We start from the raw sequence: 288358 nt of genomic DNA, 5'->3' as shown, positions 1-288358 counted from the left end.
GCTCTATTTACAATAGCCCGGAGATGGAAACAGCCTAAGTGTCCATCATCGGATGAATGGATAAAGAAGATGTGGCACATATATACAATGGAATATTACTCAGCCATAAAAAGAAATGAAATTGAGTTATTTGTAGTGAGGTGGATGGACCTAGAGTCTTTCATACAGAGTGAAGTAAGTCAGAAAGAGAAAGACAAATACCGTACGCTAACACATATATATGGAATTTAAGAAAAAAATAATGTCATGAAGAACCAGGGGTAAGACAGGAATAAAGACACAGACCTACTAGAGAACGGACTTGAGGATATGGAGAGGGGAAAGGGTGAGCTGTGACAAAGCGAGAGAGTGGCATGGACATATATACACTACCAAACGTAAGGTAGCTAGCTAGTGAGAAGCAGCCGCATAGCACAGGGAGATCAGCTCAGTGCTTTGTGACCGCCTGGAGGGGTGGGATAGGGAGGGTGGGAGGGAGGGAGACGCAAGAGGGAAGAGATATGGGAACATATGTATATGTATAACTGATTCACTTTGTTATAAAGCAGAAACTAACACACCATTGTAAAGCAATTACACCTCAATAAAGATGTTAAAAAAAAAAGAGAGAGAGAGAAAAGGCGTGAACGGGATGCAGAGAAGCAGAGGCAGCCTGAGAAGGAGGGAGACCAGCGGGAGTGTCAGGATTTTCCGGTTAAAAAACAAACAAACAAAAACTGGTTCCATTTAGGCTGAAAGTTCAAAGCACAGATGGGAACGTCTTCTCTCTCCATCACTGAATCATAGAAAAGACTCTCACTGGGAGTTTGGAGAACAGGCACCACCTATCACCTGTCTCCTGGTAAGACTCTTCCAAAGCCCACCTTTTTGCATAAAAACTGCACATAACTGTGGGAGCTCCAGTAAGCTTTATCAGACCCTCTGGAATCGAGCACATATAAGCTGATAAATTTTGAACAAATCATGAAAAGTACATTTATAGTGACCGTTTGTTGAGAGAAAGAAAAAATAAGTGCTTAGACATTGACACATCACTGCTAAAGAAATGTAATGAAAATTGTCTGGGTAAAGGGAAGATCAGTGTCTGTTTGGGTGAGTGGTTTCAGGGGTGCCGGGAAGGCCGGAGGCTCCCCAGGTGTCCCCAGGTCCCGCCTGTCCACCAGCCCACAGCAGCCAGTCTGCCCTTCAGAGGCCCCAGCCTTTTCTTTTCCATGACTCCCTCCCCTGTGAGGTCCAGAATGTTCTTATTGGGAGATGTATTCCTTCAGCTTAAGACTTGGACTCCTTTTCACCTAAAACGAATATAATGTTATATGCCAATTATAACTCAATTAAAAAAAAAAAAGAAGAATAAAAGATTACATTTATGGAGGTGTTTGCAAAAAAACGAAATTGTACTCCTTTAAAATTGCACCTAGCGGAGGTCAGAGTAACACCGTCCTCCCCGGGAAGGGGAGCTCTGAGACCCGAAGACAGGCTTCAGGAGGGAGCCGGGAGACAGGGGGTGTCGGGTCCCCAGGGATCAGGTCTCCACACATAGTTCTGCTTTCCTTTCTCTGTTATGACTCTGCCGTTTGGCCCAGCTTTGACAGGGAGCGGGGACAGAGTGGCCGTGTTTCTTAGCAGGACCACAAGCAGTGAGAACTGGCTGGCCTCCTGGGTCAGTCCCCTGGATGCTGTCCCAGACCTTGGGACCTGCCCTTTGTAATAGAAAAAGGAACCTGCAGAGATCCAGAGAGCGGATCCCAGCAGTGGTGGTGTGGTTATGAAATTTTTAACATGTAATTTCTATGTAAAGCAACACGTGATTTATGTTCTGTAGCCTAGTTTTGACAGGGCAAGAGGGGGCAGTGAGCGGCCTGGAGCCCTGGGGATGACCCGGAGGAAGGAATAGCAGGGGAGGTGGCTTGGGAGGCTCCCAGTGGGTGACTGGAGAGGCCCAGCTGGAATGGTGGGGTGGAGGCACACACTTGCTCTGTTACTCCTCCCGCCTGCTGGCTGCTTGGAGATGTCACTTAACCCCTCGGTGTCCCTACCCAGCAATCTGTAAAGTGGGGATAATGATTCAGCCAACTCACCCAGCTGCTGACGGTCACACAGAGCTTTACAATCACTCCGGGCAACATTCAAAGTCCCAACCAGAACATTTTCCCAATGGTAGCAGCTCCCTGAGAGGAGCCGGCTTTGAAGATGAAGTGTGATGTTTCCTGTTTGAAGGAGGGACATTCTGGGTTACAGTGCGAAAGATAAAAGGGTCAGAGTGGAGAACAGTGGGCAGTGCCGGGGAGACCAGCAGATGCTGAGGGGCACCTGTGTCTCTGCAAGATTTCCTGATTAGCATTCTAATACACTCGTGTTCATGGTAGCCCAGAGGGTCAGATTAATCAAAGAGGAAAGCGTTTCTCTTTCAGTTGCAATTACAACCATTATTTATGTTACTGAAATTAATCAATCACTATTGACGGCCTTTACTATTTTTATATCACTCTGGGGGGACCCCTGACAAACAAACCTCCAGTCCCTCCCAAGGTAGGCAGCTGCTGGCTAAGAGGCAGGGATGTTGTCCTCACCACGAAATGGAAGAAGGAAGGAAGTTTGTGTGGTTATTAAATTTTTAACATGTAGTTTCTATGTAAAGCAACATGTGATTTATGTTCTCATATTTTCTTGGCCAAGAGCTTAGGCACTCTTTAGTAGACCTGTATCCCAGACATCAGTCTCCCACATCAGCACCACATTGGGGCAGGCCAGAGGACATTTGCTAATATGATGTGACCATTCTGCTTATTGGGGGTGTGTAGGAACTGTTACCAATCCAACCACAGAGGTATCTGTATATAAACTGCAGAAACATCCAGGCTGGTCTCTTACTAGTTTTCATGTGATGCATTTTTCCTTAGCACAACAGAAAACGGATAAGCTGCACAACATGGTAAAAAATCATATCCACATTTTGAACAAAACCGCAATTAAGTCTACGGATAGGGAGTTTCGAATACCTTCTAATGGATAGGCTAAACATAACTTTACTGCGAGCATCTCTTTCATTCTTGCTGCTCTCATAGCTGGCCAGGCAGTTGTTAGGACGCACAGGATACCGTAGAAAGAGCACGGCTTTGGGCATCAGAATGATGTGCGTTTGAAAGTTTGGTCAGGCTGTGTCTACGCTGCATGGGAGTGGGGACATCTGAGTCGGCTTCGTGGCAGGAGTCCAAGGGGTAGAGAGACAGGGTGACCAACTCGACCCGATGAGCCAGGGCCTTTCCCGGTGTTAGTGCTGAGTCCCTAGTCCGGGTGACTCTCTCAGTCCAGCGGAAGCAGGGAGGGATGGTCCACCCCGCAAATGGTGGAGCAGGGAGGGGATCCCAGAAAGAGCAGTGGATGAACATGCAACCTGCGTTCACCATGAGCGTGCCTGGGGGGAAGCTGTGCTCTCGTGGGGGGACAGTGGCAACTGCGGAAAGCGGGGCGGGGGGAGAGGGGCAGGGTGGTCGTGGTGCTACCATCTCCCTCCGGCCGCGTGTGGAGGGCACACAGGGAGGCCAGGCTGGTTCAGGTGAGTCAGGATGGTGCCACCTTAAAGGATGCTCCTGCAGGCTCAGTGAGAAAAAGGTGACTTTCGGGGACAGGGAACAAAAAGCCCGCTCAAATCAGCTTAAACAACTGGGATTTTTGGCCCACGTGAGGGAAAGTGCAGCTGGTCCCAGCTCTGGCTCCCCTCCACCCTGTGGGGTTCTCCTGGCTCTGCCTGAAACCAGACAGGACCCCGCAGGACCTTCCTGATGACAAACCACCCCGTGTCCCCTGCCTCTTGTTTGTAGAAAAGCTTTAGCCTCCTAGGCCTTCCCCAAATTCCAAAAAGCAGATTTAACCAGAGAAGTGAGAAAATGCAGAATCAAAAGCAAACAAGCAAGACAAAACAACAATAGTTGAGCCATAAAACAAAGTCAAGGACCTTTAGTTCCTCCTCAAGGGCTGTAGATAACATCCTGAGCCATATCCTTGAGTTGTTTTGCAGATACTAAACCCTCACCCAGTAGAAGAAGTTAACTGCATGCTGACCACAAGCACATAGACCCCAGACCAGTTGGAACCAGGTTGACGGTGTTAACTCCTGAAACACCACCCTGTTACCTCACCACCCACGAATCAGAGGGATGTCCAGGGGCTAATCACGCACCCCATGACCCTTGCCCTCACCTTGCCTTTAAAAACCCTTCCCTGAAAGCTGGCAGGGAGTTTGGCTCTTTTGACCCAAACGAGCTGCCTGTTCTTGCTTGGCTCCACGTTGGGTGCCTTGCAAGAAATGCTGTATCTTCCTTCACCACAACCCTCCACAGTGTCAGTAGATTGGCTTTACTGTGCGCACAGCACAAGGACCCAAGTTTGGTTGGGTGACAGGCCCTCCTATGCAGCCTCACTGGTCCCCGTGTGCTGGGCGATGCTGGGGAGGTTCAGGACTCAGCCCCTGCGCCCCGTCCCCAGGGAGCATGAGCATCCTTCCTGGGGCTCATGCCCCCTCAGGTGCCCCAGAAAACTTCCCTGGAGTCTCGTGGGCCATTCCTGAGCCCATGTCTGTGGCCAGGTTCCGGCCAGTCCCAGGCAAGAGGCACTGGCTGACCCTGAGGTCGAGTATCTGGCTTTCCCTGAAGCCCGTGCCTGCCAGGGGAGGGGCCGCCACCCAGGCAAACCTGGGAAGTCATGCGGGGAGCAAGGAGGACATCAGTGGTCAGTTGGATTCGGAGACAGAGAGAGGAACAAGCAGAAAGTGGGCCTCTGGGGTTCTGGCCACTCCTGGACAGTTCAGCTGTGCTCGGCAGCCCCGTGCAGTGAGGCCCATCTGGAACCCAGGTGTTGCCACTTCTCCACCCAGGCCCTTCCTTGGGGCTTCCGGAGTGAGGCCTACATCCCAGGAGCTGTCTCTGAAGGAAACCCACCCCCCAGAGAAGGCAGAAGGAAGCCACACCTGGCCCCTGGACGGGACGGGTGAGGAAGTGCATGCCCCTCCAGCCACCTCGTCCAGAGGGTGCTGGGACCCCCCACCCCCCACGCAGCCCCCTCACAGGCCTGCCTGCCTTCCAAGAGCTCAGAGGCCAGCTGCTTCTGAAGTCGTTCGCGGGGCCCTTCAGGTTCCAGACCGTTCGCGTGTATCCCCGAGGTGGGAAGCTCCAGTCAGGAGGAAGACAGGCCCCTTGTAGCAGAAGGGGTGCCCCATCTTGACGTGTTGGCTTTTGCCACAGGTAGTACTAGAGTCTTACCTTGTAGAATCCTCCAGAACCTCTCACCCAGCCCCAGGGCCTAGACCTCGCAGCTGGTTCTAGGCCAGTTCCCAAGGCCTCCATGCTTGATCCCACCCAGAGGACTAGACACTTGGAGGTGTTGAGTATCTGTCGCCGGTAGGAGGTGCCACTAGGCCAGCCTGGCCAGAAGCATTCAAGAAACAACCTTCCCAGCCCGTGACCGGGAGTCTTTATGGGTGACAGCCAGACTTAGGACTGACTCGTCTCACCCAGCGGCTCTCTCTAGTCCCCAGACCAGGATAAGGGCTGACAGAGCCCTCTGGGCAAAGCACCGTCCCATTTCTCATTATATTAAAATCCTGGGTTTCAGTGCCTGCAACCCTTTCCCCCATCAACCCATAAACCGGGAGGTTTCAAGGACTAATTGCAGGCCCAGCGCAGTGACTGTTAGCAGATTCTCAGTGTGTTGAACTGAACTGTTCATGGAAGTCAAACACTGTGTTCGCAGACGTTGCTAACGGAAGCCCGTCATCTACACGTTTGGTTCCCTAGCTTTCTTTAGGGTAAGAAAATAAATGATCCACTGAAAATTAGATGAAGAGTAGGATCAATAACAGCCTTCAAAACAGTTTATCCCTGTCCGTCCACATCCGACGCCAGGGCTGTGTCAGCCTTAGTCTCAAGCTCAGTTGGTTAACGTTGCAGATAAAAAGATTTCTTAGCTCTCAAATCCTATTTGACTTTTAAAGCCCCTACTAGGATTCAGAGCAGAGCAAACTACATTTTCGGCTTTTTCTTGGAACGAGTTATGTTTGGCGGTGAAGCCAAGAGAGGAGCTTCCTTGAGGTTGTTGATGAGCGAACGCTGACACCTGCAAGCATTGCTCTGCTTCCCCGGCACAGCAAGGTACCAAGGATGGAAACCTCTGGGGTGGATAAATCCGCCTCCCGTTCCGGCATTAGCTCTGCTTTAAAACTCTACAGCTGACAGAGCAGCATTGTATAAAGTCTCCGAAATCTAGTGCATCTCCCCTCACAGTTGCAAGCAATTCTGCCCTGATTGCTGTAACCTAGATGACCGTGCTTTTGCTGTACGGGAGAAGCTAATGAGATGGCGCGTTCTCTCGGAGGCGACTCTGCCGGCCCACTGCCTGATGCGCCGTGCAGGGCCTCAGGGAGCCCACCTCCCGGCTTGCCGACGTGCCTGCTCGGAGCAGAACATGCTGATGTGTCTATCAATTGCAATAGGATGGAAGTGGACTGTAAAATAGAGCAGCAGGTGAGCGAAGACCCTGTGGGGATGCGGCTAAATGGTCGCTCCCAGCGCGCGTGCTCTCAGCATCACCCTGGAAAAGGCTCTTCCCGGGAACAGGGCGGTTATCTGCTCCGAGTGCACATAGCGGGCACGGGGACAGTTACGGGCCTGGGCTGCCGCAGGCACAGAGAGCAGAGCCTCAGGCCTGAACGCCCACATCAGGGAGCAGAGGTATTTATTCTCAGAAACGACGTTCCTCCCAGCAGCCGCCTGCCTTGTCGTTAATGTGATTATAAGGTGAGTCCAGATGGTGGTAGTTGCTGGTAATGAGTTCTTCACCGAACTTGTTCTTTTCGGCCCAAAGGGGAGGGGATAAAATAGACTGGAAGTAAGACACTGACGCTGTGTTCCTCTGTGAGATCCGAACTCTGACAGAAGGGAAGATGGGATGACAGGAGCTTGGACAGACAGCCTGAGGATTCTCTGGAAAGGATCAGAAGCTTCCAGAAGCAGACAGCCACCTGGCGGAGGGGACAGGGTACCGAGCTTGATGGTGGGTCACAATTGTGATAAATGTTGGAATTGCAACCGTGTTTTCCTTTGTACCACACATGACACGTCTTCTTATCCAGTCTGGTTCTCTGCTGGGGTCGGGTTGGGCTAGCGTCATTAAATGAGTCAAATAGGAGAAAAGAAATGCTTTGCCCTGAATCGTTCCTCAAAAAGAGACACCAAAAGCACTCTCTCCACTCTATTTGCTAAATTCCCATGAGACTCCGTGTGACCAACAGACCTAACACCCGTCCTTCTCCTATTTCTGTCCGCTGGGCTGGGGGCCAAATAAAATCCCAGGGAGAGGATAGTCATCACCGCACCTGTGGCCTGTTCTGTCTGGACGCGCTGTCACCTGTACCTGGCAGCGGCGCCCACTTGGTACACGGGCTTGACTGACTCTCCCCAAATCATGATGTCTCCTGGAGAGTCTTCCGTGCTCTCAGCTCCGCACATGTGGCCTCCTCTCTGATGCTGAAACCTGAACTAAGTGGGTTCAGCCTCATCATCTGAGATGGAGAAGGAATGTGATATTCTGCGCAAAACGAGACAGGAAACAAATCAACCCCACAGTATACAACCCAGGCTCTGCTGCAGAAACTGGAGGGCATCAGACTTGAGTCAATGTCAGGGTCGCGTCCCTTTTCCCAGGCTCTCTTCTGAACCAGGAGCAGGACCCCTGCCATGATCTCTGTGGAGACCAGCTGCAGGCACTTGTGTTCTTTAGCAGCGGTCTTTCACCTTGACACCAAGCCCCTTAGATGTAACAGTTGGCAGACAATCTGAAGAGCTCTGCTCTCCCCGCTAGCTTTTTGGTCCTCATTGTACCAGGCTTCTTCCAAGTTCCAGAACACTGCTTCCTGCTTTTGCCGTGAGGAATACTTTGACTCCAGTCTGGAGACTGACTCTGCTCTGCAGGGTGGTTCCTACAGGGAAGGACGTTTGAGCCCCGGGACCAGGCTGGGCATGGAATGGGACTTGCGGACAGTGGTCAGGTCACCTGGACCAAGCTCTCCTTCAGCCAGGATTATCTCAGCACGCTGTGATCCGCCTCCAGTTACAACAAATAGAGGTTTTTCTGGTGTAATGCTTCCGAGCTGGAAAATTGAGACCAGCACAGAACCTCTCTGGGCACCATCAAAGCTGGAAGTACACTCGTTGAAGGGAGTCTGTGGACTTACATTGATGAGCCCATAACTGTTTTAGGGGCCTGTCCTTTGTGCCAGGTGCTGAGCTGGGCACTCAGAGGGTGGGTCCTCTGCGTTCTGCCACAGAACTGGGGGTCAGCAAGAGGGATAAGCCCTCAACACCAGGAGACACACCAACAGGGTGAGGCAGAAAATAACACATGGATGGCAGGAGGGGAGGAGGTAAAGGTACGGGGTACAGAGACACAGCTCCTTAGCGAGTTTGCTCTGTTCCCCTGTGCTTGGTAGCTGGCCATGGGGGTCCCTCCACGAGGCCATAAAATCTATCATTCTTACATGAGACAGAATCCTTCCACAGGAAATAAAATCCTGTTGGCCTTGGTGATCAGGTAAACCTGTAGAAACGGAGTAAATGTTTGTTGTCTAAATTAATGAATCACAAAACCTTCATCCCTACATCCAGTAAGAAACTGCTCCAAAGACTGGTCTTGCCCTCACCAAGCCCACGTCCATTTACGCAGAGGGCAGTGTGGCGTGCTGGGGTCCAGGGATCTTTCAGAAGTGCCTTCGTTTCGCAGCCAAATCTTCGCTGGGGCCACTCTGTCAGCTTGGCGGAGCACGTGGACTTTGTGAACCAGTGGTAAATCGCTGTTACCTTGAAACTAACCAGAAAGGGAATATTACACCACAGAAATCCACAAACACTACCCATCGTGTTCTCTTCCCTTACGGTATGTGTCTGTGTGCTGGTTTACCAGCACGTCACTGGTTTGGACACTTAGCTTCTCAAAGCCTCAGTATCCTCATCTGTTAATCTAGGTGACGACACCAGTTTCAGTTTGGTTGGGAGGGATGAGGGAGAAAACACACGTCAAGTGTGAGGTTCTGCGTCCAGCTCATGGGATGGTCTCGCTCAATGCAGCGGAAAGACTGCCTCCGGGCACAGGGATTTCCAAACACCCCATTCTTCCCAGAAGGAAAAACACTGCTGTTGTAGTGGCTCCAGGCCATCTTCTGGGACTTGCCAAGCTTGCAAAGTCTTCCTATATCTGAAGAACCACGTGGATAATTCCCATGACCAGGGCTGGCAGCCCGAGCGTTCCCACCAGGAGGATGACGGAGCATGTGAGTCACTAAGCCCTTTGAAGTCCCAGGAAACTCAGCCACTCCTGACTCTGACTGATCAACAGGAAAAACAGATAATGTGCCCTTTTATAAACACTTGGTCTCTGCTCAGCCCATCCCCTCCTCAGACACGATGTCAGCTGGTCTGAAGCAGCTTCCCGGACACATAAACCACCATGGTTCCAAAGGCTGCTGCCAGTTAATTTCAAGATTCTTGGAGGGGACATTCATGTCTCTTATCAAAGTAGTATGTTCTGGTCTGCTGTGATGTATCAGGAAGTCTTCTTATTTGGTGTCTTACATTAAAAATGACTTTCTTACCAATTCAAAACCCACACAGTTCTCTATAGAAAATTAGGAAATTGACCTTCCTTTTAGGATAGATGATATTTGTACTGTGAGTTTGTTCAAATATGGCCATACCGATATACGTCAGCAGTAGAATGAGTAGGGAAGAAAGAGGTCGATGCCAGTTCTCCACTGTTGAGGGGTCTTTCTAAGAGGGGGCAGGAGTGAGCTGGTACATCGGGGGGCACTTATTTTCATAATGAGACTACGTGTTAAATTTTTTCTAGCGCCTTTGATGACAAAAGCAGTGTCAGGCCATTCAGACCTCTTCTCCATTGGTGGATTCTTCAGTTGGACGCAGCCTTCCGCAGCGGGCACCCAGCTCCCAGGAGGTAATGATAACCTGACCATCCTTTGCACTCAGGAATACAGTTTCCTTAGGAGTCATCAGAAGACTAGTTCATTAAACTAATCAGAGACTGGAGGCTGTGCTATTATATCTTCAAATACGCAAGTTAGTCAGCTAGGGTAGCTTAGTTTTAATTATTTGCATCTTCAATCCCACTGTCATCATCTTGGAAAACCAGGTAAGTCTTTTGAGGGCAAGAGCCACAGCAGGGAAAAAAAACCCAAAGGCCCCAAGAAAAACAAATATATCTGGAACAACCAATTCGTTTGAATTTTACTTTATTTTTTGGTTAGGTAATTCCTAGGAGGTGGTACTCGGGAATATTGATGGAATGAATGAGTAAATAGATAAATAGTGAATGCCTCTCTGGACTGACCCAAAAGCTTAGGCAGTAAGTTCATGGTTGATGAACGTTGTTAATGATAGAAAAGCCCCGAATGTCCCAGTGTCCCTCATGGGACACATCTCATGGGGGCCAAGTCCCGGGTAGAGCAGTTGGCTCTGGTCAACCCCACCCGCTGGCCTGCAGTGTAATTCCCTCTCATTTCCTTGCGTCCTCGTGCCATTACTTAAGTCACTCTTCTCCATAAACTCCCACTCGCCATCTTCCCTTCTGTATCAGCAAGGATGGCACTGTGACTGGAGAAGATGCCAAGAGAAGCATTACTATCGCCTGCTGGGCCACGAATGCAGAGGAGTCAGAAACAGCATGTTATTCTTCTAGTGAGTATCAGTGATTGACAGAAGGACAGACAGAGCTTAGGACTCGGTCTAATCTCAGAAACCTTCAGGGGTGGTTCCCGGTGGTGGTGAGCCATCTGGCTTCCTACATCCTACCTGTCCAGGTGGGATGAGACCAGCCATCCTTACGGAACGCTGTTGTCTGGCCTCATGTAGAAGGTAGTAGAACTTGTTGTGTCTTGATGTAATTGTCCTATTAAAGCAAAAGAAAGTGAGTCCACTGTAGCCTCAGGAATTTCCATACTACACGCCTTGACTCTGACAGTATCTTGAAAGCAAATCTAAGAGAAAAATTTTTTTACTTTTGTTGTTGTTGGAGTGGTTTTATTTTTTATTGAAGTATAGTTGATTTACAATGTTGTTAGTTTCAGGTGTACAGCAAAGTGATTCAGTTACACATATATATATTCTTTTTCAGATTCTTTTCTCTTATAGGGACTTGGGAGTGTTTTTAATCTGAAAAGATAATTCATGAAGTGGTCACTATATGAAATAACTTGCACATATTTTTTTAACATCTTTATTGGAGTATAATTGCTTTACAACGGTGTGTTAGTTTCTGCTTTATAACAAAGTGAATCAGTTATACATGTACATATGTCCCCATATCTCCTCCCTCTTGCATCTCCCTCCCTTCCACCCTCCCTATCCCACCCCTCGAGGTGGTCACAAAGCACCGAGCTGATCTCCCTGTGCTATGCGGCTACTTCCCACTAGCTATCGATTTTACGTTTGGTAGTGTATATATGTCCATGCCTCTCTCTCACTTTGTCCCGGCTTACCCTTCCCCCGCCCCCATGTCCTCAAGTCCATTCTCTAGTAGGTCTGCGTCTTTATTCCTGTCTTGCCCTTAGGTTCTTCATGACCATTTTTTTTTTCTATTTAGATTCCATATATATGTGTTAGCATATGGTATTTGTTTTTCTCATTCTGACTTACTTCACTCTGTATGACAGACTTTAGGTCCATCCACCTCACTACATATAACTCAATTTTGCTTCTTTTTATGGCTGAGTAATATCCCATTGTATATATGTGCCACATCTTCTTTATCCATTCATCCGATGATGGGCACTTAGGTTGCTTCCATGTCCTGGCTATTGTAAACAGAGCTGCAATGAACATTTTGGTACATGACTCTTTTTGAATTATGGTTTTCTCAGGGTATATGCCCAGTAGTGGGATTGCTGTGTCTTATAGTAGTTCTATTTTTAGTTTTTTAAGGAACCTCCATACTGTTCTCCATAGTGGCTGTATCAATTCACATTCCCACCAACAGTGCAAGAGTGTTCCCTTTTCTCCACACCCTCTCCAGTATTTACTGTTTCTAGATTTTTTGATGATGGCCATTCTGACCGGTATGAGATGATATCTCATTGTAGTTTTGATTTACATTTCTCTACTGATTAGTGATGTTGAGCATTCTTTCATGTGTTTGTTGGCTATCTGTATATCTTCTTTGGAGAAATGTCTATTTAGGTCTTCTGCCCATTTTTGGATTGTGTTGCTTGTTTTTTTGTTATTGAGCTGCATGAGCTGCTTGTAAATTTTGGAGATTAATCCTTTGTCAGTTGCTTCATTTGCGCATATCTTTGATCCATTTTATAACAGAGCCATATGTAATGACTTCTTACCAATTGCTTCAATGTTTGACTCAGTTTGCATTTATTTTTTATCATCGTTCATTATACTTTAGAGATCTCCCAGCATTGTTGATAGCCAATGGGAAAAAGTATTCAAATGTATTTTAAAAATTCAACAAGGTACAGAGTTTGAGGCTTACAGGCTTGACTCATGATAATATCACTCTAATGCTCTATGCTTACATAACACCTTTCAAAAAGAGGTTGAGAAAAATCTTTAAAACCTATAACAATTCTTGCAATGTCTATAAATGTAGCATTGTAATCCCTGATTTATTAATGAGGAAGTAGAGTATAAAGCAGTTAAGTAATACGCTATATCCTTTTACAGACTCATGCCCAAACTTCTGATGTCAAAAGCGCAGAGTGCAAACTGTGTCATTTATACACACTCAGGCACACACGCACATGCACACACGTGCCCCAGGGCAGCACGGGGAAGAAAAAATGGGAGTTTTTGCTTTTGATGGTTAAACAAAGATATGTTATCCACCCATCTCCCCAGGGTTCATTTTGTACTGCTCTCTCCTTGTCCTTCCTACCTCCCCTTCTCTTCCTTCTCCCCTCCCCCTCCCTCTAAGGGCTCCCTGGAGCAGAGCCTTGTCCCAATGCACGGCCCTGTTTCCTGTTCCCCTGCGCGGCCCAATAAACAGATTCCTACTCTCAGAATCTAGATGACACCCCATCATACCGTGCTTGCTGAGTGCCAGCCTCCAGTCCGTCACTCGGCAAGCACTAACTCATGGAAAACCACCATCCCATTCTGTGAATACACACATGAAGACCGAGGTCACTCCACAGCTAAGCTGCAGAGCCAGGGCTATGCAATCCTCCCACCTGGGCTCAGGCCCCTAGAGTGGAGCCTGGTTGTTTGTGAGACCAAACTTGGTCCTCTGCTCTGTGCCAGTTGCTGGCATACAGGACCCCAAGGAGCTCAAGGGGCTCCGGGCCTCTGTGGGGTGGGAGGGAAAGAGGAGGAAACAGTGTGTACACACCACGCTTTTAGTGAGATGCCAGCCCTGTACACCTAGTGTTAGGGGAACATGTAAGGGGGCACCCACCCTAGCCAGGATGGGCCCTGGGGAACCTTCACAGAGGACACGCTGGCAGCCGAGTCTTTAGGCTGCGTGGTAAAGGCCAGGTTGGGCAGGTGGAAAGAGCCTGGCCTCTGGGTGAACCCCAGGAGCCTGTCTCCTGGGACACAAAGGCTCCAGTGGGGGTGATTGGAGAGGAAGTGCCTCGGGGACCACCCTACATTGGTGTAAGCGACGGGGCAGAGCCGAAGCGTTTCCTGTCTTGTTGGGTTTGATTGTGGGGCTGCCGGGGAAGGTGGGGACCAAAGACGGCACGTCAGTTTCAGACTCAGTTGAGGTGCCTCTGGGACAGCCAGGCATGATGGATCTGTGGTCCTGGCCCCCCAGGAGTGCCCTCTGGGAGGGAGAGATTGGAGGGTCCTGTCAGGACCGGGAGAGGCTGCACTCCAGTAAGGAAAGGTGGGCAGAGTGGGGGGTGGAGGGGACAGACGCCGCCCCAGGGGACGCCAGCACTCAAGGAGCAGCAAGAGGGAAAGGAGGCTTCCAAAGGGTCAGGGAAGCAGTTTTCAAAAAGTAAACCCAAAAAGGAAATGATGGAGTCGACTACTTCAAGCAGATGGCTTTCGTCAATGTTGTCAAGTGCTATAGACTCAATAAGTTAGATAAGGGCTGAAAAAGGAGCACCAAACTTAGTTACAAGGAGGCCAGCGGTGGCCTTGGTGGGAGCAGCTTCAGCTGGATGGCTGCAGGCAGAATGCGGGTTGAAGTATGGGGGTTGAAGAGGGGGTGGGAGGTGAGGAAGCGGAGAAGGTGGAGAGGCTCTTCCCAATGTCTGAATTTTTCTGGAAGGATAAGGTGTCATATTTAACAGACCTGGGCAAGAATGACAAGAAGACATGATAAAATGGAGATAATAAAAATTTGAAAGTAGACAAACAGGAAAGTGAGGGGTCCCCGGCTATTTATGCAGTTGGTGATGGGACCATCTTCTGAGAATAGGCAATGACCACCATGGCCAGACAATGCCCAGACTGTTGGTGAGCCCCTCCCACACCTGGCACTGCGCCACTGTCTCTAACCCTTGGGCCATCCTCTGCTGCACAGTTATCATCGCCCTTTGACAGATAGGACCACTGAGGCTCAGAGGATCTGGTGGCATCTGAGCAGAGGGCTTGAGGAGCCTGGAGAAGAAAGTTCTGTCGCAGGAACTGGGAGAGAGCTGACGGGGGACCCATCAGAGGACGGCTGAGTGGCGTTGAGTACCCGGTGGAGACTGGAGACTCTGCGCTGGTAATGGTCCGAATCCGAGTGATGCTGTGTGTGCAGCAGCCCGGGTATAGAAGTGGAAACAGCAGGAAGTGCGGCCCTACCAGCTGCGTTTTAGCACGTCTTCTGGGAGATTCTGATGGCCCCTGAAGTTTGAGAGCCACTGGCTTAAGGGATCTGAGAAGAACAGTGGAGTTTAAGATCTTCCCAGCTGGAGTCACCTGGGTATTAGGTCCAGGATGACACTGATGTGCAGTTGAGACTCAGGTCACTGGAGTTCAGGGCACAGGGGTGCTGAGGCATGGCTCTGTCATTGCAGACTGAGCTCACTCAGCTGATGTGGGACTTTCTTTTTTTTTAATTTTTAGTGAAGTCTAGTTGCTTTACAATGTTGTGTTAGTTTCAGGTGTAAAGCAAAGTGATTTGGTTATGCATATATATGTTTATCTATTCTTTTTCAGGTTCTTTTCCATTATAGGTTATGACAAAATATTGAGTGTAGTTCCCTGTGCTGTACAATAGGTCCTTGTTGGTTATGTATTTTATCTATAGTAGTGTGTATATGCTAATCCCAACCTCCTAATTTATCCCTTCTTCTTCAGCCCCGCCCCTGCTTCCCAACTGAGCTTGCTCAGGTGATGTGGGACTTTCCATAGGCACAGGGTGTGGAGCCTCGGTGCACACGGGGTGTGGGGAGGTGAGAAAGACGACGCATGGCAGATGCTGTGAGCAGAGAACTTTGAACTGGGGTGGAGGGGGTTCCTTAGAAACAGCTTGGAGAGCAGGCGGCTTCTAACCCTGCCCCCGGGCCCTGTGGTCCGGGGGTCCCTGTGAGTGCCAGTGGAGACAGCAGGTGGAGAGGTGGAGGTGAAGGATGCTGAGACTGGATGGCAAGCCAGGTTCTAGAGGGCGAGAGCACAGAGCCCTGCAGGGAGGGGGCTAGCACAGCGCAGGGCCTGGACCACATCCCAGCCCTGCTGTTCTGCTGTGTGGCCTGGGAGAGTTACTTAACCTCTCTGAGCCCCTGGTTCTTCCTTCACCTATAAAATGACGGTGATAATAGTAGGACCAAGGTCACGAGCGCCAGGCACGGCGGGGGTCACTGGTCTCCAGGATCAAGTTGCTTCCGAGTCAGTACGGATGGAGTCTGGGTGTTGCTGGAGCTTTCAAGCACATCACTGTCTGCCCCCCCAAGACTGTAAACCTCTAGTCAGAATCACCTGATGTGATTCTAACATGCTCCCAGCCTGCGCCTCTGTCAGTGGGCTCTGAGGACCGGGCTGGAAGGTAGAGCCAGGGCAAGGGGTGGGGAAGGTCTGCTGGGTCGTCTTGGAGCCTCCCACTTGGAGAGATGACAGCACAGCCCCTCAGTCGGGCCTCAGTCGGGCATCATGCTCTGCTAGCGCTCCTGGACCGCGTGGACGTGGGTTACACCTCACAGTCACGGCCAGGGAGAGAGGAAGTCATCTTTGCCAAGGACCGCCCGTACTAAACGTGACTGATAACGTCGCCACCGCACTGTGCTTCGTTCGTTCAGGAAAACACTGTTTTCCACACTGAGAGTGGAGGGCGACCTGAGCCCCCATCAATCACCTTTGCCCTTGAGACCTTGAATTAAGTGCTTCCCAACCGAATGAGGCCACAAGGGACCCTGTGCTTCTCGCCTATTAATAGCAGAAACGAACACATTTTGAAAATTGCAGTGAGAAATGTCTTCTTGGGGATTTACAGGACAGAAATTGCTCGTTTTAAGCACAGCTTCTTTTTCCATTTAAACGAAATCTGTAAGAAAAAAAAAAAGTGGTGGTGCCTAGAACAGCTGTGTACAAAATATCTGTTTCCAGATGTGCTTTTGTATTGCATTGGTATCCTGTTGGTTAACAAGTTAAAGTCCCCTAGTAACAAACGAAGAAACCATTAAAGAAAAAGAAAAAAGCGCTGCTGAATCTAGACCTTCCCCGGGATGGACAGTTTTCATTACCACCAAGAGCGCCGCACACAGGCCTGGCCAGTGCCTGCCTACAGCTGGAGATCCTGTAACCAGGGCCCTCAGGACATGGTGGGATCTAGAAAACCCTTTGCTGTAGCTACAGAGCCATCTCGTGGTTCTGTGTAGTATTCGTGCAAGGAAACACACTACACCCAGCCCTTCTCAGTGTCACAGCGCTGCTAAAATGCGGCTGGGGACAAATCCCCTTTTGTAATCAGTGAAATCCATTCCTCCGCACAGCACTGCGTGTTTGCAGAACCCTTCCGAAGAGGGGAATGTGAATAATATGGAAAGAGCTGGTTTAAGAACCGACAAGAGCTCGAGCCCTGGGGAAATCTCTAAAGCTTTAGGAATAAGATGTTCTATCCACGGTCCTACACAGCAACTCACTGGCGAGGCCAGGAGAAAATGCCACCTAGCCTTTTCTTTCTTTCTTTTTTAAAATTAATTAATTTATTTATTTTTGGCTGTGTTGGGTCTTCGTTGCTGTGCATGGGCTTTCTCTAGTTGCAGCGAGCAGGGGCTACTGTTTGTTGCGGTGCATGGGCTTCTCATTGCAGTGGCTTCTCTTCTTGCAGATCATGGGCTCTAGGCGCGTGGGCTTCAGGAGTTGTGGCATGCGGGCTCAGTAGTTGTGGCGCATGGGCTTAGTTGCTCTGCGGCATGTGGGATCTTCCTGGACCAGGGCTTGAACCCGTGTCCCCTGCATTGGCAGGTGGATTCTTAACCACTGCGCCACCAGGGAAGTCCCCGCCTAGCCTTTTCTGTGTGACAAGAAAACAGTGACAGTAGATACGAGCCACTTCAAATTTTCAGCAGTTCTCAAAGCCCGAAGCCCGGCTACCTTTGGGAAAAGAAATGTCAGTAGGATGCGTCAATCTCCTGGTGTTTTGTGTTTCTGTCAACAGTGCAGGCCACTGTCCTTGCTCCGGAACACAGGCTCTAGAGGTCTCCTCTGGCCCCGCATCATCTCGCTTTTGGGGGACACACGCAGACTGCCTGCGAACGCACTCTGTGGCCTTTGGATTTGAGGGATTCTGGTTTGAATGACCGCTAGTTTGTTGATTATGAGTGCTGTGTCGCATGGATAAAATATAATGAAAATCTTTATCAAATCATATAAAAGGAATAGTATGGTAGCTTCTCGAACCACTTGGAATAAGCCTGAGACTGCTAGCAGAGAATATGAGGAATAACTCGAGATACACAATAACTGTGATAGAAAGATATTATAACAGTTGAATTTTTTGATTAGCTTTTAAAAGTTCAATATTTGGTAAAGTTGTTTACAAACAAAAGGAGCTAAATACATTAGAAGGGACTTAGAATCTAGGGATATCTTCGAAGAGGTTGTGTGTTTCCTGATTCTAGTGATGCAAATCTCTCTAAGGCTCTAGGAGCGTTGCTTGCAAGTATTTATTATACTTTCCATTAAAAGGCAATACATTTTCATTATACAGATTTGAAAAAGAGCATAGGTATAAAGAAGATAAATTATTTATATTCCTATTGCTACTAATATTTCATTGTATTGCTTTTGGGTTTGTTTGTGTCTTTTGTCTTCTTACATAATCTTTAAAAACAGGTTGTGATAATAATTATTATAGTTTCATTTTCCGAGTGATGTTGTAATATAGTGTCTCCATGTTACCAAATTCTTTGTAAACAGCATTTTAATAACAGCACAACAATCCAAACACAGACCGAAAGTTATGCACAGACGTACATTTACATTGTTATGAAAAATGCGAAAAAAAGGAAGCAAGTGTGTAAACCAGGATTATTTCTTTCTTCCTTCCATTATAAATAACACTCCAGTGTCTTTGTGCTAAAATCTGTCTAGATTTAGAATTGTGGCTTCAGGATATGGTCCCAGAAGTGAAGGAAGTACAACAAAGAATATGAACGTGTTCCTAGGCCTCAATTACCATGTTGCCTTCCAAAGGGATGTACACAGGGGCTTCCAAAAACAGTATTTGAGAATCCTGTCTCACCCACACCCTTTGCACAAGGTGCATGACGTCAGGAAGGGGCTCAGAATTAACCCCTGACCAGATCGTCATCACCCTGTCCTCTGCAGGTTCGGTGTCAGCTCCCGAGCATTCTCAGGCCCTGCATAACCGGTTCCTCCCCACCACGCACACAAACGCCCGCAAATTAGCGAACAGACAGAGCTTCCAACTTTATTCCCGTCTCCACCCCAGTCCTCTGCCCAAGCTCATGCTCTGTGCCACATCGCCAGCGCTCGCCCCCTATACGCCCAGCTCTAGAGAGAAATCCTGAAGATCTCTCTCCTTCTAGAATAACTTCTTTTCTCCATCTGCCAGGAGGGAAGAGGAGGGTAGAGAAGGAAAGGGAGAGAGGGAGAAACAAAAACTGTTACTTCAAAAGTATGCATTAGGCCAACTAGGGCCTCAGTAAAACCAAACATTAATTCACAAGCGTTCGGGCTCCCAGGAACGGCCCCGGTGTGAAGCACAGTGAGACCCAGCCCCCCGCCCCCGTGCCTGGATCGTGGACTGAGCAAGGGACAGAGCTGGAAGGAACCATAGCGTCATTCACCCACCCCTTTCACTGCAGGCTCAGGGCTCCAGGGCTGCGTCTGGGTTCCTATAACCAGGGAGTGACACAGCGGTGTCTGGAACGTAGACGGGCGCGATGCCCAATGATGCCTGGCATCGACGCCCCCAGGAGAGGGATGGTACTTACTGTCCACGCGCTCTGGCACCGCAAGCCTTCGGGGCAGGACAGCTGCCCGGGCCCCCTTGGCTGTAACCCTGTGCGCCGCCAGCCGCCGGGTCGCCTCGATCCCTCAGAGTCGCCGTCACCTTTGCTGCCCCAAGCCTTTGAGGTGCCAATCTCTTAAGTCTTCTTTGGTTCTGAGTTGCATTTTAAGATGGTCAGTTTTGCAGCTTTTTGGCGAATGGGTTGGTACCAGGCAAGAGTGAAAGGACGCTGCTGTGGTGGCCCAGGCACAAAAGGACAGTGACCTGCATGAGGTAGAGATGGTGGCCGTGGAGAGGAGGGGACAAATGCAAGATGTATGTTGCCAGGAGGACTGACGGGACTGGCAGATGGATTCGCAGTGAAAGTGAGGAATTCAGGATGATTCCCAGTTTCTAATCACGGTACCATGTACTGTCACAGGGAAAGCTAGGGAGTAAGGAGTTGGTTTGGGGGAGGAAATCAAGAGACTTTTAAGACATGTTAATTTCACCATGTTTCAGACAAGCATAACTGGAGGTTCTCTGAAAATGCCAAGCGGACATAGCCCTGAATCCTCTCTGGTCTCAGGTTCCTCCTCTGGGAAATGAAAAGATGGGTTAAAATCCATCACCCCTCCCCGACCACAGCAACCTTCATCCCAGCTCTCCAGTCTCGGATGGTGTGTCTCTGCAGAAGTTACAGCTGAACTTGCAGGGTTTGTCTCAGAGGAGAAGTCCACGGTGAGACATGCACGGGGGAGACAGTGGCATAAAGATGGGACTTAAATTCAGGAGAACTTATGTGACCGTCTGGAAGAAAGCATGGAAAGAAAAGAGCAGATGGTCCAGGGCGGCCTGAGCCCCGAGGGAGCCCACGTCGAGTGGTCAAGGAGAGAAGAGACCCCTGACCACTGCGGTTCTTCAAGCACCGCCAAAAGAAAGCGGACAGAGCGACAGAAAACCTGTTAAAACTCACGTGACTCACAATTTCCCTCTAGCTGTAGAGTCGTAACCATGAAATTCCTCCACCTGTGAGGGCAGGGACCCAGTTAAACCCAGAGGTGCTTCAAACCCCAAGAAAAGGCTTGTTGTTGTTCTTAAGAAAGATATTTCTATTAAAACCACTGGAAACTGAAGATATGATTTGAAAGAGCCTGACAGTTGATTCCACGGTAGAAGGTACTAACGAAGCATAAGCAAACGGTTAATGATAGAAAACGTAATCGCTTCTGAAAGAGGGCATTACCAAAGGTTATTTGTGCCTCAGTAATTCTTCAGGAGGTACCAAACACGAGCTAATGGTGAGTTTGCCCACATACACTGAAAAGCAGCAAACCCAAACAACAGTGGATACAGGTCCGAATTCAGTAATTCATACAGTAAGCAATTCTGTCATTTTTTAATGTAAAATTGGGCAGCTTCCCCAGCATCGTTCTTTTTCTCACCATGATAAGTAAGTTTTCTGCCCCATTGGGTATCAGGCTAATTTCCAGCTTCTTTGTATATTAGAGGTAAATTTAGAAACTACAGTAGGATTAAAAAGAAGACATTGATGCTTACTCATGCACTTTCGTCTTAAACAATTTAATTTCTGAAACTGCTACGTAAACGAAAATGAACAGATCGTTTTCATCTTCAAATTACAGGTTACTAAAAAACACAACCCGGTAACTTCCAGATCAGGAAAATCCTCTTACTAGGAGTCTCCACTAACCATTTGTGACTATGAAAAATGAAATTTTAAAACTGAGACTTTTTTTTCAGACTTTAAGTGTTGCTGCTATTCTTTGCTCAAAAAGTAACCTCAGTTATATTGCATCCATCAGAATAATGATAGTTTCCTTCTCCAGAATGAGGAGTATCAGACTTCCCAGCAGTATATCAGAAGCCAGTATAAAGTAGAGTGTACTGTTTGTTTGTTTGTTTTTGCGGTACACGGGCCTCTCACTGTTGTAGCCTCTCTCGTTGCGGAGCACAGGCTCCAGACGTGCAGCCTCAGCGGCCATGGCTCACGGGCCCAGCCACTCCGCGGCACGTGGGATCCTCCCAGACCAGGGCACGAACTCGTGTCCCCTGCATCGGCAGGCGGACTCTCAACCACTGCGCCACCAGGGAAGCCCGAGAAGAGTGTACTTTTAATGCAAATAATTCAGATATTCCTTTTAAAAAATTAATACCCAACTTCTGTAGCATAACATTTTTCTGGCATTATTTTAGTTTGCTGCAAACTAGAATATCATAGGTTCTATAAAAATTACTAATACAATGGAAAATAATTTGGCCAGCTTTATTGTTTGGGGGAAAGGAATATTACATGCTCATTGTAAATTAAAATGTAAACAATACAGAAAAATACAAAAGGAAATACAGATCACCTACAATTGTATCACCTAGAGATAGCTACAGTTAACATTTCCAATGCCTACTTCCAATCTTTTTCTCTGTGGGTAACTGTGTACTCTACACCCATGCACACTTCATCCCATGCACACAAAATGAGATCATACTGTCAGTACTTCCTTGTGATCTTTTTTCCTTAATATAACATGTACCACTCCTTTATGATTTAACAGTCTGCTTGTGGTTTTTAATGTCTACATAGTATTCCATCAGTGAGCCATGCCAACATCTACTTAACATGCCCAAACTGTTGAACACTGGGTGTGTATTTTTCCAGGTAAAAAGAATGGTGCGGGCTTCCCTGGTGGTGCAGTGGTTAAGAATCCGCCTGCCAATACAGGGGACACGGGTTTGAGCCCTGGTCCGTGAAGATCCCACATGCCGCGGAGCAACTAAGCCCATGCGCCACAACTACTGAGCCTGCACTCTAGAGCCCACGTGCCACAACTACTGAAGCCCGCACACCTAGAGCCCGTACTCTGCAGCGAGAGAGGCCACCACAGTGAGAAGCCCATGCAGTGCAATGAAAAGTATCCCCCGCTGGCCACAAATAGGGAATGCCTGCGCGCAGCAACGAAGACCCGATACAGCCAAAAATAAATAAATAAAATAAAATAAATTTATTAAAAAAAGAAGAAGAAATGCCACCTGAGTATGATGAGTGATATGGGAATTTTCTAAAAAAAAAAGAGAGTAGCCCCCGCTCACCACAACTAGAGAAAGCCCGTGCACACCAACTCAGCCAAAAATAAATAAATAAATATTTTTTAAAAAAGAATGGTGCAATGAAAACTCTGTGTTTATAAAGTTTTGTTTACAGTTCTCATGACTTCCTTAGAATAAATTTCTAGATATAGGATGATTTATCAGAGGGCATGTTACCCATGTTAAAATTTTTTTTATTAAGACTTTTTTTATACAGTAGGTCCTTGTTGGTTATCCATTTTAACTATAGCACTGTGTACATGTCAATCCCAAACTCCCTAACTACTGTATAGCACAGGGAACTCTGCTCAATATTATGTAGCAATCTAATTGGGAAAATAATTTGAAAAAGGATAGATACATGTATATGTATAATGGAATCACTTTGTTGTACTATTGAAACTAACGCAACATTGTTGATCAACTATACTCCAATATAAAATCAAAAGTTTAAAAAAAAAGACTTTTTTTTTGAGGGCAGTTTTAAATTCACAGCAACTTGAGGGGAAGGTACAGAGATTTTCCATATACTTCCTGCCCCACACATGCTCCCCTATAATCCACACCCTGCACCAGATGGGAATCTCTTACAACTGACGAACCTACGCTGACCCATCATAATCACCCAAAGTCCATAGTTTACATTAGGTTCATTCTTAGTGTTGTACATCCTTTGGGTTTGGACAAATGTATAATGACATATCTTCACCTTTACAATACAAACAGAGTAGTTTCACTGCCCTAAAAATCCTCTGGTTATACATATTTTAAAGGCAATTTAAATATTACTTAAGAGTGCACCATTTCATATTCTACTAATGTATATGAGAGTTTCTATGTCCCTGATTTCTTACAATACTAAGAATAATTATGAGAAGAAACAACTTTGCCAATTTGATTGCTGAATAATGATATCTCATTTTTATTTTTTAGTGAGTTTTAGTGTTCATATAGTTATTGGTTTTTTGAATTGTATGTCTGTTTATGCCCTCTGCCTATTTAAAGTTGGGTCCTATCTTTTTCATTGCTTTAAAAGAAATATTTATATTCTCTTTTTTCATGTATGTTATAACTATTTTTTTCCTAGTTTAGAGATGACATTTTACTTTCTGTATTTAGTGATGGTATTTTATTGTTTTTTAACATACAGAAGTTTTCATTTTTATGTTGTCAAATCTGTAGAAAAATTTATAACTATAAATGCTTATATTTAAAAACAAAAAAGATCTGAAATCAACAACCTAACTTTACAACTTAAGGAACTAGAAAAAGAACAAACGAAACCCAAAGCTAGCAGAAGGAAAGGAAATAATGAAGATTAGAGCAAAGAGAAATGAAATAGAGAATAGAAAAACAATAGAGAAAATCAATGAAACCCAAAGTCGGTTCTTTTAAAAAAAAAAATCAACAAAATTGACAAACCTTTCACTATGGACTAAGAAAGAAAGAAGACTCAAATTACTAAAATTAGAAATGAAAGTGGGGACATTACTACCAATTCTACGGAAATTTTTTTTAAATTTTGAGCACACCATGCATAATTGTATGCCAACAAATTGGATAACCTACATTAAATGGACAAATTCCTAGGCACAAAACAACCAAGATTAAATCTCAAAGAAATAGGAAATCTGAATAGACCTATAACGATTGAATCAGTCGTCAAAAATCTCCTGACAAAGAAAAGCCTTGGACCCCATGGCTTCACTGGCAAATTCTACCAAACATTTAAAGAAGAACTAATAGTAATCCTTCTGAAGCTTTTCCAAAAAGATGAAGAGGAACACTTCCTCATTCATTTTATGAGGCCAGCATTACTGATACCAAAGCCAGACAAAGACACTACAAGAAAAGAAAACCACAGACCAATATTACTTATGAACATTGACACAAAAATCCTCAACTAAATACTACCAAACCAAATTCAGCAGTATGCTATCAAATGCACAGAAAACACTGTTAATACTGTAGTTACACAGAGCAAGTTATCTAAGTGCAGCCTTGTCTTAAGTATGTACAATCATGGTTGCTGGAAAGTATGGGCCTTGGAGTTGGACAGACCTGACTTCTCACTCTGCCTTTAGCACAAAGTCTCTCTGTGACCTTGGGCATATTACCTGTCCTCTTACTTAAGATGACACAATAATGCTTCCTCTCCAAGACCAGAGAGTTTTTTCTGTTTTTGTTTTTTTTTTATAAATTTATTTATTTTTGGCTGTGTTGGGTCTTTGTTGCTGCGCATGGGCTTTCTCTAGTTGTGGCGAGCGAGGGCTACTCTTCGTTGCGGCACGCGGGCTTCTCATTGCAGTGGCTTCTCTTGTTGCGGAGCACGTGCTCTAGGCGCATGGGCTTCAGTAGTTGTGGCACGCGGGCTCAGTAGTTGTGGCTCGCGGGCTCTAGAGCACAGGCTCAGTAGTGGTGGCGCACGGGCTTAGTTCCTCCGCGGCATGTGGGATCTTCCCGGACCAGGGCTCAAACCCGTGTCCCCCACATTGGCAGGTGGATTCTTAACCACTGCACCACCAGGGAAGTCCCAAGACCAGAGAGTTAACATACGGGAACATGCCTGCTATGTTCTTGGCAAGGAGTTAATGTATTTTTCCTGCCCCTGCTTTATGTCAACCAATTACTTTTTTGACACATATAATATTTATATTCCATCTGTGAAATTTGAGTCAGATGGTGTGAATATTTAACGTATAATAATAAAGCCTATTTACTGAGTGCCTGCTGTTTGTATTAGGTAGTGAAGAAAATACAGAGAGGTTAAGGGAAACTAAAACCACACCTGCTTTTAACCAATTTAAAACAACAGTAGGAATGTAAGAGCCACGTCCTGAAATAACAGCAGGAGAAGTTAGAATGTGGTAAATGCCACAAAGGATAATGGGAGGAAGGAGGGGAGAGAAAGAAGACAGCTGACTTGGAGGGTGGCTCAGAAATACCATTTCTTTATGTTCTTAAAGGAAATTAAATCCAAGTCGAGGCTTCATCTCTCTGGACTAGTAGGAAATTTCATCCCAAATGCAACCCCTTTCTCCCCCAGACTTTCCTCTCTCAATAAGTTACACCCCCATCCAGAGTTGTTTAAGTCTACACTCAAGGGGAGTTCCTGGCCATCCAGTGGTTAGGACTCTGTGCTTTCACTGCCGTGGCCCAGGTTCAATCCCTGGTCAGGGAACTGTCTAAACTCAAGCTACGTTCCTTGCTGCCTGTCTCTCCTGCCCCCTCTCATTTCACGTCGATGACTATCCGCAAGTTTGATGCTCCGAAGCCCACCCATCCCACCTGCATCCCCACCTGGCCCATCGCCTTCACCTGGACCACTTCTCTGACTGCTCTCCCTGAGTCCCCTCCTGCTTCATTTGCCCCCACCGCAGCCTGCAGAGCATCCGGAGCGAACTTTGACAAGAGGATCTCAGGTCCCACCGTATTCCTGCTCAAGTAACTTCCTGTTCTCCTTGGGAGAAACAGAGAATGGTCCCATTTGTCTTAATCAGCTTCAAAGCCTCCATGGTCTCTGGCCCTGCCTGCCTCCTGGCCTCCCTTCCCCCTGCCCTCCCCACAGGAGCCTCCTTCTGGTTCTTAGATGTTCCCAGCTTGCCATCCCTCAGCCTGGGATGGCCTTCCTCTGGATCACTACATGGCCACCTCTGCAGCTGAAGAGTCATTTCCTCTGAGGTCACACCCTGTCACATCACCTGATTCTGATTCTTAGCAGAGCACTCACGCTTCCCAGATTTCTCCTTCCTGCACTTATTTCCTGTCTTTCCCACTGGATGATAAACTCAATGAGAAAAGGGACCTTGTCCGTCCTATAGTTCAGTGAATTTCCAGCCCCTTTGAATAAGCATTTCCCTCCAATATGCTCCCAGCCCACTGTGCCATCCCTGGGGCTCAGGAACCCTGTGGAGGCAGGGAGGCCCCTTTCAGCCTCTGGCCTCCATCAGTGCCCTGGGCCAGCAGACTTACTCCCCGAGGTACCATCACCTCCCCCGGAGCTGCCCCTGAGCAGGATGGGGGCCCCTCCTCACTCCCACCTCCTCTACCCTGACCCCTTCACCTTGGACAGGTCCAGCCCTCCCACCAGGGCCCTGGGCACCGAAGGCTGCTCAGCAGATGAACCTCCGACAGCGCAGGGGGTGTTTGTTTGTCATAATGTCATAAATGTCCCCAGTGTTTAAGCAGTTTCTCATTTTTCCTCTGGGAAAATCCTGGAGGATGAGGATTGAAATACATGAAGAGTAGGGAAAATTTTGAGCTACCCTGACATACAATGTAAAGTGAAAACCACTGAATACAAAATTGTGTAAAGTAATTGATAAAGTAAATGCTTTTGTAAAGCATAGAAAAACCCTGGAAGAAATTAAAATAATACATTACCAATGTTGTTTTGGTGGGAAGAAGTTAACTATGGGTAATACGGACTCTTTTCTTTCTTCAACTTTTACGTATTTTCTACGTTACATGTAATGAGAGTATGTTGCTTTTATAAACATTTTTTTAAGTTTTTTAAACTGTATGTTTTAACATATTTTTTAAACCCAGAATTCCATGTCTGGTAATTTATCATCTGAAAATATTCATGAGTGTTCACGTCCATCTTGTCACAGAATCTTCATTAAATAATTTTCCATAATAGTAAAAAAGTTAAAAGCAACCTAAACATCCAAAAACAAGAGATAACTTAGAATGGTGAAACACAGGCAGACCTCAGAAATTATGTTGTGGAAGAATACTTCACGTTATTAAAAAATGTTGACTATCTGGATAGATTTTTTTAATAAAAATTTTAAAATGTAAAAGATTACAAAACATGAGTGCATTTCTGTGTGTATATATATGTACTGCATATATGTATATACACACACACACACACTTAAGGAAAAAAACACTTCAGAGCATAAAGCCAAATATTAGCCTTAGTTATTATTCAGTCATGGTATGAAAGGTGATATTAATTTTCTTCTCTGTGCTTACCTTTCCTCTCTTTTTTTGTTAAAAAAACAACCACAATAATGAACATTATGTATTACTTTTCCAGTAAGGAAAAAGACAGCAATAGAGGAGATATATATATATATATATATATATATATATATGTATGTATGTGTGTATATATATATATATATATATTTTTAAGACCTCTGAAAATGCCCCTTGATGTGTGGAAGGACCAATGTCCTGGGCAAGGTCCTCCAGGAGCCCTTGTTAGAGGCAGGAATGAGGGGAAGGGGAGCTAGAGACTGGACTGGCCCAGGACTAGGTGGACCTGTGGCTTCCTGGTGCCCAGTGACAGGTGGTTGAGATGGTTAGTTAGAACCTCTTCCGTTCCACCTGTTGGGATGCCTTGGGGAGCACGTTACATTTAACAGGTGTTTATTAAGCAGCTACTATGTACCAAGCACTCCTTTGGGGCTTTTAGCAGGTGAGACGTGTTCCCAGCTAGAGAACCACAGGAGCCAGCTGGGTTAACTGGGTCTCGTGCAAGGCAAGCAGCTGAAACCATGGGCACAAAGGCTAGTGCTGAAGCAGGAAGCTGATGGCAGTTCTCAAGATGGGAACAAGATTTGATTTAAGATCTCGATACCTTGATCTTGTGTCAACATCCTGGAAGGGTAAAGCATGGTGACCTCATTTGGCCTGGTCTCTGAGTCACTGAGAGCATGAGTTTCACATGCTGGGCTCACTGGTACGCTTATTATCTCCCAAGACTCAGACACGTTCTTTTTTTTTGTTTTTTTTTTAATCTTTATTGGAGTATAATTACTTTACAATGTTGTGTTAGTTTCTGTTGTACAACAAAGCGAATCAGCTATAAGTATACATATCTCCCCATGTCCCCTCCCTCTTGCGTCTCCCTCCCTCCCACCCTCCCTATCGCACCCCTCTAGGTGGTCACAAAGCACCGAGCTGATCTCCCTGTGCTATGCGGCTGCTTCCCACTAGCCATCCTTTTTACATTTGGTAGTGTATATATGTCAGTGCCACTCTCTCACTTCGTCCCAGCTTCCCCTTCCCACCCTGTGACCTCAAGTCCATTCCCTACGTCTGCGTCTTTATTCCTGTCCTGCCCCTAGGTTCATCAGTACCACTTTTTGAGATTCCATGTATGTCAGACACATTCTTAACCTCTGCGTGTTCGGTTTCTGCTTCCATAGTGAAGCAACAGTGCCTGCTTCAGCGATGTTGGCATTAAATGAGGTGGCTCATGTGATGTGCTCGCGGCTTTCTTCGGGGAGCATTACTCAGCGGTGATGACAATAGCATCGCCATCTGAGAGCATCCCCAGGGACCCAGCTCTAACCACAGGTCCGTGCTTGAGCAGGGGCCCAGCGGCCGGCGTACTGTGGGTTGAGCCTGGTAACCTCACCCAGCCAGGAGCCAGGCAGGTCCGTCTGGCTCGGTCTCAGGGATCACCTTGCCCTGGGTCTCCAGAGGGAGGTCAGGCAGTGACTGACCTCCTATCTCACCAGGGCAGCAGGGCCCCAGACTAGCCGGGGACAGAGCAGGAAACCCCACCCTCTCCCTGGCTTGGCCTGTTTACATACTGACTGACGTCAGTCTGAGCTGCCTTCCGGTGGGCCTGGGTGTGCTCGTTTCTCCTGTGAATTACAGCCTCTACCCCGCTCCTTCTGCCTGCTCCTTCAGCTCAGATGTGCTGCTGTGGCCCCGCCCCACCAGGGCCTCCAGGGACACCAGTTGTGGGCTTGTAGGCCCCCCACCCTCCTGTCTCTTTGTGTCCCAGGCTGCTCACCTGATCACAACGTTAACTCTGTGTGTGTGTGTGTGTGTGTGTGTGTGTGTGTGTGTGTGTGTGAGAGAGAGAGAGAGAGAGAGAGAGACGTACCATTACCTGGGATCTTCTACCAAATTAAGCTCTGTCTGTACAACCTTTTGTACCTTGCTTTCCATTATCTGTGACCTTCTTGGTCTGCCTTTGCCCAGAATTTCAGTGTTGGTGTCCTGAGCTGGACTTGAACCCAGGCCTGGCTGTGTGACCCAAGTTATGACCATCACTTAACCTCCCACCCTGAGGTCCTCACCTGCAAAGTGGTGGAACAGTACCTGTCACAGGGACTGCCAAGGGGATTAAACAAGCACACACCTGCTATGATGCCTGGTATACAGCAGGTGCTTAATAAATGCTCTTCGCTTCTTAGCTAGCCTTACAAGCCCCTTTAGAACTTTCCATCTAGGGTTTTACCTTGGGCTGCCATCAATGAGGGTGTATTTTCCTAGTAGCAGAGCCAGATTGGTGCGTGAAGAGACGTGAGCCTGGACTAAGCTAGTGCCGCCCCTTCCTTTCCCCTCCCTGTGGAGGGGGTGGTGGGTGATGTCCCAGAACTGCAGGCTTTGGTGGATCTGGTGATCTTGGTTCTTTCCACCTGCTGAGAGGAATCATCCCCTCTGGTTCCAGGGATGGCTTCGTCAAGAAAACAACTTCAGGGATGCCGATAGGACAATGAGAATGATCTTAACCAGCTGTCTGCCAACTGAAGTGACTTCTAATAAACTTCCCATTAGCATTTGCTGAAGTATGTTCCGTAGACCCTTAGTCGGAGGGTGTGAGCAAGAGCCCCATGGAGAGAGGAAGACGGAGCACGTTCCACGTGTGTAGGACGTCCTGGGGGAGGGCAGGCCAAGAGGGTTCCTTTGTCACAGGCCACCCCGGGTGCCCTGCAGATCCCTCCATGGGAAATACCTACAGTCTTCCTCATGCACATTTGACTGTAGAACTCCTTTTTCTTAAGGAGCTCCTGTGAACACTTTATAGAAATACGGTCCTTCTGAGAAATCTTTCTAGAAACATTGCGTCTTTTTTTAACAAACTTATTGAAGCCTATTTTATACAGCTGGGACGAAGTGAGAGAGTGGCACTGACATATATACACTACCAAATGTATAATTGAAGCCTAATTATACAGATCATATAATTCACCCATTTCTAGTACAATTCAATGATGTTTAGAAAATTTGCCAAATGGTACAATCATCAACATAATTCAATTTTAGAGCATTTCTGCCACCCAGCCCCCAAAATCCTCATGCCCATTGACTGTTAATCTCTGTTCCTAGCCCCCTGCCCCAGACAACTGCTAATTTACTATCTGTCTCTATAGATTTTCCTTGAGAATCATGGCTTTTTTTCTTACTGTGGTAAAATATACATATCAAAATTTACCATTTTAAAGTGAACAATTCAGTGGCATTAAGCACAGTCAGCCTTCATCACCATCCAATTCTAGAACTTTCCATCATCTCAAACAGAAACTTTGTATCCATCAAACAATAACTCCTCGTTTCCCCCTTCCCTCGAGCCCCTGGTAACCACCATTGTACTTTCGTCTCTATGAATTTGACTACTCCAGGGACCTCACTTAAATGAATCATACAACGTTTGTCCTTTTGTATCTTACTTATTCCCTTAGCATAATATCTTCAAGGCCCATCCATGTTGTAGCACGTGTCAGAATTTTTTAAGGCTGAATAATATTCTGTGGTGTATGTAGACCACATTTTGTTTATCCATTCATCAACTGATGGACTCTTGGGTTGCTTTCACTCTCAGATACTGTGAATAATGCTGCTATGAACATTGATGTACAAATACCTGTTCTAGTCCCTGATTTCAATTCTTTTGAGTGTATACCTAGAAGTAGAATTACTAGGTAATTCTATTTTTAACTTTTTGAGGAATCACCATACTGTTTTCTATAGCAGCTGCACCATTTCACGTTCACACCAGTGACGCACAAAGGTTCCAATTTCTCCACGCCCTTGAGAACACTTGTTATTTTCTGTTCGGGCTTTTATTTTTGTTCTTTATAATAGGCATCCTAATGAGTGTGAAGTGGTAGGTTGCTGTGGTTTTGATTTGTATTTTGCTTAAGATTAGAGATGTTGAGCATCTTTTCATATACTTGTAGGCCACCTGTATATCTTCTTTGGAGAAAAGTCTATTCAAGTACTTTGCCCATTCTAAATTGGGTTGTTTGGGGTTTTGATGAGCTGTAGGAGTTCTTCATATATTCTGGATATTAATTTCTTGTTAGATATACGATTTGCAAATGTTTTCTCTTATTTGGTGGTTTGCCTTTTCATTTTCTTGATAGTATTCTTTGATACACAAAATTTTTACTTTCGAAGTCCAGTTTACCTACTTTTTTCTTTTGCTGTTTGGGATTTTGGTGAAAGAAACGTTGCTTTTGAAAATTCAAACAGAAGAAAAAGAGCTTACCTATGAAATCAAACAAAGAAGAAATCTCCTGCTATGATAAAAGTCATTCTTATCTTCCTTCTAGATATAGTTGGGTTCTTTTTTTAAGCTAAGAACTCCCAAATATTTCATTGTTTCGACCGTGTGACTTGGCAGATGGCTGAACAACAGTTGTTGCTGTTACTTAATATTCGTTATGCACCAACAACTTGTCATACACAGTCAGAAAAGAAGATTCGAGCGGTTGTCAGCCCTGGAGCTGTCTGTCCTAAGCGGCATAAGAGGCATATTTATTAGTAAAAACTTCCAGGTGCACGTGACAGAAAACCAATTTAAAATAGCTTAGATAGAAAGGAGAATTCACCAGAAGAAACTACTTCTGGGGAAGGAGGAGAAGGACATTCGCTATAATGTTTCATGTCTTAAATAATTTGAAGTGAGTATGACAAAATGTGTTTATCTGAGTTGTGAGTAAATAGATGTCTATTTTTTTAAAGTATTTATGCATTTAAATTAATTTTCCCCCTTTATTAGGGGGAGTACCTGATGTGTATCCATCTGATTTCCTTAATTCTCTAATGACATGGCATACCACCATTACATGAAATTTTAAAATTAAGGACAAAAAAGGTTTTTAAACCACTTTTCCTTTCCAAGCAAATGAACAGAACTGGAAAAAAAAAAAAAAGGAATTCACTGGTTCATGTATAGAATGTAGTGATTGTATCTAAATCCAGAGAGCATCTCACTTCTCTCTCTCTCTCTCAATTTATTAGCTGTGCTTTTCGCCTTCCTTTTATCCATTGGCGTCTTTCCCTCCTACTGTATGCATCTCGGGGGGAATCATGAGCAACTGCAGCATATATTACCTTAGTGTGCAATCCCAGTAATTAAAATATTAAATCCCAGTGAAGACAAAGTCTCTTTGGATCATGTGTCCATCTCTGAACAAATCACTGTGGCCAGGGGAATGGACGACTCTGATTGGCTAGCCTGGGTCATGTGCCCAACCCCATGGCCCGCAGCTGGGGGCTCAGAGATGGTGGACAGGGGCTTTCTAAAGGGAAGGATCCATGCAGTGAACCTACAGGGATACGCAGGAGGACACCTGCTGGATATTGTGCAAGGACTTATCGTATTTGCCTGGATTTCTCTTAGTGCTGTCTTTCTCCCAATTTTTCTCATTTTTAGGATTTTTGTGAATATGACTGTGAACATTATGGTTTTTCAAAACAAAAATATCCTTTAATCCATGAAAGTTCCAATTGGAAGAAATATTTGAGACACTATTTGGATTGATGGATAAATAACTTTACAAGTAGGAGAAACGCACATGTGAGCAGCGTGACTGAAGGGGCACAGCACAGTAAAGTGAGAAATTAGGGTAGAAAAGCTGAGTGACGGTGACTAATCTTTCAGAAGGCAAGAAAATTGAGAGAAATAATAATGAATGTGGCTATTAGATGGAAACCTCAGGATTCTTTTGGTTGCAAGTGATAGACAACTGCTCTGGTCTAACTGGCCTCGACCAAAGAAGGCAGTCTTCAATTCACACAACTGAAAAGTCTGAGGATACTTTCAGGCATAGCTTGATCTAGGACTCACTGTCTGCTGGAGCCATCTCTGAGCTCCATGTCCACTGGCTGGACACCTTCTCAGGGTTTCAGTGAACCTCCAGTGCAGCTCTGGGTGCTCCCCCTTATGGCTGCAGCAGCTCCAGGCCTCCTATCTGCACACCCTTGAGCCTGAGAATGAACACATATGTGCCAGGATTCCCAGAAGTGGGCCTGAGTTCTCTATGAATAGGCAAGCTGAGACCTTGGGCCCGACCATGGGTGACTCAGCATGGCAGGGGGATCTCTTGGGCCCCTCCCTTAACTACATCCCCGGCACTGTAGCTGGGGGGCAGGAATACTCGGATTGGCCCCTAGACCGGATGATGGGATCAGGTCCACTCAAACCACATGGCTGAGAACAGAAGGGCTGGTTTTAAATACCCAAACAGAACAAACAAAAACGATACTCATCGGGAGTGCAGGGGAAGTGCTCTGGCAGCAAACAGGTGTCCATTACAGGGACCATAATTTGATTATTGAAGATGAAGGTAAAAATAGAAAATAAAGATGAAGGACCAGGTCAGTGTTGAGTAACAAGGTACGGGCGGGGGTAATTACGAAGTCCCAGTGCTTGAAAATGTCGTCTGTGTTCCATCCACCTGCAGACTGTTTGTGCCCCTGAGGCTGGTTAAACGGCCACCTTTCCGTGGGCAGCCACTGCGTCATGACCGGCCCGGTGCTGCCGTCCGCCCTGCAGATCCTGGATGAGCCCACGTGCAGTCATGGGCGCTGACATCCCTCAGACTCTAGGACAGGGATCTCAACCCTGTACTCTTCAGGCCACAGGTTTGGGTTCAGAAAATGTGATTCTCAGAAACTCCAAAGGTCTCATGGACATGAGCTGGACAGAAGTTGAAGAATCCGAGGTATGAGCATGGAGCAGTGTGGCCGCCAGGTCAGAGAAGTGGGCAGGGCAGACGGCCTCCTCTCCTCTCCTGCTCCTCCGGTCTGGGGTCTGAGAGGGCCCCTCCCTCCTGCCTCTCCTGATCTCTCCCGCCTCCCTCCTATGCCCCCAGGACCAATGTGGCGGGTTGGGGGTGGGGGAAGGGGGGGGCCTTGGAGGCAGGGGACCGGCCTGGGAGCTCAGCAGGCTCCCGGTGCCTGAGTGGGCCAGGCACTCGCCCTCTGCTCCTCTCCTACTCCTGGATGGCCCCTCCCGCCTACCACTCCTGATCTCCCTGGCCTCCCTCCTATGCCCCCAGGACCCACGAGGCCTGGATGGGGCTCTGGAGGTGGGGGACCTGGCTTGGGAGCTCAGCAGCCTCCCTGGCCACAGTGGGCCAGGCAATCGCCCTTCACTCCTCTCCAGCTCTTCCCAGAGAGTCCCTCCCACCTGCCTCTCCGGATCTCCCTGGCCTCAGGGGTGCCGATCCTGTCTGGCCTCCACTTCTCCTCCCCCCTCAGTCCCCCTACGTCCTACCAGTTCACTCTGGGGTTCCTCCCGTCTCCTTGGGGGTCAGAGTCCCCCACTAGCGGCTGGCAGGAGCCCTAGTTGTGGGGAGACGCTAACTCTGCATCTTCCCACACCGCCATCTTGACTCCTCCTAATTTATCTATCTTTTCCTTTATGATTTGTATTTTCTGGGTCTTGTTTAGAAAATACTTCCCTACCCAAGGTAATAAAATATTCTTCTATGTTGGGAAAACAAAAAGCAAAAAAATAAAAAACAGCTTCTATTGAACATTTTTCCTCCCAGTTTTCTGCAGGGAGATAGTAGCTGATTGTAGATGCTATTCCCTTTGAAATTGTGGCTGATTTGGTCCAGGAACACAGGATCCACAAAAGCCCTTCCTGCTTCCAGAACTTGGTCCTTATCTCCACGGCAGAGCTACCCACAGTGTTCGGGAAAAGAGAAAACGTGTCTTTACCCGGCTTTGACAAGAGTCAGAGGGAGAGATTTGTACGATGTGAGGTCCTGAGGAAAAAGCCTCAGCAGGGCGCTCCCACCACAGACACAGGGCCAGTTCCAGGAGGACCAGGTTGACCAGTTCTATCCCATCGATGCCATCGGGAGGTGGAAGCTGCTGGCAGGAAGAATACACAAGGTCAGTCCCTTGTTCCGGAACGTGTCAGTGGTCCTATGTTTTGCTCCCTATTCCTCAGTGATAGCACTTTTGCCAGGTGAGCGAGGCAAGTGGATTGGAGCCTCCTGCTAACTGATGGACTGCGGTCCTTCAGAAGTAGCCACACAGACCCCATTTCCAAAAACCGGTCATCTCTTACTTCACTGGCTTCACATCTTGATTTAAGAACTGTGCGTTCAATGCCAAAGGCATATTCCTAACACAGTCTTCCCAGAGCATATGATTTATTCTGTAATTTTAAAAATCCAGTCCATCTCATCATCTACTGTTGTCATCATATATATATTTAAACATAGTCCTTCAGTGGATTTTAAATGCTTTTATTTTATTCGCTTAATAAATATTCATTTTAAGGTGACAGCCAGATGGGCTTTAAGCAGAAAGAAATCGTTTATCCTTTGAGCAAATTTATTATTGGTGCATTTTCTTCTGTGCTGTCATAAAGGCCAGTCTCTCGCTGCACATTAATTTTATGATTTTATTTGTACTTCACATGAACGCCAAACTCCAATTCGCTTTTCTGTTTACTCACAGACCAAATCATTTTATTCTCCTTTGCAGAAAAGAAATATTATATTAGGCATGAATTTATTGCAGGTTGAAAATTTACTTTCCTGGAAGAGCTCTTCCAGGAGGCAATATCTATTTAAAAAACAAACAAAAAAAACTATTTCAGCTTCATTGTAGGACAAGAGTATTAGTATTTTTAATCGTGGAATTTCCAGTAGAAGCCTTGCTTTGATGTGTTCCATCTCTGTTTATTGGGTGGATTAGGACTAACTGTGGTACCAAGTACCCCCTAATCCTCACTCCCCAGGTCTCAATCATTCATGTCTGTTTCCTGTCCTCATTCTGCTCCATCTTTTGCGTAATGATGCCGGCAGTGAAGAGTGCAGAAGTGATTGGTCCATGGTACCACAGTTCAAGGAGATCTCAGGGTCAGGAGGTCCACCCCCAGTGCACAGCTACTTCCTATGCACCACAGACTCCAGAAGCATCTCTCTGAGTGCTCGCATGTGCATCCAAAAGCGAATTTCATCTCTTCCTCCTAATCTAATCTCACTGAATAGATTCTCCTTTCCTCTGTTCTCCTGCTTCAGATGCTTCCATCATAGGGGCTGCGATAATTTGTACTATAAAGAATAAATAATAATAATTATTAAAATGTGATGCTAGATTAATGCCATGCACAGATAAAACACACCATTGCATTTAACCAGCCTTTGAAATCTTGGGTTAAGTTATTGGCATGGTCTGAGAGAGGGTCAAAGGGCACACCTAAAACCTTAAAATCCACAAACCTGCCTTCCCGGGCAGAGCTGTGCTGTCCCCCTCCTAGCAGGGTGGCAGCTGAGTGCGCCAGACCTCCGACCCTTCCCCCTCCCCCAGGCTGTAGCTGGGAAGGCACTGAAAGGCGGGGTGTCCCAGGCCCCCCGGAGTGGGGCCCCGCCCAGGGCTCAACCTGCTTAATCGCACCTGCCATGGGGGCTGCCAGCTCCCTCATCCAGAATTCTCTGGACCCGACCGGATGACTCTAGAGTTCTTTCCCGAGGTCCAGTCCTGACCTCTTCTGGGTGCCAACAGCCTCTCTAGGATATTCTGCTCCTCCGTTGCTTAGTTGCGCAGAAGAAGAACTGTGTATTGGATGCAAACACATATTCCCAGGCCACACATCACAGGGCGCCCTTTATTTGAGGGCACCCGGGGAACAGCACCGACGCTAGTAAACGTTGGGGTTTCAGGGATTTCAGGTTTGCAGTGTGTATTTCTATACCTTCTGGAAAAACAAATATTTTGAGTTAAGCAAAACTAATACTTGAGTTTTGTTTATGTTTGTTTTGTTTTGTTTTTAACATCTTTATTGGAGTATAATTGCTTTACAATGGTGTGTTAGTTCCTGCTGTATAACAAAATGAATCAGTTATACATATACATATGTTCCCATATACATATACATATGTTCCCTCCCTGTTGAGTCTCCCTCCCACCCTCCCTATCCCACCCCTCTAGGTGGTCACAAAGCACCGACACGATCTCCCTGTGCTATGCGGCTGCTTCCCACTAGCTATCTACCTTACATTTGGTAGTGTTTATATGTCCATGCCACTCTCTCACTTTGTCCCAGCTTACCCTTCCCCCTCCCCATATCCTCAAGTCCATTCTCTGTTCCCGGTGGACGAACCTAGAGTCTGTCATACAGAGTGAAGTAAGTCAGAAAGAGAAAAACAAATACCGTATGCTAACACATATATATGGAATCTAAATTTAAAAAATAATAATAAAAAAATTTTTTAAAAAAGGCCATGAAGAACCTAGGGGCAAGACGGGAATACTTTAGTTTTTTTAAGCTTAAAACAATTTGCATAACACTCACTTCCTTGGTCTCATTTGATCTTCTGGGGTTTTATCTCGTTCCTTCGTCTGGAACATGTTCCTCTGCCGCCTCATTTTGTCTGAGTTGCTCTTTGTATTTTTATGTCTGTGGTGGGTTGGTTACGTGTCTCGACCTTGGAGAAGTGGCCTCTGTAGGAGGCGCCCTATGCGTCCCCACCGTGCACTCCCCTCTCGTCACCCAAACTGTACGTGCTAGGGGTTCCCCCTGAGAGGGCTGCGTGGGCCCTTCTGTTGTGGCGGGCTGGCTACACGGGGGATCTGCTGGGCTTGGGTGGTCCCTAGTCTGGTTGGTTGCCAGGCCCTGCCTTGTGTGAATGCTGCTGGCTGTGTTTAGACAGGCCTGGTCACAAGGTGACAGTCTGTGGGATCCTAGGTGCCCTGGGGCTAGTGCTGGCTGACTGCTGGGTAGAGTCAGGGTCCTGGAGTCTCTGGGGCTGTTGCCCACCCACTGACAGGTAAAGTTAGGGCCTGAGCTTAGTGCTAGATTACTGACAGGCAGGGCTGCTTCCTGGAGTACGACTGCAGGGCCAGGGATCCCAGAGCTCATTTCAGATTCTTGATTGGGGGTGGGCGGCAGTTCCTGACACAGCTGGGTATGGGGTATGGGGTGTCCAGAAGCTTGTGTTGGCCTGCTAGTGGGCAGGGCCAGGGCCCAGCTGGTCGCAGGGCAGGGTCTGGCCTGTGTTGCAGGATCATAGTTTTCTTGCTTCTGGTGTCTGCCCCCTGGTGAGTGAGGCTGGTCTAAAGGATTGTGTGGGCTTCCTGGTGGGAGGGGCTGGTGCCTGCCCACCGGTGGGTGGAGCTGGGTCTTGGCCCTCTGGTGGGCTGGGCTGTGTCTAGGGATGTGTCCACAGGAGGCCGTGGGCTCAGGAAGTCTTTAGGCAGCCTGTCTGCTGGTGGGTGGGTCTGTGTCCCCCCCCCAATTAGTTGTTTGGCCTGAGGCGTCCCAGCACTGGCACCTGCAGGCTGTTGCATGGGGCCAGGTCTTGAAGATAATGAGCCAACATGTCAGCCATTAGGAATGTTCACGCGGCTGAACGTCCTCCCTTATGTCTGCCCACAGTGTCTATGTCCCCAGGGTGAGCCACAGCCACCCGCCACCTCTCCAGGAGACTCTCCAAGACCTGCAGGTAGGTCTGGCCCAGGCTCCTATGAAACGACTGCTTTTGCGCTGGGTCTCGGTGTGTGAGATTTTGTGCGCACCCTTTGAGAGTGAAGTCTCTATATCCCCCAGTCCTGTGGGGCTCCTGCAGTTAAGCCCTGCTGGCCTTCAAAGTCAAGTGCTCTGGGGGCTCGTCTTCTCAGTGCCAGACCCCTGAGCCGGGAAACCTGACACGGGGTTGGAACTCTCACTCCTGTGGAAGAACCTCTACGATATAATTATTCTCCAGTTTATGGGTCGCCCACCTGGGGATATGGGATTTTATTATATTGCAAGTCCACCCCTTCTACCTTGTTGTGGTTCCTCCTTTATGTCTTTACTTGTAGAAGATCTTTTCTGGTAGGTTCCAGTCTTTTTCATCGATGGTTGTTCTGCAGGTAGTTGTGATTCGGGTGTGCTTGCAAGAGGAGGTGAACTCAGGGTCCTTCTACTCCACCATCGTGGCCACTGTCCTCCTGATCTTTACAACCACTAGTGAGACAGGCCAAAAAGTAATCGTTCTCATTCTATAGATGAGAACAAAGTCTTAATTCATTAAATGACTTGCCGGAGCTTCACCTAGGAAGCGGCAGATCTGATCTTTCCTCACTTTCCCAGTGGTATTTATTTCCCAATGTATCTTTCCAATCTAGTGTTTTATGTTGTTCCCCACTCCCCACCCACCCAGTGGCTCAACCATCTCCCCAAAATCATGGATCCAGTCTGCTACAATAGCACAAATCTGTTTCCCTGTTTCTCACATTTTTCTCCAGTGAATTTTATGTCTAAGTTGATACTCTTTGAGTTTTGTTAAGGAAAGTCTCACTTGTCAACTTCTTACCTTCACTAGGAGTCTAAGTGATCTTGCCAAGAGACTCCTAAAAATCACGGGCGATGGGCACTCTTGATCTGGGTATAACAATTGCACCCAAAGTCATTTGTAGTATGTGACCGTATAAATATATAGGAATCCCTTTAAAAAGAAGGAACTTCAACTTCAGTTTTCAGTAATCAGTCAATTTAGTCACATTCCCAACACTTTACTTTCAGGTAAGTCCCCCCCAGTCACATTGAGGCAGGAATTGGAGCAGCTGACCTTGGTTTCGTTCTGTCCTTGGCCACTCAGGGAGACTCAGGGGTCTGGGTCAGTCTGTATTCTCCAGATGCAAGCCCAGCTAAGAGAGAATTATTGCCTCCATTGTCCATAAAAATCATACATACAGCTAAACTCCCTTCTAATAATTCTAAAATTTTAATTTTTTAATGGAAACCTAAAAGGAAAAAGTGAGAGACAATGGGCCAGCTGCTCATTGTGCTACGTGTGTTTGTTCCCTTTATCACTTGCTTAAAGCCATTTTCCTTTTAGAATTCTTGAGGTTTAAATGACCACGTTGAGATACTCCTAAAACTGTAGCCTTAGCAATGTGTTGTAATTTTCATCTTCATAGAGAATTGAAGCAAGAGAAATCACTACTGCCACATTCACACTCTGATTAGAACTTATTCACTCTTCCACATGGCATAACAGAAAGAGCATTCAAATGAGTGTTAAGACCTGAGTTTTTAATCATATGTCTGCCCCTTCCTATCTCAGCCTCAAGAAAATCACCTAGGGCTTCCCTGGTGGCACAGTGGTTGAGAGTCCGCCTGCCAATGTAGGGGACGTGGGTTCGTAACCCCGGTCCAGGAGGATCCCACGTGCCGCGGAGCGGCTGGGCCCGTGAGCCATGGCCGCTGAGCCTGCGCGTCTGGATCCTGTGCTCCGCAACAGGAGAGGCCACAACAGTGAGAGGCCCGCGTACCGCAAAAAAAAAAAAAGAAAGAAAGAAAATCACCTAATCATCTCTGCGGGAGATGCGTCTCTTCCATTTGTCCCCAGCTGCACTCCACTCCTTCTCCACGAGGTTCTGTGTCTCAGGGGCTGATCTGGGAGCCAGCATGCCAAGAAAGGGAGGTCACCACAGGTCAGAGGGCCAAGGGAAGGAAGGACAGGGTATGTATTCCCCACCAAATTGCTGAGTTTGGCTGGGTCCCTTTACGCAGAGCTCCTATCAGGCAGCACTCATCCAAAGCTACCTGTTGTGGGTTCTGCTAACTGCCTCCCTTTGCATCTTCAGACGGACAGAGGGCAGCAAATTTTCCTTGGGAAAATTTCCTGAGATGCCAAAATTAGATAACCTAGCAATAGGACTATTCAAGCCCTCCTTTGTACCAAAAGATAAATACAAAGCATTGAAAATGGCACTCTGTAAAGGACATAGCGGTTCCAGAGTGCACATTCTAGAAAGAACAAGTGTTCTTAGTTGAACATTGGTAATGCCTTACATTGCAAACAACTCTCACATCGCGATCCCCACAGCAGTGACAAGCCCAGATCCTTCCATGGCCAGAGACCCTCTGCATGGAAGTGAAGATCGGAGTTGGAAATGTCATCACCGAACACTGCCTCAGAGCCAAAGACGCAGCTTCCTCAGAAGACACGTCGGACATCCCTGTTGAGAAGATAAGCGTGATTGGCGGTGGAAAAGCGCTCGCGCACGGGAGGTGTCGGGGACGTGCTCAGCCCGGCTCTCCTGAGCACAGTAACGATGGAAGCCGAATCCCTGACCTTTAGTAATTGCATGATTGCTCCCCATCCACCGCCAGGGCCTGAAAAGCCCAAAAGTTCATCTTAAAGTGGAAATGTGACCATTAGCCATGCCTCATCAGCAAGGACCAACATGCAGACATTCAGGACGCGGGTATCTTGGGTGGCTGGCGAGGGAAGCAGCCCATGGCCGTGAGAGCCTGACCTTGGACACACACCTAGTGAGTGGGATGCTTTGCTGGCTCCTTTGCCTCCATCACCAGATTCACCAGGGCTGCTGAACAGCTTGGTTGAAATCAGAGGTGTTTGCAGTTACTCACCATTTCCTTCACTCCTGTATTTGTACCAGAGGTCGCCATGATGGGATGGATTTTTGTCTTTTCCCTGGTAGGCTTGTAGCGCAGTGCTGCGATAACGTTTTTGACATGGCCGCCGTACACTTCTTTCCGTTAAAGCCACATCACATGTATTAAGCAGAAGGATTTACTTGTTTTAGACTCTTGGGTCACCAGACACAATTCTTCCCCCCCCCCCCCACATATTTCCCTAGACTTGGAGTTACACCTCGCCAGATGCGCTCGTTCTAAACAGTGCCCGGCACTTACCACTCAGTAAGTATTGGTCGGACGAACGGAGGAATGCACCCTCTGCCTTGCTAGAACCTAACTTCGCTTGTCTTCCCACGCGCTCCTGACTCCTCCTCCAGTGGGAAAGACACCGTCACCCACGCAGCCGCTCAGGGCAGAGACCCCGGCATCAGTCTGAGCCTCTCTCCCTTATCACATCCAATCGATCAATCACCCTGTCTTACCGATTCCACCTCTTGTGTCCCTCTCAGACCTTCCCCAATGTCCTCCCCCTTGTTCAAACCACCTTCTTCCCCTGCCTGGGAAACCACACCAGCCCCCTAACTGACATCTCTCTTTCCTGTCCTGCCTCTTTCCGGTGCATTCTCTGCACCAACCAGAGGCTGGCTTAAAAACAAAACTGAAGGAAAAAAATTCTTATTCTTCAAAACCCTTCAAAAGCTCTGTCTTGCCTTAGGATAAAGTCCAGACTCCTGAACAGAATTTCTAGGACTCTTCCTGAGCCGGCCTCCAGCCCGTGTCTTCATCTCTCATCCCCAGCACGCTGCTCCAGGCTTCAGGCTCTGGCAGAGAAAGCTATTTCTGGGGCCTCCTGTCAGGCCTTTGAGTCTTAGGACATGTGCTCTCTGTCTCCCTCCCCAGGGTAACTTGTGCTCTTTCTTCAGAGATAGCAGAGGCATCACTTCCTGCAGAAGCCTTCCCTGAACACCCCCCTTCTACCTGCTACAGAATCATCACAGATTGAGGGTTAAGGACAGAGGCTGTAAACTGGCCACCTAACCCCTCTGCAACATCACTATCTTCCCTGTAAAATGTGGATGATATTAATTCCTATCTAATGAATGTTGCAAGAGTTTAATGAGATTATTAAGCCCTTAGAACACTGCCTGCAGTGTAAGCAGAGACTTGATAAAGGCACACAGGCAATATCCCAGCTGCACGAGCCACTTTCTCCTTTGCTCTGTTTCCAGGGAGAGGAGGCTGGAATAGTTACTCAAGCCTCTTGTGTTGGGCTCTTGGGGCCCATGTCTTTGCCCACAATGTGCTCCCAGGTGAAATGTCTCTCTTCCCAACCCCCCCCACCTGAACCCCACCCATTCCCCAGAGCCTTGTCCCACACAGTCCTGCCTCCCCTATGACCATGCTGGCCTTCACTTGTGATCCCTCTGTTGGGAGCTCCTACAGCAGTAGCTGTCTACTAATGACAACAGTCATCTCCGATCACTGAGCACCAACAGTGCACCCAACACTATAACGTATGATTGATGTTTGATGTCAACTGCATCCTCTCAGAGGCTCATAAAGGCTGCGCTGTGATGATCTCCTCTTCAGGTGAGGAGATCAGGCTTGGGGAAGTTCTCAAGGTCCACCCTCACTCCAGGGCATCCCCTGCTACCCTTCCTCCTGCCCATCACGTCCATGGCATCCCCTGCCACCCTTCCTCCTGCCCATCACGTCCGTGGCATCCCCTGCCACCCTTCCTCCTGCCCATCACGTCCGTGGCATCCCCTGCCACCCTTCCTCCTGCCCATCACGTCCATGGCATCCCCTGCCACCCTTCCTCCTGCCCATCACGTCTACCCAGCTCCTGAATCTCTCAGCTCTATATTCCATTTCCCCAGGACACTTCAGTGAATAAGATGGTCCTTCTCTGATACCATGGCACTTTCATTCTCCTGGGGACAGGCGGAGAGTAAACCCATAATTCTAAACAGTGAGGTAGGCAGGATGGCTGAGAAAGAGGGCAGGGAAGGCAGACTCGGGAGGGCCAGGATCTGGGAGCTAGAGTTGCCTTTCCCTAAGCTTCTGTGGTCCGTAACTTTGGGGAAGGGGTGAGAGAAGAAATCCCAATTTTCTGGTCCAGGAAGAGGTCTAAGATCTGAGCCAGAGCCTGAGAGGGATTTGAGGGCAAGTTGCTAATTTGGAAGGCCACCCCAGGGAAGTAGGTGAAGTGAAGCCAGGAAGGGAAAGAAGCTAGTAGAAGAAACTCCAAGGAGCAGATGACTCAGGGGGCACCTTCTCACTGGGGTCCCCTGCGTGGCCAGTTAGACTTGGGATCAGCAGAATCCTAGCCCAATAAGTGTTTACATGGCCCACGAGCTGAGAATAGTCTTTACATTTTTAAATGGTTGAAAGATAATCGAAAGAAGAAAAATGGCTTATGACACATGGAAGTTATTGAAATTCACATGTCAGTGGCCACAAATGGTTTTCTCGGCAGCCAGCCACACCCATTTGTTTACATACTTTCCATGGCTGTTTGTCCTCCACACCAGCAGGGGGCAGTGGTTACAATAGAAGCCATATGGCCCTCAGACTAAAATACTTACCACCTGAATTCACAAGAAAGCTTGCTGACCCTGGTGGAGACTTCGCTGCAGCCTTGTCCCACCCACAGGGCAAGGGACTCCTCACTGGCATTGCCTGAGGGTTGTTCCCCAGGTTTGTAACTCCCAGCAGGCCCAGGCTGCCCCTTGGCCATCATCCTCCTGCAGCCTGAGAAGGCTTCCGGCAGAGTCACAGGTGCTTAGCGTTGAAGAAGCTGTTTGCATATTTGGAAAACGGTGAGTGCCACGGGGTTTGGGTGGGGTGGGGAACTTCAGCTCCAGGGGCATCTTCTCCAAATGGGAATGGAATCCTCCAGGCTCGTTTGTTGGGCGTCAAGTGTGGCGTGGGGGTGACATAGGGAGGAGTAAACCTCCTAAGACAATTGGTGGATAAGGGAAAGATTTGTTATAAAGTATCTAGAGTTTCTCTAGAAAGGGAAGAGTGGACCAGTCCGCTATTGAGGTGAGCGTGTGCTTGTATCACCGTCTGTTGGTGAACAATGTGAGGCTGTGAGCCCGCACAGGAGCAGAGTCTTAGCAGCAAGCTTGGTGCAAGCAGGAAAGTGTGGGGAGGGCAGGCTCCAGGAGGGCCAGGGTCTGGAGCTGCCCTGAGAGTTGACTTGCCTTAAAGTTCTGTGCTCTGGGGCTTCCCTGGTGGCGCAGTGGTTGAGAGTCCGCCTGCTGATTCAGGGGACGCGGGTTCGTGCCCCGGTCTGGGAGGATCCCACTTGCCGCGGAGCGGCTGGGCCGGTGAGCCATGGCCGCTGAGCCTGCGCGTCCGGAGCCTGTGCTCCACAACGGGAGAGGCCACAACAGTGAGAGGCCCGCGAACCGCAAAAAAAAAAAAAAAAAAAAATTCTGTGCTCTGTAACCTCAGGGGAAGGAGGAACAGCAGAGAATAGAATTTACCAGTCTGTGAAGAGGTCTAGAAACAAGTATCCAAATTGATGCCTGAAGCTATGAAGAGCAGTTGGTGTTCTCATATTCACTTGGTCTTTGAAGGTCAATGGGAAGGAGATGAGGGAGGGTCCCCCCAAGGGGATTAAAATGACCAGTTAGTAAGCAAAGGCGCTAGGGCCAGAGCCGGCACCTCTGGTTTCTTGCCCTGTGCGTGTCACTCTGTATGTATCTCCTCTCCGTCATCCAAATCCCTGGAGTGTGTCTCAGATGACATGGGGACGTCAGTTACTTTCTAGGTTTGGGGGTGGGGGGAGTTGGGGCAGAATTCCAGTCAATCAGAAAAAGAGAAACAATCTAATAGAACAACAGCAAAAAATGAACAAAGGAGAGAAAAAGGAAAATCAGATAAGATGAAATAGAAATGGCCAATAAATACATTAAGTTAAATTGTATGCTCACCTTAATTCTGAATAGCTTTGTCCCTAGATTTCTATAATTGGGGAGGTCATGGATCAGAGCCTGGGTTCATTGTTTTCATCAAGGAGAGGATTTCTAGCGTTCTTGAGAGAGCAGGAAACACCTACTTCTCTTTCTCTGGAAAGAAAAGGTAGAGATAGGGAGGAGGATTTTGATGGAGAGTATGATCTGAGTTGCCCTTTCTTAAAACAGATTTTTTTTTCCTTTCAAAGAGGTTCCTGACTTGTTTTTCTACTTAGGGGAAGTGGTGGTGAATGTCCATAGTGAATTAGGGAGATGGTGCTGTGAACCAGATGTGTGATAACATTGATAATATCACAGTCAATATTTTATCAAAACAATATGTGCCTTAAAATTCTGATAAGTGGTAGAGAAGCAGCTGAAGAGATGTGCCCTCTTTAGAATCATGAGGGAGAGCCCTGGGGCCATTCCCTTTTCTGTGCAAGTACAAGTCCTTCGGAGCTTTAAAGCCAAGGTTCCTTGAGAAAGAGCGAAGTGGATTGGGTACCTCTTCTCTAAAGAAGATCTCAAGCAGGGTCTGAGTGCCCTGTGGTCCCTTTGGAAGTGTGTAAAATTTCTAATCCCTCCAAGACCTCCACTCCCTCTGATTCAGAGATCGTGAATAGGAGTCTTCAGTAAGGTCGCTTCTGGGATTAAGACTAATACAGCTCTTCTCTGCCTAATTTTGTTCTGACACTGGGACCTTGTAGAAACCCATGACCTTGGCACAGCAAATTCAGGCCCCCTGGATGGGTCTTTCTGTGTTTGTGGGTGCCCTGGCAGCCCTCCTAGACTCTAACAGGTAACGTGGAAGCCCTTCCGCTCTTGATTAGATACCTCAGGTTTCCAAGGAGCCAGAGCATGCCCATGATTGTCAGAAAGCTCTGTAGCTTGTTGCTGGATTGATGACAAGAGCCTTGTGTAGATGACATGGAAGAATCAGATGCAGTTGTGATTTGCAAGATAATGCCATGAGTTAAGAACTGCTTTCTGTGTCCCCATTACTTAGACTAGGGGACGTGACTCTTTTCAGTCAATCACATCTGAATTTTTGAGCTTTATAGAACAAAAAGCTTAGAAGCTGCATCTGCTTTTTTTAAGATTAGCACTTTTTAGAATATAAAAGTAAAACATATTTAAAACTTCTGTTGTAACAAAATATATCCTAAAACAAAATTGAAAGACAAGTGACAAGTTGACGGAAATATTTGCAACAGTTATGACAGACACGTATTAATACTGAGGATATGTAAAGAATGCCTTCCAGTCAATCAGAAAAAGACAAACAATCTCCTAGAAAAAAATGAAGGAAGGAACAAAAAAGGAAAATCAGAGAGGGTGAAATAGAAATGGCCAATAAATGTATTAAATAATACTCACCTTCACTAGGAATATGGAAATGAAACTGTACAAAACGAGATACCATTTTCCCCCATCATAATGAAAAAAAAATTAAGTTTTCTAAAATTAATAGTTGGTGAAAGGTGTGGGGAAACGATAGTCCCATGATTGCTGGTGGGAACATAAATGAGAATATTGGAGGATAATTTGACAGAACTACACTTAAAACGAGCCTGCCCTCATGGCCCAACCATTCTACTCTTGGAATTTACCCTAAAGAAACACTTATTATGCAGAGGTTGCCAGTTTCCCCCATATGTGTTCCCTACTGCTTATGTAGTAACAGAATCTCTAGCTGCCTGGGTAAGACTACATTTCCCAGCTGCTCATGAAGCTAAGTGTGACCATGTGACCAAGGTCCAGCCAGTAGGATGTGAGAAGAGACTGCAGTTTTTAGGACATGCTCTCCAAGGGGAGGAGTGTGCCCTCGATTTCTCCTTTGCCCCCTCTCTGCTGGCTGGAATGCAGACACGGGATGATTCATCTCGGACCATGCACATGAGAACCACACCTTAGGGACTCAGACAAGAAAGAAGGTACTACGGGACTCTATCAGCCCTAGACTTTTTACATTCATACTGTTATATGAGAGAAAAAGATGCTTCTGTTTTGTTCCACTATCATGGCGTCAGCTGAACCTGAATTCTAACTAATGCACGTGCACCTATTTTAATATGTCACATACAAAGATGTGCATTGTAACTATTCTTACAGTAGCAAAATTTGGAAAAAAATTCACAAACCAAATGTCCATCAGTATGAGACTGGCTAAATAAATCATGTGTAGTGAGTTGACTGGTGACCTTCCAAAACAACACGTCCATACCCTAGACCTCAGAATCTGTGAATATGATCTTATTTGGAAAAAGGTTCTTTGCAGATGTAATAAATTAAGGATCTAAAGATGAGATCGTTCTGGGTTACTTAATTTAAGATGACCCCTAAACCTAATGACCAGTGTCTTTAATAAGGGAAGAGAAGGGGCAATGAGAGAGCGACACACACAAAGGAAAGACAAGGTAAGGACAGAGGCAAAGATGGAGTGATGTGTCTGCAAGCCATGGATACCAAGCAATGCTGATGGCCACCAGGTGCTGAAGAAACAAGGGACCAGTTGTCCTCGAGAACCTTTGGAGAGAGTGTGGCCCTACCAGCACCTTGATTTCAGACTTCTAGACTTCAGAACAGTGAGAACAACTTCTGTTGTTTCAAGCAACTGAGTTTATGGTGATTTCTTACAGCAGCCCAAAGAAAATAGTACACCCTGGTGTTTCAGGCTCTGACCTCCAGAACTGTAAGAGGATATATTTGTGTTGTTTTAAGACAGTAATTTTGTTGTAATTTGTCACAGAAACCATAGGAAACTAACCCACTTCTCTGCCCTGGCTCCCATCAGTGCTGGCCAAGAGCAGCACGCTGTTTTGGAGGAACAGTGGCATGTGTTAACTCTGCACATCTGAGCCGTGGTATGTTTGCCTCATTAGAGACAGGGTGGCCTAATCTTCCCTTGACCAGCCCTCGCAAGGAAAACAGACTCTCTTCGGGCTCCTCTGCTACTAAAAACTTCGTTAAAGAATTCTTGGAAGTCCAGACAGTCCCTTTGAAGAATAAGAAAGTCTCTGAATTTCAAGATTTTGCCTGATGATGAATCTTGAGATGTTAGCTATGATGAGAAGACATTCCCTCTTCTTCCAAATCTGAATTCTAAGTGTGCTTGAGCCATTTCAGCTCAGGCTCTGGGAAGCCAGAGCGAGAGGAGGGTGAGAACAGAACAGCCCAATTCTACTGTATATGATACCAAGCCAGATAAGACATTGTAAAGCCCTGCAGCCATCACTAGCTGCTTTAAAACTCAGACATAGGGCTTCCCTGGTGGTGCGGTGGTTAAGAATCTGCCTGGCAATGCAAGGGACAGAGGTTCAAGCCCTGGTCCGGGAAGATCCCACATGTTGCAGAGCAGCTAAGCCCACGCGCCACAACTACTGAGCCTACGTTCTAGAACCCGCAATCCACAACTACTGAGCCCACGTGCCACAACTACTGAAGCCCGCACGCCTGGAGCCCGTGCTTCGCAGCAAGAGAAGCCATGACAATGAGAAGCCTGTGCACCACAGTGAAGAGTAATCCCCACTCGCCGCAACTAAAGAAAGCCCGCACACGGCGACGAAGACCCAACACAGCCAGAAATAAAAACAAATAAATAAATTTATTAAAAAAAAAAACTCAGACATAATTGCCTGAGGAGCTCTTCTTCCCAAAGGATAGGAACTCCCCCTCACCCATCATCTCCCTCGTGACCCGGAGGTCAGGAATGCTGTCATCTCTCCCCCACGACAGGGACATGCTAGGGGATCAGAGGAAACATAGCCGGCCAGGGCCATCCACTGGTGACACAAAGATTCCTGTTGTACACCTCCCAGGAGATAAGAGAGAAGCGCATGTCCACTGCAGAAGCAAGAGGAAAATTCTGTCTCTGCACCCTCTTTAAACATCCACGTCTTCTCCAGCCGATATTCTCTCCCACCTTTTCATAAATTAGAGTTCTGTTCTTTTTCCGCTGGAATAATAGGACAAGTGTTTCTAAACCTACTTCTGGTCATAACAGTTCCTTTCTGTTTGGGGTCTGCAGTGTGGACTACTGGTTGTCTATTCATCCCTCCTTCTACCCTTTCTCCATAGTAAACAGCCCTGGAATGACTTGCAGTGCAGTGGTCTACTAGAGCGTGCTGGTACCAGCTCACAAGGACCAATGATTAGATTTTCAAGAGTTTTGTAAACCAGTTGTTAAAGCTTAGTAGCTTGAAATTGGCCATGGTGGGAATGTGTACACCACAGAAATCAGCAAATGCTACAAGCAGGATTTTTTTTCTTTCTTTCTTTCTTCTTCTTTAAAGAGGCAGGGAGATGTAAAGTTGGCTTACCAGAACACCACTGGGGGCTAATATGCAACTAAAGACTGCATTTGCCAGCCTCCTTCGTAGTAAGATATCACTAAGGGGTCAATGAGATATAGGAGGAAGTGTTGTGTGGGACTTCCAGAACAATTCTTAGAAGGGAGAGTTCCCCCTTTCTCAATACTGTTGCCTGAACTATGAATATGATGCCTGGAACTCCAGCAGCCGTGTTGTACCATGAGTTCAAGGCAAACTACAAGGAACCTTGTCCCTAATGACTTGAAGCTGTCAAACCAGTGCCAGTTATTTAACTCCAGAGCAAAAGTAAACCTCTAACTTTTTACAGCCACTTTTTATTTGGGGTTTTTCTATTATATATAGCAACATCTACTCCTAATTGTAGGACCCAGATGAAAGTGAATTTCTCATCAAGCAGATACATGATACTTCCTGTGCAGTACCACAGCGGCTCACAGATATTGCTGCTTGACTACATCATGCTCTTCCTTATATGGGCTTCAGCTGCCACGCACCTTACCATCCTCAAACCTGCCTTCCCACAAAATGGCCACTAATGGTTTTTTTCTTAATGTTAACATTTGACAAATGATTAAAGTCTATCACAAGTCCTGGATTCTCCTGGAAATTTCACACCACAGCAACTGGCTGGTGCATTCTGCCACTGGACAGTGTCCTCATGGCCAGAGCTAAGCCTAGACTCAGCTCACCAGGAGTCTGTGGGGGGGAGGGGGGTACCTGGCAGGGGTGATCAACTCAGGCAAATTTAGGGCCGAGCTCCAATGAAAAAGGACTAGGGAAGGAGGAAGTATCTGTTAAATGGGGAATAACAGTGATGCAAATGAACAGCTTTTCCTGTCTGATTTTATAGGCTGTGCTATTTTAGGACCAGAACACAGGCTGTACCATCCTATTTTTAAACAGTGGGTTAATGTAATAAAAATGTAGTCTGTTTATAGTGTAATTGGGAGATCGATTTTTTTTTTTCAGAATTAACTTAATCAACCAGCTCTTGGGTATTATAAGCATAACCTCTAAGTTTACAAAACAAGTCCTGTGAAATAAATGTAGCCTCCTTCTCTACTGAATAATCACAGAACTCACCCGCAGACACAGACACCTACTCTTAAAGTGTGTCAACGTGTCATTCCAGGACAGTGGTTTTTGAAAATTAGTATTTAATGCCTGTTTTTGGTTCCAACTCTATTAGAGGAAGAATGAAAAGAGGGGCATGCCTCTTTTGTTCTTGTTGATTTTAGGCTAATTTAGTCTTCTGGTCAATTATAAAATAATTTTTTGCTATTTTAATGAGGTGAAAATGAAGGTGATCTAGCTGTGTAAATCTGAGTAGAATTGCAATATTGTGTTTCAAATGTAGTGTATCAGAAAAGTATGCATCTGAAGCCAGAGCAAATGCTTCTTATTACAAAGGTAATAAGCTGTGCTTTGGTGGCTTTTGTCGCTGAAATGTCTTTGAGGTATTGCTTGTATTCACTGATTCCTGAATGGAATTAATATCTCTTGCCTTTCATATCTTGCTATGGGAGTGCCCTGCTGTTTAACTTGAAGTTTCTTAATTGAGATCAATTCTCTCCCTTTGCACAGGGCAGGGTCTCTACCTCCAAGGAACTGCCAGGGTCAAAGGTGGTATAGACCACATAAATCCTCACCCGCTCCTGCTTTCCAACACTATTAGACAATTTGCTGAGCTAAACTAAGATGTCTTTTTTAAAAGAAGGGGACAAATATTTTGTATGTTTAGAAGAAACATCTATTTTTCTATTTCTGTGTTTACTTCTTTAGCAGAATTTTACATAGAAATAATTTTTAACTTAATTCTAGAAATAATCACATCTGCTAATAAATCGTTATTTGATTCCCTGGAGTCTTTTTTTTAATTATTGAAGTATAGTTGATTTACAATGTTGTGTTAATTACTACTATTCAGCAAAGTAATTCCATTATACATATATATACATTCTATTTTTTTATATTCTTTTCCATTATGGTTTATCACAGGATACTGAATATAGTCCCCTGTGCTATACAGTAGGACCTTGTTGTTTATCCATTCTGTCTATAAAAGCTCACATCTGCTCACCCCAACCTTCTACTCCATCCTCCCCCAACTCCCTCCACCTTGGCAACCCCCAGTCTGTTCTCTATGTCCGTGATTCTGTTTCTGTTTCATAGATAAATTCATTTGTGTCATATTTTAGATTCCACATATAAGTGGTATCATATAATATTTGTCTTTCTCTTTCTGACTTACTTCACTTCGTATGATAATCTCTAGTTGCATCCATTTGTTGCTGCAAATGGCATTATTTCATTCTTTTTATGGCTGAGTAATATTCCATTGTACATATGTACCACATCTTTGTTATGTCGATGGACATTTAGGTAGTTTCCATGTCTTGGCTATTATAAATAATGCTGCTATGAACATAGGGGTGCATGTATCTTTTTGAATTATAGTTTTGTCTGGACATATGCCCAGGAGTGGGATTGCTGGATCATATGACAATTGTTGTTGTTGTTGTTTTAATTTATTTATTTTATTTTTGGCTGCATTGGGTCTTCATTGCAGTGCATGGACTTCTCATTGTGGTGGCTTCTCTTGTTGCAGAACACGGGCTCTAGGGTGCGCAGGCTTCAGTAGTTGTGGTGCATGGGCTTAGAGTGGTGCACGGGCTTAGTTGCTCCACAGCATGTGGGATCTTCCTGGACCAGGGCTTGAACCCGTGAACCCTGACTTGGCAGGTGGATTCTTAACCACTGCGCCACCAGGGAAGTCCTGACAATTCTATTTTTAGTGTTTTGAGGAACCTCCATACTGTTTTCCACAGTGGCTGCAACAATTTACATTCCCACCAACAGTGTAGGAGGGTTCCCTTTTCTCCACACCCTCTCCAGAATTTGTTATTTGTAGACTTTTTAATGATGGCCATTCTGACCAGCGTGAGGTGGTACCTCATTGTAGTTTTGATTTGCATTCCTCTAAAAATTAGTGATGTTGAGCATCTTTTCATGTGCCTATTGGCTCTGTATGTCTTCTTTGGAAAAATGTCTATTTAGGTCTTCTCCCCATTTTTCGATTGGGTTGTTTGTTTTTTGTTGTTGTTGAGTTGTATGAGCTGTTTGTATATTTTGGAAATTAAGCCCTCGTTGGTCGCATCATTTGCAAATATTTTCTCCCATTCTGTAGGTTGTCTTTTCGTGTTCTTTATGGTTTCCTTTGCTGTGCAAAAGCTTGCAAGTTTGATTAGGTCCCATTTGTTTGTTTTCATTTTTATTTCTATTGCTTTGGGAGATTGACCTAAGAAAACATTGGTACGATTTATGTCAGAGAATGTTTTGCCCGTGCTCTCTGCTAGTAGTTTTATGGTGTCGTGTCTTATGTTTAAGTCTTTAAGCCATTTTGAGTTTATTTTTGTGTAGGGTGTGAGGGTGTGTTCCAACTTCGTTGACTTACATGTGGCTGTCCAACTTTCCCAACACCACTTGCCAAAGAGACTGTCTTTTTCCCGTTGTATATTCTTGCCTCCTTCGTCGAAAATTAATTGACCGTAGGTGTGTGGGTTTATTTCTGGGCTCTGATCCCTGGAGTCTCTTAAAAGCAATTAATATTATGAACAATATTGTTAGAAATAAAATTATAAATTATCAGTGTCAATTAAAATTTTCCCCTGTGGTTGCTTTCTTTCAAAGTTAGATTTAGCATTAAAAAGTTCTATCGACGCTGAGTTTAATATAAAGGTAAATTTTTAAAGATATTTTTAGATATAAGGGAAAAAAAGTAGCAGCTCTTTGGGAATGTAACTGGTTTATACTCAGACTCATCAAATTGGAAGTTCGGCTTTTAGACAACCCAGTGGATTAAAAGCCAGGAGAACTGGGTTTCCAGTTCCAGCGCTCATTGTAATGAGAGCCATCCCACTAGCAGTAAGTCTTCAGGCCTCATCCCTTTCCCCAAACTGAACCAAACCTCACCTTATCTCTGCAGCTAATGCCCCTGCCATGGGTCTCACAGCCCTAATGTGGGCAACACAGGAGATATTTGGAGAAATTTGAAACAAACCCTCCAAGTGATTTTTATTCAGCCTGGAATAAAAGGGTAGCTGACCCAAGAGGCCCCAAGTTTTTGTTTGCTTATTTGTTTGTTTAAAGCAGGAACTTTAAGCAGGAAAGCCATAGATCCAAGTGATTCTGAGACGGCAAAGCCCTACATTACTCATCATCTCTTCTTCTGAAAGACAGATAAGAAGGTTAGGAAGGATCACATGCAAGTTACCGTAAAATAGAAATTAAATCTATACTGATTTTTTATCTTGTCGTCATAACGTTGAGTTTTTACCTGTTTACTTAAAAAAGCAAAGGGCGTTGCTGTTTTGCTGAAAGATTTGCTGAACTAGTCCCGAGGACTCCCGGCGAGGATCCTGAGGTTACGGGTATTTGTTACAGGAAGCGACACCGTCGTGCGCTTTTGATGTAGAGGGTGCCGTTGCTTCTTAAAAAAGAAGAATTTTGAAGTGTCAGTGATATATGTTAATGTAGAATTATCTTAAAGAAGGTCTTGATGATTTATACTCATGACTTACAGCATATAGATATTAACAAATGTTCTGTTACTTGAGCATCATTGCTCTTAAAGTCCACTAGTCATTTTTCTTCCTAGGTCTACCCCATATCCCTTCCCCCAATATCACCCTTCCTCTCTCCCGACCCTTCCCTATTTCTCCTCTTCTCCACATACCAGGGTCCCCAGACTCCATCTGCCAGGAAGAAATTGAAATTTTCTGGTTCTTAATCATTCAGTATAATCTAACTCTACCGTAACTCAGCCATCTTCTCCCAGGCAAGAGAGGCACACATGCAAAAAGCAACCTGCTGTCATTGGGCACATCTTCTGCACTCCAAGGAGTGCAGATGGAAACCAGAGGGCATTGAGAAGTAGGTTTGGCCCTTGTGTTTCCTCTAAGCAAACCTTTGTGGCTCAGGCTGCTGGATGGTCTACTATGGCTTCCTATATTTTGGTCACCCAAATGACCAAACTTTGGGCACCCTCCCTGCATCAGACTTGACTGACATCGTGCTGTAGAAGTTCTGGTCACACAGAGGTCGCTTTGGCCCATGCAGAGATGGAGGCAAGCAAAGTGCAACGAGGTGTGAGTGCTATGATCAGGTAAGTGCCTTGTGACTGGAAAGGAGAAGGCCCTCTGACTTGTATATGTGATAGTAGAGGGCATCAATACTTTTCTTTTTTGTTTTTCTTTAATTTATTTGTTTAATCTTTTTTTTTTTTTTTTTTTTTTGGCTGCATTGGGTCTTCGTTGCTACACGCGGGCTTCCTCTAGTTGCGCTGAGCGGAGGCTACTCTTCGTTGCGGTGCGCGGGCTTCTCATTGTGGTGGCTTCTCTTGTTGCAGAGCCCAGGCTCTAGGCACGCGGGCTTCAGTAGTTGTGGCATGCAGGCTCAGTAGTTGTGGCTCGCGGGCTCTAGAGCACAGGCTCAGTAGTTGTGGCACACGGGCTTAGCTGCTCCACGGCATGTGGGATCTTCTCGGACCAGAGCTCGAACCCATGTCCCCCGCGTTGGCAGGCGGATTCTTAACCACTGTGCCACCAGGGAAGCCCAATACTTTTCTTATAATACAGAATAGTACAAGGAGAAAATGAAATACTTATACAAAAGAAATGAAACAGGATGAACAGATAAGGGAAAATAAAATAGCAGTTGCTTTTCATAGGGGAAAAAAGACATTTAGAAAGGCACACGAGCCGTGTAGAGTAGATGGTAATGGGCCGTATGATGGGAGGGGAAGCTACTGCAGAAAGAAAGGAAAAGTCCCCAGGATTGAGGAGCAGAATCAAGAAGAGACGTCTCAGCACTCTCGGGAAGGACTGGATAGGTCGCCAGAGTTTGCGGTAGGGGAACAGGTGACAGAAGGGGGAACAAGGGCAGGGGAGAACCTGGCAGGAGTAGGAGTGGTTTGCATTCTTGGGACCATGGAGGTCAGGTCCACCAGAAGCAGACACAACTGGAGTTTGACCCAATGAAACACCGTGAGTCAGAGTCTAAATTGGACCTGACTACGGGGCCCTCTCATTATGGAAATGGACCACAATGAGGGGAGCCACAGAGATCCAAGTAAACAGTAATCACAGGCACTCGGCTGGGTCCAGTTCAGTCCACCAGGGGGCCCGTCTGGGGAGGCGTTCAGTAGTAGCCTGTCCCTCAGGTGAAGGAGGGGGAAGGATTTGACTTTTTTTTTTAATTGAGGTATAGTTAATGTACAATGTTGTGTTATTTTCAGGTGTACAGCAAAGTGATTCAGTTATACATATTTTTTTTTTCGGATTCTTTTCCATGACAGGTTTTTTTTACAAGATATTGAATATAGTTCCCTGTGCTATACAGTAGGTGCTTGTTTGTCTATCTTATATATAGTAGTGTGTGTATGTTAATCCCAAACTCCTATTTATCTCCCACCACACCCTGCCCCAAGGATTCGGCTGAGAGAGCCACTGGGTTCTGTTGATCTGCTCTTTGCAGACTTATGAGCTACAGAGATGCACATGCACGTGGTCCCACCTGTTCTAATCCCTGGCCTCGCCATCTTAAGGTCAAAGTGCACGCTCCGGGGGGGCTCAGATGAAATTGTCCTGGGTCCAGAGCAATGCAGGTATGCCCCTCTCTCCTGTCACTGCAGAGGGCTGGTCCTAGCAGAGGGAGAGTTGATCCCAGGACATCCCCCTAAATGGTGGAAGCAGCTGCAAGTGACTTCATTTTTTTAGTCACACCCTCTTCCTTACAGTTATATGTACGGCCCAGTCCATCCTCTCCTTGTAGCTCTGTTTTGACATTCCAGAAATTCTCTGAACTCTGTATTCTCCTGTTAGGATGTTTTCTGTAAAGCATTGCCGTTACTTCAAGAGTAGATGAAACTGCCTTTCTCAAGCAGGAAAATCTTCTCACTGTTTTTCCTAAATTAGAAAACTATTTACACCTCATTTATGGTGAGATAGGAGATCCCACAAAGCAAAGCAATTTTCTACTAAACATTATTTACCATTTTCGGTGACAATTCTGACATGCTGGGATTAGCACAATTTAAATGTATTCAGAGGCCATATTTAACACTAAGAAAATTGAAAACGTCTAAAAAGATCTCTTGAATATCCCCTCTTCATGTTCCACCTGGCATAGCAACCATTTACACTTGATTTTGTGTAACTGACAGACTCAGAGCACGCTTGGCAGTCATTAAGGTCTGCTTTTTCTATCCACACAGGCACCAGCATAGAGTGGTCAGGATTCTGTACACATCAGTGTTCAGAATGTGTTACAAAGAGTGTTTGTGCACAGCCTTCTAATAGGTAAAGAGACTGTGGTTTTGAAACCATTCAAAAAGTTACAATCCATTACACACACACACACACACGCACACACACGCACACACACGCACACACAAAACACCCGGTTAGAACGAATAAGCAATTCAGCAAAGTTGCCAGATATGAAGTCAACAGGCAAAGTTCAGTTGCATCTCTATGTATTAACACAAGTGTTCTCACCAAAACAAATAAAAGGTAAATATATGAGGTGATGAGTGTGTTATTTAACTCAATGGTGGGAATTCTTTCATAATGTATAAATATATTAAATCATTTCATTGTACCCTTTAAATATCTTACCATTTTTATTTGCCAATTATACCTCAGTAAAGCTTAAAAATCAAAAATACAAAGGAAGGAAACTCTGACACGTGCTACCACATGCATGACCCTTAAGGCCATCATGCTAAGTGAAATGAACCCCGTCACAGAAGGACAAATACTGTATGATTCCATTTATATGAGATCCCTAGAGTATCAAATCATAGTGATAGAAAGTAGGATGGTGAGGGCCAGGGGCTGGGGAGAGGGAGATAGGGAGGTATTGTTTAACGAGGACAGTTTCAGTTTGGGAAAATGAAAGAGTTCTGGAGAGGATGGTGGTGATGGTTGCCTGACAATGTGAATGTAATTAATGCCATCGAACTCTACACTTAAAAATGGTTAAGATGATAACATTTACGTTATGTGTATTTCATCACAATCAAAAATAAAAATAAGAGAATTCCCTGGCAGTCCAGTGGTTAGGACTCAGCGCTTTCACTGCCAAGGGCTCGGGTTCAATTCTTGGTCGGGGAACAAAGATCCTGCAAGCTGTGCAGCGTGGTCAAAAAGAAAAAAATAAAATAAAATTTAAAAAGTTATATTCCTAGATAGATTCATCTGTGTCATATTTTAGATTGCACATGTAAGTGATATCATATGGTATTTGTCTTTCTCTTTCTGACTTACAACAAGGTCCTACTGTATATAGCACAGGGAACTATATTCAGTATCCTGTGATAAACCATAATGGAAAAGAATTTTTAAAAATGTATATGTGGGGCTTCCCTGGTGGCACAGTGGTTGAGAGTCCGCCTGCCAATGCAGGGGACACAGGTTCGTGCCCTGGTCCGGGAAGATCCCACATGCTGTGGAGCGGCTGGGCCTGTGAGCCATGGCCACTGAGCCTGTGCATCCGGAGCCTGTCCTCCGCAACGGGAGAGGCCACAACAGTGAGAGGCCCGCGTACCGAAAAAAAAAAAAAAAGTATATGTGTGTGTGTGTATATGTGTGTGTGTGTGTATATATATATATATATATATATATATATATATGTATGTATGTATGTATAACTGAATCACTTTGCTGTTTAGCAGAAATTAGCACAACGTTGTAGATCAACTACACTTCAACAAAAAAAAATGCAAAAAAGTTATATTCCTTCTAAACTAGATTTTGTCTGAAAGCATGTTAATAATCAAACCAATAGGAACTTCCCTGGTGGTCCAGTGGTTAAGACTTCACCTTCCAATGCACGGGGTGCGGGTTTGATCCCTGGTTGGGGAGCTAGGATCCCACATGCCTCACAGCCAAAAAAAACAAAATATATAAAACAGAAGCAATATTGGAACAAATTCAATAAAGACTTTGAAAATGGTCCACATCAAAAAAATCTTTAAAAAAAAAAATAAAAGCAATAAACAATAATGCAACACAATATGCTCCTGTCGTCACCCTTGGATTGAGGAGACTGAGGCCGACCAGCTGGTATTTCTACACGTTGGAAGCCATGGGAGAGCAGATTTTGACTCAACGCTCTCATTAGTATACCAAAAAAATGTCAAAATCAAACACTAAAAGATTAATAATACAAATGATAAGCTATACCAAAACAAGGCAAAGAAATCAAGTTACTTCAACATTATAGAATTTAAAAAGTGCAATAGTGGGGTGCAGTGATGCTGTCCAGGTTGTCACAGCACCTGGCCTGAGTCTCCAGGAATGAGTGAGACACCAAGATGGGTTCCAACACTGGGAGCGTGTTTCTTTGCAGCCCTTGATGTGAGACCCAGAGCAGCTCCCTCCATCAGACCACGAACTGAAGCAGCACAAGGATAACAGCCTTGAAACCGTCACCTGAACATGCATCACTTACCACCCTCCCTGTGCTCAGCACCTCACAGCATGGCCGGCACAGAAGAGCTGCCTGAAAAATCATCGTTGAATTGTTCAACAACACCATGCGGTGAATGGCATTATTATTATCACTAGCTTACGGACAAGAACTCTGGGACTCCGAGAGGTTAAGCTGCGTGTCAAGGTCATCATCCAGCAGTGGGGCCAGATGTTCTCGGCCCCAGACCCAGCTCTGTCCTTCTAAGTCTCCTCCAAAACTTTCCGTTTCCCACACAACAGTCAGAGGGATCCTGTAAGGAGGTCAATTGGATCAAGTGACTCCCCTGCCCTCAAGCCTCCAAGGCTCCCCCCCCCACCGGCCAGAAATCAGAAAAAGCATTAAGGGAACCCCAAGGAGAGCCTGGTTCATGTTCCATTTGGTGGGGGACTCGGAAAGAAGTGTCTTGATTGCCACCTGAGAAATCTAAAGGGTGGGAGATGCAGCGGCCCTGCAGGTAGCGGAAGGGAGGAAGGGGTGGTCGTGTGGGAAGCTGGCACCCCCAAAGGGGCACGGATGCTTCCTGTGGGCCAGCCATGGGCCACCTAAGAGAAAGCCATTGTGGGTTAGATCTTGTCCAGGAGGGACACCTGGATGAGCAAAGAGCCACAGGTCATGCCAGACTCCTATGGCTCTGGGAGAAATACAAACAGTGAACCAGAAGGTAGTGGTTACCTCCAATTAGGGAACTGCACGTGGGCGACACCTGCTCGCGTGGGTGGGCAGAGGAAGGTCTCTGAGGCACTCGCACGAATGCCCACGAAAGAAAGAGTCAGCCTTGAGCCTCTGCCAGCACCAGAGAGCAAGAAGCCAACTCATGGCAGAACCAACCCAACGTTGATCATTCCTTGTCTTGTCTCCCCAGGACCCCAGGTGACCCCCAACCCTGCAGGTGTCAGAAACAAGGTTAGCCAACTGGAGGGTTTGGGAAGAAATAGAACACTGGACAATGAGAGAAAGACCTTCTCCCAGCGGCAAACTTCCCACCTGGTAGAGGAGAGACACCTCAATTAAATCAAGTTTGAGTTTAGAAAATTGCAGGGCACTAGAGACACTCTTTTCTATATTGAGACGATTTGCATTACGTAAGTGACTTCCAGAAGTCAGACAGCTGTGGGAGCTTTCACCCAGGCACCGAGAAAAACTAGTTCCACTGAATAAGTTTAAAAGAACAGTGACAGATAAAGTTATTTCACGATGGGAACTCATGAATCATGCATTCGATGCACAAGTTACAAGTGTTCAGAAAACAGAAATAAAACTTGGGAAAATTTGATGTCTCCTGAAATACCTCTCATTACTTTTTAAATATAGGGTATTTTTTCAAATTATAAAAGTGGACTCATATGAGAATTTAGAAAATACATTAAAATATTAAAAGAAAACTTTAAAATACCCACAATTTCCTATCCCTATTTTTTAAAGTCTGGAGAAAGTGCCCTTTCTCAGTGGGAAAAAAAAATGGCATTCAAATGTTCCAACTATTATCTTTAATGGTGTAATGATAGGTTTTCCCTTTTGTTGCCCGTTTGCGGAAGCGGACGGCTGTAATTTTGTCTCCCCAACTCACTGCCCCTGGCATCTCGACCACCTGTCTGCACTTTCCCGGAATCAGCCTCCTCTGTCCGTGAATCTGGTTACATCAGAGCTGCGCGTGACGCCACTTTCTCTGTGGCTCTTCATGGTCTAAAGATGGAGCACCAACAAGCCAGGACAGTCAGAGGCCGTCCCTGTGAATTTGGCAATAGAATAAACAGCTCTTTCCTCTTCTGGGAACTGGGAAACAGAGTGAGATAAGAGAGAAGCACCGAAAGCAACAGCTGGTGCTCAAGGGGTGTAGATGAGGTGGGAGAGGCCTGATGGAGTTGGAGTCATCCCCAAGGTCCACGGGGCCTTTCTGTCTGTGGTTTCCATGTCACGGGCCCATATCTGAAAACTAAATTCCCCTTTTTTGCTAAAGCTTGTCATTTCTGTAATCTGAAAGTATCAATAAGTACATTATTTAATATCTTTACATTTTCTTATTTTCCTTTTTTTGAAAAGAAGCATGTGTACTTGCTTAACTAAAATTTTCCAGGGACCTAAGACTGTCCTTATTTACGTGTGGGATCTGTGTCCACTCTTAGGGACACAGCAGAAGCACACTGGATGCTTCCTTTCCATTCTGCCCCCATGTGTGTGCATTTTGTCTATTCTTAAAATAAAAATAACAGTATGAAAAAAGGGAAGAAAAATCACAACATGACAGCTGAGGGGCTGTGTGTGTGCATGTATGTGTGCATTTGTGTGTACGTGTGTGGTTGTATGTGTGTGTACATGTGTGCTTGTGTGTACATCTGTATGCTCATGTGTGTAGTGTGTGTGCATGTGTACAGTGTGGTCGTGTATGTGTGTGCATGTGTATTGCACGTGTGTCGTGTGTCGTGTGTGGTTTGTGTACATGTGTGGTTGTGTGTGTACTTGTGTTGCATGTGTGTGCATGTGTGATCGTATGCACATGTGTATTGTGTATGTACATGTGTGTGGTTGTGTGTGTCTGTCTGCTCTCTCCCTGGTCACAGTTAAACTCATCACCGACTTCTTTTTTTTTTTTTTTGCGGTACGCGGGCCTCTCACTGCTGCGGTCTCTCCCATTGCAGAGCACAGGCTCCAGATGTGCAGGCTCAGCAGCCATGGCTCATGGGCCCAGCCACTCCGCGGCACGTGGGATCTTCCCGGACCGGGGCACGAACCCGTGTCCCCTGCATCGGCAGGCAGACTCCCAACCACTGCACCACCAGGGAAGCCCCACCGACTTCTTTTATGTCTAGTGGTGTCCAGGCTTTGGAGGTAAGCTGCTGGAGCCTTGTCCTTTCCATTACATTTTCACTGTCCATTTGCCAGCCAAGAGGAGTGGGGACAGGAAGTGTGGTCCAGCCCAGAGGCCCATATCTTGCTGGCCTTGTCTGGTAGTTACACTTTCATCTCTAAGGTTTGCTCACTCCTGGGGCTGCCTGCCTCCCTGACCCCAGATCTGAGGGTCACTCCTCAGGGACATCTCGAGTGGATCGGGAGGGCACAGTTCCCATCCTGCACGTGTGACTCTCCTCTCCCACCAGCCACAGCTCTTGTTACACCAACTGGACATTTGACCCAACTGGGTGGGTCAGGTGCCCTCTTTTGGAGACTCCAGATAGCTGGTTTGAGGCCCAGGAGCTGAGAGCCATCACCCAGAATCAAGCTGGTGAGACCACCTGTGTCGCGTGTGCATCACTTCAGAGAAAGCCACCTGCCTGTATATACAAAGAACGAGGCAGCTGAGCCAAAAAAGCAGAGAAGAGACTATGGGCTCCGCAGAGGTGGAACCCGTAACCTCACACCTCTTGTGTGGTTCGTGAGGGCTGCAGTAACAAAGAACCACAGGCCAGGGGCATTAAACAACAGATACTTATTTCTCACAGTTCTGGAGGCTGGAAGCCCGAGATCAAGCCATCAACAGGTTGGTTCCTTCTGAGGCCTCTCTCCTTGGCATGTAGACGGCCATCTCCTCCCTGTGTCCTCACGTGGTCCTCCCGCTGTGCCTGTCTGTGTTCTCGTCTCCTCTTATAAAGACACCAATCATACTGGGTTAGGGTCCACCCACATGACCTCATTTACCTTAATTGCCTCTTTAAAGGCCCTGTCTCCAAATGCAGTCGCCTTCTGAGGTGCTGGGGGTTAGGACTTCAACACATGGATGCACTGGGGGGGGGTGGGGAGACACAATTCAACCCAGAACACTCCGTCTGACTTTCCAGCTCCTGACTGTAGCGCCTCTTGGGGCCTGTACATTCTATGCTTGGGACACAAGGTAACAAATTCTAACTTTTGACCTGTGATAATTGGAGTAGATTTCGACTCCTTCTGATCACATAATTCCTGACAAAAATAATTAGTCTTGTACAGCAAAAACTGCTCTGTGGTTTTCCAGAATGGGAGGACCAGAAATGTGACTACTGCCTTCATACATTAATTTTATTTTTTTTAATTAATTTACTTATTTATCTTAATTTTTTGTTGCATTGGATCTTCGTTGCTGCGCGCGGGCTTTCTCTAGTTGCAGCGAGCGGGGGCTACTCTTCGTTGCGGTGCGCAGGCTTCTCATTGCAGTGGCTTCTCTTGTTGCAGAGCACAGGCTCTAGGTGTGCGGGCTTCAGTAGTTGTGGCACACTGTGGCATGCAGGCTCAGTAGTGTGGCTTGTGGGCTCTAGAGTGCGGGCTCAGTAGTTGTGGTGCATGGGCTTAGTTGCTCCACGGCATGTGGGATCTTCCTGGACCAGGGCTCGAACCCGTGTCCCCTGCATTGGCAGGCAGATTCTTAACCACTGCACCACCAGGGAAGTCCCCCTACATGAATCTTAAATAGCAACAACTTCCAAGTCCCTCTCTCGGTTCTGATTTTGAACTGAGCGCCAACTTCTTGAAGCATCTTCTTCCAGCTGAAATCTACCTTTGGGCTTCCATCAAAGACGCCAAATCCAAGGTGCTGTCATGAGTGTTCCTGCATCTTCACAGACACTTGGAAATCACCCTCTGGTTCTCACTTTCTGAATTTGGGGATGTTAGATGCACTGTCCTGGTTAGAATTTTGACTTCCTCAAGGAAAAATAGAGGATAGTTTTTGGATAGAGGAGCGTTAAGGGGGTTCTAGGGATTTCAGGGTTGATCAAAGAAATAGACATGACCACCAGGTGGCAGTAGTACACACAGGCTTCTCAGGTGGGCTTTGACAGGTTTCCACCCCGGGAAGTCCCTCTGGGCTGGGACCATCCAGAGACTTCTGTGCAGGAGACCACAGCGTGGAAGAGGAGGACGGCAAGGGACCTCCCCCAGGGATACAGGGCTCACATGGTAGGTGATGTCTCTGGGCAGAGAGTCTGTGGATCAGAGAGCTCCAAAGGGCACAGCAGCTTGGGGTCTTTATAGCTCCTAGAAGCTTTATCTTTCTAGTTAGCAGATGTTAGGCACAGTTTCTCAGGGCATGCAAAGCAGGCAAGCTCTAAATGGCTAAAAATCTGCTTATTGGACATATGTTTAAAACAGCTGAATGTATAAAAAATATTTTTAACAGCCTAAAATTTAACTTTATGTATACATTTTTAATTAAAATAGAATAGGCATAAACCAAAAAGAAGGGAAAAGGTCAAGATGAAGTGTCACTGTCATTTTGTTTGCAGGGAGGAGTCAAGAAATGGAAAAAATTGCCAGGAAAAAATTCTAAGACCATCCCAAAGCAGCTAGGTTACGTGTTATGTGTAAATGCCAAAATTAGGTACTATCCCACTTAATCTACAAATGAAAAAAGGGAGTCAAGGTTTATCCTATTCAGTACAAGAATTTTTAGAATGTATAAAAATTTGAGTTTGGTTCCTGCAAACTTTTGAGTTGACACTTCTCAGCTGCAGAGAAGAAATTAACACTCTGGGGCCAACATACCAAGTCCACCTGGGCTCATCCGTGTGACAAGGAGACAGGGATGCTAGAAAGAGGAAGGAGGTAAGTCATACAGCTTTTATTATTTTAAAAAGAAAAGCCAGTCATTAAAGAAGAACAATACATGATTATGGAGCTTCTGATTAAGTGAAGGAATGGATTCTGATGCTGTAAACTCCGTGGGTGGAGCTGAGCTTCATTATCAACCAACTTGGAATTGGTTCATCCTTATTTATTTATTTTGAAGGAGAAGACTTACATATAAAACATTTGACCCAAAGATGGTTACTTTGAAAGAACCCACATAGGATTTTCTTTAAAAACGTGTGTGTAAATACATTTTCTTTTCGTAATGCAGAGTGCAAGATTTTGATGTAGACTGCCTTGTGTCAGCTACTTCCCAGATGTCTAGATTTCCCATCTTTTTGACAGGAAGGAACATGACACCCACCACAGATACACATTCTAAGGGTCACTTGCTTAAGTGTCATAACTTACAATGATACGTTATTAAATAATAAAATGGAAACAAATATTGTTTGGTTGAGCCATTTCACAAAGGTAAAAATATTCAGGTCAAATGAAAGATAATATTTTAAAACTTCACCTGAGGGCTTCCCCGGTGGCACAGTGGTTAAGAACCCGCCTGCCAATGCAGGGGACATGGGTTCAATCCCTGGTCCTGGAAGATCCCACATGCCGTGGAGCAACTAAGCCCATGCACCACAACTACAGAGCCTGCGCTCTAGAGCCCGTGAGCCACAACTGCTGAAGCCCGCGCACCTAGAGCCCGTGCTCTGCAACAAGAGAAGCCACCACAATGAGAAACCTGTGCGCTACAACGAAGAGTAGCCCCCACTCACCACAACTAGAGAAAGCCCGTGCAGCAATGAAGACCCAATGCAGCCAAGAGAGGGAGTGCCTGGGCTTTCTTTTCACTTGCCCAGATGTGGGGCAGCAGGGGAAGAGGAAGGAGTGAGGCTTAAAAGATGTCAGTAGTCAAACATGAACAAATGGAGTCAGAGTCTCCGTTACAGTGTCACTTCTTTCAAAGTCTGTTGGTGACTGGTCGCTGTGTGTGTTATTCAGTGCTGCCCCCTTCCCCTGACAGCAAAGTGTGTCATTGTGTTGCCTCCTTGTCTCCCAGTGCGAAACCCACATGACATTTTACAAAAATGGATAGTCAAAAGAGGAAATTGGTCACCAAAAAGGAAGGTGCATCAAAGAAATGAAAAGTGTTCATGCAGGAAGGGAAACAATCTACGGGAATGGAGTTAGAGAAGAAATGGCTGGGGGCGGGGGAGGAGTGGATTGGGAGTTTGGGGTTAGCAGAGGCAAACTATTACATACAGAATGGATAAACAACAAGGTCCTACTGTATAGCACAGGGAACTATATTCAATATCCTGGGATAAACCATAATGGAAAAGAATATGAAAAGGAATATATATGTAAAACTGAGCCACTTTGCTGTACAGCAGAAATTAACAACATTGTAAATCAACTATACTTCAATAAAATAGATTTTTTAAAAAATGGCTGACTGTGGGATGAGTGACCCTGCTGCCTTTCGAGAGGTCTTAGATGTGCTGACAGAGGAGCTCAGTGAAGACCTGCTTATCAACACAGCAGAGGAAAATGGTTGTGGTGAAAAGGATGAAGCGGCCCAGAGGAACGAATGCCAGCAAAAAACTTAACATTCAATGAACTTTTGGAGATAATTCATAACATTGAACATGCAAAGAACAAAATGTTGGAAGCTGATCCAAACTTAGGAAGGAGTGTATCAATTCACCACAGCATGGAAGGGATGTCCACTCCTTATCCTAAGTCACGTGACAAGATGAGCACTGTTCGAGCTATTCTTGATAAGTTTTCTACAAAGACACAAAACAGTTTATGTCAGTAGCAATGAAGATCCAACACAGCCAACTAAGCAGCGCAACTAAGCCCGTGAGCCACAACTACTGAGCCCCCGTGCGTAGAGCCCGTGCTCCTCAACAAGAGAAGCCACCACAATGAGAAGCCTGCGCACCGCAACGAAGAATAGCCCCCGCTCGCTGCAACTAGAGAAAGCCCGCACGCAGCAATGAAGACTCAACACTGCCAAAAATAATAAGTAAATAAAATAAATTTATTTTAAAAAAAACCACAGTGAGTTAATAACAGACTCTGCATAGGTTGTTAGTAGATGTTTTCCTGACGATGCTGATTGGCAAGAGGGGTCGCTCTCATTCCTATATAAGATGAGAGAAATCCACAGCTCAGAGAGGCTCCCTGATTGTGAGCGAGGTGTGCTTAAAATAATAGAGATCTGACCATATTTTAAACATGCTAACTAATGAAAAGACTCCTATTTTGATTGCTTTTGGAACGCTAAGAATTCTCTTATCAGTGTAAGCTTCCAATTTACTTTGTGGGCAACGCTAAATTTTTACAAATCACGTTTATAGAGCAATAGCCACACGGGCTACGCATTACTAAATCCACTGCTAAATAAAGCTGAAATTTGGTGGGTTACCTGATCATTCTCGGCAAATGTGCCAGCTCCTATCATGTTTAGAACCCTGTGTTCTGAGGTGCTCAAGTTCACGCTGAGGAATTTGCTAAACAAATCCCTGGCAAGGAGTCAGAGCAGTGGTTTTCTGTATCCTTAAATCCTTTCAAATAGAAACGGCAAAACACACTGCCCGAGTCCACAATTCCTAAACTTTTGGAGTGTCAATCTTGGAGTTTCTTACTGTTTGAATCTGAACTCACTCGCTTCCCCAAAGGAGCAGCCTATTTATTTATTTTAAAAGTCAAACGGAATGAAAACTTCTGCACTTTGAATTAGGCAGCAATCAGGGCTAAAAATAACTGATTTCGCGAGTTTCCTACGGAAAATGTAAGACAGAGGTGATCAGTCTCCTTCCCAAGCGGGGTAGGTGGGGTCTGGGCCTGAGCGAGGGTGGGTCTGCACGGGACTCCCAGGGGGCGGGGGTCGAGGCGGGGGCCGGCCAGGGACTCTCAGCGCCCGGTGACAGTGCGAGTTTGTGGCAGTGATTTGGGGAATATCTCAGAGTTCAACAGGTTAGGGGGGAGACGGCTAACACACTGGCCTGGTGTTTGGGGGCTGCGTTCAATGACGGCAGGGACAGGAGGAGGGAAAAAGGAAAGGGGGGATGGGGATGGAGGAGAAGGGAAGGTGAAAGCCGCAGAAATAAAGGGCAGGGAAGAGAGGGCAGTGGAGGCAGGCAGAGCAGAGGGGGCGAGAATACGGGGGAGGCGCGCAGGCGGGCGGTCCTCCCGCCGGCAGGGGACGCGCTCCCGGCAGCCCCGCGCCCCGCCCCCCCTCCCCGCCAGCCGCGCCTGCGCCGTCGCTCCGCCTCGCCCGGGATGCTGCTGCCGCTGCTGCGGAGTAGCTGCTTCCCTTCCTCTTCACCCGGCGGTGGCGGCGGCGGCGGAGCGGACACGGGCGCGGGGGGCCGGCCGGTGGCACAGCAGCAGCGCGGAGCCCGTGGACCGCCGGGGCCTCTTGAGCGCGCGCTCGCCCAGCCCGGGGCCGACCCGCGGCGCGCGGCGGAGGACGAGGGAGCGCCGGGGCCCGGGGCGCGCGGCGGGCGGCGGGCCGCGCGGGGGCCGCATGCGTGCATGGATCCGGGCGCCGCGCTGCAGAGGCGGCCCGCGGGCGGCGGCGGCCTGGGCGCGGGCTCCCCGGCACTGTCGGGCGGCCAGTCCCGGCGGAGGAAGCAGCCCCCCAGGCCGGCCGACTTCAAGCTGCAGGTCATCATCATCGGCTCCCGCGGCGTGGGCAAGACCAGCCTGATGGAGCGCTTTACCGACGACACCTTCTGCGAGGCCTGCAAGTCCACCGTGGGTAAGGCTGGCCGGCCAGGCCGTGCATGCGGGGTCGGCCCCGCGGAGCCCCTGCCTCCCCTGCCCCGCGCCGGGTGGAGACCCCCGTCCCCACGCAGAGTCGTCCTGCGCCCCCGCCCTGCGCCGTCACGAGGCCGGGTGATGCGCGGGGCCCGTCCAGCCCGGAGCTTCTCTCCCCGGAAACCCCCCGCCCACTCGTTACCAGGAAAAAGGTGGTGACAGGTGGGGGGCAGGTGGGCAGCGTGGTGGACTCGAGCTGTGCCCTGGCTAGATGGCCAGAGTGCGTCATGTCTGGTGAATTTTGATGCCCTAACTTTGCCGTCCTAGGAGTAGGGGTATTTCCACTGTCAACCCGGCTTATTTTCTAATTTTGAACTCACTTTTATGTTGCGCTGAAATAATGACGTTTTAAATTCCCTGTGGAGGATCTCCGAGGAATATTCAAACTAACGCTACACTAAGTTTCTTTTAACTGTAAATGCGGGGCAGAAGGACTTCAGCTGTGTTTGTCCGTGACCTCAAATAACCCCCCAGGGGCTCCGAAAGTGGGGAGGAGGCCTCCGGCACCGCCAGGTGCGTGAAGTATGGCGAAGTAATTACAGAACCAACCGGGTCAGGAAGTATCGTGTCCTCAGGATGTAAAATTGAAACTGCAGGGAAGTTTTCTGATGAAGTCACATGTACAGGCCTTGGCGTTGAGGTCTGTCAGGTCGCAGTCGGTAACAGCTGCTTCTATGGAAAACCCCTTAAAAGCTGTCAAAGGTAGGGGAACCCCGCAGATGAGATGGTTCTTCGAAAGGAAGATCAGTCACCTTCAGTAATAGGGAGGGATTCCCCTAGGGGAGGTCCAAGAAACAGTGAATAAATGGTATGTAAATATGAAACTCAGAATTAAAAGTATCATTCCACACACTTGTACAAATATTTAGTATTGTAACCAGTGGTAGTTCCAAGGTGATACAATTTGGGGATGAACTGGCTTTAAGCTGTCATGTAACAAAACACTACTACATTTAAAATGTCTTATTGGAAGACTAACCTCCCAGTTTTTGTATTGTCTTTTTGTTTTGTTTGTGAGAATGTGTTTCCCCTCATGCTTTTTTTTAATAATAGATCATTTTGGACATATTTGTGCTCTCTGTACACTGTGTGTTTTTAATATCTTGGCCTTGGAGTCATGACATTAAAGTTCAGTAGCGTAACTTTGACCTGGTTCAGACATCCAATCTTGGATCATATAAAGTACAGGGAGTTATTAAACCATCCAACGAGGGTTTATACTGTTATTTTAGTACCTGGCATAAGTGAAATAGAACTAAAAGCAATTCAGAATTATCCATCTTTTACGGCTCCACGCTTAAAAATATGTGAAAATGAAGAGTAACATAGCTGTACTAGGTGAAGAGAAACTAGCACAGGAATAATGGGTGGATAACAGGGCTTGGGTGGCTGGAGGGCGAGATGGGGGATGAGCACAGGTGTGCTTAGAACTGGGCAGAGGAGAGGTGAGGAGGGGTTTTTTAAGCCGGGGCCGCAGTGGAGCAACACCTGCACAGTCTGGGAAGGCATCATTAGGGGACATCGGGAATGAATGCCTCAGGACCTTGGCTGCCAGGCCATGGAGTGTGCACCTTCTCCTGTAGCAGCAGGAGCCATAAAGGCCTCTGGGTACAGCCCTGGCAGGGTTGCATCGGGTATTTGGGAATCGGGAAGAAACCGGGAGGCGAGGGGACCAGGCAGTCGGTTTCTCTGTCCCCTTAACAAACAAGCGTAAACGCACACGCCTCCCCACACCACTGCTGTTGTGGGGCTCCCTGTGAACTTGGACTTTGTCTTGCTCATGTTTGTTTCCTCCATAAGTAGCCTGTAGTGCTCGGCGTGATAAGTGTTTATTAGTTGTGGGAAGTTCAGAGAAAGATGCTAACTTCTGGTCTGACCCAGAGTGTGAGAACACTTTAAGAAAGTTAACCTTCAATCTCTGCCTGTGAGCTGCTTTTTCCTTCCACTTATCAGATCACTTACTGAGCACCTACTGTGTGCTGGTGCTGTGCTATCCGCGGGGGCTTGAGTGAAGAGGACAAAGTCTCTGTCCAGATGTGGCTCAGAGCCGTGGGGCTCAGGATGCCCCAGGGTGATGAGGGGAATGTAGAGATGTGTACAGGCTGGGGAGCGTGGAGGAAGCCCCCCCAGTCGGGGTGGGATGAGAGCTGAAGGGGGGAGGCTTCCTCTGCACTGGAATGCTGTAGAGATGAAGTTCATTCCCCGCGTTCCTTTAGAAAAGCACATTTAAATGTGGCGCTGGGTGTGCTGTACAGTTGGGGTTGCCTCACCTGAATGCCTCCCGCAGGTGGCTTGTAGGGTCCTTCTGAGGCCAGTTGTTGAGTTTCGTGTCCACGGAGCACAGTCAGCTCTGCAGATTCTGCTCCGCGGGGCCCCTTGCCCTCACCCTGTACGGCTGGCAGAGTCTGGAAAAGACCATGTGCCCCGCAGCCCGGCACAGGTGCTGACCCAGGAGGGTCGCTCCAGTAATGGCTCAGCCAACCTCAGGCTGGAAGCACGCATCTCCAGTGAGTCAGACCCACTGGACTTTCTGTAAAAGATCGTAGCAGATATCCTGAGGAATTTGAGGTAATAAACCTATTTTGTAAAGTTACAAATGAACAAAATGATTTTTTTGTTGTTGTATTATTAATGAAATCAAAAGTTGATTTGGTTTACAAGACACACAGAACTCACCAGGGTATGAAACTGAAAAGACTGTTTTTAATAATTGACGTATTGGGACTTCCCTGGTGGCACAGTGGTTAAGAATCCGCCTGCCAATTCAGGGGACATGGCAGGGGACATGGGTTCGAGCCCTGGTCTGGGAAGATCCCACATGCCGCAGAGCAGCTAAGCCGATGTGCCACAACTGCTGAGCCTGCGAGCCACAACTACTGAGCCCACATGCCACAACTACTGAAGCCCACAGCACCCTAGAGCCCATGCTCTGCAACAAGAGAAGCCACCGCAATGAGAAGCCCGCGCACCACAACAAAGAGTAGCCCCCGCTCACCACAACTAGAGAAAGCCTGTGTGTGCACGGCAACGAAGACCCAACTCAGCCATAAATAAATAGATAGATAAATAAATAAATAATTGGCCTAGTTAATGGAAATTGTCTAGGTGGAGTATGTTTTGTGTTCATGGAATCGAGTCACTTGGTCTGATGTGGCTGGCGTGGTTTGACAGGGGCTTTAAAAGCTGCAGGAACAGGTTTTTGAAGTTTGAAAAATGGAAAAAAAAACTAGTTGACTAGAAGTTCACAAGTCTCTAAAAAAAAAAAACTCATAAAATTATGTATCTGTCAACCTTTGTTTTTTAACGATTGGAAGCTAACTGTTAAGTTTGTTTGGATCGAAATATTTTTATCAGGCAGCACCCTGCCTCCACCCACCCAGCAGCATTAAATTTCTAGAAGAACATTCTAGAAAACCTGGGCTCTTGATATAAGCTTTGCCATAAACGAGTTTGTGACTTTGGATAAGTAATTTATTGTCGTTGCATGTAAAAGTTTACGGCCTATTAGTGGTAGCTACATTTCTTGAGCATGTACTGTGTACCAGCAAGAGTATACTCTTTCTAAACCTCACGACAATCCTGAAGGTTTCCCCATTTTACAGATGAGGAAGCAGAGTTCCAGAGGGTAGACAATTCATCCACAATGGCCCAGCAGTCAGCAAGTGGTCAGGGCCAGGGCTGCAAGTGAGTTCCTTTTGTCTGTCTGTTCCTTAGCTTACTTTGAGATTTAAGTTCACTTTATTCTGAAATTTTGGATGGCTCAGAATCAGACACCATGAAACCCTTTCCTACCTGCCTAATTTGGTCCCCCTGAGAGCCCTGTGAAGGTAGTGATGTCATCGATCTATGGTATCATTGACATTGACTTTCTTTAACTATGCCGCTATCATTTGTCACTTTCCTCTGGATATTAAAATACTGCTCTGAAAATTGCATTTCTTACCTAAATATTCAATTATTCAAATATCTTAAGCCTTTTACGTATTTATTAAAATATATTTAAATAGAGGAGAAGGAGGAGTAAGACAGTTTGGACCAGAATTCTCATTTCCTGGGCAGTAAAGTTTCTTTCAAAGTGCCGGAGGCCAACATAGGATTACCATTTCTTTTACTTTGCCACGTAAGGACTTTTTTTTAACAATCCACTACCACCGACTTTAAAAAAAAAAAAGACTTAACATGAGGTAGACCAAAAAAATTAGGAAAGACAGAATATCAGAATTTAAAAGTTCTTTTGAATTCAGTTTGAGAACCTCACTACTCTGTCTTCATTTTTCTCATTTTGCATCCATGCATTAAACTTCACAGCCTGGCCCCTGAGAGTAAGTGGTCTTAGAGCGTTGATAGCACTTGCTGGAAGCGCTGTTCCCACTCAGTCACGTGCCGTGGTCTCTGTTCTCAGTGCGCACCTCTTCGGGTCCCATGTGCACTGGGGAAGCTTGTTCCCAGGGCGAGGAAACGTCGTGGTGCAGGTGACTGGTTCATCAGGGCCAGCAGTAGAGCCGGAAGCAGAATCGCGAGGTCCAAGGAACAGGTGGATGTAAATCCTGTGCAGGACAGGCTGTCTGTGAATTGGCCTTGAATGTTACGGGACAAGATGGATGAGATGCAGGCCATCAGGTTCTGGTCTGCTTTGCCTACAAGCAGTGGAGCTGCTGTCAAGGGAAATCGACTGCTTGTACTTTATTCTGGAAATTTAGGTCACAGATTTTTGTTCAGAAACCCAGAATGATCATTTCATACTGGATTAAAATGATAAGCTGTGTGTTTTGTGTTGCTTTTCTGTGATTGTGTGCAGTCTTTTCAGCCATAGCTGAGCTGCCCGAGTGTTTCACTCAACGAGGGAGTTAGGGAGAGTCGTCCGAATTCCCACTCCGAAGCCCAGACTCTGAAGCTCTCAGTGTCAGCCCCTCCCCTGCCGGGATGATGTAACAAGATGACTCAGGGAGAAGGGAGTGGAAGAGGAACGGTCAGTTTCTATGCCAGCATATGCTGTGCAGTGTGTGATTTGGCTTATTTAATGCACCCAGGGCACGCTGATAGGCTGTGCAGAGCGCATTTGTGGAAATAAAGTAGCTGTCTTTCAAAATAAGTGTGGAAAGTTGGCGATCCCGGTTGTTGAGGTTGAATAAAAATCTATTTAAAGACCTGGCTTATGTGCCTTCAGCCTTTCTTTCAGTGTCGTGCACTCACACTGCAGAAGAAAGTTCTGCTTATGCTCGATGATAGGGATCCAGATTCTTCAAGACTGCCTGTCCTGCAGCTGTGGGCTCTGCGGAACCATCGGCCGAGGGTCTGTGGACTAGCTTTAGGAGGCAGCCTGGGTTCCTTCGAGAGCTGATAGGGCCAAATTATTCTCCAGCCTTGTATGCCAGAAACGTCGTTCTTGTGAAGCATTTGCTTGAATTTGTAAGGAAGGCATAGTTTTGTGCACTAGTCAGCAAGTCTTTCATGAGAGGCTGCTCGTACTTCTGTAAGACTCCATTCCGCAGGCCATTTCATGGTGCAGGAAGCACACCTGCTCACCTGGCTTGTCCTTTTCAGAAGGGGAAGTGAGTCCTGAAGAGGGCCGTGAAAAAAAAAATGTTAGGAAGGATGTAAAAAGCTACACTTTAACAGAGGAGGAAGGGGATTCTTCTCCTTTTGTCCTTTAGTTGCACAGCTTTGATATTCAGAAAGGATTTGGAAAGCCAGAACTATAAGCCTAAAATAGTGCCCTTAATTGGATGGGATTTTTTTTTTTTTTAAACCCTTGAACTTTAAAACCAGAAAATACAACACAGGCTTAACAGAACATTGTATGCCGCAGGAAACCTTTTCCCCCCAAATCTGACAGCCTCCTCTGTTTGGTGTCTAGTGCTGACCTAAGGCCTTAGTTTACAAAACCAAAGCACAACTTGCAGACCCACCTCCGGCAAGCTGGTGATGGGGGTTGCCCGGGATCGCAAGTCTTCTCGTTGTTCCAGCGTGATGTAACGCAGAAGCTAGGCCTGCTACACAATCACGCACCCGCAACCAAACTTTCACTTTTGGTTTTTCATTTAAGACACTGGACTGTCTCCTTGGCCACTCCCGTCATTCTCGAAGCTCCCGGCAGGGGGTGGGGGTGAGAGGGAGGAAGAGTGTGGGCTTGGGGGGGGGGTGGGCAGACAGTCCTGGATTTAAGTCCCAGCTCTACTCACAAGCTGTCACTGTCTTTAGGCAGCACCTTAACTTCAGTTTCCTCCTTCATGAAAAGAAAAAATAGAACTCACACTCTGTTCCTCTCTGGTGCTACAGGAACGAAATAGCTTATGTACCTGGACCAGAAAAGGCAACTATAGATGTTCCCTTATCCTCCTAAATTATACTACAGATGCAAAAACTCTGCAACACTCCAAAATATAATTGTTATCCTTTAAGGCTGCGTACTGAAATACATACAGGTGAGCATGAAGTGTCAAAGTGTAAGCACAGGACCTGGGTAAAGTAGAAAGGCCCTTGAATTTCCCGGCATATTTTATGGGCCCGTCTGATCAGTGGTAAACTTAGTATTTAGCAAGTGAAGAAAATGTTACTGATCTGCCATTTGATCATCTGGGGGTTTTTCTTTTCCAGATCTTCCTCCCCCATCGACATTCTCTTCCTCTGGTGACCAGGAGGTTGAAATGACTCCCTGCTTTTCAGCCGGGGTCTGTGTGTAGCCAGAGGGTAGAGCCAGGCCTGCTCGTTTGGAAGCAGTCTGAGCCGGCCAGTCCCTCACTCTTGCTTTTTTATATATTTCCCTAGCAACGCAGAATTCCTTTTTTGATGTTAAAAACATGTTTACAGCTCCCTCACAGTAGTTGCCTCCATTCTTGCCTTCAGGTGAGGCTGTGCAGAGATCTGGGAGGCGCCAGACTGCCTGGGTTCAAATCTGCGCTCTCACACTTACCCACCTGTTGACCTTGGGCAAGGTACCAGCTGCCCGAGCTTCAGTGTTTCATCTGTAGAATGGGGACAATGACAGTATCTACCTATAAAAGCATCAAGAAGATCCCTGCAATGAGTTACTATACGCAGTAAACCCGGGAGACATTGTTCTTTGTCTGCAAGGGGAGCACATCCTTGCCCATGAAACTTTCATGACAACGAACACGCACCCCCTCTGGAGTGCGTGACCTCAGACTCCCCTCTCCTTGCCGGATGAAGTTCATGTGTGTCCATGTCTGTTCCAGCCAAGTGCACGGCCATCTCCTGCGTGTGTCCGGGTCAGGGATGGTGGGTGGTCTTTGCTTGAGGTGCAGGCCATCCAGTCTGGACTGAGAGGGGCAGGTCTTGTTAGACTCGGGGTGGGCATTTAATATCCTCAGACCTGAGAGCATTTTTTAATGACATGCAGTTATTTAAACTATTTTAATAGTACCTGCTTCTGAGATGATCGAAGTATTTTACAGTTACAGTAACTTAGTTTCCGTTTCGTTGAATCCTCATAACTCGGCTTAGGTAGGAGAAGCCCCCCATAATATTAAACGGTAAGGTTTCAGAGGTTCGGGGGCCTCCTGGAGTCAGTTCTACAGGAAGGTGGTCTGCATTGCCTGCCCTTTATCGGGCGCTCTCCCTGAAAGGCGGTGGTCAGGCAGAAGGCTGGCCTCATGTTCAAGAGAGGGTTTCCTAATGTTAAATTTGCCTCTATCTGTGTGACCTTGACACATTTCCTAGTTTATTTTCTCACTGTCAACTCAGTGGAAATGCTGGGAATCCTCTCCACCAGTAGTCCAGGATTGGGCGACACCGTCAAGGATAGATGTCCTTGGAAGAAAAGCCAGTGTGTGCACCTAAGATAGTTATTATAAATTGGCAGTAACGTCGTAACCACTGCTTGAATTGAGACCTATTTCAGAGTCTGTGAAATCATCCATGTTAAGTAAACTAGAATCGTAGTCTGGTGCCAACTGCAGGTCCTCGTTGTTGGGGGCGGGTGTGCGAGTGGAGGAGGGACGCTCAGCTGTCATCGCAGGCATGGGCCGCCGTGTTATTTTTGCTTTTATTTTGCTTCTTGCTGGAAGGGAATGTGAAGAAAGAAGCTTCTGTTTATTTTTGCTATTTTCATTTTTGTAACTTTTTATGCCCCAGCAAAACGTAACACGGCAGTTTTTTTTTTGTAAATGTTTTGCCTTCAAGGGAACTTAGAAATCTAATCAGCACCAAGTGCAACAATTCTTTATGCTCTTGCTGAGATTTATGAAAGATAAATACAAAGATGACAGCGCAAGGGTAAACGTTCTTTAACAGCCCCTTAACAGCCCTTTAACAGTGACTCTGGGCCATTTGCAGATTTTGCACTTTTCCTTGTTTCCACGCATCTGACTTTTATGTTAACAACCTTTGGTTGTGGGCAGTGTTACAATTTTGAATCTAGGCTCTGCCCCTCAACTGGCAGAAGTGATCATGACTTTCAAGCAAATGACCTTGGCCTCGCTGAGTATAGTAGTGCCTGGCTCACTGGGCTCTGAAGGAGCCCACGTGCTGCATGTCAGGCACAGGGGGTCTGACAGATGCCCACTCTCATTGTTATTAAAGGAAATTAAGATCAAGCCGACTTGAATAGAATACATAGCTACACCCATTGACAGAGGGATTACCTGTGTCCTTTCTGATCAAAATATTTTTAGGAAGACTTCATACATTGGTTAAGCTTAAAGAAGGGTAGGCCCCTGTCACGTGGCAGGACATTCACTTAGTGGACCATTTCCTGTCTACGTGACCGAGTAAACTGATACCGTAATAATCCGCTGGGAGGGGCGCGTGTAGGGAGAGGATCTGGACGTATTAAGACTGACCATCCTCTCAGGTTTTACCATCAGTAACAGGAATTGTAGGAGAAATGAAATGCTCCATTTCCAGGGTGATGTGTGTGAGCTAGGCACCCTGAATTCCACCACTCTGTCCACCAGGCACACTCAGGACAGAACATCCGCCCTTCCTTCCTACGGTTTAAGTGTGTGTGTGTGTGTGTGTGTGTGTGTGTGTGTGTGTGTGTGTGTGTTTCATCATCAGTCCTCAATTTCCTTTTATTTCCAAGAAGAGTCAGCATTTCTCCTTACTCACCCAGCGTTTGATGGAGAAGAGGGGCAGGTTTCCATTCACCAGGTTTACTGGGTCGCTGTGGTGGGCCAGGCAGTGTTCTAGGCTCCAGGGAGCCAAAGGTGAGTGTGCTCAGAAGGCCCCTGTTCCTGTCACATGGGGGAGACCCACGGAGCCACGGGTCAGGGCTGGAGGGGGCAGAACTGGTAACATGGATGAGGAACGCGGGTAAGGCATGGGGCTGTCGGGAGGCTCAGATGGGAAGCACCTAGGACCGAAAAGGTTCCTGGGCAGAAAGGGAGGGTCTCCAAGAGAGAAGAGCAGAGGAAGGCACTTTGCCAAGTGCCTGGGCTGTTGATTTTGGTCTGGATGACTCAACTCTTTAGGGGCAGGACTGTCTCCACCACCTGGTGGAGTGGTAGGCTGGCTGCTTCCCGTTGCTTAAGACGCTATAGGAGGGGACTTTCCTGGCGGTCCAGTGGTTAAGACTCCTCACTTCCAACACAGGGGGCAGGGGCTCGATCCCTGGTCGGAACAGACATGCCACACGGTGCAGCCAAAAAAAAAAAAAAATTGACACTATAGGAAACTTCGTTTTCAACAGAAGTTGCCACTTTTTTTTTGTCCCTTATTTGTTTATAAACATTAGTCCTGGGCGGCCCTGCTCAGTCAGGAGTCTCTGTGCTGACTTTTCTCAAAACGAATCCCCTATTTGAGGCTATTGGTGACTTGTTACCTTTTGTTAAGGATCATATATAATTTCTATGACATGTAAATGTTAAAAATAGCGCCAAGATATTTTTGACTTGATGTAAAAAGGCTTTTAAAAAATGTGTAGTTGTATACTTCAAGGATTTGTTTCTAAGCTATAAATGGAGTAAGTTTCCAACCATTACCACCACTTAGTGGCTGTTGGATATGGTAAAGGAAATTTCATTTAAGAGAAGGGACTATTTTAATGATCTGTTTTCTTCTGTGGAATTTTAGATTTAGCCACTGGGTATTTTTCTGTTGTTGTTAGTGATGTCATTAACCTACTCACTAAAACTAGGTAGTTTCGGCTAAACAGATTCTTAATCCTGTTCGCTGTTCGCTCATCTTTGCTATGTTCTCCTATTGAAATTAGTAGTGTATTTATAATCACACAGTGATAACATTACCACTTATTCCTGATTTTGACTATTAATGCCCTTTCCTTTTATTTTTACTCATTAAACTTTGTGGTTACAAAATAACGACAAGTGCAGGACTGCTAAAGTGGGAAAGTTGTTCAAGTCGGTTGACAAAAAGGTCTGACATGTTCAGGCTCAGAACGGTTCTTAGCAGAGAAAACGGCCTAATCAAAACAAAAATTGTTTGTGCTGGCTGTTTCAAGGGATTCTTGTAGTTGACGTGAAGCAGAGCTCACGAAGTATCATCGGCCAGTTCTTTTCAATAAAATGTAGCTGGCACTGCAACAAGTCTCAACAAGTTGCAGCTCCCTTAAGTAAAATTTAAAAAAAAAAAAAGGAACTAGAAACAAAAGCAAAACAGAATAGTAGTCATGGCAGAATATGAATTTGATTTGTAAATTGCTATCACAGAGTAACACGGTGAGGCCCTAATTTTATGCTAATATCAGGAAGAAAGGGTTTTGTGTGAGCTGTGCCTTTTTAAAATCAGAACGTAGCATATAGGTCCAGGCTGGTTTCCAGGCCTGTAGAATATCACGTTAGGCTCTGCTCTTACCTTGTGGTTGAGTCATGAAGGATTCTGCTTGGTCTCTATTTGAGGATGTTGGTCGTGTACAGACATGCTTCCTGTTTCAAGGCTGTCTGCGAGTCAGTTGACTCGGGAAAGCAAAGCTTTTCCAGAACTGCAAGTGAAATTGGCTTAACCACCGTTTGCTGTGACCTTTGAAATCAGGGCAGGTGCAAGAGATTAAGAACCAAGATGCAGTAGCCTATTCTCCAGCTGTGACATTTTATATTCCTGCCACTTTTCTTTGTTGTACAGACCCTGGTCCCACCCAGGGTTGTAAACATGTGTTTTGTTTGCACTGGTGTCTGCAGTGTGTTACTAATTATAAAAGTCAGCCGCATGCCTTGGGCTTCACCTCAAGAACATCATCTGACTTTGAAGAGCTGCATCAGTGCCCCACCCCCCAGCCCTGCCCCGGTAGAGACCCGGCAGCATCGGGACCCTGGATCCATGAAGCAGTCACGATATAGTTCCTGTAGAGATTATGTTTCCAGTTCCCAAATTTAGCTGGCATCCCTTTGGTTTATTTTTTCTTAGCTGTGAAAATTGTGTAAAAAATATTGTTTTGAAATCTTGAAGTTTTCTATAAGTGAGAAGTATATAAGGTAACATCCACAGATGAAAATTTGGTTTAAAAAATTATCTGAAGCTTTAAGGGCTGAATTGGAAATGGTTGATGATTCATGCTGGTTTACTTGTTACCGTTAAAGTAAATAAAAAATGAAATTAAGTTGTATGAGTAAATTTTTAAAAAATAATTCCTCTTCCACACTATTGACAATATAATGATGTCACTTTTGTGAATGCTAAAAAATTTAATACAGTAATTTCTAAATTCAGACTAAGGCTGTTTGAAATCAGGACTGAGTTTCCAGTGTAACACATAAGAATTTTCCCCAAGATAGCATGCTTATAAAACCATTCATTTGTTCATGTCATGATTAGTTGTAATTAATGGTTTTTATGCTACATCTCTAGTAGTCATAAACTCTATTATGAATAGCAAATGCTGCATCTCAAGTTCAGGGTAAAACCGAACATACCTTGGCTCTTCAGTTGTGCCGGGAAGCACAGAGTGATGGTCGTTACGCATACTGGCAAACTTCTGCTTTCTCCTTTTAGGATTTAGTGTGATCGGTTTTTTTGGGTTTTCTGATAATGGCATAAAAATGTACAAGTAGTATTATTTTTCTGACGAATTGCATTGTTTTTGCTTCATCTTCGTCTGTTTTATTTACAGGTGTTGACTTTAAAATCAAAACCGTAGAGCTAAGAGGAAAGAAAATTAGGTTACAAATCTGGTAAGTGGGCATCTACACCCGGTCCTGCCACGTGTGTTTACCAGTCCACATGCTTGTCTAATACAATTAACCGTTCAAGCTGGTCTGTCGCTCCTATGTCTCCGCTCCTTTGCTCACATTCAAGTGGAATGAACGGACCTTCCTTCAGGGGAGAGTTCACTTGTCAATGGAGAGTTCAGGAAAGAGTCCACTTGTCTCAGGTCCCATTTGCACATAGGAGTTGTGGGGAGAAGAATGTGACTTTTATGGCAACTAGTTTGGAGCCTTTAGTCTCTAGTTTCACATCATTTGACAAAACCGTCATCACTAAAACGATGGCTCCGCTGCTCGTCTGCATGTTTTTAACATTGCTTTGCGAGCATTCAGAGAAAGGCCAGTGTGTTCCTCCCCGGAGTTGCGCTGTCTCCTGGCAAGTCCCCCACAGGCTGTGTCCCTGGTGGCACCGCGTGGTGGCCACCGTGGGACACGCATGCCCTTCCAGCTCCGTTGCCGGAGCCATGTGCCCTGAGGCCCTCCGTGCCCCATGGAGGGGAGTCCGGAGAGACTGGGCTCCCTGCACGTCAGGAGCGTGTGAGAGACTAAACCAGCCATGTGCGGACCGCTCAGCACTCGGCCACCGCGGGGACCCCCGGAGCCCCTCTGGAGGAGGGCCCGGGGGCGGCGGCAGTGGGAGCGGCCCTGCCGGGGGTGTCCCAAGTCGCCCTTGCTGTTAACATGGTCGCGCGGCAGCATCTCAGCCACTAACTCCTCCCGCAGGTAGACCTCAGCTCTGAGTGTTTGTCCGCCGTGTGTGTGTTGCTTTCATCCGCGTTCATTGCTGCCACGTTGGTAGCTCCATCGTCACCTAACGCTTGCGTGTTAGTGCCATGCCTCATCCTCACCCGTGTCCCTGTCTGGGACGCCACTGCCCCCGAACCAGCGGAGGAGCTCGCCGGCCGTCAGGTAATGTCTACGTTGGTGACTGCTGACTGTTTAACCCACTTGAAGGATTGGGGTGGGGAAGTGTTGCTTTTCTGTTTTGTGTTTTTGTTTTTCGTATTTTTGTTTGGGGCTTGACTATGAGACGTTTATGGTCTTGCCTAAATACTTGGTAATAGAAAATGGGTATTTCTTACTCTGTTAGCCCATGACTGAAGAAGGCATCAGGCTGTGTGTGTGCATTGCTGCCCAGGTTTTGAATTCTGGAAATAGCAGCAGAGTATCTTTCACGTGAGCCACTGTTTCTAACCGTACACTCTTTAAGGTAAAGACAGTCTTTAGGGACTTCCCCGGCGGTCCAGTGGTTAAGACTCTGCGCTTCTACTGCAGGGGGCACAGGTTCAATCCCTGGTCAGGGAGCTAGGACCCCACAGGCCACGTGGCATGGCCAAATTAAAAAAAAAAAGACGGTCTTTAAAAGGATTCTCGGAGGCTTCCCTGGTGGCGCAGTGGTTGAGAATCTGCCTGCCAACGCAGGGGGCATGGGTTCGATTCCTGGTCCAGGAGGATCCCACGTGGCGTGGAGCAGCTAAGCCCGTGCACCACAACTACGGAGCCTGTGCTCTAGAGCCAGTGAGCCACAACTACTGAGCCCACGCGCCATAACTACTGAAGCCCACGTGCCTAGAGCCAGTGCTCCGCAGCAAGAGAAGCCCGTGCACCGCAACCAAGAGCAGCCCCTGCTCGCCGCAACTAGAGAAAGCCTGCGCGCAGCAACGAAGACCCAACACAGCCAAAAATAAATAAAAATAAAAATAAATAAATTTATTTTTTTTAAAAAAAGGATTCTAGGGGTGTGTCCACCTCTGTACCTGGCACCTGTGAAGGTTGCCTCACAAAGGAGACACAGGTGTTGTGAGAACGTTTGTGACGCACAGTGGGTGACAGCAGTGTCCCAGTGATGACACTGTCACCTGTCCAAAGAGGCACATCCCAGGTGATGCGTTAATACTTGGGTTCCGTCTCAGGCAGGAGTAATCTGATTTACAGAGGTATTTACGTCCAGGTGTCCTGTGCCCTGGAACTCTGCTCACTACAGGCCTTCTGTGCCAGTGACATTGGATCCTTCTGGAATCCAGCTGCCTTCCTTTGAATCTGAGCTAAGAGGGCCCAACCTTGTGAATCCCGCTCTGGGGGGTAGAGTGTGAGCGTGCAGCTATGGGAGATGCATGCACGCCCCGACACCACGGCTCTCTGGGATGTGAAAGCTGCCTCCACGTCACTCCTCTGCTGCTCCTCACCCTTCGCACTTCATTCCTGGAATTTTTAAAACTGCACAATGTTGGTGGAAAATATAACTGAGGGAGGGGCCGTCAGATTCATTGAAATTTTTTTTTTTTTTTGCGGTACGCGGGCCTCTCACTGTTGCGGCCTCTCCCGTTGCAGAGCACAGGCTCCAGATGCGCAGGCTCAGCGGCCATGGCTCACGGGCCCAGCCGCTCCGCGACATGTGGGATCTTCCCGGACCGGGACACGAACCCGCGTCCCCTGCATCGGCAGGCGGACTCTCAACCACTGCGCCACCAGGGAAGCCCGTCATTGAATTTTTTGAGAGGTTGATTGCCAGTTTTCTACAGGGAGTGTCCCAGGGATTCAGTGAGGAAGTAGAGTTTGTCTTTTCCAGAGGGGTTTTCACCAGTGAATAATGTACCTACTGACGCCAGCTACCTGCTAGTCCCTTAATACTTGAAATAGGATTCTTATCTGAAATAGGATTTTTATCTTCTGGAGTATATTATTTAAGGAAGGAAAAACCTTCTTTCCATCACTGTGATCCCGTAGGTAGGAAGGAAGCACTGGAGTCGCGGCCCAGCCGGTAAAGGGACGCGGGGCTTCTTTCCTCCCTGGGAGCCGTCCTCAAGCTGTGGCTGTTGTGACCTGCTGTGTCCCGGGTGTGCTGTCATCACTTTACTCTGTCCCGGTTGAGGGCGTAGGGGGAGCCGATGTGTTGGAAAGAGCTCTTCAGAGACCCTGTGCTCTGACGTAGACTCAACCATGGAAGCTTCACTCCTGGCCGGTTTTCACAAGGAGGTTGTATTAGTAGACATGCATTTTTTCTTGATGATTTCTGGATATAGCCAATCTAAGAAAGTATTATTTACTACAGATTCCTAAAGGTTTAAGGTAGCAAAAGCTGCAGATGTCATTGTCGTGTTTTTAGGTCACACTTTATGTCATTGCCACATTTTTTAAGTCCCTTGATTATCTGTGGTTAGGAAAAGGACCATTTTCCCATCTCTGCTTGAAGCGTTTCCAAGTGTGTGTATATAGAACTTGGTGAAAGTATAGCTAAAATAAGATGTCGACCAGAATGTAGTTTCATGAATTTGTATCCACATGCTGTCTGGAAATTATTCACAGAGACTTAGGTCTGTTGTGTTGAGATGGACTTGAAGCTGAGAACTTAGCCTCCCACCTTTAGGCAAACACAGAATTAAGATGCTTCCTATGAAGGCCTCTTGTTCTGTCCATGCTCACTGGCAGGGAATTTGGTCTTCACCAGCGTTCTTACGTTGACATCAAGTTTGTTTCCTTTCATTCTCTGCTTGAAGAGGTAGAACGCTTCATACACTGACTTTGGTTCCTACAAATTAAGAATTGTGTCATTTAAACTGATATATTAAATTTTTAAAATGACAGTCTTTGAATTTTCAAAGCATGGTTGCATTACCCAACTGTGGAAACAGGATAGCAGGAAGTTTTCAATTTGCACCAAAAGCAGAGAGAGAAATAATAATGAGATCACAGGCCACCGGTAATAAATGATGATTTGGCTGACAGTAATAAGCTGTAAATCTGTAAGAATCAGCTCTCGGTCATTACAGTGGAAATTCAGGTTCATTGAGATGAAGATGGGAAATACTAGGATTCTTCATCTTCATAGGTAGATAAACCAGGATTCGGGCATTGGTATCGTGTTATCATCTAGCTGTGTGAAAAGTGGAGAGTAGTGTGGAATTTTTGTGGTACTGGCTCAGCGTAGGTGTTTAACATACACTTAACTTTTGCAACCCAGACATTTTGGAAATGTGGAATAGCCTCTCAAGGGAAGGCGCTTTTCTGCCTCAAGCAGTGAGAACCAGGCACAAAGAGACGGAGTCAAAGGAATAGCCTTAATGTCTCCTCTCTGGGGTCTTGTGAGCTGGCCTTATTTGGACTTATTTGTGTTACAGGTCGCCTCAGAGTTTGCCTCTCGAGGTCTCCGCCCTCTTTCTGTGTGTCTGACTTAAAGCGGAGAGAGTCAGCTAACTTCACAATGTTTCCAAGATCCCTAAGTGTGCTACTCATGTAGCGGGTTTTTTGAAACTGTATCAAAAATGCCCGTTACGGGCTTCCCTGGTGGCGCAGTGGTTGAGAGTCCGCCTGCCGATGCAGGGGACACGGGTTCGTGCCCCGGTCTGGGAGGATCCCACATGCCACGGAGCGGCTGGGCCCGTGAGCCATGGCCGCTGAGCCTGCGCGTCCAGAGCCTGTGCTCCGCAACGGGAGAGGCCACAACAGTGAGAGGCCCGCGTACCGCAAAAGAAAAAAAAAAAAATGCCCGTTACTATCTTGATTCCTTGATTGTTGGGTTTTTATTAGAACTTCTAGGGATCTGCTGTCGCATGTCGTGCCTGTAGGCTACAGTGCTGTATTGTACACTCAAAAAAGTCTGCCTTCAGAGGGCAGATCTCATGTTAAGTGTTCTTACCACAATACAATCAAAATAATTTTTCAAAAACTTGTATTATTTCTAATTTCTCTGTTCTTGAGCCCCCAGTTTCTGATCCTGATTCAGTGAATATGTATAGAAACGAATGTGAAATTGATTTAAGCTAAAAGTCAGCTTAAAACTACTTAACATAAAGATTCATGAAAGTCCGTAATTCCCAAAATGCTCAGTGAAGACCTTGTATCCGATTGCTGTTTGAATTTGTGGTGCAGCTATCATGTGCTAACCACAGATTTCAGAGTAGAAAAATGTGTGTTATTTTTGCTTTTTTTTTTTTTTTTTTTTTTTGCGATACGCGGGCCTCTCACTGTTGTGGCCTCTCACTGTTGTGGCCTCTCCCGCTGCGGAGCAACAGGCTCCAGACCCGCAGGCCCAGCGGCCATGGTTCACGGGCCCAACCGCTCCGCGGCATGTGGGATCTTCCCGGACCAGGGCACGAACACACGTCCCCTGCATCAGCAGGCGGACTCTCAACCATTGCGCCACCAGGGAAGCCCTATTTTTGCTTTTTAAAGAAATGAGTGAGAAATGTTTTATCAAATCCCAACTTGAACAAGCCAGCACTTGTGATAGGAAGAGAAACCACAGTCTGAAAGATTTCACTCTTTTTTGGTTTGAAAGTATTAATTATGCCCCTAAATGTCTAGGATCCTGGAAATAAAATTGTTCAATGATTCCTTATATAAATGAATGGTATCTAAATCGATTCCTTCTCACCTGATTTGAAGGTGCATTTTTGTGTCTCTAAGTTGGTTTTAGGAATCCTGAAGAATTCAGTCCCCATCATTTTCAGTGTTCCAATTTTGGGGCAGTTCTGGGTCAAAAAATAAAGTTCAGGGGACTTCCCTGGCGGTCCAGTGGTTAAGACCTCGCCTTCCAGTGCAGGGGGTGAGGGTTCACTCCCTGGTGGAGGAGCTAAGACCCCACATGCCTCGCAGCCAGAAAACCAAAACAAAAAACAGAAGCAATATTGTAACCAATTCAATAAAGACTTAAAAATGGTCCACATCAGGGGCTTCCCTGGTGGTGCAGTGGTTGAGAGTCTGCCTGCCGATGCAGGGGACACGGGTTCGTGCCCCGGTCCGGGAAGATCCCACATGCCATGGAGCGGCTGGGCCCGTGAGCCGTGGCCACTGAGCCTGCGCGTCCGGAGCCTGTGCTCCGCAGCGGGAGAGGCCACAACAGTGAGAGGCCCACGTACCGCAGAAAAAAAAAAAAAAAATGGTCCACATCAAAAAAAAAATCTTAAAAAAATAAAATAAAGTTTGTTTGCCTTGAAGTGACATCCACTTTCTGTATTTTACCCATGTAACCTTTTGTTCAACACCTGTGGATCGAGGGCCCGCAGTGGGCCAAGCAGCCACTGGACCCTGGTGGACAAAACAGACCGGCCTCAGGTCCTGGGCCTTCCAGCCAAGGGCACAGGGCAGTCTTACAGCCTCTGGAGCAAAGCAAGTAGCCTTGTTTTACCAGAAGATGAATTTGCCAGCGAGCTTCGTTGTTTGTTTGGGCATAATGACATATCCCTATGCGGAGCTAATTTGGAGGCAAGTCTAGTCTGATCAAGGCTGTAAGTTACAGCACCTTTGCCGTATGTGTTTTAGGGACACGGCCCCACAAGTTTCACCCCATCCAATGCGTTGGGAAGAGGTGTCACATCATCTCCCCATTTCAGAAGCTCACATGCTGTCCTGTGAGAGGCTGTGGATGCCTTGCAGGGGAGAACCCCGTTTTCTGTGTACCCCACCGCCCCTTCGCTTCCTCTGCCACGAGCCACCCATGTCACATGGCCCTGGGAGTATGCCGTGAGTTAGGGTTCTTCAGGAAAAACGAAATTATAGGTGGTCTTTAAAGACAGTCTGTAGATTGTCTACAACGGTAGATTGTAACTAAAGATTGTTTTCCTGATCAGAAGGCCTGCTCTGTCGAGCCTCGGTTGTAAATTTGTGATGATTCTCAAGCAGTTTCTTGGCTTCTTAGGTTTAGAAAATGGGTTTCAGCCAGCTTCTGTGCACTGTTAGTGTGCGTGTATCTTCATGTGGAAACGGACAACTTTTCCTGGAGAGGAAATAAAGCTTTAGGTTTCAGGGCAGCAGTCAGAGAGTGATGGGCTTGGTTGTTTGCAAAGCTATTTGGTACCTCTTCTCCCTTTGCCTTTGACCACTACTCTGGAGGGATTAAGAAGATAACAAGACCAATTCTGTAGTGTTTTTCATTAGTGGGGACTCCATCAGCAAAATCAGATATTCACCGTCGAGTTCAGTTAAAAGAGTTCTAGGCTTAAATCTTTTCAGTTATCATCCATGCATTTTGTCATTGTTGATAACCACCTAGTTTATGGTGTGTTATACTTTCCACCATTTTACACGGCATTTGCTTCTCTTCAGAATCTTGGTTTGAAAGAAATTGGGGCTTCCTTATGATTTTGTTTGGATGTACTTAGCTCAGAAAAGCTACCCCCCACTAAGAGTGAATATGCACAGATGTGTGAGGAGTTGCTCACAATTGGGCTGAGGCTCTCCCTGTTGTTGTTCAGAACTAATTTTTGCTGCTGTTTCTTAGGGACACAGCAGGTCAGGAGAGATTCAACAGCATTACCTCAGCTTATTACAGAAGTGCCAAGGGGATCATATTAGTATATGATATCACAAAGAAGGAGACATTTGATGATTTGCCAAAATGGATGAAGATGATTGATAAGGTAGGTGTTGCGTTTCTCTCTCAGATGTGAACTCTTTGCTTGTAGGTGTTAATCATTACAAAAGGAAGAAGGGAAACATTTATGGAGCATGTTTTTCCATTCTGAATGTCATTTAATCCAGATGACAGCGTTCAGAGTAGGTATATAGCCCTGCATCATAGATGAGGCAGAGAAGAACTAACATGTCTCCAGGATCCCCTTATAAATAATAGAGCCAGGATTTTTATTCTGGTACCTGGGCTGTGTGATTTCAAAGCCCAGACACGCTCATTGCACACTGTCCAGCTGCATCCCTGGAATCAGATTCAGGACTCCTTGTTTCTGCAGGAAGTTCACTTGGACGCGCACTTTGTGCGTGTCCACAGAGTGACAGCCTCCCAGGGACAGCCGTCTCCACTGTGCCCGTGGGAGACGTCAAGGGCCTTGGTCACCACGGGACCTCTGCCCTCAAATGAGAGATGGCCTTCACCTCCTCACTTTGAACTAAAGAAGAGTTTATCCTTTGGACCACACTTGACTATATGGAGACAACCCAAGTCTATATGAATAATGTAATCTGTGGGTTCCCCTCCGAGAAACGGGGACCCAAAATACACATGTAGATGACACAGCCACTGAGGGTGAGATGTGGTGGTCAACAGTGGCCACATTTTGAGAGTTTTTTTCCCCCTTATTCAGTAATTTGATGTTTAGTTCCTTTGTATAACAAGCACACTTAGTATATTATAAATTGGATTTTGTTTACAAATTGTATTAAACCCATCTGTTAGATGATGTTGGAGAATGTTCCTTTGTGTAACAAGCACACTTAGTATATTATAAATTGGATTTTGTTTACAAATTGTATTAAACCCATCTGTTAGATGATGTTGGAGAATGTTCCTTTGCAGGTCTTACTAAGCACATTTTCAACGCGTGCCTCTTTAAAGTGTGTTAGGGACCAGGGTTGCCAGGGTTATGGAGATGTCGGGACCCAGGGCGGGTCTGGGCTCTGGGATGGCGAGTCTCGGGATGTGATGTCCTCCCCTGCTGAAGCCGCGGAGTGTGCTCCTAAGGACCTCAGACAGGGGCGCCCTCGCTGCCAGCTGACAGCACGAAACCGAGGGATGGAGTTAAAACCGAAGGCAGTGGCCTCCATGTTAGGGGCTGCTGTTTTTTTAAAACTTAGAAATGGAGCTTAACTTTTCTTCATTCTAAAATTAATGGTACCTTGCCATTATAGAAAATTTAGAAAACGAAGAAAAGCACAAACGTAAATTTTAAAAATCTTTAGTTCTGTCATCCAGAAAAACTAGATTGGGTCCCTGCTCCATTTAGTTTTACACCTGCTTGTTTAACTAACTATTGTCACAGGGGCCTTCCTGTGTCAGCTTAATGTTCTTCCGAAGCTTTTGTTTTGTTTTGTTTTGTTTATGGCTTCATTCTTTTGTGTACTTTATTTCATTCTTCACCTGCTTTGTGGGATTTTTAGGTTTTTTTCAACTAAGTGTAAAACTTTGCCTATATTTTGAGTCATTTCCCTAGGATAGATTCTTAGGAATCATGGGTCAAGGGTTGAGAACATTGTGCTTCATCAGGCCTGTGACCACAGTGCCGTGAGCCCGGCAGGAACCCTGCCCGGGACAGCGCAGATGCTCAGAGATCGTGAAGCAGGTGGTCGGAAGGGTGAGACGTGTTGCCTTGGTTGATGTTTCCCGTCGTGTGTGATGTGCCTGTCTTTGAAATGCAGCTTCTTTTACAATCCCACAGTACGCTTCAGAAGACGCAGAGCTTCTTTTAGTTGGAAATAAGTTGGACTGTGAAACTGACAGAGAAATCAGCAGACAGCAAGGTGAAAAGGTGAGGAAAGGGGGGCAGAGAGGGGGTGTCAGCACCCACGCTCTGTACAGTGAGCACTCTGTGTGCTTTCCCTTTTAATAAATGACTTTATAATTATTTCATAATTTTTAAAAAGTAATCACTCAGTTGCATCCTTCTTATTCATTTGCTGTTGTTAACTTCCTGCTCCTTTAAATTCATTTTGAAATGGAGGGGAGAAACACGCATTAGTGTATCCTGCATTATTTAGTATCTCACCTGACATCTTATACAGAGAAATATTCTTCTAAACCATATAATCGCTTTCGTCGTGGTTTTTCCCTCACTCTGACCTTCCGTGGAGAAACTGTGATATTCACGTTTTAAATGTCAGATACACTACAGTTTAGAAACTTGGGCATGTAGTTTGACTTGGCGTCACCTTACAGATGTTGTTTTGTTGTTTTCTTATCATGTAGGAAATTGGCTACACTTGTGAACTTTACATTTGAGGGTAAACAGGACTTTCCAGGCCTTTCGTCCCAGCCCTTCCCTGAAAGCCGAAGCCCCGGAGCTGTCCGTCCCCCATCACAGGCCCCGTGTTTGTACATTAGATTGTATTGCATCCCTGCAGAGAAAAATAATTTGTTTTCTTAGTTTGCACAGCAGATAACTGGGATGCGGTTCTGTGAAGCAAGTGCCAAGGATAACTTCAACGTGGACGAAATATTCCTGAAGCTTGTGGATGACATCCTGAAAAAGGTAAAAAGAGAGAATCGTACATCGTGAAAGCGTTTCATCTGAAACCTGTTCATTGTTTCCTTTGCTATTTTTTGGTTGGGAAACTTTTATGTAGAAAGGGAAGCACGGGGGTCATCGTCAGGCTGAAGACCAAGGGGGCGAGGACCCGGCCCAAGGAGCCAGCTCGCTGCCATGGCAGCCTCTCCCCACGTCCCTAGTGCCACGTTCCCATCCTCGCTCAGCCTCACACGTGGTCTGGGGAGCGGGTGTGACCGCAGGCCGTGTTATTTGAATTTTGCTCCTCTCTCGGAGTTTTCCTACAAAGGACTAAGTTAGATACAGACAGTGGAGGTCTTGCCCCGCCTTGGGGCCCTGCTGTCCGGCGGGGCCTGAGGCCGTCCCGGGGTCTTTTTTGGCGCCAGGTGGCAGGAAGATGGCTTCACTGGACAGCAGCACTTTGTTCAGGCATCTTTGGACTTGCATCCAAAGATTTCTTAGTGAGATCTTTAAGTGTATTTGTATTACCGTTACACATAATCGACTCTGTTCAAACGTAATTCAGAAGCTTCTAATACAGTGGCTGTCTGTACAATTACCAGGAGAAGGTGCTTCTTTCTTTAGTAATGGTATAACCCCGGAGAACACAGAACTGTTTTTTCCTTTTTTGGTACATTAAGTTTCCATTATACTGGACTGTGAAAATAAATGTTTATGAGGTCCATCGACTCTCTTCTGCCGTAGGGTGTGAAATAGGCTGCGCGGCGTTTGTGTGATGGTTGAAGCTCCCTGAACCTGGTTCTTAGGTTTTGGCTTAATGTTTTCATGCCTAATTAAATTCTGATGATTCAAGAGTTTTCTATACAAAATACTTCAGTCTTCTATAATGGTACGATTTGTAGTCTTTACATATACATTGTTGGGTTAAAAGGTACTTGTCTTTTTCTTTATCCTCAGATGCCTCTGGACATGCTGAGGAACGAGCTGTCCAATAGCATCCTCTCCTTACAACCAGAGCCTGAGATCCCACCAGAACTGCCTCCACCCAGACCACACGTCCGATGCTGTTGATTCGCTACTTTGGAGACAAAGTGGGAGCGATTCCTGGAGAGGGGAAAGTTTCCATTCTGCACTACAATCATTTTGACCATTTCCTTTCGCACTTTGTAATCCAAGTCAGAGCTATACACTAACTTGTAAATACGCAGATATGCAATCCTGGGTAAGTTTTGGTTATAAATGACATATTTCCCTCCAAATTGTTATATTTCATGCATTATCCCGGTGCCTAGTGTATGTACACTGGGAAACGTAGTACTTCTAATACGAAGAACAGGAGAAATGAGAGCTATAATGTTTCTTGAAATAAATAATTGTCCTTGTTAATTATATTATGAGGACAGAGATATTCTGATAAGAAGAAAGAACGTGGTGCTTTGCTTACTGTTTTAAAGAAAATTTGCAAAACTAAAGACTTTTGGGGGAGGGGGGAAAGCGATCTTGAATGCTTTTTCTTTATTTACATTTCTCCCAGCCGTAGCATCTTTGAAGTGTTGGAGTGTTTCCCACAAAGCAAGCCCATTCGTAGCCGTCTTGAAGGTTATTTATTCACATTACGTATTACTGATAGAATATGACTAGTTAGAAGGTAGGACTTGAATTGGCCGCAAGGCCCGAATCTCTCTGGTTTCCTGATGGACATACCCTGTGCTTTTAAGAACTACAAAGATTCAATAAAGAAATGTTTTTGAAACTATAGAAGATTTAAAAAGAACACTGCTGTCCTAAACAAATCTTGTTTAAAGGAGTTTTAAAGAGATACATTTTACTATATCAAAGAACGTACATGTATTTGCCTAAACATTCTATATACCTTTGTAATGATAAAACTTCTCCCCTTGATGGTGAAGCTTATTCCTATTAAGCCTAGACTGTGTTCTTTTTTTTTTCCCCCCTGGTCTGGTAATGAATTTGTGAACTCTGTCTTTGGTATATCTTTTCTTAAACTGCACTGTTTGTTTAGTCAAGGTAAATAAGTCATTATGTATTTGAATAACTTGGCGTGTCTTGAGTGTTGTGATATGAGAAGCATTGTGGTCTTTCTACACTAATGAAATGCAAATAAAATTTTGTATTTATGGATGACAGTTGAGTTGCCACACTTATTTGTGCAGTTACAAATTACGTGTTTGACAATATTCTTCCAAAACTCCACATCTTAATCTTTTGAGTGTCTTCGATAAGAAAAATGCAGCCTCCTCCTCCATGGAAAACATTTTGATAGTTTCTCAAGAGTTTTAAGCATAGAACTACAGTACCACCCAGCAGTTCCACTCCTGGGTCTGCATCCCAAAACATCAAAAGCTGGGGCACAAACAGATGCTATACACTAATGTTCACAACTTTGTTCGCAGTAGCCAAAAAGTGGAAGCAACCCAAGTGTCCATCAGCGGGGGATGGATTCTGACACAGGCTGCAGCGTGGATGGGCCTTGAGGACGTCATGCTGAGTGAAATGAGCCAGTCACACGAGGGGCCTAGGCTAGTCCAATCCACAGACACAGCCCTGGTGGGGGCCGGGGGCCGGGGGGAGAGAGGAATGAGGAGTTACTGTTTAGTGGATACGGAGTCTGAGTGCAGGATGATAAAACTTTTTGGAGGTGGATGGTGGTGATAGTTGCACAACAGTGTACTTCATGCCACAGGGCTGCACACTTTAAATGGTTAAATATATGTCTGTTTACAGATAGTGTCCTCAAGAGAATGTTCTGTTTATCCTCAAGAGAACGTTCTGGTTATCCTCAAGAGAACGTTCTGGTTAATGTCTCTGCCTTCTGCCGTCCAGCAGCCAGTCATGGATCGTGCCGATCATTTACCTGTTGTCTCGCCTCCACGACGGCCCTCCTGTGCTCTGCCCTGTGATGCCAGGGCCCCAGCTCTGAAGGATACCTGCCAACACCCCTGCTCTTCCCGTTAGACCTGCTGCTGGGATGAACTCGGGGGGATGGGAGGAGAGGGGAAGGGACTTGCCATTTCCCCCCCCACTGTTTTCCCCTGCAGAGACAGCTGACCTTCAGCTCCAGCTCCCTGCGGACCCTCAGCTGAGCCTGGCTGCACCCACCAGAGAGGCCAGGGCAGTGGCACCGCTACACTGCTCCTTGCCAAGTCTTCCTTTTTCTACCTCCTGGATCCTTGAGGTGCTGTTTCAAGTTGGTAGGTGGTTTTATTTAACACTTTAATTAAAGTTTTGACTATTAAAACTGAGGGGTGGGACTTCCCTGGTGGTCCAGTGGTTAGGACTCCACGCGTGCGCCGCAGGGGATTCAATCCCTGGTTGGGGAACTAAGATCCCTCATGCCACTGAGTTTGAGGACGCAGTAAAACGAGATTCGTCTTGCTTGTCTCAAGCTGTAAAGCTACCTAAACTTAGTTGGTGGGTATTTTCCCCCCACAAATGACTTGCGTTACCAGGGAGAAAGTACTTATCTTACAGATTATTTATTGCCTAGAAGTCGTAAGTAGGCCACAGACTGCAGCTAAGGGTGGGTCAGGACATGATATACGGGCTAGTATTTATGCTACGATCCCGTGGTGAACAAAGGTGAAGTTTATCGCATGGTTGCTGTTAAGCCAGGCCCTGTGCTTGGAGCTGTAGGGACATGACAGAGACCATAGACAGACCCTGCCCATAAGGATAAGTTCATCAGGTGCAACAGATGGACCCCTAACAGGAGTGAGTGCAGGGCAGAGCTTCCATCATGAAAGGACGGGTGCAGAGTCTGGGAAGCGGAGGAGGAGAAGCATGGCCGGTGTGGGGAGAAGGGGTGGAGGGAGGTGGGGGTGCTCTTCCTGGGCCTTCAGGAATGAGTAGGCTACTGACCGGTGGCTAGAGGGATGGTGTATTCACAGGCTGTTGATTTGAAACCAAAGGGACCCTCTGGAAAAAGCAGACCTCATAGTAAAGCGTGCACTGCTATCCCCATGGCTTATCGCTTCCCGAACACTTGGCTGCTCCTTGGAAATGTTCTCGTGGTAGAGACAAGGCAGTGACTGGAAATACAGTCCAGCCGTTTGCATGCAAAACCTGGAGCACGTCTCATTCCCATAAACGGACAGTTACTACTGAAAATGGTTCTGGAGATCTGCCTCTGTGAGCTGATGAGTTTGGTCCATTTGCCAACAGGTTTGCTCTTCCATAGGCTTAAACCATAACCCTTTTTGACGATGTGAGAACAGGATAAACCAGCCCCAGTCCACCCACTATTGACAGACAACTCACTGCGCACACGCCCAGTGGGTGGAATTTCCCAGGTGCCCTCCTAGCAGAGACAGCAGGGCCCCAGGGCAGTGAGGACTTCATCACCCCTGTTCACTGATGCAGGGCTGGGGGTTTAAGGCTGTTGGGCAAGATCAACAGTAGAATCCCTACATTGTACTGGGTTTCTTCCTTTAAAAAAATTGCAGACCTTTCCAAAGACAGCTCGGCAAATGCTTGCGGTTAAAATGCATTTTATCGGAAGAGTGCGTTTTCTAAAAGACAAGGGATGCTGCCAGGGCTAAAGCTCTCTGGAAGAGACTGGCCTCAGGGTGTGTCTCAGATCCATCAGGCCTATGGGGGTCATCATCTTTACCTGTAGGGTCAGCTGCTTAAACCCGTGGTTAGCTCAGGGGCCCCTCAGCCCATTAAAGATGTACCTCAAGTTGTTGAAATGCCCTTTAACTCTGGAAACAGCTTTTCAGTCCATAGTTCGAACCAAAAGATTTTAGTATAAGTAACTTGTTAGTTTGAATCCCCATCAAAGAGTAATCTGGTGTTGCCGAGTACCAGTAACTGGATGTTGAATGGAGCAGGAAAGTGTTAGGTACCTGAAGGGGAATCATGAAAATAGGTCAGAAAATGGTTTAGAAAGAGAATGAGGCCAAAAACAACTGGGCCAACTTCCATTTGGCTCTCTCCTCAGCCAGGCTGGACAGACTACAGACGTTCACCCCACCCCCATCTCCCCCAGGCCCTGCCGCTCTTCACGCTTGGATGGTTGCCACCTACTGCGGCCTGTCGTGGGACCATTGAAAATGTGTCCAATGCAAGCAGAAGGAAGGAAATAATAAAGATGAAGCATCAATAAATGAAATTAAGAACATAAAAATAATAGTCAATAAACCAAGAACTGTATCCACACAACAATTTAAAGAAAGACTTCATTTTTAAATGGGTAAAAATTAGTCATTAGGGAAATGCAACTCAAAACCACAAATGAGATGACTTCACACCGGTGAGGATGGCTATTATCAAAAGAACAAAATAAGTGTTGGCAGGGACGTGGAAAATTTGCAACCTTTCTGCAAGGTGGGAATGTAAAATGGTACAGCCACTGTGGAAAATGGTACGCAGTTCCTCAAAATATTAAACATAGAATTACCGTATGATGCGGCAATTCCGCTTCCGGGTATCTGCCCCAAAGAAGTGAGCGCAGAGGTTCAAATCGATATTTGTACATCCATGTTCGTAGCAACATTATTCAAAATAACCGAAAGATGGAAGGAAGGAACGCATGTGCCTATTGACGGATGAATAAAGAATGTGTTCTGTGATATATACTTACAACGGAGTATTAGCCTTAAAAGGAAGGAAATTCTGACACCACGTGCTACAGAATGGACGAACCTTGGGGACATTGTGGTGAGATAAGTCAGTCACAAAAGGATATACTGAGTGATTCCACTTGTACGAGGGACCTAGAGCAGTCAAACTCACAGGGACATAAAGTAGAACGATGGTGGCCAGAGGCTGGGGCAGGGGATAGGGAGTTAAGTGTTTAACAGGTGCAGAGTTTCCATGTGGGAAGATGAAAAATTCTGGAAATGGATGGTGGTGATGGCTGCACTGTAATGTGAAATGGATTTGATGCCCCTGAGCTGTACATCTACAAATGGTTGAACTGGTAACTTTTATGTTATGTATATTTTACCACAATGAAAAAAAAAAAGAAATGTGGGGGGAAAGGTATCTTTTAAACGATCAACAAAATTGACAAACCTCTAGCCAAGCTCATCAAGAATATAGAGAGAAGATCGAGTTACCCATATCTGGAATAAAAGAGGGACATCATTATAGGCACTTAAGACATCAAAAGAATGGTCATGGAACACCATAAAACTATTCTGTGCACATAAATTTAACAGCCTAGATAAAATGAACAAATGTCTTGAAAAATACAGACTGCCAGAGCTCATTAGGAAAAGAAAGAAACAGGAAATTTTCTCAACCTGCTGAAGGTCACCTACAAAACCCCACAGCTAACCTCATACTTGGTGGTGAAAGAATGATCACTTTTCCTCTAAAATTAGGAATAAGGCAAGGATATTTGTTCTTTAACATCATACTAGAGATCCTAGCCTGCAGTAGAGCGCAAAAAAAAAAAATAAAAGGAAAGAAACAAAACGCTCTCTATTCGCAGATGGTGTGATTGTCTACATAGAAATTCACAAAGAATTTACAAGAAAACTGTTAGAACTAATAAAGGAGATGGCAAAGCAAAGATGGCTGCCCCTCCCCCTTATTTGTCACTGCTTCTCCATCTCCCCCAGGACTGATCCGAAAATAACTTACCGCAGCCTGTTTTAGAAAAGCCGATAGAAGATGCAGTGGTTGCACATAAACTGGATGCCAAGAACGATGTTGGAGGAGCCCCCCATCGGTCTAGCACTTGCATCAGGCTTTTTATTTTCCGTCAGGATTGAAGGCACCCCTCCCATATGCTTGGTGCTTTTAAACATACGGACTGCGCTTCATCAGCTGCACAGTTACCCATACTCCAAGCTGTTAAATTCAAATATTTGCTGCTCGACTTTGTCAAAAATGCCGTAGCTCATAGTAGACAAGCCGTAGTCTCCATTCCCTTCTTTCTTGTTATTCCCCAAATTGGGACAGCTCATAGGAGAGCTGGGTAGGGAACCCGTGGTCTTCACTTCCAGGAATTGTCTGCACTGTGCCCTGATGTCATGCCTTCAACTAACATGGAGCAACCCCAGGAAACCTCTCATGGAACCCATGCTTACCTTGAGTGAAAGGATGTGGTTGAGTGCACTGTTAGCCTGAATTTCTTTTTTTTTTTTTTTTTTTTTTTTACTCTACTCTAGTGCCTGTATTCATTAACCCGTCTAAAATCCCTTGGGAAGCCACATGGACTGTATAATGCAACGAAATATCTTAGTGGTGCAAGGATCATCTCTGAAGGAATTCTGCAATGATGCAAACTTTCCATTAGGGGGAGCTAGAGTACTAATGCTAAAAATACTGCAGGTTAAAATAACATCGTTTGCAAATTGCACAATTGTTTCTCAATTAGTCTTTATTATTTTCATGTTTTCTGCTATGTATAAAAGGCATACATAATTTAAAGGTATCATTTGAATATATGGTATAATTTAGGAGGGGAATGTGAATCTTAAAACTTATGCCCTACTTTTTAACAGTACTTTGAACAGACCTGATGAATTTGGTTTGAACTCAAGGGAATTTTCCTAAATCAAACGCTGAAGTTTTTTTAAGCCTAAAAATGTTTTAGAGGTAAACAGAGTACAATAAGAGTTTTAAAGATAATTCTTTTGGTAAAATGTATTGTTTGCTTTTTATCTGTCACTGAAGGAAGACAAAAATGTATTTTATTCACTAAATCTACCTGGCGTTTACTTTTTAAATTGTAGCCACGGACCACACTCAGAGATTAGGACTCACAGCTGTGGGCATATATCGCAGGACCAGTTAAGGAAAGGAGTGGGTGCTGCCAGGTAAGGAGTCCACAGAAGGCTGAAAGGGAGGGAAGCAAGGGACCGGTTTTCCGCCACGCGGCACAGTCCCCGTGAGCCTGGGGAAGGAGTTTAAAGAGGACACATTAATGTCAGAGCGTGAGGAGCAAAGAGGCCAGAAGTACAAAATCTTCTCCGAGGAAGAGAAAAAGAGACGCCAACGTGAATTTTGTAAGTATGTAACCCTTGGCCGGCATCCCTTTGGAGGGTTATGATCTAACTTACACCAGCAGGACGTAAAACAGGACTCCTCTGGCTACAGGATTGTGTTCAGTAATGATTCAGTTTAGAGTGTAAGCAGAGGATGTGAACTTCCCTCTGGTTTCTCTCCTTGGCAGTTGGGTTTAGGCAGAGAGAGTGCTTGGAGAGTCCATGGAGGGGTGAACAGGAGAAAGAGGAGAGGAATAGCAGGTGCTGAGGAAAGGTCATTGTCTCCTGGTTTCTTAGAAAGTAGGGCATCAGCAGCAGGTGACCAGGGGGGTTCCAGGGGGGCGGGGGTCCCGGGGACTGGGCGGAACAGGGCTTCTCAGCCCGCAGGCTCTCCTGGAGATTTTCTGGTTTGGTTCTGTTCTGTGCTATTCCAGTCATTTTTATGGCGATATACATAAAGAAAAGGACACAAATCATAAGTCGTACAGAGGACAGGTTTTTCTCAACGTGGACAAGAAAGAGTAGCCTCCAAACCTCAGAAGCTGCCTCTGACGCACCATCCTAACTGCTAGCGCCATAGCCTAGTCTGCCGCCTGTTGAACTTTATGTAAATGAGTCGTTTGTAATGTATGTAAATGAGTTGCTCTGTTGCACAGAACAGGGCCGATAGGGACATTCTCGCTCTGTCATGTGGTGGACAGAGGTGTGCACCCCTGTTGGGAACACCTAGGGGGAGGATTGCTGGGTCATAGGGTGTGCTTATATACTCATAGATACCAACGAAGAAGTTTCCCACAGGACTGGTACCAATTTACAGTGTCTGTGTATCCTGTTACCGAAAGTGGGGTCTGGCTGCTCGCTGCTCAAAAGCCAATAAAGAGCAAGGTTGGTGGAAAGGAAAGTTGGCTTCATTTCGGAGGCCAGCAACTGAGAGAGAGGGCAGACTCCTGTCCAGAGGCTGACTCCCCCCTGACATCAGTGGGCGAGAGCTTTTAGAGGGGTGTTTCAGGGGTGTATAGTCGGAGGGAGGGGGCTACATGCAGAAACAGCACAGTCAGCTCTGACCGTCATCTTGAAATTGGCCATCGGTGGTCTGACCAGCGTCGTCTTGATTGTTTTAAGTACAGTTAGTCTTCATTACCAGGGTTGGTTTGTTCCCACGTCCTTGAGGCCAGTTCTCGGAATTGTGGCAGCTTATGTCATGGCTACAGTCTGGTCATCATGTAGTTAACTTCTTCCACCTGGTGGAGGTTTCAGTCTCTACAGGACAGCTCACAGGAGATGGCTCAGAATCTATCTATCTATAGCCCTTGAGAAGGAACTGAAGGTCCTTGACAGTGCTTAATGACTAAACTATTATTATTTAGTCTTGTTGGACTGTTTTCCTTTGCTTCTGCATTTTCCCACTTCTCTGATTAAACTTATTCTTTTTTTTTTTAATATTTATTTGGCTGCGCCCGGGTCTTAGTTGCAGCATGCAGGATCTGTAGTTGCAGCATGCATGTGGGATCTAGTTCCCCGACCAGGGATCAAACCCAGGCCCCCTGCATTAGGAGCCAGAGTCTTACCCACTGGACCACCAGGGAAGTCCCTAAACTTATTCTCTGACTAAAGTTTTTCTACAGGCAGAAGGCAGGCGAAGGACATGGTGGGGAAGAACCATAGGGTCCTGCTCCATTTTAATACCAGTGGCTCTATAATTAAGCTCCTGGCATTTAATATTACTGTAATAATAACAATCTATTATCTTATAATAAAATACTATAATTATTCAAATCAAATAAATAACTAAATATAATTATTAATGATAATTATATTAATAGAATCTCTTAACAATTGTATATGGTCAGGCCACTCAAGATGGCTGTTCTCTTGCTCTCTGGACATCCCCTGCCCGACCAGGGCCTGCTTCACCTACGCCCTACTTACAAGACTGACCTCCCTATGTACTTGCCCCAGGCCCCAGCAGGTGATTATACTTATCAAAGTGGGTGGTGAGGGGCGTGCCCCTCTGCTGGTTTCCCTGGTAACTAATGAGCCCACCTGAAGTCAATTCCCCTGTAACTGGCAATCTCCCCTTCCCCCACCCCGGGGAGTGAAGACTGCCACTATGTCCCGCCTCCTGTCCACTGCACACGGTGGGGTGTCGCTCCAGGACCCTGCTTCATATGTGTAAGCTCCCCCATCCATTAAACCACTTACGTCTGTCTTGCTGACTGTGGGCTCTTTCTTCGATCTTGAAGCTGGGCAAGCAGAGGGTTTGTAGGCCTGTGAGGTATAGCCCAACGACTTGAAATTGCCCATCTTTTTTCATTTTATCCATTTTGATGGGTGTATTGTGTTATTTCATTGTGGTTTTAATGGGGTTTTTTTTCCATTTTTTCTATTAAGTTGTCCACCTTTTACTTACTGATTTGTAGACACTCTACATATCCTGGATACTCTCCTGAAGTATTCGTATAAAGCTATAAATGCTAACTCATGATACCAGAGAAACCGATGTCTTTGAGCAGACAGAGCCTCAGGGAGAAAATCGTAGATGGTAAAGCTCTTCCTCAGTGGCAGCTGGCCTTCCCAGGACTGTGGTTCAAAAAGGCGCAGGTGCCAACGCCATTGTATGGGTCACTTCCAGGAAACAAGGGTGTAAGTTAAAAGCAACCCAAGGAATATGTGACTCTGATTTACTGGAAAACTTTTTTGTCTCATCTTCCAAAGAAAGTCACAGTATTGAGAGCAAGTTCTAGAATGAGGGATTCCCTCAAACTGTGGTCCACGTGATCTATAGGCGAAACAAGCAAGCTTCATACCTGGCTAACGACTTGCTCTAAAATGAGCCCCACTTGGCGCTAAGCAGAATCCTGGCATCGACTCACTGTCTGGGAAACAGTAACATGGGTTCACTCAGATGAATTTATAATTACCGGCCATTGTCACTCAAGAGTTAGGCCTTTCAGGTTAGGCTATGTGAGAGTCAAGAAGGCTGGAGGCTTTCTCAGGGGTGACCTTCCCACTCAGGCTCTAATGCCTGGTCTGCAAGCCCAGCAGCCTGGCCAGGGGTCCTCTTACTTCAACAGTGACAGCCAATTACTCACCCAGTTGGCCCCCTGGAGTATCTTATCTCTCACCAGGTGGATAAGGGCTTGGGAACAGATTTGATAAAAGACAGGAACTCCTGCAGATTTGGCCTTAACCTGACAATAAAGCAAAACTGCTCAAAACCAGCCTGACCCTTTTTTTGCATTTTGACCCTGGCATAATTTGTGATGACTATTTGAAACTAAATAGTTCATTTAAATTAAAGCCATTGCAAGAAAGGTCTGATTTCATAGGAAGAAATATCAATACTTGAAGTTTAAAGGCAGTGCAAATATCTCCAGCCATCGCCAGCACTGATACAAAGCAGTTGGTGAACTCCTGGGTGCCGGTGGCCTCAGCCCTTTCATTTCCATCACAGACCTGGCTTTGTCATCGCCAAGGTCACTTCCAGCCCCTCCCGGCCACGGTCACACGCTGCCCCGCGCTGCAGGCAGAGGGAGCTGCCTCGGACTCTCATTTCCTTTTGCCTTTGGCCCAAAAGATCCAGGTTCCTTTTTTCTTTTGCCTTTTCTCCTTGGGCAGGAATTTAAATTGCGCCCCGAGGTTGTCTCACTATCCCAGGTCTTCGTTTTTAATGCCTGGCACCTGGTCCCTTTCAGGTTTTCCTGTTGGCTTTCCTTCACCATTTGTGCAATATTTTTCATCATCACTACTTTATGATTTTTCCCTTCATTAGGAAGAAAAATGCTGTAAGTCTTACAGATGCTCGAAGGTCCTTTGGAACTGCTGGGCCCACCATACCCCTCTACCCTGACCCCATGCAAGCTTAGCAGCTGCCAGGCCTTCCTCCTCTTGGGACCCCACCTGTGGGGTGGGGGAGGAGTCATATTGCCATGACAACCAGCAACCTGCAAGCCAGCTAGTTGAGGGTGTGCTAGCTCAGGCCTGGGGCCCTGGCCCAGCCTGGGGACCCTCCTCAGCATTATCAGAAACAACCCCATTGGGTGCCCCCCAAGTCCTGGCGTGCTCTCCCAGCTCTGTGCTCACTGGTCTTAGCAGCTACTTAGGGTGAAGCCTACAGCTGGGGAGGGTCCACAGAAAGTGATGAGTATTTTCTCTGCAGGGAATCAGTCATCACTCTGTCCTCAGTGTGTTTATTCCGAAGTCAAGAATGAATGTCCAGGGACTTCCCTGGTGGCGCAGTGGTTAAGAATCTGCCTGCCAATGCAGGGGACATGGGTTCGAGCCCTGGTCCGGGAAGATCCCACATGCCGCGGAGCAACTAAGCCTGTGCGCCACAACTACTGAACCTGCGCTCTAGAGCCCACAAGCCACAACTACTGAGGCTGCGCTCTAGAGCCCGTGAGCCACAACTACTGAAGCCCACGTGCCTAGAGCCGTGCTCCACAACAAGAGAAGCCACTGCAATGAGAAGGCTGCGCACTGCAACGAAGAGTAGCCCCCGCGTGCTGCAACTAGAGAAAGCCTGTGCGTGGCAACGAAGACCCAACGCAGCCATAAATAAATAAATAAACTTATTTAAAGAAAAAAGAATGAATGTCCAAAGCCGCCATGTTGGTCCAGCTTGGTCCTGACGCTGAAGGCAGGGGAGAGAGGAGAGCTCTAAGAAATGGGAGGGGAAAACCGGACAGATTTTGTACCTCATTTGCAAGGGCAGATTTAATTTTAACATCTTGCCATCCTTAAACCATAGTAGTTCTTCCTAGGGAAGGCTTCCTGGGGGGGGTCTGCGCAGTGTCTGTCTGGAATGCTGCTTAGCAACCAGCTTGAACACGACACGGATGGATCATGTATAAACCACTTTGAAACAGAAGCTCACAGGCGCTGGTCACTGGGAGACACTCCAGAGGCAGCTGGGGAGCAGGGCAGCGGGGAAGGGAGGCCGCCTGAGCCGGCGACTGGCTGTCCTGTGTGGCCCCAGCAGCAGAAGCTGACGGTCTGACCTTAAGATAAAATCCCTATTGATCGACAGTTGTCTGGGCACCAACAGATCAGGAAGCAGAAAGGCTTTACTCTTTGCTTCGTGTGACTTTCCTGCTAATGATGCTGAGATGAATAACAAGCCTCAAACTGAAACTCAATTTCCTCCCAGGCTGCAGAGGGAAACAGGGGCAGCTGGAGACGGGGTGGCCGGTGGTGACGCACCTCGTCTGCCCAGGGCACGGGCGAAGCCAGCGCAGCCCATCACGTCCACCGACTGTAATTAGGAAAAGGTCCTGGACTCCGACAGATCTTGGTTGTAGTTTTTAGTCTGCCGCTTAGGAACGATGAATTTGGAAATTTCACCCGATTTCCTGAACCTTCGATTTCCTCTCCTCTATAATATGAGATTGTCAGGAGGATAAGAGCAGATATGCAGGGTCCTGCCTGAGACAAACACTGGCTGGGAGTGTTCACATTTCCCCCATTTGGGGCTGAAAAAAGGGCATATCCCTGGGAGCCAGGCATGGGTGGATGGCCCCTGGGTAGATGTCCTAGCCCCCATCACAGAGGAGGACCCGCAGAATGGTTCATGGACTTCGGGGGCTGAGTGGTGACAGAAGCCCAGGCTCTTCCCTGCTCCTGCTGCCGGAAGCTTGCACCCTCCTTGAGCCCGGCTCAGATGAACATCCTCGACCCTGGTTCCCTCCTTCCTTCATCGCAGGCAATGACTTCTCACCCGTAGGCTGGTTTCAGTGCTTAACTCTTCTGTTAAAGCCTTTCTCACGCTCCGCTTTGGATGGCTCTTTCCTCCCCTGGCTTCTGCCACCGCAGACCAGCTCTGCGGTTTTTGAACTTCATGCAAATGGACTCACCAAGTGTGCTATTGGTGGACTTTTACAAAATGCTGGGTACATTCCCATCAGCTCCGGTATTGGAGGCAGGTGAGCTCCCTGCTCACAGACCCTGACCTGCCTGCAGGCCCAGTCAGGACCACCTTCTGGAAAGAGAAGCGTTGAAAAAAGTAAACAGCTTTCCACTGAATGCCCGATGGGAATGGAGCACGCACAGCCCGGCGGGGACTGTGGCCACTCAGGTGGGCCCCTGACCTGGCTGCAGGTGTCTCGGATTCTACGTGGCTTCCTAGGTGGTTCTCTTGGATGTTATGAGACCTGTGAACTGGAGGAAAATCCATACGTGAAAATCCAGACCAAACAAAGTTGATTAATCAGAGTCATCACCAAATGATGGTAATTTCCTTGCTTTGCCAACGTGACCTAAAATGAATTGAACCGATTTTCAGGAACATATCCACATGTCTATCCAGATGTACCTGATTGGACAGTATTTATGTTTTCATTCATTTATTTGTTCCTTTATTTGCCCATCCTGCTTTAGCTGTCAGCCACAGGGCGAGAACAAGAACAGGAACTGACTGTGAATATTAAGGTGACTTTCTTGACTCCACAGGCTGGTGTAGGCTGCTCCGTATTTGAGTTATAATTACTTCTTGAGTCTGTCCCCTGCAACTAGATTGTAAAGTACTTGAGAGCCTGGGAGGTTTCAACCTTTGTAAATGTCTCTGACCCAGAGCAAACATTCAGTGAATGTACCCTGATTATAAATGTTTCTGGACAGACAGAAAGGGGGGAGGGGAGAACGGAGAGGGAGGGAGGAAGGAAAGGAGGAAGAAAAGCAATGCAGTGTGACTGTACAGAGCTGGGGCATTTCTGTAGGTACATGGATGGATACACAGATACATGTAAACCACACCCCTGCAAAGTTCTTGAAGAAATGCGATTTCTGTTTCCTTCAGAGACAGAAGTCTACGTTCTTACAAGCTTCACTGTCGTAACTTGAGAACGTAGCATTAATTGCTACACAGAAAGCAAGTGTAACTCACTTGTGAAAAGGCAAATTGCGCTGTTGTGCTTGCTTTATTTATTTGGCCTCTGAATGCAAATTGAATAATAAATGGCGAACAATCAAACTTGCCATGGATGGTATTGACTGGGAGAAGGATTAAGGCCCACAGTCCGCAGTGACGGCTGGAGGTCAGCCTTTACCAGTCGGGGGCGGTCGGGCCGGTGTCCCGGCTCGTTTTTATTTTCACTTTTACTTCCCTCTCCTCCCTGTGACTTTACCCAGGAAAATAGCACCGCCTGTCACCTAGGAAACTGGGCTGTCTCGCTGGCAGGTGGAGACGGGTGACCCCACCCTGTCTCATTACAAATGTGCGTTTGCAGCTGGGCTCTGGGTGACCTTGCCAAGGACAGAAAGCTAATCCGATGATGCTGGTGAATTGAGGCCCAGCCCCACCCACCTGGCGTCCTGAGGGCCCGGCTGAGGGGTGGGGATCTGCCTGTTTAAACTGCTAAACACGCCCATCTCTTAAGAAGGAGGCTGCAAAGTGGTTTCGTTCTGAAAGTGATTAAGAAATAAGCCTGATGCTCTGTATTGTGACCGTGCAAGACCCCGGGCCTCTAACTTTGACCACCTTCCTTTTCACCGGGTTCCCCGGAGCGGACGGTTAGCATTGGACTTGAGACTGGGTGAGCTGAGGACAGAGGCCTTGGGTTCCTCCTTTAGTTATGTTAATTGAGAGAGAAGACAGGGGTGAGGGCCGGGACAGTGGGGCCCGGGCGGCCGCTGTCTGCGGGCTGAGTCTTTATTCTGCAGCTTTGGCAGTGACGGCTCCTTTCTGGGCCCTTTGTCGCTGTTGGCTCAGGGACCTCGGGGCTGCGCTCCAGCTGTATGCAAAGTGCGGCCAAGGGCTCGGGGAGGGGGCCCAGCGCATTGTCCTTCTGTCGCAGCCTCCCTACCATCCTCCCATCCTTTATGTGATAACAGCAACCAGCACCTTTGGCTACTAGGTGCTATTTTAAGCCCTTTGGCTGGTGAAAGGACTTGATTCTTACCACAGCCTAGGGATGGGCACGGTGTGTGCTCTGATTTCAGACGCGGGACCACAGACTCCCAGGCTGCCTGAGTGCCCGCGGGGGAGGTGGGCCCAGTGGGGAGGGCCACGCGCCCTCCAGGTGGCTCCTCCGTCTTCACTGGCTGTCGGCCTGTCTGTCCCCTGCCGCCTAGGGTGACCAGCCGGGCCTGGACCCAGAACTGCCGCGCCCTCCCCGCCTGGCGTTCCCAGTTCCGAGCACGGCCGGCTGCAAGGCCAAGGGCAGTTCCAAGGTAGGGTGCTCCCCACAGGACAGTCCAGATTCCAGGGAAAAGACACCTCTTGCTCGTCTAAAGAGAGGCTGTGTGTGTGTCTTTTACCCAGGAGAACAATGATGGAATCAACGATTTTAACCTGCGTTGTAGGAGCTCCTAACCAGGTGATGCTCTGGGAAGCAGAGAGCCAGGAGCCCACGCCCAGGAGCTGACCTTCCCAGGGCAGTAAGCGAACTTTTTCTTCTCTATTTTTATTAAAAATAAATTATGAAGTTTATTTATTGCTTTTTGTATAATCCAACTAAATAAAAGCATTTTGACTTATGTATCCCTCGACTGACTTTTGTTCTGTACGTGTGTAATCCATGGTGAAAAACGAGGCCCTCCCTCACACTGTTCCGTCTCCCATTTCTGAGCTAAAGAAGTTTGTCTGCTGTTTTCACTGGTTAATTAATTGTCTCATCTTTGGGTAGTTACGGTTTTAATCCAGGTGTTAGTGATAAAGTTCTCAACTTTAATAAGGTTGAGAAAACAGGGCTAAATTTTTGCACTTCTAAGTGAAAAACATGCATGTTGTCAGTTTCTCCAGCTGATATAAAATGTGACATGTTTCCTTAAATCAGCAGTTGACTAAACTTCCTATGGTTAAGAGAAGGTACTTAAGGCACTTTTTTAGACCTTCATTTGCAAAATTGCCACATTCCCTTTATAGGCAGGATGGGGAAATTTACAAAAAGTATTTGAATTCTGGAGGCCAAGCCTTTGCTTTTCATTGTCTCTTGAAATTCTCACCTGGAGTTTGCTTGCCAAAACGTCAGTGGAATGTTATAGCTATTGCTCCCCTTTTCCTTCAGGAACTTCTCAGTGCTTAGAAAAGACTTTCTACTGTGAGGCTGAACTTGAAATGGGAGCTAGCAAGGTGTGGTGGAAAGGAAATTGCACCGAGGTAAGGCGATCCGGTGAGGCTGATGAATGGCTAAAACTCTGTTTCATATGATTTGTGTACTTTCATCTCTAAATATGATGTACAAAATCTTTAATTTTTTTCTATAATTTAATGAGAGTGTTTGTAAACTACTGAAAGGTGGATTTACGTAAAAGGTTTTTTTCCCCTTTTGAAGATGTCAGGTTTGAGGCCCTTGTTCCTCCTCTCCGGAGCCCTCCCCCCACCCCTGTGCAAAGTCCCACAAGGTGGGACAGGGGGCCCAGGCAGGTAGGCAGGAGTCGGGCAGGGAAAGCTGCTCAGCGGCTGCCTGTTTTCTCTAGACCAGCAGTTCTCAAAGTATGGCCCCTGGACCAGCAGCCACAGCATCACCGGAGATCTTGCTGGAAATGCAGGTTCTCCCCAGTCCTGCTGAATCAGAAACTTTCGGTTTGGGGTTTCCCTGGTGGCGCAGTGGTTGAGAGTCCGCCTGCCAATGCAGGGGACACGGGTTCGTGCCCCGGTCCGGGAGGATCCCACATGCCGCGGAGCAGCTGGGCCCGTGAGCCATGGCCGCTGAGCCTGCGCGTCCGGAGCCTGTGCTCCGCAACGAGAGAGGCCACAACAGTGAGAGGCCTGCGTACCGCCAAAAAAAAAGAAACTCTTGGTTTGGACCTCAGCGATCTGTATTGAAACAAACCCTCTGGGTGATTCGGATGCACATTAAGAGTCACGACCCCATAGTCCCAAAGACAAGAATATTTTCAAATTAAGAAGGCTCTATGGCCTCTTCAGATGCCGGTTCAAAGCAGGAAAACAAAACACGAAGGGAAATAATACTGGATAAAAGCTTTTCTTTCTAAAATATACAAGAAGAGAAGTGTGGAAGAGACGTCACCACAGTGCACGAATGTTCATTATAGCTGGTGGACAAGATGTTATTTTCCATAATTTGTTCAAATGGTTTGAAAAATCCAAAAGAGAAAATGCTACTTTTCTAGTTAGAACTTTTCACTTTGCCTTTTCCTTTGCTAAATTCTTCTAGGAATCAGTGGTGTAAATTTAAGAGACACTCTTTTAAGTATAAACACAGTGACATATATCTTCAGGATTTTCTTTCCTCCCAGCATGAAAATGCTTAAAAACAGGGAATACCCTGGCAGTCCAGTGGCTAGGACTCCACACTCCCAATGCAGGGGGCACGGGTTCGATCCATGGTCAGGGAACTAGGATCCTGCATGCTGCACAGTGTGGCCAAAAAAAAGCTTAAAAACAATAGTCAGAATTCCCAAAGGAGATAATTTCCCTATGTTCTTACGGTGCCTGGTTAGCTAATGGTTGATTTGACACGTGGCCAGTAATAGTTTACTCCTGTCTACCCACGGACCCCCAGGGAGGGGCTGCGAGAACAGGTATTAGGACATGAGTGTCCTCCTGACCTTTGACTGTAGCACGGGGTCCCCGCCTGACACAACAGTGTCAAGTTGTGATAGGTCAAAACTCTACCAATAAAAACACAACCTCTGTTGACAGAAAGTCCTCGAAATATTGACAAAATTTAAATTCAAAAACGAACAAACAAAAGAAAGGAAGGAGGGGAGGGGAGCAGAGGGGAAGAAAGGAAAGGAATCCTCCCCTAGAGAACCTACCCAGACGCCTCATGCTGACTTTTATAAGCCATTGTCTCTGTTTGTCGGGGCTTACAAAAGTTTTTTTTTTTTTTTCTCCCATAAACTGGCCCAAAATAACACACATGCTATGAAATCCACACCTTCAGTCAAGCATTTGGATTACAGTTAACGATATGGTTTAGACCCTTGAGATCAAGGTATAATTTTACACATGCATAATTTTTGTCACCTTTTCTGCAAAAAAAAAAAAAAAAAAAATTGACAAATGGTCACACTTCTCTGGAGTGTGAAAGAGCTGTGTGACTCCCTTGGTGTCCTGAGCTGACAGACCTGCTTCCATGGAGCCGGGGCTGAGGATGTGCCCGAGCCCTGAGGTGACAGGAGTTGTGTGGCTTTAAGGGGGCAGATCAGGGCTCAGAAAACCATCCTACCCCTGCCATCCTCCACAGGCGGTTAACCAGAATCCTCTACCTGGTTCTCTAAATCCCTACGAATTGGCGAATTTGCAGAAGAAATGAAGAAGAGAGGAAACTTACCTTAGTTACTGAGTGCCTGCGTGCTTTACACACAGAGTCCTGTGGAGGTAGGGTCCCCAAGCTGGTGGTAGCTGACAGCGTCCATCTCAGCCTCGCTGCCCACACTCTCCTTTCAGGATGAGTGCGCGACCCTTGACCCCGGGAGCTGGCAGCCGCCCTCACAGGACCAGGGGCAGACACCTGGCCCAGGCTGGGTCAACCAGATTTTCTCTCCTGGGAGCTCAGGGACACAGCGGCTGTGTCGGATAGATGTGGGGAGCAGAGCTGCAAAGGCAGATGTGTTCAGCGGTCCAGGCCATCACTGCAGGAGACCAAACCCACAGACGGAAAAAGTACTAGAGCAAACAGCCACAGGGAGCCTAGACAGATCGCTGGCAGAGAGATGTGGAGACAAAGAACTCCACTGCTGTGCAGAAGGCAAACGCTCTCAGATTCCCTCATGCCACGCAGCGGGGCACCGTTTCCTGGAGGTCTGAAGGGGTAGCTCTGGGTCCTCCTTAGTGAACTTGAGTGGGCTTGTGATCCTGGTGTAAAAGAGTGTATGTCCCAAACCCAACAGACTTCTGGGAAGACGTTAGCATTCTTCTTCTTTTTTAAAAAAATTTATTTATTTGGCCGAGCTGTGTGGCATGCAGGATCTTAGTTCCCCTAATAGGGATCAAACCTGTGCCCCCTGTTTTGGGAGCATGGAGTCTTACCCACTGGCCCACCAGGGAAGTCCCAGCATTCTTGATTTTTAAAAAGTTAAAACAACAATTTAACAAATGATAAACCTTAATGGGATAAAGAACTTGTACTGAGAAACCTGTCACCCACCCACCCAGTCAAGTGAGACAAAAGTGATCTTTAATCAAACATCCTTTTCTTATCGTATCTGGTCTAACAACAATCATCTAATAATCTTTTCCTTCTCCTATAATGTCCCTGGCAAGAGTGAATCGTATATCTCTACCAGGGGCCTTTATCTTTGCGTGCAAGATTGCACTAAATCTCAGATCGTGATCTGCAAGGTTTGCTTTAGGCACAGGGATCAGTCATGCCCTGGGACAGCGGTGGTCAAACGTGGTCTCACCTGGGAACTTGCTGGAAACACAAATTCTCAAGTCCCACCACAGACCTACGAATAGGACCCTGGAATGGAGCTCCAGGTGATGCTGACTCGGGGGAAATTGAAGAACCACCGCCCGAGGACTCGGAAGCTCCTAACGGTGGCTGCGGGATACCTGTCAGGCCTGCCCTTGGGTGGGTTGCATGGAAATGGAGAGACCCACCCATAAACCACTTTTCCATATTCTTCTTGACCCCGAGAGGCCTCATTCCACTGAAACGAGCCCTCTCTCACTGAAAGGGGCCCCCACCTGCTGTTTACACTTAGCCGGGAGCTTTGTTTGGGGAGCACAGCCGGTTGCTGTTTCACTGCCCTGTGGTAACCCTAAGCTGTTGGCTGCCCAGTTTCCCGGCTCACTCGGGAGAAGGTTAATGAGAGCCTGCTGAGCCCTCCTCGTGGGGAACAGGCCCCAGCAAGGCAGTGAGACCGGGCTCAGCTTGCGTTTCTCAGCTGTGCAATCCCCCCACCCCGACACACTTAGCTTGGGGATAACATCACGTCCCCAGTTGGGAGGCTCCAACTTGACAGATGGCAAGAGCTAGCGTCTTTCTTTAGAATGTGGAGCAGGGAAGGAGCCTTAATAATCAAGGGAATGCAAATTTGGAAAAGACAAAAGCGGTCACCTCCTTTCTAGACCATCTCTCTACCAGCCCCCTCCTCCTTCATCAGGGAAAATCATTCACCCTTTCCTCTGTGTCCACTGCACCCCTCTCCCCGACACAGTGTAACACGTCCACCTTGCTGGTTCCCTGGCTGCTTAACAAGAGTCTTTGAGGCCAAAGCAATGGTTAGTCATATTTGTGTTCTCTGTTGGGCAAAAATTATTTGCTGAATGAATGAGGCTTAACTAGGGCTGATTCAGATGTTTGGGTGGAAAATGAAGTCAGCCAGCAAGTCCTGAGACCCATTCCAGCAAAGCTTCCTGACTATACAAGTTCCTCTTGGAATCTACACGGATGCACACATGCACACACACACACACACACACACACACACACACACACACACACACATATCTTTTTTTAAATTGAAGTCTAGTTGATTTACAATGTTGCGTTAGTTTCAGGTGTACACCAAAGTGATTCAGTTATATGTGTATATATATATATATATATTCTTTTTCAGATTCTTTTCCATTATAGGCTTATTATAAGATATTGAATATAGTTCCCTGTGCTCTACAGTAGGTCTTTGTTGTTTATCTATTTTATATATAGTAGTATGTATATGTTAATCCCAACTCCTAATTTATCTCTCCCCACCCCTTTCCCCTTGAGTAACCATAAGTTTGTTTTCTATATCTGTGAGTCTGTTACTGTAAATAAGTTCATTTGTATCATTTTTTTAGATTCCATGTAGAACTGGCATCATATGATATTTATCTTTCTCTGATTTACTTCACTCGGTATGATAATCTCTAGGTCCATCCATGTTGCTGCAAATGGCATTATTTCATTCTTTTTTATGACTGAGTAATATTCCTGTGTGTGTGTGTGTGTGTATCACATATTCTTTATTCCTCTGTCAATGGACATTTAGGTTGCGTCCATGTCTTAGCTATTGTAAATAGTGAACATGGCGTGCTATGAACATTGGGGTGCATGTATCTTTTCAAATTACAGTTTTCTCCAGATATATGCCCAAGAGTGGGATTGCTGGATAATATGGTAGCTTCATTTTTAGTTTTTTAAGGAACCTCCATACTGTTCTCCATAGCGGCTGCTCCAATTTACATTCCCACCAACGGACACAAACACACATCTTGATGGTGATTTCAGGTCAGTTAAAATTCCCTTAGCTTCCAAAAGCTTCAAGAGGCTGTCATAGCCCATTGCAACACTCCATCCAAGTACAATTACCTTCCTCCACCTTCCCTCCAGACCACAGGTGGCTACTGCTCACATGTGGGGTCATGTCTGTTCCCATCACTGAACCACAGAAAAATCTTGAGAATTCAAACTGCATTTTGTCAACCCGGTCAGTTCCTTAGGGGCTGGTCAGACATGGACCATTGTGTTCCCAGTGAACAAGCGTCCACTAAGGAAGGGAGGAGGGTCAGTAAGATGGGACACTACTTTCTTGGTTGAGTTCTGCAGGCACAACCCAGGGACTGGCAGTGCCATTTACATATAAACAGTGTAATTGCAGTGAGAGGAGGAGCTGGCAGAATTAGGCTGGTGCTTGATATGCTAATTACAAGTCTCTCTAATATCTGTAGGCTGTTTGCAAAGAGAATTTGGAATTGGAGAGAACAAAACCCGGTGAGGTTGACTTGTCCGAAGGTCACAGGGCTAAGTAATTGAAAATTTTCTGTGTGTTTCAAATGCACGAAAGGTCTTAAATACAGTATCTCATTTAATCCTTGCAATGACTCTCAGCTGAGTATTTCATTACTATTAGCTGTTGGTGGAGAAGGGAAGCCAAAGGTAGTGAGTGAGGGATCCACTGTGGTCCTCCGAGATTTCAGCCAAGGTCAGTCTGGTCCCAAAGCCGGGCGTTTGCAGGTCATTCTTTCCTTACGGGGCAGAGCTAAGTCTGGGTGTCCCAATTCTTAAACCAGCAAAGAACATATGCCACCTAGTTCCCATTATTTCTGTACATTAAAGCTGGTTTCTTAAGCCAGAAGAAAAACAAATCTATACATTTTCTATAAATTCAAATTAGCCTTCCAGTTAGTTCCTGAATAAATTTACCACTAACAAGATATTTCTATTTCATTCTACTCACAAGCTAACTAGCAACAAAGGTTTTATTAATATTGCAAATCAGGATCAAAAACTGTATGTCTTTTCCATTTCCCCCTTCATTTGAGGTTTGCAGTGTATCCAGTGGTGATTGATGTGACATATTCTCTGTCCTTTTAAAAATTAAAAAAGTAAACATTCACATCTACATCTTTGGAGAGGAGTCCTTATATTTTGCACAGCAAAGGTAATAAATAAATAAATACATGGATAAATAAACACATTTCTCCTTTAATCATTTTTCAGCAGCTAGCAGGGCATCTGTCAGACATATCCTGAAATTTGTACACACCCTGGTCCTGGTTTTTCATGCAGGATAAATATGGGAATAAAGGAAAGCAATTCATATGCCACAGTCCTAGTCAGACATTCCCCTCCTGAAGCCCGCCAGGCAGCAGAGGAAGCAGGGGGCAGTCATTGCCCAGAGGCCTTAAGAGAGCTGAATAGGGTTGTTGACTGAAAAAAAAAAAAGCACAACCTAAAAGTTGAGAAGAATGTTTTATTTGGCAGACAAAACTGAGGACTTAAGCCCAGGATGCAGCCTCTCAGATTGCTCTGATGGACTGCTCCCAAGAGGTAAGGGAGAAGCCAGGATCTATAGGGGGTTTTGCCACAAAGACCAGGTAGTTGGAACATCAAAAGATCACTGTTAATTAAAGAAAACCAGGCATCTCAAGTTAAGGAATTTAGCGCTTTTCTAGGTATGGGAAGATGTGAGTCTGGGCTCACTGAGATCATTCCTTTGACATGCACCTCAGCTCTCTGGGGCCAGCATCCTGTGCTTCCCCATCCTGAGGCCCCTCAGGGTGCACCTTCGGGAGTGGCTGCAGTGGCTGAGGGCTTGATAGCGGGCATCCTGTTTCCACCCTGAGTGCCCTCGGGGCTCACCGATGGGGCGGCTGTAATGTGATGGCTTGGTGGCTGCAGCATCCTTTGTGTACTGATAAGGCAGCAACATTTTTCATTCGGAGGGGGCAGGGTGGAGCTGAGGGGCTGGGACAGGGATGCAGGAGGAGAGGTGATGCCTGTGCCTGGTGTAAAGAAAATGCTCATTGAAGTTTTGGGAAAGCAGAAGGAGAAGGTGAACTCCTGGGACCTGTACCATCTTAAAGAGACAGGAAAGCAGCATGAGAAGGGCCTTCTCTCCTAAACATCTTCCTGCTGCTCTGTCCTCTAGAAGGTCTTCCTACTAAAATTTCAGGGGCACGTGCCTGGCCATCCTTTTCCTTTCTCCTTAGATCAACCGTCAGTTACAACACAGCCCCAGTAGACCTCAATGTCCTCCAAAACAGACAAACAGAGGAAGCACAGGATTGTTGCAGCCCTCTCCCTAATCTTTAATGTGGAAAAACTGCCATGGGAGACAGGGAGCTGAACACGTCCACTGGGACCTAATAAGCTCAGCCACTTACACACACACACACACACACACACACACACACACATGCAAAAGCATCCATAACATCACGCAGCCTGATGGCAGGAGTTTTGCATCTGTGATGCTATTACTGTTTTCAAGGGCTTTCCTAAAATATCTGGTTAAATCAGCATTCGATCTGATCTCACTGTCTCTGTGCTCAAATGAATGTCTGGGATTGAGATACCCATAGTTTTTGTTTGTTTGTTTGTTTTGTTTTGTTTTGCCGTACATGGGCCTCTCACTGTTGTGGCCTCTCCTGTTGCGGAGCACAGGCTCCGGACGCGCAGGCTCAGCGGCCATGGCTCACGGGCCCAGCCGCTCCGCGGCATGTGTGATCTTCCCGGACTGGGGCACGAACCCGTGTCCCCTGCATCGGCAGGCGGACTCTCAACCACCGCGCCACCAGGGAAGCTCGAGATACTCATAGTTTTTGAAGCTGTGGGTCAAAGTCCTGCTTCTTACTCACCCTATAGCTCGTAGTGCAACCCAAGACCACTCTTGGTGGCCGACACTGGTCCACTGTTTATTTCACAATGCAGCACGAGGGAAACGTGTCCAAACACAAGAGTGTCCTTAAACAGACACTGGAAAATCATGAGTAGGTTCCCTGATGCCTTAACAGTCTCTGTTTTCCCGAGTCTCAAAGAATCTAACTGTGTTGTCCTTTGGTCCTCTCAGATAACATCCTCCCCGGACCACATTTAAACTTCTGGAGGGATCTGTAGACGACTTATTTCCACAGCTTTAGGCTAGGCTTCCCATGTGTGGGTGATACTGCTCCACACTCGATGGCCCTATTTACATTTTTATTTCAAAAACTGTTTCCCCACCTTTTCAAATTCTAACTTATATAGAATTAGTTTAGCAGATCTTGTTCTTCCTGTACGGACACCATTCAGCCCCAAAGACCTGCAATTCCTGATAAATCTAAAATCCTCCTCCCACTATCATCTCACCTGGGAGTGGAAATTCCAGAATGGCTCCCAGCTTTTAGAACTCAGAGGGCAGACAATCTAGCATTACATTTCCCTTGAAGAGGGCAGACCCGCGGGCATCACCTACCTGACAGTCGTCAGTTCTTTCCTTCCAGCTGTCTCTCCAGAAGTTCTCTCCTCTGCATCCTGCAAGGTGGGCTGTTTCACTCCTGGGAAAGGTCCGCAGCCACTCTGATTGGGGGGAGGTGTGTGTGCAGCACGTGCTAGGAGTGGGGCGCAGAGTACAGTGGGGTGGAGGGTGTGCATGGACACGGCACTTCTGAGTGTAAGCCTGGTCCTGCCACATAACAGCCTTGTGTTTGGTGAATTACTTCTTTGTGCTTTGGTTTCTTCATCTGTAAAACTGAAAGCCATCATGGCTAGGATCCATTATGCCTTGTGATAAAGCTCATTTTCTTCCTCCATCAGAGAGCCTCACCAGATTAATTACTTCCCTCTGTATGTTTTTGTTCTTGTTTTTCAAATTTGCAAAGCAGAATATCTATTTATTATTTTCCAGTGAGGAAGGTACTATCAAGCATATCCGTTGCCTGCAGGCAGTTGGATAGAGGAAGTTAAATTACTATCAGAAAGTTGGTTACTGAGTATGGAGCCCTAGATGTTGGTGTTTGGAAGCATCATCTCATACATTCGTCTCTACTAGCAACAGCTCATCTTTATTCACGGCTTGCTAGATGCCAAGTCATATGATTCTAAATATTTATATGTACATTAAAATCTAATCCTCACAATAACTCTATGATCTAGGAACCATCGTTATGCCCATTTTACAGGCAGGAAAGCTGAGGCACAGAGAGAGTAAGTAACTTATCCGAGGATACAAGCAGGCAATGCTGGGGTCTGGCCCCAGAGCCCAAGCTCTCAGCCACCGTGCTGTGCTGTCTCTGCAGAAAGAAGCCTCCTGCTGGGCTCCGTGAAGGTGTGGTGAAGGCACCACACCTTTCATCATGGACTTTCATGCCCCTGGGCGGGCTTCCTCCACATGACCTGGGCAGTCAGGCAGGATCCCTGCTTAGACGGGCTCCGTCTTTGGCTTATAGCTCTGCTGTTGCATTAGACTTGAAATTCTTACTACGTTTAACTTTGAACCTGTTTTTTCAATTTACTTTTTATTTTATAATGGAGTATATTTGATTTACAATGTGTGTTAGTTTCAGGTGTACAGCAAAGTGATTCAATTATACACATACATATATCCATTCTTTTCCAGATGCTTTTCTCATATAGGTTATTACAAAATATTGAGTAGAGTTACCTGCACTATATGGAAGGTCCTTGTTGATTATCTATTTTATATATAGTAGTGTGTATCTGTTAATCCCAAACTCCTAATTTATCCTTCCTCCCCCCCAACCTTTCCCCTTTGGTAACCATAAGTTTGTTTTCTAAGTTTGTGAGTCTGTTTCTGTTTTGTAAATAAGTTAATTTGTATCATCTTTTTTGGATTCCACATATCAGTGATATGATACTTGTTTTTCTCTTACTTCAATTAGTATGATAATCTCTAGGTCCATCCATGTTGCTGCAAATGGCATTATTTCATTCTTTTTTTATGGCTGAGTAATATTCCATTGTATATATGTGCCACATCTTCTTTGTCCATTCTTCTGTCAATGGACATTTAGGTTGCTTCCAGCTACTGTAAATAGTGCTGCAATGAACATTGGGGTGCATGTATCTTTTCAAATTATAGTTTTCTCCAGATATATGCCCAGGAGTGCGATTGCTGGATCTTATGATAGTTCTTTCTTTTTTTAAAAAAAAATTAATTTATTTTTGGCTGCATTTGGTCTTTGTTGCTGCACGCAGGCTTTCTCTAGTTGCAGCAAGCAGGGGCTACTCTTCGTTGCGGTGCACGGGCTTCTCATTGCAGTGGCTTCTCTTGTTGAGGAGCATGGGCTCTAGGTGTGCGGGCTTCAGTAGTTGTAGCACGCGGGCTCAGTAGTTGTGGGTCGCGGGCTCTAGAGCGCAGGCTCAGTAGTCATCGTGCACGGGCTTACTTGCTCTGCGGCATGTGGGATCTTCCCGGACCAGGGCTCGAACCCGTGCCCCCTTCATTGGCAGGCAGATTCTTAACCACTGCCACCAGGGAAGCCCCCGGTAGTTCTATTTTTAGTTTTGTAAGGAACCTCCATACTGTTCCCCATAGTGGTTGTACCAATTTATATTCCCACCAACCGTGTGAACCTGTGTTTTTAAGGGAAGTCCAGTGGGACAGTGAAGCAGATGGATGAGCAGAGTAAACCCATGCTACATGTACGTCTGCTGTTCCCCGAGCCTCCTTTGCATCTGCATCTGTGATGCCCCAGAGAGCAGGCAGTTCCCGGCAGATCCACGGCAGACCCACGATGCAGAGCGTTCAGCAGACTCCAAGTGAATCCAGGTAAGTGTGTTATGTTTATGAGTGAGCAAGGGTGCTGGCGGCTCTTAGAGGCTTTCTTTTCGAATCAGAAACTGCTTTGACCAGAACTAGCTTCAAAACGCAGAAGGTAATGATGTTCGAAGAAACATGAATGGCCAAGGGACTCTATCGTAGTATTTCTTACTTGTGCCACTCCCCTGAATTAGCCACGGATTCCACTGAAAATAACATAAAAGGAAAGGAGAAGAAAGGGCAATCCGTCATTTCTTCTCCTTTCAGGGCTTTCCCTGAAGGTGGGGAATGGTGGGAAATGTGTGAATATTGAGAAGCAAAATAAAAACAGTTGAGCTAGTTTGGGGAAATGTTTCCACTGTCTTAATAAGAATGAAACACATATACATGTATGAGAATCAAAATACAAATTATGTAATTTCTGTGATTCAATATATGAGCTAAGAGTTGCTGTTTTTGCATTTAGAAGTGGCATTGCACAACGTAAAGATTTAAGGCAAAGTTCATGCTCTTGATTTCAAATCTTAACTTTTCTTTACTTAGAGCAACATAAATAGCAAATAAAAACACCAGGACAAGTTGGAAGAGAGACTGTGGATGAAACGAAAAGCTTTGTCTTTTGAACTTTCATGGCACTTTTCCCCTGATTTTTAGAACAAAGGGTTCCTGTACTGAGCCCTGCAAATTACGTAGCTGGCCCTGGGTTCTCCTAGCATAGAAACTTCCTTTCAGTATTTTCATTTTTTTAAATGTCTGTCTCAAAAAAGAAAAAAGAAGTCTGTCCAGAAACTTCTCAAGGGCAGAGGCCAGTCGTTTTCATCTTTTATATAAATTCAGTGCCTGTGACAGCATCTTTTGAAAGAATAAATGAAAAGTGTGTAGGAATGAATGAAGGTAACAGATGTCTACAGAACAGGTCACAGAGCCCCTCTGAGTTGTTTCTCCAGTCAGAAGTCCCCAGAGACCAGGTCACAAAGCCAGAAATCTGTCCCTGAGTCTCAATGCTCTATGTGATTAGCTATTAGTTACATTCATAAACCAGGGAGATTGGTTCAGTATTTGTATTTTCCACATGAGATAGCTTTTGTCAGTTTTAAATGGTTTGCTTGTCTTAATAACTTGGCTGAATTTTTGTTTTTGTTTATTTCTTACATGTGTTGTTTTCCCAAGAGGTAAGCTGGGGTTGGTGGATTCCAGTTGGATACAAGGGTTCTGGGCATCTTCAAGTTTCACAGGAAGGACCAAGTGGTATGAAAATACCAACTGTGGTTTAGTGAAGAAAGTTGTCTCTCAATTGCATCTTTCAGCCCACTTTATGTCCATTTCAGGAGGTCCAAGACCCAAAATTTATATAAAAATTACACACTGTGACTCTTTGTATCTTTCATACCTCAAAAATTGCCCGCCTTCAGCAGTTCCTGAGTTTACGAATTCTTTAAAGGGTATGAATCTTCTTTGTAGTTCACATTGAAAAGTTCCAGGTTTCTAGGAGGTATTAACTGCTGATGCTTTTTTTTTTTTTTTTTTTGCGGTACACGGGCCTCTCACTGTTGTGGCCTCTCCCGTTGCGGAGCACAGGCTCCGGATGCACAGGCTCAGCGGCCATGGCTCACGGGCCCAGCCGCTCCGCAGCATGTGGGATCTTCCCGGACCGGGGCACGAACCCATGTTCCCTGTATCAGCAGGCGGACTCTCAACCACTGCGCCACCAGGGAAGCCCCTGCTGATGCTTTTGATTTTGATTTCTCTACACTTTATTAGTTGAGAGGAAAATGAGTTTCTATTTGAAAAAGCTGTAAGATAACTAAACTTCCGGTCCATCTTCCCTCCCTGGAAGTATATATAGAAGTGATATAAAGGAAAACTTTGGTCACCATTATTTTCAGTGACTAAAGCAAAAATGAAATCTAGAATGTTCTATGTGATAGAATGTAGTCTAAGATTCTAGAATCTTGCAGGGTGACTAGTTGGAAGGAGAGATCTAAGCAGAGGACAGTTTGAAGTTTTTCTAAGTTCTAAGTAATAACTCCTTTGAACTTGATACATGTGTAGAAACTTTTAAGAGTAAGAGCAAGGGAAGAAAAATGAAGGCTACTTTTATGACTGCCTACACTTGCTCCCCTGGTGACTGATATCAGTTATATAACAGGCAAAGACACATTAACTACCTACTGTCAGCGGATTTCTGTACTGCCCTGGGGCTCTGTACTACAGAAGGTTACACTCTATGGAAGAAGCATGAATGTAACTATAGAGATGAAAGCAACCCCTTTGCCCAGATAAGCATCTCCTCTACAGCATCCTTGAAAGATTACCATCAGCCTAGGCAGCATCCTTCCAGAGGCCATCCAGTGGTACTTCCGGAGACAGCCCATTCCACTCTATTTCTCCTATCTTTTTAGGGACAAAAACAATTACAGCCTTCAAATTATATTTTAGAAGCATCCTGCAGAGAAAATAGAAATGGATAAACACAACTTCAGTGCACGGCGGAGAGGCCTTGAGAACTCATGAAATCACTGACTGCTGTAGCCTAGATTATAAAACGGCATTATGTTGGTGCAAAAGATAAGATCCTTGCTTCACAGTGGAACAAAAGAAATTCATGGAGATAAAAGACTTTCTCTTCATCTCCAAAGCAGGCTTTGATCTGGGCAAACAGTAAGCAGATTTAGCTGCTCAGAGATTTATAGCATTTAAATATATCGATAATTTTTTTTCCATATTTATGCCGTCTTTTTCAAAGAGCAACAAGACCCATTAAAGCACAAAAACTATGTTTCACATATTGATATATTTGTAAAACAGAGAATGGGTGCTATGTTAGGTTTCCTCCGGAGTCATAATTATCCTACCAGGAGCTCACACACCGCGGTTGAGTACGTTGGGTTTATTGCCCATGGCAGTGGAGGGATGGACACTGTGGGAAGCCCTCTGCAGGACATGGATTTGGACTTGTGTTAGGTGATTTGGGGAGGGTCCAATGGAGCAGAGCTTTGGGGTGGATTGGATGCTGTCAGGAAGCAGGGATAATTCTATGACTGGGTATCTTAATCTCACCTAGAAGGGGGGACCACTTAGGCAAAACTGACGCTGTAATTGGTAAGAAACAGCAGCTCATATAGCAGGGAGAAAGGGATATTTGGTCGTTTCTGTGGTTTAGAAAATATCCGTGTTTCGTCTGTATTCAGACATGACTACAGAGTGGTCTTGCTTTTGTCTTGACCCATCACAGTCCCAGAGTGACCTTGTCTGATGTTGAGGTTCTGTAACATTGTATATATTTGATAGGAGACTGCCAGGGCCTGGCTTTGAGAGCCAGGCCAGACCCTAGGAACGTGGAGGCCTAGGTGATACGGAGGCCAGCTCCAGTACCTGGGGCAGCTTTTCTCTTCCTCATTGTATTTTCTATATGAGATGATGAGCCCCAAAAAGGCAGATGCCATGTTTTTTTCATCCCTGCTATTCCCATTATCTATACATAGCCTAGCATTTTAGAAGGGGTTCAATACATAATCTTTTTCTTTTTCTTTTTTTAGGCTGCATTGGGTCTTCATTGCTGCATGCAGGCTTTGTCTAGTTGCGGCAAGCATGGGCTACTCTTTGTTGCGGTGCGCAGGCTTCTCATTGTGGTGGCTTCTCTTGTTGCGGAGCACGGGCTGTAGGTGCAAGGGCTCAGTAGTTGTGGGTCGCAGGCTCAGCAGTTGTGGCGCACGGGCTTAGTTGCTCCGTGGCATGTGGGATCTTCCCAGACCAGGGATCGAACCTGTGTCCCCTGCATTGGCAGATGGATTCTTAACCACTGCGCCACCAGGGAAGCCCCAATAAATAATCTTTGAATGAATGAGTACATGAGTGAGTGGATGAACAGGCTGTGGAGATTCTTTAACAGGCTTCTCTCCCAAGTATATTTAAAAGAGATAAACAAAGTGAAAAGAGTTCATGTTCTTAGAGTAAGTGGATGTAAACATGAGTCAGTCTGACCCAATCTGGAGACATTCTTACCTTGAGGAATGGACATTAATCACAGGTGACCGTACAGCCTGAACCAGCTGCCCTGGTCCACTTCAGGCCTGTTGTCTCGTGTAATTACTAACTGTGCCCCCTTTCATTCTCAAATATTCTACGGTCTGGATGATAAATTATACAATCACCCTAATTATGGAAGGGAGGTCTGCTTCAGAATTACAACCAGTGGATACCAGCCCCGGGGTTTCCCAGATAGGAGCTGATGAGCGAGAGGACTGCTGTGCTTTCTCTCTGCGCTCAAATTCCTAGATCCTGATATTTAAATATTTAAAGAGGCAAATATGACATGGACTTGTCCTCAGGAATAATACTGAGAATCTCTTAAAAACATGATTAACTCTCAATAGTCTGCCCCAGTACGGTAAGTAGGAATATGTCTAACGTTTGTCATACTTATTCCATCCTATTAACCTTCTAAATGATGCTGTTCTTGTATGAAAATTAGTTCATATTCTTTGAGGATACTTTGTCTGAGAATGAACAGAGGTGACCTACAGTTTCCTATGAATAATCCCATGTTGATAATTAAAATAGCACTGAAAAGTTTACCTCAGTCCTCGGATATGTGAAGCTGGGACATACACTAAAGCTTCAGTTCAACTCTCTAACTTGGTAGATTAGGCCTTGAAGGCCCAGGAAGACTGGGCTCTTTTGTCCAAGGTATCTGAACAAACCACTGTGCCCAGGCATAGAACCCACATCATTCTATCTCCTCGTTCCTAAAATGAGCTTGACGGTAATTTTATGAGAATTAATAATGAAAATGTATTTTATGTGTGACTTTCTTCTGGGGGGGTGTGCCATGCTATGCAGCTTGGGGGAATCTTAGTTTCCCAACCAGGGACTGAACCTGGGCCCTCGGCAGTGAAAGTGTGGAGTCCTAACCACTGGACCACCAGGGAATTCCCTTGTGTGTGTTGTCTTAAACAGTATCCCATCTTCTGTATTAATCAGGAAATGTATGCCCTAAGTACTTTCTGCTATGCAACCTACAAATGCCTGTTCTATTTCTGCTTTCCATGTGAGCCTACTCTTATTTTGTATGGGAAGATGAGCATTGAAGTTGGGCAGGAACCCCAGAGTCAGCAGGAGGAAGTAGTTATTGACCTCATATCTCCTTTTCTGTTCTGAAGGGTTGTAAGTCTGTAAGTAGAGAAATAAATAATGGTGAGTTACAATAAAACAAGAAATGCCATGCATGTCAGAACCTGCATGAGGAAATGAGCGATGTTCTAAATTAAAGTGGTGACAACATAACCTATTAATTTCCCTGAATTTTTTCAGAGTCCACATGCTGCCGATCCGGAAAGATACAGTACTTTGCTGAGTTTTCCTTTTTAAAATTTTATTATTATTATTTTGGCCACGCCGAGGTAGCATGCGGGATCTTAGTTCCCCAACCAGGGATCGAATCCACGTCCCCTGCATTGGGAGTGCGGAGTCTTACACTAGACCACCAGGGAAGTCCCGAGTTTTACTTTTTTCAGCAATATGTTTTCCATGCGCATCAAGCTGTGAATCCCACAATCGTTTTTTAAAAATAATTTTACAGATTTTAGCAGTTATGTTGTAAGAGGAAAGAAGTCTGAATTTTTAATTTCAAGTTTAGCAAACATGCAAAAGCTTGCATAATGAAACACTGCTTCTTTTAATGAAAGGACACGTCTTAGAATCTCCAACCTCCTCTTCCTCCCCCCCAGGGGACACTTCTAGATTCAGTTTTCTTCCTGTGGGGGAAGGGATGTCATCCCAACACCCACCACGAGGGGGCACCCTCCACAATAGCTCATCTCTTTCTGGGCAGGAGCCCCGGTTCCCAGCAAGGGCAGCACATCGCCCCACCTTTTCTTACAAATGCCCTTTCCTTTCGTTCAATGAGAATCAGTTAGTGTGTGAACATCTCCCCAAAACATGTATTTTTAAAAAATCAATACAATGCTCTGATAGTAATATAAAAGAAAAATAATAAGAAAGTTATTTATAACAAAATAATATGTATTTAACATATAAAGCTTACAAATATACTAGAAAATATATACAATGAAGTACTCAGATCTTATACACAGAGACAATTGCAAAAATGCAGACAAATACAGGTGTTATACTGATGACTCAAATATTTTGAGTGGCAGTGCCATCAATGACGAAATGATCAAAGATGAAAAACTTATTGCAGGGCTTCCCAGGTGGCACAGTGGTTGAGAATCCGCCTGCCAATGGAGGGGACCCGGTTTCGAGACCTGATGTGGGAAGATCTCACATGCCGCGGAGCAACTAAGCCCGTGCGCCACAACTACTGAGCCTGCACTTTAGAGCCCATGAACCACAACTACTGGAGCCTGCGCGCCTAGAGCGCATGCTCCGCAACAAGAGAAGCCACCGCAATGAGATGCCGCGCACCGCAACGGAGAGTAACCCGCGCTCGCCGCAACTAGAGAAAGCCCGCGCAGCAATGAAGACCCAACACAGCCAAAAATAAATTAATTAATTAGATTTAAAAAAAACACAACAACTCATTGCAAATCTCCAAATAAAATGAAGTCCAGTCTTGATTTCTATTGCGGCTGCATGCCTTAAAAAAATCCAGTATATAGTAAAACAAACTAAAAATACTGCCTTATATGTAAAAGTGTTGTGTTTAGGTGTGAAACCGTGCTATAGATTGAATGTTGTGTCCCCCCCAAATTCATGTTAAGTCCTAATGCCCAAGGTGATGGTATTAGGAGGTGGGGCCTTTGGGAAGTGATTAGCTCATGATGGTGGAGGCTGCATGGCTGGGATAAGTGCCCCTATAAAAGAGGCCCCAGAGAGATCCTTTGCCCCTTCTGCCAGCTGAGGACATGAGATGTTGGTCTGTAACCCAGAAGTGGGTGCTCTCCAGAATTTGACCTTGCTGGTGCCTTGAGCTCAGACTTCCAGCCTCCAGAACTGTGAGAAATAAATGTCTGTTTTTATAAGCCACCCGTTCTGTGGGATTCTGTTATAGCAGCCCGACCGGACTAAGATAAACAGTTACGTTCTAGGCTCAGATGATGGTAAGCAAAAAAAATTTTTTTTTTTTTTACCTTCATGAATGTTTCAGGAGGACATTTGGAAGTTGTGCAGCGTATGGGGCGATTCTCTGGGGTTATTGCAAAACATCCAGCATCCCTGACTCCCCTCCTAAAATCAGCTAGTGCTCCCCAACCCAGTTTTTGCAACGACAGAAAATACCATAACAAACTTCCCAAATGATCCAAGAGGGAGCTCCCTCCTCATAAAGAACCACTGCTCACAAGCAAAGAGCCCCCTTGCCACCATCTAGCCCCTTCCTCTGGGTTCTTGGATCAGAGAGACACCACTTAAGACTGGCTCTAGGACAGGCCTGGACTTTGTGACATTGTCTACAGCTGGGGCTTCACTGGCTAAACCTTTATCGTGGTCTCTGCATCTCTTATCCGCCAGAATCTCATACCAAAATTGGAAGGACTCAAACTGAACCAGGAGGAAATGACAAGCCTGTGATGCTTGGAGCTGTGTTTGAAACACTAACTCAGGGCTTCTCGGGTGTGGTCAGAGGGTCATCAGCATCAAACGTACTTGTTAAAAGTTCAGACTGGGGCTTCCCCGGTGGCGCAGTGGTTGAGAATCCGCCTGCCGATGCAGGGGACACGGGTTCGTGCCCCGGTCCGGGAGGATCCCACATGCCGCGGAGCGGCTGGGCCCGTGAGCCATGGCCGCTAAGCCTGCGTGTCCGGAGCCTGTGCTCCGCGACGGGAGAGGCCACAGCAGTGAGAGGCCCGCGTACTGCAAAAGTTCAGATTGGGGCGCCACTCCACACCTTTGAAATCAGAGCTCCAGGGCGTGTGGCCATAGAACCTGCATTTGTAACAAGCTCCCCAGGTGCTTCTGGTGTCCTCAAGATTTTTGAGCCTCTGAAGCCATCATCGTGACCACCACCATGCCATATACAGGGGCCAGTCTGGCCATGTGAAGGGGTCTGTGGGCCCTTGTAGGATTGGCCTGCATCAAGTCCCACGTGGCATTTTGGCAGTAACCCTGCATGGGCAGCTGGGAGGCACCTGCACCCCACGAGGGCCACCTGACTTCCAGCTGTCCCTTTTCAACCCCACCTTTCCTGAGGTGCCAAAAACTAGCCCACTCTGTTAAAAGTCTCTTCTTTCCACTCTTTTCAAAGAGGATGACTTCTTCTGACTTAGACCAGGAATGATTTCACATTCTAAAGTGCCTTTGTGTTAAAATAAGGGAAATAACTGGAAAATAGATAAGTACTGTGGACAAGGTTTTGAGGGTGCAGAAGTTCTGCAAAGAACTCTGTCGTCCAGAGGCAGTCACGTTTTTCCCCTCTATGAGTCAAACAAGAAAAAAAAAATTTGTTTCGCTTTATATAACTGTACAGACACAGACTAGATTTCTAACTCTCACTCCAAGTTCGCTTTGCTCACATTTTAAAGTATTGGAGATTACGCCACTGGTATTAAATCATAGTGATGATGATGATATTGATGATAATACTTTACCCAAGGCCACACACAGTGCAAGTGACTTAGGCAGGATTTGCCCCAGATCTGCCTGGTGGCAAAATCTCAGCTCTTGTTACTGTAGCACGCTGCTCTTTGACAAGGCTTTTTAGAAAAAAGCCTTTTTAGAAAAAATTTTTTTAGAAAAAAAATTAAATATTTATTTAATCCGAATTTTCTCTTTATTTTTCAATGAATATTTGTAATATATTTTCTTTTCAGTTATACATATTCATATATATATTCATTCTTTTTCAGATTCTTTTCCCTTATAGGTTATTACAGAATACTGAGTATATCCCTGTGCTATACAGTAGGTCCTTGTTAGTTATCTATTTTTTTTTTTTTTGGTTATCTATTTTATATGTAGTAGTGTCTGTATGTTAACCCCATGCTCCTAATTTATCTCCCCAAACTACTCTTCACACCAGTGCTGCATGCAGGCCCTAGACAGGCACTGCAGTGCAGGGACTGGTTATGGGCTGGGGGGATCAAGGGCCGAACAGGGGCAGTGACGTCACCCACAGATTTGCAGCCCCAGGAAGCCATAACCATCCTTGACTGAGAGGCTTGTGAGGAGATGAAGTTACCGGTAGGAGCAGGTCATCTGGGGAAAGCTGGAACCCCAACAGGCCAGTCCGCAGAGGAGACCCAGCCACTCAGAAGCCACTTGAGGCACAGAGAGAGGATAAGAAATCCCCTGATTTCTTCCTTGCTGTTACCTTCCAATCTCCTGACCGCACCTCTCAGAGGCCAAACCCAATCAGCAAACCCAGGAGCCCAGCAAGCCCACCTTTGTGGGTTGTTCCCTGGCTACACAGAGCAGGGGGCAGGGTCTGAGGGCAGACAGACCCGAACAGCCACACCCACACTGGATTTTGTTGTTGTTTTCCAGAACAAAGCACTTTAAGGCTCCTTTAAATAGCAAACCCCTAATGCCTTAAGACTAAGTTGATTTAACAAGAACAAAACGTTATTTTAAAATCATCTGTGACTTTAAAAACCTATGATGCAAGCAGGTATCTGGTACACCTGTAACGCACTGACTGCTGGGAACAAAGGAAGCATTCCTGGACACCGCCTTGCCAAGGTCCAATGGAAACAATCGCCAGGCTAATCGTTCAGAGGATGAAGTTTGTTTGACTTACTAGCTGAGGGAAAGGAAGCTGGCGACAAAGAGTATGGTCACCTCGCTGATATTTTTGGAAGACTAGCTTACCGAAACATTTTTGAGCTGGTCTTTTGCATGATTAGATGCGGTGTGAGAGCTGGCAAGCTTGTGCTAAGTGTCCTGGACATAATTCTTGAGAAATGTGAGGGTGTCAGGGACGTCTGTGTCTCTGGAAGAAGGTCGAGGAGAAGGTCCTAGAGTTCCAGGGGGCTGTGCTCTGGGGACTGATGGCGGCCGCTTTCTGATTAATCACTGGGCACCAGGGAGAGTTAGAGCACCCTCTAGGGAGAGCTGGATGGGCCTGGCGTGGGAGCAGGGCACCTGTCAGCCTTTCTGCACTGTTGTCACCACCTGTGTCCTTTTTCTCCAAATACCCCATGATAGATGGCTGTGGTCTTATTAGCTATTGCGTCAGTGATGACTTTGTCCTGCACTTTCTTTTTTTTTTTTTTTTTTTTTGCGGTACGCTGGCTTCTCACTGTTGTGGCCTCTCCCGTTGCAGAGCACAGGCTCCAGACGCACAGGCCCAGCGGCCATGGCTCACGGGCCCAGCCGCTCCGCGGCATGCGGGATCTTCCTGGACCGGGGCACGAACCCGTGTCCCCTGCATCGGCAGGCGGACTCTCAACCACTGCACCACCAGGGAAGCCCTGTCCCGCACTTTTTGAAGGAGGTGGCTAAGTAGGGTGATTTAAGGTTAAGATCACAGACTTTGGAGTCTATGTTTTCCCTTTTTTTTTTAACATTTTATTTATTTTTTATGTACATATATTTTTACTGAAGTATAGTTGATTTACCATGTTGTGTTAGTTTCAGGTATACAGCGCAGTGATTCAGTTATACATATAGATATATTCTTTTTCAGATTCTTTTCCCTTATAGGTTCTATTTTTCCTTTTATCTTCAAAAATCTGTCCCCCTTTCTCTATTCCTACTACCACTGCCCTCATCTGCGCTTTTGGCCGCAGCTGCTAACTGCTCCCTGTCACCTGCCTCCTTCTCCTTGCTGCTGCGGCCAGTGGGATCCTCCTAAGTAGAGATCAGTCATGCTCAGCATCCTCCAAAGGCTCCCCCAGCCTCGAGGATAATGTCCCACCTACCTGGGTACTCACCTACTAGACCAGCCCATCCTTCCGGGGTCAGGGTCCGTGCCGACCCCAGCAACTTGTAAGCACTGCCCGCCTTTGCCTCCCAGCAAAGCCAAGTCTAGACGGCAGGCTGGCCCTTATTCCTCTGAGTATTGCCCACCATCCTGTTACTGAGTCCAAGTTTGTACTGCTCGCTGCACAACCGGCCAATAAATCCAGAGGTGAGCTGTTGGGGCAAGGAGTAGCGACTTTATTCAGAAAGCCAGCAGGCCACAATGCAGGGGACACAGGTTCGAGCCCTGAGCCGGGAAGATCCCACATGCCTCGGAGCAGCTAAGCCCATGCGCCACAACTACTGAGCCTGCGCTCTAGAGCCCTCGAGCCACAACTATTGAATCCTGTGCTCCTAGAAACCGTGCTCTGCAACAAGAGAAGCCACCGCAATGAGAAGCCCGTGCACCGCAACGAATAGTAGCCCCTGCGTGCCGCAACTAGAGAAAGCCCACGCACAGCGACGAAGACCCAACACAGCCCCCCAAAATAAAAATAAATAAATAAATCTTAAAGAAAAAAAAAGCCAGCAGGCCAGGAGATGGTGGCCTCATGTCCCAAAGAGCCATCTTCTCCAAGTTACAATTCAGGATTCTTTTATACTGAAAGGGGAAGGAGATAGAGTCGTGTTTCTGGCCAAACTTGGCGGGGAATGTGTTAATTTCTTCCTTCCTGCAGCCATTCACAGATGGGTCTGGTCAGGAGGTTTCCTGTGAGCTTAACAAAGGTGTTTTAGCTTAAAGCTCATTCCCTGGGAGGTGGGGTTCCCAGAGATGGGCGGGTCATTATGTATAATTTAAGCTTATAGGCAACATCCCTTTAGTGATTAATTTGTAATAGGACACGAAGGTTCTTTTCTATTACGAACCAACACCTGGGACAAAAGCTGCACTCAGTGATATAGGACTGCACTTTACAGCTTACACAGTGTTTTCTCATCCTTGCTGAGTCACGCCCCACACTCAGGTGGAGGTATTTTCTAATTATACAGAGGCTTGAAAAGGTCCGTGAGCCAAGCTAGACTCTCCTGTGGTCGAAGCGGCGCTCAAGCTCCGGGTTCTCCGAGGGGACAGCACGTAGGACTGAACACTGCACAGACTCGGGCATGAGTCCCAGCCAGCGTGCACTGGCTGCGGCACTGACTTCACCTCCCGCACCCATGTCCTCATCCTTCAAGAAGACAGAAGTAATTCGTAGTCGGGTTTGTTATGAGGATGAAATGAAACAATGCCGCTGCCCGAGTTGCTGGAGTGTCTAACAGGGCCTGGCTTGCAGCCGACACTAAATGTGAGTTCCCTTTCTGACGCCAAACTTGGCGAGATGCTTCTCCTACTCCAACAGCGGCTCCTCCTCTGAGCTCCAGAGGCCACTGGGGTGCCAACTCTTGAGCCCCGTGCGCCTCTGGACCCGATAGGTAGCTGCGTCGGGTCCCAGCACTCCTTAAAGGAAGGTGGAGACTTCGGCCCTGAGGGAGAGGACGGTGGGGCGGAACTAAGGGGCCGTGGGAGGCCGGCCTGGATGCGGGGGCCTGTGGGGCGGCGTTGTTCCGCGGAGGGGACGTCGGCGCCCCGAGAGTGCACCCCGCATTGGGGCCCAGGCACCCTCCCGGACCTCCAGGTTGCCGCCACCCCGGGGGGCAGCGCCCGCCCCCCAGTTCACCTCTGCCCCTTCCCAGCTCCCGTACTGCCTCCCCGGCCTCCAAAAGCACGAGGGTCCCAGGGCGGAGAGGGCCGGGGGCCACAGCCGGCGCGCAGTCCGGGAGCGCAGCCCCGCCCCCATCGCGGCGCCGGCTGGCGGGAGGCGGGACATGCGCACCGGGCGGCGGGCCCGCGCTGGGAGGGGGGCGCGGGCCCGAGCGGGCGGTGCTGCGGGGAGCGGGCTGGGCGGAGAGCGAGGCGCGGGAGCGGGGAGCGCGCCGCCAGCGTCGCTGCCGCTGGACTAGGGCGGGTGTGCGAGCCCGGCGCGCCGCGCGCAGAGGATGCGAGCGGCAGGGAGCCGCCGCGCCGCCGCGCCCAGAGAACGCGAACGCGGGTGACCTCAGCCGGAGGAGAGCCGGGAGACGGAGGCCGCGAGCCCCGCGGGGATCCTCGAGGCCGGGGTGCGGGGGACGGCGGCGGCGCGGGAGTGCGAGGCGCACACCGGGCGGGGCTGGCGGACAGTGATGAGCGGGCGTGTGGGGAGGCTGCACGCCGCCGCCGCCCGGAGCATCCGCCGCCTGAGCTGCTGCTCGCGGCCCGGGCCCCGGCCATGGAGACGCTGAATGGCCCCGCGGCCGGCGGCGCCCCGGATGCGAAGCCGCAGCTGCCCGGCCAGCACCACCGCCACCACTATCTCCACCCGCTGGCCGAGCGAAGGCGGCTGCACCGCGCGCCCTCGCCCGCCAGGCCATTTCTCAAGGACCTGCACGGCCGGCCCGCGGCCCCCGGCCCGGCAGCCCCTTCCTCGGGCCGAGCCCCGGCGCCCGCTGCTCCGCGCTCGCCCAGCCTCGCGGGCAAGGCGCCGCCCTCGCCGGGGCCCCCGGCCGCGCCCGGCCGCGTCTCCCGGCGCAGCGGCGGCGCCCCCGGCGCGAAGGACAAGCCGCCGCCGGGCGCCGGGGCCAGAGCAGCGGGCGGCGCCAAGGCCGCTCCGGGCCCCAGGAAGGCGGCGCGCGCGGCGCCCGCCGAGCCGCTGCCCCGGGTCGGGAAGCCGCCGCTCGGGGCCGAGCCACTGCCCGCCGCTGCCAAGGGCCGCAAAGCCAAACGCGGCTCCGGTGTGGTCCCCGCCCGCGCCTCCGGTCCCCGGGTTCCCATCGTCCCAGTCCCCGCCGTGATCCTCGCCGTGACCCCCGCGGCCGGCTCCCCGGCCCCCGGCTCGCGCATCAGCCACACCGACAGCAGCTCCGATCTCTCTGACTGCCCCTCCGACCCCCTGTCCGACGAGCAGCGCCTGATCCCCGCCGCCAGCAGCGACGCCGAGTCCGGCACGGGCTCCAGCGACCGGGAACCCCTGCGGGGAGCCCCCACGACGAGCCCCGCGGCTCGGGGGGCGCCTACGGGCAGCCCCGAGCCCTTCCCGCTCCTCGCCGCGCCCCCCGCCGCCTGCCTCGGGGGTCGGAGCAGCCCGAGCGGGGTCCCCGCGGGGTCCCCGGGGCCCGGCGTGGCGGAGGATGCCGGGGGGTGCGCTCCGCCAGAGCGAACGGTCCCCGGGAACCCCAAGGAGCACGGCCCGGGCGAGCAGCCCCGGCTGGTACCGGCGGCGGCGGCGGAGGAGCTGCTGCGGGAGATGGAGGAGCTGCGCTCGGAGAACGACTATCTCAAGGTGCGCAGCCCACCCCGCCGCCGGTGGCCTGGAGGCGACCCCACGTCTGGGTGCGGGCTGGAACCCGCGAGCCCCGCCTCCCGGTCCCGAAAGCGCTTTCTCCTGCTGTCGTTCACTTTCCTGACCCCCGCACACACCGGGCGCTGGGAACTGGAGCCAAAACTTCTGGAAGGAGCAGCAAGACCTGTGGGTCCAGGCTGCTTTCCACCCACTTAGCTTGTTTCTAGAAGTCTTGCTGCTTTCCGGGGATGCCTCTGCCCCTGTTGATGCTGCGTTGATTATAGAGTGTCGGCTCTGATCACTTTTTGGATGTGCAGTCGACCCCCAGACCCCTAGCCTGTGGGAGCGGGTTTTCCCCAGCCGAAGGGCTCTGGGCCGGGCTCTGTGGGAGGAGAAGGGGGGTTCGGAGGGTGTGGTGGCCCAGGCTGCAGACTCGCCTGCCGCTTCTCCCAGTTACAGAAAGACGGGCGCCCTCCGTGTCTCTCCCGGGGCTCACAGAGCAGAGGGCCTCGGCGTTTTCAGTGATAAACCTGCAGTTCAGGAGTCTCTTGAGTGCGGCCTGAATGGAGGGACCACTGTGTCCTGCTGGCCGGTCCTTTGTAAGCGTCCACCACCTGGGTTTTCCGTGTCAGGAGAGGCCACTTGATGCCCTTCTCACGCCGGGGCACTTTCGAGGGAATCGCAGCCTCTGCGTCCTATCTGAGCACTTGGCGGCGGGGCCCGCTCTAAGAGGCTTCTGGGTCCTGTGAGCTTTGGGGCACAAGTCTGACTCCATCTTTTCCAGGAGGAGGAGGGCTGGCGCTGCAGGAAAGAGGATTTAGGCAGTGTTGGGGGTGGGGGTAGGTCACCTGAAAGTACGAGGGCTGTCCTGAAAGCAATTGTTTTAATTTATTGTGATACGCAGGTTGGTAAATAGCTCCACTGGTGTAAATCTCCTGTTTCTGTTAAGACAGTTAAATATATGTTTGCTCCGAAACCTCCTGTATCAGTGGGTTTTGTGATTCGCCCTGTGTTCTCAGCAAATGCTGACGGTCCCTGATGGAGGCCAAGTGTTGGCTGGTGGGACCAAGGATGTGAGCTTTTAAGGTGCTTGGTGATGAAGTGTGCAGTTCAAACTGGGATCAGAGCAGTGAACTGCTGAGTATTCCTAAACTCCGGCTGCAGAAGCTGCTCTAACTCACTGAGCCCAGTGGTTATTTTATCCTGTTCAAAGAGGCAGAGGAGGAGAGTGGTGGGGAAAGAGAGCAGATGGAGACTTGGAGTAAGACGTTTCAAATAGTGCATTTTTTTTTCTTAATTCATTTATTTATTTATTTTTGGCTGCGTTGGGTCTTCGTTGCTGCGCGGGGCCTTTCTCTAGTTGTGGCGAGCGGGGGCTACTCTTCGTTGTGGTGCTTGGGCTTCTCATTGCAGTGGCTTCTCTTGTTGCGGAGCACGGGCTCTAGGCGCACGGACTCAGTAGTTGTGGTGTGCAGGCTCAGTAGTTCTGGCTCGCGGGCTCTAGAGCGCAGGCTCAGTAGTTGTGGTTCACCGGCTTAGCTGCTCCGCGGCATGTGGGATCTTCCTGAACCAGGGCACAAACCTGTGTCCCCTGCATTGGCAGGCAGATTCTTAACCATTGTGCCTCCAGGGAAGTCCCTGTCACTGATTCTTGTGTAATAGACAACAGTGAAATTCAGAGGTGTGGAAGAGAAAGAGCCACGGTATCATGTGTAACTCTGTTGTGAAATCAGCACTTTTGTAAATTTGCCCTGGAAGTAAGCTCCCTGAGGACAAGAAAGATGATCTTACTGGATTTTGCAGCCTTGGCTCTTAGCCTAGTCCCTGACCCACAGCGTTTCTGATTGAATGATGTTTATCCAAATCATGACAGCTAAGTAACAGAAAATTAAGGGTTTTAAAAATTTTTTTTGAAAAGAGGTTTTCTCATTACATCTTTAATCTTAAGGTAGGCAGTCATTTCGGGGTTCATTCCTAGATGACTGGTTATTTGCTTTATTTTTTCATGTTAGATTCTCAATGAAGGAAATAGGTGTCTGACCCTGGCACCTAATCTGATGTATTTGATATTTCAGTGAATCTCACAGAAACATAGGGTATCATTGTTATATTTATCATAATCCCAATTTCACAGACAGGGATGCTGAGAGCTGAGAAAACTTAGTGACTTGCCCAAGGTCATCCAGCTAGTAAGTGATGCAGCTTGTATTTTCCCTGCCCCCAGACCTCTGTTCTTTCCCTGCTCCAGGCTGCAACCCTATTTCCATGAAGGCTCCTTTTCTGAGCACACGCTTGCCTTAGAGTTTATTAGCTCAAAATGTTCCCAGCGTTTAGCTTTCCTAGGGGGCCCTCTTTTTAGGTGAAAGGGCCACCAAGAACACCTCTCCTAGCCTGTGGACAAATGGTCTCATAAACCCCACTGACAATGTTTAATTTGTGGGAAATGTCAGTTGCCATTTCCTGTGGAGAAAAGGTCACAGCCGACCATTTATGATGCCTGAATCCATCTCCCAGCCTTTCCTCTGACAGGAGAGAAGCGGAGATAGAGGAGGTCTGGGGAGGCTAGGAAGTCAGAAGAATGATCACCAACACATGTGTGAGTTACGTGATTGGCTATTCAAAGCTTAAATGACAGTAGTTCAATGTGGGAAAGACAGACAACAACCCTGCTAGACTTTTCTAAAGGCCAGCGAGCCCACCCACTTGTGCAAAATGGGGCTGGGAGCATCAGTGACCTCCTGGGCAATGACGTTTGCTGTAGGCCTGCTTTGCACGTGAGGTTTAGAGTGTGTGTATTATAAGCCCAAACGTCTCTTTTTGTTGCTCTTGTCCTCACTGGTACTTCTTTTGATGGTAGATAAAAGCGAGCCCGTGACCTAATGCTTTCTTAGGGAATGCTGCACAGAACTCTCGCGATTAGAAAGGAGACTCCACCCAGAAATTTTACTTTGATATATTGTGGAGGATGGTGACCACAAGTATTACAAGCTTTCCTGAGTCAGTTCTGTCACCATTACTGTATAAGACGGTTTCTGAGCTAGAATGACCTAAGAGTAATCCAGGCAGAAAACTAAGGCCTCAAAACTGTAGGAGGATGTGTTGCTGATCAGGAAATTTGAGGGGAATTCTCTTGGTTTTTACCAGCCTGCTGTATTTTCTTAAAAATCAACTGTCAACAGAGAAGTACCCCCTTCTGTTGTGTGGAGCTGTACGGGGCCATCCCTGACCCTGCTTTCCTACTGTCATCACGGAGTAACGTGGTGACTAGGTGAGAAGTGCATAATTAATCCAGGTAGCTGGCTTTTTGTCTGAAGGCACAGTCAGAAAAGCACTCTTGGCCCTTGACCACTGATGAATTCACACGTGTTCCGAAGGCTTTAGGAATTAAGGTGCGAGATTGAGTTCAGTTATTGAAAGGCATTTGCTTCTTTCTCAGACCAGACCCAGGCACAGGTTAGTGATGAGGGCGTCCACGAAACCCTGCTGGAGCGTTCCTTGCCCGCCGCCCCTGCGATTTTGCTCGATTGCTCCAAGACAGTCAGACAAGCCTTAGAGCTCATTGTGAACATATTAATTATGTTCTCTGTTCTCACAGGCTTTTCAGGAGGGTTTTAATCGCTTTGAGTTTATTGGCCTATTTTGAAAATGCTTCTCGCGTTACTGGGGATGCTCGCACGACACCATTCCCCCTGCCCTCAAATAGTGTACCCCAAAGTTCCCGTGTCCTGTGGGGCCCGCGAGGTCAGTGGGGGAAGGGCTGCTGAGTTTGCTCTGCCTTTTCAGTTACTTCAGAAGAATTATTTCTGGTTAAAACAAAAGTCAGCGCTAGCTACAGAGCAGGTACTATTGGATTCTTGGAGAGGAGTGATTTCTTAGGGAGACCGCTGGTGAGGCCATTTGGGTTGAGAGGTTGCAGTGCATCAGCGCCGATCCAGCCTCACCATCCTGCGTCTCACTTGGAGTCTTTGGAGTTTCAAGGTCTGAAAGGATTTGGTTAAATCTGCCTGCGCAGAGCCCAGATGCTCAGCCGCCTGGAAAGGGTGGAGGTGGGGTGGACACGGAGGCAGGAATAAACAGTTCTGAGCTTGAAGTGCTGCAGCCCCTCCCTCCGTCCCCGGCCCCTGGCCCTCCTCCCTTCTTCTGGAAGGTTAAAGCAGACAGTATCCCTATTCTTTCCTGACCTTCTGCTTTCCACACCCACTCTTTATTCAGCCTTCAAAGCGGCAGTAATCACCTTAGGTGGCAAGATCATGTAGACCAGGGAACACAGGGCCGTCGCTGCTGGATGAACTGTGCTTGGTAAACAATGGGAGGGTCCCTGAGCCCTCTGAGTCTCAGCTGGGACTCTGCAGAGAACAGTTCCATTGTCCGGGGGGAAGCGAGGTGGATTCATTGTATATTACAACAGAGGATAAGGTCTGTAACTCCCAGAAGAGGGAATTATTGCAACAGTAGCCAGCTGTGACTGCTCTCACTGTCTAAGTTGGGTCTATTTAGGGAGGGGTGATTAAAATAGGACTAGTTATTGATTTCAGGTTGTTTAAAGGCGATTAAGATCTGATGAGATTGTCAGTATAATCAAGAGTTTTCACCGCTTCACCGTGTGGATTTGGTTTTTATATTGGTGGATAAAACTATCTGCAAAGAGGTTTTCGTTGAAATTTTAATCTTGGTTTATTCTAGTGCACACGTGGTACCTCATTATTTCTCGAATTTGATATGTGTCAGATAGATGTAAAATAACGTTTGATCGTTATCTGCAGGCAAAGGGGAGTAGTTGGGGAACTTCCCACTACATCAAGATTTCATTTTACATACAAAATTTGAAAAGTATATTTAGTTAAAACTAAATTAGCTTTTCAATGTGGTAATGATCTAACATTTGAGTATCTGACAGACCTGATGTTAATTCAATATAAAACTTGATTAAGGGCAGTTTTTTCTTAATATCTGTATTAAAAAACAACGATTTTCCACTTTTACTTACTGTGTAAATGTTGTCTGCCAGAAACATTATATGTTCTGCTTGACTTGGTTTATTTTTAAGCATTTAAATGGCAGACATCTTTAAGGTTCTTTAATGTTTTCTAAGTTAGAGCATGCTGTCAGAAAATTAATGTCATGTTAGTTTGAAAATCACTCTCATCATGACCTGAATCTGAATAATCACAGTTTTGGCTTCTCAAATGTCTGCTGCCAGCTTACGTGGTTCATAATTCGCTTTTCTTAGAACTTCTTTTCACTGAACCTGAAAATTGCTTTTTTCAAGGCTCTATGAAAAGAGCTGAAACCCTGGCCTCATCCCATCTCTGCTACAGGCTAGTGTTGGGAAGCATTTAAACTTTTAGAATTTCGGTGTCCTCATTTTAAAGACGGGGGTATGGATACCTTTTCTGCATATTATAATGCTTTCGTGAGGACCAAGTGTGAAAATAAGTATACCTGCACATTGACAATGTCAAGGTCTAAATGTTAGCTTGTTTTCATTATTTTACACCGACGGTGGACTTTTAAAAATATGATTTAAAGCTTATTGTTTCATTTGTCCTGGTTGTTGCAGATAATTTCTAGCACTTACCGGAAAGAGCATGTGTATGGAACCAGACAGCCTGGGTTTGTAGCTGGGTTTCCATTTATTAGCTGAGAGGATTTGGATGTGTTTACCGGCTTGGGTTTTGCCTCCTTGTCTGTCAAATGGGGGTCGTGTGTCCCTGGCAGGGTTATTTTAGGCTTAGTAATGAAGGTAAAGTGCTTAATAAAGGATGCCTTCTGTTCTACAAATTTAGATAAAATGAGGTACAAAAGCAATGATTCAAATACATGCAATTATGGTCTCCCCCTAATTTTCTTTTCAATGCATCTAATGTTAGTGATTATTTATGCCAAAAAATTTTAGCTGTTTACATGTGGCCTACTCGGTGATCTGGAGGTGTGGGTTCGTCTAGCCCCGGAACAGACCTTTTCAGCCTGCAGCGGGGGTGTAGGCGTCCGTAGAACGTAGCCAGCGTTTAACATTGGGCCGATGAGGGCCTCCCCCAAGCCCGTGCCACCCCCATTACGAAGTCTGAAAACCAGAGAACATTTTTTACCTGCAAGTCGTATCATGTCTTTTTATGGTTATGTCACATTTTAAAACTCGTGTTTGAATAATAGATCGTTTCAGGCATTAATGACTTGATAAGCTTTCTAGAAGGAAAAGCAATCGTAAACAGTTCCTTCCTTCCGTAAATGGAATGCCCAACACCACTGGATATTTGTATGTGTACATACATATAGTGATTATTGCCTGTATTGAACTATTTTTTATTAGTTACCCAGTGTAACAATTAACTTTTAACTGTATTCCGACGTGTGTAGAGATGAGGCTTTTTCTCAAAGTCAGATCAGATTCACAGATGGGATCTGAGTGAAGCTTGACCTTGATTTTGAAGATTCAGGACTAACTCTACTTTTTTTTTTTTTTTTTGCGGTACGCGGTCCTCTCACTGTTGTGGCCTCTCCCGTTGCAGAGCACAGGCTCAGCAGCCATGGCTCACGGGCCCAGCCGCTCCGCGGCATGTGGGATCTTCCTGGACTGGAGCACGAACCCGTGTCCCCTGCATCGGCAGGCGGACTCTCAACCGCTGCGCCACCAGGGAAGCCCTAACTCTCTACTCTTTATGGGAGGATAGCATGCACAGGCCTGTTTTGAAGCTTGCAGCTGGTAGTTAGTTGGTCTCTTCCAGCGTGGGTTGGGTCAAGGGCACAGCTTCCATGGCTCAGTGCAGATCGGGCATCAGGAACAACCTCTTTGCTGCAGTTTGAAAGGACCTTCCTGAAATAGGTGGGTTCTCCAGGCACCTGAAGAGCCCAGCCTGTCCATTCTCTTCATGGATGTTCCAGTGACCGGCCTCTGTGCTCGGCCCAGTAACTCCCAGTGCCAACAAATTTTCCTACCAGGAACAAGATTGACAGGAAGAGATCTCCACGAAGAAAAAAACAGCAATGAAACTTGCTTTTACATCGTAACATTTTCAATGTTAAGATTTAACTTTCTTAAGACACATGAGAAGATCTTATATCTTTAATGAGGCTGTCATCATTGGTACAGAAATTCTGTAAGAACACGTAGCGGTTGAGAACAAAAACGTTTTTATTCATTTGACTACTAGGAATGTTGGTAAAGCTTTCCCCTTTGACATCCGTTCTCCTTGGTGGTCCGTTGAAACAGGCTCCACATGGAGTCATGGTCAGCTGAGTAGGTAATGCTCTTGGTCAGGTGGTGTGGACAGAGTGGGAGAACCTACAGACCGGGGCTTGGGGGAATGAGGTACCACGTCTGTGCCCTTTCCCATATAGGTGATGGCTGCACACAGGTGGGGTTGGCTGGACAATTGTTTTCACCCCGTTGGCGCTAGTCTGTATTTTTCCACAAAGTTTCCCAATTCGTTTGTTACACTTCTTGGACCTCATCTTACCCAGGGTAAGATACTCTTGAGGAGATTCCTTTCTAGTCAACTTCTTGTCTACCTGAGGCTCTGGTGTTGGGAAACTCTTGTTCTTTATTGTAAATAAATCCCGGGGTTTAAGAATAAATGCAGGATTAGCAAGGGTGGTCAGACTCCAGGAACAAACTGAATAGGGTGAGAGCTGACAAGTTAGGGTGTCCACGTTTGGGAGAGTGTTTCCCTTGAGCCTCAGTATTAATTGAGCAAAACAAACGGGAATGGGGGAATTCTCTGGCGGTCCAGTGGTTAGGACGCCTAACGTCCACTGCCGAGGGACCGGAGAACTAAGATCCCACAAGCTGCGTGGTGTGGCAAAAAAAAAAAAACAAACGATGAACAAGTGTACCCTAATCTGGAGGCATTTATGCCATCAATTATCAAACTAATCAAGACAGTTCTAGAATGCTTAATCTCCCGCCTTCCAAATTGCTCCTTGTTGAAGTCTTTATAATAGAATTTATATCTCATCACATGCTGCAGCTGTGTCTATGGGTTTGGGAAGAATTTTCCAGGACCAGACTGCAAGACTGGAACAAAGCCATGTGCGGGGATGTCTGGTTTGGGTCCTGTTTAGGGTTTGGTCTTTCTGGGTGTTGACCGAGGTTCATGGGCAGTCATTCCACAAATATTTATTGAGGGCCTGCCGTGTGGCTCACGCTGCCCTGGACACTGGGAGACACCAGGTGTCTGCCCTCCTGGCGCTTACCTTCCTGGGTGGGCGACAGATGATGAACAGGAAGAAACACAGATAACATGAGGCGGCGGGGAGGGGCAGGGCCTGGACTAGAGACTGGGGGGCTGGGGGATGGCAGGGGGTGGCATTGTGTGCCTTCCAAGTTGTGTGACAGTGTGACTGTGAGCTCCGCAAAGAGCTGGGGAGGAAGGGGAGGCCATAACAGGTGAAAGGCCTCCAGCTGCCTGGACCCTGTGGAAGCAACAGGGTGGCAGGGAAGGAGGGGGTAGCATGCAGGTGCTGGGGAGGACCTGGAAGAACTTTCTCTGTGATGCGGAGCCCCCTGGAGGGCATGAGTAGGGGGAGGAGGTCTGAGTTACTTATGAAAAGGGTAGGTCTGGGTGGAGCCTGAGCTATAGAGGGGAAGCGGGGCACCCAGGTGACGGATGGGCTTACCTGTGTAAGTCTTACCTGTGGCTCTCTTGAGAGGGATAGAGGCGGGAGAGCCGCAGGTATTTGGACTTTGAACTGATAGCACTGCATTGGCTGTGGCCTGGCATGAGGCGGGGAGGGAGCCAGGAATAACTCCTGGGTTTCTCCTGTACCCGCGTGTCTTCATGTTGACACCAGAGTGGAGTGGAGATGGGAAATGCAGGGCAGACGAATGGGAAAGAAACAGCGCACGAGGTTTTATCTTTATTTTTTTTAACATCTTTATTGGAGTATAATTGCTTTAGAATGGTGTGTTAGTGTCTGCTGTATAACAAAGTGAATCAGGTATACATATACATATATCCCCATATCTCCTCCCTCTTGCGTCTCCCTCCCACCCTCCCTATCCCACCCCTCTAGGTGGTCACAAAGCACTGAGCTGATCTCCCGGTTTTATCTTTAGAATCATGAGTCAAGACAGAATTTTAGGGACATTTGCGAGTATGTTATAATTCCCAGACAATTCAGTTATGACCCCACTAAAGTCTGTGTTGTTTGCAGGCAGTGTCTGTCTTACTGCCTAGATTGTGTCTTAGAGACGCGGGTTTAGGTCAGCGTTTGGTTGGAATCTAAAGGTTTAATTATCTGCAGAGGTGACTTCGTTTATGGTGATGATTATGTAAGGAAAGATTGGGAGCAGGATAAATGCTGAGAGCCTGCAGTGCATAATCCATGCTCGTTTTTGGCTTCTGGATCTATAAGATCTGAACAGACGTCTGGTGATAATTGTCTTGCATGAGAATTTCCAGAGTCCCTGTGTCGTATCACACAGTTGTGGCCAGAGGCCGACAGGTAACTGTGCAGAAGGTTCACAGTATTGCAAAGCAGGGGTGGATGGACGACTCCATCCTTTCTGATGGACCTGGCTTCTCAGTCTCCTCTGTCTGGCTTGTGTAGGATGAGTTGGATGAACTCCGTGCTGAAATGGAAGAGATGAGAGACAGTTACTTAGAGGAAGATGTTTACCAGCTGCAGGAGCTTCGGCGGGAACTGGACCGCGCCAATAAAAACTGCCGAATCCTGCAGTACCGCCTCAGGAAGGCTGAGCAGAAGAGCCTGAAGGTGGCAGAGACCGGGCAGGTGGATGGCGAGCTCATCCGAAGTCTGGAGCAGGACTTAAAGGTGAGTGAGCGGGGGCTTCCCTGGTGGCGCAGTGGTTGAGAGTCCGCCTGCCGATGCAGGGGACACGGGTTCGTGCCCCGGTCCAGGAAGATCCCATATGCTGCGGAGCGGCTGGGCCCGTGAGCCATGGCCGCTGAGCCTGAGCGTCCAGGAAAAAAAAGTTGGTCATAGCCACTTAAATTTTTTTTTTTTTTGGTTATTTAAGTTTCTAGGATGCAGAAAACCTGAAAGTACCATAACCCAAGTAAGACTTGTAGTGGTGATTTAACTGAAAGAGAAATAGGAACATAACTAATTGTCTAAAGTGTCTTTGAGAATCGTTGGTGGAAGTGGGAATGAGGTGAAGAAATCCCAGACTTTATTCCATTTGTCCTCTCCACCATGGCTTCTCTCCTGCCCCAATTATCAAATCATTTATCTAGAGATGAATTATGTATAATGTCCTCCTTATTAAACGAGTCCTTAGGAAATCTCATTTAGCCTTTCATTATAATAACAGAAAGAATCTTTGTAACTATCAGATTTATAAACCACTAACAAAATGTCATTCAGTGTGATAAAAAGGTGATTTATATTTCTCTCACAAAAATCTCCTTCCTTATTTCCTTTTATAAAGTAAAAATGTTTAAGTGCCTTTAGCATTCAAATATTTTACCAGAGTAGACAATTTAAAACTTGACTACATGAAACATCTACTGCATATAGAATTACTTCATTTGTTTTTTTTAAGCAGGTAGGTTTTGTATTATTTTGGGGAACAGAAATGTTTATTTTTTTGATGATGATGGTGATGATTTTTAACTTGTCATTTAAAGCATGTGCTCCTGGGATATTGATATTCTAGAAGGAGCAGGGCCTTGCAAAGTGGCTTTTAATCCAGATGAATGTCATATTTTCCCTTAATGTGGATTTCATGTTTCAAACTAATACCTTCCTCCTTTAAAACTAGGCTTGTTAATATTGCCAGGGTCTTTGCTCTTTGGTGTAATATAATATTCCTTAATGATTCTGCCTCTGAAGTTGTTTGGAGGTACCCTTAACACACAGAAAGCTCCCCATCCTGATGACAGTCTCTGTGGGTTGATGCAGGTGGCCAAAGATGTGTCGGTCAGGTTGCACCATGAACTTGAAACTGTGGAGGAAAAGAGAGCTAAAGCTGAAGATGAGAATGAAACTCTCCGACAGCAGATGATTGAAGTGGAAATATCCAAACAGGCCCTCCAAAACGAGCTGGAGAGACTGAAGGAGGTAAATCAGACATGGACGGGGGTTTGCCCCTTGGGTTGAATTGTGAGGGACTTGGGACTCCAAGTGTCCTATTCTTTCTTACCATGGTCTAAGGCGGGTCGGCCAGCAACGGTTTGTATGGCCTGGGAACTAAGAATGGTTTTTGCATTTTTCATAGCATTGTTGGGGGGGAAAAAAAACGCACAGAAACCTAAAAAAGCAAAGATGATGATGTGACGAGGCTGTCTTGCTTGCAAAGCCTGAAATATTTGCTCTCTGGCCCTTTCCGGAAAAGGCTTGTTGAACCCTGCTCTAAAGCTATTTTTTATAATTTCCATTCCGATGAGCTGGCCGTTAATTCCCTTTATGGGTCCAAGCGAGGTATATTATTACTAGAATACAAAATAAGGTGGTAGCATTTTTCTCGAGAGCCTTCTCTTCCAGTGAGCTGGAAAATATGTTACGCTTGTTCAGTACCCTGTGTCAGCAGATGATGGGTGTGTGCTGCCTGTGTCTGTTATTCAGCCGATATGATTTATTTATTTATTTAACATCTTTATTGGAGTATAATTGCTTTACAATGTGTTAGTTTCTGCTTTATAACAAAGTAAATCAGCTATACATATACATATATCCCCATATCTCCTCCCTCTTGCATCTCCCTCCCACCCTCCCTATTCCACCCCTTTAGGTGGTCACAAAGCCCCAAGGTGATCTCCCTGTGCTATGAGGCTGCTGCCCACTAGCTATCTGTTTTACGTTTGGTAGTGTATATATGTCCATGCCACTCTCTCGCTTTGTCACAGCTTACCCTTCCCCCTCCCCATATCCTCAAGTCCATTCTCTAGTAGGTCTGTGTCTTTATTCCCGTCTTACCCCTAGGTTCTTCATGACATTTTTTTTCTTAGATTCCATTTATGTGTTAGCATACGGTATTTGTTTTTCTCTTTTTGACTTACTTCACTCTGTATGACAGACTCTAGGTCCATCCACCTCACTACAGATAACTCAATTTCGTTTCTTTTTATGGCTGAGTAATATCCCATTGTATATATGTGCCACATCTTCTTTATCCATTCATCTGTCGATGGACACTTAGGTTGCTTCCATGTCCTGGCTATTGTAAATAGAGCTGCAGTGAACATTGTGGTACGTGACTCTTTGAATTATGGTTTTCTCAGGGTATATGCCCAGTAGTGGGATTGCTGGGTCATATGGTAGTTCTACTTTTAGTTTCTTAAGGAACCTCCATACTGTTCTCCATAGTGGCTGTATCAATTTACATTCCCACCAACAGTGCAAGAGGGTTCCCTTTTTTTTAAATAAATTTATGTATTTTACTTATTTATTTTTGACTGTGTTGGGTCTCTCTTGCTGTGCGCGGGTTTTCTCTAGTTGTGGTGAGTGGAGGCTACTCTTTGTTGCGGTGCATGGGCTTCTCACTGCGGTGGCCTTTCTTGTTGTGGAGCATGGGCTCTAGGCACGCGGACCTCAGTAGTTGGAGCACGTGGGTTCGGCTGTTGTGGCTCGCGGGCTCTAGAGCGCAGTATCAGTAGTTGTGGCACACAGACTCAGCCACTCTGTGGCATGTGGGATCTTCCCAGACCAGGGATCAAACCCCTGTCCCCTGCACTGGCAGGCGGACTTCTAACCACTGCGCCACCAGGGAAGCCCGAGGGTTCCCTTTTTTCCACACCCTCTCCAGCATTTATTGTTTCTAGATTTTTTGATGATGGCCATTCTGACCTGTGTGAGGTGATACCTCATTGTGGTTTTGATTTGTATTTCTCTAATGAATAGTGATGTTGAGCATCCTTTAATGTGTTTGTTGGCAATCTGTGTATCTTCTTTGGAGAAATGTCTATTTAGGTCTTCTGCCCATTTTTGGATTGGATTGTTTTTTTTGATACTGAGCTGCATGAACTGCTTATAAATTTTCGGGATTAATCCTTTGTCAGTTGCTTCATTTGCAAATATTTTCTCCCATTCTGAGGGTTGTCTTTTCGTCTTGTTTATGGTTTCCTTTGCTGTGCAAAAGCTTTTAAGTTTCATTAGGTCCCGTTTATTTATTTTTGTTTTTATTTCCATTTCTCTAGGAGGTGGGTCAAAAAGGATCTTGCTGTGATTTATGTCCTAGAGTGTTCTGCTTATGTTTTCTTCTGTTTTATAGTGTCTGGCCTTACATTTAGGTCTTTAATCCATTTTGAGTTTATTTTTGTACATGGTGTTAGGGAGTGTTCTAATTTCATTCTTTTACATGAAGCTGTCCAGTTTTCCCAGCACCACTTATTGAAGAGGCTGTCTTTTCTCCATTGTATATTCTTTCCCCCTTTATCAAAAATAAGGTGACCATATGTGCGTGGGTTTATCTCTGGGCTTTCTATTCTGTTCCATTGATCTTTATTTCTGTTTTTGTGCCAGTACCATACTGTCTGGATTACTGTAGCTTTGTAGTATAGTCTGAAGTCCGGGTGCCTGATTCCTCCAGCTCTGTGTTTCTTAAGATTGCTTTGGCTATTCGGGGTCTTTTGTGTTTCCATACTAATTGTGAAATTTTTTGTTCTAGTTCTGTGAAAATGCCATTGGTAGTTTGATAGGGATTGCATTGAATCTGCAGGTTGCTTTGGGTACTATAGTCATTTTCACAATGTTGATTCTTCCAATCCAAGAACATGGTATATCTCTCCATCTGTTTGTATTATCTTTAATTTCTTTCATCAGTGTCATAATTTTCTGCATACAGGTCTTTTGTCTCCTTAGGTAGGTTTATTCCTAGGTATTTTATTCTTTTTGTTGCAGTGGTAAAGGGGAGTGTTTCCTTAATTTCTCTTTCAGATTTTTCGTTGTTAGTGTATAGGAATGCAAGAGATTTCTGTGCATTAATTTTGTATCCTGCTATTCTACCAAATTCATTGATTACCTCTAATAGTTTTCTGGTAGCATCTTTAGGAATCTCTATGTATAGTATCATGTCATCTGCAAACAGTGACAGCTTTACTTCTTTTCCGATTTGGATTCTTTTTATTACTTTTTTCTTCTCTGATCGCTGTGGCTGAAACTTCCAAAACTATGTTGAATAATAGTGGTGAGAGTGGGCAACTTTGTCTTGTTCCTGATCTTAGTGGAAATGGTTTCAGTTTTTCACCATTGAGAACGATGTAGCCAATATGATTTAAACACAGATTTCTTTTGAATTTTAAGGAGTGAATGTGTTCTAGCAAAGCAGTCTAGACAATGCGTATGTATTTTTTTTCATTTGCTACAGTAATGCAAATCCTGTTTTGTTGTTGACTTCCATTATAAGATTAAAGCTGAATGTTCTCTTGGAAAATATCCTGCCTATTGATGAAGTTAAAAGCTGTTGGTGAGGGCTTTAAGATGATGGCTAAAGCCAGTGTGTTACCTGCCAACAGCGTCACTTAGTACTTCATGGTTCCTTTGGATTTGTTTCCTGATTCAGCCAGTCCTCGGTCATCCGTCCATCTGCCCTTCCACCCACACTTCGCTCAGGCCCTGACTGGGCCCTGGGGGAAGCGGATGTGAATATGGCAGCACAGGTGCTGCCCTCAAGCTGTTTACTGATCCGACACCTTATGGATTTGGGTAAATTCTGCGTATGTCGCCACTTCCGTGAAAGTGCTGCATGTTCTAGTTCTTCGGCCCTCATCACTGTCCCCTTTGTGAATACTCTGTGGGCTCTGTCTGGGTCACTGGGGGTGCCTGTAGCAGTGCCTGCCCTCGGGGGAAATCGGGGACTCGCCGGGTGAGTGGGGGATGAAAATGAGAGCGTGGAGCCGTGCCGACCTTTGCGGCGGAGGCGGGGGAACCTGGGCAGGTTTGTCCCGGGGTGGGGGGGGGGACCCTCCTCTGGTTGTGATCTCACCTCTACACTTACGCGTTCTAATAACTTACTTCCCTCTTTCCGCTTTGGTCCGAGTTTGCCAGGAGGCAGGCCGTAATGGTTCCTTTTCTCAAAATTTCCAGTTTGAGCCTGACCTTAAGGGTACGGACAACAACTTTGAAGTATATTTTATAAATTTTATATGCGTGTTTGTTTTTGTATAAATAGGTAAATTATACACACATAAGTAAATACATGTGTTGAAAGCGAGCAGGGATTCTTTTGCAGACATTCAAATGGATTTGTGAAGGACCTGGCCTCTGGTCACGAAAAGCTCTTTGGGGTGAGAAATGATCACTGACATTGGAGGCCCAGGCTGGCTGTGAGGAAGGGGTGGGGTGCTGGCCCCTCCCTTTCTTTACAGCTTAAAATTACTCGGAAGGATGGCTCACTTGAGACACGATCATAGTATTTTATCTCCAGAGTCGCAGTCAGACTGGTGGGGCTGCATATTGACACCACACTTTCCAACGAAGCATGAAACAGAGTCTCAGGAGGGTCGGACGCTGGTGGACCGTTCTGGAAGCAGAGAAGGATGAATCAGCCACACAGGGTTCAGAGGTGGCGGAGGAGATGCTAATCAGAAAATTCGAGCTGGGGTCTCCGTGAATGGGCCCTTTGTAGCAAAGCCAGAACAAACTTTCTCGTGGGTCTCGCTCTAGAGGGAGGATAATGTTTTCTCTGTCCTGAGCCGTACTGGTTATTGTTCGCCTCTGAAGTTTGGTAAGTGGACGATGTGCCACATTCTGAGAAAGGCCAGGGTAGTTTGTGCGTGTGTCTCCACGACAGGCCTGGTTGCAGATGTGTCTGTGCCCCTCGGGGGACAGTCACACGGTGCATCTCTGTGCCCCTCGGCTCCGTCGCCGGGGCTTCTCTCTGCAGCCGCAGACTGTGCTTTCAGCCGCCTGGTGGCCTCCTCCAGGGTGGGTTTCTGGTCACCCTTCAAACTCAGACTGTCCAGGAACAGACTGGTCACCTTTGCCCCCACCTGTACCTTCTTTTGTCTTTCCCGGCCGTGTTAATGGTGCCACTGTCCTTGTAGTCACCCCGGCTTAAGCGATGGCAATTATCCTTACCCCTCCTCCTCCCCACCCTCAATTGCCGGCTGCTCTTTCATGGTCTTAGAAATTCTTTCTCACTGGTACATGCTACATGGGCGAACCTCGAAAATACACCGAGTGAAAGAAGCCAGACATGTTGTGTGAGTCCATTTATAGGAAATGTTCAGACAGGTAAATCCACAGACAGAAAGCAGCTTAGTGGTTTTCAGGGACTGGGGGAGGGAGAAAGGAGACTGGCTGGGGTTTCCTTTTGGGGTGATGACAGTGTTTTGGAACTGGATGGAGGTGATGGTTGCACAGCGTTGTGAATGTACGAAATGCCACTGGATTGTACACTTTAAAATGGTTCATTTTAACCTCTTAAACATTTTGATTTTATCCACGCTTTCACTCATCTCTCAAATGAGTATTTGAGGGCAGACAGTCTGTGGTCACCACATTAAAGGAAGCACTACTTCTAGTCATTCCGTTTTCTGTTTTACCTTCTGTATCCCCCAAATCCGACAGTGTTAATGCTTGGCTTAAACAAACAAACTTGCCTTGGGCCGGTTTGTCTTAGCCCTTTAGCATGACACAGAGGTCCTTTCCTGCCTGGCCCATCCCTGTCTCCCAGCTGGGGTTCCCACCCCTTGGCAGGAAACCCTGCAGTGAATTAAAAGGCAGTTGAGAAGAATGAGAAGACACAGGCCCTCTGGTCCTCTTGAACTGGTAGAGGTGTGTCTTGGAAAAGTTGCTTTCTCCACAGATAGATGAGACGCTTAAAAGAAGGCTGATAGTATTAACGCCTCTGGAATCGTCCCTTCTGGTTAACAGCTTCCTTGCTGGCTGGCTTCCTGTGCTGTTCATGCCATGTCCATGCACCCAAACCCCCATATACCGCTTGTGCAAAGCTCAAAATTTTTTTGCCCTTTTTTTTGGGGTGTATATTTCTTCTAGTACTCTCTCTATGGTGGAATATCTCAAAAGGTTGAAAATAGTTCACCTTAGTTTAGTTCCAACTTCCTGAAGATTGCCCAAGTGCTTTCACTCAACTGTATTTCTTTCGTTCTACTGAAAGGTTTTTTGAGTACATGCTAGACTAACAAATAATAACTAGCCAAGTTAGTTGACACTTGCAAGGGACAGAGGCGTGTTTTAGATCACTCCTGGGAACTAGGGTTAGTGAATGGAACCACAGGAACCAACTAGCTGTCAGATAGCTCTTGGGGGACATCTTTCATCACCATTCAGGACATGATACTGATTCCCTGGGTTTGGTTGAGACTCCTTTTGTGCCAAGTAAATGATCAGATTTTTTAACTGTTTTTTGAGTGCTTGAGAGGAATTGTATATGCTCCAGTTTTTGGGTGAAGATGTTGAATCCATTAGATTGAAGACTTTAAAACTTGAACTATAACTCGCAGCAGGAAGGACATTTTATACCATCACTGAATAAACAAATGGTGGAAAGGTTTCACTAAAATGCTTATTTTTTTGCCGTATAGGATGCGTTCTGATATTTTCAGTTCTATTTTATTTTGATGGTTGTAAGTTTAATCCATTACTAGATTGCCACAATTTGGAAAAAAGAAAAAGTATCAGATCATTTGTTAATTGTGTTGTTCAGATTTTTATATCCTTTATAGTTTTGTTTTGTCTGCTAAATACATCTCTTTAAGATGAAGATGTGTTAAAATCACCCATTAGAGTTCTACATTTAAATTTTCTTCTTGTAATCTGTCACTTTGCTTTTTAGATTTTCAATATGAATGCATAAAGATTTAGAACTTTTTTGTGTGATGAGTTGTTGCCTTTATCATTTGATAATGACCTCTTTATTCTGATGTCTTGCTTTTTGCTGTAAGTTCTATTTTTTCTACACCATTATGTTTTAGGTGTATTTCTCCTGAATGAACTATAGCTACCTTTTTAAAAAAAAAATGGAATCTGGGAATCTTTTTTTTAAACTTGTGAATTTAATCCAGTTACATTTATTGTGGTTATTAATGTGTTTGAATTTATTTCTGTCATTGTATTTTATGCTCTATATTCCACGCCTTTTCTTTTTTTAACATCTTTATTGGAGTATAATTTCTTTACAATGATGTGTTAGTTCCTGCTTTATAACAAAGTGAACCAGCTATACATATATCCCCGTATCTCCTCCCTCTTGCGTCTCTATCCCACCCTCCATGCCTTTTCTATTTATTTTTTTTAAGATTTTTTGATGACCATTTTTAAAGCCTTTACTGAATATGTTACAATATTGCTTCAGTTTCGTGTTTTGTTTTTTTGGCCACAAGTCATGTGGGATCTTAGCTCCCCAGCCAGGGATCAAACCCACACATGGTCCCCTGCATAGGACCACTAGACTGCCAGGCAAATCCCTCTATTTTTTAATGTTGATTTCTCTCTGAGTTTTTGTTTTTTTTGTTGTTTTGTTTTGTTTTGTTTGCGGTATGCGGGCCTCTTCCGTCGTGGAGCACAGGCTCCGGACGCACAGGCTCAGTGGCCATGGCTCACGGGCCCAGCCGCTCTGCGGCATGTGGGATCTTCCCGAACCGGGGCACGAACCCGTGTCCCCTGCATCGGCAGGTGGACTCTCAACCACTGCGCGACCAGGGAAGACCCCTCTCTTGAGTTTTTAATTCCTGTGTTCTCTCTCTTGGTTAGGAAGTTATACATTCTATTACTATTATTTTAATGATCACTCTTACGTTTTTAACATGCATGTTTCTCAATGTCTAAAACTAATCACTATCTATATTCTTTTCCTGAATAATACAAGCATCTTAGAAAGCTCCAACTCCTTTCATACTATTGTTACCCAGTATTTCAGTTTCATCTTTTAAAAATCATCTCCCCACCTAAGCTGACTGATTTCATAGCTGATTCTTATTTAGATTCATTTGCACATTTTCCAGTCTGTTATCATTGCTTCTTGAGTGTTGCTCCTTCCTTCTGAGTTCAGTTTCCTTCTTGCTGATCTATTAATAGATCTTTTAGTGGTTTATTTCAGTAAATGATATTGTCTAAAATACTTTTCATACTCAGTCTTGAAAGATATTTAGTTGGGCATAGAATTCTAACACTTTGAAGATAGTATTTTTATTATCTTTTGGCCCTATGTTGCTTATCAAGAGGTCTGCTGTTAGATAATCTGTCTTTACTTCCTGGTTATTTTTAAGCTTTTCTCTGCGTGTTTGGTATTCTGTAGTTTGAATCAAATGTATCTAGATTTATTTTTATTTTACTCAACACTCATTGCCAATCTGAGTTTTTGTCTTTCATAAACTCTGAAAAATTCTCACTCTTTGAATAGTCTTCTGTAGTGAAACTATCTCTTTGAATCATGTTTCTTCCCCATCCTCTGTATTTCTTCTAGAATTCCTGTTAGTCTTATGTGGGCCTTATGTTGGCCATTCTTATTCCATCTGCCATCTCACTTACCTGTTTTTTTTTTTTAAGATATTTTTATCTCTCTGTGCTACATTCTGGATAATTTCTTGTCCAAGTTACTAATTCCCTTCTTTACAGTTTTATTCATCCACTAACTTTTCATTTCTAGAAGTTTTCAAAAGTTGCTTGTTCTATTTTCATAGTTTCTTCTTTCTTCATCATCTCATAGTTCTTGCTTTAAATCTTTAAACATTTTAAAGTCAGTCTTTTTCAGTTCTGTTGAGTTCTTGGTGTTACTAAGCCTTCAGTTTGTCTGATCTGGTGACTCTTACAGTGGATTTTATTACAAGTCCTTCTTAGTAGGAATTCCATGAAGTTTGTCGAAATGTCCTCCTAGGGAGCTTTTGTGTTGGTCTTTTCTGGAGGCCTTGGTGGTATCATTGGTCCAAATACAGTCCTTAATTTTTGGCTTGTGGAGTTGTGTACCAAATGGGTGTCAGTTGGACATTGAACTTGTATAGGCCTAGGGTATTTTCATATTTCAAAGGAGATTTTTTTCCACCACCCAGTGTCCTGAGCAGAAGCTTACTGTCCCCTCCTCGAGTGATTTTTAGTTTACTTTCAGTGGGGGTGCATCTCTGCAATGCGTTGCCTTGGTGCATTGATCGAAGCCTCTTCTTACACCCCTGGCCTATTTCTGGTAACTCCCACCATCCCCTCCTGCCCCCCTTAACACATACCCTTGTGCTCGTGGTTTCCAATCCCTTAGGCACTGCGGACACTAGGGAATTTTCCTTCTTTGTGTGTGTGAGTTCAGCTGTGTATAAATTTTTGCTCGTTACATTTTCTCTAACATTCCTAGCTGTTTACTGGGGGTGGGCCTCACGATAGCTCCCTGTGCCGCGTTGCCAAAACAGGATGTGACCGTTCTTGGGCCCCAGAGTAACCCTATGTGTACTGTCTCCTGACCCAGCACTTCATCCCTGCCTCCTTCTGTGGCTCCCCGACCCCCCATGACCTCAGAGCCTTTCCTTTTCATGGCTTCTCCACGTTGTGCCTCCTCCTCACTGTCTTCTCTTGGGGTGGCTGCTGTGGCCTGGATGTCTGTGTTGCCTCCAGGTTCATGTTAAATCCTAATCCCCAATTAGATGCTATGAGGAGGTGGAGCCTGTGGGAGGTGATTAGGTCATGAGGGCGGAGCCTCTCCCACTTCACAAGAATTAGTGTCCCCCTAAGAAGGGACCCCATACAAGCACCGTCATTCCATCCATCACGTGAGGACACACTGGGACCTGGCCGTCTATGAACCAGGAAGCGGGTCCTCACCAGACAAGGAATCTGCCAGCATCTTGATCTTCGATTTCTCAGGCTCCAGGACTGTGGGAAATCATGTCTGTTCTTTTTTTTTTTTTTTAATCCAAAATGTGTTTATTGGGATGGTTTGCCATTCATCTTGATTCCAGGGGCTTTTAGTGCTGCTTCCGTCTGAAAGCATCCTTCTGTAAGCCTTGCTTTTCCTCCTGTGGGCTGGCAGAGGACGGTAGAGCAGCCAACACACAAAACTACTGTTTGTGCCTGGCTAAAGACGGTGGTCATTGTATAGCATCCTGGGCATTTCACATCCATGAAATAGGAATTGGGGCTCTGCACCAGCCGCTTCTTCTTGTGTTTCCTCTTCTCTTCTGGAGAGGGATGAAGGAGATCCTTTGCGAGAGGCGTGTTCTCGTGGGGAGGTCATCACCGTCGGAAAAGGTGAGGTCTGTTCTTTAAGCCCCCCAGTCTCTGGTATTTTGTCAGAGCAACCTGAATGGATTAAGACAGTCTTTCTACTTTTTTCTCACCCAGTGGGTGAGGACATTTTTCTGTGTGTCATTATATTCAAGCTCTCAGGTGTCCATAATGTCTGGAAACAAAGGTGTGCAAACATAGTAAAGGGTTTTATTGCTGTCATGCTACACTTTAATAGCACTGTCTGTGATTTCAGAGTTTATGGTCCCCCTTGTAAGAAAAAGATGTGTGTGGGTCAGTTGGTGTGAAGCATGTATGGGCAGAGTCCTCATGCCTGGGCGCCTCCCGGACCCTGACTAGGTTGTCATCGGCCGCCGCGGAGTCGCTCAGGCCTCGGCCCTGGCCGAGGCCCTGACTAGTGGACAGAAGGACGGGCAGGCCAGGTGGATGAGGCAGCCGTCCTATGTGGGAGCCTGGCGGGCTCTGTGGGCGCCTCAGGGAACACGCAGCACCTGCTCTATTTTGCTGACCTGAGTTTGGAGGGAGGGTGGCAAGCTAGAGAGCAGGATGGGGAGAGCAATCCGGTGTCCTGAGTGGTCTCAGTTATGTGCCTGCTAACTTAATAACGAGGTGACATGGGATGGAGTGGAAGCAGGAAGAACTGGAGGTGTCTGGTTAAGTCCTTTTCCCAAACGCTGAAACATGAGTCTGGGGTGTGTGTGTGCGTGTGCGTGCAGCGTCAACACAGGGATCTGGAGGGAAACGGCCTTTGTGTGTCCTGCCCACACCCCGAGGGCAGGGGTACGATTGGACTAGAGCCCCATCAACCAAGGGAATGACCCCCAAGGCCGGGCGATGCAGAGTTCAGGGGCCTGGAGGGTGAGGAACAGGGCAGGAAGCACAGGAGGCCTTGGCAGGGACAGCTTTAAATGCTTCAGCCATGGGGCTTCCCTGGTGGCGCAGTGGTGAAGAATCCAACTGCCAGTGCAGGGGACACGGGTTCGAGCCCTGGTCCGGGAAGATCCCACATGCCGTGGAGCAGCTAAGCCTGTGCGCCACAACTACTGAGCCCGCGAGCCACAACTACTGAGCCCACGTGCCTACAGCCCGTGCTCTGCAACAGGAGAAGCCACCACAAGAAGCCCACGCACTGCAACGAAGAGTAACCCCCGCTCACCACAACTAGACAAAGCCCGCGTGCAGCTACAAAGACCCAACACAGCCAAAAAATCTTAAAAATAAAATGTTTTAGCTGTAAATGGCACAGTCTTGCTGTCTGGGAAGAAAGGGTGTGTGTGCAGTTAAACAACCATAAATAGCACTAATGGCTGATTCACTGTTGTTGGAAGGGATGGGCCTGTCGAGGCCTGTGCTGGTGCCCAGAACCCGGCCCTGGAGCCATATCTTGGGGAAATCAAGGTGGAATCATATCAAGGTTTTCAACGAGGCTAGTGAAGGCCGGGCGGCCCCCTCACCGCGGGTCCTGGCCAGGCTGGGACTTACGCACGCCTCTGACCCAGCAACCGTCCCCTCTCCTCTGTCCTCCAGACCTTGGCTCAAGCCCCACCTCCTCCTTTGCTGTGAACTTGGAAGGAGGAGGCTGGTGGGCAGGTGGGCACTGGAGGGGTGGACGGGAGCTCTGTGCAGCCGCCTGGACGGGGGGCCACTGGGGAAGCTGCCGGAGGAGGAGTGGGTCCAGGAGGAAGGGCATCCACTGCTTGCTCTGACCCACTAATGCTGCTCTATAAAATTTCTACTTTGGAAGTGTTCATTAAGCTGCTGCCTTCATCTCTACTGAGAAAATTCTAGGAAGAAGGAGGGCAGAGTGAGAGTGAGCACAGAGTGAGCACAGGCCCTCTCAGCCCACCTCACCCCTGCTCCCCCCGGACTGTACCTGGAGTCCCGCCTCTACTTAGTGACATGCAGCCCATCCTTTAAGATTCTCCCAGAAATGACACCTCCTTCTTGAAGCCTTCCCCAGCACTCTTTTTCTGAACTCTTTCATGAGGCCCTTGCAGATTCTCATGCAGTTGTAAGAAATAATACAGAAAGGTCCCATGTACCCTTTACCCTGTTTCCCCCAAGTTTTTGTTTGTTTTGGTTTTTCGGCCGCACTGCAGGGCATGCAGGATCTTAGTTCCCTAACCAGGGATTGAACCTATGCCCCCTTTGCATGATCGAACTCATGCGAAGCGCAGAGTCTTAACCACTGGACCGCCAAGGAAGTCCCTTCCCCAAGTTTTATTAGGTAACGTAAAACTCTGGTATGATCTCACAACTAGGATATCACATCGGTTCAGTCAAGCTACAGAACGGTCCCATCACCACAGGAATCCCTCACGTTGATCTTTTATGGCCGCACCCGCTTCCCTCCTGTCCTAGCTCCCATCCTGCACCCCTGGCACCCACTGCTGTGGTCTCTGTTTCTATACTTGTGTCATTTCGAGAATATGACAAGTGGAGTCACGCTGTGTAACCTTTGGGGACTGGCTTTTTTCACTCAGCAGCATTCTCTGGAGATTTGCCCAGGTTGTGGACACATCTGTGGTCTGTGCTTTTTTTTTTTTAATTAAACTTTTTAAAAATTTATTTTTCACTGCGTCGGGTCTTTATTGCTGTGTGCGGGCTTTAGTTGTGGTGAGCAGGGTCTAGTCTTCATTGCGGTGCATGGGCTTCTCACTGCGGTGGCTTCTTTTGTTGTGGCGCACAGGCTCTAGGTGCGCAGGCTCAGCAGTTGTGGCGCACGGGCTTAGTTGCTCCGCAGCATGTGGAATCCTCCCAGACCAGGGCTCAAACCCGTGTCCCCTGCATTGGCAGGCAGATTCTTAACCACTGTGCCACCAGGGAAGTCCCCTTTTTTAAAAAAAATTATTTTTGGTTGCATTGGGTTTTCGTTGCTGCGTGTGGGCTTTCTCTAGTTGCGACAAGCGAGGGCTACTCTTTGTTGCGGTGCGGGGGCTTCTCATTGTGGTGGCTTCTCTTGTTGCGGAGCACAGACCCTAGGCGTGGGGGCTTCAGTAGTTGCAGCACACGGGCTCAGTAGTTGTGGCTCGCAGGCTCGGTAGTTGTGGCGCACAGGCTTAGTTGCTCCGTGGCATGTGGGATCTTCCCGGACCAGGGCTTAAGCCTGTGTCCCCTGCGTTGGCAGGCGGATTCTTAAGCACTGCTCTACCAGGGAAGTCCAGCGCCTTTTTATAGCTGAGGAGTGGTCCACGGTGACCATGCACCACAGGGGGCTTAACCAGTCTGGTTGAAGGACATCTGGGTTGTTTCCAGGTTAGGGCTGTTATGAATAAAGTTGCTGTGAACGTCTGTGTGCAGGTTTTTGTGGGAACATCAGCCTTCATTTCTCTGGGATAAATGCTCAGTTCCTGGGTCACATGGTAGTTGCATTTTTTTTTTTTTTAAGAAAGTGCCCAACTGTTTTCTAGAGTGGCTGCAGCAGTTAATGTTCTCACCAGGCATGCGCAAGTGCTCCATCGCTCTGCGTCCTCACTGGCATTTGCTGTTGTCACTTCATTTTGGCCATTCTGATAGGTGATATCTCTTTGTGGTTTTAATGTGCGTCTCCCTAATGGCTAATGATGTTGGATAACTTTTCAGGCCATATTTGCCATCTGTATGTCCTCTTTGGCTCTTCATGTCTTTTGCCCATTTTCTAATTAGATTGCTTATTTTACTGTTGTGTGGTTTTTTTTTTAAAACTGCTGAGTTTGGGGAGTTCTTCTAGATACTTGGTCAGATAAATGGTTTACAAGTATTTTCTACCGCTCTGCAGTTTGTCTTCCATCCTTTCAGCAGGGTCTTCCCCAGGGCAAATGTTTAATTTTGATGAAGTTCAATTTATAAATATTTCCTTTTATGGTATCAATTCTCAGAGCTCTGCCTAGACCTAGATTCTAAATATTTTCTCCTGTGTTTTTTTTGGGGGTGGGGTTAAGTTTTACAGTTTTACGTTTTACATTTCAATCCATGGTGTCCGTTTTGAGTTCATTTTTGTATAAGGTGTGAGACTCAGGTCAAGGTTCATTTTTTGCCTATGGGCCTCCAGTTCTGGCACCATTTCTTGAAAAGGCTGTCTTTGCTCCATTGAGTACCTTTGTCAGAAATCAGGGGACGTATGTGTGTAGGTCTGTTTCTGGGTGCAGTTCTGCTCTGTTGATCTCTGCCCACACAGCTTCGATTACTCAGCTGTATAAATCTCGAAAGTGCTTCCTTGGTAGGTGTCTACTCCAGCCTGCAGTTTGAGGGTCTCACGGGATCCCTCAGTGGCATTTCGGATCTCCCATCTCTGACTTATCGGGTATATACGTGTGTCTGCACGTCCTTGCCCTTGTCAAGCACTCAGTAAATATTTGTTGAATGAGTGAAGGTTTTGTCATCTTTATCTTGAGAAAGAGCTATAACATTATCTTAAAATCTCTTGGCGGGGAATTTCTGACTCTGTAAGTGATCGCCTCAGGACAGTTCATACAGACCTGAGATTCCAGGTGAGGTCAAGTATGAATATTTTGATGACGACTGAGGGCCATCAGATCGCCCTGTTTTGTTAGCTCTGAGGTTCAGGGGGTCCCTCGCTGGGGTCGTGCCACACCTGGTTGTCCCTGTGAGCGGGCAGCCTCCTCTCTGCCTGTTTCCTGTATCACTGTGGGCGCCCAGGCGGCCTTTCAGGCAGAAGCAGCGATGCTGTGTGAGCGGCCATCAGCTTCAGGCCACACTCACTCCCCCCAGAGATGTAAGACCCAGCCCTTCCTCTGCCCTCAGCATGGTCTGTCCTGGCACGTGGGAATCTTTCATACTGTGGAGGGCGGCTGTCAGCCTGTCATCTGCTGTTAAAATAAGGAGCTTGTGAATTTCAGTGACACAGACACCGTTCATGTGGCTTTTCTTAAAAAATAATTAAACTGTAGCCAGAGGGACTTCCCTGGCTGTCCAGTGGGTAAGACTCTGCGCTTCCACTGCAGGGGGCACAGCCTCCACACCCTGGTCGGGGAGCTAAGATCCCGCATGCTGCACGTCACGGCCAAAAAATATATATATATGTAGCCATAGCACGTATTTCTGGATAATTTGAACTCCGCTAGACGGTTAACCGCATCCAGTTTGTAATGCGGGAATAAATAACACTTCTCTTTTCAAAATATACATTTGATGCTGGAGGGGGTGGTCTGTCAAATGTATACACTGTACGTGGTGTTAGTGACGTCGTATGATTTGGATAACTTTTATCCTCAAACGCAGAATCAAGAGTCCGAGAAATAGAAATGCTTAGAAGATGCTGCCTGGTATGACTGTTTCCCGACTACACTGTCTTGGCATTTCTCTGACTCACGTGAGAACCATCAGACATTGAGTGGTATGATCATGGGCCAAAGAAGCTGTTTTCATTTTTCCCCTTCAGTCGTCAGAAATTATTCAGCATTGAAAAGACGCCAAGCTGTATATATAGTTACGCATCTGTGCAGAACGTCTTGCTGTTGAGCAGTTGATTGCCAGCATTTGAATCCCTGACATAAGGATGAGCCTGGGAGAAATGAGAGAGAGACCTTGAGCCTCCAGGGTGCTTCGCCTTGGGCTGGTCAGTTCCTGTGCTGAGAGAAGGCTTGTGTGGGAGGCTTGGTTCTCTTTTGTCCCCCAGCATCACAGATGTTCTTTTTTGTGACCCACAGCAGGTTGACTGGGACAAGGGAATGTCCAAAACACAGAAGCATTCATCAGATGGTTGGTGTTTGAGCATAGATGTTCTTCAGCTTTGGACGCTGGGAGCCCAGGCAAAGCTGTATTTACTCACCAAGCCCAGACTTGTGTGGATGATTTAACCCTGAACAGTTGGAGTAGCCTCTTGGTGGTGGTTTGCCCGTCTCACGCGGCTTCCCCTCTTCCGGCTGGAGGTCTCACCATAGTCTGAGCAGGGCTGGGAGCCGGAGGGGGCTGTTTGGGGGAAACCAGGCGTGGGATGTGGCAGCACCGGCTACCGTTTCCATACCCCCCGCCCCAGGACTATTGGTCAAGGCGCTGGGAGTGGTGGAGGGGGCTGCGAAGAGGCTTGTGGATGTTCCATCATCTGTGCTTATTCCCGGGGATTAGCAATAATGTTTTTCATGAGTGAAACAAAGTCACTTCTGAAAAATCCTCCCTTATTTTTGTGGCTCCTAGCAAATAGGACAGTTCAAAGATGATGTAATTTTATGCAACAAGTGCCTGTCTGTCTGGGTCTAATGCGTGTGTTTAAAACACTCTTAATGATCGAGAGCTTTACACGCTCCTTCTGGAGGAGTCGTAGGATCTTCTCTGGGTGAAATGAGATGCCTTCCTTCTGGCCAACTGAGTCCATGGTTGGGCCGCTCGCTTCCTTTTCAACTTTGAAATGTCTCTGGGAGTTTCTTGTTGTTTCCAAGGGTTCTCTTGTGTAGGGTTTGGGTTTGGATTTATTTTTAAACCAGGTAACTCACAGGGTCACTAAGTGATGGGGCCCAGGTGTCGCATAACCCTCACATTGTCGTATAACATTGCACATTGGGATTGCACGATGAATCCCTGCTGAGCCATCGCTCAGAGATGGTTTCTCAGCCTCGGCTCTGCGGGTGTTTTGAGCTGGATAACTCTTTGCCGCGGGAGGCCACTCTGTGCCCCGTAGGATGCGTAACAGCATCTCTGGCCTCCACCGACTGGGTGCCAGTAACAACCCTCCATTTGTGCCAGTGTCTATGGGCAAAGCCAAGTGTCCCTGGGGAGGGAGGGGCCCCAAGTTACCCCCAGTTGAGCACCACCGGCTGGGAGAGAGAGACCACGTGCACAGTCTGGCCCGACATCTCTCCCCCAGCTCCCCTGGAGCTTCGGAGGGAAGCATCCCTGCAACCAGATGGACGTGGGGTGCTGTCCACGTGCCCCCTGGCCTTGACAGCGGAGTCGTGTTCTTCCTCTCGAGGGAGGGATGGTTTGACATGATTGTGAGGGGCTGCATAGGCTGTTCTGGTACCTTCGGAAGCCTTCTCATCTCCTTCCTCGCCCTGTACGGGCGGACACACACACGCACGCACGCACACACACACACACACACACACACACACACACGCGCCGCCGAGCCTCCCCAGTGACGTCTGAGCTCGGCTAATTATTAGATTTTCCCGGGGGCAGGCTGGTGACAGGATGTGCAGAAAGCAGACACTGCTCGTTCGCCTTTGCTCTCAACCTCTTGACAAACATCTTCAGAGGTGCCCTTTGAAATGGGAAGGTGGGAGGGTAGACGTTTGGGTCTTTCTTTGCAGGAGAATTAGAGACCAGCAGTGCTCAGAGCAGGGAATAAGGTCTGCTCCCTGCTCCTTGGCTTTTATTAGGAGGTGAAAGGGGTCTTGTAAACCCGTGCCGAGGACGAGCCCTTGAGCCCTGTGACACTCGCCCCAGCTGCCTGATAGAAGAATCCCTGGGGAGGTTACAAACCCAGATGCCAGACTACGCCCTGGCCAGTTGCGTCAGAGCATCTGGGGGTGGGACCCAGGCATCTGAGGAGTTGGTTGTGTTGTGTTTCTCAGGCATCTGTGTTTTGTAAAGCTTCCCGGTGCCTTTAGATCAGCTGCCGTCACTGCCCTGGGAGGATGTTGTGTCTGGAGCATCTCTGTAATTGTAGCTAAATAGTTCCCACCTAGGAGTGGAGCTGTGGGTGGGTGAGATTAACGAAGGGTAAAATAAGAGTTTGCAGGACAGGCGTTTGGGGAAGAGGAGGCCTTGGAGTGACCTCTTTCCATCGAAGCAGAGGCCCAGACGACGGGCGGCAGCGTGTAACTGCCCTCGGGCGTGAGTCGGTGCCCAGCCTCAAGTTGTGTGTTTTTGACCACGGCAGTCGTAAAGGGCCATGACCATGGGGCTTCCTGGCCGCTAATTATAGTTTTCCTAACGCACATCACAGGCCTGATTCCAGCCTGCTCACGACAGTGGAATTCATCTCTCTCAGGTTTGTTGGAACCTACCACTCATCAAATTTGCTCTGCCCCTCTCTGCCCCTTTAGTTGTCTTTTTTTCTCTTCTATCCTTTCCCTCTTTTACTCATCTGCAACGTGCACACTTCTAGCTGTTGTGGATTGTGTTGTTTGTGTGTGACTCTGGTTCTCCAGGTGACAGCGGGACAGGAACCCGCATTAGGGGGCAGGGTGGCCGTGTGGTCAGTCTCTCCTGTCCTCCTGGTAGCCTCTGAGCCTCTCATGGGGACTTTGAAACCACCCACCCGAGCACTGGGACTTCGTTTCATTCAACTGAACACATTGTCAGTGAAAGGACACTCTTGGGACTTCCCTGGTGGTCCAGCGTGCTTTCACTACAAGGGGTGCGGGTTTGATCCCTGGCTGGGGAACTAAGATCCCACATGCCTCGTGGCGAGGCCAAAAATTTTCTTCTTAATTTTTGCAAAGGGAATAAAAGGACACTCTTGAATTTAATGTATATAAAAATATGACTTTTACATTAAACAAATGGGCCTCAGTAGGGAAAACATAAAATAGTTGATGTCTCCCCACAATTGCCTCATTCTCATTTATCTTATGAGTCTAGTCCTTCCCTGCTTCTTAAATGAAATCTAGATCTATAATTTCTATGGTCACTCTTGAATAATACATAGCCTTCTGTTCACTTTTAACTCCCCCAAATAGTCTCATTTCTGTAATTAAAATAATGGTTCTTTTATAATGGTCAGACTCCCTCAAGGCCATGATATGTCCCACCAGTGGGTCCCTCTGACCAGCGGGTTGGCTTTCTTGTCTCTCGTTTTTGGGGCCATTTCAGCAGAATAAAGTGAATTTGGTTTGGGAAAGTGTTTGCTACTTTATTCTTGGGTGCATAACAATTCATGATTATCATAACTTGGTAGGTGGCTCTTCTGTTCTTAAATGCATTATCTCTGTTGGTGCTTTTGCCTTGGGTTCCAACGTGTCTGATGCTGCTCTCAGTATCACATTGTACCGATATTGCTACACCGGCTTTCTTTGCAGTATTGTTTGCTGGTATAATTTTTTTACTTTTTTGTTTTCAACTTTTCTGTGTCATGTTTTAAGCAGTTTAAGGCTGAGTGTGTGTGAGAGGTAATCCACGTTTATCTTAATAAGTGAGTTTGTTCCATTTAGAGTTACTGTGATTGCACTTAGAGTTGGACTTGTTCTGCTATGTTATTTACTTTTCCTGCCACCATGTTTTTTTTTTCTTCTTTTTGTAACCTTCCTGCATTCCATCAAAAATACAGGGCTTGTTTTTTTTCTCTCTCTGTTGGTTTAGAATTTATATCTCTGTTCTTTGCAAATTTTAACAAACATACTTAAAAGGGTATTTACCATTCTCCTGAAGGACACAAACTCCCTCTGACACTGTGACTTGCTGAAAATAATTGTCAAATCCCTGCTACCCCATTTTAAGGTCCGTTTTATTTTAATTGTAAGTACTTATGCTGATTCACCTTTTACATCTAAATTTACCAACTTTGGTTACCATTTTCTTTCCAGGTTCTGTTACTTCTTGCTGGGATGCATTTAGGGTTATTTCAGTAAGCATAAGTAGGAGATAATCTCTGCACAGAGGCCCCTGTCTATCTAAAAAATACTCTCAAATGGTAATTTAATTGGGTAGAGAATTTTAGGTTAACAGTTGTTTTCCTCAGCACTTCTAAAGATACAATTCCATTACTTTTTGATACCTGTTGCTGTTGTAGTAACTGTCAGCCTAATTGTTGTTCTTTGCTGGTAATCTGACTTTCCCTCTGGTTCCTTTTTCGTTTTTCTTGTTACCACTGCAGTTTCACATGCAGTGATTCATCTTGATGTGGATTTCTTTTTTTTTTGTAACTTTTATTTTAGTTTTAATGAGATATAATTGACATGCAGCACTGTATAAGTTTAAGGTGTACAGCATAATGATTTGACATATCATTTTTTTTTTTTACAAGAGAACAAATCCACAGTTTTATCTACTTTTCAATAAGTTTAAATCCTTGAAGGGTACAGCATCACACGGATTCTGTGTCCAGTGGCGTTAGCAGGAAGGTTGCTTCCAAATTTGGCACAAACCATGCCACTGTTTCCATGAGCGCGAGTTATCTTTCCCCAGATTACTCTGGTTTTAGATTTTCCACCAGGAGTTACTGTGTTGTTCTTTGCTTTGTACATATAAGCACATCTCTTGCCTAGATAGAAATCAGTTTCATCTCGAGCATATACACCATCAATTTTCAGGAGAGCTGTGTGCTCCCTCTGGTTCCATAGACCCTGCTTATAGTCAGCAAAAATGGCCTTGGACCACAGCCTTCCAGACATATTTGTCATTTTAGAAGTCCTGTTCCCAGCAGGCTGGAGCACCCATTCTCGGAGGTCAGGGGACCAGCACCGTCAGTCCCATATCTCCTCCATTCTGTCTTCCCTGTTGCTGGATTCCATAGAAATCATGAGCTGGTGGAGCCTCGGGGCCACACCAGTGCCTCGTTGAGGCATATAGCTGAGCCTCCCCCACTTATTGCCCCCAGAGTTTCATATATCATTAAATGATTATCACAGTAAGTTTAGTAAACATGCATCACCTCATATAAATACAAAATTAAAGAAATCAAAAACAATATTTTTTCTTCCGATGAGAACTCTTAGGATTTACTCAGAACAAATGTCCTATATGTGGATTTCCTCTTATTTATCCACCTTGGGACTTGCAATGTGTTCTCATTTCTTATTGATTGTGGTGGCCCAGCCTGTCTAGCTCAGGGTATGTTTGCTGATGTCTGGGTCCCATTGCCCGGCAGTGTCTGGCAGGCATAGCTGATGACGCAGAGACTGGTAGCAGAAGGTCTCAGTCGGAGCTTCTGGAAGTGAAGATCTGTTTCCCCGAAATACAGGCTCTCTGAGGCAGCCACCGTGTAAATCTTACTGGAGTGCATTGGTCTAAAAGAATAAATATATTTCAGTTTTCTTACTTCACCTCTAATGCTCTTCATGAAATAACAGTTTTAGTCAGTTTCATAGTCAACAGCATTTCCCTCCAAAAACGTTTTGCCTTGTCTCCCTTTCCATACTGGAGGACTTCCCTTTCTGTCTGTAGCTATTCACTGGAGCCACCACCGCCATCCAACTAAAAAGCTTAGGAACCCTCTGCTCTGAGCTTACTAGTGCAGTTTTTGTTGTTGTTGTTTGTTTTGCGGTACGCGGGCCTCTTACTGCCGCGGCCTCTCCCGTTGCGGAGCACAGACTCCGGACGCGCAGGCTCAGCGGCCATGGCTCACGGACCCAGCCGCTCTGCGGCATGTGGGATCTTCCCGGACCGGGGCACGAACCCGCATCCCCTGCATCGGCAGGCGGACTCTAAACCACTGCGCCACCAGGGAAGCCCCCACTAGTGCAGTTTTTAAACGATAATTTTATGCATTAACCATTTGCTGGAGCACAATATTGTCATTCTAGCTAAGTTACTCTATATACTAATAAGTCCTTGCATTTATGGGTCTTACAGATGTATTTTTGTCCCCAGTTTAAAGTAGGAAACTCAGAGTGAGCGAGTAGGCGATTTTGGTTTTCTCTTGCAAAGTTATTTTTTATGGGTGCTATTTTTAATTTATTTTTTAATTGAAGTATAGTTGATTTACAGTGTTGTGTTAGTTTCAGGTGTACAGCAAAATGATTCAGTTATATATGTATATATACGTATATGTGTATGTATATATATGTATATTCTTTTTCAGATTGTTTCCCATTATAGGTTATTTAAAAATAATGCATATAGTTCCCTGTGCTATACAGTAGGTCCTTGTTGGTTATCTATTTTATATATAGTAGTGTGTATCGGTTAATCCCAAACTCCTAATTTATCCCTCCCAGTCCTTTCCCCTTTGGTAACCATGAGTTTGTTTTCTATGTGTGTGGGTCTGTTTCTGTTTTGTATATACGTTCATTTGTATCTTTTTTTTAGATTCCGCATATAAGCAATATCATATGATATTTGTCTTTGCCTGGCTTACTTCACTTAGTATGATAATGTCTAGGTCCATCCATGTTACTGGAAATGGCATTATTTTAGTCTTTTTTATGACTGAGTAATATTCCATTGTATGTATATACACACACACACACACACACACACACACACACACAGCACATCTTCTTTATCCATTCATCTGTTGATGGGCATTTAGGCTGCTTCCATGACCTGGCTATTGTAAATAGTGCTGCAATGAACATTGGGATGCACGTATCTTTTCAAATTACGGTTTTCTCTGGATATATGCCCAGGATTGGGATCGCTGGATCATATGGTAGCTCTATTTTAGTTTTTTAAGGAACCTTCATACTGTTCTCCATAGTGGCTGCACCAATTTGCATTCCCACCAACGGTGTAGGAGGGTTCCCTTTTCTCCACACCCTCTCCAGCATTTATTATCTGTAGACTTTTTGATGATGGCCATTCTGACCGGTGTGGGGTGGTACCTCATTGTAGTTTTGATTTGCATTTCTCTAATAAGTAGCAGTGTTGAGCATCTTTTCATGTACCTTTTGGCCATCTCTATGTCTTCTTTGGAGAAATGTGTATTTAGGTCTTCTGCCCACTTTTTGATTGGGTTGTTTTTTTTGATATTGAGCTGTATGAGCTGTTTTTATATTTTGGAGATTAATCCCTTGTTGGTTGCATCATTTGCAAATATTTTCTCCCATTCTGTAGGTTGTCTTTTCATTTTCTTTATGGTTTCCTTTGCTGTGCAAAAGCTTTTAAGCTTAATTAGGTCCCATTTGTTTATTTCTGTTTTTATTTCCGCTATTCTCGGAGGCAGATCCAAAAAGATGTTGCTGTGATTTATGTCAAAAAGTGTTCTGTCTTCCTCTAGGAGTTGTATAGCAGCCAGTCTTACATTTAGGTCTTTAATCCATCTTGAGTTTATTTTGTGTATGGTGTTAGGGAGTGTTCTATTTTCTTTCTTTTACATACAGCTGTCCAGTTTTCTCAGCACTATAGGTACTCTTAATGCAAAGCCCCGTGGGTTGATAGCATGATTTTTGAGGAGCTAGTCTTTAATATTTGGAGACGAGTTGACCAGTAAACACACATAACTAGAAAACTGCTTTGGGAGATTTGGGAAATCTAGCGGACCATTTGCAGAGAATGAAGGCATGGTGTTTCTTTTGCTTTTGGAACGGAAACTAGAGCTGCCTCTTGTGAGCTTGCCCCGCAACACCGCGCCCCCGAACACATTCTGCCCAAGAGCTGCCTTTTCAAGTCAGATTGGACTGACCTGGTCCGTGGATGAGTAGCACACGGCGCTTTGAGAGTTGGGAGGGAAGCTCACCGACTCCTTCTTGGCCAACTTCTACCCTGCCTGGCTCTAGCCGCTACAGCGTATCCACAGACCAGGCTCCACGGAGCGAGAAATCACAGAAGAAGACCTCAGCACCAGGGGCTGTGTTGGAAGGGGGGCCAGTTAACTCGTGGAAGACACCGCAGAAGCCTGGAACTGGTGGGTTTCAGTGCTTGTCATGCGCATCTGAGAAAACATCCCTGAAATGTGGGAGCTAAGGGGTGGGGGCAACGCTAAGGGGTGGCAGAGGGGTGCTGCCAGGAGGCAGGTTCCCCGGCAGGACTGGGGTGTGTGCACAGTAGGGGAGAGGCAGTGACCGAGGGCTGCCTGCCAGGAGCATGAACGTGCCTTCCTGTAGAAATCCCTCTGCGTATCTGTGGCATCTGTAAGAGAGCCTACGCTGCCTGGGATGTTTCTTCCCTTGTTATTAAGGACGCATGTTCCAGAGATGCACGCCAGCATCTGTCAGAGAGGTCAGAGTAATTCAAGAACGGACGAGAGCATTATTTATCTTGGTGAAGTCTGGTCAGGGAGGGCTTGTGTGCACGTGGATGTGCTGGACGGAGGGTCGCCCCCGACGGCTGTGATTGTAAAGAGGAGGGGGGAGTGACGTAGCTTGTCTCTGGGTTATTAAAACAACCATCTCCTTGGAACACAACTGAGCGTCTCCCGGAGCCTGTTCTGCTGAGCGAGTTTGGAGGCGAATGTGTCCTAGTAATTAGTTAGTAAAGAAATAGTTGTATGTTGCTCTTTTACTCACTCACCTCCATCTGGCTTGTTTTTTCCATTAACGAAAGTCCAGTCTTTAGAGCTCTCTTACTGCGTTCAGGGAAGCGGAAACCTGCTCAGCTGTGAGAAATCCTTAACAAATAAGATAATGGCCATTTCGAGATAGTGCTTCATGCTTGGGTTTATTTGCACCTTTCAGCCCCTGTGAGGGGAACTGTTTCATCACCCCCATGGGACAGATGCCCCGGAGCCCAAGGAGATGAAGGCGTGTAACCTAAGACAGTTCCTTGCGAGAGCCTTGTGGCTTGCTCGGGGCAGGGACTGTGGCTGTCGTTGTGTCCTGAGTGCCAAGGTGGTGCCTGGGCCAGAAGTTGCTCTGATATTTGGTCAGTGAAGTTAAAAATGGAGCATCAAGTGCCAACCGAGTGGTCTCCTCACCGCACGCCTCATGCGGGAGGATACTTGCTTTTGGCGAACATTTCGAAGTGGGATGAGTGGAAGGTTGAAGGGTCTTGGGATTTTTGTTGTGAAACCTCGGTCAGGTCTGCAAAAATGATATGGGTGCTGACGGCAAACTGCACAACCGAGAAAAGCCTGCGGGATGGGAAATGTGAGTGGAATAACAGCTAAATAGAAAACTGCAGGAGACGAGAGGAGAGGGCCCGATGCACCCACCGGCGAGGAAGGGCGTGAGGGAAGTAAGCAGAAACTCGCACATCGGTTAGCGGGTGCCGTAAATTGCAGTGCGGTTGCTGCCGGGAGTTCATTTCTCTGTGCTCGTCACATCAGGTTAATGGAGAGTTAAATGGCTCTTGAAACAGGCCGGCTGGAGGAGCTGGGAGCTGGGTCCTGTGTCCCGGGGCCTGGCCGCGCTCTGCAGGGGAGGCTCCCTTGCCCGTGCTCCGAGCTGCTTCCATTGCTGCCTGTCCGGCTCCCCCCTGGGGGGCTGCAGCAGAAGTAAGTCACTCGCTGGCTAAAATGAAGGTTTTCCAGGACTGTGTTCCTTTCTGGAGACTCTAGGAGAGGATCCGTTTCCTTGCCCTTTCCAGCCCCCAGGCACATCCTCATTTCTGGGCTCAAACCCTCTTCCTCCACCTTCAGATCCAGCAATGGCAGGATTCTCTCTCCTGCTTCCATTTCCAAGGACCCTGATGACATGGAGCCCACTGGGATAACTCAGGAGTGTCTCCCTATTTCAAGGTCAGCTGATTAGCAGCTGTAATTACCCTTTGGCATATGGCATCATGCAGTCGCAGGTTCCGTGGATTAAGGAAGCGGGCCTTTTGGGGAGGAGGGAATTGTTCTGCCGACCGCAGCAGGGAAACAAGTTTAAAGCTGGTGAGGCTAGAGCTCCTTTATTCCTTCCTGCAATTGCATAGTTGGGAAATTGAGGCCTGGGGCGTAACATTTATTATGCACCACTGGGTATTAAATGCTTCCAGTGCTTGTCTAATCTTCACGACCACCCTTTGAAGTGGGCATTTTTATGTTCCCACTTTAATGATAAGAAAACTAAGGCTCACGACTGACAAGCCTGCCCTCTGTCAGCCTGCCCTGTGTCACAGAGCCGGTACGTGGCAGAGCTGAGAATCTCACACCTCCAGGTGGCAGAGGGCCCAGCCCATCCATACCCTTCCTACCACCTACCACATGCTGGGTGGGCGTAGCTCCCTAACAGATCCCCGGTTTCCTGCCTGGTGTTCTTTTTCCGTTATACCATTCTGCCAGCTCACATTTTCCTCCAGTGATGGAGCAATAATACATTTTCCAGAAGTTCCTTTTTCAAGGAAGATTGCAGTATCATTGGTATTTCAAGCCTTCTCAACTTTTGTAACTCCTGATTGCCTTCTCTAAGGGGCACCATGTTTTTCTCATCCCCTCAGAGCATGATTTTTTATTGTATTGATAAATTGCCCAGTTCAAACACATCAGAAGATTTACGTGGAAATTCTAAGATGAAAACTTCACCTGGTCCCCATTCCTCTCCCTACCTCCTGCTGTTTCTTGGGACTGAATCCTGGATTTCTTTTATTGTCTTTGGCACATTCCTTCTGTCTGTTTTGTTTCTTCTGTCTTTTTTTTTTTTTTTTAACAAGCTTGGATACTTTAAAAAAGAATGTATGAACTCCGATGTGTGTATGACCCATTTGAACCGTGGTGTAATATCTGTCAGGTTCTGTGAAAAGCTACAGCAGCCCCTTTGTCCAAGACCAGGGCCCTCACATATTGTTTTCTGTTCCTTTTCATCTTTGTAAGGCTCTGGGCTGGGCTGCACTGAAAATCGGAAGAGTCCCTCATTCCGCCACCCAGCCCCATAGGTTCCCTTGTTCTGATGCCTGTGCAGGGCGCAGAACAGGGCAGCCAACCCACAGGAGTTGTCCAGCCATGGTCTTTGGTCTCCACTAATCCCCTGATCCACAAGGGGATAAGAGCTGGGGAGAGGTCTGGGCTGCTCACAAAGGATCAGAGGGACAAAATCACCTCCTAATATGTGAGAGGGTTTGAGATTTGGAGCGTCTCAGTCGTAAACTAAACTCGTTCTCTTTTGCAAACACTGTTTTTAAAAAACATTCCAAACTATATTATCCAGAAAAATAATGTATTTAAAATATGTATACATATATGTATATATACATTATATATATTACATATAATATATGTAAAATTTAAAGAAGAAAGTAAAAAGAATACTCATCTTAGACAGTAGAATGTTACCAGTTTGTTTGACCATCCATGTAAGATAATCTGTCACCCTCAGGTCAACATTATCTTGAATTCTATTTTTTCCTTCCTTTTCTTTATAGTTTGCCAACTGTTTGTATCCCAAAGAAGTATATTGTTTATTTCTTCTAATTTTTATTTTATATTGGAGTATAGTTGATTAACAATGTTGTATTAGTTTCAGGTGTACAGCAGTGATTCAGTTATACATACACATGTATCTATTCTTTTTCAAATTCTTTTCCCATTTAGGTTACTACAGAATATTGAGCAGAGTTCCCTGTGCTATACAGTAGGTCCTTCTTGGTTATCTATTTGAAATAAAGCAGTGTGTATATGTCAATCCCAAACTCCCAATTTATCCCTCCACCCCACCTTTCCCCTCTGGTAACCATAAGTTTGTTTTCTAACTCTGTGAGTCTATTTCTGTTTTGTAACTAAGTTCATTTGTATCATTTTTTTAAGATTCTGCATATAAGCGATGTCATATGATATTTGTCTTTCTCTGTTTGACTTACTTAGTATGATAATCTCTAGGTCCTTCTGTGTTGCTGCAAATGGCATTATTTTATTCTTATGGCTGAGTAGTACTCCGTTGTATATATGTACCACATCCTCTTTATCCATTCCTCTGTTGATGGAGATTTAAGTTGCTTCCATGTCTTGGAAGCAACTTAATAGTGGTGCAATGAACACTGGGGTGCATGTATCTTTTTGAATTATGGTTTTCTCCAGATATATGCCCGGGAGTGGGATTGCTGGATCATATTGTAGTCCTATTTTTAGTTTTTTAAGGAACCTCTCTACTGTTTTCCATAGTGGTTGTATCAATTTACATTCCTACCAACAGTGTAGGAGGGTTCCCTTTTCTCCACACCCGCTCCAGCATTTACTGTTTGTAGACTTTTTGATGGCTATTCTGACTGGTGTGAGGTGATACCTCATTGTAGTTTTGATTTGCATTTCTGTAATAATTAGCGATATTGAGCATCATGTTGCGATGTTGGCATTTTCACGTGCCTCTTGGCCACCTGTATGTCTTTGGAGAAATGTCTGTTTAGGTCTTCTGCCCATTTTTTGATTGGGTTTTCTTTTGATGTTGAGCTGCATGAGCTGTTCGTAAATTTTGGAGACCAATCCCTTGTCAGTCACGTCGTTTGCAAACATGTTCTCCCATTCTGAGTGTTGTCTTTTCGTTTTGTTCATGGTTTTCTTTGTTGTGCAAAAGCTTTTAATTTTTTGTTTGTTTTGTTTGTTTTTTGTGGTACGTGGGCCTCTCACTGTTGTGGCCTCTCCCGTTGCGGAGCACAGGCTCCAGACGCACGGGCTCAGCGACCATGGCTCGTGGGCCCAGCCGCTCCACAGCACGTGGGATCTTCCTGGACCGGGGCACGAACCCGTGTCCCCTGCATCAGCAGGCGGACTCCCAACCACTGCGCCACCAGGGAAGCCCAATCATATGATTTTTATTCTTCAGTTTGTTGATGTGGTGTATCACACTGATTGATTTGCGGATATTGAAAAATCCACGCATCCCTGGGATAAATCCCACTTGATCGTGGTGTATGATCCTTTTAATGTGCTGCTGGATTCCATTTGCTAGTATTATGTTGAGGATTTTTGCGTCTACGTTCATCAGTGATATTGGCCTGTAATTTTCTTTTTTGTATCTTTGTCTGGTTTTGGTATCAGGGTGATGGTGGCCTCATAGAATGAGTTTGGGAGTGTTCCTTCCTCTGCAATTTTTTGGTATAGTTTCAGAAGGATAGGTGTTAACTCTTCTCTAAATGTTTGGTAGAATTTGCCTGTGAAGCCATCTGGTTCTGGACTTCTGTTGGTTGGGAGTTTTTTTTTCTTTTTACCCTTTTGGGAAATTTGATATTCTAACCTAGGTAACTCCAAATTAAAAAACGCCAGCTTTTTCATAAATTTTTGTACAGTTCCACTTGCAGTTACATATAAACTTAGATATTAGTGATATTTTTTAAAATAAAAGGGAAGGCTTTTGCCAACTTTTAAAAAAATGTTTATTTTCTTACTAGTCATACATTTTATACACATCAGTGTATATATGTCAATCCCAATCTCCCAATTCATCCCACCCCCACCCCCCCACCGCTTTCCCCTTGGTGTTCGTACGTTTATTCTCTACATCTGTGTATCAATTTCTGCTCTGAAAACTGGTTCATCTGTACCATTTTCTAGGTTCCACATATATGCGTTAATATACAATATTTGTTCTTCTCTTTCTGACTTAACTTCACTCTGGTTGGGAGTGTTTTAATCACAGTTTCAGTTTCATTACTTGTGATTGGTCTGTTCATATTTTGTATTTCTTCCTGGTTCAGTCTTGGGAGATTGTACCTTTCTAAGAATTTTTTCATTTCTTCTAGGTTGTCTATTTTATTGGCATATAGCTACTTGCAGTAGTCTCTTATGATCCTTTGTGTTTCTGTAGTGTCTGTTATAACTTCTCCTTGTTCATTTCTAATTTTATTGAATTGAGCCCTCTCCCTTTTTTTTCTTGATGAGTCTGGCTAAAGTTTTATCAATTTTGTTTTTCTTTTCAAAGAACTGGCTTTTAGTTTCATTGATCTTTTCTATTTTCTTTGTCTCTATTTCATTTATTTCTGCTCTGATCTTTATGATTTCTTTCCTTCTACTAACTTTGGGTTTGGTTTGTTGTTCTTTCTCTAGTTGCTTCAGGTGTAAGGTTAGGTTGTTGATTTGAGGTTTTTCATGTTTCCTGAGGTATATTGTTTAGTTTTGCTTTTTTTTTTTTTTTTGCGGTACGCCGGCCTCTCACTGTTGTGGCCTCTCCCGTTGCGGAGCACAGGCCCCGGACGGGCAGGCTCAGCGGCCGTGGCTCACGGGCCCAGCCGCTCCACAGCATGTGGGATCTTCCCGGACCGGGGCACGAACCCGCGTCCCCTGCATCGGCAGGCGGACTCTCAACCACTCTGCCACCAGGGAAACCCTAGTCTTGCTTATTTATTTATTTTTTTTTTATAATTTTTTTCTTTTTTTTTTTTTTTTTTTGCGGTACGCGGGCCTCTCACTGTTGTGGCCTATCCCGCCGCGGAGCACAGGCTCCGGACGCGCAGGCCCAGCGGCCATGGCTCACAGGCCCAGCCACTCCGTGGCATGTGGGATCCTCCCAGACCGGGGCATGAACCCGCGTCCCCTGCATCGGCAGGCGGACTCCCAACCATCTGCGCCACCAGGGAAGCCCGTCTTGCTTATTTTTGAATAAGCAATGGAATGGAGTCATACTGTAGATAGTCTTCTGTGACATATTGTATCACTGGATGGTACAGTTTTGATATTCATCCATGCTGATGCAGGTAGCTGTAGTCTATTCATTGTCACTGCTCTGTTACGGGCACTGTCTGGATTTCTCCTCTTGTCTTTTGGGTTGTTTGGTTGCTTCTCGTTATTATAAAACCGTGTTTCTGGTTATTATATAACCATGTCATAAAAACATGCCTCGGCATCTCCCCGTTCCTGTGTGTCATCACTTCTCCAATGTATATTCCTAAGAGGAGGTGTGCTGTGCTATAGGATGTGTACGTGTTCAACTTATGTTATTTTTGTTGTTTAAAAATTGTGGCAAAATATACGTAACATAACGTTTACCGTTTTGACCATTTTTTGGTGTACAGTTTAGTGACATTAAGTTCATTCACATTATTGTGCTACCATCACCAACATCCATCTCCAGAGCATTTTTTCATCTTACAAAACTGAAACTCTGTACCCATCAAACACGAATTTCCTCTTCTCCCGCCTTCCAAGCCCTTAGCAGCCACCATTCTACTTTCTGTCTCTATGAATTTGGCTACTCTAGGTACCTCGTATAAGTGGAATCATGCAATATTTGTCCTTTTATGACTGGCTTATTTTTCTTAGCATGATGTCCTGAGGTTCACGCGTGTTATAACACGTGGGAATTTCCTTCCTCGTTAAAGCTAAATAATACTCTATTGTGTGTATTGACCACATTTTGTTTACCCATTGATCTGTCAGACACTTGCGTTGCTTTCACCTCTTGGCTCTTGTGAACAATATTGCTATGAACATGGGTGTACAAATATCTCTTCAAGTCCTACTTTCAATTCTTCTGGGGTACATACTCAGAAGTGGAATTTCTGGATCAGATGGTAATTCTATTTTTAATGTTTTGAGGGCCCTCTGTTCTTTTCCACGATAGCTGAACTCTTTTACGTTCCAGCAGCTATGCACAAGGAGTTCTAGTTTATCCACATCCTCACCAACACTTGTTATTTTCTAATTGTTTCATAGCATCCGTCCTAATGGGTGTTAAAAGGTGTCTCATGGTGGTTTTGACCTGCGTTTCCACAATGACTGGTGATGCTGAGCATCTTTTCATGTGCCTATCGGCCATCTGTGTCTCTTCTTTGGACAAATGTCTATTTAAGTCCTTTGCATATGTTCCATTTTACTGAGAAATGCCAAATGGTTTAAGTGGTTGTAATAGCTTATACCTAACCAGCAATTTATGAAAATTTCATTATGCATATCTGTGCCACTCTTGTATGGTCAGACTTTCTGCCATCTGCTGGATGAAATGATATATCCTTATGGTTTTAGCTTGCAAATGCTATAAAGTGTCATCTTCTGGTTTGTGATGTATCGTTCTCATTTTTTGGGGTAATATCTTTTGATGAACAGAAGTTTAAATTTTAATGTGGTTAAATTGATCAGTCTTGGGCTTCCCTGGTGGCGCAGTGGTTGAGAGTCCGCCTGCCGATGCAGGGGGCACGGGTTCGTGCCCCGGTCCGGGAAGATCCCACATGCCGCGGAGTGGCTGGGCCCGTGAGCCATGGCCGCTGAGCCTGCGCGTCCGGAGCCTGTGCTCCGCAACGGGAGAGGCCACAGCAGTGAGAGGCCCGCGTACTGCAAAAAAAAAAAAAAAAAAAATTGATCAGTCTCTTCCTTTATGGCACATGCTCCCAGGTCATGAACATATTTTCCTATAATTTTTTATAGGTTTGGCAACTTTCACAATTAGGTTCTTCACCCAAATAGGATTTAGCTGTGAGGTAGGGTGTGAGTGGAGCTTTTCTCATTTCCCCAGGTGGATGACCCGTTGAATTGTTTCTTAGAGCAGTCCGCCCATTATCAGGGACCTTTTGCAAACTGTACACCCTTTTCCCCCTATTCTGACAAGTGAATCCTGAAGTGTGTGTGTGTGTGTTTGTGAAAAAACACCCAGTGGGCTCTGACCTCTGCTCTTGCTGGGAACCGCTGCCACGAGGGGGAATATCTCACCTGTTGACGGGCTGCTAGAGTGTATTAGTAGAGTGGTCTGTTAGTCACGTGTCTTCAGCTCTGTTCAGAGCTAACCGGCTGCCCTCTCAGGGTTGGACCTGGAACCTTGTCTTGTATTATATACTTTTACATGTCTGTGTTCTGAAGAAATGAAGAGAGGGTTGACTGGCAAGTTTATCACAGGTAACATGAGGCAGCTGTAAGGATGCAGCCAAAGGGGTGATGGCCCTGGTTTTCCCACCTGGCAGATGTTTTTTTGACCTGTCCCCCCACGTCCTCCCTGGAGATGATGTTTCCTAGGGGGCCAGCATTTTCTTTTTTAATCGGGGTCGTTCCTGCCTCCCTCCCTAGGCAGGTGGTCATGGGGAGTTGGGAGGCGTGTCTAGGTTGCCTGGGGGATACAGCCATGGCTGTCACTGCTGTTACTGGCGTTGTTATTCTGGGCCAAGGTGAGGGGCATGATGGGGGGGCGTCCCATGTAATTCCAATCCACAAAACCCTGGAGATGCTAAAGTGGGTGCTCCCCCACATGATTCCTTGTCCTCTTTGGAGTAAAATAAGGTTGAGGGTCAGTCAGTGGTCTTCCTTCTTGTAAGGAAGTCTCTCTCCCAAGGTGCTTTTAGGAGCTGCAGACCCTGCTGCCACCTCCCCGCCGCTACGCTTGCTCGCCATCCCCCCACGCTGGAGAGCTGAGTCCTCCCTGTGGCGGAGCCCAGAGCTCCTGGAGCGATGGACGTGGGTTATTGATGCGGGATTATTAACCATAATTATCTCATGATATTTGGTTGTAATGAATACATACCTGAGGATTGGGTGTGCCTACAATGGGATTTTTTTTTTTTAATTGGACTGATCTCTCTGGGCTTCCCATGGGGAAACTCTGTCCTTAAGAGACTTAAAACGCCGAGTTCACTGTAAATGCAAAAAGGGGGGGTGTTCTGTTCTCAGAGAAAGCAGACAGCAGCTGAATGCTGGGAGCCAGTTGCAGGTTTAGCTTGGGAATCAGGCTAAACTTGCAGGTTCGCTTCTCCCCATGACAACTGTTGCCTGGGGCCCACTGATAATCACAGCGGTCATTCTTCCCGAGTGTCCTGCAATGGCCTGGCTCTTCCCAGTGGAAATCTGAGAGGATGCTCAGCTTTCTGGAGTGACTACGTCCACAGCCTTAGACCTTCCCTGGCGGGTCCTCAGATGCTGCCAACCCACACGGGTACCAGGGACCCCTGGGCTGCCGTCACAAAGTGCCACAAACTGGGTGTTGGCTTAAAAACCAGAAGTTTATTCTCTCCCAGTTGTGGAGTCTAGAATCAAGGTGTCACAGGGCCACGCCGTCTCTGCAGGCTCTGGGGGGGGCCTGTCCAGGCCTCTCTGCTCTTCTGCTCCCGGGCTCCCTGGCTTCAGCTGCCTAACTGCCGTCTCTGCCTCCGTCCTCACAAAGACATCTTCCCCTATGTGTCTGCGCCCCACAAGCTGTTCTCTTTCCCTCCCTCTCTCTCTCTGTGTCTCTCTGACTCTGCTCCTCTAACGAGGACACCAGTCACGCTGGATTAGGACCTATCCTCGTCCAGGTGATTGCATCTTACCTCAGTGACATCTGCAAAGACCCCGTTTCCAGTTAAGGGTCCATGCACAGGTACGGGGGTTAGGACTGACCAGATCTATTTATTTATTTACTTATTTGGTTGCGCCGGGTCTTAGCTGCGGAAGGCGGGCTCCTTAGTTGCGGCATGTGGGATCTAGTTCCCGACCAGGGATTGAACCCGGGCCCCCTGCATTGGGGGTGCAGAGGCTTAACCACTGCGCCACCAGGGAAGTCCCATTGAGCAGATCTTTCTGGGGGACACAGTTCACCCCACAGCACTGGACGCCCAGAGATGGAGAGAAAGCCCCTGGAAACTCTCGTAGGAATGTGACATCCACACGCAGGGTCAGTGGGCTTGCATGTTCCGTTTCTTCTCTTGGTAATTCATTTTACTGTACTTCTCTTAAACTGGAGGGGTCGCCTGAGCAGGGCTGCCTGACCCTATCCTCACCGCCTCCCCCCAAGTCCCCCACACTGGGGTCCCCCGAGAGGCCTCCCATGGGGGTCAGGACAGCTGGCTGGACGTCACCCCAGCTCCCCTTCCTCACTTCCATGTTGTGGTGGGTCCACTAGTCCTCAGTTCCCAAACGCTCAGAACTGCCCTTGGCCGCCATCTCTGCAGGCTCCGCGGGCCCAGTCAGCTTCCTCCACCGCAGGGTCTCCTGGTCCTGCCCCTTCAGTTCCGGCCTCTATTGCAGGGGTCCCATCCCCCCCCCCACTCGGCCCTGCCCTCCAATCAGTTCTGCACAGTCTCTCCCAGTCCCAGCAATCACTGGGGACTGGCTTTCCGGTGGATGAAGTAAACTCCTTAGCTGGGCATCAGGAAGCCCCTTCCACCATTGTCTTCCACGCCATCCCCAGGAGCCCTGGTGACCGCCCAGGCCACGTGCCATACACCTGCTCCTGCCTCCAGGCTGCAACCCCCTGGTCGGCTGCCCCTGCAGGGCCCTCTCCCCTCCAGTCCCTGGTGCTGAGGCTCCCAGATCCCTGAAGAACCCTCTGGAAGTGAGTGCTCCCCCCCTGGGAGCTCCAGCACGCATCACACACTGCCCTGTTTTGTTCTTATTCGGGTGTGCGTCTGGACATCTCTGCTGGACCCTAAGCTCCTTGAAGGCAGACACTGTCTTAGGCGTTTTTATCTCTGTCACGGTGGAGTTCTATTTAACATACAGTCAAACTCAAATGACTATTTGCTGAATGAATGAATATCGGTGCCAACTAAGGCTGAGCAGCTGAACCCACTCTGGTGAAGGTGAGGGCCCCTGGCACGTGCGTCCCCATGCAGACAGGTGGAGCTCCTCTCCCTCCCCGCCGAGAATACAGGGCCATCATGCATCGCCACTACATTAGCTGTTGACGCCAACACACTAAGTTGATAAAAATAATTTTTTTTTAAACTGTAAACATTTCTACCTAAGTCCCTTAAAACTCCCCGTGGTTTCTGCTTTTCATCGACAGTGAAATGTTTTATGACTTTGGTACAATACGTATAATGAGCAAAAGATAAACTCCCACTCGGAGAAAATACTAAACAAAAATTTCGACAAGCTTAAAGAAACCAAATATTTATAACCAAGAGAAAGAAAACGAAAATAGTTGATGGCAACTTATTTAATAACAGGATGAATGAAAATTCAGAGCTACAGAAAAATATCACTGACTCACGTTTTCAGATGCTAGGGTGTGAGATATATGCCATATATAAGATATATAAATATGTGTAACATATGTATTTCTGTTGGAACTATGGAAATTGATGGATTGGAACAGATTCTTCAGAATTTCTTTTATGTTAGTTCAGGGTCAGCCACTTCTGTGTTTTGGGGTGGAATCAGTGGACCGAGGGTGAGATGTTGGTGAGGGAACCACTTGGTTTGTAAACTGGGACGGACACCAGATCCTTGTATCTTACAACCTGAGGTCATAGGTGGTCACCGCTGCTTTTCAGGGGCTGTCAGTGACCTAAGGGGTGCTGTCCTTTCAAAGCACTTTGATGCACAAGGACGAAAGAAGTGTCCTCTGGTAGCACCACCAGCAAATGACACCACCATCGCAGTGTCAGGCCTCATCTCTACTTTTAGTCCTGTTATAAATGGAGACCCAGGGCTCGCCTCGGGTGACCTCAGGAGACAGTTGGCCACTTACCTTATTTGTTTGGCAGCAGTAAGAGATGGGGTTTTTGATCCACCAGCAGCGTTTTTGATTTCTGAGGCTTTCTTCCCTGTGCAGTATCCCCAAACTCATTTCATAAAGGCATCGAAAAGCCATTAGAAAATAACAGCTGCTCTGCGGCACACTGGCTGCAGTTGCCCAGCCTCTGGCCCTGGCCTTGGCAGTGATGGAATCGTTTCAGAGAGGGACGTGCTGGAATGAGAGGGAGGGGTCAGATTGCCTGAGCGGGGCCTCAGGCCATGCAGTGTGACCGCCCTGGGGGCACAGGGTGTGGTGTGGCCGGGTTGAGCCGGCCAAGGGCAGACCACATGAGACGCGTGTCCCACTCGGATTGTTGGATGAAGGCAGTGGAGCGCCCCAGGAGGGCTTTAAAAGGTGAGTGACACGCTTAGAATTGCCTCTTTGGGAGACGACCAGCAGGAGAGTGACGCCGGAGGAGAAAGGCCAGTTTGGAAGCTGTTGCAACAGTCTAAACGGGAAACACCAGCCTGGACCAAGGCAGGTGCAGCAAGTGACGGGTTGGAGCTCGTAAAGGCTGTGCCACCTGCTAAAACCCATGAGAACAGTACCTCCCGCTGTAGTGGCACCAGCCTCAGCGTACAGTGCCGGGGAGCCCAGGGCCTGTTCCCCTGTCACTTCCTAACCGTGTGTCTCAGGCAGATTGCTTAATTATTGGAACTTCAGCATCTGCACGTGTAAAGTAGACCTGTCCCTACCTCATAAGCTTGTTCTGGCGTTTAAGTGAGATGAAGCTTTGCTCCAAGAGGAGGTCTGGGCTAACATAAAATTATATTTTGAATTCGTTGTTGTTAATCTGTGAGAATATTAATGTTGTCAGCCGGTTGGCCGTGTGAGACTGCCACCGCCGGACCAGCCTGGACAGAGCCCAGACCCGGGGGCTGGGCACCCAGTGCCCAGTACCCAGCACTGCAGGAGCTGTCGGCTGGCTGGCTGGCTGGCTGGCTGGGCGAGGAAGGAAATTTCTATCTTATCGGATGGAGGGCAGGGAGCAGCTCTAGAGAATGGCCCAGCTCTTCGCTGGGGTTGCAAACCTGGACCCCAAATGCATACATCCAGAGGGATGCTGCTCTGCCACAGGCTTGAGAACAATTTTTCTCAGCTTGGGAGGAGTCGTAGCAAGATTATTGAAATGCTTTTTGAAGGCATGGCGGTTACAATCAGATTACTCATCTGACTTGAGGGAGTTCTTGGTTTATTAAAGTGGCTTTTCTTCATTACAGTTTAGCGACTTGCCAGTAGAAGTTTATTTTGGGGAGTCACAGGATAGGCATCTGTGGGTTTGCTGGAGTTGAGGCCTGCGGAGCTGCCTTCTGTGTGTGTGTCGATGTGTTTATTGGACCAGCATCAGGAGAGAGTTACTGGAGAGGGCAGGGGAGTAGCTGCGGGGCCAGTTGGGGGAGGGATGCAGCGGGGGGGGGGTCCCTCCCAGGCCTTCACGCGGGGAAGATGCGATGCGCGGTGCTCTGGGCGCCGGACCCAAAGCAGAGCAAGTGCGTGTGGACAGGTGACTGCGCCTCTTCACGCTCCACGTGCTCCCCTCTCCGCACTCGGGTTGTGTGTGTCTGGCTTCTATTGAGAAGAAAATATTTGTTCAAAAGAGATTCGTAAGGCTCACGCGGCCACCGACCTTGAGCTCTGACTTGAACATTTATAAGGAATTTTAACATGTTTGGACATAGCTTGTGTGTGTTCTGTCAAAAGCAGGTTCCAGAAGAGCATTCCACCAGGCGCTTGGTTCTCTGTTTTAAGTTTTGTGTGAGGAGACGTTAAACACGTCTCTTTCAATGACCACCCAGGAGTGTAACGTGATATTTTAGCTGTGCTTCTGGGGATGCGAGCGATGCCGTTACTACCGTTCTGGGTTGTGCTCAAAAGGTGGCCATCCCAGTCCTTCCAGAATAGGTTGGTGGTGTTTTGGAACAAGATCATTTAAATTTTGTGCTGTAATTTCTCACTGGGATGGTGTTTTTGACACTCATTGCCCGTACGTCAACACTAAAAACAAGCGCTTTTTGTTCTTGGGGAGGGGTTTGCTCCTTGCCCTTCAACAGCCAAAGAGACACGCAGCAAACCTTTCTCATTGTTTTGAATCTCGCATATCCAGTGCACGAAGGACAGGTGGAGGGGTGAGATACAGGGGGGTCTGCAGGAAGGGCAGGTGTAGGGGGTGAGATACAGGGGGGTCTGCAGGAAGGGCAAGTGAGGTCCGCCGCTGCCCAAAGAGGAGCCACTGCTTTTTGAGAGGGGACATCACAATAAAAAATAGTTCTATTTTGGTTGTCATGCAGCAGATGAGATTAAATTAGAAACGCCTGGCGCTGGGACAGGTGAAGTTGATGATATTGTCTCTGGAAAGTTGTTTTATTAATCTGGGCGTAAGGTGTTGAGGACCTAGCTTAGGGTAGTGATGCTGGAAATGAGGGGGACTGATACATATGGTGGGGGTATCTTGAAAGGGGGTCTGTTGATGAATTGATAAGACGGAATGGAAGAGAAGAGGTTGTGAGGACTCCAGTGCTTTGAATCTGGGACATCTTGATGGCAAATGGAGAGGGCTGATTTGGGGTAAAGAGGCTGAGGTCAGGGTTGGCTTATAGAACGAGAAAATCAAACATCATCTAATGTTTTAAGTGAGAACAGCTAAATAATGTTATTTTGAGGAAGACGTGTAAATTTCATCACGCTGTGTAAGAATCATCTGCATATTACAAGTACTGGAGAGTAGTTTTGCAGACTGTTAAACTTTTTTTTTTTTAACATTAAAGCTTCCACATACTCATTGCATAATAAAGGAAAGAGAGCTGACAGTTGATAACTTCAATAGAAAAAACATTTTTTTAAGTTTTATAGTTGTCTCTAGCAACTGTGACTTGTTTTTCCAGGTTTATTTGGAGGAAAGTTTAAGAAAGGCCAGGTCTGGCTCTTTGTCTCAGAGAAAACCACACAGAAGAGCAGATGAAACAAAGAGTGAAAATATGTCTAGTCTTAGGTGCACTGTAGTTTTTAGGCCAGATGCAGAGTGCTTCTAAGGTTTTGGGGATAACTGTTTAAAAATCTTACTAGCTACTTTCCCACTTTTTTTTTTTTTTTTGCGGTACGCGGGCCTCTCACTGCTGTGGCCTCTCCCGTTGCGGAGCACAGGCTCCGGACGCGCAGGCTCAGCGGCCACGGCTCACGGGCCCAGCCGCTCTGTGGCATGTGGTATCCTCCCAGACCGGGGAACGAACCCGCGTCCCCTGCATCGGCAGGTGGACCCCCAACCACTGCGCCACCAGAGAAGCCCTACTTTCCCACTTTTTAAACCCAGTAGAACGTTATTGAAAAGTATTGTCGCAGGTGATTTCTAGAAATGATGATCATTGATCTAGGCACTCCTCAAGGATGGTGGAGCTGCTTTGGGGGTGCAGGCGCCCTCTTGCCGGACACATAGGCTGTTGCAGGACCACAGGGCCCCTGCCCTGCAGGAGGGATGAGCGGGGGAGGGTTTGCCCAGAAACCACAGGGGAGGCAGAAGCACTGGGCCCTGAGAAGCCTCAGGGATTGCGGAGGGCAAACTTGGGCACCACTGCCATACCTACCGTGCCCGTACTGATCTGTTTCTGCAGGGAGCCAGGGTGGAACTGAGCCAAGGCAGAGGCTGGCTGCACTTGAACTCTTACTCTCTTGGTCCCTAGGCCAGGAAACAGGTTGGCATAGCAGAGCCAGGGGGCCCTCAGAGAGGGATGAGAGGAGAAGTGGTGAGACCAAACCCCCAGTCAGGCAGTAGGGTCCCCTGGCTGGGCTGATGGCATCACCGACGGGCGACCTTGTGCACACTCGGAGCTGCACGTGGAGGAGCCCAGGGTGGGCAAGGTGGTTTTCACCACCAGTTCAAATCCCTTTTTAAAGGATCAGATGCTAAATTCTCTTGTAGGCATGACCTTTGAATCTAGTGGTTTCCCTTTCATTCAAATATAAAGTCCGTAGGCAACACGCAATCGTTATTTGAAGTAAAGATATTGACAGACATGGGATTTATTGATACGAGCCAACAAACTAGCCTGTTAGAGTTCCAGGGATGCTGACGTGAGACTCTGGGGTCAGAAACAGAGGACTTTATTACTCGGGGCATAGCAGGCAGTATCACCAGTCAGGTCCCCAAGTCTAGGGAGCAGGACCCAATGGGCCCAGACGGATGCCGCAGTCACAGTGGGCTCGTGTCCCTGCTGAGGAACTGAGCTGCAGCGACCCACTATTTCATAGCACATGGTAGGCAAGCCTGCTCTCTGTTGCAGAGGGAGATGTTACCGAATCCCTCAAGGTTGCTCCCTGCAAACACAGTGCTGAAAAATGGTCCAGGTATAGACTGGGCCCGAGCCTTGCATGCATGGCACACCCAACAAAATGTGCAGGTATGTGAGAGGCCCACAGATACCATCTCCTGATGATGTAAAAATATAACTGTAATGATGTTATAGGTGAAAATCTGGAAAGAGTGTTAAAAATTTGTGTCTGTTTAATAAAGGACCATTTCACAGCATGTCATTTGGCTATATATTTCAAATTTAAAATATATATTCTTATTTCAAACTATTTGAAAATCCTATTTTTCCTACAGACTGTGTTATAAACAACTGCTTGCAAAATGTTCTCCCCTCTGTCTCTTACTCTCACCTTTATTTTTAAACAATCATGTATAAAATAACCGCTGTGTGCACAGCATTCTACCAGGTGCCATTGGGCATACGGAGGAAGTAGGTGATTCAGTCCTAGCCCTTGGTTTTCTGACATATTAGGATGATGAGGCAGGCTTCCGTGAAGCCGCCAAAATAAATCTATCCAGTGCTTGATAATGCAATACAATGATGCCAGAGAAAAGTGAACCAAATTATTTTGTACGCTTTCCCTCAAGAGTGGTTACATACTTTTTACTTTTTATTTTATTTATTTATTTTTGGCTGCATTGGGTCTTCGTTGCTGTGCGTGGGCTTTCTCTAGGTGCAGCGAGCCGGGGTTCCTCTTTGTTGTGGTGTGTGGGCTTCTCACTGCGGTGGCGTCTCTTGTCGTGGAGCACAGGCTCTAGGTGCACAGCCTTCAGTAGTTGAGGCACATGGGCTCAGTAGTTGTGGCTCGCGGGCTTAGTTGCTCTGTGGCCTGTGGGATCTTCCTGGACCAGGGCTTGAACGCGTGTCGCCTGCACTGGCAGGCGGATTCTTAACCACTGTGCCACCAGGGAAGTCCCGGTTCCATATTTTTTTAATCGGTCTGCACTCCCGTAGCCATAGGCACCGTGGGTCCTAACAGCTATAGTGCAGGTGCGTGCAGTTCTGCAACATATCTGCTACCTGATAGTGCCACCCGACTCCCTCGCTGTGTCTTGTGTGCTCTCTTGTTCTCTGTCTCTGTCTCCCAGGCATTAAGCATAGGGGTATCCGTGGGAAAGGGGTTTAGTTCCTCAGGCTTTCTGGTGGGAGGAAATTGCTCGCGGGTGGAACTCACATCAGAAAATGTCCCCAAGGCCACACTGGCTCTTTGGTCATTTTCACATGACAGTGTCAGAGCCCCCTGGCTGGGAGCAGCTGGCTTGACCAGGAGGGGGTCAGCCGACACTGAAGCTGAAATCACTGAAATCATTACTTTAGAGTCTCTGGGAACCTGTGACGTAGACACGCTGCATAACGACGTAGCACCTTTGAGTCATGCCGAGCACATCCGTGCTACGTGCTCGCTCCCCACCTCCACTCTGGGGGGCGTCCACCCACGGGACGGCGTGGCCCAGGGCCTTGCCTGAGGTCATACAACTAGCGACAGGACGAGGTCTGGGACTCAAGCTTTCTGATGCCAAGGTCCCAAGTGCTTTTTGGGTTTTTGGCTGTTATTGTTGTTTTGTAAACCAGGATTTATTTGAGATGAAAACTACCATATCAGTACAAAAAATTGGTATGTCCTCGATGCTCTCAGCCTGCACAGGCGCCGTTCCTTATGAGAGCGCGATGACCCGGCAAGGCTTCCTGTCTGCCAGGGACACTCCAAAGGCATCATGCAGCCGTGTCCTTGCCTCCCCTGGGACCAACTCTGTCCCAGAAAATCCCCCGGAAGCCACTGCAGCTTCTTAGGATTCCAGGACATCTCTCCGGGGCCCCCAAGACAACCTGCCCTATTTTGTGAAGGGTCAGGACTATTTTTAGTGTCCAAGCCCCCTCTGAGAGAACATAGTCCCGTGTGTGGGGCAGGCTGGATGGGGGTTCGTGCAGCAAGTTACAGCACAGCACACAAGTGTGATTACCCTCATCTGTCGTGCTGGGCTTGTATTCAGTGTTAGAACCAGCAGGCGTGGAGTGAGGGCCGTAGGCTCTGTCCTGGGAGCAGGGTGCCTGAGCTGTAGCGCACGAGGCTGTGGTCTCTCTTGTAGGGAGCCAGGCCTTTCCAGAGGGAGCGAGGCAGTCTGGGGACTCGGGCCCTCGTCTCCTTCCATTACGAAACAGTGTGGGATTTCAGCCCTCGCCAGCCATGAAGAATTGAGTGTAGCAAAAGCAAGAGATTCAACTTCTCACTCAGAGTTTCAGGACTATTGACGGAGGAAGGCAAACTTTTTGGATATAAAAAATTTACAGACTTTACAAGGGAGGGAGAGGGAGAAGATAGAGTGTGAAAGAGGAGAGAGGGCGTCTTTACCTGGAATTCAGATGTTGTCAGCTTTAAGCACCTAGATCCCGGTCACAAACCGCAGAGTGCTTAAAAAATGCTCCGAAGCCCCAAAGGTGCCATGAATGCCAAGAGACGCATCCGGCGGGCGAGGTCTCCTCCTGGAGCCCTTCTCCCTGATGTTGGCTGGATTTTACCTGCGTGCTCATCCGGTCCCCCAGCCCCTGATCAATTGATACCAGCCGGTCAGCTGGAGCCAGGCAAAGGCTCCACTGATGTCCTAATGACCAGTGAGGGGGCAGCTCAGGCCCCGGGCACAGTCAGCCAGAGAGCCCGTGGCAGAGCTCACGAGGCTGGTAATGGGGTTCCAGACAGGACAGGTTGACCTGTATCCTGTAAACCCCTTTAAGGAGGCAGGGGGCATGGAGACCTGTGTCCAGGTGGAGTTCAAGTGTTACCGCTATTGGGGGTCAGTCAGAAGCGATGAGGAGGGTCTGGGAGGTCGTAGTGGCTCCGGAACAGGAAGGCTTAAGGCTCCACCTTCTACCCCATGTCCCGGTGCAGAAGCACATCTGTGGCGAACGCAAAGGTATATTCGGAGATGCACGTACAGAAAAAGGAGGTCATTTGTGGTTCTGAAAAGGTTTGTGAGGATCTGATTCTGACACCAATTCTAACGTGTGATCCCCCCAACCGCACCACCAAGGAATTAACTCAGTTCTGTCTACCTGGAGGTGACATCTGGTTTCACAGGTTAAGGGCTCAGCCACACCTTCAGATGCCAGCCACAAGTCCAGGTGGTTACCTGTGCTTCTGATGGACCAGCTATAGATGGAGTTTCCCACGACCCCCTTCTTTCAGTTTGATTAATTTGCTCGAGTGGCTCCCTGAACTCAGGAATGTTCTACTCCCTACAATACCAGTTGATTAGAAAAGGATGTAACTCAGGAACAGCCAGGGAAGAGGTGCACAGGGCGGGGCACGAGGAAGGGAATCACAGCCTCCGTGCTCTGTCCAGGCCCCACTCTCCCTGAATCTCCACACGTTCCCCAACCCGGAAGCTCTCTGAACCCCATCCTTTTGGGGGTTTATGGAGGTTTCGTTACGTAGGCACGACTGTGATTAAGCCATTGACATGGGCAGTTGATTCGATCTGCAGCCTCTGTCCCCTCCCCAGAGGTCAGAGGATTGGGACTGAAAGTTCCCATGGCCTCATCGCATGATTGGTTCCTCTGGCCACCAGCCCCCATCCTGAGGTCCAAAAGTCACCTGGTGAACATAAACTCAGGGTGCTTGATAGGCATTTATTAGGATTATCAAGACACCTTTATTGCTCTCGTCACTTAGGAAATTCCAAGGGTTTATGGAGCTTCGTGCCAGAAAGAGCAAATATCAGTGAAGACCAAATATATATTCCTTATTATACATCACAGTGGAATATTGTCTTCTAATGACGGTGCTCTGGTGAAGTGTCCATAGTTCTTTAAGAGCAATATGTTTTTACTGTATTAGATACTGTCGTTGTCTTCAGTGTTGTTGGTATCAATAAAATGTCCATGTTCTTTTGATATAGACATTCTTTCTGTAAGTGGTTTTTTTTTTTTTTTTTGCGGTACGCGGGCCTCTCACTGCTGTGGCCTCTCCCGTTGCGGAGCACAGGCTCTGGACGCGCAGGCTCAGCGGCCATGGCTCACGGGCGCAGCCGCTCCGCAGCATGTGGGATCTTCCCGGACCGGGGCACGAACCCGCGTCCCCTGCATCGGCAGGCGGACTCTCAACCACTGCGCCACCAGGGAAGCCCCTGTAACTGGTTTTACAGCTATAGATTTGGCTAAACAAGGTTTTTAAAGATTGGTTTGTCAGCTTTTTATCCAAGAAAGATAAAAGAAATGTTTGCAAAAATGACTCAAACTAGATGGTAGCACCCCCTCTGCTAATCCTTCCCTCTGGAGTTATGCCTGACATCACGGAAAGCTTTTCCTAGTTATCTGTGGCTCACTTCACATTTCCCAGGTGGAAATAATTTCATGTTCTTCTATAGAGCACGGTGGAGCCATCACCTGGGTTTTCCTTAATCCTTAGGATTTAGGGTCAAAGGCAGTAGATACTTTCTCAGGCTGATTAATCTCATCTGTGACGAGCTTGGCATTTCTGCCTTAGGGTACTAGTTAGCCTCATAGGACTTGATACATAGATGAAAGCCTGATCTTGCATGAACTACGATTGGGTGACTTTGTGCTGTTGACATTTTCCTGAAAACCATTTGTGCTAATTACATACCGAGGCACTTTTTCTCTCAGGAACCCCAGTGCCTCAATGAATTGTGAATTCTTGTTATCAAGTGTTTGCGATCAAACAATAGATAGACGATCATAAGTGGCACAAGGAAACAAAACTCTATTATTGTGGGCTTCCCTGGTGGCGCAGTGGTTGGGAGTCCGCCTGCCGATGCAGGAGACGCGTGTTCGTGCCCCGGTCCGGGAAGATCCCACATGCCACGGAGCGGCTGGGCCCGTGAGCCATGGCCGCTGAGCCTGCACGTCTGGAGCCTGTGCTTCGCAACGGGAGAGGCCACAACAGTGAGAGGCCCACGTACCGCAAAAAAGAAAAAACAAAAAACCCCTATTATTGCAAATTGTCCTTGATACTCTGGCAAGCCAATGCAGGGCTTTCAAAATTGAGATGCGGGGAGCTGAATACACCAACGTGGTAGATTTCTCTCAAAGAGTCCTCCTTTTTTCTCCCCTTACTGCAGACCGTAAAATATGGTGAAATACTTCCTCCGGAACCTCAGTCCAGGATAGTAATAGTAGAGGAGCAGAAGGAGAGGACCCAGAGGGATGGGGAATGTATTGTGAGGTGAGGTTACTGTTTTATTCCACACTTGGGATCACTTTGCGAGGAAAAGTGCCTTGAGTGGAAAGACTTCAGTAGCAGATGCCACACACAAATGATGCAGAGCGCTTTTTTTTTAACGGAAAAAAAATATTTTTGATTGAAGTATAGTTGATTTACAGTGTTGTTAATTTCTGGTGTACAGCAAAGTGACTCAATTATACGTATATTCTTTTTCATACTCGTTTCCATTTTGGTTTATCCCAGGGTAATGAATATAGCTCCCTGTGCTACACAGTAGGACCTGGTTGTTTATCCATCCTATATGGAATAGTTTGCCTCCGTTAATCCCAAACTCCCAATCCTTCCCTCCCCCACCCCCTCCCCCTTGGCAACCACCAGTTTGTTGTCTATGCGAATCTGTTTTGTAGATAAGTTCAGTTGTGTCATATTTTAGATTCCACATATAAGTGATATCATATGGTATTTGTCTTTCTCTTATACTTAGCATCATCATCTCTAGGTCCATCTCCATTGCTGCAGCTGGCATCACTTCATTCTTTTTATGGCTGAGTCATATTCCATTGTACATATGTACCACATCTTCTTCATCCATTCATCTGTTGATGGACATTTAGGTTGTTTCCATGTCTTGGCTGTTGTAAACAGTGCTGCTGTGAACATAGGGGTGCATGTACCTTTTCAAATTATAGTTTTGTCAGGATATATGCCCAGGAGTGGGATTGCTAGATCATGTGGCAACTCTCTCTTCAGTTTTTTGAGGAACCTCCATACTGTTTTCCACTGAGTGCCTTGAAATTCAGTGTAAAGCCTGCCAGGCTGCGGAGCAGGCCTGTCTGTGAAGCGCATCTATCCGTGTGGCTTACGGCCTGGAAGTGAAGGCAGGCAGGAGGAAATCGTGACGGGTCCTGAGGATTCTTCCCGAGCTCAGCGCTTTCGTCCATCCTCAGGCCTAGCTGGTCTCCCGCTACCGGGTTCGGGAGGAATTTCGACAGAGCTGCTGAACCTTCTCCTGTCCTTACTTTGTCATGGGACTGTTTCCCCCAAAGGACCCCCTGAGACCCCTCTGATGGGGCAGTTTCGTTTGTCACGATGTGGAAACAATCTCCTGGGAAGAAAGGAGGTTCACAGAGCAGAATGCCAGCCATCATGAGACCCTAATTAGAAGGCGGTGGTCCTCTCCAACTCAGGATTTGTGGAGAAGCGTGTAACTGGCATAAATTTCTAGGGTGTCACATCCATACGTGACCAGCTGTTATTATAATATATTATTATAATATATAATATTTGTGTGCCCACCAGTAATGCAGAAAACACTAGACCAGGTCTGCAGGGTCCCCAAACTGGAAGGGGGGAGAGGGGACAGTGGGGGAGCTTGGGAGGGGTCACGACAGAGGGTGGTGCATGGGGTGGGACCCAGGGTTTTCCAGGGGCCGCCTCGCAGGGGGCTCTGGTCTGCTCACTGGGCACGCTGCAGAATGGAGTCCTTTCTCCCATTTGTACGAGAGGCGAACGTGAAACAACTCTAGTCTGCTTCTGGCCCCTCTGTGCCCCCAAAACGTGAAGGGCAGAGCACTGTTCCCTGTTGCATCCTCTGCTGGGTTGGGGGCCAGTTTCCCAGGCCACCTGGAGTGGGAGAGCAGTGGGCAGCGGCGAGGACCCAGGCAGCCTCTCTTCTGTGCAGAGTCAGGCTGGGAGTGGTATGGTGCGAATCCTGCAAAGTAGGTTCTCCGAGCTTCCTTCACATCTGAGATGAGAACAGTAACACCCCCCGGTGGGGATGCCATGAGGACAGATGGCGGATCGCGTTGGCTCTGATGGAACACGTCATCAGATACACAGTACATTGATGACGACCCTCCAGTGGGTGTATTGTCACCTCATCAGGTTTGCCTGACTCCCCCATCAGAAAGCTGGGTCATTATCTCAACGTGTCGGTTGACCCTGAGGCCAAGGTCCACGTCAGCCAGAGCTCTGTCTGGAGCTAGAACATAACGCTTGGATTCACTTCCCTTTCTTCTTTCCAACTTCCTTAACCCCTTTCATTTTTTTCTTCCTCTATTTCCATAAGAAGCAAAATACGTGTGTGTGTGTGTATGTATAAGAAGCAAATATAAAATATTGTAGGAGGTACTCCTGCTTTGCTTCTACTGAGTGTTAGGATTTTGAACTCTTGTGAAAAAACAAGTAAAATTTCTACCACTAGTATTCTCTGGTAAATTTTAGATTTTCTTTTTCTACAAATAAATTACGATCATTGGGAGAAGGTATTGACTTCTTATGAAGAAACCATGCGTGTAATAGTAATAGTTGATTAAAATATAGTGACTTGAAACATCAGTAGAGGAGAAACTACCCTTCAAGATATAATAAAGTAAACATTTTTTAATGTGTGCCATTGTTTAAAAAAAATAAGTCTCTTGGAGAAAAAGCTTGCTAAGGCTTAGGTCACAGTTTAAAAGCTGCCTTCAAAACATTTATAAACAGTTTGAGTCCATCTGAATGTATATTTTACAGGTTAAAAACAGTACTGGCTAATCTTAGCTTCTTGGCCATAAAAGGAGAAAAAGAATGTATAGTACTGTACACATGGAATGTGAAATCAGTCAAGGGACCTTACAGGGACACCCAAAATGGAAGCTGTAGCAATCCATAAAGTTTTGTTTGGAGTGCTTTGTCATGGCTCTTAATTTTGGACATAATTAGTTTTTTTTATTGTGGTCAAATATACGTAACATCACGTTTACAGTTTTAATCCTCTTTAAGTGTATGTTCAGTGGCATTAAATACGTTCACAGTGTTGTGCAGCCATCACTATTTTCAGAACTCGTTCATCATCCCAACAGCAGCTTTGTACCCATTAAGTAGTAGCCGCCCACTCCCCTGCCCCTTCATCCTCCCACCCAGCCCCTGCGAGCCTCTATTCTACTTCTATCTAGGTATCTACCTCTATCCTAGGTATCTCATATACGTGGACTCGTACAATGTTTGCCCTTTTTTTGTCTGGCTCATTTCACCTGGTGTAATGTTTTCAAGGTTCATCCGCCTATCAGAATTTCCTTTTTATGTAAACTGCGTGGGCAGAGCAGAGACCCTCAACTCCGAGCTCTCCGTGGCCTGGTTCCTGCCCTCCAGAGGCAGCTGTGGTGGTCGCGTCCAGCCAAGCACCCCAGGCGGAGCTGGGACTCCCCCCTCCCCCACCACCAACCTCCCGATGTCCTGGGCGCATTCGGCAACCTTTCAAGCCTTGGTTTTCTCCTGGTCCCGGGGGACCACGAGCCCCGCTCTCCATCCTGGTGCGGTGCCAACACCTGTGCGGTTCCAGGCCCGTGTCACCCTCCCCCAGCCCAGTCTGCTTTGGGTGGGAGTGGTTTTGCTGAACGGCAGAATCAGAGAATCTAGAGGTTGGAAGGACCTGGCACATCTGCCCTCATCTCTGGGCAGGCGATGGCGCAGGACAGGTACGCAGGCTTGTCAGGGGTGAGCAGCCTGTCCCAGCAGGAACGGCCACGGGAGCTGCGTCCAGGGAGGAGGCAGGACCAAGCTCTCAGGCAGATGGTACTTCCTGATCAAGCCCTTTCCTCTGTCAATTCAGAAACCATTAGAACCAGGCTTGTTGCACAAATGGGTCTACAGGCAGCCAGGGAGGAGCCATTGTCGTAAGACGCTCCGCGAATAAAGAACGGTCTTTCCCTTTATACCTAGATGAGGTCATCTCTGTTTTGATGGCTTACGTGTAAACCTCTAACAACATCTGGATTTTCTCCGAGTGGCTTTTCATGGGAGAAGCGGGTTACAGGTTTGGTGTCATTTAGAAGACAAGCAGCTAGACTGCAGTGGTTGCAACAGCACAAAGCGGATGCCACACACAAGATGGCATCAGGCCTGCAGCCCTGCGTGTCCCCAGTGCCACGCCGTGGAGTGATACCTCAGGCCACCTCCATCATTCCCAGAGAGTCTCGTCCACGATGTTCCATCCTCGGCAAGACACGAGCTGTCGGGGCTCTTTGCGGGAGAGGAGAGCTCCCCGCAGGGAGTGCCGCTGGGCTGCAGGACGGCTCCTGGGGCTCTCTGACGTGGTCGCCGAGTCAGAGCCTGGGGCCTGGTGGGCCGAGGGGGGACTTGCAGGAGATGGCGGCTCTAACCTTGGCCACCCTGCTCTGGCGGTTGAGGGGCTGCAGTGGAAACACCTGGTCTGGCAGCCAATCGGGCTTGTAAACACTGTCTGGGAAGTTCTGTGCTGTCATCTGCTGGCAGAAATACGTGTGGTTTGGGGCGGCCGGCCTCATAGCCTGTGTTCACAAGAGACAGCACCACCTAGCCAGTAAACCTGGCTTCTTTGCTTTTAATCACCTGAACCAGGGCTGTTTTTATTCTTCCACAGGAGGCCTGCTCCTAGCCCCATAGCTCTAGCCTTGCCTGGGGCTGTCCAGGGACAAGGCTCGGTCCCGCTGGGCAGGGGGAGCAGGGCCGCCCTCCTTCTGCTTCTCTGGCCTGTCCTGAGTCCGGGGTTACGTCCCCCGGGAGCACTTTTCTCCCCCCAGTGCTCGCTGCTGGCCCAGCTCAGCAGGCTGGGCTGGCGGCCCATCCATGGCCCCAGCAGCCCTCAGGCGTCCAGGGCTATTCTCACGCTGCGATAGCAAGGAGCATCCTGCCCTCTTCCCGCAGGTCAGGGCCTGGTCTTGGCTGATTGAATCATCTGTAGTTCCCCGAAGGTGCTGGAGGCTCATGGAGAATACGGAGAGCCTTTGCTCCCTCGTGAAATCACGGTGCAGGCATCCCCACTGTCCTTAAATCGCGTGGAGCGTGTACTTGGTGTCAGAGTTGGGAATCCAGGTAGCCACAGCTTGGAGATGAGAATCGCTGAAGATGTACCCAAGGGGCGGGACTGGCTTTGTGCAGAGCCCTAGGAGGGACACTTGGAGATTTCAGAGCCTTTTGGTGGGTGATCCACGGGGCTGAGTGATGGCTCCAGGCAACGGGGCTTCTGGGCAGACGTGGGTCAGCACGTCGGCCTCGGCCTGCGGGGGAGCCTCTTGGAGAGGAAGCCATCAGCCTGGGAGGGCAATTAGAATCTGAGCCATCTGCCCCCCCCAAACGTCCATTAGGCCCTTCCTTGTCCTTTGTGCAAAGATGCATTTGATAATCCCCAGCAGCACAGTGCTAATCCTTCCCCGGGGGACTAATCCTCCAGTTTCATTTCCTGTTCATTTCTACCTGGCTTCAGGGCTCTCGGTCCATCAGATCTGTCCACTGCAGCATTCGGTGTAGCCGGGTGCTTGCATCACAAGTCAATTCTGTTGTTTCCAAAATATAACATCTTTTCTGATCCAAAAAAATAGCATATGAATTTTGGCTCTTTCAGAGAAATTTTTTAAATCTATGAAGAAAAACATGAAGTCATTCATAATTCTACTGCCCATTGATAAGACCTGTTAGCATTTTAGTGTCATGTTTGCTTCTAAACATTTCAAAGACAAAAATATTTAATCTTGATGAGATTATATTAAATTTGTTTTTCATCCTGCGTTTCAAAGGTTGGCATTTTGTGGGAAATTTCTCATGTCATTAAAATGTTTTAGTAATCATTTATAATGACGATGCAATATTATATTAACTGTTTTCAGTGAAATTGGAAACGTGCATGTTTTTCTTCTGAATATTATGAAAGTTTTCAAACATAAAGTTTAAGGAATTTTCTAGTGAGCACCTGTGTAGTCACCACCTGTATTCTACCTCAGCATTTTACTGTATTTATCAAATATCTTCATTCATCTATTAACCCATATTTTTTTGATGCATTTGAAAATGTAGACACCACTTTTCCCTCAATACACGTTGTTAACTGGAGCTTAATTTTTGCTGATACTTCTTTTGAGTTAATTTACGTACAGTGAATGCACACATCTTAAGTTTATATTCCCTGAGTTTTGACAAATATGTGCCTACATTGTAATAGTGTAACAGTGAGGTCTGTTGTTTAGAACAATGCTCAAGTCACATTAGAAGGTCCACAGGGTGCAATGGCAGATTATTGTGAAATAGAATCGTAAGTAAATCAGAACTGTTCCCTATGCTCTTTTCGGGTGCCAAGCATTTTCTCATGTGTCATGCACCTGAAAAAGAAAAATCAGTGATGAATGTTCTCTGGAAAGGGGGCAACACTTGAATATATCATTTATTTGTATTTTTTGGTTTTGCTTTTCAGAGTACTTCTAACTTCTGTATTTCATCAGAATAGGAAATAGTTGACCTCTCTTGAAGGGCGGGCGAGTAGATTTCTTTCCAGTAGACCAGTGGGAGCCAGGAACAGATTATTTTTAAAAATACACGAGCTTGGGCTTCCCTCTGGTGGCGCAGTGGTTGGGAGCCTGCCTGCCGATGCAGGGGACACGGGTTCGTGCCCTGGTCCGGGAGGATCCCACATGCTGCGGAGCGGCTGGGCCCGGAGCTTGTTCTCCGCGGTGGGAGAGGCCACAGCAGTGAGAGGCACGTGTACTGCGAAAAAAAAAAAAAAATACACGAGCTTTCTCTTCAGTTCTGATAGGCAAATGGGAACCATTTCTATAGATTTGCAGCCTCCGTGAATGCCCAAGGGCCTTACTGATCACCTACTAAGTGAGTCAGAGGCTTCTGAAATGTGGATTCTAATTCAGTATTTCCTGTAATGCTTGGTGGTGTGGCTGAGTGCCTACATGTGTATGCGCACAACGAGAGTTGAGATTCCTATAATCTGGGGAACGGACACTTTGTTTTTGCTGCAATCATCATTTTGGTCTTCCAGTAGTCATGATTTTTCATGTTTCTTTTCATGTATTAATGATAATTTGTAGTTTTACTTTACCATCTCTATTTTGTGATGTCTGGTTGAGAGTACTGTGCTGTGATTTTCTTATTACTAGGCCTCCAGACACGTGTCTCTAAGGTTTCAAATGAATCCACCAGCCCTATTACAAATCATGTATGTGTCACAGTCCCCAAATTTGCATGAGCAGCGACTTGTCATTTTTTTTTTTTTTGCGGTACGTGGGCCTCTCACTGTCGTGGCTTCTCCCACTGCGGAGCACAGGCTCCGGACGCGCAGGCTCAGTGGCCATGGCTCACGGGCCCAGCCACTCCACGGCACGTGGGATCTTCCCGGACTGGGGCACGAACCCGCGTCCCCTGCATCGGCAGGCGGACTCTCAACCACTGTGCCACCAGGGAAGCCCCGTGACTTGTCATTTTTAACATCATGTCCTTTCTTCTCCCAGGAGAAAGTGGCGTCTGATAGACTGGGTGTGCTGGCGGTCCCCATCCATCCGAGTGGGCCTCACGGCCCTGGACGGTGTGGCGTGTGGCCGGGCAGCTGCTCCCCTGGCCTCCCCCTCTGCGTCGTGGCTGAGGGGTCCCCACCCAGCTCCGACTCTGATGGCTGTACCTTTCTTCTGCCGAAGCGGCTCAGTATAACTTTCCTCCTCTCCTCCTCATTTACTTTGTGGTATTTTGTCCTCTGATAATGAGTTTTCTGTCTTTTCCAAGTAAGGACTTTTGCTGTCTGCAGCCTCAGATCCTTTGGAAATCAAGAGCCCCAGCAAATATTTCACTGCTTCGAGGTACCTCGTGAGTTGAGCAGTTTGCAACCATTCCTGTAATAGTCCTTAGTGCTCTTTTGCTAAAGAAAGGAGAGACTAGTTGGATGAAAAAACCCCAGCCATTTGGGTCTCAGAAGCCTCAAGAAGACAAAAAGAAAACCAGATCAAATGGGGAGATTGGGCTGTTGGGCCTGGAGCGTGGCTCTGTGGGTCAGAGGACTAGGAGTCGGGGTCAGGCTGGTGCCCCACCTCCAAGTTGGGGGACCTTGAAACATGACCTGACTTCTGTGTCTTCTTGTCTGTTAACCAGTGATAAGAGCATAGCTTATACATCATATATCTCGGGGCTCTGTGAGAAGTAAATTAGGTTACATGTATGGAGAGAGTTCATCCGGCCTGACACGAATAAGCAATCCAACAAGAGGCAGTTGTTAACATCGTAACTATCCTCCCAGGCAGGCCGAGGAGAAAGGTGTCCTTCCCACTGCGGCCTTGGAGGGTTTTCCCCAGAATCCCAGGGGCTTTTGTGTATTGGAGCCAGCGGTGTAACTGTGGTGCAGCTGACTTCAGCAGAGTGAAGGGAACCAGTCTCCCTGGGAGATGTTTAGGGGCCAGTGGAGAAGACGAGAGGGAAGGGAACGTCCGCCAGCCGGGACCTCGTGCTTCCGGCTGGAGGAGAACCTGGTAATCCCTTTCCTTCGCATCTCTTAACATAACGAGAACTGTAATGTGGGAGAAATGAACCCTGATAATGTCCTCCTAAAAGGAAGAAGATCTAGGCACCTTCATTTTCTTATTCTGATGGTATAACTGTGTGCTGCAAACCAGCCCCCCATATCCAAACAACTTTCTAAATAATAAGAATAAGAATTCTGGAATCTTCTGCTTCCATCCCTACTCTTCCCATACTGACTCATGATTTACAGCATTCTAAATTTCATCTGCCTCCTTTTTTAAAAAATTAATTAATTTTTGGCTGTGTTGGGTCTCTTCGTTTCTGTGTGAGGGCCTTCTCTAGGTGTGGCAAGTGCAGGCCATCTGCCTCCTTTTACTCCCAATCTAAATTTTAAGCCCAAAGCCTGTCTCTGAAACGTTGTAGCAATTGAGAGCTTGTTAGTTTTTCTGAAATCGCTTGGAAGAAACTGGCTCACTTAAAGTAGGAAGCGTTAAGAGTTGACATTCAAGTCCAAATTGCCTAACTTCATGTTTTATTTAATCACGTTCGGTACTCAGCAAATGCATCAGCGTAGATGGATTCAATTTGGATTCAAACTCAATTTTTTTCCCTTCTCAGTAGGAATTGAGAGTTGATTTGTTGGCAGTTGGCCAGACTAAAAAGGAAGAGTGGACCGAATCACAGGGGAGCCGCCCTTCTGGGTTGTGTTTATTTGATAGTCAGCATTCACCCCTTTCCTTACTGTTTCTTGGTAGATACACTCCACTGGATCTGAGTCATCCAGAGGGGTGAACCGGCCATGATGCTCATACAACTCCTTCTGTACCCAGGGTCCCCAGCCAGTGCACCCAGAGCACAGATCCCTGCCTGGGCGAGACTCGAGGCGCAAGCGCAGAGGGGCCTGCACCCCGGCCGGGGGCTCAGGACGGCTTGGCACCTGCCTGCAGTGCCGTGGAGTACCTGGCCGGTTCCTGCTATCCTCGGGGGGCTTCCTGGTCTTTTTCACCAACCGTATATGTACCAGTCATACCTCAAGGACCAGACTAATAAAAACAATATCATCTTATGGAAAGAGACCCAAAAGTTGGCAGATAACTTCTAATGAAGCGCTACTGAAACCCTACGTAGGACATCAGCGATAGCCTCTTTTCTCTGACCTCTTTACAAACGGATTCTAATTTCCTGTTTTTTGTGTTTTTTTAATTGCAAAGGAAATAGTGTTCACTGTAGATAATTTGGAGACTTTGAAAAGCCCCAAAAAAGAAAATTATTGACTCACTCATAATTCTATCATCCGAAGAGGATCGCTATTAACATTCTGATATACATTTCTCTGGTTTACTTTTCTCACATACACATGTAATGCATATGCATACTTTTAAAAAAATTTTATTGGAGTAGAGTTGCTTTACAGTGTTGTTAGTTTCTGCTGTACAGCAAAGTGAATCAGTTCTACATACACATATATCCCCTCTTTTTGGATTTCTTTCTCATTTAGGTCAACACAGAGCATTGAGTAGAGTTCCCTGTGCTGTACAGTAGGTTCTCATTAGTTATTTTATACATAGTATCAGTAGTGTATATACGTAGATCCCCATCTCCCAATTCATCCCACCCCCCTTCCCCGTAGGCATACTTATAACTTATTAGATATAAAGTGAAGTCACAAAATACATGGTGTTTGTCATCTGCATCTTCCTTCTAATGTATTATATTTCTGGCATCTTTAAGTATCCTTCAAAAACCTCATTTTAACAACCTACACGGTATTCATTTACTATTATAAAAGGTACTGTCACGAGCACTCTTGATTCATTCAAATCTTCACACAGATCTCTGCGTTTTTCCTTAGGGTGCGCTCCCAGAGGTGGGGTTCCTGGCTGACGATATATGCACTTGTCAGGCTGAGCTGCCCACTGGAAGTGCTATAGGACCCCTCGCCGGCCCCTGACTCGCGGATCGGTCGGGGGGGGGGGCGGCCTCTGGGGATACTTGCTAACACTGGATGTCATGCTTCTTTTGGTCCATAAATCTTGAAGTGAGAGACAATACCTTGTTGTTTTAATTACTAGTAATCGTGTTTATTGGCCATTTGTTTATTTTCTTATTAAGATGGTTTTATTGCTTGCCGAATAGTATTCTTTTGTCTGTCTTGTGTTTGAAAAATCTTTTTTTCCATTTTATCATTTGCTTTTTAATACTGTAAGTGGTTTATTTTGATAATATAAAAATATTTTAATCTTATAAGTCCACTCTATCTTTTCCTTGGATGTTTCAGCTTTTGTTTCTTGTGTTTATAAAGTTCATGCCCCCAGAACAAATAGAAATTCATCTCTTTCTTTCTGGGATTTTGTGTGTGTGTGATTTCTACATTTAGATTTTTAAATCATCTGGAATTTTTTAAAATACATGGTATAGATCTGGTTTTTTCTGATCCATAGATGAGGCTGTGCTCCAGTATAACTTAGTCACAGAATAGGCTGTGGGTTCATTGGTGCTGACGGCCAAAGTTTGCCTGTCCCTGATCTAGTTGAATTTTTAATCTTTTTGTCAAGTCCTTCCATCCTCTTATCTCCCTTACAAATATACAAAAAGTATTTGTGTGTGTATGTATATATACTCACACACACATACTATTTGTGTGTATATATGTTGCACTATGTATATATGTTGCACTATGTATAGATGGAGACAGAGAGGAGTTTGGTTAAAATGACTTATAAAATTATTTGGGAAAAATGTGACATCTTTGTAACATAGGTCTTCCCATCAGACAACATCTAGCATTCATTTATGTCCATCAGCAAAGTTTTATGGTTTCTTAATTGCTGGTTAATCTCAATCCTTGCAGTGTTTTTTGTTGCAGTTGCCACTGTGGCTGAGATCTGTGTTGGGGGTCCCCCAAACTCCTGCCTGTTCCCTGATTCGCTAGATGGATCACAGGACTTGGGCAGTTCTGCTCAGGGCAGGGCAAGGGAAAAAGACACCCGGGCGGGTCAGAGGAATCTGTGCCCGGGCCCCTCCAGCGGGAGCTCCCCCAGAAAGCGCCCCTTCCTCCAGCACCGAAACGCAGCAACTGTGATTTGCATAGATTTTCAGAAACTTCTGTCTCCACTTCTAGCTTTCCTCTGGCTTCCAGACAGTTTTCTTTCAGCAAGTGCAGAATCTGTTTTCCGTTTCTTAGAAGATGTGATGCGGGAGGGCGGCTTGCAGAAGGCTGGCTTGCTGCAGTCACTGTGGGCCCTGGTTGCGACCACAGTCCCAGAATTAAACCCCTCAGGCTGAAGCCTCGGGAACAGCCGCTCTCCCTGATGCTTTATCGTAACTCTTCTCTATAGTCGGAAGCGTTCATCTCACTCGGCTCATTCAGATCAAAGAAACTCCTTCACTGCAGCGTGAAGAATCTTGGAAAACCTACTTACAATGGGTACAAAAACTCAAGCTCTTCTTAAGACAGGCTCAACGTCACCTGTTGGAGGAGATGGTGATTCTCTTTGTAGTCTGACCCTGCTTTTACAGAAAAAGCTAAAGGAAAGAAAGCCACTTCTGCAGCTGGGGTTTTAGGGACAAGCCTCCACCCCCCTTGGCTGGCCGGGGGGCGCCCACACCCCGTGCTGACTCTCTATTTTCTCATCCCTTATCTCAGTTACCTTTCTCCCCAGGCCTCCAGCCTCCGAGAGGCTCAGGGGCAGCTAGAATTTCAGTTGTTTCTTAACCCTGAAATTCATCCAATAAATGGCACGGTCTAACCTTCTGACATCGAGACACTGTAATGCACACAGAACTGAGTGAATTAACGTTGAGATCTGATGTCACGGAGGCGACTTGCAGGAGAGCCTCCTTCCCAGGCTGGGCGGTGTGCGGGGTGCAGCAAAGGTACAAAGCAGAGAGGGCACTGCCCCTCTCTGGGTCAGCTCCCAGGGGACCCCGGTCCCCCTCATTCAGGTGAAGCTGGCCGTGGGGGGAGTCTCTTAACTTTCCAAACTGCTTTCTTGTAACTTGTGCTGTGATGACACCCATCCTTTCGGGTTTCAGGTTCCTTTGTCTTCCCTTCAGAGCTTCTGGCTCTCCTTCCAGCCGTTCTTTCTGGCTCCGCACTTGGCGTGAGCGGGAACTGCCTTGCCTCCCTGTGCTCCTGTCTCAGGCATCCCTTGGCCTTTTGATTTACTTCAGACACACTTCTTGCCCATAGCAGGCAAAGGTGCGCTGTAACGCATGTAAAACTAGGCGGGGACCCAGCCTGGCCGCTTCCCACATGAAGAAATGATGAACTCGCTAAGACCTAAGAGGTATGTTTAATCAGGAATTGGCGTGGGGTCATGGAGAATGTCGCAACCTGGATTCTCCGTAAACAAGGGCCACCGTCTCTCCCTCCGACCACTTTTCACCTCACTGCTGCCCACAGGTACTCAGGAAATGGTAATTCATTTTGATATTAGCCCAAACAAAACATAATTCGGAAGGTAAGGCAGCTCCAGAAACGTTACATATCTTTTACCCAAAACTTCCTACCCTTTTCCTTTTCCCGTCTCCCCTCCACAGTCACAGTGACCCAAGACTCCCTCCTTCACGAAACTGAAGGATTGGGGAAAACCCCAAATCCAATAATCAGGACTTAAAGCCTCTCAGGACGCGAAGGCCTCCCTGAGCTCACCCAGCTCCCTTTACTGTATTGTATTCTTTTGTATTTATATTTACATACTTTTTTGGCTGTGCCGCGTGGCTTGTGGGATCTTAGTTCCCTGACCAGGGATTGAACCCAGGCCACGGCAGTGAAAGCTCGGAGTCCTAACCACTGGACCACTAGGGAATTCCCCCGACTGCCTTTATATTGTTGACTCTAGTTTGTTTCTTGATTCCAGTGACAAAAAGAGCCTCCGTCCACTGTGTGTGTCCCCTCCCAGTGGGGACCTGCCACCTAGTGCCTTCTCCCCCGTGTGACCCCCCCTCCTCCGTAACAGAATGTCACCTGGATCTATTTCAGAGTTCCCTGAAGAGAAGAGGCAGCCGGGAAATGTACAAAGAAAAGAAAGCCTTCACTCAGGTAAGCGGCGTTCCACTCTCATGTTACGACGTCTCCTCATTTTGAATTTTCTCAAGTGCTAGTGTCACCTTCAATATCGTCAGAGAAACATGAGCTGCCCCAACATCTGGACTCATCCAAAGCCTCTGTGGGGTGAAAACTGTCTTCCCAAACCAACAGCTCTTTTGTTTCTCGCACCGATCAGCTGGTGGTTTCTTCAAGAAGGAGGAGAGCAAACCGGCTTCCTGAGCAGCATAATTGCGTGCCGTTCAGGCAGGGCTCTGCCATGCTCACAGCTGGTGGCAGGTGTTCTGGCCTCGAAGACATTCACACAGTAAAGCAGTAAAAGAGCACAGCTGCCGTTGTGTCGGGTCATCCATACAGCATTGTTTTGAGTGTTGGTTTTTTTTTTAATGCACAAACTGAAGGGTGTCTTAAATTGTCCTAATTGAAAACAAGGTGTTCTCTCTAAGGTGGTAAGAGTGGGGCCCTTTCTGTGCACATGGCACGTGGCCTTCAGAACTTCCTTAGCTTTTCTGAACACTCGCTTTGCTGGATTCCTTCTTTTAAAAAAAAAAAAAAACTGCTGCTAGTATTAGGTGTTGGCGAGAACAAGGCATCATTGGGGTGTCAGCTTCCTGAGCTCTCAGAGTGAGGACTAATTAGAGAAATGCAGTAAGTCCAGGAAACTACGAGCTCCGAGGCCCGGGGCCGGCCTCCCTGTGAATCCCACACCTGATTCCCTTTGCTTTCTCCCCTCTCCAAAGTCCCCCATCCCCAGAGCAGCCTTCACGGAGGGCCTGGCTGCGTGAGCTGGAGGAATGCCAGAGGTTAACTGTTCTCCACGTCTCTGCTCCCCAAATCTCCCTTTGGAATCCGCTAAGAAGGGCGACATTAAAATCTGTCGTCCCCACTACTGGGAGCTTCAACCCCCTTGGGCTTTGAGTCTGTTTCAACGTACTGGCTCCTGACCAGGGAAGAGCTTCTCTTTAAAAGGGTCGCCTCTACCCATCGCGGGATGGACAGCGTGCAGTGTACTCACCCGAGGGTCAGTCAGGCTGGGGACAGGAGAGGGGAGACCCGGGCTCGGGAGCAGGTTAAGTGCCCAGCCTGCGGGATCGTTGAGCAAGGAGTTTCTGTCTGGCAGAGCGGTGGAACGGAGCGCCTTGGGAACTGCAGGTCCGCAGCCAGAACTCAGAGGAAACTGGCGCCCCGGCGCAAGGTAGGCGCACGCGCAGTCAGCGCTGGGGGGCTGGCCAGACGGCAGACTTGCAAGCCAAAGAATATATACCCGTAGCGATATATTTCTGTCGCTTGTCAAGGCCTTTCCGCTGGTGGCGGCGGCGGTGGCCCTGTGTGTGTCCTCCCCTCCATGCCCTGCTTGCCTTCTCTGCCTGCACCAGGTGTGTCACGTGGGAAGGTTACTGGACCTGCTTTCATGCTGCATTCCTGGAGCTATCGGACCATCTCCTGAAACCAGAGCCTGAGATCAGCCTAGACCCCTCCCCTGGAGTCTTGGCTGAGTTTTAGAAAGTCTTCAGTTACAAGATAAGATGGGTATCCAGCCCGTGCTGCTTTAGCTGAGGCTGTGATTCCCCATCTTATTAGAAGGACTTGGCTTCCCGCCCCAGAATAGGCTGAGCCCAGCTCCCCACACACCCAGCCCCCAAAACACTGCTCCAGCCGCCTCCACTGAGTGAGGAAGTCTGATCCCTTTGTTAAAGCCACACACTCCCTTGGCTTCAGAGATGGCCTTTCTGTCAAAAACTGCGTTAGTCATGGTTTAGTCAGGCCTAGTAATGCATGGGTGTTGCATAGAAATGAAGCATGCTTTAATCATCTATTCGAATTTCTCGTATGTGGGTAGTTTCTTTAAGGAACAGGAAGGCTTTTGGGATATTTGATCAATCCTCAGGTAATCTATGAATTGGACGCTCACTAGGGTATATCATAGAATCTTTTTTTACAAAATTTATTTTATTTTTGGCTGTGTTGGTCTTCGTTGCTGCAAGCGGGCTTTCTCTAGTTGCGGCAAGCAGGCTTCTCATTGCGATGGCTTCTCTTGTTGTGGAGCACGGGCTCTAGGTGCACGGGCTTCAGTAGTTGTGGCTTGCGGGCTCTAGAGCCCAGGCTCAGTAGTTGTGGCACACGGGCTTAGTTGCTTCACGGCATGTGGGATCTTCTTGGACCAGGGCTCGAACCCGTGTCCTCTTCATTGGCAGGTGGATTCTTAACGACTGTGCCACCAGGGAAGCCCTATCATAGAATCTTGTTTCTTTACCTGACCTGGGTTTAAGTTCAAGGAGACAGAGAAGGATGGTTGTAATTTATAATCAGACTGTGGGGAATGGCAGAGAGGGGGTGGGGGCGGATGGTGTGAGGTTTCTAGAAATCAAGGCAATTTGAGGGCTCTCTGGGTTTTTTTTTTTACTTACATAAGGGGGGTGCAGATGAGTACTTACAACCAAGTACAGAACCCTTGGGGAAGGCCCAGTCTCCATGTGCCTCTCGTGTGCCTTCCCCGATTTCTCAGTTCAACTTTTGGGGGAAACCCTCAGGAGAGATGGCCTGAGACCCTCTGATCTTGGTTTGAGACAAAAGCATCCTGAACTGTGCAGGTGACTCTGCCCCTTGGCCTCCACCGTCTCAAGGCCTCACCAGTTGTGAGTTTCCAGGGAAGTAGGGTCAGGACACTTGTCTCGGCTGGGGCCCTGCCCATCCCTGGGTCCGCCCAGGCTTGAGTCCTGGGCTGGAGGTGGAGTTCCCTTGTGGCTGGCAACATTCTCCTCTCTGATCTCCACGTCTGTCCCCAGGCACGAAGTCGAATTTCTGTGCTTCCGGGGAGATAGGATCGTTTAGGTGATTTTGGACACGGTACAAACACTGGCTATCAAGTTAATGTTGGGGCTAAGGGTCTTCCTATCCCATACTTGTCACCTCCAAACTGATTCATTTACAAAGTATTGACAATCTGTCTCTATTGATACGTATTTTAGTTTATTCAAACTCCATTCCTTCCTGTGACAACGAAGACCTCTCTGTGTATTTGGGTACAATAGATTTCCTACAAATCTATGTTTACCAAAAATTGAAAAGATGCTTTTGATTGTTCTACTCTCAAAAGTTCTAAGAAACTGGGTTGTTTAACATGCCAATTTCTGGTACATAGTAGGTATTCAGTATTTACCGAAGGAATGAATGAATCAACAAATAAGTATGCTTTTCCCCTTAGGATTAAATATAGTATGTCTTTTACAGCCCGTGTATTCGATGTAGGCCCTTTAAAAAATATATATATCATTAGCCCAGCAGTGATCACCCATCTTGCTCCATTGAGCAGGTCACAGACACCCTTGTTATGTCTGCCTAACCAAAAACAACCCAGATCCTTAATGTGATAAGTTCTTAGATCACGAAGACCATGCTCTCCTCCCAGTGACATTTATATATAACTCTCCTGATGTGCGAACAGGAAAAAAAAAAAAAAAAAAACAGAATTACTGGCTCCTTTTCCCCAAATTAATTGAGTTTCAGACAAAGCAGAAGGTTGGCTTCAGCGTGCTCGAGTGTGGAGATTGGCCACATACAAACTAGTCAGCTATATGCTGTTCCTTTTGACCTTCACAACGACCTTGATTGAGGGTTCTGCTTTGGACAAAAGGGGCTGGTTCCCCAGGGCTCTGCGCTCAGCCCGTGGTGCCGTGGACAGAAGGAGCGGGACCGGTAGGCCCTCTGCCAAGAGGTGGCGTGAGAGAGAGTCCCTCAGAGGGTGCGCGGGCAGCACCAGGGCTGCTTTCCGTGTGGTTCTGGCTCACAGCTGGCCTGTGATTTTTCTTTGAATCTTAACCTGTCACTCTGCTTTTCTTTCCTTCCATGGGTTTGTGGCTCGGGCAGGAGGGGTCTAGGGGTGGAAGGAGGAGGAAAGGTGTGGGCACCCGGGGAGGCGTTTCTATGTCTTTCTGCCCAATGGTAAGCGAGCGACAAGAACAGGGCGGAGAATGAGCCGTGTTCTCTGAGGAGGAGACTGCGCCAGCCCTGTGGGCCTGTTTGCACACAAGTGATCTGGAAGAGTCATCCTCCCCCGGGGGGGCTGACTTGCCGTGGAGATGACGACTCTCCCTCCCCTGGGTTGATGGGGTGTGACCACCACCCAGCGCATCACTGAGTTTGTGTGGCAGGGGGAGCCTTTGCCTAAGCCTTTGACCCCGTGACAGCCTTTTGAAGCTTGGTAGCCAATCCCAGAGGAATGATTCGTGAAATCGGTCACTGTTGCCAGCCACTGAATATGAAGAGTTCACGCAGCTTCAGGGCGTTGAGACCTGCGCTGCGCAGGCAGAGTCCACTTTCCAGTTGCTCCAGAAACTGCCTTCTTGACCGCAGCCGAGCAGTGTGGGCTTTTAGTAGCCGCGAGCCTGCTCTGGTGACCCTCCAGAACCCTCTGGGATCCCGATGACCACCACTTCTCAGGTGTTAAACCACTTAACACCTTGCCTTGGGTTTCTGAGTTTAATTTCGTGCTGTGTTACAGCCACTAAAGGCCAGAACGTAACCAAAGTCAAGTTCGCATGGGGAGAGGAGGGTGCGAGTCACCCGGGCTTAGGTTTGCAGTAACCATTTCATACTAACCGTCAGAGCTTGGTACTTACTGTGCAGCTCGGCTTCCAAAGCACCCTCATGCCTATCATCTCATGATTTGTCCTCATGCCATCCCTGTGATTCGTTGGGGGAGGGGAGGCAGGGGAGGAGGAGAGTTGGGTTGCCGTGTCTCAGGTTCCAGCAAAGCCGGGCTCTGATTTGGGGTCACCTGGCCTCCCCATCCTGTTAATTCCTGTGAGGTGCTGGCCCACCCCTCTGATGAGGTAGGAGGTAAGTGGCAACAGGTGGAAGTGGCCACAGAGGCCCGTCTACCTGCCCCAGGCTGAGCAAGGGGTCTGGGGTCTTTCACTTGTCAGGGTGGACCCACAAAGTAACAGGGAGTGGGGGGGGTCGCCGCGTTGCTGACGGGGCTGGGTTTCATCTCATTCACTCATCTCCTGGGTGATGGTTTTCATGTGCACATTTTTCCAAACTGTTTGGTTTCCTTTGTTCTGTGACAAAGCCACCACCAGCAGTCCCCGGTGCTCCCATGAAGGCCCCGGGCTCACCCTGGCTCTGTCGTGGTCCCTCTAATGAGCGACTCCACGCACTGATGGGAAGATCGGTGTTTTGTGTGTGCGTGTGTCGGGGGCGAGGTGCGAGGGAAATCGTCACAAACAGGAACACTGGGTATTTTCAAATAACCGTCCTCTGGGCTGTTCTCTCCTGGCAGGATGACAGCGCCGACCTGAGGTGCCAGCTCCAGTTTGCCAAAGAGGAGGGCTCGCTGATGCTCAGGAAGATGGCCAGGCTGGGGCGGGAGAAGGACGGGCTGGAACAGGAGCTGCAGAGGTACAAGGCCCTCTACGGGGACGTGGACAGCCCGCTCCCCACGGGGGAGGCCGGCGGGCCGCCCAGCACTCGGGAGGCCGAGCTGAAGCTGCGGCTGAAGCTGGTGGAGGAGGAAGCCAGCATCTTGGGCCGGAAGATCGTGGAGCTGGAGGTGGAGAACCGGGGCCTCAAGGCGGAGATGGAGGACCTGCGGGGCCAGCACGAGCGCGACGCCGCGGGCCGGGAGCCCCTGCCCGGCGTTCCGACCTCGCCCTTCGGGGACTCCCTGGAGTCCTCCGCAGAGCTGCGCCGGCACCTGCAGTTCGTGGAGGAGGAGGCGGAGCTGCTGCGGAGGTCCATCTCCGAGATCGAGGACCACAACCGACAGTTGACCCACGAGCTGAGCAAGTTCAAGTTCGAGCCGCGGCCGGAGCCCGCGTGGCCGGCGGGGGGCGCGAGCGGCGGAGCGCCCCTGCAGGAGGAGCTCCAAGCGGCGCGGCTGCAGATCAGGGAGCTGAGCGGGAAGGTGCTGACGCTGCAGCATGAGAACCAGGCGCTGCTGTTGGGCGCCCCACGCTGTGACCCGGTCGCGCCCCCGGGCCCGCGCGCCCCAAGTCCCCGCGACAGCGACGCTGACAGCGACGCGGGCAAGAAAGAGAGCGACGGGGAGGACGGCCGCGCGCTGCAGCCCCGGCGGGAGGGCCCCATCGGCGGCGAGAGCGACTCGGAGGAGACCTTCGAGAAGACGTCGGGCTTCGGCAGCGGGAAGCCGTCGGAGGCTGGTGAGTGCCCGGCAGAGCTGCTCCGCGCTCGGGAGGGCTCGGAGCGCCTGGCGAACATCAGGCACGAGGCCGAGCGGCTGGAGCGGACCGTGGAGCGCATCATCACCGACACCGACGGCTTCACGGACGTGCCGCTGCAGGGCGGTGGGGCCTTGTCGGGAGCCGGCGTCCAGGGCGCCAAGGAGGAGCCCCAGCTGCTGGGGACCCTCAATGCGAGGATGAAGGCCTTCAGGAAGGAGCTCCAGGCCTTCCTGGAGCAGGTGGAGCGGCTGGGGGAGGGCCTGTCCCCTCTGCCCCACCTCACCGAGTCTTCCAGCTTCCTGTCCTCTGTGACCTCCGTGTCCCGGGACTCCCCCGTCGGGAACCTGGGGAAGGAGCTGGGCCCGGGCCTGCAGGTAAGGGGGCTCCTGGCTCTGCCTCCCTGCTCCCTCCTCCTCCTCCTCGCTGGCCTTGCCGCACTGCAGCTCATCCTGCTCACGGCTGCTTGGTTATGATCGCAAACCTGCATTGTACTAAAGCCTCAAGTTCCAACCAAAACCTTTCTATTGGTTGGGTTTCTCCTTTTTTTCTTTACCCCCCCCCCCCCAGTTTGGTTTGATTTGGTTTAGCTCTCTTTTGTCGCCTTGTTTCTTTCTCCCTTTTCCTCTTATTTTTAACTGCACCGCCGCTGCTCTTAGCTAAGAGCTCCTCCCTCTTGACACAAGGCTAATCCTGCTGGCAGCGCTAGGATCGTCGCAGTCTGTCCCTTCTTTTTTGTTTTGGCGTCCCGAACGACCAGCCATCCCAACGAAGAAGCAAAGAGGAGTTTAAGACGCAGTACAAACGCACTTCATGGTCAGGATAATTAGCGGACTTCCCGGGAGCGCGTGCGTCCCTGCCTGGGTTCACTGCCCCAGGGACAGTCCAGCCCTGAAGGCCGTAGGCAGCCAGCCCACCCGTTCCCTCTGCGACACAGCCCGGCCGGGCGAGGAGCGCGGCAGAGAACCCCCGGAGCAGCGGGCGGCGAGTGGAGTAGCCCCAGGACTGCTCTCGCGTGCGCCGCCCTGGACTGTGGCTTTCGCCGCGCGACCGCAGAGAGGAAGCAGCAGGAGCCTTGTTTCCGTATCCTTCGTGGGTAGTGCGCTTGCGGGCGAGTCTGACTCATGCGTCCCCATCGCATGCGCCTCATAACCAGCGTGCTGCCGCCTTCTCCCTCTTTCTCTGTTTGCTTTTCAATCTCTCAGCCCGCCATTTTGCTCAGCTTCATCTTGGCTCTGTTCTCTTTTCTCTCTGAGGCCGCTGTGTTTACGTTGGTTTCTCTGGTCATGCTTTTCCTCATCCCGTAGTTCTCCAGCCATCTGTCTACCTTCCCCACCTCACCCTGCCCTCTTGTCCTTTGTGTTTTGTTTAAAATTTTAAAACAAAAACAAAAAACAAATCCCTCCCGTGCACCTAACAGTCCAAACTGAGAGATCAGCTGGAGTGGCAGCCCGGGCAGGAGCGAGGGGAGGAGCGGGGGCCCCTGCACCTCCGAGCCACACGGGAGCTGCACCGTCGAGCCGACGGGGACGCGGGGAGCTGCCGGCCCGGAGCCCAGAGCTGCTTCAACCTGGAGGTCAGCAGGGGTGGGTCCCAGCGGCCACGCCCCCTCCCCTCTTTCCCCTCCTTTGCCGTGTATGGTGTGAGGGTTCCTACCTGAGTCCGAGGCCCCTACGGAACGGTGGGGGGGGGGCGATGTGGAACCAGGGGAGACTTAACTGAATCAGAATCCATTGCATGCAACTGAACTGAGGGGTCCATACAGGGTGAGGGCAGGGGCACTGGTTCTGCTGGGTCCTCTGGCAAAGCGGATGAGACTGATTGGTGAGTGCTCTGTGGCTTCTTGTCAGGCAGTAAGGAAAGCAGGACTGAAAACCAAGCATGTCCCTCCTGCGTCTTGTGGGCCCGCCCCACGTTTTCCATGCCGGTGCTCCAGTTGTAGGGCAGAATCAGGGATGCTCTCCTGACCCGGCGGCTCTTCAGCAGTCCGTTGTCATAGCAACCCATGTCCACAAAGCTGGGAGCCACCACAAATACTCCATTGTATGCAACAGTTGTCCTCTCGGTGAATGCTCTTCCCTGCAAGTAATTCAACCCAGTGCAGAAGGACAGGTGGCCCCGAGGAGTGAGCGTCTGGCTCTGGTACTGCCCATTGAGGCAGGTTACTGCAGGGTTAGAGCCGTATGTTCTGCATTAGAAGAGGTCGGGATGAAGGGTCTTCATTCATCAGTCCCAGCGGGGATGTTGCCATTCAGCTCTGAGGCATCATAGCAGTTCCCAAAAGGCAGGGGAGAGGACGAGGAGTGTTGTGGCTCCTGTGGCTGGTACCGATTTTCTTTTTTTTCCTGTATGATTTTATAACTATAAATATACAGTAAAAATGAGCAAAAACTAGTCAATCAGAGTACGTCAAATGATAGGACACGTAAGGCCACGACCGGCCCGTCTGCGCCCTGTCCTGCACACAGGGTACTGGCACCAAAACCCATGGCCAGAGGTGGGGTGTCGACGCCCGTTTTCTCTGCCCACCGTGGCCCTTCCTCGTTTTCCACGGGCTGCTCCCTGGTCCTGTCCCTGGAGCCCTCTTCCCTCTGATACACCGTTCAGGGCATGTCCCATGTAACCATGTCTGGTTCACTCTGGTGAGTGTCAGAGGGCTCCTCGCCCCCCAGGCCCTGCTGGATCCTGCTGGAGTGATGAGCGTGCTCCTCGCTTGCCCAGACTCGTGTGCTTTGCAGAGCTTCAGAAACTGGCAGTGGTTTTGGACAGAGGGAAATGCTTCGTTGAATCAAACAATGCTGTGGGAAAACTAAACCTTCGTAATAGGTCAATTAGCAGAGTTAGCTGTTGCCATGTGACTTATAGGGTCACTGAACAGTGTAGCTCAGAAGGGAACTTCAGACGAATCCCCTCATTGTGCAGATGAGAAGAAAGAGTGTGATGCAGTGTCAGCAAATTCTCCCCACCCCCCAGCCGGCTGGTGGTGGAACTGGGTCCAGAACCGTTTCCTCGGGCCTGGTCAGTCCTCTCCCCACCCCGACCCCTCCTGTGAGGAGTGCTGCCTGTACAACAGGGACTGGTCCCCACTGGGCCTGGACACCTCCAAACCGAGCTCTGTCTCCGTGGGGGCGGTGTTTCCAAATGCAGATCCCCCGGGGGACTAATTGTGTGGCCAGCTATCTTGCCGTGGAATGTTTCTTCTTTCAAGCATCTGTCTGGTTTCCTTTAATTTTATACATTTTAATGAGGAAGTAAAAAAACTCAAAGTGAAAGGCAAGGTCCAGGAGCGTCGTTTTCTAGAAGGGGAAATAGAATTACTCAGGAGTTAAACATCCTTTGTTCTCATTTTTTATTCACCAAGGCATTTCACACAGAAGAGAAAACTCAATTATGGATGCAAACACATTGTATATTAAAATACTTTCTAAAAGATGAAACGTATTCTAGGACCCCTCTGATGGCTCCATAGTTTTCCCTTTTATGAGAAGAGCCGCGTGGAGATCGCTTGTAGGGTCTGGACTCAGTGGAGCTGCTGCATCCCTGGGGTGGACATCACCCCGACAGACTGCTCAGTTTGGTCTTCGAATATTACTTTGGATTAAAGAATTGTACAGTGGACAGTTCTAGGGAGCAGAACTCTTAAAACCTTTTAATGAAAATGTAACCGAATTCATTGCCAACAATTGCTTTCCTGTGAGGCTCTAATGGAAACAGTGCACAAAGCTTCCGTCAGGTAGCAGGGAAACCCAGCCAGAGAAGCTGCTCTGGGTTAAAGACACACGTCACGTGGCATGGGTGTCATTTCTGCTGTACAGCAAAGTGATTCAGTTATATATGTTCTTTTTCATATTCTTCTCCATTATGGTTTATCGCAGGATATTGAATATAGTTCCCCTTGCTATACAGTAGGACCTTGTTGATCCATTCTGTATGTAGTAGTTTGCATCTGCTAATCCCAAACTCTCAATCCATCCTTCCCCCTTGTTAGCAGTTTTCTTTACTACCTCTTCCGTTGCCCTTGAAATGACCCTGGTTTGTCTGCATAGCCAACTACTCCTGTACACGTGTGAATTTCCTTCAGCTCCTGGCCCTTAGCTCCTCGGAGTGGGTGGTGGAGGGACTGATAGGAGCCCCAGGATCAGTGGCTTAAAAGAAGAAACAACTTTCTGAACTTAAGCTGAAGTTCAGAAAATTTCTCCGTTCCAATTTCTCAAGTTCCATTTGTGAAGTGCTTTCTATGTTTCTTGCCTTATGGATTTTCAAGTTTGGGGAAAGGGGAAAGAAGTTAAGTGCTTATTTGACAAGATTTGGGTGTTTGGCTAAACGCCCAAACTTAACTACTACTAGTACTAGCAGTACCAGTAGCAGCGGTAACAACAACAAGGTGAAAAAGAAAAACACTACCTTCTTCCAGGGTACTGTGTTAGCAGATAACAGATCTGTGAAGTGAGAGATCTGCCCCTCTGACTGCACACGATAAGCTCGGGGGAGGGGAAGGTGTATCTACCCAGCCTCAGAACTGTCACAGCCAGAGAGAGCCGGAGTCACAACCTGCTAACACCCACTAACCTACTAATGCAACCACACAGAAGTTAGCTGCTCAGAGGAGAACAAAGCAACCAGACTTCAGAAGGACCACTACTGCTGTTGCCCGTTCGTCTCGGTAGATATCAGCGAGATTCTCATGTGGCACTGGATTCTTCCCTGACTTTGCTCCCCGTGGCTCCCGGCAAATCTGCTGAGAGATTCCCATTTGTTAAGGAGAGCAGGGTACGGGATATGTGGTTTGGAATGTGTGGGGTGCCTTAAAAATAGTTCTGAATGAGGAGTAGCCGAGCACGGGCACTGGTCAGATTACACACATAAATGACACCGAGCCTGTGCCCAGAGGATTGAGTTTCTGGGTCAGAAATCTCAGAGATCTTCTCCTGAGCCCCTCCTCTTGTCCTTTAATCAACGAGCTATCCCTTCGGCCTCAGCTGTGACATACCAGCCTCGATAAAACGACGTGGGGTTTATGCCAAGTATGTGTGCGCAGGTGTTGACCCGATAAACCACTTTGGGAAGAAGGGGTAGCGAAACCGGCCAGAACAAAATGGAAGTCACGGGAGATGAGGTCACAGGGATGCAGGCGGAACGGAGTCCTAGTTAGAAAGTAGTGTTGCCAGTGTGTAATAAGTAAGTGGCTACAATGAAAAGCTTTTTTGTTTGTTTTTGGTATATCGAGATAGTGAAGTTGTCTCCTTAAGTGTGGAAAGTAACTTATAAGCCACTATCTCTGAAGATGGCCAGGAAATTAGCAGTGTAAATGGGCGTGGGACACGCCACGTAGGGGCAGGTGTGGGCTGCGGGCTTCCCAGCGATAACACAGGGAGGTGGCTGTGGTGTCGAGACGAACACGAGCCCACAGCCTGGGGGCCACTGAGGAGGGTGTCCATTCACGTAAACGGTCTGCACGGGACGAGGTCAGTGCGTTCGATGTCTTAATCAGAATCTCAGGTGAGTGGGCGGAGGATGGTTTCAGAATCTAACCTTCGGGAACTTGGCGATGAAGGGGGAAGTACGTGTTTTCTGGAGGAGATCTCTGCGTTGCGTGAAAATGCTGTGAATGTGGCGGTTGTGTGGCCCTGGATGGAAATTTCTGCCACAGCCTGTTTGTATTTTGGCTTTTGTAACAATGGAGTAATGGCACCCTGACAAGGAGCAATTAGTTGTCCATAGAGTTTAATGTTCCGTTAGCAAAAATAGACGAGAAAAGAGTAAAATGTGTCGTAGATGAGGAGGATCGAGAAGTTTCTGTCGTTGATCAGCCTCCACAGACGACATGGGAGCCGCTGTAGGTGAATCAAATGTCCCAGATGAACATCCTCGTAGGACTTCAAGGGTCCTTTTCTGTGACCCTTCAAAGGTGAGGTTCAAACAGAGGAACACATTTTTAATCGAACGACACTGAAGAAGCCTGTATATTTGTTCAAAATAAAAAGTTTATATAATTGTTAAGATGACAACCAAACGAAATAGTGTAATATGTAGAAACTAAATTAATAGGTCTGCTTTTCTTAAAAGATCAGCTTGATTTCAGTGCTCGTTTTAACATCTAATAATTCAGAGCTTTGGGCTGGTACCAAATGTGTTAAAATACGGAGGCTTTTCATATTTTAAATGTACAGAGTAGCATGTAACTCAAAAGTAAATCTGGGACTTCCCTGGTGGCGCAGTGGTTAAGAATTCGCCTGCCAGTGCAGGGGACATGGGTTCGAGCCCTGGTCTGGGAAGACCCCACATGTTGCGGAGCAACTAAGCCCGTGCACCACAACTACTGAGCCTGCGCTCCAGAGCCTGTGAGCCACAACCACTGAGCCCGCATGTCACAACCACTGAAGCCTACATGCCTAGAGCCCGTGCTCCGCAACAAGAGAAGCCACCGCAATGAGAAGCCCGCACACCGCAACGAAGAGTAGCCCCCGCTCACCGCAACTAGAGAAAGCCCGCGCGCAGCAACGAAGACCCAACGCAGCCAAAAGTAAATAAATAAATTTATTTATTTTAGAAAAAAGAAAAAGTAAAGCTGGAGGAATCCCCTGGTGGTCCAGTGGTTACGACTTGGCGCTTTCATTGCTGAGGGCCGAAGTTCAATCCTTGGTTGGAGAATTAAGATCCTGCAAGCCGTGCGGCATGGCCAAAAGGAAGAAAAAAAAAGTAAAGCCGGCCGAAGAGCAACCAGCTGACCTGGAAGCACTCCTGTGCCAAACTCCTAGAGGGGCAGGAGGGAAGCCCCAGGAGGGCAGGGGTCGGGGGCCGCTTACTTACTGCTGTGTCCCCAGCATACAGCCGAAAGCTATAGGCACTCAGTAGATAGAAAGTGCTGCATAAAATATCTACTGTCCTTTTAAATATAGAGCTCTATTCCCAAGAAAGTTAGGAAAATCTTCAAGGGTTGGAATTGACTTCAGAATTGGAAATGGACAGGGAGAGAAATGAACCAGGACCACCCCTGCAAACTGCCCTTTATGAAAGGCTGAAGAAGCGTCTGTCCATGACGGGGGTTGGTGGGGGGCAATAGGACAGCTTGCCCAGCAGCGTGGAGCCTCCCCAGGTACCCGTCAGGACAGCGGCCTCACCAGGACCAGGCTCTAAGCTGATGTCACCTGGAGCTGCAGAACCCCCGAGGAAAGGAGAATTTCTGTTCAGCTGCTGGCTTCTGCAAATTCAAGACCATCTGCGGACACATCCTCAGCCCAGGCCACACTCGAGATCCTAGCTAATGCCCCACCACCGCAGATGCGCTCATGGCGCTAGCGCAACAGCAGCTGGAGCCACTCTGAGACCTCCACGTCCTAAAATTAGCAGATAGAGACTGTAAAAGAAGTGCTCTCAGATTGACCAAGGGCCAGCAAACAGGACAAAAAAGTAAGTTGTACTGTAAAAGACCCCACATATTAAAAAAGAATAGAACTTTTAGAAATGAGAAATTAGTCATTGGGGTAAATTCGATATGTAGAGAAATACCCCTCTTCAGAGAGAACCCCAGACTCTGCCTAGTAGATATAAAAGGCTGCAGTAATAATACCTAGTAACCAGCAAAGTACAGAGGCATTCACGTTCTCAGTAGTTCTTGAGTCTCTTGAAAAGAGGATGACCTTAAATCTCTAGCTTTCAAACATTTTATCTCAAAGTGGTGAGTTCCCAGTGTCTCTGATATTCGGTCTCCATCCTCCTTTCTGTAAATTCTCTTGTAGTCAACCCTGTGCTAGGGCAAGTGCTCTGCTCTTTTATTGTCTGCATTTCCTACTCTTGGGATGTGATCTTCACTCATGACGATCCAGGCAACACCAGCTTATATCAGAGGAGAACAACGGTACCCTCGGTGAGAAACAACAGATGAGTTAAATGTAATCACAATGAACTAGCGAAGTGACAACTGTTTTTCTTGCAACAGACCACTCTAATCCCCAGCTTTATAAATCACCTATCTTCACGCAGCAGAAACCAGTGAGTAGCATGGCACGCCTCAATTTTAATGATGACTGAGATTTTCAATATGACACCGTTTCCATCTCTGAAAAACATTTCAAAAGGAGAAGCTCGGCCTCTTTCATTGCCATTTGCACATAAAAGATGGATTTTACCAATAACAATTATGTTAAAGATTCCTTTAAGTATTTTAACCTAAAATGTAGCAAGCAGATCTTATGTAGCTCCTCCAAGGCACCATGTGTGTCTGTCTGGCGAAGGAGCCCCAGGCCAGTTACCCAGAGCATCCTGGGTGGGAATGTGAGGAGGAAAGACAGGCCTCCCATGGGGCAGGGAAAACTCTAACAGGAAAGTGTACAAACTCATTAACTATGCAACTGAGAGGCACACGTGAACTTGGGCAGTGAATCTACGAGGCCGTGTGTGAGGGGGTCATGCTTGACCATCAGGACTGCCAGCTCAGGCACCACCCGCATTTAAAAAGCCATCTCGAAGCTGCTATGGGGGCTGCCTCCTCTCGGCCTGGTTTGTCTTACCGTGGTGGCCGAAGCTCAAGTGATGGGTACCGCTTACCCACCCGTCTGCTGGGGTGAGAGATGCAGGGCAGGCGGAGCCCAGGTGAGGCACTGGGGGAGCTGCCGAGAGTCACTCCTCTGCCGCCGCGCCCATGCGTGCCATGTCACTCCACGTGCGTCCCTGCCTTGTGCACGTTTGTCCTGTGTCTTCAGCTCAGACCGAGTTCTTGCTGCCACTAAACCCCTTCCTTTGCCCCACCAATCAGCTTAGGGGCTCCCCCATTTTACCTGAACAGAGTGTATCGATAAAGGAGCTGCAAGGTCAGCTTGCGCAGGTGGCCAGACGGCATCAAGAGGAGGCAGAGAGATTTACAGACACCATCCGGCAGGTAAATACAGACCACGGTTCAGCACCACCTTCTCTGTCTGCAGGGCCCCTCGAGAGAGAGACGAGAGAGACAGAGAGGGAGAGAGAACGAACAAGAGGTGTTTTATAAGGACTCTGTCTCCCGCACAGGCTGGGCAGCCTGGGCTCGGGGCTGGAGGGCGTGTGGAAGGGACATCCCTTCAAGCTGCCCCCTGGGGATCTCATAAAGATCACTACCTCCCTCCCTGCTCGAAAGCATGCACTTCCATGCTGACATTGTGGTCTCGGGAAGGTCTTCCTAATATCTAAACTTCCCTGCAGCCAGACCAGCAAAGCAAAGTAAGGGCCCTAAACGCCGGACATTAAAGCGTGTCCATAACTTTCACTGTCCTGCAGATTGATATGTTTTGTCAGTATTAGGTTAATTTTCTGAGAGAAACATCACAATTCACCCATTGTTTTCAGAAAGCTGCCGTTAACTGAGCTGTGGCCTTATCAGCTCTTTCAGCTGTTTTAGAGTAACCTGTTCCTGGCCCCTGATCCCTCATCCACTCAGTCCTTCCCTAGAGTTCCTAGGAGACGGACTTCACTGCCCACGGGCCTCCGAGGACCATCCAGTTCCTGCCACCCCGGATCTACTTGAGTCGTAAACAGATACCCAGGCTCAGAATTGCCGTGGCTGCTGCTTTCTGTATTTGTTCTTGAGAGAGATCTGTATCTTGAAAACCAAAAACCAGTTGATCTTGAAATGGCACCGTGGTATTTTAAATGCACGTCCTATGCAAAATAAGGTACCTGTGTATCCAAGAACTTATTTTGGCAAGGAATGTGCATTACACCAAAGCCCCGTGTTGCTGTGGTCGTGCTTATCTAAATGGGTCAAAAACTGATTAAGGGAGCCCCTTCTGCACCTTGCCCCGCAGAGCCGAGCCGGGTACCCTCCTTTACCACTAGACGTGCACCCCTTTTTAAAAGTTACATTTATAGGTCAAGTTTCATGTATTATTAGGTAATACGAAATAATATTCCTTCTGTAAAGGGTAAATTCCTAAGTAATTTAACTTTTTTGCATTGCACCAGAAATCATGTTTGAGTGAATTTATCCCTGGAGACGCCGTTAGCAGAATGGCAGGGTCCCAGGTGTTTCTAGTACTTGGATTCAGGATAAAGGGGTGGGTGTGAAGAGTCTCCCAGTCCTCAGTTGGAGGTGGAGAGATGGCATCTAGGCTTGTTCAGAGGGGAATGGAAGGGGTCCCCTCACCTCCCCAAGGGTAGAGGACCAGAACTCTGCGACTTGGGAAGTGTGTGGGGTCCTGGAGGAGAGGTCAGAGCCAGCGAGTCAGGAAGGGTCGTTTCCAGGAGGTTAGGGATGAAAAGACCAAGAGAACAGTCCCTTCCCAGGGCTGCGCCTCCAGCGGCCAATCCTGGGGCCCCTCTGGGGCACCCGCCATGCACTGGGCGCTGCACAGCATGAGTTAGCGGCACTCAGCAGCTGAAACTTTACCAGGGTCAGTCGATAGCCTAAGATAACACAAAAATAAATTGCAGACACTGGATTTCCAGCAACTGCGCTGACGCTTCGTCACTCCGTCCTGTCCTGCATCCACAGGGGAGCGAGCCGGTGGTGGGACTCAGGGCTGCTGAGAGCGTGAATGAAATCGCCAGTGCTTTATGTTATCCCAGCTTCAGGTGCAAACTCAGTCTGGTATCACGACAGTGGCCATGCAAGTGATCGCATAGCCCAGGGCCTCACAGAGCGGCCTCGCTGGTCACCGGCCTTTAGCACGTCAGTCAGACCTGTGTCGACCTCAGGCAGCCACAGTCATGCTCCCGTGGTCCCATGGCTTCTGAGCACCCATCAAGTTCTTCAGGGAAACAAAACCAAACCCACCCATTGGCTTTTGGCACAAGAGGGGGTATTAGGTTAGGATAACGATAAGGCTGGCGCTCTAACCCTCTCTTTGGTCTGTGCAACAGAAAGCTTTCATCCCAGGTATCACTTTAGCTACTAGGGATGTTATTCCTGTGCCCTTATCTGTAAGTTAAGATTTTATTCGTACCCTTTTGCTTAGTCATTATTGACACGTAACAGTTGTTTCCCGCTTGGAAGAGTGTCTATACCCATGTGGAAAGGCAGCAACTAACATAGTGATGGAAAACGTTTCTTTCCCAGCAATGCTTTTGTTTCCCTGAGTGTCGCCCATACCTGGTAGGAAGGTGAGGTCTCAAGCCTGGAAGTAGCTTGTCGGTCTTTCCTGTGCGCTCACCCTGTGTGCAGTCTAGTACTAGCTTGTCCTCTTTCTTTCAGGGGCTGTGGGGACCACAGGGCCCAGGAAGTCAAGGGGAAGGATTCCCCCTTGCTCGGCCTCGACAACTGCAATCTGCCTTGGGTACCAGCCCCCGTGTGGAAGGCAAACGGGGTCTGCATATAAGTCAGCTGTGAGCCCTCTCTCCAAGAGAGAGTTCTCCTGACGGAGTTTAGAAACATCTAAAAACACCACGAGAGACTCCATGATGAAAACTGATCCTGACACATCCCCTTGAAAGAGCACTTGCTTCTGAATCAGAAAACGCTCAAGGTTTTGTAAATAGCGAACCTCTCAAGGAGTTTACTGAACGTGGGGGAGCTTCTGCGTTTCACGTCCCACGTGCAGAATGACACGGATTGGATGGCAGTTTGCAGAGACCCTCGGTTTGGGTGCCAGGTCGGGACAGGTACCCGTGACACCGTCTCTTTTCTTCCGTTCAAGGTGGAGGAGGGGCACCTGTGTGCCCTGCGGCGGCGGGAGCTGGAGGTGCACAGCCTGGCCCTGCAGAACTCGCTGCAGGAGCAGACCTGGAGTGACGAGAGGTACTTGATGCAGCGGGAGCTATGCTCCCTGAAGCAGAACATCTTCCTTTTCTACGTCAAACTCAGGTGGCTGCTGAAACACTGGCGGCAAGGGAAGCAGGCGGAGGAGGACGCAGAGGATTTCACGGAGGTACCTCTGCCGGGGGAGTTCCTTTCCTTTGCATCTGTTTTGCTCTTGCTCCCACCCCCAGCCAGGCCCTGCTGTCCCCCCTCCCCCGACACGTACAGTCATGTTCTGCTGTTTCAGAGTATTTTGTCAAGTCCAATCCAGGCAGTGGAAACGCAGTGGGTTGTCCGTGCTGCCCTTTGACCTCATTTTAAGAGCATGCTGGTCTGTAACATCATCTTGCAGACAGGTGTTGCTGCCGTGTCTTTTGTTGCTGATAGATGAATTCCGAGAGATTTGTGGAATGTCCTTATCGGTTCATTCCACAGTGATGGTTTGTAAAACCTAGTTCTAACTTGTTCTGTCTCCTTTCCATTTCAGTTTTTGGTCCTAAATGCCAGAGCCCGTTCTGCCAGTGCAGTTTCATACGGTCTCTCTGAGCTCCAGGGGGTACTTTCTTGCCACCTCTGAAATCTGTATACGCTTCCTTCTTATGCCTCAATTCACAGATTCACAACAGAACCAGAACTGAGTTATTTGCTTTCTGATTTTTATTGATTAAGGCAGAGTGACCTCCAGCTCTGCAGGTTCCTCCCTGGCCTTGCTCTCTGGTGAACCCAGGGCTGGAGCCGCTGGTGTCCATTTGTTCTGGACATCCGTGCCCCTGGCTACCTTGTCGGCTGCTTTCAGGGCTCTGTGACTGTTGGTTCCTTTTAGCCCCTAAACACCTTTCCTCTGCCTCCTACTCTCACAGTGTATGCAATTTTAGGACACCCTATGAATGGGAAGATACAGTGATGCTCTTGCCTCAGGGTGAAGAATGTCTTCAAAAATGAATTCAACCTGCTTTCAAATAGCCATGACCTAGAAAACCACCATTAAGCAGAACCTAGTAATAGTTGTAAAGTTCTCTGTTGATCAGTACTTTAGAGTTCCTCCTCCTCTCATTTATAAAACTGTTAACTGTGAGCAGTAATAATTTATAAATAGTAATATTTCTAATCTCTTCTAATAAACCTGGGCACCCACTCTATGAAATTTAAATGGAGAAAGTAGCCAATGAGTGCCATGGCCAGAAGGGGCCTGTTAGGGGAAAGGGCTGAGAAGCAAAGACATGATAACCCCCGTAGTGGGTAATTATCCTCAAACACTAAAAATCAGGCTTCAGGGCAAAAGGATTCGGGTGGAGCTGTGATCATCTCCTGCCGTTTCAGAGCGAGCTTCCAGAGACCTTCCACAGGCTTGGGGAGCCTGGCGTTCAGGAGGATGCGAAGGTGGACGGTCCAGACCCAGATGACGACGGTCCAGGCTGTGGCTTTTCCCTGGGGGAGCATCCTCCACAGTTTGATGTGCAGATCGGTGACCACGGATCACGGCTGCAGCCCACAGACGGGGGACAGCTCCACAGGCAGGTGGGTGCCCGCGCCGGGGAGAGGAGACCCCTAGTCTGTCTGTCGTCAGTTCACATGCTGTTGTTCCCAGGGCAGAAAGGTCTTGTTTATTTGGCTTATTCACATAAATAAGGACACGATAAGGTCACATGGATTGTGTCCCCTGAAGGCCAGCGAATGTACCTCAGCAGGAAGAGAAAACAGTATGGGATGGAGTAGCCTATGCCTTATAAAGGTTGACCATTCTTCAAAGGAGGAAGTACCATGACCATGGCCAGAAAAGGAACTTAGGGCTTTGCTGTCATTTGCTGAGTAGGCATCGGCACCATCACTAAACTGGCACCATAACGCACAGGAGGAAAGACACAAGTTTGGTTTTTTTAATCCCCAAACATGTATAAAGTGTTTCAGGATCGTTTCAAGCCACATGAAACATAATGTCCCAAATAAAAATATTTGACGACACTTGGAAAAAAAATGAAAGCGTGTGTAGAGAGGTGGGATTTCAGTGTAGAACCTTAATTATTAGTGCTGCCAAACGCCCCATTCATTTGTATAAGCAGACAGGCCCACAGGCCCTGCTGAATAAGCCAAAAGATACTACGGCCCCCAGAGTTTTTGCGCTTTTCTACGAAACGGCAGCAGTAGAGGGTTTGGAGTGCTGAGGTCCTGTGAGACTAAGGCTTTCTCGCTCCTGGGCATCGTGGCCTGAGTCCCTCCTGACCCTGTGTTGCTTCTTTGAGGGTCCAGCAAGCAGAGCCTGGCTCCAGGGTGAGGCGCAGGGCGGGGTGGCCCCGGACACAGCTGCAGCTGCTCCGCCACAGGCGTTTGGGTGCTCCCTGAGCGCACACCGGGCTCCACAGCTGCGGCCCCTCCCTCTGCCCAGAGCCTCAGGGCATCAAGGGGGAGAGGAATGGCAGCAGAACCTAGGCTCTGATCCAGACGAGGAAAGTGGCAACGTCTGAGCTCAGGCCTGGGGGAGTGTGCCTTTCGCCTACTGCTTTCTCTCCGTGTACAACTCAGGTTTTCACAACTGAAGACCTGATTTCTACACGTACTCATCCACCCTTCATTTTTCCCAGAATAATATGACTCAAGAAAGAGGTTATACTTTCAGATGAATTTTTAATTACCGTTATTAGGAAGTTTGTCATTAGGCCAGTGTCCATGGGGAGATTTTTAGCTCATGGAATGTGTTTTCCGGCAAAGATCCAGTTAGAAAATAAAATGCTACTTTGCAGAAACATCCTCTAAAATCTACCAGTTTTATTATTTTTAAAAGCGATGTTGTCACTCAGTCCTATGAAGTATCTGTGATTAATTCACATAGTATTCCTCCATTGCCATTTAGCCACAAACCTACTGCCTCTGAGGGCGCCTGTTGGGTGTTTCCCACGCGTGCGTCCAAATGCTTTGGAAGCGGGGGGAGGAAAACAATGTAACACATCTGGTTTCCCAAACAACAGTCATGGAAAATCTTCCCCGTGAGATGGAAAATTATGGAAAGTCACTCAGCTGGAACCTCCTGTTCAGTGTATTTTAACATCCTCTCTCTTTGCTGCCGCCTCCTCCCAACATTCACTTCTCAGCTCTTCTGCTTGGAATGGACCAGTGAGTCTCCACTTTGCATGGTGCGGGGTAGGGGCAGAGGCTGTGGATGGGCTAACAGGGCGGCTTCCAGATGGCAGATTCAGATCTGCCGTTACTGGACCCGTCTGCCCATGGCAGTCAAGTGCACGCGGACGGCCAGCCGTCCGTCCGAGGACACAAGATTAATGAGCTCCACCGCAACGACAGCTGGCTCGCCCGGAGTGCACGTTCCCGGGGAGGAGGTTTGTCTGCCCTGCTGCAGAGTGGGTACCAGCCAGGCAGCCCGGATGCAAGAGCCGAGCATGTGTCTCAAGGGAGGTGCCCCGCAGAGCTGCACCTTCTCAGAAACTCCCAAGAGAGCCTCCCAAGGTGATAAGCAGAGTGGGAAACGTGGCCTGACTTCTTTCCCAAGGATAACTTAGCAAGTAACAGAATTTCCCAGGCCTCGCTTGGTGTCATACTGAACATTCTTACAGTTAAACACAGTGGATGGCAACATTTATCATGTCAAATGAGGGGGAAAAAAATTACATGTACCGAGTTGACCTTGGAAATAGTTGATAAAAAACCACCAGGTTGGAAAATGTTTGGCTCTGTGAACATTCCCCACTGACTGATGGTGCGGCAGGGACCCGACTGTCCTGGGAGCAGTGAGCACTTCCAGCTTGCCCAGCCTTCGAGGAAGGGCCCAGGCTGGGGGTGAGCTCCAAGACGCCCGCCACTGCATTAAGCTTCTGAGGCCAGAACCGCTATGGCTGTGTATGCATTTTATACTTATTAGTAAGTCCTGAAATCAGGTTTTTAAACACAGGATGGTTAATAGGGCCAGAAGTATGACCTTGGGGTTCCAATAGCCAATCTTCCCAGAATTGGATTAATTAAAAGAGAAGTTACTTTTTCATTCAAGGCTGTGACCTAATACTCTTTTTTCTTTTTTTTTTTTTACATCTTTACTGGAGTATAATTGCTTTATAATGGTGTGTTAGTTTCTTCTTTATAACAAAGTGAATCAGTTATCCATATACATATGTGTCCATGTCTCTTCCCTCTTGTGTCTCCCTCCCTCCCACCCACCCTATCCCACCCCTCTAGGTGGTCACAAAGCACCGAGCTGATCTCCCTGTGCTATGTGGCTGCTTCCCATTAACTATCTATTTTACGTTTGGTAGTGTATATATGTCCATGCCACTCTCTCACTTCGTCCCAGCTTACCCTTCCCCCTCCCTGTGTCCTCTAGTATGTCAGCGTCTTTATTCCTGTCTTGCCCCTAGGTTCCTCATGACCATTTTCTTTTAGATTCCACATATATGTGTAAGCATACGGTACTTGTTTTTCTCTTTCTGACTTACTTCACTCTGTATGACAGACTTTAGGTCCATCCACCTCACCACAAATAACTCAATTTCGTTTTTTTATGGCTGAGTAATATCCCATTGTATATATGTGCCACATCTTCTTTATCCATTCATCTGTCAATGGACACTTAAGTTGCTTCCATGTCCTGGCTATTGTAAACAGAGCTGCAATGAACATTGTGGTACATGACTCTTTTTGAATTACGGTTTTCTCAGGGTATATGCCCAGTAGTGAGATTGCTGGGTCATATGGTAGTTCCGTTTTTAGTTTTTTAAGGAACCTCTGTACTGTTCTCCATAGTGGCTGTATCAATTTACATTCCCACCAACAGTGCAAGAGGGTTCCCTTTTCTCCACACCCTCTCCACCGTTTATTATTTGTAGATTTTTTGATGATGGCCATTCTGACCGCTGTGAGGTGATACCGCATGGTAGTTTTGATTTGCATTTCTCTAATGATTAGTGATGTTGAGCGTCCTTTCACGTGTTTGTTGGTAGTCTGTATATCTTTGGAGAAATGTCTGTTTAGGTCTTCTGCCCATTTTTGGATTGGGTTGTTTGCTTCTTTGATATTGAGCTGCTTGTAAATTTTGGAGATTAATCCTTTGTCAGTTGCTTCATTTGCAAATATTTTATACCATTCTGGGGGTTGTCTTTTCGTCTTGCTTATGGTTTCCTTTGCTGTGCAAAAGCTTTTAAGTGTCATTAGGTCCCATTTGTTTTTGTTTTTATTTCCATTTCTCTAGGAGGTGGGTCAAAAAGGATCTTGCTGTGATTTATGTCCTAGAGTGTTCTGCCTATGTTTTCCTCTAAGAGTTTTATAGTGTCTGGCCTTACATTTAGGTCTTTAATCCATTTTGAGTTTATTTTTGTGTATGGTGTTAGGGAGTGTTCTAATTTCATTCTTTTACGTGGAGCTGTCCAGTTTTCCCAGCACCACTTATTGAAGAGGCTGTCTTTTCTCCATTGTATATTCTTGCCTCCTTTATCAAAAATAAGGTGACCATATGTGCTTGGGTTTATCTCTGGGCTTTCTATCCTGTTCCACTGATCTATCTTTCTGTTTTTGTGCCAGTACCATACTGTCTTGATTACTGTAGCTTTGGAGTATAGTCTGAAGTCGGGAGGCTGATTCCTCCAGCTCTGTTTTTTTTTCGTTCTCAAGATTGCTTTGGCTATTTGGGGTCTTTGTGTTTCCATACAAATTGTGAAATTTTTTGTTCCAGTTCTGTGAATAATGCCATTGGTAGTTTGATAGGGATTGTACTGAATCTGTAGATTGCTTTGGGTAGTGTAGTCATGGTATATCTTTCCATCTGTTTGTATCATCTTTAATTTCTTTCATCAGTGTCTTATAGTTTTCTGCATACAGGTCTTTTGTCTCCTTAGGTAGGTTTATTCCTAGGTATTTTATTCCTTTTGTTGCAGTGGTAAATGGGAGTGTTTCCTTAATTTCTCTTTCAGGTTTTTCATCATTAGTGTATAGTAATGCAAGAGATTTCTATGCATTAATTTTGTATCATTCATTGATTAGCTCTATTAGTTTTCTGGTAGATTCTTTAGGATTCTCTATGTATCGTATCACGTCATCTGCAAACAGTGACAGCTTTACTTCTTCTTTTCCAATTTGGATTCCTTTTATTTCTTTTTCTTCTCTGATTGCTGTGGCTAAAACTTCCAAAACTATGTTGAATAATAGTGGTGAGAGTGGACAACCTTGTCTTGTTCCTGATCTTAGAGGAAATAGTTTCAGTTTTTCACCATTGAGAACAACGTTGGCTGTGGGTTTGTCATATATGGCCTTTATTATGTTGAGGTAAGTTCCCTCTATGCCTACTTTCTGGAGAGTTTTTATCATAAATCGGTGTTGAATTTTTGTCAAAAGCTTTTTCTGCATCTATTGAGATGATCATATGGTTTTTCTCCTTCAGTTTGTTAATATGGTGTATCCCATTGATTGATTTGTGTATCCCTGCATTCCTGGGATAAACCCCACTTGATCATGGTGTATGATCCTTTTAATGTGCTGTTGGAGTCTGTTTGCTAGTATTTTGTTGAGGATTTTTGTATCTATGTTCATCAGTGATATTGGCCTGTAGTTTCCTTTCTTTGTGACATCTTTGTCTTGTTTTGGTATCAGGGTGATGGTGGCCTCGTAGTCCTCTGCTATATTTTGGAAGAGTTTGAGAAGGACAGGTGTTATCTCTTCTCTAAATGTCTGATAGAATTCGCCTGTGAAGCCATCTGGTCCTGGGCTTTCGTTTGTTGGAAGAGTTTTAATCACAGTCTCAATTTCAGGGCTTGTGATTGGTCTGTTCACATTTTCTATTTCTTCCTGGTTCAGTCTCAGAAGGTTGTGCTTTTCCAATGATTTGTCCATTTCTTCCAGATTATCCATTTTATTGGCATAGAGTTGCTTGTAGTAACCTCTCATGATCCTTTGTATTTCTGCCCTGTCAGTTGTTACTTCTCCTTTTTCATTTCTAATTCTATTGATTTGAGTCTTCTCCCTTTTTTTCTTGATGAGTCTGGCTAATGGTTTATCAATTCTGTTTATCTTCTCAAAGAACGAGCTTTTGCTTTTATTGATGTTTGCTGTTGTTCCCTTCATTTCTTTTTCATTTATTTCTGATCTGGTAAAGCATCTAAGTGTAAATGTGAAGAAGCTGAACTTCAGAGCATGATCTAATGCAATTATGTTTCATGTTCAAGTCTTCCTTCAACTGCCCCGGTCACTGAGGAGGCTGACCAGGGATCCAGCCTGAGGACCGGGTAGAATCTGCTCCCCTGGACCTTTGCCAGTGACTCAGGACCCATTTCCAGTATAGGGCCTTTGGGGGCTGCCCTAGGTCAAAGCCAGCCTTTCCCCTGTAGACAGAATGCCTTTGGCTCCAGGACTTCCTGGACTTGGACTCACCTGGTGCCCAGCATCCCACTTGCTGGCAGCCCACCCTTTCTGCTCTGCCCAAGATGCAAAAACTTCCGGAAAGAGCACTTCTGCACATCAGACCTGTGATGTGCCCTGATTTAATTTTTGAAATAAGCAAGTGCTCCACTGGAGCCTAGGTAGCTTTTATCTTTCATTTGTGTATGCTGCCCCAGATTCATTCTTCAGACTCTTCAACATTATAACCTTGCCTAGGAGACACGCAACTCTGTATGAAAGGAACCAGACCAGAGCTTAAGGTTAGGAAACACTTTATTCTTGCTGTGTATTCTGTTTGTTTGTTTCTATTACTGTGAAAATAGTATGTGCAGGACGTGGAGGGTCACAGTACCAAAGGGTACCCAAGGAAATACTCTCTTGGCCCCAGTCCCACTTCGCAGAGCTAACTGTGGCCGGCAGTTTGCGACATATCTTTCAGAGAGTGGCAGGAGATCTAAATACGCTAAGAAGCTTGCTAAGAAGCTCATTGTTCCCATCTGGCCACTTGACTTTCATCAGACCTGCCCTTGTTTCTTTGAAGTCTTCGGCGACAGCTCTGGGTTTGTACGTTATTCAACCTACATCTATTTGTTCTCTCACACACCCACCTTTATTCCCCAGAGGCTCTTGGTGAAAATGATGGTGACCTGCAGGCACGGAGCCTGCATGGCCCAGACCACCTGGTGTATCCTCAGCCAGTGAACACAGGAGTTCTGTCCATAGATGAGTCCATCATCTCTGCAAACTTCCATCATAGATTATATTTTCACGGCCAGTCTTCAATGACTGGTTCTCTTTTATCTGTGGGGGGATAAGGGTTTTAGAAAAGAATCTTAATCTGAATGTAACAATGAAGGTAGGAATGACAAATGGCTTATCTGTTAAAATGTTGCTGGATGTGTAACTGTATCCTTTCTGGCTAATCTCAGTAGAGGACTTGTCTTGGGGCTCCTGCTGGTGGAAGAGTTACTTTTATTTTGAACCTGCAGGAGGCCCCTCTCTTTATATGTATCAAGTAGGAACTATGCATGCCTGTGTTGGGGGTCGGGGCAGCCACCACAGCATTCCAGAACTCTCTGCCCAAGTGAGTAGGAGGTGGAGGCCAGCACCTCTATTTTGTGACTGGCTTTTTGCGTGTCAGCCCATAGCAGCAGGTCAGTACCTCTGTTCCAACTTTAGATTAAACCCATCTCCAAGTTAATGGCTCTGATGCAGGCAAAGTAGTTGATGGCAGTTTAGCTCTTTCACAGAATTAGATGATGCACATCTTAGAAATCTTAGGCAAAAGTGATTCTCTAAAGTAGCTAGTATTGCCTCACCAATTGGTATGCTATCTTTCTATAAATTTCTTTTTCACTTTCTATTAATATTTTCTTATGTCCTATAATTGGGTAGCAGTCCTATTGGCTGAAGCCCAACCTTGAACCTGTTATAAGCTTAAAACGTTACAGCACAGTCAAGCTCCTGATGCCAACTTTGGGATTCTTTTAAGCCTTCCCCAAGAGAGAGGAGCTTGGAAGGGCTGAAATGCCCTTAGAATGAGGAAAAGGAAATACTGGAACCATTTTATCCTGTTTCTTTGCAAGAAAACCAACCAGGTGATCTTAAGGAGATCAAAAGGTTGGTCTTTTTAATTGACCACACTTACCAGATATATAAGTTAAAAGGTCGCAGAGCCTTGACCCTGGCACAGAAGGTTCAGAAAGCTCTGTATCCGAGACTTTCACCTGAAAACCTCGAAATGGACCAGAGTCTTGATTCCATTCTCGACTTGATTTGGGTCTTTTTACCAAAAACATAGCCCAGCAAAGGGCCACCACTGAGAGAAAAAGTGAGTGGAGTAGCTTCTAGGAATTCTTTCAGGATGGCTCACTATTATTTCTCCTGATGTGGGGGGATGGAATTTGCTTCACAGAGATTAGGCATCTTAAAAAAAAAAAGCCCGGGTAGGGTATGATGCCAGAACTCACCTCTGTTGGTGGGCTTGTCTGGCGTCAGGTGGCACAGGCCTGGATTGCACTCGAGCTCCACACTTCCTCACGGCCAGACAGGTCTCCAGTCACTGTGGTTCCTCCCCTGTAACGCAGGCACGTGACAGTGTGCACTCAGGATAGATGTGAGATGCAAGCAAGGTTCTGTAGGTGAATGACTAACACACCCTGGCCCATTAGAAACCATTAGCATTAGTTACCATCATTGGGTTTTTGTGTGCGTAACAGGATGTGGAAGGATCATGCCCATCTATGGCTCATTCCCTTGGACGTCAGCCCTTGCCATTGTTCTCCAGTGGCAGAGCTAGGCCGGCTGCTTGCCAGGCCACACTGCTGCTCCCGGGTGACTATGGGAACAGGTACCAAATATCATCAATTCTCTGGGCTCTTGTTCCCTTTGGCCACCCTCACCCCGAAGCAATTTTGAGCTCATTCCATGATGATTAAATATAATATTGGTATAACAGGACATTATGTTGATTACTGTGACCCAAATGTGCATCAAAACATTAAGGCTTAATATTATTTAATCTGATATCTGCTAATGCCAAAAAGTACGTACTTCCAGAGGAAGCAAATTTTCAATCTGCAAAAGGACTGTCATGTGAAGCCTGCTTTCAAGGAGCACAAAGTTCTGGTCCTCATGTTGTCACGGCTGTTTGTTATATGCCTAAGAAGCCCACAGCTGACCACATACAGGACTTGGGCTTCACAGGGAGTTATTGATAACATATAAGAATTTATTATGTGGTTTTCTGCTTTTTCTAAAGTGAAAATGAGTGATCCACTCCAAAGAGTGGATCAAAATTATTAGTTATTTTATGCTTAAAACTGTTTGACTTGAAAAAAGTAATGATTTTTTTTTAAATTTAAAATCCACAGATGAAGAAATCAAATCTATCATAAACCATATCTAATTTTTCAGCAAACAAATTCTGTACTTAGGGAGATGTGTATTTGTGAAAAGATTGTTGCAACACGTCTTGTCACTCACTTGCACTTCTATCATTTTTAAATACTTTTGGTGTAGAGTTGAAAGGAACTTCTGCATTTATTATCGATACAATTTCACACATTTTATGAGCATCTCGTTGAGAATAGAGGTAATTTACTTATATTCAGATGGTTGGAAAGAACATGTAGGATTTTTAGAATGTTCTCTCTCTGCTGAGTTTTGCAAATGTTAACTGAATTGTCCTCTTAGTGCCTTTCATCTCAGAGCTAAAAGTGAAAATTGCTGTTCAAGGTGAGAAAAATCAAGGAGCAATAAATGCTAACAAACAGACCATTGCACTCAACCAAAAGTCTACTGTATCTAATATTAAAACTCTTCAGACAAACTATGGAGAAAACTATGGTGTTTTCAGTGATAAATCTCATGTTAAGGAATTTCTCTTTTCTAATTCAACTTTATTTAAATCCACACATATATGGGAAGTATCTCAAATTCTTCCCAAATGCAGTTAGCCATTTTTGTATACGTACATGTATGTTTCGTGCACTGACTAGATGGTTTTAGAAGCACAGCTGGCTCTCGAGCTGATGGAGGACAGAAGGCTGATGGGCATGCAGATCCAGGCTGGAGGTCCACTCCTCGCTGCCCCGGCACTGGAGGTTTACCATGTAGCGGATTCTCTGTCTTCCCATATTACAGACAACCTGCCTCCAGCAGGACTGAGAGAGCTTTTATTTCTCCTGCCTCATAAATATACCAAACAGGATTGCTCTGAGACCGGTCTGGGAGCTTGAGATAGGCTTTTAGTGTTTTCTGATGGGAAGAGATGGGCTCGTGTGGCTTTTATCATCCAGGTACCATAATTGATTCAGTGTGTATTAATTCATTTGACTAAACCTTTCTGGAAAAATGCCCATGCTGAAGCATACTAAGATAGCAATCACAGTTTTGAAATGTGTGTCCAAAGGGCTGGACAGGTTTTAGAAAATATAAAATCTTTTAAGTTAGGTATAAGTAGATTAGTAATAAAAAACCATTCTTCATTTATCAGACCTGTTTGCATGCTTCCCATGAGCTAAGCACTGTCTCCTCCCACAACTTACAGATCTGGGGGACAGGGGAGAAACAGGATAAACAAGTAGGTGCAGTGGTTCTTCCTGCCATTAGTGAGCAGAAAAGAGAGGGGTAGTGATTCTCTCTCGGGGACCACGAGGAAGCCTTCACGAACAAGTTAACCGTTTACCTTTGGCTTTTTTTTATTTTAACATCTTTATTGGAGTATAATTGCTTTACAGTGGTGTGTTAGTTTCTGCTTTATAGCAAAGTGAATCAGCTATACATATGCATATATCCCCATATCTCCTCCCTCTTGCGTCTCCCTCCCACCCTCCCCCATCCCACCCCACTAGGTGGTCACAAAGCACCGAGCTGATCTCCCTGTGCTATGTGGCTGCTTCCCACTAGCTATCTATTTTACGTTTGGTAGTGTATATATGTCCATGCCACTCTCTCACTTCGTCCCAGCTTACCCTTCCTCCTCCCTGTGTCCTCAAGTCCATTCTCTACATCTGCATCTTTATTCCTGTCCTATCCCTAGGTTCTTCATAACAAAATTTTTTTTTAGATTCCACATATATATGTTAGCATATGGTATTTGTTTTTCTTTCTGACTTACTTCACTGTGTATGACAGACTCTGGGTCCATCCACCTCACTACAAATAACTCAATTTCGTTTCTTTTTATGGCTGAGTAATATTCCATTGTATATATGTGCCACATCTTCTTTATCCATCCGTTGATGGACACTTAGGTTGCTTCCATGTCCTGGCTATTGTAAACAGAGCTGCAATGAACATTGTGGTACATGACCCTTTTTGAATCATGGTTTTCTCAGGGTATATGCGCAGTAGTGGGATTGCTGGGTCATATGGTAGTTCTATTTTTAGTTTTTTAAGGAACCGCCATACTGTTCTCCATAGTGGCTGTATCAATTTACATTCCCACCAACAGTGCAAGAGGGTTCCCTTTTCTCCACACACTCTACCTTTGGCTTTAATTGTTAAACCTCAAAATTCACCCCCACCCCATGACTATGCTTGTCATATATTGTAATATACGACTTCTTAGTAACGTAACTGCAAGTCTGAGTATGACCACCTATGTTGATGAGAGACACGAGCCCTTTATTAATTCCCTTCTGGTTCAACAACTGGCACTCAAATGACAGCATACATACGTGAGTGTAGGTATCTCGTTATTTCTGCTCCTCAACCAGAGCCGGGACATCTGAAGTCAAGCAGAGTGTCCTGGCAGCCCTGGCTTGGCTCCCCCTGGCCTCCCACAGCTTCCTCCCGTCTCTGATCCAGGTTCCTGTGGCGCTAGCATCCTAATGCAATGAGCCCTTGGCAGCGTCAGCCCCAGAGCCTGCAGGCGACCAGGGAACCCGGCTCTGCCACTAACTGTGCAGATTCCCTCCCACCCACCTTGGAAACAGTCCGGCCCCAGTGCCCTTTTGCTTGCCAGGCTCCTGTCCTCGCCCTTGTGAGATGGCAGAGCCGCCCGGTGTCCCCGCAGGTGGCAGAGAACCAGCCGCTGTTCTGCGCGCTCAAGGCGCTGCTGGAGGAGCTGCGCGTGGAGCTGCGGGAGGACGAACGTGCACGGCAGCGGCTGCAACAACAATATGCCGGCGATAAGGCCTCCTGGGACGTGGAATGGGCCGCGCTCACATGCCGCCTGGAGCAGGTACGGCGCCAGGGCTCCGCTCCGACCGCGGGGAGGGTCCGGATCCCAGGGCCCTGCCAGGGAAAGAAGGTGCGAGGAGAAAGCCAGGAGCAGCTGCCTCTGCCACCCCAGAAAGTCCCCGCCTTCCCACAGTGCTGTCTTTTCCCTACTATTACCTCTCCCAGATCTAGAACACTGCCCCAACCCAGCAGCATTTCAAAAGTAGCGTTTATTTTCCCATTCTGTGTAGAACAAGGTTGTCTCTTTTTATTATTATTAAATTTATTTAAAAGCAAAAAGCGTTCACCCATTCCCTGCCTTCTTCCCCTGGCAACCCCCAATCTGTTCCATGCATCTCTGAGCTTGGCTTCATTTATAATATTTATAGAGTCCACATATACCAGAAATCATACAGTATTTATCTTTGACTTATTTCATTTAGCATAATGCCTTTGGGGGTCCATCCATGTTGCTGCAAATGGCATTATTTCATTCTTTTTCATGGTTGAGTAGTATTCCATTATACAAATGTACCACATCTTCTTTATCTATTCATCTGTCGATGGACACTTACGTTATGCATTATTTCTCGGCTATTGTAAATAGTGCTGCTATGAACATGGGGTATATCTTTTTGCATTAGTGTTTTCGTTTTCTTCAGGTAACAAGATACATGAAAACATGTTCTACGTTATTAATCATCAGGGAAATGCAAATCAAAATCACAATGAGCTGTCACCTCACACCTGCTGGAATGGTTATCAGGAAAACTAGCAATATCAAGTGTTGGTGAAGAGGTGGGGAGAAGGGAGCAAGGCTGTCTTTAGTGCCACTGAAGCATGGCCAGGGTGAAAAACGTGACCAGAGTGCACTGACAATTCAGACAGGGGCAAAGAAAAAGCAGATTGTGGTTTAGTTACCTCTGAAAAAAGGAAACGAATGCTTTCCGTTAGATTTCTCCCAATACCAGAAAAAGCTTGTAGACCTACCTCCCACTACAGCCCTGGAAGTCTGATCAATTTCGGTGTCCTTATTTACATGGAAGGAGCCCGAGGCCCAGAGGAAGCGTGTCGTCTCAGATCACAGAGCCTTTAGTGCAACTGGAGCTGAGAGCAGGTTACTGCCTCCACCGCCCACAGAGAGCAGAGCCTCTCGGAGATTTGAGACCCCAGCCCTGGTCGTTCAGATCGGGCTGAGCCAGGAACGCTGTTTTCTAAGTGCTTTCTCCCTGGAAGTCTTTGAAAGCGGTGTCACTTCCCATGTAGGGTCTGCTCGCTCAGATTGCTTCTCCAGGTTTCTTCCAGCCCCTTGATCACGATAAGGGAGGAAAGGTCTGCACGTCTTTGATAATCTATTTTCTAGGCCCTGTTTTGAGGCAAACCATAAAGTAATCAAAACTTTATATGAATTGGCTCAGTCATGAAAGAAAAAACTTGTCTGGAAAGAAGACATCTCCTAAATGGCCTTGATAAAAGATTAAAGGGCCTGTCCTGTCAAAAGAAGACAGCTCCCGTGGTACCCACAAGTTCACGGGCACTGCTGCCTGGTCCAAGGGAGCAGAAGTGTCCGGCTCACATCCCTGGGGGGAGCACAGGCATAGCCTCCTCTGCAGGCGAAGCAGCAAAGCACAGCTGGACCAAAGCACCAGGCCAGGCTGGGCAAGGGGTGCAGCTGCTAACCCAGTTATGACTCCTGCCTACTGCTGGGTAGGAGGTTCTTACTAGATTTTCTGTTTATCTTAGTTCACAGCCTGAAGAGCTGGCAGTGGATAAGAAATGAGTAAGGACGTTCTGATGAGCTGCCTTTAAACTTACTTAAAACTATGTTTATAGTGGAAAAATCTAAATATTTTCAGAGATGTAAGCGTAGCTAAAAAGAGGAGGCATAATCTTTGATGTGAGCCAGTTTCTCAAACATTTGGAGCCTGGGGAATGATGGATGTGGGCTGATGCTAGTTCACTCATCTTTATCCTTTTCTACTTAAATGCAAAACAGTTGAATTCTACCGAGAGTGAAGTATTTTCTCTCAGTGGAGGCCATCTTGTGTCAGTTCCCAAACCTGCGATTCTTTCAACTGACTCCTAGGTCAGACCTTGCTCTAACTGCCAGGATCCCCCAACAAATAAGACAGGTCTTGAAAGGGTTCTCAGTGCAGTGGGAGACCAGACAAGGGCCACGGTTAGTACTAGTGTGGCAAGTGCCCCGCCAGGCCTGTACACAGGCTCTCAGGGATGGGGGGGGCATGCAGGGCACACACCTCGGCTTGAGGGTTCAGGGAAGGGTTGTCTGTGAAAGCCCTGCTTAGAATGAATCTCGGAGGATGAACAGGAGTGGGCATATGGAAAAGGAGAGAAACAGTCTTTTGGACAAAAAAGGGACATCATGAAGAAAGGAGCATGGCACACCGGAGGAGCTGCACCTTGTCACATACGAGTGGAAAGCAGAATAGCCGAAGAACTGAAACATTAATCCTGATTTTATCACGCGAGTAAAGCATTTTGACTTGCGTTTTTAAGAAGTAATTCTGGTATCGAGGTAGAGAATGGATTAGAAACCATTAGAATTGAATGGATTAACATGGGTCCACGGGTAGACTTCGGGGATCTGCTGAACTAGAATAGGCAAAAGGATACATCTTTATGTTCATGAATCTTTCACTAAAATTTATCACATTCACCAACAACAGTACACCCCCAATTCCCTCCTCCTGTCCTCTGTGCTGTTGTCAGTTTACTTCTACACATTCTGTAAAGACAAAATACAATGCAACTATTTTTACTTCAGACACTCAGCAGTATTCTAAAGCAGTTAAAAACAGGAGGAAATGATTATATTTGCATTTATTTAGGTCATTTCCAGTGTTCATTTTTTGTGCAGGTCAAAGTGTTTGTTGATATCATATTCCTTGTGCCTGAAAATTTCCTCTATCATTTCTTGAAATGTAAGCCTGCTTTAAAGTTTTCATTTGTTGTAAAAGCACTTTTCTTCCATCATTTTTGAAAGATGCTGTTGCTAAGTATAGAATTCTGTTGAGGTTGACATTTTCCCCCTCCAGCCCTTTCAAGATGTCACTCCATTTTCCCCCGACTTACATACTTTCCAAGGACAGGTCTGCTGTCATTCTCGTCTGCGCACCTCCATTTGTGGTTTATTTTTTTTCTCTGTCTGCCTCCAAGGTTTCCTCTTTGGTTTTCAGCAGTTTGCATGTGATGTCTAGATGGGAGTTCTTTTGCTTGTTAGTTTTTGGTCTTTAATCTCCTGGGTGTTATTATAGACTGCCATGTTACATCACTCTCCCATCACCAGGTTCCGCATGGGGGCTAAGGATGTAGGGACAGACACGTGCCTGCCTGCAAGGAGTTGTACAGCAGGACAAGCAAGAGATGTGGTGACTCACAGTTGGGAAGGGAGAGTAAGAAGCAGACTCTGGGAAGCTGGGTGGATTCACTGCTTCACCTTCTGTGTGACTCTGTCAGATTTTTTTTTTTTAACGTCTTTATTGGAGTATAATTGCTTTACGATGTTGTTTCTGCTGTACAACAAAGTGAATCAGCTATATGTATACGTGTATCCCCATATCCCCTCCCTCTTGCGTCTCCCTCCCACCCCTCTAGATGGTCAGAAAGCACTGAGCTGAAGATCCCTGCAGCTGCTTCCCACTAGCTAGCTATTTTGCATTTGGTAGTGTATATATGTCAATGCTACTTTCTCACTTCATCCCAGCTTACCCTTCCCCCTCCCTCTGTCCTCAAGTCCATTGTCTGCGTCTGCATCTTTATTCCTGTCCTGCCTCTATGTTCATCAGAACCACTTTTTTTTTTTTAAAGATTCCATATATATGTGTTAGCATACGGTATTTGTTTTTCTCTTTCTGACTTACTTCACTCTGTATATATGACAGACTCCGGGTCCATCCACCTCACTACAAATAGTTCAATTTCGTTTCTTTTTATGGCTAATATTCCATTGTATATATGTGCCACATCTTCATTCATCTGTCGATGGACACTTAGGTTGCTTCCATGTCCTGGCTATTGTAAATAGTGCTGCAATGAACATTGTGGTACATGCTTTTTGGGGGGTGGAGGAGGTACGCGGGCCTCTCACTGTTGTGGCCTCTCGCGTTGCGGAGCACAGGCTCCAGACGCGCAGGCTCAGTGGCCATGGCTCACGGGCCCAGCCGCTCCGCTGCGCATGGGATCCTCCCGGACCGGGGCACGAACCCGTGTCCCCTGCATCGGCAGGTGGACTCCCAACCACTGCGCCACCAGGGAAGCCCCCACGCCTCTTTTTAAATTATGGTTTTCTCAGGGTATATGCTCAGTAGTGGGATTGCTGGGTCATATTATAGTTCTAATTTTAGTTTTTTAAGGAACCTGCATACTGTTCTCCACAGTGGCTGTATCAATTTACACTCCCACCAACAGTATAAGAGGGTTCCCTTTTCTCCACACCCTCTCCAACATTTACTGTTTGTACATTTTTTGATGATGGCCATTCTGACTTGTGTGACCTCATTGTAGTTTTGATTTGCATTTCTCTAATGATTAGTGATGTTGAGCATCCTTTCACGTGTTTGTTGGCAATCTGTATATCTTCTTTGGAGAAATGTCTATTTAGGTCTTCTGCCCATTTTGGGACTGGGTTGTTTGTTTTTTTGATATTGAGCTGCATTAGCTGCTTGTATATTTTGGAGATTAATCCTTTGTCAGTTGCTCTGTTTACACATTTTCTCCCATGTCAGATGTTTTTAATTATGACTTTAAAGATGAAGAGTGCTTCCTCCATAAGATTGGTCAGATCTTGGTTTAAACATGTTTCCAGGGATAATACATGAACGTGCTGAGATTTTCTTCACCTACTAATGCGAGGCTGTCAGGGACTAAGTTCCTAAGTCTGTTCTCCTTGACAGCTGGAAGCGAAGACTGAGAAAAGCTTGGGAGACCTGGGCTCCTCTGCTGACAGCAAAGGGGTGTTCATGAAGGAGAGGGAGGCACAGCAGAAGCTCCTGGCTGACAGTCATGGGCTGGTCATGGACCTGCGATGGCAGATCCACCACAGCGAGAAGAACTGGAACCGAGAGAAGGTAGAGCTTCTCGACCGCCTGGACCGGGAGCGGCAGGAGTGGGGGCGGCAGGAGAAGGAGCTCCTGTGGAGAATCGAACAGGTGAGGATGCCCCAGGGGAGGAGGTGAGGATGCCCCAGGGGAGGAGGCGGAGACGCCTGACCTGGAAATCAGAGCACTCAGAAGGGGAAAATCAGACAGCTCGGAGGTCTCTGCTGCATCAGGCTGATGTAGGGGCTTCCAGAGGAAGAGGAAGAAATCCTAGGAGTTCTGGTGTTGGAGACCTAGGCTCAGCCCTCCCATGACACAGACCTTTTCATCGGGAAGTCTGTGGGTAACTTCCCTGTGTGTGTACGGTTGGGGGGTAACTTTTTAAAGGTGTTTAAAGACTAAACTTGAAAGATGAGATTATTTCAGGCCTTAGGAAGTGATTTCTGCCAAAAAGCAAACTAGCTTTTAAGTCTGCCACTAAAGATGTGGTCATGGTGACTGCTCCAGCTTGAATGGAATTGTTGTCCATTAGTAAAGAAACTGCTGAAGTCAGTAGGAAGTCAGGCTGTTTGCACCTGCTGTGGGTCTTGTGGAGCTGTGATTAGACAGGACACAGTCGGGAAGTGACTGATCGTTCATCATCTTCAGCTAAACAAACACTGAAAAATGTAGATGAGTTCTGTGGGGAAGGGGGAGTTGTTGTTCTAGAGGTAATCACTCCCTGCCTTGCGTCAGACTTAGGACAGTTTGTGTGGCTGCAGTCCTGCCTGAGTAGTGCACAAATTAAATTTTCACATGAAACTGATGAAGGAGTGGGATTCTACCCTGGCTGGATTTTTACATAGCATGCACTGTAGTTCAGCCTGTCACACTTATAAATTCAGGAGGCCTCAAGGAAATGTATTAATCAATAAACTGAATGCAGGAAAAATAACTTCATTATTCTATTATAAATATCCATGCTGCCTTTTGGAAAATGTGCTGTATTATCCCTAGACATGGGACCTGTGTTCTGCAGGTGCAGTGGCAAAGGTCCGTTTCTGCTCACTGCTGAGATGGGAGGGGGCGAGGGAGAGAGAACTGAAAAGGACCAGGAATCTTTGGCTCTGAAACCTCTGAGCAGAAGTGCACTGCAGATAAAGAGGCCCGACATCCTTCCTGGGTTTGGTTACTCACACAGCTGAGTCACCAGACTGGTAGATGATATGGCTCATTTTAAAATTCCCCAAATTCTATCGAAGGAAAGTTGGCCACTTCCTGTTTGGCCTAGAAATGTGGCACCTGAGAAGAATCTTCTGTCTTAAATCCCCTGTGTGCCTGTGCTCAATGCAGAGGATCAGCTGTCGGGTGGGAATCGTAGGGGCAGATGCAGCACATACCCTTACAAAGTGGTCACGGATTCATCCGTTGTTCGTTAACCAGTATCCTGGCTCCTCCAGGTACCTCGTTATCAGGGAGGGTCCCTCCTGGCCATCCCTCCAGGACCGTACACACTGTCCCTCCCGCACCCCAGCAAGGCCATCGTCATCACCCCTTTGCCCGTGAGCTGTAGGCTTGTTGGTCTCATCATGGCTTCATTTTGGAAGTCACACGTTGGATGTAAGTTAAGCAAGTCTTTTAAGGGCTTCATTTTACTTTGAGAAATGAGGAATTTCTAGTAAAGGAAAAATTAGTAAGACATCCCGTGACATTTAATGTTCGAAGAGTTAATGCCCTAGGGATGAACAGCCACCCCATTTTAAGACTATCTTTGGAAAGATGAGTGGGCAGGGGCTGAACTCCACTTCCAGACTGTCACTACTGCCATGGCCCTACCACAATGACAGCCTCAGAACCTCAGTCATCAAGGTTAACATCTTTGAGCAAAATGGACTCAAGACACGTGGGTTCTGGGGCGTTCATTCATCTGTTCCTGAAATCTGTGTGGTGGATCCCGCAGGCTTTGTACAATGATTTCATTGCTGTTTTTAGAAGAGGGTTTGTTGATGCTTCAGATATGCAATTGTGGCTTTCAAAAATAAATCCAGCCTTCCCCCCCACAAATAATTGACATTTAAAAAATCACAGTACCCAATCCTGAAAATGAGGAAAAGCAGGTATTCTCTGTAAAAGAGGAAATTGGCTGAAGTGTAGTGTGTGTAGATTTTTTTTTAATCAGTTATTGAGTTGTTTATTCATTTAACTTTTAGCTGCACATTCCGCAGATGTGCAGACATCTACAACAAGACACGTAGACAAACATTCTTCATAACGTATGCCCCTCGATATCTATGTGGTGGGCCGTGTAACCTTGTCTGTGATGACCTAATACAGATGGCGAAAGAAGTAACACTAAATCCATTTTCCACTTTGAGAACACATGCTTCGTACTTGCCCGGTGGTGTTGAATTCCTACATAATTTCTGTGCCATGTGAGGCATCTGATATGACGAATGACTGTGGGAATGTGGTTAAGGTCATGTAACGCACACCATCTTATCAGCATCTGTCTCAACCCGGATCTGATGCGTGAGAGTTAACTTTCCTGGAGTTACACTACTTTCTCCTCCGAATTGTTCAGTCTGTTAGCCTGCAGAGGCCTGAGGAGTTGGCTGTGGTAAAGAACTAAATGAAAGCTCCCAGGTCATTCTTCTTCCAGTGACTTCCTTAAATCAGTTACCTCTGCAGCATGAAAGGCTGTTCTTTTAAAACCTGTGTACAAAGTAACCTTTCTTCTTGTGAGCAATTCAGGTAAAGTGACATTCTCAAGGGTTTACTGTTGCCTGCAAACCTTGTAAATTTGGTGTTTGCTTTATAAGTTGTTCTACTGCAGGACTCTAAGTACAGTAGGTGCTGATGCCTGGTTTGAAATGACTCTCCTAGGAAACCCTATCCTTGTAGGGACCATTTATTCTATGACAGCACTGCAGAGGCATCTTGGCCGCTGAAACCACTCCAGCTCATTTTTAGGGAACCTAACTAACACTTACAGCTTTAGTGCACACTGCTCCTGGCTGCCCAGGTTTATCTTTGAAGCCCCACTCTGCTGAGTGAGAATGTGCTGGATCATAGCTCTCCCCTGTAGTCACTCTCCCCGCTCTTCACACACACCCTCCGTGCACATTTACAGCTTCAGATGGGATTCTCGCATTTTAATTCTGTGCCCGAAATAGCTTGGAGATGATCATATGTTGAAACTAAATTACACTGACATGCATTAGATGAACATAATAAAAAACTTTCCTTTTCATTTTTTCAAAAAAGAAAGCATTTAGCATCTTTGAGAGCTATGTCACTGGGGAGGGGGTAGAGAGCAGAGGGAGCTGAGCTGAAAGCCCCGGTGACTTGCTTTTTCCCTAATTCAACTGGGATTCTGCCTCAAACTCTAACATTTAAGCTGCAGCTGCTTGAATCGCCATCTTTCTCCTAAAATGAAGATAATACCCTGAGGCTGGTTCCACCACCTCAGAAATTGCTAGAAATGAGTAAAAGTCCCCATGACGCCTCATGGCTTTGTTCCCTATGACACACAGGCCACACTTATCCAGCTTGCTGATGAAGGCTTGAGTTAGGACAGGAGGTGTAGTTTGTGAAAGATGCCTTGTTAAAGGGTAAATAAATGTGCTTCCAAGGGAGGGTCAAAGCCTCTGGGCACCGTCTCAGCACCACTTCTGCCGCCCCTGCCCTTGAGTTCAAGTCCAAAGAGCAGCCAGGGCGTGGAGTGTGTGAGCCGACCTGTCAAAGGTGCTTTCTGCCTGTTTTGGAGGGGAGCTCGGGAGGGTCCAGGGCAGCCCCTCAGGGCTCCTCCATGGAGAGGGCACTGCAGGCACGCGTGTCTCTGCCTGTCCCTGTGGTTCCACGCGGCTCCTCCTGAAGGGCCCCCTGCTGTGAGGACATGAGGCGTTCGTTTATCAGTGCACCCAGGCCCAAGGAATCACGCAGGCCTCAAGGGGGGTCGGTGGTGGTCCTGCTGACGAACAGCGAGCTTTACGCTGGGCCCGGCCTGCAGCCCTCCCACAGCCCCAGAGAGAGGGGCACCCCTGTTACAGGTAGGGACACTGAGCTGAGATGGCCAGCCACACACACTGGTTGCAGGTCTCCTGAGGTTTCCCCACTGCTGCTGCTTGCATTTACCAAGTCAGAGAAAAGTATGACTCCAAACTACGTGGCTCATGTTTTTGTTTCTTTTTCTAGTCGTACCAGATCTTTAATTACCTCTGTAGCTAAATTTTAATCCTCTCAAGCAAAGTGTCAGATGTTTTCGACACCCAATGGTTATAACCCAGGTGATCACTCGGGATTTATGTAGGACCCATTTCAAATAATTTGGAGATCATGCTCTGTTGTTATTTAGCAACTCTGCTAGTTAGGAAAATCGAATTCACCCTCAGAAGTTTGCTATCACTGATGGCTTTCCACTGAGTGTGCCTCACGTTCTGAAGGTAATTACCGAAAGGGAGTTCTAAATGTGTCGTTTGGTAATGTTAGATTAAAAAAATCCATGTGTAATTTCCTGTGAGCACAGTACTCAGTTACATACAGTAACATATTCTCATCAGAAGGAGCTGGCTTGCGTGTGGTTAATGCAGATTTTTCTAGTCCATATAAAATTGTGATTTTTCTTTTCAAAAAGCATTTGTGATGTGTTACTTTTGAAATTAAGGTCAGAACTTTAAGAACGTAGACTTCTCACCATCTTTCAGATAGACCATATGTTAATTCCAAACTGTGGAGAAACCACGACCTTAGGGAGCAACACACAGAAAAATGAGGCTGACTGTTTTCATTTTTAAAACCCTCAAGTTGCAGAAAGTGAACAGTCCCCGGAGAGGTGGCAGTTTCCTCTGTGATCAAAAGGAAGGCGATGTCCACCCTTGTGCCCACACGGGGAGCCCCTGGGCACCCCACCCCACGGGGATGTGGCCCTGCATGGACACTGACTCCAGCACGTTTGAGGACCAGCCGCTGTCCAAGCTGAAGGAATCGGACAGGTGCTCGGCCCGGGAGAACCTCTACCTGGATGCCCTGTCCTTGGACGACGAGCCAGAGGAGCCTCCAGACCGCAAGCCCGAGAGGGAGTTCAGGAACTGCTTCCCCGAGGTCAGCCTGGGTTGGGGTCTAGTTACCTGCGGCAGGACCGAGGGCAGGGGCTTGGGAAGCCGCCCGAGTGGCTGGCAGGCCCCTGGTTTTGCATATCACAGCCTCTGGGGTCAGTAAAAACGAACCCTTCATGATGCAGGAGCTTTGCTTGGTGGTCCTGACCCCAGGCTCCCTGCTTCACTTAGCTGCTTGTCTCAGGTTCAGAAATTCAGGGCTTGGGTCCTGTGTGAATGGGAGTCTCAGGAACGGGAGTGTCCAGTGAAACACAAGAGGAAATATTGGGTTGACCAAAAAGTTCGATCAGTTTTAAGTAAATATAAAAGACATTTTTCATTTTCAGCAAGAATTTTATTTAACGACGTATTCATTAACCAAACGAACTTTCTGGCAAACCCAATAGATCATCCTGGGAAGTGTAGAGCCGCAAGTTTTCTTAAAGTCATAGGACGGCCTTCTGACTCCAGAAAACATTAATAACAGGAAAAAATCTGCTTTAAAGAAAGTAACAAATGTCACTAACCAATGACATACAATAAATACCTTATCTGTGCAAAGGGAAAAAAATCCAACACTAGAAACCTATGTAACTTAGATCAGCAAATAGAAGAGCTTAGCTCTGGGCAGAAATCTCCGCGGCACAGCACTGGGCTTTTTTGGTTATGACTTTCTAAAAACTGGGATTTAAAGATTGATTTTAGGAATCATACCTGTGAGCCAATCTCACAGTGGCTGCACCTGTCATTTGACACACTCAGCAGACGGGGTACCCGTCAGGCAGGGATGTTGAAGTGGGGGATCACCCTCAGTCACAGGTCGGCGAGGTCAAGTGCCTTCTCCTCAGCACCTGTACCCAGCAGAGGTGACAGCGCCAGCATGCCACCCCGGGGATCTAGTGGCATCGTCTCCTATGCCATTCTCAAAGCAGTGGCCAGATCCCACGGGAGGGCTCCCTGGGGGACGCTCAGGTGGTTTGCTGTGCCAGGACTCAGTCGCAATACCTCCAGGGCTCACTGGGCCTCGCTCCCCTCAGGACTGGTCCGCACGGGGGTGTCCTCAGGAGGACCGTGTGTGCATGTTCTCTTCTTTAGCAGAGGTCACTGTACCTTCCCTGATTCCCAAGGGCGATATTTAAAACAAAGAGCCCTCTACGGATTTCACACCGACTTTTTGCATTTCTTATTGCAGTACAGTTGGTGTGCAATGTAAGCTGCAGGTGTACAACAGTGATTCACAATTTTTAAAGGTTATGCTCCCTTTAGTTATTATAAAATATTGGCAGTATTCCCTGTGCTGTACAATACATCCTTGTAGCTTATTTATTTTATACGTAGTAGTCTATACCTCTCACACCGACTTCTATAGACAGGCTGAGGCCAAGAGACGTCTCTCCCCAACTTGCTCTCACCCTTGTCTTCCCTTCCTTCTTCTCCTCCATCTCCTCCTCCTCCCCGTTCTCCCTCTCCTCTCTTGCGTTTGTTCTCTCTCTCTCTCTCACACACACACACACACACACACTCACACTCACACACTCACACACTCACACACATTCAGTCATTAACGAGGCAGCTTTGAAGCTCACGTGCTTAGTGATGCCCTTTGAGGAGCACAGGAGAGCCACTTTGTGACAATGTTTATAGACAATTTTTCTCATTCACGTGGGCCCTCCCTGGACTCAGAGGCTCTAACCCCTCATCACCCCTGGATTCTGGTGTCATTATTGTACTTCAAAGGGCTGAGAGGCAGAGGCACTCTTGGCCCAAACTTGGCTCCCATGTACGTTTTAAATGGTATTGTCCTAAGAAAAAAACAAATCACTTAGCACCCTGAAGGCCAGCCAATGTTAACCAATTCAGATAAACTTCCTTCTTCTTTATAGGAAGAAGAAAATCACAAGGGAAATCTTCAAAGGTAAGTAAGATTGATGAAATGATAGTAGACTACTGCAGTAAAATCCTCCTGGTCTTGGGCTTCCCTGGTGGCACAGTGGTTAGGAATCTGCCTGCCAATGCAGGGGACACGGGTTTGAGCCCTGGTCCGGGAAGATCCCACATGCCGTGGAGCAACTAAGCCTGTGCGCCACAGCTACTGAGCCTGTGCTCTAGAGCCCTAGAGCCACAACTACTGAGCCCGTGCTCTGCAACAAGAGAAGCCACTGCAATGAGAAGCCCCTGCTCACTGCAACTAGAGAAAGCCCGCACACAGCAACAAAGACCCAATGCAACGAAAAATTTAAAAAAACCTCCTGGTCTTAAAATTCTATCTTGGCACTGCAGTGTACTGTGACACTCTTCAAAAATGACTTAAGAGTAAAACTTCTGGATAAGTAGTTGCTTTATTATTAATTTCATAAATACGGCATTTTAAATTATTAGCAACAAAAAGGCCAGTGCTGTGCTGCGTTCATGTGTGTGTCAGTGTCACAGTAAGAGCTGTGTGATTAGAGTTGTGTATATAAGGAGATGATTGTGTTAAATGGTTTTTGAAAAGTCCATGGAAACCCTTTCTTCTAATTTAGTCTGATTCTAGTAACCCATATATGTATGGCGGGACATGTCTGAAAAGGCACATGTAAGCAAATTTGTTTAAATTGAGTAGAGAGGGAAGGGGAGGACTGAGCCTGTGGGTGGGTCTGGGCAGGGCCAGAGGGGATTTCTGTTTGAAATGGTGTTGAAATCACTCGCCAGCCTGATCACACCTTCCACTGCCCCTCCTCTCCTCCACATCTTCTGTTGGCCTTGGGAGACTGTTAGTGCTTTAAGCCAATAGAGGATGAGGCCCATGGGCAGAGAAGGCTTCAGGTCACAGTTGCTTTGTGGTGGCGTCTCTCCCTCCCCGCCGCTCCAGTTTCTCGTTTGGATTGGGACTGTGGTGTGTTCACGTCTGTGGGATGCGCGCCTGCTCTAATGCCGGGAACTCGGGAAGCTCCCGCAGCTTCGACATTGAAGGTGCCCATCAAGTACGTGGAGAGGCCAGGCCACAGCATCCATGCACTGAACTAGAATATTGCAGAGCAGGGTTAGAGCTTAGCGCTGACTGCCCCGGAGCCCCACCTCTCTCACGGTTTTGAGGGTTGGCTGTAGTAAATTCTGACCAATACAAGGCTCCTGCAGCAATTCCAGAGCCATAAAAGCCTGTTGGACACCAGAGGGTCAGCCCAAGAGTGGAAAACATCAGGCAGCTGGGACGTGTCCTGACCCTTCAGGAGGAGACACAGGCACTGTGCATGTGGGCAGGACACAGGCCGTGCTGGGTCGGGGGTTCCAGGGCCGTGGCTCCCTAGCCGGTGGCAGCTGACACCTCTCCTCTCCCCTTCCCCAGGGCCGTGTCCGTCTCATCCATGTCTGAGTTCCAGCGCTTGATGGATGGCTCTCCCTTCCTGCCAGAGAAGGGCCTGCCCACCACCAGCAGCAAGGAGGACATCACCCCACCCCTCTCCCCAGATGACCTCAAGTACATCGAGGAGTTCAACAGCAAGAGCTGGGACGACAGGCCCCCCGACCCCTGGGCGGACAGGACCGAGGCGGGTCGGGCGAGGCCCGAGGCCAGCACCGACCCTTTCTCCGACTCTTCCTGGTACCTCACCACGAGCATCACCCTGACCACGGACACCGTGACCAGCCCGGAGCACTGCCAGAAGCAGCTCCCGCGGAGCCTTGTCTGCGCCGAGCAGGCCGGGGTGAGGATGCTGCACAGCCCGCCCGCCGTGCGGAGGCTGGATGGCACTGTGGTGGCAGGCGGTGAGGGCAGGGCCCGAGGGGGCCCGGGGGACACCAAGGGGGGCTGTTCTGAACACATTGTTAGGTGGCCCTGTGCCCCCTCCAAGCACCCCCGAGACTACACGGAGGGTGGGCTCTGGCCCCCCGACAGCACCCTCGGTTTCTCCTCCCCGCTGCACAGCCTGGAGATGTCCAAGAACCTGAGTGATGACATGAAGGAGGTGGCCTTCTCCGTCAGCACTGTCTGCTCCAGCCCCAGGGAGCCTCTGGTCAAGGACATGGCCTGCCAGACCAATGGGTCCCGGACAGCAGGGACGCAGACCATCCAGACCATCAGCATCGGCCTGCAGACCGAAGCCCTGCGGGGCGGCGCCGTCACCAGCAGCCCCCACAAGTGTCTCACACCCAAGGCAGGGGGTGGCACCACGCCCGTGTCCTCCCCCTCCCGCGGCCTCAGGAACAGGCAGCTGGCCCCCGCCATCGAGAAGGTGCAGGCCAAGTTTGAACGCACATGCTGCTCCCCCAAGTACGGGTCTCCCAAGCTGCAGAGGAAGCCCCTCCCCAGAGTGGACCAGCCAAGCAGCAGGACCTCCCCGGGGCTGGCCCCGAAGGGCTGCGGCGAGTCAGCCTGGGCCCGTTCTACCACCACTCGGGAGAGCCCCGTGCACACCGCCATCAACGACGGCCTCTCCAGCCTCTTCAGCATCATCGACCACAGCCCTATGGTGCAGGACCCCTTCCAGAAGGGGGTGCGGGCCGCCAGTCGGTCTCGTTCGGCAGAGCCCCCGCCGGAGCTGGGCCCAGGCCAGGACACGAGCCCCAGCTCCCGAGGCCGGTCGCCCAGCCCGGTCGGGGGTGGCTCCGAGACGTGCAGGGAGGAAGGGGGAGAGGGCACGCCTGCGAGGCAGGACCTGTCTGCTCCCCCCGGCTACACGCTCACCGAGAACGTCGCCCGGATCCTCCACCGGAAGCTGTTGGAACACGCCTTAAAGGAGGAGCAGAGGCAGGCCGCCCACGGCACCCCTAGTCTCAGCAGCAACGGCCCCGTGGGAGAAATGACGGTCAGAGCCGAGCCAGGGTCCATCGAGGTAAAGGAGGCTGAGTATCCCACCCCCTCCCCCTGCGGCTCGTCCTTTTCAGGGTCAGCACAGCTGACCCTGGGGCTGTACCAGGTTATGTGAGTTCAGGAGGTTCAGGGGAGGATGGAACAAGCAGGAACGCAAACCCTGAGCTGCTTCTTAAAAGAGAACTTGGTTTTATTGCCGTCAGTGATCCTCTGAGGACCATGAGCTGGTTTTCCTAAGTAGCTCAGGGATTGACTCAGGTCCTCCACTGTGGCCTCAGCGATCCATGCTTGTCTGTTTATCAGGGCTTTTCATTTGGGTTCATATTTCCCCTCCTTCTGTATGAGTTTGTGTCCTGGGAGCGTGTGTGGGCAACATCAGGCTTTCTGCTCCAGCTGTGTGTGTGTGATGAAGAGAGAGGGTTTTGACAGGGTGGCCATAGAAGACCTCTCGTCAGGACCTACAGGAAGAGTGTCTGGATCCCAGCGCTGGCTTCAGTGCAGACAGTGGGTTCACGTCTCACAAATCCCATTACCCTCTCTGTATGCGTGCGTTCTCTTAGCAGTAAGACCAGGTGAGACGAATGGATAAGGTCAAAATCCTGCCTTCATACAATGCGATTATTATCCTTATCCCCTTAAACATCACCTATTATTATGTTACCTGTGACCACACTTATTATCCACATTGTCACATATTATTATGTGATTATTATTATTGTATCCCTCCCCCCTTAAGGTTATTTGCAAATCAGTCGATCTTGAATTCTGCCCTGATCATACCCACATGTGGCATAACTGGACCACGGCAAGGATGAGCGAAATAAAACGAAGCCCGATGATGATGCCAGGGGTGAAAACGGTGGTGATGTTGGCCTTATCGTTCACGCAGCCCTTGGTCAGACACCCTTATGTGTAGACCTGGGGGTGAGGCCTGACCCACCAGGAACCCAGATGCAAAACCCCCACAGCAGTGGAATCCAGACACCGGTAGGCCTTCTCCAGGCTGGGCAGACAGCAGATGGTGAAGGTTAGAGAAAGACACACAGGCTCCCTCCCAAGGCTCTGCAGCCCCAGATGCACAGGTGAGGAGAGGAGGAGGTGTATTTCCTGTGTCACCTGATCCACCTGCTGCCCCACATTTCCCACAGTGGGAAAAGGAATGCTCAGTTTCCCAGTATAACCCAACAAGAGGCATTTAACTCAAAATATAGAGTTTAAATCTGAAATAGATTAAACCATGTGAAATTGCCAGTGGCCTACAGAAATGGCAACACCATATGGTTCAACCTAATAATATTGACAGTCTGTGGCCTACGCCTGCCAAAGGTACACGTCTCTGTGATAAAGCTGTGTGCTCTGAGAAGGAGGTTGTGTTCTCAGGTAACAAATGGTGTCTTCTGCGGGCTTGTTACTTACCCCATCCCTCAGGTAAGTGGTTTGCTGCTGCAGAGGGTCTAGCTAGGTGAGTGCCACACCTTCTTGGAATGAGAGCTTTGTCCCAAGCATTAACTAGCTTGTCTGTGGTGTCCATTTATATTAGAGACATTTTGAGTCACGAATGAATGCTGCAGGCAATCTATGAGACCAGAAAGGAAATAGTGCTGTGATTGAGTCATTAAACCAAGGCATGAAAATGGCTTTATCCATATAAAGCTGTGTCCCCCTTTGGTCCTCCATGAAGTGTCTGTTTGTTTAGATTTTCTTCTCACTCGGTGTGTTTACTACCAAAAGAGGTGATGGTTGATTTAAAGGGGGACCAGGCACGGTGTCAGGGGTTCAGAACTGGCATGGAGCTCTCACGGGCAGTGTTTAAATGTCGTGGGCTCTTTTTCCTTTGCTGTTGGAATTTGGCTTATTCTAGACTCCAGTGGAATTATTCCTCACCTGAACTGACTTACTATATTAGGCCCATTGGAGACCCCAAGACCCCTTCCCATCCCTCCCTAGACTTGTGGTAGTTTTTTTTCATTTCAAAATCAGAATGAATTCAGATTTCCCACCCTCCTCTGAGCCCATGTGGGAGAATCTTTCCCGGAGTGCTCAATGGGACATCTAACCGTGGGTGATGATGGAGTCATCCCTAGCCAGGAACGGGCACAGTAGGAAACTCCCTTTCTCCCCTCACTCTAAACCCCATGAGCTACTTATTCCTCTGTTTCTCTTGAAGACATAGCACCATTCTTTCTCGCTAGAAGCTGTGAGCAGGTCTGGTGTGGAGAGAGAGGATAATCTGGAAATGAATGTCTCAGTGGAAAATTCGAAGGGCAAGTTTTAGTCTGAGCTGCAGTCATTTGGTCATTGTGACTAAAACAATCTGGCTGTTTAATGGGCTCTGTTTGTTTCAAAAACAGCAGTCGTAGGGTGTTGGAAATGTTCAATGCCAAGGGGCAGCTCGGGAAGAAGAGAAGAATAGCCAGCGGAAGGGAGAGGTCTGTAGCTGTTCTGTCGTGAGGGCCCCTCCTGCTCTGGCCAGGCGGGGGCCGGCCTGTGTGCCCGCTTCTGCAGGACCTCGCTTCTCCAGATGGCTGCCACCAGGCCTGTTGACTTTAAACCTTTACTGTTGTTCTTTTTTAAAAAGTACTTTCAAACCTACTTGCTTTTTCTCTTCTTTGTCTGTCTGTTCTGTCCAGAACCAAACTGTCTTACTAACTGCCCCCTGGGGACTCTAGCCCTGCCTGCCTCACGCCGTAAGTGCTTTCTTCCTTCTTTCCACCCTGTCTGGAGAGGTTGTCATGCATCTCAGGGCGGGCCCAGGGTCCACCTGCAGGGACCGATGGCAGGCCTGGATGGGACCACTTGCCCCCCGGGGTACTGACTGCTCAGTAGAGATCCCATTGAGATCTCCCCTCTCCTGTGCAGTCTGCAGCCAGTATGCTCCCGAAGGGGTAAAAGGACATTGGCCAAGCGAGGGAACTGTCCAGCCTGCAGGGTCTCTGAGTTGAGCGTGTTCCCCGTAGGCCTGCCTGCTCACTGACATTTCGGTGGCTGTGCACGGCCATGTGCTATATAATAAGGTGTGACCATTACGCATAAGGCTTTTCTCTTTTTTTTCAAAAACCACACCAGAGGGAATAAATACAAATGTATCTTGCCCTTCCCAGTGGTCACCATAGGGGTCGTAGTAAGTGCTCAATAGATTTGTGTTAATTGACTAAACAACACAATTGTCCCTGCTCCAAAACTGCAGAATCACCTTCAGAGCCTGAATCAAAGCTTGTGAGAAAATACCAACCTTGTTTCTGATCAAGGATATAGTTACCCACCCGCTTATCCACTGGCCTTAAATACAACTGGCTCTCAAAGAAAGACTAAGCACATGCCCCACGAAAAATGACAAAGAATGGCTCAAGAGGCCATTTCCAGAAGAGGTGCTGGGAAAAAACAGCATTGCTTGCTTAGATGTGCTGCTGTGATACTAAAGAGAACTTTGTTCCCTTGAACTCATGGTCACACAGCATTTCTTCTGTGCAGAGACGCTAGTGACGAGGTGGCACAAATTAACAGAAAACCCTTGTCACTCAGCATCAGCTTGTGCAGTGGTGTCCAAAAATCCTACGCCAGCAACCTCCACACACTGCTAGACAACACATATTACAAACCAACACACTTATACGCAACACAAACCACACATCTCTTGAGCCAGCGTCCCTCGTGCCCTGGGCTGGGCTAAGGTGAGGACGTTTCCTTTAATTTTGGCTGTTTCAGTGCTGACGTGTTTTCACAGGCGAGGTAGCTCTGGCTGTCGTGGTTTCCATTAGTGTAAGTGCTTTGCTGACGAGGCCTCCCTGTAGTCACGTGAAGCGCCACCAGCAGGTCCAGGGACATTAGAGTCATCGTGTGTGTGTCGATGCTCCTTTTCTGCTGCCCCTGGGCGGCGACCACTCCGCCATCGCTCCTGTGCCCCGCCCTCCATCTTCTCCCTGTCTCTTTGTCGCTCTGATGACTACATGCTCCTCATTCTGCTCTGCTCTGCTCATCACATCTCTTTATATCTCTCGACTTACTTCCTGAGTGGCTCTGAGGTCCTTGTTCTGTGTTCTTCATCACAGTGGTTCCCCACCTCAGCCTCTTGTTGTGTGGGTGTCCGGGTGGATAGAACTCACCGTTTCCTCAGGTCACAGCTGCCCACACCTCTGTGCCCACAGATCTCAAGTCAGTGTCCTCTGTCCTGGCGTGCAGAGTAAGGACAAGTAGCTCAACACTCTCTAATACCAAAAAAGGAGCAGCAGCCTTGAGAGGACGTACTGTAGGTGATTGGTCCCGGGGTTACTGGTCCTCAGAAGGTGCAGGAGCCCGTAGCATAGAAGCACAAGCACACTTGGGCTCCACTTTTTAAAATTTTATAAATTTTTGTTTGTTTCTTATTTTTAGCTGTGTTGGGTCTTCCTTGTGGTGTGCGGGCTCCTCATTGTCGTGGCTTCTCTTGTTGCGGAGCACAGGCTCAGTAGTTGTGGCGCACAGGCTTAGTTGCTCTGTGGCATGTAGGATCTTCCCAGACCAGGGCACGAACCCGTGTCCGCTGCATTGGCAGGCGGATTCTTAACCACTGCACCACCAGGGAAGCCCGGGCTCCACTTTTTAAATGCTGCTGCCAGGAAGAGTCATTAGATAAAACCACCTAAATGAAAGTTTCTGCCTGCAGCATTATCTCCATGTGGTGGGAATTTAACACAGTGCCAGTCAACCTGGAATAAACGGTAGCAGAGTTGGTTTGAAGGTGCGCCCCGTGGCTGGTGCAGCCTGATGGAGTCATAGATCCCTTCATGGCCAACCTCTTAGGACTAGGCAGACCACTCAGGACTCTGGCTCCCCCCTTCCATTCGCTGCAGCCCAATTCCGAAGGCGCCTCGTATACACACCCATGTCATGCCACGTTTTCATCATAATTTGCTATCTTCCCATTACTGTCGTCACTAGTCCTTCGTGTTGAATTCTTACCTTATACCTTTTAACTTATACTCCGTGAGCAATGTATAACTTAGCATTCAGAAGTTGCAGACACCCTGGTCTATTGCACTTGAGTCTACTGAGAAGTTTGTTTGGGGGAAATCACCTCCCAGAGGACCCGTCCGTCTGAGTAACCCTGTCTTTCTCTTCCTCGGCTTTGAAGGAACTCCCTTGTTCTGCACTAGCTCCATCCCTAGAACCCTGCTTCTCCAGGCCCGAGAGACCAGCAAACCGTCGCCCTCCGTCCCGCTGGGCCCCACATTCCCCCACTGCCTCACCAGCTCCGTCACCCAGAGACCTGACCTCCTTGGAGGAGCTCGGCGACGAGGGGCCGCCCGGGGAGAAGCCACACCTGTGATGCAGGCCCGCATGGATCATCTGGAATAATTCACTGTAATTGCATAACCACACCGTCATCATCAACCGAACTCTACCCCAAAAGGAGAGATCTGGTTTTCCCAAGGTCAAAGAATGTTTTTTTTTTTTAAAATAACACAGCTGCTGAATGTTCAACCTGTGAATCTGAGATGTTTCTAGAATGAAACAGTAAACGTGCCTGTAAGAACTTAATTTTTTTCATAGCTCAGAAAACTATTTTTGTCTCCATCTTTTTTACAGAAAGTATATTAAACAAAAGTAAATAAGATATAAATTTAAAAAAAAGTTTTTAAGAGATTCTGAACACCCTCGCGCGCGATACTGACTGCCTCACTGTTAAATTTGCACTGTTAACATTTGGTTTGGTTTATTTCCACGTTGAATTAGAGTGTTTTAAGTTAATTTTATTTTGTCAGTGTTCTTGTTTTTTAAGAATTTTTGAAATGCTTCAGACTGTCTGATTCAGTGAACTTTTTGTAATGAAAAAACCATGAAGGCAGATCTCCTATACCCTTGAGGGGATAGATGGCAGCATTCTGGAAAGGTAGAGAGGCCTCAGCCGGGTTGCCCAGACCTGCTGTATAATCCACATATTCTTCTCGACCTGCACGTCTTTGGGTTCGAAGCACTGGGGTGCATGTACATACCGCTGCTGTGGTCTCGCCCCGCTTGTGTGAGCCCTCTGTCCCACTGTGATACGGTGTGAACCCCCTCGTACTGTACTGTTGTTGTCTTCTCACATTGATGATACAACAGCAATGGCATTTTAAAATTATTGTTAAAAGATTAACAGGCAATACAGTGTTTACTCCAAATTTCCTTGTTTAAGGAAAAACACTACAAAAAGTCCTGAGGATACCAAATGGAAAGAGAGGGTTGTGCCTCGGAGTCTGTATGAGATGATGATGAAGAAGAAATAAAGCCTTTACAAGACGGCGCCTGTCCCAGACCTTGTCTCACACACCCTCCGCCTTTTCCTAACTACTCACGCAAAAGTTTCCATTGGAGGGGGTGAGGTGGGGGGGTCATACAGCCACTCACGTATCTGACTGGGATGCACTGTGAGTGCACAACGGCCTTGCAGTTTCTCTGCAAGGGCATCCTGGAATAAACAGGTGACTACATTTTTGCTAAAAAAGCCAAAATGGGTGGGCGAGGGGGTGTGAGGAAAACAGTTATCCACAGTCAGAATGCGCCCGCCCTCTCCCCTCCTTGGAAGGTGGGAGAGGCCGTTTCCATCCCTGGACTGAGATGCAGCCCAAGCTGCCAGTGTTTGATAAGTAGCAGTTTACGAAGAAGTGGTGCTGATGAAGAAAACAAGAACTATTTCAGGCTGAAGCTTCTAGCTGTAATCTTTCAGTAACAAACCCGCTATGTTATAAGTTATTTTCCCAGTATTACCACAGTTCCATTACCATTAAACTAAATATTTTTTTCATAAACACAAAGTACTGTTGGACATTGGAGCCTGCTGTAGCTGCTGCAGAGAACAGCCTGACAGTTCCTTAAAAAGTTAAACAGTTACCATATGATCCAGTAATTCCACTTTTGGGTGTAGGCCCAGGGGAACTGAAAGCTGGGACTTGGACAGATACTTGTTCACCCATGTTCACAGCAGCTGTATTCACAGTAGCCAAAAAGTGGAAACAATACAAGTGTCCATCGATGGATGACAGATAAACAACATGTGGTTCGTCCATACACTGGAATACTCCAGCCTCAGGAAGGAGATTCTGGCACCTGCTAGTGTGGATGAACTGTGAGGACGCTATGCTACGTGATGTAAACCAGCCACGAATACTGTATGATTCCACTTATCTGAGGTACTAGAGTAGTCAAAGTCCAGATACAAAAGTAAAATAATGGTTAGCAGGAGTTCGCGAGAGGAAAGAACAAAGTGCCTAATGGGTGCAGAGTTCCAGTTTGGGAAGGTGAAAAAGCTTGGAAATGGATGATGGTGACGGCTGCACACTATGAATGTACTTAATGCCACTGAGCTCTACGCCTAAACATGTTTAAAATGGTGAGTGTTGTGTATATTTTACCACAGTAATAATTTTTTTTTTTTTTTTTGCGGTACGCGGACCTCTCACTGTCGTGACCTCTCCCATTGCGGAGCACAGGCTCCAGACACGCAGGCTCAGCGGCCATGGCTCACGGGCCCAGCCGCTCCGCGGCATGTGGGATCTTCCCGGACCGGGGCACGAACCCGTATCCCCTGCATCGGCAGGCGGACTCTCAACCACTGCGCCACCAGGGAAGCCCCACAGTAATAATTTTTAATGCAAAAAAGGAAATATTCTACTTAACCCCCTAGACACAGCTGTAGACAAACTATGAGCAAGTTGACAAAGATTTCTTTGAGGACCAGCCTCGGCCCACAGTACGTGCTGGGAGGTGCAACAACACTCTTCCCGTTGGAAGCAAGCAGGCAAGTTGTTGGTGCTCGTAACGGGAAAAGTGCCAGCATCTAGCACAGTTACAATCCAGGACTCCCATCATTCCCTTAGGACACGCCCTGTCTCCCAGCTCTGCTCTGTGTCACTTTATTCTCAGACAAGCATCCTAAACGTTGGCAACCCTTGTTCCCAGAAGCTCTTACTAGTTTAGCAACTCCGAGAGAAAGAGGATCTCTTACCAATAGCACCAACAAAAGCCCCAGGACTGAAGAATCTCATGGTTCTGCTTTAATTCACTCATCTCACTCTGAGCCTGTCACTGCCAGAATGGCCCAGCAAAGGAAAACCACCGGAGTGGTTAGGATAGAGGGGAAAGGGTGCCTAGAAGGCAGGGAAGGCTGAATGTGATGGTGGGGCACCCCGGAATTACAAGGAGAGGTTCTGGTCATCACGGAACTTGCTCTCTGGCTGGAGGAGATGAATTCCAGGCACAAATGCAGAAATGGCATGGTGTAAATCCAAGTGGTGCTTGAGCTGGGCTTGGGAGGAAGAGCAGGATTTAGCTGTGAAGGCAGGAGGGGTTGTCAGGTGGGGGAAGAGAAGGGGCAGAGGTGTGGGGAGGTGGTGATGGGACCTCTAAGCAGGGCAGGGCTGGAGGCAGAACCTGCAGGGACAAAGCCACGTTAGTGGCACCAGTGCCTTGAAAGCACTTTGGAACTTCTCCAACCATCCAGTTCTCTAATTGTTAGGCATTTGTATTCTTGAGTCCATTTACTGTGGAACCATTCCAACTTTTGCAAAGGCAAGACCAGAGGATGAAATCACTTGCTATGCTCCTGTCCAAATGGACGGCGAGGCACTAAGTAGGTAAGAGCAGCTGCTTGTCTCTTCATGTCCTCACCCGCCATCCTTAATGTGCAATTTGCTTTTATGTTCTAAACAAAGAAGCAGAGTCCTCAAACCCAGATAAGAGCCCTCACACACACACACACACACACACACACACACACACACGCTGGGCGTGCCCTGCCCACTGGTCTCACCCAGCACCAGCCTGACATTCTCACCAAACTGCTGTCAGTCTGGCTGGGGGCAGCCACAGTGCAACTTTCCTTTTCTCTTCTGATGAAAAGGTAACCTTGTGACGTTAAGGTTTTCAGTATTACGTGTCTTCTCAAAAAATATATTTGCATGTGATAATTCTAATTCTCTTTAGCACAGTTGTGTTTCATCTACTTTCTTATTAAGCTTGCCAGAGTTATGCACATTTATTTTGTTCAAAAAATAGTTAAGTGCAACTATCATTTTCTCTTTTCTAATTCACTGATTCTTAAAATACACGTAAAACTTAGCATTTTAACCATTTTTAAAAACCATTTTAAAGTGTACGACTCAGTGGCATTTAGAACATTCACAGTGTTGTGCAATCATCCCCACTGTCTAATCCCAGAGCACTTTCATCACCCTACAAGGAAATACAGCAGTTCCCCCCACAGTCCCTGGCACCCACGAACCTGCTTTCTGTCTCTGTGGGTTTGCCTATTCAAGACATTTCATATAAATGGAATCATACAGTGTGGCCATGTCTGGCTTCTTTCACCTAGCATGATGTTTTCAAGGTCCACCTACATTACTGTAGCCTGTGTCAGTACTTCCCTTTCAGAGTTGAATAACATTCCATTGTATGGATTACTGCATTTTGTTGATTCATTTTTAAAACAAAATGCTTTATTTACCTTAAATGGCCTTGATTATTCCCCAAAAGGAAGCAAGTCACAATGAATAATCAAGACACTCATCAATCAGTTTGCAAAATTAAGGCACTTTGGCATCTTTAACTCAAACATAGTTGTTTCCAGGGGCCACCAGTACATATTACACTTATGCTTTTGTTTGCATTTGGTCCTTTCAGCATCATTCTTTGATGCAGTGTGCACTGGAAACCAGTAGTAGCAGGAAATCTGGCTGAGTCATAAGCAAGTTGGCCATTTGAGTGAATCTGATGACACTGGGTCTTTAGTAAACTCTGGGCCACTCCACTCAGTGGAGAAATCTGGATTTGAATCCTGGTTTGAACACAAAGTAATGCAGCCTTAGGCCATCTCTTTGAGACTCATGTGAAGAATAGCAACAATACCTACTTGCCAGACATGTAAGGATTAAGGTTTACTGTGTACCTACTGTATGCAAGATACTACGCTAAGAGTTGTGAACACCAACTTTCAAGCAGAACAGAAAAGAGGCTCCGGGCTCTCACAGAGCTTATGTCCTGGTGGTGAGAAATGTGTAGTGAACAGGTGTGACTGTGATGGAGAAGAGCTAACTAAAAGGCTTCCCTGGGGAGACACCCTCTGAGCTGAAGCCTGGGCAACAAGCAGCTGTCGGCCGGGCAGAGGACGTAGCTGGTGCAAAGCTGGGATGAGGAGCAGAGCCTGTCTGTTCCTGGAAGCGAAGGACGGGTACTGTGGCCTGAGAGGGGAAGGGGAGGCCTCACGGTGCACAGGAAAGAGTGAATTTTACGCTAGGTGGGGGGGAAATCCACTGAAAGGTATTAAGCAAGGGAGTTACTTTCTGGAAGACTACTGTGATGTGAGGATAAGGAGGGGCAAGATTGGAAGGCTTCCCGACAAAAGACTGTGGTGTTGGCCCAGAGAAGCCTGGTGGCCGCTCGGACAGTTCTGCATCACACCGCCAGGCTTGCCGCATGCCACTCATCAAGAGCTGGGCTTTAGGATCTGCTGCTGAGGATTCCGCGGGACCCACTGCCAAACGCCAGAATCTACTGCAGTTGTTCAGATAAAAGCTGAACCAAGCCCTTATTCTTCTGCCGCCTCTCAGGCTGGGCCAGCAGCCTTGTCAGTGGCCTTGGGCCAAGAAGAACAGTCACCCTCTTAGCCCCCTTCCCTTCGGGGCACAAAATCACACAGCAAGCTTCTCATTTCTGTTTTGTTTTTAAGGTCTGCTCTTTCTCCAAAAGGAAGGTGGCACCTTCTAAGCTACTGTCATTTGTGATTTAGTAAAAATGGGTTCCAGCTCTGGGTGTGCAGATGGTGGGGGAGGGTTGGGGAGGCACCCAGTTATAAGCGCTGCACAGTGAAATAGAAGAGAATGGGATAGGAACACAAAGATAGCCGACTTCGTTTGTTCTAGGCCCAGTTTTGTCCATTAGATTCAATGAACCCAGTCCATTTCAAAGACAGAAGCTTCTATAACTTCCTAGTGAGCTCATAAACTTCAACAGGGCACCAGGAATCCAAACCTCACAATCCGCACAGTAATCCTGGGACAAATTCACCACTCATTATTCATCAACTCCAGCCTCCCTAGTACATGTGACTTCAGCTGATTAAAATAAAAACAAAGCACTGAAGACACTATGATGAAGTAGGTGCACCTGAAAATAGCTGGCAGCATTATAAATTCTGAATTCCAAATGTCTTGAGAATGACTAAGCAATAAGCAATTATCTGTAAACCTGTTTATACTTATTGAGTCATTTCACTTAGAGGAATTTACCCCAAGTAACTCCAGTGAAACCAATGTAGTTTGTATAATACATTCATAACAGCACAAATTATACAGAAAAATCTGGAAACAGGCTAAACAAGTTATAGTTCATCAACAGATTGAATATTGTGCTCCTTCACCTAGAAAACATTCCTAGTGACCAGGGACTGGATGGACCTGTGGGGACTCAAACATAAATGTGATACAACTGCCCCTACGAGGCTCATCACCTGGTCAATGGTGTCCAACTACCTGGGCTCGAATCCTGCTTCACCACTTTCTAACAAAACACCGTCAGGAAAGTTACCTGTGCCCCCTAAGTCTCAGTTTTCTGCTATGCAAAATAAAAGCATTAATAATCATCACCTAATTAGCTAAGTTAGGTTAAGTTATGAGGTCTGGATAAGCTAATACTTGTCAAGCACTTAGAACAGTGCCTGGCACTAAGATTTGTTAAGTAAAATGATTATGCAAATGTCACATTATAAAACAATATGATACGTGCTATAAGAGTATATATAAGTGTAGAGTGGGCACAGAAAAGGGACTGACTCTGCCCGGGGCTGGGGCACAGGAGTGGTGGTGGTGGGTGGAAGAGGTCTAGGAAGACCTCATGCTGACCTGTATGGTAAGAGTCTTGGAGGAACTGATGAGGAACGAGACTGAGAAAGAGAACTTCGAGAAATACTGCCTAGGTTGTGCATGTAATACTCCTCTGGGGTCTCTGGAGAGAGATTCAAATTTATTTTCAATTACTTTTGTATACTGGACTGGTGTTTTTATCAAATGTTGACACCATGCTAAGCTTTCTTTATTGGAAAGAAAAGCAAAGGGTGAAAAGTAGCTCATCCATCCTGAGCCCCCCAGGACCCTGCCATCCATCTCAATACAGGAATCCCATAATAAGGGCTGCTGTATCCAGAAAGCAAGTTACTCCTTCCTGGGCACCCATCTGCTATGGCATTTCACAGGAAGAGTCGCTTTTATCCACTGAAAGACTCTCACTGCTGAAGTATTCCTAGTGACACCAGCAGCCACATCTGCACTGTCTTCCTGTGGTTCATGCCTGTTTGTTAGATTCTGGACAGGTGTCAACGTTCTCAAGGTAGTGCTAATAAAAATGAGACACATATGAATTTTGTTGTGTAGTCATTAGAACTGTTCATGAATATTCCATCAACTTCTGAGCACATTATAAAATCACCCTTCCCCATTGCCCCTTGAAGTTGGGTGTGGCTCTTTGCCAATGAAGTGTGAACAAGAGCCACACATGTCACTTTCTGCTGACAGTTTTAAGAGCCAATGCACCACTTGCTATGTTCCTTTTCTGCCTCAGCAGTTGTGGGAGCATATGTCCCTCCATCTGGGCCCCTGAGTGGCTGTCATACACAGACCCACTTCAAATATGTAGCATGAGGGACAAATAAGTCATTGTGTGTTAAGCCACTGAGAGTTGGGAACTGTTCATTAAGGCAGCACAACTTAGCCCATCCTGACTGCAATAACTGTCAAAAAATGGGGATGCATACACAAATAATATGAAAAAACAAAACCACATCATCTCAATAGATGCAGAAAAAGCATTTGATAAAATTCAACATCCATTTATGATAAAAACTCTCACCAAAGTGGGTATAGAAGGAACATATCTCAACATAATAAAATAAACCTACAGCCAACATAATAGTCAATGATGAAAGACTGAAAGACTTCACACTAAATTCTGGAACAAGACAAGGATGCCCACTCTCACCATTTCTATTCAACGCAGTATTGGAAGTCCTAGCCACAGCAATCAGACAAGAAAAAGAAATAAAAGATATCCAAATCAGAAGGGAAAAGGTAAAACTGTCATCTACAGATGACATAGTACTCTATATAGAAAACCCTAAAGACTCCACACAAAATCTATTAAAACTGATAAACTAATTCAGTAAAGTAGCAGGATACAAGGTTAACATACAGAAATCTGTTGCATTTCTTTACAGTAACAGAAATATCAGAAAGAGAAAGTTAAAAAGAAGCCTTTAAAAATCACATCCGAAAACAAAAACAAAAACAAAACCTAGGAATAAACTTGACCAAGAAGGTGAAAGACACATTGAGAACTATAAAACTAAAGGATATTGAAGATGATTGAAAGAAACAGAAAGATATCCCATGCTCTTGGATTGGAAGAATATTAATACGGCCATATTACCAATACAATCTACAGATTTAATGTGATCCCTATCAAATTACCCATGACATTCTTCACAGAAATGGAACAAATCATACTAAAATTTATATGGAACCACAGAAGACCCAGAACTGCCAAAGCAATCCTGAGGAAAAAGAACAAAGCTGGAGGCATAACCCTCCCAGACGTCAGGCAATACTACAAAGCTATAGTAATCAAAACTGCCTGGCATTGGCACAAAAACAGACATATGGGTGAATGGAACAGAATAGAGAGCCCAGAAATAAACCCACACATCTACAGTCAATTGATCTTCAACAAAGGAGGCAAAAATATACAACGGGGAAAAGACAGTCTCTTCAGCAAGTGGTGTTGGGAAAGCTGGACAGCCACATGTAAATCAACGAAGTTAGAACATACCCTCACACCATATACAAAAATAAACTCAAAATGGCTTAAAGACCTAAATATAAGACAAGACACCACAGAACATACGCAAAACACTCTGACATAGGGGCTTCCCTGGTGGCGCAGTGGTTGAGAATCTGCCTGCCGATGCAGGGGACACGGGTTCGTGCCCTGGTCCGGGAAGATCCCACATGCCGCGGAGCGGCTGGGCCCGTGAGTCATGGCCGCTGAGCCTGTGCGTCCGGAGCCTGTGCTCCACAATGGGAGAGGCCACAACAGTGAGAGGCCCGCGTACAGCAAAAAAAAAAAAAAAAAAAAAACACTCTGACATAAATCGTAGCAATATTTTCTTAGGTCAGTCTCCCAAGGCAATAGAAATAAAAGCAAAACTAAACAAATGGGACCTAATCAAACTTAAAAGCTTTTGCGCATCAAAAAAAAAGTCCATAAACAAAACAAAAATGTACAGACTGGGAGAAAACAGCAAATGATGTGACCAACAAGGGCTTAATTTCCAAAATATACAAACAGCTCATACAACTCAACAACAAAAAAACAAAACCCAATTAAAAAATGGGCAGAAGACCTAGACATTTCTCCAAAGAAGACACACAAATAGCTGATAGGCACATGAAAAGATGTTCAACATAACTAATTATTAGAGAAATGCAAATCAAAACTACAATGAGGTACCACCTCATACTGGTCAGAATGGCCAACATTAAAAAGTCAACAAATAACAAATGCTGGAGACAGTATGGAGAAAAGGCAACCCTCTTACACTGTTGGTGGAAATGTAACTTGGTGCAGCCACTATGGAGGTTCCTCAAAAAACTAAAAACAGAGTTGCCATATGATCCAGCAATCCCACTCCTAGGCATACACCCAGACAAAACTATAATTCGAAAAAACAGCCAAGACATGGACACAACCTAAATGTCCATTGACAGATGAATGGATAAAGATGATGTGGTACATTTATACAATAGAATATTACTCAGCCATCAAAAAGAATCAAATAATGCCATTTGCAGCAACATGGATGGACCTAGAGATTATCATACTAAGCGAAGTAAATCAGAAAGGGAAAGACAAATACCATATGATATCACTTATACGTGGAATCTAAAATATGACATAAATCAACATATCTATGAAACAAAAACAGACTCACAGACACAGAGAACAGACTTGTGGTTGCCAAGGGCCAGGGGTTGGGGGCAGAGGGGCGGGAAGGATTGGGAGTTTGGGATTAGCAGATGCAAACTAGTATATATAGGATGGATAAACAAGGCCCTACTGTATAGCGCAGGGAACTATATTCAATATCCTGTGACAAAGCATGATGGAAAAGAATATGAAAAAGAATATATATATCTGTGTATATGTATATATATGTATAACTGAGTCACTCTGCTGCACAGAATTAACACAGCATTGTAAATCAACTATACTTCAATAAAATTTTTTAAAAGTTTTAAAATCTTCAAAAAAAATGTCTACAAATAATAAATGCTGGAGAGGGTATGGAGATAGAACCCTCCCTACACTGTTGGTGGGAATGTAAACTGGAGCAGCTACTATGGAGAACAATGTGGAGGTTCCTTAAAAAACTGAAAATAGAGCTACCATGTGATCCTGCAATCCCACTCCTGGGCATATATAGGGTTGGCCAAAAAGTTCATTCAAGGAAAAACCCCAAACAAAACATTTTGGCTGACCCAATATGTGGAGAAAACTCTAATTCGAAAAGATACATGCACCCCAATGTTCACTGAAGCACTACTTACAACAGCCAAGACATGGAAGCAACCTAAGTGTCCAATGACAGATGAATGGATAAAGAAGATGTGGTATATATATATACAATGGAATATTACTCAGCCATAAAGAGAATGAAATAATGCCTTTTGCAGCAACATGAATGGACCTAGAGATTATCATTCTAAGTGAAGTCAGACAAAATATCACATGGCATGTGGAATCTAAAATATGATACAAATGAACTTATTTACAAAACAGAAAGAGACTCACAAACACAGAAAACAAACTTATGTTACCAAAGGGGAAAGGGGGGAAGAGATAAATTAGGAGTTTGGGATTAACATATACACAGTATTACATATAAAACAGATAAACAAGGATCTACTATGTAGTACAGGGAACTATATTCAGTATCTTGTAATAACCTATAACAGAAAAGAATCTGAAAAAGAATAAATATACACACATACATACGCATACATAACTGAATCATCGTACTGTACACCTGAAACTAACACATTATAAATCAACTATACTTCAATAAATAATCACACAATTAAAAAGTATGAAAAAAAGAGAAGATCAAATTTTCACAGCATATATCGATAAAACTGCTACTTCATGTTAACAAAGAGGTAAGAGGGACTTCCCTGGCAGTCCAGTGGTTAAGACTCTGTGCTTCCACTGTAGGGGGCATGGATTCGATCCCTGGTCAGGGAACTAAGATCCTGCATGCCGCGTGGTGCAGCCAATGAATAAATAAAATAAATTAAAGAAAAAAAAGATGTACGAGAATTTAAAGCTATGCAAACAGTTATTATTTTCCTTACTGAATTCTTTAAATTCACCGTAGAAGAAACTTCCAGTTCCTTTACCTAAAAGGGTAGATGTTATTACTGAACTGAAGTGACTACATGGATAAAGCAGAGGCAAACGGGTCGAGTGATGCCACTTCCTGCCCCCTCCCTTTTCTTTCCAGCTACATTTTTTGGAAAAGTACGGACTGAGTCCCTCCCTTGAGCCAGCAAACTGAGACAAAAGGTGAAAAGTGGTTTTCCTAAGGAGTTGCAAGTGCACATTGGAAGAGACGGTAAAAAGCGCCCTCACCAAGCCCTCATTTAACACATAATTTTAACAACAGCAACCATTTTCAGAGGGTGCTTCCCCTGAAACTTAGCACAAGGGTCTCTGCCTCGCTGCATCAGAGTCACTGGGAGTAACTTAAGATCCTTCCTAGATCAAATTAATCAGGCTCCCTTGGGCATGGCCGTCAGTACATTTTACATGTTTCCCCTGCTGGTTCTGGGCAGCCAAGATTGAGAACTACTAGTAGAGCAGAATTGCTTAACCTAGACGTTCCCAAACTTTACTGCACACTGGGATCACCTGGGGGGCCTTCGGAAATCCCACACCTGCCTCCCACCCCAGACCTCATGATGCAATTGGTCTGGGGTGAGACCTGGGCATTGGAATTTTTTAAAGAATTAATCCCCACTGGAACTAATTCTATTTTGCAGCATTGTTCAAGAGCCAGTCTCAACCAGATTTAAGAGCTCGGGGTCTGAATCAGACAGGCATGGGTTCTTCACTGTGCAGTCGTGGGCATGCTCCTCACCTTCTGTGGAGTTTGGTTTTCTCATTATGTAAAGTGGGAATCACAACAGCTACCTCACAAGGTGGCTGTGAGGATTGGAGGAGACAGTGAGTTAGCACGAGGCCTGTCAGATGACACTTGCTCAACAAACAGCATCGTCTCATGTAAGTGGACAATCCTGGACATCAAGGTGATTGTCCTTATCTGACAGCTAAAGGCACTGAGGATCAGAAAGGTCACGGGCTGCCTCAAGATTACACGATAATAACTGGAAAGCAGGACTCAGCCCAGGGCTTCACCGAGCAGAGAGGCTGCAGGGGCCCCACACCCACACGCCCCCCCACAGACCAAGTGGGGCTGAACTGGCCCTGCTGTGGGACACGCCTAGGTTGTCAGGTGGACCTGGCCCAACTCAGCTCACCTGCTTCTGTCCTGGAGCTTAACAGACTAAATCATGTCTTGAATTTCACTGACTTCATTTCTTTTCAAGGTTGTAAAATAGCCCCAACCAACCTGTCGGACCTGAATTCTTTTCTCGATGTGTTCTCAAAAAACAGCAGCTACCTACCAGTTTCTTCTACTCATGTGGTGTTCTTTCTAACATAACTGATACAGAAGGATGAACTCGGGCACAGGTGACACAGTATTTATATTTGCACGGATGACGTAGGCAGGGAAACTGCCTAAAACACTGCTACCACTTGAAGTGTAATATACCTTGACCCAAGTGAAGAAAAACACAGACCACAGGACTGGAGGGGGCACCGAGCAGCCACAGAGGTGACCACAGGAGCACTTCGCTTACTTAAAATGTGTGTTTGTCACTAAGGAGGGGTCGTCCTGGCACTGTCGCACCCCCACACCTCCATGAGCAAGAGCTGAAACCGTGACTTTGGTGGAGGCAGCACCAGGCTGGGCTGGGCTGGCGTGGGGGGAGACGGGCGTGTAGCCCACCTCATCTCATCTCCATCATCCCCTTACACTTTATTCAGGTGTGAATAACTGACTTCTCACTACTACGTAAAGTGATATGAACACAGTTTCAAGGACGTTCCCTAGTCCCCTAAGTGGCCCCTCTTTAGGAACCCTGGAGCAGCAGCCGCAGCCTGGCTAAGGCAGGATCCCCCATGGGCTACGGGCTGCAGCGTTGCAAGGCAGCCTGTGCTCACAATTTTCACGGCCCAGGAAGGCAGAAGGGATTTTTGGTGTGAAAAGCCACCGTTCTCCAGGCCACAGAGGGAACCTCTCCTGTCACTTTTTGCCTTGATCTCAGTCCTGAAAGAGGTCATACCCAGACCATACTGGTTAAAGCAGAGTCTCAAAATAAGGCACGAACATCTTCCCCCTAAGAACTGTGTCCTCAAGCGTCAAGTCCAAATTGAACTGAATTCTCAGAGCCATTAAAGATCTTATCCAAATTTACCCTGACCCACTTAGGGGAGGAGCCAGAACAAAGTGGACCTTTTTAAAATGACATTTGGGACACTGAACTCAAGGCACAGAGGACCATAAAGCAGCCAGTTAGATCCCATATTAAGTCACCACCTGGGAGACCAGATGGGCAGCAAACTGCTTCTGTGGCAGTCAAGGCCACACTTGGTCAGCACCTGTGTGCAGTGGTACCTGGGGGGGAGCTGTGGGCTGGACCATGATGAAGGCATGCAGCTTGTTGCCTAGTAACGCCACACAGGTATCACTCAGGAGCATCAGTACCACACCTGATGAGGACATCACTCTGGCATTTCAACAGAACGTACAATGGGTTTTGAGTCACTGCTCCAGGTGGGAGATACAGCGGATGGGGCATGTGCATTAGAGGCCGGAACCCTATCTCTTCCTCTGCATTAAAATGGCCTGATCTCCCTTCCCCGGGCAGGAGCATACCCCCATGCAACCCAGGCACGTGGCAGGCCTGGTAGGCTGCTGTGCACTTGCCCAAGAAAGCCAATTTATATTTCCAGCTTCCTCCAGCCTAATTCAGCTCTGCCACCTGCAGTGAGGTGAAGCTAAGGAGACTTCTTCCTGGCCTCGGTGGATCCCTGAATTAATGCCTTATGGCTTCACAGGCACAGTGGGTTGTGAGCCTCACAAAGGCAGGGCTCTCTTCCCTATAACCTCTCAGTGAACCTCTCAAGAAACGCTTGTGGGATCCAATACTCTCATTTCCAAATTTTTTTTAGAGAAGGTACATTAAAACTTAAGACCCACTGCCTAGCATAAATACCTGTTAACACAAGGATAAGAACACTGTGATGCTAATAGCTAGTCTGCACACAAATTCACGATTTCACAAAGTGCTGTGAGGCCTCATCTTTCCTTTAACCCAGTGAGGATCTGGGCGCCTCATTCGAGCCTGTTTCCCTTTAGTCATTCTTTCCCGGCCCTTTCTACAACTCCCTCTTGCTCAGGTCACCCGGCTGCCTCTCAAGCCATGAACTGCTCTCCCCAGGAGCCTCAGAGGCACCGGCCCACCCTGCAGCCAGGAGACTCAGAAGCAGACCCTGGGGAAGGATGGGGTAACCAGAAAAGAGAGGTGTCAGAAAACTCACCTCTCCCCTCTGTCTCCAATTTGTAATCCTCCTCCACCTGGGCCCCCCCCATTACTGGCTGGGCCTAATATGCCCAGGAATTTTACTTACATAAACATGATAACAATCATTTATTGAGCCTTAACTGTGTCCCGGGTACTGTCCCATTTAATACAACAATCCTAGCCATCTCTCGGATGAGGAAACGAGGCTGAGAGAGGTTAGGTCATTCACAGGCAGTTAAGAGTGGAACCAGCTCCTGGATCATATGACCCAAGGCCACGCTCACAGCCCGTGGCCAGCATGCGCTCCTCCTGCACTGCCTATCCCCTACCCTGGCTCAGTGCAGAAATCCCTCTGTAGCATCTCTGAGTATCTCCAGAAACACATCACTGGTAATCTGTTCCCTATCCCCACATCATTTGGGGGGTCCCTGGTGAGGCTTTGCATCTGTCCACTCACTCAGCAAAACAGACAGTGAGGACCCACCCCTATGGGTCGCTCTGCTGGACTCGGGACAGGAGTCACATAAGATCTGGTTCCTGCCCTTGGGAAAAGGAGACGCAGACACAGCAAATCTGTTCAGAACAGCATCTAGACAGGACAAGAGCAGGCCGAGTGCCGCAGGGCCCAGGAAGGTTTGGCCATTCAGCTGGTGGCTCAGCAGTGATGTCACAAAGATGAGAAGATCAAGCCTCTGACGTCACAGAAGACTGATGAAGCCCCACAGATGGTACACAGGGGGCTCGGACTCGGAGACCTTACAACAGACAGCTCCCTTAGTCCTGAAAACACAAAACCAGCTCCTTGGTCTCCCCACAGTGGTCCCTTTCATGCAGCCAGTCAGCAAACAGCTGACCTCTCTCATGTAGTGGGTGCTCTGCTAGGGGCTGGGCCTATGGCAGGAGCAGGACAGACCCGACTCTTGCCCTCAGAGAGCAGACAGCTTGGTTACCAGACTTATCACACAGAGAACCTGCCCAGCTGGCATTTGCTAAGGCATCCACACATACGGAGGCTTACTGTGGTGCAATCTGCAAATGCTGGCTCATAGGAGCTTGCGAACAAAGCTGCTCTAAACCGGAGCCACTGCACCAGACGCCAAGGGTGACGGAGGACAGAGACACAGTGTCTGTGGTGGCCTGGGACCAAGAGCAGTGATGTGCTGACACCTGTCAAGTGGTGTGCTTCCGTAAGATGACATTTTGTCAAAAACAGGTGATCCACTTGAATAAGCCCATTTCTCAAAATCTTCTAGAAAACAGACATTTCCTTCCTGTCTTGATCACTACCCTCCAATGTCTATTCTTCTATTCACTGTGTGGGTTGAGGAATCAAGATGGCAGAGGAGTAAGGGGACATGGAGTTCACCTCTCCCCACAGATGCATCAAGAATACATCTACAAATGGAACAACGCTCACAGAGCACCTGCTGAACATTAGCAGAGGACCTCGGACACCTAACAGAACAAGAAAGGTCCCTGTGTAGCCAGGCAGAATGAAAGAAAAAACAGAAAAGGAAGAGGAAAGGAAGTGGGATGGGACCCACACCCCTGGTGGGAAGCTGAAGGAGAGGAGAGGTTCCTGCATCCAGGGAAGCCCCCTCCCCGGAGAGCGGATCAGCTGGGACAGAAGGGGAGCTTCGGGGGCTATCAGAGGAGAGCCCAGCAACGGGTCTGTGGCAGGCAGGGCAGAGTGAGACCCACACAGATGGTCTGTGCCACAGCCCTGCACGCCCCAGCCTAAGAGGGGTGTCTGCACAGAGGCTGGGTGCTGGAACATGGGGTTTGGAGAGCAGTCCCAGGGAGAGGACTGCTGTTGGCACAGGGAATGGGAGTGAGGAGCTCTTCAACCAGGAATGCTTGTGGAGGAAGCCCAGACCACCACAGAAGCGAAGTGCCTTTGTTGAGTGATGTGCGAGGGGAGGGGCCGCCACTGACACAAAAGAGCACACCTACAGGTGAACAGCTCCAGAGGAGGAATACTCAGTGGCTTCTCTCCCAGTGGCAGTGCTCCATTCCTACCTACCTTGCACCACAGATCAGAAACGCAGCTAAGAAACAGATCTTGGGGTCTCTACTCCAACAACTAGGGAGCAGCCCCCACCCCAGACAGGACAGTGACAACCACAGAGCAAAGGGGAGGCCCTGCTCAATATCCACTAATCAATATACAGTGCAGGCTCTGGTCACCACAACATCAGTCACACCTCCTATCAAGGGGATAACAGTCAGCATACACTGAGGAAAGAGGTGGCAGGCATCCATACTAAAAACAGCACTCGCACCAAAATAAATAAATGAACCCACGAAGGTTACACAGGGATGTCCCCACATAAAAATAGCCCTCCAAGACAGTCTGAGGGTCTGGCACTGGGAGGAAGAACCCCCAGGGCACTTAGCCTTGAAGGCCAGCAGGGCTTCAGTGCAGCAGCTCCAAAGGGCTGAGGGAAACAGAGACTGCACTCTTGGAGGGCGCACACAAGGTCTCACATGCACTGGGACCTAGCAGAAAGCAGTACCTCCACAGGAACCTGGGCTAGACCTCCCTAGGGGTCTTGGAGAGTCTCCTGGGGAGGCGAGGGTTGGCTGTAGCTCACTGTTGGGACAAGGACACCAGGAACAGAGGCCCCAGGGAATACTAATCAGTGTGTGTGCTCCCAGAGGTTGCCATTTCAGCACCAAGACCCAGCCCCACCCAACAGCCTGCAGGCTCCAGTGCTGGAACACCTCAGGCCAAACAACCAGCAAGACAGGAACGAACACACACACACACACACACACACACACACACACACACACAGCCCCACCCATTAGCAGACATGCTGCCTAAGGTCATACTAAGCTCACAGCCACCTCAAAACACACCCTCTGACATGGCCCTGTCCACCTGAGGGACAAAATCCAGCTCCACCCACCAGAGGGCAGGCACCAGTCCCTCCCACCAGGAAGCCTGCACAAGCTCCTGGACCAACCTCATCCACCCAGAGGCAGACACCAGAAGCAAGAGGAACTATGATCCTGCAGCCTGCCAAAAGGAGACCTCAAACAAAATGAGACAACAAAGAAATATGCTGCAGACAAAGGAATAAGATAAAAACCCACGAAAACTAACTGAAGAGGAGCTAAGCAATCTACCTGAAAAAGAATTCTGAGTAGTGACAGTAAAGATGATCCAAAATCTCGGAAAAAGAATGGAGGCACAGACTGAGAAGATACAAGAAATGTTTAACAAAGAGATAGAAGATTTAAAGAACAAACAGATGAACACCACAATAACTGAATTGAAGAAAACCCTCGAAGGAATCAACAGCAGAATACCTGAGGTAGAACGAATAAGTGAGCTGGAAGACAGGGTGGTAGAAATTACTGCCACAGAAAATAAAGAAATAAGACTGAAAAGAAATGAGGGCAGTCTCAGAGACCTCTGGAACAACATTAAATGCACCAACATTAGCATTATAAAGGTCCCAGAAGAAGAGAAAGGGAAAGGGCCTGAGAAAATATTTGAAGCAATTACAGCTGAAAACTTATCTAACATGGGAAAGGAAACAGTCACCCAAGTCCAGGAAGTGCAGAGTCCCCTATAGGATAAACCCAAGGAGGAACATGCTGAGACACATAATAATCAAACTAACAAAAATTAAATACAAAGAAAAAATATTAAAAGCAACAAGGGAAAAGAAACAAAGAACATAAAAAGGAATCCCCATAAGGTTATCAGCTGATTTTTCAGCAGAAACTCTGCAGAGGCCAGAAGGCAGTGGCATGATATATTTAAAGTGATGAAAGAGAAAAACCTACAACCAGGAATACCCAGCAAGGCTCTCATTCAGATTCGATGCAAAATCAAAAGCTTTACAAACAAGCAAAACCTAAGAGAATTCACCAACAAACCAGCCTTACAACAAATCCTAAAGGAACTTCTCTAGGCAGAAAAAGAAAAAAAAAAAAAAAGAGGCCACAAACGAGAAAGCTCACAGGTAAAGGCAAACACACAGTAAAAGTAGGAAATCATCCACACACAAATGATACCAAAACGAGCAACCATGAGAAGAGGAGAGTACAAATGCAAGAAATAGGAACTGCATTTGAAATTAAAAGATCAGCAACTGAAAACACTGTACATATATACTGTTTTATCAAAACCTCATGGGAACTGCAAACCAAAAAGCTACAATAGTTACACACACACAAAAGAAAAAGCAACCCAACACAACACTAAAGATAGTCACCAAACCAGAAGAGAACAAAAGAAGAGAAGAAAGAAGACTGACAAAAACAAATCGAAAACAATTAAGAAAACAGCAATAAGAACATACATATAAATGGATTAAATGCTCCAACCAAAAGACATAGAATGGCTGAATGGATATAAAAACAAGACTCATCTAATATGCTGTCTACAAGAGACGCACTTCAGACCTAAGGATACATACAGACTGAAAGTGAGGGGATGGAAAAATATTCCATGAAAATGGAAATCAAAAGAAAGCTGGAGTAGCAACACTCGCATCAGACAAAACAGACTTTAAAATAAAGACTGTTACAAGAAACAAGAAAGAACACTACACATAATGATCAAAAAGGATCAGTCCAAGAAGAAGAAAGAACAATTGTAAATATATATACACCCAATATAGGAGCACCTGAATACATAAAGCAAATGCTAACAGCCATAAAAGGAGAATTGACAGTAACAAAATAATAGTGGGGGATTTTAACACCCCACTTACACCAATGGACAGATCATCCAGACAGAAAATCAGTAAGGAAACACAAGCCTAAAATGACACATCAGACCAGATGGACTTGATATTTATAGGGCATTCCATCCAAAAGCAGCAGAACACACTTTCTTCTCAAGTGTACATGGAACATTCTCCAGGATAGATCACATCTTGGGCCACAAATCAAGCCTTGGTAAATTTAAGAAAATTGAAATCATATCAAGCATCTTTTCCAATTATGAAATTAAAAATAAATTACAGGGAAAAAACTGTAAAAACCACAAAAACACGGAGGCTAAACAATGTTACTAAACAACCAACGGAACACTGAACAAATCAAAGAGGAAATAAAAGAATACCTAGAGACAAATGACAACAAAAACACGAGGATCCAAAACCCATGGGATGCAGCAAAAGCAGTTCTAAGAGGGAAGTTTATAGCAACACAATCTTACCTCAGGAAACAAGAAAAACCACAAATAAACAACCTAACCTTACACCTAGAGCGACTGGAGAAAGAACAAGAAACAAAACCCAAAGTTAGTAGAAAGAAAGAAATCATGCAGAAATAAATGAAATAGAGACAAAGAAAACGATAGAAAAGATCAATGAAACTAAAAGCTGGTTCTTTGAAAAGATAAACAAAATTGATAAACCTTTAGCTAGACTCATCAAAAAAAAGATGGGAGAGGGCACAAATCAATAAAATTAGAAATGAAAAATGAGAAGTTACAATGGACACCACAGAAATACAAAGGATCCCAAGAAACTACTAAGAGCAACTCTAGGCCAATAAAATGGATAACCTAGAAGAAATGGAAGAATTCTTAAAAAGGTGCAATCTTCCAAGATTAAACCAGGAAAACAGAAAATCTGAACAGACCAATCACAAGTAATGAAATTGAAACTGTGATTTAAAAAACTCCCAACAAACAAGAGTCCAGGACCAGATGGCTTCACAGGTGAATTCTATCAAACATTTAGAGAAAGGTTAACACCCATCCTTCTCAAACTCTTCCAAAAAATTGCAGAGGAAGGAACATTCCCGAGCTCATTCTACAAGACCACCATTACCCTTATACCAAAACCAGACAAAGATACCAGAAGAAAATTAAAGGCCAATATCACTGATGAAACAGACACAAAAATCCTCAACAAAATACTAGCAAACTGAATCCAAAAACACATTAAAAGGATCATACACCATGATCAAGTGGGATTTACCCCAGGGATGCAAGGATTCTTCAATATATGCAAATCAACGTGAAACACCACATTAATAAACTGGAGAATAAAAACCATGTGATCTCAATAGATGCAGAAAAAGCTTTTGACAAAATTCAACACCCATTTATGATAAAAACTCTCCAGATGGGCTTCCCTGGTGGCGCAGTGGTTGAGAGTCCGCCTGCTGATGCAGGGAACGCGGGTTTGTGTCCCGGTCCGGGAGGATCCCGCATGCCGCGGAGCGGCTGGGCCCGTGAGCCACGGCCGCTGAGCCTGCGCATCCGGAACCTGTGCTCTGCAACGGGAGAGGCCACAACAGTGAGAGGCCCGTGTACCACAAAAAGAAAGAGTACTCTCCAGAAAGTGGGCATAGAGGGAACATACCTCAGCATAATAAAGGCCACAGATGACAACACGCACAGCTAACATCATCCTCAACAGAGAAAAACTCAAAGCATTTCCTCTAAGATCAGGAACAAGACAAGGATGTCCACTCTCACCACTTTTGTTCAACATAGTTTTGGAAGTTCTAGCCATGGCAATCAGAGAAGAAAAGAAACAAAAGGAGTCCAAACTGGAAAAGAAGAAGTAAAACTATCACTGTTTTCAGATGACATACTATACACAAAAAATCATAAAGACTCTACTAGAAAACTACTGGAGCTCATCAATGAGTTTGGTAAAGTTGTAGGGTACAAAATTAATACACAGAAATCTCTTGCATTCCTATACTCTAACAATGAAAGATCAGAAAATGAAATGAAGGAAACAATCCCATTTACCATCTCACCAAAAAGAATAAAATGCCTAGGAATAAACCTACCTGAAGAGGCAAAAGACCTGTACTCAGAAAACTATAAGATGCTGATGAAAGAAATCAACGATGACACAAACGGATGGAGAGATATACCATGTTCTTGGATTGCAAGAATCAAAGCAATCTACAGAATCAATGCAATCTCTTATCAAATTACCAGTTGCATTTTTCACAGAATTAAAACAAAAAATTTTACAATTTGTGTAGAAACACAGAAGACCCCAAATAGCCAGAGCAATCTTGAGAAAGAAAAACAGAGCTGGAGCAATCAGGCTCGCTGACTTCAGACTATACTACAAATCTACAGTAATCAGGACTTTCTTGGCGGTCCAGTGGTTAAGACTCCACATTTCCACTGCAGGGTAACTAACTCTTGATCCCTGGTCAGGGAACTAAGATCCCGCATGCCACACGGTGCCACACGGTGTGGCCAAAATTAAAAAAAAAAAAAAGCTACAGTAATCAAAACAGTATGGTACCGGCACAAAAACAGAAATACAGATCAATGGAACAGGTTAGAAGGTCCAGAGATAAACCCATGCCCCTATGGTCAACTAATCTATGACAAAGGAGGCAAGAATATACAACAGAGAAAAGACAGTCTCTTCAATAAGTGGTGCTGGGAAAACTGGACAGCTACAGGTAAAGGAATGAAATTAGAACACCTCTAACTCCATACACAAAAATCAACTGAAAATGGATTGAAGACCTAAATGTAAGACCGGATGCTATAAAACTCTTAGAGGAAAACGTAGGCAGCACATTCTGACATAAATCACAGCAAGATCTTCTTTGATCTACCTCTTAGAGTAATGAAAATAAAAACAAAAATAAACAAATGGGACCTAATGGAACTTAAAAGCTCTTTCACAGCAAAGGACACCATAAACAAAACAAAAAGACAACCCACAGAATGGGAGAAAATATTTGCAAACAAAGCAACCGACAAGGGATTAATCTCCAAATTATACAAATAGCTTATACAGTTCAATTAAAAAAAATCAAAAAATGGGCAGAAGGGCTTCCCTGGTGGCCCAGTGGTTGGGAGTCCACCTGCTAATGCAGGGGGCGCGGGTTCGTGCCCCGGTCCGGGAGGATCCCATGTGCCGTGGAGTGGCTGGGCCTGTGAGCCGTGGCTGCTGGGCCTGCGTGTCCGGGGCGGGAGAGGCCGCAGCAGTGAGAGGCCCGCATACCGCCAAAAAAAAAAAAAAATGGGCAGAAGATATAAACAGACATTTCTTCAAAGAAGACATACAGATGGCCAAGAGGCACATGAAAAGATGGCTAACATCACTAATTATTAAGGAAATGCAAATCAAAACTACAGTGAGGTTATCACCTCACATCGGTCAGAATGGCCATCATCAAAAATCTACAAACAATAAATGCTGGAGAGGGTGTGGAGAAAAGGGAACCCTCCTACACTGCAGGTAGGAATGTAAATTGGTACAACCACTATGGAGAACAGTATGGAGGTCCCTTAAAAAACTAAATATAGAATGACCATATGATCCAGCAATCCCAGTCCTGGGCATATACCTGGAGAAAACCGTAATTAGAAAAGATACATGCACCCCAATGTTCACTGCAGCGCTGTTTACAACAGCCAAGACGTGGAAGCAACCAAAGTGTCCAATGACAGATGAATGGATAAAGAAGATGTGGTATATGTACACAATGTAATACTATTCAGCCATAAAAAAGAATGAAATAATGCCATTTGCAGCAACATGGATGGACCTAGAGATTGCCATACTGAATGAAGTAAGTCAGAGAAAGATAAATACGATATTGCTTATATGTGGATTCTAAAAAGTGGTACACATGAACTTATTTACAAAACAGAGTCAAAGATATAGAAAACAAATTTATGGTTACCAGGAGGGTAGCAGGGGAGGGATAAATTGGGAGATCGGGATTGATATATACATGCTATTGATATATATATAAAATAGAGAGCTAATAAGGACCTACTGTAGAGCATAGGGAACTCTACTCAATACTCTGTAATGACCTACATGGGAAAAGAATCTAAAAAAGTGGATATATGTATAACTGACTGGCTTTGCTGTATACCTGAAACTAACACAACACTGTAAATCACCTATACTCCAAGAAAAATTTTTAAAATAAAAATAAAAAATTAAGAGTATACAGTGCCTGGCTCCATTTCTATACTCCTTGAGAATGCAGTAATTGAACTGCCTTGTTACATACTTGTTATAAATGTAATCTCCCTCCTCTCGGTTTCTTTACTTCTGAAGGTAAGGTAGAATAATAAACATAACTTCTGAGGAAAAAAATTGTGCAGGTTAAGCCACCATGAAGATTTACAACTCCTGGATGGTGTGCTTCAAATGCTAACTGTGTTTTAAGTTACTGTAGGGCACGGATAACTTGAGGTGCCTATCGTGCCATCCAAGCCAAATGATAAAGAAACGTTCAATGCCTCTGCCTCGATTCCTGGTTTAACTATCATCCTCCTCCTCATTATTATCATCACTCATTTCCTCCTGTTAGTCCAATCATCTCTCTGCCCACCCATCCATCCATCCTCCATTCATTTCATGCTCTTGTTCATGCCGGGGCACCAGTTAGTAAGAGATTCTCCAGTACATCCTCCCAGCTCAGAATAAGAAATGAGGAAGGTTATAGTGGGGAAGCTTATGTGAGTAATAAAAGAACACTGATGCAGCTTGTGAGATGTTTTCTGGAAAGCCCTGACCATAGATCCATGGCTACCACAAGGAAGAGCCATGTGGTCACCGCCACCTGGGCATTAGCAGTCATGTCCCACCTCAGATGCCCCCTAGGGATGTCACCCCAAAGGCTCACCTCCCTCCGGAGTGGGCCAGCCCATGTCTCAGGGGGTCATGGCTCTGGGCCAGGTGACTCCCCTGCCCTGAGCAGCTGGGGCAAACCTTTCCCCTCCCTCCCAGGTATCTCCTGTTCATGAGCTTCTGGGGCCAGAAGCTATGCTGTTTGTACCCTGTGCTTTTTCTCACGTGCATGAAGAACACGAGAGAGCCATGAATACAGCTCATGTGGGGCCCTGGTGCCATTCTACACCATAACACCATCCAACATGGAACACAGGTCCAACAGGAATCCTTCCAACTTCTGATCACATGCTCGTACTGAATTGCACTGTATACCCACTTGACATCTGACACAGCCTGTGCATAGTCCCCTGCCAGTAAATCCAGTCAGCTGGATTATCATGTGATTATGTTTTTAGTGTAAAGAATAATTACACATCCATACTGCTGCCAAGATTCTTTCACTCCATCAACAAACATTTATTAACCATCTACTACATCCCATTCTCGGTTCCAGGGATGTGGAGATGAGTCACTGGAGACCCTGTCTCGAGCCCCTCGTAGACCAGGGGAAGAGAAAGGCACAGTTACACTTCACTAAACCACAGGGTATCATGGAGCACAGAGGAGGCTGGGTCGAGTTCTACCTCAGGGGCAGCAAATTCGAAAAAAAGTGAAACCCACCAAGACATCATTGTCTCAGTTTAGTCCACTTTGGGGATAAGACTCTTGATTCATCCCCTTCTAATTCAGTCTTTCTGGATATTATTAAACATGTCTAGCTAGGTTCAATTCAGAACTTTATGAAGAGAGCAAAAGGATTTATAAGACTGACACCTAAATTATGAACTCACACCTAAATTTTGAAGTGTTACAGCATATATCCACATTAGAGGCCATGAGTAGTCGTGAACACTGACTGTGGGTCGTGGCCGCCTTCTTTCTCATCAAGGAGGCGGTGACCCTCCTGCCCAGTGTGGCAGGGGCAGGGTCGAGTCCCATCACGTTCTCTGCAACACTCCCTGTCTCAGCTTCCAGTTCTGCTGATGCCACTACTTATGGAACTGCCGTTATCCACTGGTCTCCTTGGACCAGTGGGCTCTACTACATGCTGTCAATACAGCTTCACACCCCACACCCCAGCCCCAGTGCTGCTTGGTGCCACTGCCCCCTCTGCAGGATTAGGGGTCCTGGTGAAACTGCCATCCTCTGGGCTGTAGCTGCAGCCATGACAGAAGCATGGAATCTACTCTGCAGACAGATCCCCCGCTGCACAGACACAAGGACAGTGAAACAATGTCTGTGCACCCTGCGGAATCACAGGTCACAGTGTAACTCTGAGTCACTTCCTGATGTGTATCACATCCGCTACAGAGACTGGAAAGGGTATGGACAGTGGGAGAAATAATACCGAGAGAAAATGTGGATGAAGCAAAACTGAAGTCTTGATAAGGTTGAGATATAAACATAGGAGAGAAAAAAGAGCTATAATTTGGATTGAAACTGGTTGCAAGGGACAGAAAACCCAAAAGAACATTGCCTTAAACAAGACTGAGGCTTATTTCTCTCCCAAGGAAACACAGGCAATGTAGGGCTGGGATGGGGCACCACAATCACAGGGAAGCCAGGTTCCTTCCACAGTGTAGCTCTATCACCCTCAACATGCTAGCTTCTAACTCATGCTCCGAAACGGCTGCTCAAGTCCCTGTCATCAGAGCCTTATTCCACCCAGCAAGCAGGAAGGAGGAGTACAGAATGGATTGCCCCCTTCCTATGGGGACGGTTCTCAGAAGCTGCATCCATCACTTCTGCCTACATCCCATCGAAGTAGTACTTAGTCACAGTGCCACACCTAGTTGAAAGGGAGACTAGAAAACACAGGCATTCTTCTGAACAGCCTGTGCCCTTCTGTGGTAACTGAAGGCTTTCTAGCAGTCTCTGCAAAAGGCCAGTCAAACAGTGAAGTTTAAGATCTCAGAGACGGAGCACTTCCAGGTACTAACACAATGATAAATATGACCCCAGGAGTAGGCAGCTGAAAGGCAGACGAAGTGAAGGTCATGGACATACTGAAGTTGGGGACAGTGAGGCTGATTTACTGAGTGGATCCTTAACAGCGTAGAAGATGAAGCCAAATGGGTTGGCTGAAGGAGTCAGGGTGGAGAGGACGACCCCGAGGCCACTGGGATGAAATCCTGGCGGCAAGGCAGACCTCGAAACCACGTGACCACTGGTTTACGTTTATCCTAAAAATTACTTCATCTAATTGTCTCACTAGACGCATATACACCTTAAGGAATCAGGGACCATCTCTGCTACATCCCCTTTGATTTCCTGCAGTCCTAGAGGCATGGCACACAACACACAGTTGAGCCAATGAATCCCCAACACTTCGCTGGGGCCCAGAAGATAACCTAATATGTCCTCTTTCCCACAACACTCTGACTCAGCATTCGAAAAACAATAAACACTCCTCTGTTTGGTGCAGCAATTTGGTAAACTGCCCAGCTTAACAGGCTACCCATTTGTTCTTTGAAGACTGAAAATACTCTAAAGTTAAAGAAATAAAACAAAAAATAAGGAAGTTTTATGTGTGTTATGTTGCTGTAATAGACCGAGAACAGGCCCAAGTATCTCAGTGCAGCACCTGTTACCAAAATAGCCAAACCAAAGGGGATTCACTTCCTATGTTCTTTACTAAATAATAGAACTGCTGATTTGGGAAGAGAAGAACAGAGCAACTTCTTTCTCCTTACTGTGAAGATGATAAGCAAACCTACTGGCTTCCGTATAAACTGTGCACTTAAAAGACAACCATCTAAGCAGCCTGGAGGTGGAGGGGCCATTTTCCACACCTGGCTGCCGCCTGCTCCGCAGACCTAGCCCTGGACGGTGCCCCAGGCTAGGGCCTCCTGTGACTGGTTTCCCTCTTCCCCTCTCTGGCAGGTGGACACCTTCCCTCTCATGCCAACAGGCTTCATCTGTTCCGAGTTAGGGTTAGGAGACAAGCAGATGAGGTTTGGACAGCTGAGACAGATCAGAACCCTGAAAGTGCCTCGTGCAAATTGAAACACAGATTCTACAGTGAGTGGGGCTTCAGGTCCAATCTGAGACTAAGACAAAGACTTAAAAAGAGGCTTTCATGGTCTAAGTGGTGCTGAAGACTGCCCTGGCAGTCTTCTCCCTAGAAACCCTTGATTAGGAATTAGGAAGGCCCTGTCCCCTCTGTTGTTTTTTTTTTTTTTTTAAAGTGTGAGCATTCTAAGTGTATTTGTCAAGCTAATATCAGGAACAGGAAAGAAAATAGTTCTTAAATTATCCTGTGCTTACACTCCAAAGCAGACTGTTTCTCTTTTTTTTTGAACGACAAAATAGAGATAATAACCAAGAATTACATAACAATATTCACGTAACCACTATTCAAAATGAATGGTTAACTTTGTTAACATTTACGTATTATACAAGTTACAGCTGATTTTCGTTTTCCACAGTATTTATGTTCTACAAGCTTACTATGAACCCCTTAATTAGATAATACTGAACCACTGCTCTTAGAGGGAATACAGTTTTCCTAGGAGAAACACGGTTTTCCTAGGGGAAGTACGGTTAGGTTCCTGGGAGCCTCTGGTGTGTGTACTCATAAACAGAATGTGGTATGGTTCTGTAGGTTAATACATTTTTTCCGTAAATGATATCACACTCTTCCAATGTTCTGCAACTTGCTTTACCCACTTAATTGTGTTTTCAAGATCTATTTACATGGAAACATAGCTCTAATTCATTCACCGAAACTTCAGTATAGTAATTCCAGCCTCAGCAAATCAGATGATAGATACCAGTCGTCAAGAGTTTCAGGCACTTCCAATGAAAAGCTATTATTCATCCTTCTCTAGAAGAGTTGTCATATTATTCCTTTGTGTAAAACTCTCTTGAGCACATGACACAGACTATAACCAATGCTCCTCAGTACATCAGGTCATGGTCAATCTGACCCCAGGACCATTCCTCTGACATCATCCCCCGACACTAAACCCCATGCAATCAATGCTGTGATACACAACATTTTCACATCTTTGGCCCTTGCAAATACGAATAGCTTTGCCAGGTGGGTTAGTCCTTCTTTGTCTGGCAAACTCCTTGATAACCTTCAAAACCCAATTGAAATGTCATCTCCACAGGTAGATTTACTGTGAAGCCAATGAAGTTTAAGCTCCAGGCCTTGCATTTCCATAGGCCTCTACTGAGACCAAGGGAGAGATTCTAGCAATGTGTTCACATGGACATTTGTTGTTTAGGTAAAATTACAGGATTAAGATTTTTTTTGTTGAAGGGCCATCCAACTGTATAACCTTCAGACCCTTCCAAGCCTGGATCTGCTCTGATCACTACTAGTGAAGCTTTACAGGACCTCCCTAACATGAAGCCCTCTGGGGTCCCTAAGCACTTTATTCTCATGTCTAATCCCTCACACGTTATAGTATGGCTTACTAGCTCACCTCTGATTTGATAAGACAAACGAGGATTTCTGTTCATACGTTGGTCTCAACAGTAGGTATTCAAACATTTGTTAAATGTATGTTAATAATGGAAACATAAACAGAGGTTTGTGCATTTGCTAATTGTTCCACCATTCTCAGACCAGGCTACTTCCATCTTCAGATGGAGCCTTCCACGCTGGCTCACTGCACACCAGCCACGTGACAGCAGTAAGGGAAAGTGGGTTTCAAGAGTGTGTGGGGGGCTTCCCTGATGGCGCAGTGGTTGAGAGTCCGCCTGCCGATGCAGTGGACACGGGTTCGTGCCCCGGTCCGGGAGGATCCCACATGCCGTGGAGCGGCTAGGCCCGTGAGCCATGGCCTCTGGGCCTGCGCGTCCGGAGCCTGTGCTCCTCAGCGGGAGAGGTCACAACAGTGAGAGGCCCGTGAACCGCAAAAAAAAAAAAAAAAAAAAAAAAAAAGAGTGTGGGGGAAGAGATGTGAAGACAAACCCCCAAAGGAATGGGAGTCAAATGGAAATGAGACAGAAAGTTTAAATAGGGAAGCAGATAATAATGTGAACCTATAATCTGGGAAAAGTTCATGTTTTAGGTGGTGGGAGTGGTTTCATTTAAAAACAAAAGGAAAAATACAGAGGACATAAGATGGGAGACATAAGGAAAATGGGCATTTAGCTACAACTGGGTGGGTTAAATTTGACACGGAGCTAACCCAGTGCCCTAGCACCTGCTGTTCGTTCTCTGGAGGGCCAGCCCCAGACAGCTCTCCCTCCGCCTCCAAGAACCGGCCTTGCTGTCACTGCTCCGGAGCCACTTCTGGATGTTCCCATCCTACTGGCCCAGATCTCATTTCTCCCTCAGCTCTGTAACCACAACTATGAATGTAAGTATCACTATAAATAAGTGTTGCTTTACTTATCTTAAACATCTGAGGAATTACTGAACTGTGCATGTATAAACTATTCTTTACATTTCATCTGATAACCTAAACTTTTCCACAATTAATCAGTTAAGAAAATTGGAGTGTTTTCTATCTCAACTCATCCTTCTCTCCCATGTACCCAAGAGTGAGCTACGTATGTTCTGGAAAAATATGACACTGTTCTGCTGGTAACAGGCAAGGAGGCAGGTGAAAGCAAAAGACGGAAAACAAACACATTTGAGAGCATTTCCTATAGGAAAGAATGTCACATTTGAAAACAGATGCCCCTGTTGTTTCCTGGGTTTAAGCCTAAGTTACTTGCTCTGTAAAATTACAGTTGAAACCTGTGCTGCAGAGCAAGCAATTCCTTACCGTCCTATGTGGAGATGGGCTCGAATAGAATCTGAAATCATTCCAGATTTACACAGTGAGTGCCACAATCAGAATGTCACTGGGTTAGGGAATGGATGAATAATTTAGCTCACTAAAAGGTAACATTCAGAAAAGACCAGGCCTGCAAATTCCAGGAGGGAGTGACAGCCTGGAATAAGATGATCTCCTCCCTTCAATTAAAAATAAACTGACCCCAGAATCCAGACACCCCACTGTTTTGATAGGAGCACCATTCAGACCTGAGAGCCAGAGAGGGGTCCGACCACCCCAACAGGGCGTACAGGAAGGTTATTTGATTTCAGTTCATCTAGCACTTTCTGGGCTCATACCAAGGCGGGAAAACCCTCACTGCCCTTGAGAGGCGTGTGGTTTGGTGGGGTTGACAAGGACACAGGGCTGTGACGAGGACAGGGGAAGCCCAGGGAGGCCCACTTGCCTGAGCTTGTGTTTGTGTGGGGTGCTGTGTGGTAGAAAATCGGGATCACCGGGTGGTATCTAAGAGAGCCTGGGTTCTGAGGCAGTGACTGTCGGGCGCTCCAGCAGCAAACCTGGGGATCAGGGCCGGAATCTCCCAAGGACAGCCGTGCTCTTACATCCCATGGTGCCTACACGTGTGGTGCTTCTCTGCCCAGGATGTGCTCACCCCCTTCATCCTCCTGGAAACTGCTGCTCTGCCATGAGGTGAGACGCTGGCACTGACACAGCCCCAGGGGTTCCGGTGCTGGTGGGTCCCCGTGCTGGCTCGTTTCCAGCATTATCATCACACCAGCAGTGAACACATCCTGTTGTGACTGCCACTCGCCCGATGCACTGGACGCTCAGCGACCAGAGAGCAAAGACCATGTTTTCTCTCCTCTGCCTGTGCACGGCCTGGCAAGCAAGGCTCTCAGCAAGTGTTTGTTGAAATGAGTGAGGCAGAGCTCCCCTCTGCTCAGGGAGAGAACTCGGCTTCCACCACCACACCAGGAAAAGGCCAGACACTCTAAAACATTACAGCTTGGGCTTCCCTGGTGGTGCAGTAGTTGAGAGTCCGCCTGCCGATGCAGGGGACACGGGTTCGTGCCCTGGTCCGGGAAGATCCCACATGCCGCGGAGTGGCTGGGCCCGTGAGCCATGGCCACTGAGCCTGCGCATCCAGAGCCTGTGCTCCGCGACAGGAGAGGCCGCAACAGTGAGAGGCCCGCGTACCGCAAAAAAAATAAATAAAAATAAAAATAAAATATTATCGCTTTTCTTGAGCCCATCAGAGAGGTGAACATAATTCTAGAGTGACAAGTCCCCTGAGGAAAGACAGGACACGCTGCTGACTCACCTCTGGCGGAGGGAGGCACAGCTGCCACAGAAATCGGGGGGAGGAAAACAGCTAAAATGGGAACAAATTCTTAAGTGTGGCCTCAGCATGACAATTTACAGTAACCAGATGCCCGGGCACAAGGCTGGTGGTCTGCACTTGCAAACAAGCTCTTTTCCATGGCCTCTATCAGGCATCACTCAAAGATGGGGGCCGAGCAGGAGAAGGAAGGACCAGAGGAACCGAGAGCCCCCACGTCCCCGCACAAGCCTAACACAGGGTATGGAACCGCAACAGTCTTGGAGAGAGGCCCCCGCGAGGTGGGCGCAGGGGCACCCAGGAAACCCCCGACACCACGGACCCCACGGGAGGCACAAGCACCAGCAGCCCAGCGCTGGAGGGCAGGACAATGCAGCATCCAGGGAACCACAAACCCAAAGCCGACCTGTGCCGACATCACAGGCTGACCCCCCTCACCCACTGCCCGGCCAGTGCAGCCCCACCTCCAGTTCCTCTGCAGCTCTCAGAGCCCCTCTCCCCTTCCTGGCATTCTGCCTCAGAAATTCTACCTGCCTTCACCTCCCCTCTCCTCTGACTCCTCAACTCAGGGAGACCACTAGGCCCTGTCTGGGCCCCCCTTCCTGTGCTGCAGCTTGAAGACCCTCCAGGTGGTCAGTGGAAGCCATTGTGGGCTCACCTCACTCGTCTCCCCTCATTCAGGGCTGACTTTTCTGTGCTGCCTCTTGTCCAATGTCGAAACCACTGTCTCCTAGAGTTTGTCCAGCTGTGTAGTGTTTTATGGCTCTGATAAATCTGGCGCCAGTTACACCATCTTGGACAGAAGCCAAAGTTCACTTGACTTTTGACAAAGGTGCCAAAGCAACACAACGAAGAAAGGAAAGCCTTTTCAACAAATGGCGTAGAAATAACCGATACGCAGAAAAAATAAACCTAAAAACCTACCTCCCAATATACAGAAAATGTTAATAAAGCTTTTTGGGGAAAACATACATCTTTATGCCTTAAAAATAGGGAAACACTTCTTAGGCAGTAAACAGAAAATAGTGACCATAAAAGAAAAAAAAAAGATAAATAAGACTTCATCAAAATTAAAAACTTTTGATCATCAAGTGACTGTTAAGAAAATGAATAGGCAAGCCATAGACGTAGATAAAACAGAAAACTAAAGACTAGAATCTAGGATAAATAAGGAAATCCTGTAACTCGATAATAAAAAGACACCCAATTAAAATGGTCAAAGAATTGATCAGATACTTTAGGTATACAAATGGCCAATAAGCACATGAGAAATTGCTCAATACCACTAGTTGTCAGGGAGATGCAAGTAATTAAAACCACAAGAGATACCACTACACAGGCACCAGGATGGCTAAAATTAAAATCACTAACACCAAACGTTGGGGAGGAAGTGAAGCAACTAGACCTCATGTACTGTTGGAGGGTGTAGAGTGGTAGCTGGTAGTTTCTTGTAAGGCTAAACACATACCTACCCTATAGCCCAGCAATTCCATTCTAGGCGTTTATCCAAATGAAATGAAACATCTGTCCACAAAAGACCTATGAAAGATCACTCATATTTATAATATTCCAAACTGGAAACTCCCAGGTGCTCTCATATTTATAATATCCTAAACTGGAAACTCCCAGGTGTCCTCATATTTATAACATCCCAAACTGGAAACTCCCAGGTGTTGTCAACAGGGAGATGTATACACAAATTGCAGTATGTTCACACAGTGTGACAGTTCTCAGCAAGAAAAAGAAACAAATTAGTGATACACAAAACCACATGGATGACTGTCAAAAACATCATGCTGTGTGAATGAAGCCAGACCAAAAAGAGCATGTGTTACTGTATGTACTGTGTGATTCCATTTATTTGAAATTCTAGAATAAGCAAAACTACTGTATGAAAAGTATCTATCTGAAAAAAAAAGAAAACGCTACGATACAAAAAATATCAGATCAGTGGTGCCTTTGGGGAGGGAGGAGCTGGGAATCATGGGAAAGTGTGTGAGGGGACTTTCTAGGGATGTGAACGTCCTGACCTTGACAGGTTGGAGTTTGGGTTACACTGATTTAGGCAGTTATCAAAACTCAAAAAACAACCATCTCAAAAGAAAAAACAAATGCATCCAAAAACGTACAAGTATTGATGGATGGAAAGAGGGATGATAAATAGATAAATATGTGAAAAAACAAGGGTGGTAATAGCAAAGTCTAGGTGGATGGTAGATGGGTGGTCATCTGAAGTTCCTTCAACTTTTCTTCATGTCTGCACATTTCATAATGTTAAGTTGATGTGGAAATTGACGGGCAAGATGCTAGTCTCAGCTAGGCCAGGATACTAGGGCAGAGACTCCAGCACCCGGTTATAGGACAGGACCGGTCAAATAAACACAGGGGATAACAGCAACAGCAGCCATCATTTATCAGATACTCACTGTGTGAGGCCCTGAACCCAGCACTTCTCAAAAGTCAGCTCATGTAAGCCTCCCAACAAACTCATCTGACAGCCAAGACGCTAAAACTTAGAGGATTTCTGTAACTCATCTGAAGTCCAACCCCACAGCTCGTAAAAAGCTGAGACATGGCTGGAGCCCTGCCTGCCAGGTCCCAGAGCTCGCCCACCACGCGGTCCAGCGGTCCACCTGCCACCTGCAGAGGGAAGATGAGCGCCTGCTTACTGAAACCAGCGTGTTCAAGGTCAGAGCGGGGCTGACAGCGAAGATGACATGGGGAGCCATCGAGAGTGCTCTAACTTTCCTCCAGTTGGGCAAACGATGGACTCCGGAGCTTAGGACCAGGCTGACGGCCTGACGGCCTGCAGGGTAAGCTCTCTGAGGGCAGGGACCATATCTCTCTCTCATTTCTGCTGTCACCCCACAGGCACAGTGCATGGCAAACACACTTACTGAACGGATGAATACATACATTGAATACATAAACAGGAATGCAGGCAGACATTATAAATTCACAAGCAGACCTGTGACCACATGAATGGGAAAAATCATCTTTCTAGGTCAATCTTATTTCTCAACAAAACTGCAGCTCTGAGATTCCCCCCAAAGAATGTAACTTCTTTTGAGTGACTTATTCTTGGAAAGATTCTTCTTTTGCTGACACTGGAGGTAGTTTTCACACATTCTAACACAGACCAGGAAATCTGTAAGAGTTCTGAAACAGTCCTGCAATTTTGACTTTTGGAATATCTTTAGAGATGGTTTAGGTTAGCAACTTACCAAATGTAGGAGGTAAGACTCTTTTTTTTCTTTTTTTAATTTACTTTTGGCTGCATTGGGTCTTCGTTGCTGCACATGGGCTTTCTCTAGTTGCGGCGAGCGGGCGCTACTCTGT

The 288358-nt window shown here is 47.0% G+C and overlaps 2 protein-coding genes, 1 long non-coding RNA gene and 2 pseudogenes across 6 annotated transcripts; 3 read left to right on the top strand and 2 right to left on the bottom strand.

The window, feature by feature from the left end:
* Positions 1-68528: 68528 nt before the first annotated feature.
* RAB12 (RAB12, member RAS oncogene family) lies at positions 68529-93227 on the top strand (the record flags this gene model as incomplete). The annotated part of the gene is made up of 6 exons (XM_082668367.1): positions 68529-69009; positions 81094-81154; positions 88407-88545; positions 90295-90384; positions 91000-91104; positions 92038-93227. The coding sequence occupies 6 exons, from the start codon at positions 68529-68531 to the stop codon at positions 92149-92151; spliced, it is 990 nt and encodes a 329-aa protein (XP_082524493.1). The 3' UTR covers positions 92152-93227.
* Positions 93228-107387: 14160 nt separating this feature from the next.
* Positions 107388-118777, top strand: LOC309830878. The gene is made up of 3 exons (XR_014297545.1): positions 107388-107411; positions 108041-108132; positions 118743-118777. It is a non-coding gene; the product is annotated as an uncharacterized lncRNA (long non-coding RNA).
* Positions 118778-132022: 13245 nt separating this feature from the next.
* Positions 132023-254360, top strand: MTCL1 (microtubule crosslinking factor 1; the record flags this gene model as incomplete). 2 transcript variants are annotated; one of them, XM_082668267.1, is made up of 15 exons in its annotated part: positions 132023-133072; positions 142622-142846; positions 143936-144094; positions 202679-202738; positions 208026-209300; positions 210344-210499; positions 217679-217801; positions 220530-220760; positions 221951-222148; positions 233520-233687; positions 238579-238833; positions 243505-243801; positions 245678-245709; positions 247120-248605; positions 253694-254360. In XM_082668267.1, 15 exons carry the CDS (start codon positions 132023-132025, stop codon positions 253886-253888), a joined length of 5910 nt encoding a protein of 1969 aa, XP_082524393.1. In that variant the 3' UTR covers positions 253889-254360. The 2 variants fall into 2 exon arrangements, with proteins under 2 accessions (XP_082524393.1, XP_082524394.1); XM_082668268.1 differs by lacking the exon at positions 217679-217801.
* LOC309830637 (small ribosomal subunit protein eS27-like) lies at positions 153883-154123 on the bottom strand (annotated as a pseudogene). The gene has a single exon. The product of its transcript is annotated as a small ribosomal subunit protein eS27-like (transcript).
* Positions 163855-164479, bottom strand: LOC309831319 (large ribosomal subunit protein eL33-like; annotated as a pseudogene). The gene has a single exon. The product of its transcript is annotated as a large ribosomal subunit protein eL33-like (transcript).
* Positions 254361-288358: the final 33998 nt, after the last annotated feature.

The sequence above is a fragment of the Grampus griseus genome (genome assembly GCF_964374135.1).
Source record: "Grampus griseus genome assembly, chromosome: 12".
Taxonomy (NCBI): domain Eukaryota; kingdom Metazoa; phylum Chordata; class Mammalia; order Artiodactyla; family Delphinidae; genus Grampus; species Grampus griseus.
The sequence above is the reverse complement of the archived record's forward strand: the minus strand, read 5'-3'. Positions and strand labels throughout refer to the sequence as shown.